Below are 285042 nucleotides of genomic sequence, written 5' to 3' on the forward strand. Positions count from 1 at the left end.
CCCCGGCGACAGCACCGTTTTCAGACCCAACCTCCGAGTCCATTTCCCGATCGGGGGTGGCGTCTGCGGCGGGCACGAGCGCCCCTTCCCTCAGCTCAGAGGCCGTGGGCAGAGGCAGCCGGCCCCGTCCTGGGCGCCGGTACCCGCCTCTCCCCTCGGCCGGCATCGCCCTGCTTTGTCCTGGGTGCGGGAGGACGCGGCAGGGTGCTGGGACTGAGAAGGGGTGAAGGCAGAGCGCGGGTCAGTGCCCCGGCCGCGCGCGGGAGGCAGGCGGGGGTGAGGGGCGCGGCCCCTGGCATGTCTCCACCCACCCTCACCTGTTCTCGCGCCTGCAAGTTCCTCTAGAGTCTCTGGGCGGGTTGGACCCGTGTCCTAGTTTGGGGGACTTTTCATCCTGCTTTTCTGCATCATCAGTGGCCCTTCGGGGCGAGGGAAGCGGCCACCGCTAGCAGCTGTCAGAGCCTGTACACTCCTGACTCTGAGGGTGGAAGAAATGTCTTTGCTAATGTCACCACGTGGTGACACGGCAGGCAGGAGGATGCTGGGGATAAAGCCCGGGCTGACGCTCGGGGGCGGGTTTACAGGTGGCTGCGGCTCGCCGGCACGCGGTAGCTGTGCCGCACTTACTGTCGCACCTTCACAGCCAAGTCAGGCCCCCCTGCTCTGCGTCCGGCTGGACGGTGTGTACTGGACACGCGGCCAAAGCCCCCGCAGTCAGTGGCAAATGCTCTGGGAACCATACCTGGTTCCTCGGTGGCTGTAACCGACTACGCCCTGGTCAAGCCACTGACAGAGCCGCCTTAAGAAATCATTCAGAAGGACTCTGTGTGCAATCCTCCTGAACAGTGAAATAATTTTGCTTTTAATGAAGTCCCTAACCAAGCAGAGGTCACGGGAACAGGGGGAAGGTCACCAGGCCGAGGACGTGCCCGCCCCCCACTTGCTCACTGAGTGGATTTCCTGAGACTCCGAAATCTGCCAAACAGGCTGAAAACCCGCAGAATGGAAACAAACTATTTATTGCGAGTTCCATCGGTTTACGGCTTTTCGTGAGTTAGGACAGAAGTGAATGCTGACGTTGGCAGCGAGCATCCATTCTTGTCTCCTCCACCCGGCTCTGACCCCGCGCCTCCGCCGGAGACGGTGGAAGGCGCTTCCATCACTCCGAGTCCGCGAGGAAGCTCTCCGCGTCCAGATCCAAGTCGCACACGAGGGCATTCACGAAGTCGTCGATGGAAGGGCGCTTCTGAAGCATACCTGAAACAAAGCACAGGTCAGCCAGCCGCGCTCTCCACGGGCACACGGCGGATCTGCCTGCTCGGGGGACACGCTGGCCTCCGGAAACGCGAGGTGAAAGCCTGACTACGAGGGTCTCTACAAAGGTCATGGGCAGGAGTTCCCGTCGTCGCTCAGTGGACACACGTCTGACGAGCATCCGCGAGGACGCGGGCGTGATGCCTGGCCTCGCTCAGTGGGTTAAGGATCCGGCGTGGCTGTGGCTGCGGCGTAGGTCATAGACGCAGCTTGGATCCTCTGTTGCTGCGGCTGTGGTGTAGGCCGGCAGCTACAGCTCCGATGGGACTCCTCGCCTGGGAACCTCCATGTGCCGTGGGGGTGGCCCTAAAAAGACGGAAAAAAAAAAAGTCCTGGGCAGTGCGGGGCCCAGAGCGCTTTCTCCTTTTAAAGCTCTTTATTGTCTACTCGGCACTTAGCTTAGACTTGGGCCCAGTCTCTTTCCCATATTTATTTTGTGGGTGCACTTGCAGTGCTGTCAGAAGACCGTTTTTTAGTCTCTTTGACTTGGTCAATTTAGTCCGTGTAATCGCTTGCCAAGTTTTATTATCAAGCTCTATGCCCTATGAAATCATGAAGTGCTCATTACGCTGCACAAGTCCAAGCATCAGAGGCACGTCGTTGGCTTGGCTCCAGGCTCGCCTGTCTCGGGGGACTCCCAGCGCTGCAGCCGGGGCTGTGGTGCCAGGTCGCGGAAGGTGTCTGGTTCTCACACCTCCTCCTCCAACACAGAGGGTGGCTATGAAGCTAGAACAAGAGCTGAGACACCCTGTCAGCATGTCGTGACGTGTCCCTGAAAGCGGAATTTATCTCAGTTCTTCAAAGAAACCACAGACAAAGATGGAAGCAGTCAAGCTGGGGCCCTGCCTGTGTTCTTGGCAGGGGCGGCTAACTTGGGGTCGAACAGGGCTCCCTCACTGCTATTTAACTGGGGGGCTGGAGCCCGTAAAGCGCGTTCCAACACTGAGTCATCCAAAGGCTGCGAGCATCCTGTTTGCTCTGACTCTTCAGTGCGGTTCAGCTAACGTGCCTCGAGGACTTGCTGCGTACGAGGGCGCAACGCAAACTGTGGCCTTGGGTGTCCGCGTGGGGCGGGCACCTCGACCCTGCCACACACGGCACAGACCTCACCGTGAGGGCCCAAAGGATCAGGTTCTAGAAGAAAATGTACTGTGGTGACTCTGAGGTAGCCAGATGTTTCTTACAGTCACAACCTTAAACGAAAAACACTGATACCCTAGATTCATCAAAACGGACAGCGTCCAGCCTCTGAAGGGAGCCACCGAGCAGACAAACTGGCAGCCGACAGAGCAGGAGGCCGCGCTCTTGCAGCGTGGCTCTCCCGTGGGACGCGTGTCCAGAACGGAGAAGGGACTCCTTGAACTTGTCCTAACGTATTTTTAAAAATCAAAAATGGACAAGAGATGGGAGCAGGCAGACCTTTCCTAAAAGATACCCAGACACACACACAGCTCAGGGGTCCTGAGGAGACACACGTCGTCACTGTCACAGGGAAGAGAGAAGGAGCCACCGCAAGACAGCAGGACGCGCCCACCAGGGTGCGCACATTGGAGGGCCGGGCCGCCTCCTGCCGCCAAGACCGTGGGCAGCCCGGCCCTCAGCCGGGGGAGGCCAGGGATGAGGCGGGGGAGCCCTAAAGACCCAGCCCTGTCCCCTGAAACCAAGCGCACAGCCTCCCTGTGGTCCAGCCCCTCCTCGAGGGCAGCGGAGCCCGCGCAGGCATGGATCCCACACGGGCCCGTCTGCGGGAGGCGGGGGCGTCTGTGATGCATCCTTGCTGGGGGTCATCCCCGGTGGGGACAGCTGCCGGCAAGAAAGGGAGAACCCCCCCCGCCCAGACACACGGTGGCTGGGGCGCAGACGCGGTAGTGGGTGCAGGCCACCCACTACCTCTCCGCGGAGCTCCAGAGCTAAGCCCCGGCGGAAACCCCAGCAGTGGGGACCTTGGGAGTGGAGACAGTGCCGGCCGAGACCGCCCCGGCACGGCGAGGCTCTGCACAGACACGCTTTGCGTCGCTCGGGTGTGTGCCTGCGTCAGAATTCATGGGGGAGGATGCTAAAAATGCGGGCACTGCACATTTTCCCCCAAGAGAAGGGGCCGGCCTTGAGCTCTAGGTAGCGTGTGCGCGAAGAAATGCGCTAGGGGGCGGCGACATCGGCAACTCGCTGTGAACAAACACACACGACGGGTAAACGGGCGGATGGCCAAGGGGGTCAGAGCGGAGCGGTCCTTGTGGGGCCTGAACGGCAGGTGTATGCGTGCTGGCGGTGCTCTCCACCTGCCGCAGTGTTCGCGTCGAGTGTGCGGTCACTGGGAGGACAGAGGGGAATTCAGTGGGGAGAGCGAGGGCTCAGCGGACGGTCCTGGGAGCCGCTGAAAAGATGCGGAAGTTGAGGCTCAAATTAGGGCCTGGCAGGTGGAGCGGATGCCGCAGGAAGGCACCAAGGCGGGCAGGCCCTGACGGTCTGGCATCTGGAGCGAGGGCGGGGAGGCTTGGGGGAGCTGAGGCTGGAAACCGGGGGGACCAGGAAGGGGGCACAGCTTAGGTGCTGGGCGCTGCCCGCCTGTCCTCCCTCCAGAGCTCACCGGGCCAGGACTGGACCCGCGGTCATGGCCATGCCCACTGGAGGGTGGCCACGTGGAACCAGACGGGCTTGTGCTGTGGACACGGGGCAGGAGCTCCAGACCCGAGCCGTCAGCTGCTCACCGGCCCAATGTGCTACGAGCCCCAAGGACAGTGGGTGCCCGGCTGCGGGTGGGGGAGGGCCCGGCCGCCTCCCTCATTCGCGTTTCTGCTCTAACACCGTGTCTCGGGGGCCTGACAGCTCGGTGACTGCAGGAGGAGTCTGGGTGCTATGTTCTTTCCACCGTGAAGCATCTCCGTGGATGAGAAAGGCCTCTCCTCCCAGGAATGGGCAGCTTTGATGATTGCTCAGGTAGCACTTGCCACGTGGCCACTTCTCTGCAGGACACAGCAGGTGGGGCCGTGCGTCCCCACGTGCCGGGTCTGTGGGTGCAGAGAACGGCAGGAGGGAGGCTGAACACACGGCTCTGAGCTGAATGCTGTCCTGTTACAGCTCAGCCTGTCATTCAACCACTGCTCGCTGGTAGCTGACCGCCGGGACTGTCCGAAGGGGGAGGGAGCCCTTTACTCAGAGCCATGCTGTCCAGCCTCGCGTGGCGCTCCCGCCCCTTGGAGGTGTTGATGTGGGCCCGACAGGCTGCCCACACGGAGGGGACCTTGCTCCATCCTCGTCCTCCTGGGCCACACCCGCGCCAGGCCCGTCTCCAGCCGCTTCTGCATCTCAGACAAGGGTGGCAGCGTGCGGACGGCAGGAGCAACCACCCTCCCTCCGAGTAGCGAGTTCAACACAGTCTGGCCAGACGCAGGGGGCCTGGGGGGGCGGGGTGATGGGACGTGGAGCGCAAGGTTGACACAGAGAAGGGGCTGAGGACAAAGGGCCCCGATTGCCTCCCGGGCGGGAGCCCTTGTCCTGCTGGTCCGCGGCTGAGCTGTCTTGCTTTGGTTCGTGTATGTGGCAGGTTATCACCATGAACCACCTTCTGCACAGCAAATGAAAAAAAAACAGTGTCTTCGGGCACATCCCCAAGTCGGGGAAGGAGTCCAAGGACACTCTGCTTCTTTTTTAAAACCGGATGAAGAGGTGCCTCCGCCTTCAAGTCTCCACGTGAGGGGGGGGTGACCAGACGTGCAATTTCGTAGGAGCCCCTGGAGCGGAGGGAGGTGCCGAGGCCACAAGCGGGTGGGGTTGCCTTTCTCCGGAAATCACCTGGGCGGGGGTGACACCGCAGGATGGAACCCAGGACGCCGCACGCCTGAAAAGGGGCCGGGAAAAGCCGGGCTGGCTGCCCGCTGCCGCGCTCCTCGGGGGAGCGGGGGATAATGAGCGGGTGGAGAATGATGACTTAATTTATTTTTCTCCTCATTGTACCTAAGAGGCAAATGGGCTAATAAAAATTGGGACAAGCCAGAACACCTTCCAGTGAGCTGCCCAAAGCGTGTCGTAGCCTTGAGCGTGCGGCAGCGAGCCAGGGCCTGACAAAAATGAATGATGCCGTCAAGGGTTTCCAGGGCCGACGGCTGAAGCCGCTCTCAAGGCTGCTGCGGACACGGAGCTGGAAATCAGCGCGGGGAGGGTGGCGGGGTGAGGACAGGGCTAGATAGCGGGCTGGGAAGGGCCTGGGCAACCACCACCAGCACCCACACGGGGTGACAAGTACGACAGCCGTGCACCCAGGCCCTGTGCTCGCCAGCCAGCCCGTGCGGCCTGCAGGACAGCAAACCAGAGAGCAGGGCTGGGGGGTGGGGGGGGGACGTCTTTCGGGGACGCCTGGGAGCCTGGTTCCCAGGCCCCACACCGAGAGCCGAGGACACAGTGTCTGTGCCCTGGGTTCTGTACGATCAGCCACATTCTCAAAAGGCTGCAACTTTGGCAGCAGCCTCCTGCTGTCTCAGAGTTTCCTGATGCCGCCCTGGGTCGGGCTGGCCCCCCATGGTGACCAGGAGCTCCCTGGGGGTGCGACCGCTCTCTGCTGGGTTCCCTCCCAGCAGGATCCCAGGAGATAGCACCCAGGAGCCGTCTGGGCACCTCCCTGCCCCACGCTCAGCCCCGCAAACAGAAGCCTGTCCAAGCCTCTGGGCCCACACACATCTGCGTTGTCAGCAGGAGCAGCCGTCAGCCCCGGCTGAGGGCAGTGCGGACGCCGAGCTGCCTGTCACTCCCCGCCACTGTGTGACATGGGCCGTACCATCTGCGTCTCCGTGTGCTCCGGGTCCGAGGGTCCCTCCCGAGTGCCGTCTGGACACAGATGCTCTGGTTGCTGGCGAACGGGACCAACCAAGGCAGCCATGTGACTGCCTCCGCCGGGCAGGAATCTCGCCTGGACCCTCCACTGAGAGCGGAGAGTGTGATCTGTGTGCCATTTAATTTCCAGGACGCTCGGCTTTCGGGGCAGCTGAAGAACACGGAGCTGCTGAGGCCCTGGGAGCGGGGCGGGGGCTCCCCGTGGGCCGGCCTCACCCGGGAGGGGACGCAGTGACCAGAGGACCTCTGTAGGCTTTTCCTCTTGCCTCTGCCCTCTCCCTCACCCTGAGTGCCTGTGTGGTTTAAGGCTGGCGAGCCATCACACAGCATCAGGAAGAGACTGTGCAGAAACCGCTGTGACCCTTGCAGACGCGTGTGGTCCGTCCTCTAAGCGTGGAGTTCCTGGCACGACACAGTGAGAGTGTCGCGGGGAACCGGCCAGAAACCCGGGTTCCTGGGCGCCCCCCACTGGACCTGGAGCAGGTGATGGGGGCCAGGCACTGGGCGCTGTGATGTGCCCACGGCCCAAGGGGACCCGCTCAGGGAAAACGAGAGGATGGCACGCTCCGAGAGGGACAAACGTACCGATTTTCTGTTGAAAGTAGAAAAGATGTGCTTCTCCAGTGACACAGCGAACAGTCTATGAAACAAACGTGGCATCTGTTTGGGAAAGGTTCACAGTGGTGGTCACCAGGCCCCAAGAGCCACGACACGGCTGGAACAGCATCTTCAAAGGTCAGTGGATCTGGCCTGAAAACAGCCTTCAATTTGGGGTGTGTGCGGGGGTGCACGGGGCTGAGAGCGCAGCCACGGGCGCCCGGAAGCCTCGGCTGGGGCGGCTCTGGAGGCTGGTGTTTTTATTTCGATGACAGGAAGCGAGGCAGGGTCCGTCCTGGTGGGAGAAGCCGCTGCTCGGTGTTCACTGACTCCGGGAGGGACGCTGGAGCTCGTCTCCGTTTCAGCAGCCGCTTCCACCCGCCCCTCTGACCGACGGCCGAGCCCCCACGCGGTCCTGGGCGGGCGGGGCCTCGGGACGCACCTGCCCAGTCGCAGGGCGGAGGCATGCGGGGAGCCTGGGCCGGCGCTGCCCAGAGACCAGGCCCACAAGGTGTGGCCCAGGGCCAGCTCGCAGGAGGTGGCTGTTGGAGGGGAGCCGTGGAGATGCCGGACTGCAGCGCCCGAGGGGCTGACCGTGAGCTCCCCAAGGGCTGGGTGCGTGTGGCCGGGCCAGGGCTGGAGGGCTGGGCGGCCTCCAGGTTCCTCGCCCTCACTTGGCCCAGCTCAGCTGCCTGGAGTTCAAGCGTATTTTCCCTGGAACTTGCCGCGGGGCAGAGGGATGAAAGGTCTGGGGATGAGGGGACGGGCCACTCTGGCTCCCGGTGCCCCAGGGACCACATGTGCCTTCATGGAGCCCAGAAGATGAGCGTGCTCAGCTGTTCTGTGGCTTCTCCCTTTGAGTCCGTGGTAGCCCTGGAGCTGTCCCCCCAAATCCGTCTTCTGCTGGGTCAAGGTGGGTTCTTTCAGGAAAACTCCCAGTTGATAAAAAGACGAGTTCACAAGTTATTCAGAGGGGTGGGGGTGGGGACCCTGATGTTTCTGTTTGATTAAGGACCAAGTTTTAGACCCGGAGTTTGCACCAGAAGCGGGTGGTTTGTTTTTGTCCCCCTTTTGCACTTAAAGGAGCCGTCTTCCCACAGTAAGTGAACAGGTGACACACGAGTGAGCTTCACACCAGGGCTCTCCTCTGGCTCCACTGGGGAAGGAGGGTCCTGTCCCAGGAGGGGAGGGGGCTTCACCCCTCCCAGCCTAGCCTGGTTCGAGCCAGGGGTGCAGGGGCACGGCGAGAAGCAGGGGTCCTGGCTCAGCAGCTCGAGGCCGCCTGAACTCCGTCCTTTGGTGGCAGAGTCAGGGAGCCGAACGCCCTTCTGTCCGTGGCTTTCAGGGGTGCAGGGGAAGCTCGTGCTTGGGCATGTCTCCCGGACGGGAGGCAGGCGTGGTCCTGCCACCCATCAGGCCTGGCCTTCAAATGACTCCCAGGTTTCTGGAAATCAGAGATGAGCGCCGGCCACACACGCACTTCAGCGCCAGAAGTGTTTAAATTAAGGTGCATCAGTCAGGCTTGTCTTTGAGGCCTGCGGGCATCGTCTATTGAGGGACAGCAGCCCAGCTCTGCAAACGGGCAGAGTGACTGCCTGCGGGGGCGGCCGCTGTGCAGGTGAGGATTTCAGGCTGCATGGAACATGACTTGGTTCAGCATTTTGTAGCTTAAAACCGCAGGTTGTTTCTCCTCTTCGGACTGTCCAGAAGTTTCCCTTGGAAGGGTTGCCAAGGAGGAATAGAGCAGAAAGATACATTCTTCCTTTTCTAAACTCAATTTCTGGTGCCTCTGAAGGCACTGGTGGTCGGAGTGTGGTTTGGCAGCTGCCCGGTTAAGGGACACCTGGCCAAGGGACGTCCGACCAGTCACTTGACTGCCTGCGACTCCCTTCCGCTGGAGGCAGCAGGGGCCAGGCTGGTGCAGGCAGGTGTCACACTGGAAGATGGCGAAGTTGGCCCGTCGTCAGCTCTGCTCGATGGCGGGAGGGCTCAGGTGCCGTCAGCACCCTGGAGAATGCTGACGGGTAACCAGCACATCCCCGGTTCGAGGGGCAAAGGATGAGGCTGCTGATTTTATTTGCATGAGGTGAATTTCAAAATGCGGCTCTGTGATTAAGTATTTAGGATATTCCCATCAAACTCAAAGACACAAGCCAAATACCCAGCTAATGAATCACGGCTTGCTGTGCTTTTTGCTGGCTTTTCACCTGCCTTTTATCGGATAGCTGTCTATCTACTGAAAGAGGGAAACAGAAGAGCCAAGTCGAGTCGATCTGTTTTGTGAGCAGCTGTGATGGAGGGTGTATCGGGGCCATCGCAAGCCTGGAGGGATGGGCCGCGCTGGAGACGACGGCAGTGGTGACGCGGGACTCAGACACGCGGCACGGAGTGTGCCACTGACCTGCACAGGCGTGGTCAGTTTTATGTCACCACACCTAAGAAGAAAGAAGGAACCAGAAACCCCCGAGACAGAGCGTGTGACTCGCGCCTGTCATGCCTCTGCTCCGTGCCGGGCTTCCAAACGTGAGGCCACGGTGCCCACGGCCAGGGACCAGCCTGGAGCCGCCTGTTCCGCCGCCACCCTCAGTTCTACAAACCCAGCCTCATGGTTCATGGCTGCTTTTTACGCCGAGATAATTACATGCGCCACACTCGGCTCAGGCTGATTAAGAATCCGAGTACAAAGGCTGGCCTGGCAGTCTGAAGCATCGCGAGTGAACTTTATGAGATGAGACTCTCGTTCCAGGTCCGTCTCGCCCGGGCCCCGGGCGACTGGCTCACCTGCCTGCACTCAGCTCCCTCGGCTGCGGCCGCGTCTGCCCACATCTCCGTCCCCGGGGGAATCCCACTCTCTTCTTCCATCAGAGCCAGGCCAGCGCCAGAAAGTGAAATTCCTCTCCTCCTTTGAACTGGAAGACACTTGCCCCCTCGGTTGGGTGAATTCCTGTCGCTGTTCGGATAGGACTTGGGCCTGCGGGGCCCCTCCTGCACGGTGCAGAGCCCCGGGGTTCCGGCTGGATAGAAGCCGTTCCAGCAGGACGGCCGGCGGACGTGCTCTGGTTAAAGATTCGTTTAATTTCATAAAGATCTAATAATTCTATTTACCACTCACATCTCTGGGTTACCAAACATTTTGGTGTTTGAAGTTCCACGTCTTCCTTAAACAAACACACCCACACATCAAACAGGTACACACCCTCTTAAAAAATCAGCGCCTTTACAGGAGGGAGGCCGCGTCCAGAAAGCTGTCAGCCAGTTCAGAGACCGCGCTGAGTCATGGGGCAAGCCAGTGAAGAGGAGGGACTCTGGTGACCTGGCCATTGTGCTGGGCGGCCGTCACCTCTGCCGTGGACTGTGCATCGTCATCCCGGAGCCACCAAACGCACAGGCCGCGTCCCTGACACACTTTCCGTGCTCTTTCCCGGGACGTGTGCAGAGCGCGGTGGCACTGAGCCTGCCTGCGCGCCGCCCTCTCGTCCCGCGGACCTGGTGCACCTGAGACCACCCTCCACCCCAAGGCCACCGACAGCCTGTCCCCTCTGGTCAGACGTGCCCCTGCCTGTCCCCGTGGCCTCCTGCTCGGAGAAGGCAGACCACTCCTCTGGCAGCATCACTGTCCGCGGCCACCAAGAGGATCAAGGGGCGGGTGGTGGGGACAGGGACACGCGTGCAGCTGTCTGCAACGCGAAGGCTGGAGCAGCCTGGAAAAGAAGTTGAAAAGCTCACGCGTGGCTCCAGCCAGGATGAGCTTGCATCCTGTTTTCTGCCACTCGCCACAGTGTGGCCTCGGCCCGCTGGGAGGAATAAAAGAGCCCGTGCACGCAGCCGGCCTGGCACGGCTCCTGGCACGTCCAGTACGCCCAGCAAAGGGCGACGCCGTAGTTCTCGGCATGGTTCTCAGTCTTGCTGTGGCCAGTGCTGTTATCGCCCTGTCTGTCCAACTCTAGAGACAGAAGAGCAGCGGAAACTCGTCCTCCTGGTTAAGAGCCGGCGCGGAGAGCTCCTTGTCTCAGGAAACTCGCCAACGGGCCAGGGCGGCGTCTCAGTGAAATTCCATCCGAACGGGAACAGCACGTGCGGGAGGAAGACCGAAGTGAACGTGGTGCCAAAGTGCCAGTTATTTGGAGGGTATGATTGAAGATTTTCAGAATTTTCTTCAAAGCTCCGTTTGGTTGAAACTGCTTGAGGGGAGAAGTGTGAGTGGAGGCCAGCTGCCCTCCCGACCCGACCGCTTCGTCAGAGCAGACGCGCGCAGCACCGCGAGCAGGGGATCAAGCAACCAAACTTGCGGAACTCGACACACCCCGAGGACTGGAGAGCGGTCCAGGATCTGGGGTTAGGGAGAGGAGGGACTGTTGTATTTTTAAAACTTTCTTGGAAAGATGAACTATGAAGTAAAGAGGAGAATCAGGCACCGCCATTCTCAAGCCTGCCTTCATCGTTAATAATGTTACATAACAGCCCAAAGGGAAACGGTGCCTTTAGAGACGCTGAAAGCCTCCAACACGAGAAGGTAACTTGCAGGAGACGGTCCAGGCTCTCTGGCAACACTTGAAGCAGGAGCTGGTTGGCAAATGTCCATTTCAGTTCGGGAACCGAAACCTGCCAGAAATCCCCACGGCGAGGGCCTTGCCCTAGGATCTTACCCTCTGTCGGGGGCCCTTGGATGTCAGGTCCTCAGCGGGTCCGGCCCTGCCCGGAGATGCTCTTGGCTCCTAACTTCCTCGGCCCTGAAGCTGCACATCCATCGAGAGTCTTTCAGTCTGCTGCTCACAGCACACGTCTGTAAGCATGAGGCAAGAACGTCATCCGTAAGGAGCATCTTTAAAGACGTTACGATGGTCCCGTCAAGCAGGCAGAAGAGCTGACTACGTTCCTGTTACAGAGCTGTACACGCTGACACGGCCTGGAAACAGAATCACTGGTGTTTCTTGGAATGACTCTCCTACAGGATGTTTACCTGGAAAAAAAGGCTCGGGCACCTCAGTGCAGTCAGACGCCAAGGATGCCCTCCAGATGCTGCTCAAGGAAGAGCAGGCAGAGTGGCAGCCTGCCGCTGTTCGGAGACACGGCCCACAGAAGTGAGCAGTGACAGAAAGCTCCCCCAGGCTCCACTGTCCTGGAGGGGACAGGTGCCAGCTTCGAGGCCATGCCCCCGGGCTCAGTCTGATGGTGCTGGTAAATGGCTCTGTGATGCCAGGGGACCGAGAGCTTCTCTGGGCCTTACGTCCATTGCTGTGAAGAGGGTCATGCCACCCCGCAGACCGGCACGGGTGCGCTAAGGGGTCTGTGGATGCCCGCGCCCAGTGAACTGTCACCCCATCCTCAGACCTTTCTCTGAGTGTGAGTCTCCTCCTGTCATCAGTCATAAAGCAGACGACCTGGAATCGTGAGGGCAGGTACTCAGCTGCCGCGGGTTCACAGGAGGGGCTGGACCGACCACCAGAGAGCCTGCGGCGAATACTCACCCGCCCCGTGGCCAGGACCAGGCGCTGGACGCAACAAAAAGTGCCGAAAACGTATTTACTGCAGCACATGGTCGACAGGTTAAAAGTTAAAATTCTGCCTTAAGGCTACTTTCCTAAGGGCACTTGATCATGTTTGCTGGCGAAAATTATGTTGGTTGAATTTATTCACCGGAACAGTGCTGATAACTTGCAGGGTGGGGGGATCCCCGGACAGGAGGTTTGGGGGCTAAGCTCACAGAAGAGACTGTGGCTTCCTGTGCAAGGCCAGCCCCTGCTGGGGGCGGGGGCAGAGGTCGATGTGCGCGTGGGCCCCATCACCCTACACCCCAAACCTGCTCCAGCACGCCCACGTGGGGACCACGGTAACCGGCAACCACGGCACCAGAGGACAGCGTGACCACAGGAGCCACTCACTCCTGGGTCCCAAAGTCCCTTCACCGAGAACGTGAAAAACCACGCTCTTGGCAGGAGGCCGTCTCACACCGTCTCTTCCTACCCCCCGGTGTCTCTGAATGCCTGGCCTTGTCCAGCTCTTGTGTCACTACCCCTGTACCTGTCTGTGCAGGTCCCACCTTTCCCGTTTATGAGTGAAGCGCGTGCGATGCGCTCCTGGAATGGCGGGGCCTCGGGGCTGCACCCACTGCTCGTCCCTGTGCCCTGGTGCAGAGAACCAGGGTGCCGGGTAGCCAGGTGGCAGGGCTGAAGGCCAGGAGCCGTGAAGTCCCCCAGCCGGGCGCCCAGGCACTGGACGCGACAAAAAGTGCCTAAAACGTACTTATTGTAGTACGTGGTCGACAGGTTAAAAGGTAACGCGTCCTGGAGGGGCTCCTCTGTGCGACCCCTGCCGGGCGCTACGCCCTTTGTGTGAGTGCAGGGCCTGTGTCGTTCTTATTTTTGTGTCTCCGAAGTGCCTGGCCAGCATGAAGTACTTGATAAATACATGCTAAGCTTAAATGAATTACCGTCAGCTTCAAGTGACATAAAGCTTTTTTCATTACTTCCGATTATTCACTGGTCACTAACGAGAGGACGCTGAAATAACACGTCGTAGTGAAGGCCGGTGCCCTGGACAGCTGATTGAGTCTTAGGCCTGGCGGTGGCGGGTCTCAGGGCGCCCGGCCTGATGGTCCCCACAGGGGGTGGGAGGAGCGGGATGGGGTGCGAGGGGCCGCGGCCAGACCTCTGCTGGAGCTGGTCTGCTTGAGTTAAGCCCCGAGTGGGCTCCCTTCCACAGCCAGCCTCCCTGCCAGGCGCCTTGCGTCCAGCGGGGGAGGCACCTCTGTCCCCCGCCCCCCAGCGGTCACGTGTTCTCCACGCTGATGTCCACTCCTTAACCCACTTCACTAACTGACCACACTGACCGGTCCTGCATGAGGTGAACTGTGGACAGCGGGGAGGGTCTGTGTACCACGCGCTCGCTGTAGGACCCGTGTCGTGTAGGAGGCGCGCGGCTTCTGGGGTAACAGCTGTCAGAGGGCGGAGGGCAGCCCAGGGGGCAAACGGATGGTTAGAAGCGGCGTCCTCCTCCTGCCGACGAAGGGAGGCGCTGAGATCAAAAGGGACGGGGGGGGGGGGGGGGGACCACAAAGGCCAAGCCGGTTGTCAGGCACCTGAGCAGACGCGGGGACAGAAGTCAGGGCAGAGGTGACAGTGAGTTGCTGAGTGACACACATCTTTACTGGGGGTGGGGGGGGCTGCATTATAAAAGTTACATCACAAACAATGTTGGGGCCCGCCAAGTACTTGGGGAAAGAAGATTCAGGCTGTCCCTACCTATCCATTGTCTGTTGATGGACTATTCGGCTGCTTCCGGATCTTGGCAACTGTAAATAGTGCTGCTGTGGACACGGGGGTGCATGTAGCTTTTCAAAGCGTTTCCATCGTCTGAGTACACGCTCAGGAGTGGGACGGCCGGGTCGCATGGTGGTTCTGTGTTTTGCTTTTTCAAGGACCCTCCATGCTGCTCTCCACAGCCCGCAGGACATTCTACGCCCACCAGCAGGGCGGGGGCTCCCTCGGCCCCACACCCTCCAGCAAGTGTCATTCGTTGACTGATGATGCCCAGTCTGACCCGCATGAGATGCCAGCTCACGGTTGTCCTGTGCATTTCCTTAGTAAAGAGTCATGTCTCATATCTTTCCCCGTGCCTGTTACCCATCTGCATGTCGTTTTTAAAAAACGTCGTGGCGCAGTGGTTAATGCATCCATCTGGGAACCATGAGGTTGCGGGTTCGATCCCTGGCCTTGCTCAGTGGGTTAAGGAGCCGGCGTTGCTGTGAGCTGTGGTGTAGGTCACAGACGTGGCTTGGATCCCGTGTTGCTGTGGCTGTGGTATAGGCTGGCGGCTACAGCTCCCATTGGACCCCTAGCCTGGAACCCTCACGTGCCGAGGGAGCGGCCCTAGAAAAGGCAAAAAGACAACAACAACAAAAAAGGGAAAAACGTCCATTCAGATCATCTGCCCATCACCTGACAGCATTATCTTTTTGACATCGGGTTGTAGGAGTCGTTTATATATTTCGGAGATGAACTCTTTGTCGGTCATAGTATTTGCAAACATCTGCCATTCTGTAGGTTGTCTTTTTGTTTTGATGATGGCTTCCTTTGCTGCACAAAAGCTTTCAATTAGGTTCCACTGAATTTTGCTTTTGTTCCTTTTGCCTTAGAAGACAGATCCAAAAAACACTGCTAGGGAGTTCCCGTTGTGGCTCAGCAGTCACGAACCTGACTAGTAGCCATGAGGACGCAGGTCTGACCCCTGGCCTCGCTCAGTGGGTGAGAGACCCGGCATTGTTGTCTGTGAGCTGCGGTGTAGGTGACAGACGCGACTCAGATCCTGCGTGGCCGTGGCTGTGGTGTAGGCTGGCAGCTGCAGCTCCGATTCGATCCTTAGCCTGGGAACCTTCAGATGCGGCAGGTGGTGCTCTGAAAAGACCAAAAAAAAAAAAAATTGCTGCAATTTACGTCTCGTCTGTTTCAAGGCGTCACATGTTTTACTTAGGCTCTAAACCACCGAGAGTTTATCCTGCTGTGTAGTGGGAGGCGAGGTCCCGATGTTGCTGCTTTCCAGTGCGGCCGCCAGGCTCTCCCAGCAGCGCCTGCCCAAGCGACGGCGCTCTCTCCATTGCGTGTTCTTGCCGTCTTCGTCTCGGGTTCACTCGCCCCAGGCGTCTGGGTTAATCCTGGGCGCTCTATTCTGTCCCACTGCTCCTTGTTTCTGCCTCTGTGCCCCCCCCACCCTGATCTGATTACTGCAGCTGTGTAGCAGCGTCTGCAGTTTGGAAGGATTTACTGCTCCAGCTCTTTGCTCTCAGGACGGCTGTGGCGAGTCTGGGTCTTTGGTGACGGCATGAACACGTCGGGCTCTCCGTGGCAGTTCTGTGACCAAGGCCACGGGGGTCCTCATAGGCATTGCGTTAAGGCCGCGGACTGCCCTGGGGGTGTGGGCGTTCTGACACCGTCAACGCTTTCGGTCACGGAGCAGCGGGGGTGTTCTCCGTTGCGCCCTTTCACCGCGAAGCCCCCGCATCAGCGCAGCGCAGTTTCAGAGCGCTGGTCTCTCGCCTCCTGGGTAAGTTTCTTCCTAGATGTGTTACTCTTTACGATGTGATTTTAAACAGGATTTTTTTTCGCTTTCTCTTTCTGGTCGTTCATTATTAGTGTAAAGAAAAGCAAACAGACTTCTGAATGTTAATCCTGTGTCCTGCAACTTTCCAGAATTCGTTTATTCTAATAGGTTTTTGCTGGAGACTTTGGGGTTTTCTACATAAAATGTCACGTCCTCTGCAAAGAGGGATGGTTTTAACTTCCTCCTCTCCAATTCGGATACCTTTTGTTTCACTGTCTTGCCGACTGCTAATGCCACGTTAAAGTGAGGTGGTGACAGGGTCGTCTTTGTCTTCTTCTTGAAAGGCTCCCCACAGTTGAGTGTGGTGTCAGCCGTGAGTTTGTCATAAACGGCCTTGACGATGTTGAGGTCTGTTTTCGTCTGTGTCAGCTTCCTTCCCTTTTCTCTCTGTCTCTCCCTTGACTGCACCCACAGCATGTGGAAGTTCCCAGACCAGGTATCGAACCCACATCACAGCAGTCACGTGAACCGCTGACATAAGAATGCTGGATCCTTAACCTGCTGCGCCACAAGAGAGCTCCTCCTCTGTACCAGCTCAGGTGAGAGTTTTTATCTTGAACGGACGGTGAACTCCGTCAGCCACTTTCCCTGCCTCCGTCGAGACAACCGTGAGATTCTCGTGAGTGCGCGTGTCGCAGTGTTTTGCGAGTACCTCCATCCTCGCGCTGGAGTAAATACCACTTGGTTTGGGTGTGGGATCCTTTTTATGTATCTTGGATTCAGTTTGCTAACATTTCGTAGACGGTTTTTGCATCTGGATTCATCAAAGATATTGGCCTATAATTCCTTTTTGTCTAAGTTTCTTTGGTTTTCGAATCAGGGTAATGTTGGTTTTATAAAATGAACTTGGGAGTGTTCCCTTGCCTTCGTTTTTTGGAATAGTTTGAGGAAGGTAAGAATTAGCTCTTTTGTATGTTTGGGAGAATTCCCCTGTGAAGCTGCCCAGTCACGGACTTTGGTTTGCTGGAAGCTTTTTTTTTTCTTGTCTTGTCTTTGCAGGGCTGTGCCTGCAGCACATGGAAGTTTCCAGGCTGGGGTCCAATCTGAGCTGTAGCTGCTGCCCTACACCAGTTTACGGCAACACCAGATCCTCAGCTCACCGAGCGAGGCCGGGATCCTTATGGATACTCAGCAGGTTCGTTTCTGCTGTGCCGTGACGGGTCGGAACTCCTGCTGGAAGCTTTTTAAAACTACCAATTCCGTTTCACTCCTAGTGATCAGTCTGTTTGAATTATTTCTTCTTGATTCACTCTTGGCAAGCTACATGCTTCTAGAAATTTGTCCTTTTTTCCCTAGGTTGTCCAATTTAATGGCATGTAACTGTTCATAGTATTAGTTTTTCCAATCTCTTTGGTGTCGGTTGCTCTTTTTCCTCTTTCCTCTTTTGTTTGGGTCCTCTCTTTTCTCCTTGGTGAGCTTTGCTAGAGGTTTGTCAGTTTTAGCTTTCAAAAAAAAAAAAGAAAACCAGCTCTTGGTTTTATTGATCTTTTCATTGCTTTTTGATCTGTTTTACTTATTTCCTCTCTGATCTTTTATTATTTCCTCCTTCCGCTGACTTTGGGCTTTGTTTTTTTCTTCTTTTTATGATCCCTTTGGGCAGTAGGTTGGGTTATTTATTGAGGTGTTTCTTGAGGAAGGCCTGGATCACTGTGACTGCCCTCTCAGGATACCTCTGCTTTATCATCCCACAGATCTTGGGGCGTTGTGTTTCCATTTTCATTTGTTTTGAGGTATTTTCTGCCTTTTTTTGGGCTTTTTGCCATTTCTTGGGCCGCTCCTGCAGCATATGGAGGTTCCCAGGCCAGGGGTCGAATTGGAGCTGTAGCCGCCAGCCCACACCACAGCTCACAGCAACGCCGGATCCTTAACCCACTGAGCAAGGCCAGGGATGGAACCCGCAACCTCACGGTTCCTAGTCAGATTCGTTCACCACTGCGCCACGACGGGAACTCCAATTTTCTGCTTTTTTCTTGTTTGAGTCTTTGCATGTTGTTTGCTCTCCATATGTTTCTTCTTTTTCTCATTTTCTTCCTTCTGTAACTGCTTTGTGGTTTCATACAGTTGAGGTTATAAAAAATGCCTGGTATCGTTTCTGCCTCTGAAATTTTTGAGAATTGTGTGGTGTCTTGGCACGTGGTCTCTTCTGGAGACGGGTCCACGTGTACTTGGGAAGAATGTGTCCCGTGTGGGATGTGACACCCAGTCGTGAAGTCCGGCGCACCTGCTGCAGCATCTAAGACCCCCCCCACTCACTGCCTCGAAAACCTGGGCTCCGACGCGGGTGGGGTGTGAGAGCCCCTCCTCCTGTTGTACTGTCAGCACCCCCACTGGTCTGCGGGCACTTATTTGCGTCACGTTTGCAGCTGTTCGTGTGGACGCCGTGCATCCCCTTAACGCGTGGGAGAGTCGCTTCTGGCGTGATCCCTTTTTCATGACACACTGCCTTCGTCTTTTGTTACAACTTTTATTTATTCGTTTGTCTGTCTTTCTCTTCTAGGGCCACACCTGAGGCGTATGGAGGTTCCCAGGCTCGGGGTCCACTCAGAGCTGTAGCTGCCGGCCTGCGCCACGGCCACAGCAACACGCCTGCGACCTACACCACAGCTCCCGGCAACTCCGGATCCTTAACCCACCGAGCAAGGCCAGCGATGAGACCTGCGTCCTCATGGATGCCAGTCAGGGTCATTAACTGCTGAGCCACGGTGGGAACTCCCGAGCTCTGGTATGAAAGGCTATTTTGTCTAAATGGCGCAGCGCCCATTGCCTTGTTCCGTTGGCGTAAGAGGCCGTTTTCATCCCCCCGCCTGCCGTGGGTGTCCGCGGTTCTGAAGTGCGACGCTTGTACGCAGCAGGTCTTCTGACTGGAGCACTTAGGCCATTGTTTAAGGTACTTCTCTTACTTCCTGCTATTTCACTGCGTGTTTTCTGGTTGTTTTGCATTTCTTCTCTGTTGACGTCTTTTTGTTTCTGCTTTCATAGTCTGATGCTTGTCTTCAGTAGGGGGCCTATTTTCCTTTCTTTGTAGCTTCTGTGTATCTGTCGTTTTCTTGTGATTACCGTCGGGTTTGTAAACGATCTATGGTATCTGCTTCTTTGAAACTGATAGTTACTTAAGTGACTGCTCTGAACCATCTACATTCTTTTACTCTTCTCCCCACTTTGTGATTTCGATGCCCATATTTTCACATTCCATGTTTATCTCAACTTCATTGTAGTTACAGGTGCTTTTACAATTTTTTTTGTCTTTTAATCTTTTTATTAGCCTATTTGACGGGTTGATCCTCAGTCCTTTATACCTGCCTCTCCTATTCCAATTTTCTCTTTCCTAGAAATTCTTTGCTTTCCCACTTAGACAAGACCCTTTAACATTTCTTTTGGGTAGGTTTAGTATTGATGAATTCTTAGTTTCTGCTTAACCTCTCCTTCTACTCTTTTTTTCTTTTTTTTTTGGTTTCAGGGCCACACCCATGGCATATGGAGGTTCAGGCTAGGGGTCTAATTGGAGCTATAGCCGCCGGCCTACACCACAGCCACAGCAACTCCAGAACCGAGCCGCGTCTGCAACCTCACCAAGGCTCACGGCAACGCCGGATCCTTAACCCACTGAGCAAGGCCGGGGGTCGAACCTGCAACCTCATGGTTCCCAGTCGGATTCATTTCCACTGCGCCACAACGGGAACTCCCTCTCCTTGTCTTCTCAGTCATCGCCTTGCTGGGTAGAGTAGCCTGGTTGCAGGCTTTTCCTCTTAGGGCTCTGACTACATCCTGCCACTCCGTTCTCACCTGCCACGTTGCTGCAGAGAAACGGCTGACAGCCTTATGGGAATTTCCCTGTGTACGACGTGTTTTTTTCCTGCTGCCTACACAATTCTCTCTTTGGCATTTGCCATTTTAATTACGACATGCCTGTCTGGGGGTCCATTTAAGTTCATCTTCTTTGGGGCCCTCTGTGCTCCCTGTCCCTGGACAGCAGTTTCCTCCTTCAGGCCTGGGCAGTTTTCCGCCATAACTTCCTCTGTGAGTTCAGGTGAAAGTCACTCGTGGTGGTAACGGATGGGATGTCCTTACAAGACTGTCCAGGGCCTTTGGTGGGAGAGCTGGGTTTGATGCGGATGAAAGTTGCGTCTTTTCTCAGGGTAGGCAGCTCTTGCCGTGGTGCACGGAGGGACTGAGCTGGCTCCAGGTGGAAGCTGGGCCCTCCCTCCTGCTCAGTGGCCAGCACCACACTCTGGGGGGAGGTCTGAGCACAGGCTGCTGCACAGAAGCCCTGCGGGTGGGCGTGGGCTGCTCCGTCCTCTCCAAGCCTGTGCTTCCGCTTCTCCCTGCACCAGGACCCTTGTCCCAGAAGCAGGCACTGCGGGAGCAGGAGGGAGCCTGTGCAGGCTGTTGAGCATGTCGGCTGCAGAGAAAGGTCCGAGCTGTCGCCTGAGCACCGCCCGTTCAGGGCCCGCGGTTGTTCCCTCGCTCCACTCAGACACAGCCTCGGGTGAAAGTCCCCTCTGTCCCTCGAAGTCACTGTCCCCAGCCTCTGCTGCCCCTGCCTCGGCATCAGCGGCCAAGCTTTCTCCTGGTGGTGGCTGCTGTAGACCCCGTGCCCCACTGTGTCACTGAGCAAGCAGGGCTGGGGCGAGTGCCTGGTGGGGCCGTGTGCCGAGGCGGCCACGGGAGACCCGGCGGCAGCAGCAGTGGCAGCGTCTTCAGCCTGGTCTCTCCTCTGTGTCTCAGGGCTCGTCCTCCCCGACGCGTCTCACATTCTCCCTACTGTGTCTCAGCGGCGTCACTCGTGGCTCCGTGGCTCTTAGCTGCACAGCGCAGCCTCGACAGCCCTCTTCTAGCCAACTCTCCTCACTGCCACCTGCTCCCTGTCCCTCCCCTTCACCCCCAGGGCGCCCCCGTCCCCACCAGCGAGACGGACCGAGAACCTCCACTAACCAGCGCCGCACCGGGCAGGCCGCCTCCCGGGTTCTCCCGACGCGGGACCCTGTGCCCCCCCCCCCCCCCCGGCTCCTCAGGTGCCCGTGCGGTGATGACGGGGGAGGAGACCCCGGAAGAGGCTGCCCTTCTCGTCCCACCACATCACGTTACACCAAGGGTCCCGAACACCATCTCTCCCTGCTCCTCCTGACCTCGGGCCAGGGCAGTGTTGCCTGTGAAGTCACTGTCACCGCCCCGCCCCCTCATCCCGCACGACCCGGGAGGACGTCAGTGGGCCGCCCTCCGTCAGGGGAGGAGCCCCAGAAGCACCCAGGTTCCCTGCAGGGGGTCTGCCCCCTCATCTGCCCCACTGTCTGCAGCAGGGTGGGCCCTGGGCACGCGCCTCATGCTCCACATTACGGCCCAGCACCGCCTGCCCGGCGGCTTTGCTCAAGCTGTTGATGTTCTGGTCACCCAGGGCTCGCTTACTGACTCCCCGACGCAGCCACCCGCCCCCGTGCCTTCCTGGCCGTTCTCTCGCTTTGTGCTGCACGATGCTCCCGGGCAGCCCCCAAGCAGCCCTTTGCCAGGATGCCCTGGTCCGCCTAGAGGGGGGGCGCAGACCAAGGTCCGGGCCCCTGTGCTCCCCACTCCCAGGACTGAGGGGGTTTAGAGAAAAGAGGCGCTGTCGCGACACAGTGTTGGTGTCACCCCCCTTGGGGGACGAGGGTGACCTTCTGGAATATAAAGCACAATTTCCTGACTTGTTTCTTGAATACAAATGACATGCAGTAAGATAGAAGCGATGATACAGGGTATGCGTTTTGAAACCACAAAGCTGTGCAGAAATGTGAGGTGTTGGTATCACGGGAGCCCGTGGCTCCCTGGACGTGGCTCCCTGAGTCAGTCTGGAAAGAGAACAGACCGCAGGGTGTTTCACAGAGAACTGACTCATTCACCTGCCATCTCGCCTCGTCTTATCTGATGTTTGCTCCTTTTTAAAAACTCTGTCAAGTTATGACTTTCCATCTCTATTTGCGTACAGCTTCTGGCCAGAAGTCATAAAAATAAGGCTGTTTCTTTTCTGGAAAGGAGAACAGAAATGAAGCTGTGTAGTCATTGAAGGTACCCGCTTGGAATGCTGAAACCCTGGGCTCTAATGCTTCCTTCCCCCCGGAATTCCTTGCGCAGACACTGGAGGCGGGGGCACAGGATCCCTAACCCCAGGCGGACACGTGACGCTCGGCTTCTGTGGCTGTGGTGACCGCGGGCCCCAGGAACCACCCTGGCTAATGGCGATCCCGCACCCCGTTGCTGGCTGTGCCACCGTCTGTCTAGAGGCGCTCCCGGGGACCACACGGAGAGCTCTACAGTCCGCAGTGGCGGTCGGGCCAGCCTCGCCAGTGCCGTGGGCATCGTCGGGATGCGACAGAGGGACACGCATGGGCCCGGGGGTCCCTACGGCCCCAAGTCCACTTCTACCCCCCCCCCCCTCGACGGACCGACTCTGAACGTCCACGGAGGAAGACGTGGGGTTGGACGGAGGAGGCGGCTCACTTGCACAAGGTGGGGAGACTGGACCCCCGGCCCAGCCCCCGGCAGGCGGAGGGTCCAGTGGTTCGTTTCTCCTGGTTACGGAAAGATGAGACCCGAACCTGCAAGGGCCGTTCACTCAGGACTTCCGTGTGGTGGTGTCTGGGACGTTGGCCTGTGTTTTCCTCTCAGTTCCATGGTGTCGTCTTCCTTGTTAAAGACCTGAGGCCACTTTGAGCTTGTTTTCGTGAGGGTGTGTCCCAGTTGCATTGAGGTACGTGCAGCTGTCCAGTTCTCCCAGCACCAACCACTTGCCAGAAAGCCTTTTTCCTATTTTATATTCTTGCCTCCTTTGCCGAAGATTAGTTGACGGCAAGTGTCTGGGTTTAGGTCTGGGCTCTCCGTTCTGTTCCGTTGGTCTGTGTGCCTGTTTTGGCACCAGTACCACACTGCCTTGATGACTGTGGCTTTGTAAGGTCGTCTGAGGTCTGGGAGAGCGATGCCTCCTGCTTGGTTTTTTTTTTTTCTCCTTCAGGATTGTTTTGGCAGTTCTGGCTCTTTTATGGTTCCATATACATTTTTGGATTGTTTCTCCTCGTTCTGTGGAGAATGTCATGGGTAATTTGATAGGCACTGCATTAAATCTGTAGATTGCTTTGGGGGGCAAGGCCATTTTAATGATAGTAATTCTTCCAATCCAGGAGCATAGGATAGCCTTCCGTTTCTTTGAATCCTCTTTTATTTCCTTAATTACTGTTTTACATTTCTCCGCATATACATCTTTCACCTCCTTGGTCAGGCTTATTCCTGGGTATTTAATTTTTTGGGGTGCAATTTTAAAAGGTATTGTTTTTTGCGGGTTTTTTTTTTTTTTTTTGGTGCCTTTTCTAGGGCTGCTCCAGCGGCAGATGGAGGTTCCCAGGCTAGGGGTCTAATCAGAGCCGTGTCCACCAGCCTACGCCAGAGCCACAGCAACACAGGATCCGAGCCGCATCTGCAACCTACACCACAGCTCACGGCAACGCTGGATCCTTAACCCACTGAGCAAGGCCAGGGATCGAACCCACAACCTCATGGTTCCTAGTTGGATTCGTTAACCACTGCGCCACGACGGCAACTCCTAAAAGGTACTGTTTTTCAATCCAGCCATCCCAATCCTGGGCACATATCCAGACAAAACTACCATTTGAAAAGATACATGCACCCCTACGTCACTACAGTATTATTCACAATAGCCCAAGACATGCAGCAGCCTCAGTGTCCATCGACAGCTGAATGGATTAAGCTGACGTGGTACATACACACAATGGACTAGTGCTCAGCTATAAAAGAACAAAATAATGGCATTTGCAGCAACATGGATGCAACTGGAGATTCTCATATTAAGTGAAGTAAGTTAGACAAATACCATATGATATGACTTACACATGGAATCTAATGAACCTGTCTTCTACAGAACCGAAACAGACTCACAGACATGGAGAGCAGGCTTGTGGCTGCCAAGGGGGAAGGGGAGGGAGTGGGGCGGACGGGGAGTTGGGGTCAGTAGATGCAAACTGTTACACTTAGCATGGATGCATCCTGGGTCCTGTGCAGCACAGCGATGGAACATGATGGAAGATGATATAAGAGAAAGAATGTGCGTATAGGTATTTACATGTATGACTGGCCACTGTGCTGGACAGCAGAAACTGGCGGACCATTTAAAAGTTAAAAGAATTCTGGCCAAGAGAGGAGAAGGGAAAGCCATCCTCCATGGAAGGTGCGACCTCCGGTCCCCTCCCAGAAGAAACAGTTCTGCCTCCTCGCGGGCACCACCAGCCAGAGCCTTGCTCCTCACACACTCAGTGCGTGCGTCTCCCTAGAAAAGCACTCAGCTGCTGAAATGACCGCCACAGAAACTCCAGGTCGTGTTCACCAGAGCACACCTACCCAATTTTCTAGTACGTGCTTTACAAAACCACAAAATGAATGAAAATGCCCTATGGTCATGGTTTATTTTAAGCAAAAACTAAGTTCTATTCCCAAGAAAAGTGATGCTTAAACCAGAAAACAACCGTGAGGACAGAGTCCAGAGTCCCCTGCTCCCCAGAACCGCAGCCCTTGCCAAGGTGGGCTCGGCAGGCATGGCCCCCTTGCGTTCAGTCGAGGATCAAGTCACTGGGTCACCTGCTTATAACGCCTACCCCGTTATGTGCTGCGGGTGCGTTGAAAACTAGCTAAAGACGTGACTTCAACCTGCACATTAGGAGAAAGTGTTTTGAGGTCAAATCGCTTTGTCGCCCTTGGGCAATGAACCGACTTTCTCAGGTCACAGCTAAGCAGGGAGCAAGAACTGCAAACCGAATTCTGTCTCACCAGGCGACTGCCTTGTTCTTCCTGAGGAAGGAAATACTGTTTTAACTACGATTTCAGTGTCTCCAAAGGGGTCTAGAGTTTTGAGAGGAAAAAAAACTACAGGCCGTTTAAGAAAAGCTGGTGCTGCCCCCCGAGGTCCCCGGGCAGAGCTCCCTTGGCCCCCCGGCGCCTCCAAGGCCACGAGGAAGGAGCACCAGGCAGAGGAGGCCGCAGGCCCGGGAGCCCCAGCCCCCACCAGGGCGCCCAGAACGCTGCGCAAGCTCAGCGCTCCCCTGGGACGTGTGGGATTCAGAGGTCAAAAGCCCCCTGCGTTTGCTCTCAACGCGGAGGATACGAGGGCGAAGCACAACGCGTGTTGTCCCACCTCCGAGGGGCCTGGCGCCCGGCTGCACCCTGAGCGAACGAGGGCGCGGAGGAACAGGGTGCTAACTGGAAGGGCTCTGTCCTCCTCTCCTGTGCGTCAGGACATTCTTAACGCCCACCTGGGAAGTGGGTCCACAGACGAGACAAAGCACCTGCCCAATTACATCTTCATAAAAGAACAGCAGCCACCACACCGTTCATGCTCTCACATCACGACTTTGTCATCTTCCCACCACTCTTCCCGGGGTGCCCTGGTGCCAGGCTGAGCCGTCACCCCCGACCGTGCTGAGCGAGGCAGGCGGGTCGCACGTATACGAGGCGAGGAGGCGCCGCTGCTGGTCTCACACAGACCAACCCTGTGCAGTGACAGACAGGCACGTACCCTCCCCACGCCCCCCAGGCCCAACCCCCATACAGTGACAGGCACGAACCCTCAGAGAGACCCCTCACTGACTGGCATGAGACTGGAAGCTCTTTGCTGAGTGCACTTTGATCAGAGAGGCCGAGGGCCCGGCTGCACACAGAAAAGACCTGACGGCCTGCAGCCGTGCTTGCACTTCCTTCAAACACTTGTGAGGCCTTCTGTGAAAAACCACGGCGGTCACTCCACAGTTAATATATCAGTGAACACACCTAAAAACGATCCAGAACGTGACACAGGAAAACAGGTGCGGTGATAGGTCACCGGGAAGACTAAATCAGGTTCTGACTGTTCAATGGGCAGAACTCCACCCCAATGCCTTGGGATTTCCAACAGGTGCACAGCAAGGCTTTCCTAACAGGAAAAAGAGATGCGTTCTTCGGGCCAAAGGACACACTGTAACCTACTGCCATCTCACGGCACGGGTGCTGAGGACTGGTAGTGTTTCCCAGTGGAGTGTTGCTAAGGTTTGGAAAGCTGAAGCCCGAAATGGCCCACGTAAACAAATGAGAGAAGGAACGTGTGACGTGGACGCAGTGAATCCGCGTGCAGAGCGAGTGCAGGGCTAAAGCCTCATCTCTTCCAAGAGAAGACTGTGCAGAGGGAACAGCAAAGAGCTTTCCAGCAAGTGCCAGGAGCAGCACGAGCGGCGCAGAGGACACACGAGACAGCGGCTCGCGGGGCTCACCTTCCACCATGAGCAGGGGCTCCTTGCCCCCGCCGTGAGCCAGCATCTCCCGCCGGTAGCGCTCCCCCGCCGCCCTGGGGAGACAGGGAACATCAGTGAGGCCCCGTCCCCGCCCTCGTCACGTTCTGAGAAGCTGCCCCTGCCCCCCGCCCCTCTAACAGTCTGACTGCAGCGAGCGATGTGCTGTGCCCAGGAGGGCAGGTGATGTAGGCGGGCAGCCCGTGTGTCCCCGGGGTCGTCGAGGGCGGGCACGCGCGCTCTTTCAGGGGACATGTCCCTAGAAAATCAGTCCCTTCTCCGGCACCTTTTTAGGATTATTTTACAGGGAGGCTTAAAATCACGCCATTCTCTCCAAAAACCACTCGAGACGGCACCCGGCAGCCCACAGAAGGAACTTGACGCGGCAGGAGAGGGTTCACCGGCCCGGAGGCCTTTCTCCTTTTGCTGCTCCGCAGCCAACGCGCTCAGGGAGCAGCAGCACCCGCACCACGGGAAGCACAGAGGAGTTTTCACAGAAACTCTCTTCTTGAGTGAGTGGCTCCTCAAGACAAGCGGTTTCACGCTTAAAAAAAAAAAAAGAAAAGATCGAAAACCCCATTCCTTTAGTGGAAGTGACTAAAGCTAATAAATGATGGAGTTTTCACTCCACCGTTTCTGGAGCAATTTTGTGAACACGGGCTCTGGTCAGAAATGTTGATGGCATCTCAGTATCAAAAGCACACTGCCATCAAACCCTAATCTTGACGCCATCCTGAAGGGAGCGCCCAGGCAACGTGTGCCCCGACGCGGGAAACGTGGGCGGAGGCAGGGGCTCGGGGACCGGGGACCGGCTGCTCGGCCCCGCCTGCCCTCAGCTGCGGCCCCGGCCTCCAGTGACTGGCTGGCCGCGGCTCCGCTGCCTGGCTTCCTGAAGACTTTGCAGAACTGGGACCAAAAAGGATCTTGTGACCCAGCTGAGACCCTTCCTAGTTCAACGAGTATTTTTACCAGCTTATGTTTACATGTCTATACAGCAGCTGCCTGTCTCGGCGAGACTGCATCTGCTGACGACAGAAATCCTGGGGAATGTGTATTTAAGAGTGTGGTTTTCTAGTAAAGTGTGATTCTATTAAACGAGATAATATTTGCCTATTTTAAAGAAATCTTCAGTAAAGAACTGTAATCCCCAGAAGTGATTTATGGTACTCAATTTTGGCTTTAGATCCTTTGAAAATAATGAAATCTAAAGCGCAGACCCAGTGTCTTCAGTGGGCGGAAGACAGAATAGCATGAGGATACCAAGCTGTAAAACCTGTGAAAGTTCTGTGACACCAGATTCAAGGTCAAAAGATCCTGGAAAAGGATGGGGCTGTTAACCGCTGAGAAAACCCCAGCCACTGTGAACCCCACGCAGAGCTGAGGCTGGGGGAGGACGAGGAATTAGCAGACTGTTCTCACTGTAGCCCAGTCTGTTCGCTGCGAAGCCCTGAGCAAATCGCTTACCTCCTCTGAGCCTCTGTTTCTTCTAAATCACCTGCTCTGCCAAGGCTGCTGTGACTGTAAGGGAACAAGCTGCTACAGGAGGCCTCGCCGCTCCCAACGTCTAAGGGCCACTAACCCTAAACCTCATGTGTACAGCGAGGCTGCCTAGGCTCCGCCATCCGTGTCATCTGTGTGCTGACGAGATGAAAAGCTTGAAAGCACGGCTGGACCGGGCCTGCTTTCCAAGGACTCAGGACGCAGGAGCCTGGCTGCCTCTGGCTCCTTCAGAGAGAGGCCCATGGGGCACAGGGAGCCAAGACCAGGCCCACCACACACCCACCTCCATCGCAGGGAGGGAGGGGCACCAGGGGTCCCCAGGAGAGCCCCCCACCCCAGGCCAGCCCACAGACACTCCTGCAGGCTGGCTTCGGAGCAGGCTCCGACTTGGCTGGCCCTGCCCAGCTACACAGGCACTCCCGGGAGGACGCGTTCCACAGATGGAGCGGACAGGTGCTGTGTCCACAACGCCCCCGGGCCTGCTCCCAGGAGGGGACGCAGAGGCTGGGCCCCGGTGGTGCGGGCAGGGGCAGTCGGGAGAAGGGGGGGCAGCCCGTGAGACCCCTCCTCCGCTTACTACCTGTTGAAAGGATCCTGTAGGAAACACTCTCTCCAGACCATGGAGGCCACCGCCCGCGACATCAGGTATGAGTAGTACTTGGCACCGTAGCCCACGAGGTGGCTGAACCGCAGCTGCCAGGCCTGCCAAACACAAGAGCACACGAAGCAGTGAGTCTCCGTCCAGACGTCCTGGGGGCTCGGCGGAGGCAGAGGAATCCGCAGCGTTGTCACGGGCATCACCCACGACGTCACTGCTCCCCGTTTCACACCTCCCAGGGGCTGCGGTGTGTGCCCACGACACCCCGGGGGGGAGCCCTGAGCCCTGAACTCGGAGCGTGGCTGAGTTTGGAGAGGGGCCTTTAATGAGATGCTGAAGTTACAGTGAGGCCGCGGGGGGCCGGAGGTGGGGGGCGCTGATCCCGCAGCCCCCAGAGATGAGGGAGGGATCACGGAGGCCAGCCGGGAGGCGGCGTCTGCGAGCCCAGGACAGAGGCCCCGGGAGAGCCAACCCTGACGTCTGCGTTGTCCAAGTTCACTGGGCTAGAGGACCCCAGACACAGCAGCCGGCGTGTTGGTGACAGCAGGTGGGAGGTCTCCCCAATTCCAGACTGCCTTTGAGGACAGAGATGGAGTGACTGGCCGGGTGAGTTCGGAGGGGCCCGCCGTGCTCTGTCGGGGAAGCTTCCAGAGGCCCTGCTCTTTCCCTGGACCTGAACACGGAGCACAGCCCCGTCCTGGCTGCTGGGGAGGGAGCGGGTCAGCAAGCGCGGAAGCTGCTCCCGGCCCATCCACGTGGCGCGGCTGTAAAGGCTGCAGCTGCGGAAGCTGCGCTCCCGAGCCACGGCTGTACCTGAAAACGCGGACTCTCCCAAAACAACTCTGACGTACGTGCCATAACCGAGCCTCCCCGGGCTTGCTTTACCCGACATGACCCGCCCCGGAGTGACGCCTGAGGTTTGGGCGGTGGGGACCAGCATCTGAGGACCCTCCCTCCCGGAAGGCGAAGGATGACCCTCCCACCCATGCTCTCAACTCGACAGTCCCCCCCCCCAACCAGCCGGCGGCGGCGGGGCAGGCCTGCGGGCAAGGCCGTGGCCGCTCACCGGTGTGTCCTGGGCCCCAGGACAAGCGCGCCGCCCGGGCTGGCCGCGAGGAAGGAGGCCCGGCCGGGGGCCCAGGCTAGTGGGGAACACGAGGCTGTCCCGGTGGAGGGAACAAGGACCCTTGGGATCTTGCCCCCCCTTTCAACCAGGAAACAACTGGAGCAGGGGGCTCGCGAGTCATGCCCCCTCCTCCTGGCAGGGCACCTCGCGGGGTGGCGTCTGGGAGGGCAAGCCCCAGGGCAGGGACCAGACCATGACCCTCCCATCAGCCGGGGCCCAGGTGCCGCTGCCCAGCAGCCCGGGGCCAGTGGAGGGCAGGGAGGCAGGGAGAGGCCTCCCCCCAGGTCCTGGGAAGGGGTAACTGAATTGCTCTCTTACAGCAAACTGGGAGTGGCTGAATTTGCACCCGCAGGATTGAGTCTTTGGGGTTCGTTTCTAACACACACACACTCTGGATACGGCCTCGCTACCCCCTGTCCCGGGGCGGGTCTGCATCAGGCCCAGCGGTCGCGTGCCCACTGGTGTGCTGTGGCCGGTGGCACTGTCCTACCTGGCTCTCATGCTGCTGCCGCTGCTGGAAACCCCACGACCGCCAGCACCCAGGTGAGGGGACCTGCCTGGGAAAGGTTTCCGGGTTGGTGATCTGCCAAGACGAGTCCGGCAGTCCTCACAGTACAGAGCCGAGTGGAATTTCGCTGGGATTCGAGCTGAATGCCGTTTTGTTCTGTCTTGAAAGCCAGCCTGCTTCAACAGCCGCGTTGGATTTGAGCTAAGACATTTCGACGTGCCTTCGTTTCATCAACTCATAACCGAGTTCCTACCTCAACAGAGCAAGCAACTCTAAGACCTTCCAGAAGCGTGCAAAGCTGCGCCAGGGCCTCTGTCTCCCGGCAGCCCGGCCACCTGTGCGCAGACCCCCGGGGGGACGCGCCCCGGGCCGGGCTGGCGTCTACTGCAGGTGTGAGTTCGGGGCCATGCCCTGTCCACACCTCGAGACAGGCCAAATGCGTCCGCCGGCCGGCACCTTTCATCAGCAGTCTGTAAATTCACGGCACAGGAGCACCCACCGTCCCGCGGCTGTCCGACCCCCGACGGCTGACGTGCTGGTAATTCGGCCTCATCGTAATCCTTGTCCCCACCTCGCTCGTTCATCAGGGGAACGAGGGCAGCAGCTGCTTGTCATCTGTGGGATTACGACACCTCTTCCTTGTATCTCAGGGCCGCCTTCTGCAGGGCCTCCGCCAGGTGGACAGGGATCCGATCGAAACGCACGGGACGCCCAACCCTCCGCGTTGCTCTTACTCTGAGCAGCCGTGTGGACCTTCCAGTCCCCGCACAACCCCACCACCTGCGTGTCGAGTGAGAAGCTGAGCGATCCGCCAGAGGACAGAGACGCGGAGGAGCAGGAGGTGCGCGTGGCGGCGGTAACGGCCCGGACGCTGCGGGTGAGCCCGGGAGGGTCCAAGTGGGGACAGGCCGAGACAGAGGGGCAGAGCCGTCGGGGGCAGACTGCACTCGCTGGCTGTGTGCGGCCAGCCAGCCCCGCTGCTCTCAAGGAGCACCCCATCTCTGCACTTGCAGCTGCCGTGCACCGTGCATCTTGCTGCGTTTACGTTGACACAGTCTTACTAGTGGAATATTAAACCAGAGGAGAACAGCAAGGACAGCACTGCTTCCTTGGTCGGGGTCCCACTGATTGGAAATTCCCTTCCTTAGCAGGGCCCACGAGGCTGAGCACGGTGCTTGGAACAGCAGGAATTCAACAGCCGCGTGCCTGCTGGATAGACGGGGGGATGGACAGACAGCTTGGACACCACGGGATTCCGTCACAGTGACACTCAGTGTCACCGACACGCAACTCTGGAAGCAGCATCAACCAGGAGTAACACCCACAGTACAAGCAAGAGGACAGTCACCCAGAAGAAAATTTGGGCCTCAGGCTGTTAATGACAGGCCCTTAGAAAAGACCTCTTTACACCACTTGACAGTTGGTGCTAAGACCTGTGAGGCTGGTTTTGGCACCGGGTCAGTTGGGACTTTGCGCAGAGTCTGGGTAGTGGTCCCTCGAGGGGCTCAATCTCCTTCAAGCTGCACAGACTCTGAACAAGCAGCAGGCCAGCGGTGGCCTGTGCCTCCCTGTGCACCTGCTGTGAGCAGGGTGACAACGGGGGTGAGACAGAAAGCGGCACACGCCTGCCTGGTCCCTGTGGACGCACAGACCGCCGGGGCCTCTCACGTCCCAGTGGACAGCCCTGCTGCCGTGGGGATCACACCTTACAGCATCCGGCAGTGTCTCCTCCCCTGCAGAGAGCAGACGGGCAGTCTCCTGTCTGCCTTCCCGCGTTTGTCCTTTTTAAAATGTGTGTGTGTGTGTGTGTGTGTTCCATGAGTTGATACAGGCTAGTGTTTCTACTTCAATAAAAAGTCACCATTGACATTTTAGCAAAACCCGTGAAACAGAAGTGCCAAACAAAGAGAACTGTCAGCTTAGACTATAACTGCTATGAGGCGCAGCTGTTGTGGCCCCAGGCTCCGGTGGCCTCCAGGATTCTGTCCTCCGCTGACGCCTTTGTGAAATCCCCTGGCCCTGAGCACAGGCGGGACCAGAGCCTTGCTGCTACCAAGAGGACACGGCAAGGAGCAGGGCTGTCACGGCCGCCATCCGCGACGGTACAACGTCTGCCAGGCTCGCAGACTCGCTCCAGAAACCCTCCTGTTGCCTAGGAAACCAGCGGCCACCGGAGAGCCCAGCTGGCAGGGATCTGCCGGCACCCCGTGGGATCGGGGGGGGCGCGGGGGATCCAGGATTGGGGTGGCCTCTGGGGCGCAGGGATGCCCAAGAGCTGACAGCCGGCAAGGAGCCGGGCCCCTCAGACCCACAACTGCACAGGTGGAGCAGCCACGTCCCCAGAAGAGCCCGTGGTCCGGGCCACACACACCCTGTGTGTGGAACTGGGAGCTGCGAGCGGGTCTGGCATTAGCGTCGTGGTAACTTGCTAACGGCACCAGCAAACGGCTATCATTCTCTATTTCAGAACAGAGCTGTGTTTAGAAATACTGATAAGAGATGGGCCCGAGACGGCGGAGGAGCAGGACGTGGGCCCGGGGTCCCACGTTCATGTGCAAAATGAGCCACAGGCAGAACGATTCTCACGGAACATCTACGACGCGGGCGGGAGCCCTCAGACTCGCCAGAGGGCGAGAAAACCTCCACCCGACCGGAGGGACAAATGGAAGAAAACAGGAGAGAGAAAAGGCAGTCAGGCCAGGACCAGCGCTCCCGAGGGAGCCGAGGAAGAGGAAGGGAATCGTGCTCGGGACGGAGGGCCCCCAACTGACCGTGGGCGGAGGGGCGCCTCAAAGCCTGCAGAACAGCCCAGCAGAGGGACTGAGGCGGGCAGAGCCGAGACGGCCCCCCAGACCACTGCTCCTGCCTCCCGGTCCCCACGGCCTGAGACGCGGGCTTTGGGGGTCAGTCCCTCAGCCCCACAGAGAGGACCTGGCAGGCTGTGTGGAAACAGCCTGAGGGGCTGGGAAGCCTGCCAGGCGGGAGGCCTGGGCCCACCGGAGAGGCAGGACGCCACTGCTGGGGGGCAGAAGCAGGGGCACTACCACCCCAGGAACTTGCTTTTCTGTGCCCACATGGACTCTCAGGCAGCAGGCACCACTGCGGTTCCCAGGGGTGCAGGGGCAGGTACAGACCGCAGCAGCCACGGCCAGCTCCAGAGCTGAGCACGGCCTGCGGTCTCGTCACGCACCTGGCCACCACCTGCCGCCTCCCTAAGAGCACGTGCGGCCTGCTGCCACCGCTGCCAAAGCCCTGCAAAGAGGCACCACCTGCCACCCCAACCTCCCCAGGGGTCACTGCCACAGCCAAGGGCCCGTGACCAGGTGCCCCCCACCTCCCTCTGTCCACCCCCTGGGAAGGTGCACACGCTGTACACCAGTCAACAGCCTGCACATGCTGAGCCAAGAGCACAAGTCCCGACGCAACGCAGTCCTCACCTCCGAGAAGAGGACGTGCTCGGCAGTTCCCGTCGAGGCTCAGCAGCAACGAAGCCACCTAGCATCCATAGGGTGTGGGTTCCATCCCTGGCCTCACTCAGTGGGTTAAAGGATCTGGCGTTGCTGTGAGCTGTGGTGTAGGCCACAGACACAGCTCAGATTCCTCACTGCTGTGGCTGTGGTGTAGGCCAGCGGCTGCAGCTCCAGTTCAACCCCTAGCCTGGGACCCTCCATATGCCATGAGTGTAGCTCTCAAAAGAAAACAAAGAAAAAAGAAAAAAAAAGAAGCTGTCACATGCTACCGAAGCTCTCGCATATAAATAGCCCTCCAGAGCTGCCGTAGTAGCTGCTGCCCCTCAACTCACAGACTAAGAACACTAAGCAAAGTGAAGCAGCACGGGAACCATTCCCACCTGAAAGAGCAGGAGCGTTAACGTGTGCACGCGATGAGAGACACCTCTGCTGTCTCAGAGACATGGAGTTCAAAAGGAAGGTGATGAACATACTGGCGGAATCAAGAAAGAGATGCCGATTCCTGCAAAGGAACCAGAAGCTCTAAGAAAAACGAGACTCTTCATTTGCAGAGACATGAGCCGAGTTAGAGTGTGGAACAGCAGAATGAATAATGCAGAGGAACAGTGAGTAACTTGGGAGAGAGAAGCACAGAGGGCCCCAAACAAGTTGAGCCCAGACAGACCTGCGCCAGGACGTATCATAACAAAAATGGTAAAAGGTAAAGGAGAGGACTCTGAAGGCAGCAACCAAAGCTGAAAGAATGCAGCAAGACCAACCCCTGAAAGCGCTCCTCTGAGCAGGAAAGACGACGGACGGCACAGGACGGAGGCAGTCGCAACTGGAAAGTCGTCATCTAAGTGGTGATCACACAAGGACGCGCCAAAGGACACCCAGAAAGAAGTAAAAAAGCACAAACTGTGAGGCGAGAAAGACAGTCTTGACTTTGTTTTCCTTTAAAGAATGCGTTTGATCCTATGCGTTTGACTATCAGGCGGAAGCAGGCAGATCTAAGAAGGGATTAACACACCTGCAAAACAGGAGACCACACATCAAAACCAAGCCCTACACTGACAAAAGCTAGAGAGAGGACACAAGCATAAAAGAGAACCATCCACCCAGAGGGAGAAAGGAACAAAGGAGAATCAACTGGAGACAAAGTTTAAAATGGCGGCAAATACATCTTTACCAATACTTACCGTAAATGTCAAGGGACTGAATGCTCCAGTCAAAAGACAGAGTGCCAGAGGGGATAAAACATAAGAGCCTGCAACACGCTGCCTACAAAGACAGTCACCTTAGGGCAAAGGACACTCAAAACTGCAAGTGAGGGGATGGGAAAAGAGATTTCGTGCAAATGGAAGGGACAGGAAAGTGGGAGGTGCAACACTCCCATCAGAGAAAATATCCATTAAAACAAAGGCCGTAAAGAAAGATAAAGAAGGACACTATTTAATGATAAAGGGATCAATTCAAGAAAAGGATTTTGTACTCATCAACATATATTCCCCTAATATAGGAGCACCCAAATTTACCCAACAAATACGAGCAGACATAAAAGGAGAGATTGATGGGAATACAGCAATAGTACACGAATTTAATGCCCAACTCACATCAATGCGTGGATCCTCCAGACAGAAAATCAGTAAGGCGGAAGCACAGAGCGCCCCATACAAGATGAACCCAAAGAGACCAGCACCAAGACATCACGATAAAAACAGCAAAACCTAAAGCTACGGAGAGGATTCTGAAGGCAGCAAGAGAAAAAGAGCTAATTGCAAGGAACCCTCATAAGGCTGTCAGCTGATTTCCTATCCGCTAAACATCAGCAGTAGTTTCTGACTACAGAAATGCTACAGGCCAGAAGAGAGCGGCGGCAAGGTATATTCAGCATTCTAAAAGGGAAAAATTCACAGCTTAGAATACTCCAACCAGCAAAATTACCATTTAAAACAGAAGGAGAAAGAAAGAATTTCTCAGACAAACAAAAACTAAAAGAATACAGCAATACTAATCCCATTTTAAAAGAAGTATTGAAAGGTCTCTTCTAAATAGGAAAGAAGTAAGAAGATATAGAATGGAGGATATCACCGTTGGAACGTAATTGCTTAAGCCAGTATACCGATTAAAAAAAAAAACAAAACTCTTTGTGAAAGCAATGATAAACACAAGGAACAGCAAAAGGATAACCATGAAGACGTAAAAGGATGCCAGATCATAAAATGTGTAGAAGAGTTAAAAACCTATACTCTCTTTTTAAGAATGTGTTTTAAGGGAGTTCCCGTCGTGGCGCAGTGGTTAACGAATCCGACTAGGAACCATGAGGTTGCGGGTTCGGTCCCTGCCCTTGCTCAGTGGGTTAACGATCCGGCGTTGCCGTGAGCTGGGGTGTAGGTTGCAGACGCGGCTCGGATCCCGAGTTGCTGTGGCTCTGGCGTAGGCCAGTGGCTCCAGCTCCGATTCGACCCCTAGCCTGGGAACCTCCATGTGCCGCGGGAGCGGCCCAAGAAATAGCAACAACAACAACCAAAAAAAGACAAAAAAAAAGAATGTGTTTTAAGATAAGGAGAGGATTCTAAAACCAAGAGCTGATTCCTTGAAGGGATAAACAAAACTGACAAACCTCTGGCCAGACTCACCACAAGGAAGAGACAGAAAGAACCCAAACAAACAAACAAAATAAGAAACAAAAAGGGAGAAATCTCAAATGATACTGCAGAAATTAAGAAAAAAGACACTATGAACAATTATATGCCAACAAAGTTGACAACCTAGAGGAAATAGGCAACGTTGTGGAAACCTACAGCCCGTCACAAGCGAGTCAAGAAGAAATAGATCATGTGAACAGACCTATCACTAGACATGAAATCAAATAGGTCATTTTAATAACTACCCTCAAAAAAAGGCCAGGACCAGATGGCTTCACAGGCGAATTCTATCTAACATACAAAGAACAACTTCTCAAATTCTTCCAAAAGAATGAAGAAGAGGGAATACAACCAAAGACAGTCTATAAAGCCACCATCACCCTCATACCAAAATCAAAGATTCCACTCTCTAGCAAACCAAATCCAATAAACATAAAAAAGATCATGTATCACGCACAAGTGGGATTCATCCCAAGGTCAAAGGGATGGTTCAGCATAAGCCAAGGAATCAATGTAATACACCACATTAACAAAAGTAAAGTTGAAAAGCCCCGTGATCAGCTCATTAGATGCAGAAAAAGCATTTGACAAAATTCAATAGGCATTCATGATAAAAACTCTTACGAAAGTGGATACAGGGATAACACATTTCAGCATAATAAAAACTACTTATGACAAACCCACAGCTGAAAGCCTTCCTGCTGAAGTCTGGAAGAATTACTTCATACTAAGTGAAGATAAAGAAATACCACCACTTCTATTCAACATAGCATTGGAAGTCCTAGCCACAGCAATCAGACAAAAAAAAAAAAAAAGAAAAAAAAAGAAATACAAGGTATCCAAATGAAAGGGAAGAGGTAAGATTGTCACTATATGCAGATTACATGATATAACGTACAGTAAACCCTACAGACTCCAGACAAAAACTACTAGATCTGATAAAGGAACTCAGCAAAGTAGCAGGATAGAAGATTAACATTCAGAAATCAGGTGAATTTCTGTATACTAACAATGAAATACCAAGAGGAATGTAAAAAGGCAGTACTTTTAAAAACTGCACCCACCCCCCCAAAGAAACAAACCCTAGGACTAAACCTGACAAAGTGAAAGACTTGCACACGGCTAACTAGAAAACATTAATAAAGGAAATTAAAGAAGATTCAAAGAAATGGAAGGATATCCCATGGTGTTGGACTGGAATAATTAATATTCTTAAAATGGCCATACTACCCAAAGCAATTTAAAAATATAATTCTATCTTTATCAAATTACCCATGACATTTTTTCACAGAACTAGAACAAATAATCCAAAAATGTATATGGAACTATCAACGACCCAGAATTGGGAAAGCAATCCTGAGGGGGAGAAAACAACGCAGAAGGCACAACCCTCCCAGACTTCAGACAATACTACAAAGCTACAAAAATCAAAGCAGTGTGGTACTGGCACAAAAACAGACATATGTATCAGTGGAACAGAACAAAAAGCCCAAAAATAAATCCACACACCTATGGGCGATTAATCTTTGACAAAGGAGGCAAGAATATACAAGGGGGCAAAGACAGTCTCTTTGGCCAGGGGTGCTGGGAAAGTTGAACAGCTGCATGTAAATCAGTGAAATCAGAACACACCCTGACACTATGCACAAAAGTAAACTTAAAAGAGCTTAAAAACCCAAGGCGTGACACTACAAAACTCCTAGAAAAGAACGTAGAGAAACATTCTCTGACATAAAGTATACAAGTGTCTTACTAGGTCAGTCTCCCAAGGCAACAGAGACAAAAACAACAACAAACAGCTGAGACCTGATCCAACTCACGAGCTTTTGCACAGCAGAAAATAAATTAAAAAACGAAAAAAAAACAAAAGACAAACTGTGAAAGGGTAAAAAATAGTAGCAGTGATGCAACCAACAAGGGTTTAATTTCCAAAACATACAACCGTTTATACAACTCAACAATAATATAACAACCCAATAAAAAATGGGCAGAAGACAGACCTAAAGAGACATTTCTCCAAAGAAGACATACACACGGCCAGTAGGCACATGAAAAGATGCTCAGCATTACTAATTATTGGAGAAATGCAAATCAAAGCTACAATGAGGAACCACCTCTCGCCAGTGAGAATGGCCATCACTGAAAAGTCTACTTGAGTTCCCGTCATGGCGCAGTGGAAACAAATCCCACTCGGATCGAAGATGACGCCGGTTCCATCCCTGGCCAGTGGGTTAAAGATCTGGTGTCGCCCTCGAGCTGTGGTGTAGGTCGCAGATGCGGCTCCCATTTGGCGTTGCTGTGGCTGTGGTGTAGGCCAGCAGCAGCTACAGCTCTGATTCAACCCCTAGCCTGGGAACCTTCATATGCTGTGGGTGTGGCCCTAAAAAAAAAGTAATAAAGCAAAAAAATAAAAAGTCTACATTCCCTGGCCCAAGAATTTTCCCATGCTGCAGGTGTGGCCAAAAAAAAAAAAGTCTACAAATAACAAATGGTGGATCGGGTGTGGAGTAACGGGAACCCTGCTACACTGTTGCTGGGAGTGTAAACTGATGCCGCCATGGAAAACAGAATGGAGGTTCCTCATAAAAGTAAAAATAGAATTACCATATGAGCCCACAATCCCACTCCTAGGAATATATTCAGACAAAACCTTCACTCAAAAAAAAAAAAAAATACACGCACCCCAATGTTCACGGCAGCACCATTCACAATAGCTAAGATATGAAACAACCTAAATGTCCGTCAGCAGGTGAGTGGATTAAGAAGATGTGGTGCATATGCACAAGGACTACTACTCAGCCATAAAAAAGGACAAAACAACGCCATTTGCAGCAACACGGATGCCACCAGAGACTCTCACACTAAGTGAAGTATGTCCGATAAAGAAAGACAAACACCATTACCAGTCACTTGCGCGGCACAAGTGATCCTATCTACAAGGCGGAAGCAGATCACGGACATGGAGAGCCAGGGGTTTGGGGAGATGAAGTGTGATGGACGAGGAGTTGGAGCGTGGAAGATGCAAATGATTACAGTTAGAATGGGTAAGCAGTGAGGGCCCACAGCCCCGGGAACTAGATCCGATCTCCTGGGATAAACATGATGCAAGATCACACGAGAAAGAGAATGTGTGTATGTGCGCGTGACTGTGCTGCCCAGCAGAAACTGACAGAACACTGTAAGTCAAGGCTCATCAAAAAAGGATAAGCACAATTTGTCTTCACGTAAAAACACACACACATGTACACGAGCACACATGTACATTAAAGCTTGTTTGCAAAGACAAATTTTAACTGAATCTTAAAAAAAGGTAAAAAGCCAAGTCTCTGCTTTTTGCTCTGTGTTACCATATAATCTCAATTAATACCTCTGGGAAAAGAGCTGAATTGCAGCAGCATTTTGTAACCTGGTAATTGGGCACCACTCCAAGTCTTTGTTTAAGTTCCCCAAGAGTTTTGGTGAAAGCTGAGAATAAATATCCAAACCATTCCGTTTAAAAATAATAACATAAAACATGACACAAATGAACCTACCTACAAAACAGAAACAAAGACACAGAAAGCACACCTGCGTTTGCCAAAAAGGAGGGAAGAGGGAGTGGGATGGACTGGGAGTCTGGCGTTAGGAGACGCAAACGATTACATTTAGACTGGACGGGCAATGAGGTGCCACTGTGCGGCACAGGGAACCAGGTCCATTCTCCCAGGAGAGACATGATGGAAAATGACACCTAAAAAGGAATGTATGTATGTGCACGACCGAGTCACTTTGCTGCAGAGCCGAAAATGACGGTCCTGCCAGGAGAAGCAGGCTGAAAATGCGGATGGGAACCCCTCTGTCCAAGCATCTAGTTATGGGACCTGCTGCTCCCCACGAATGTGAAAGTTGTAACATCCTGAGCTGAAATTCCCGACCAAGAGGTCCGCATGCTGTGTATATTTCTACCCTGTAACCTGTACATTAACGTCCATCCTATCAGCTTTAACACCTATCAGAGCACACCCCAGAGCTATTTTTACAGCTAAAAAGGAAAGCTCTTGTGCAGATTAATATCAGCAGGTATTAGACGAAGGAGTTGAAATGTTATGACCCGGGCGGGGGAGGAACTCAGGGACCCGTGGGGAGCACAGAGCTCACAGCTGCAGGAACCTGGTTGAAGTTTCGGAATATTAAGTCTAATTAAGTCTAAGTTAAAATGTTAAAACTACTGTCCAATATATAAAAATGTTACCAGCCACAAATCCCTCTCCATATTACCATAAAAATCTGAATAATTTCCAGAAGCGCCAATAGGAGAATTTTATAAGATCCTAGTCTCAACTAGAAACCATTTCATCAGCTAATGGCAGACTTATGGTTTAAGGAGACTGGATGCAGGCTAATAAGAAAAAATTATTCCTAACTAGCTGACCAAATCTCTTTAGGCAAAAATAGTAACACAAAATACTAACTAGGAGTGTCTCTTTATCATGCCAACCTCAATTGTCGATTCTATTTATATGCAAATACTGGGGAAAAAACCGCTCTGCCAAACAAAACTTAAACTCCCTGGAAATTACCTATCAACAGCTAATCCACGAGCCCAACAAAGATATACACAATTGCAGTGGAAATGCATGTATTAGATAAAATATGGAAAAGTAATGTTAATCTTATTAAATGAGATAATTTAGGTGAAAAGCAAAAAGTACAGAACTGGGACCAAGACATGCTGGGCTTTTTCTTCCTAATCAAAGCTCCTTAATCCTGCTTTTTCCTTTGTCTGTACCATCTCAAGGAAAAAACGGGGCAGATTCTTCATTCTGAAGGAGCCTACTATGACTCGTAAATTAATGTCCATTATATAAGCTTTAACACATATGAGAATACACCACACAGCTATTTTTACAGCTAAAAAGGAAAGTTTTGTACAAGCTCTCGGCCGAGCAGTGAGGACTTCCACAGAAAACAAGGGCGGCCCCCTGCCAGAACGAGCACAGGCAGCGCTGGTGGCGACGCATGCGCCAGAAGAAAGGGATACGGACACAAAACAAAACTCACAACAAGGCAACGGAGAGTCCATACCTGTCAATAGTTACTCTCAATGTAAATGGGCTGAATTCTCCAATCGAAAGTCACAGATCGGCTGAGTCGAATAAAAAACAAGATCCAACAATATGCTGCCTTCAAAAGGCTCACTTTAGTTTCAAGGACACACAAAGGCTCCAAGTGAAGGGATGGGAAAAAATATTCATGAAAATGGAAAACAAGAGAACAGATGTGGCTATATTTATATTAGACAAAACAGACTTCAAGCCAAAAAACGGTAACCAGGAGTTCCCGTCGTGGCGCAGTAGTTAGCGAATCCAACTAGGAACCATGAGGTTGTGGGTTTGATCCCTGCCCTTGCTTAGTGGGTTAAGGATCTGGCGTTGCCGTGAGCTGTGGTGTAGGTCGCAGACGCAGCTTGGATCCTGTGTTGCTGGGGCTCTGGTGTAGGCCGATGGCTACAGCTCCAATTGGACCCCTAGCCTGGGAACCTCCATATGCCACAGGAGTGGCCCAAGAAAAGGCAAAAAGACAAAAAAAAAAAAAGGTAACCAGAAACAAAGAAGGTTATTATACAACAACAAAGCAGTCAATTCAAGAAAATACAGCCGTCATATATGCACCCAAAGTCAGAGCACCTACATATATTCAGCAAATGCAAACGCATCTGAAGGGAGAAATGCACAACCACACAATGACAGTAGGGGACCTAAGTACCCCCACTTTCAACAACAGATCATCCAGACAAAATCAACAGGGGACCATTGGACCAAACTGTACTTTAGACCAAAGGGACCTAAGGGACATATGCAGGACACTCCATCCAGCAGCAGAACACACATTCCTCGCAAGTGCACGTGGCACGTTCTCTAGGAGAGACCATGGATTACGTCGCCAAACACATCTTCATAAACTTACAGGGTCCAAAATCATATTAAGCATTTTTTTTCTGACCATGATAGTATGAAACTAGAAATCAGTAAGAAGAAAAAAAAATTGGAAAATTCACAAATATATGGAGATGAAACAACATGCTCCTCAAAAACTCAATGGGTCAAAGAAGAAATCAAAGGAAGAATAACAAGATCTCGAAACCAATGACAATGGAAACACAGCACACCACAACTAATGGAATGCATGCTCAGTAGCTCTGCACGACAGCAGTGCAAGCCACCAGGTTAACAGCAGTAAATGCCTACAGTAAGGAAAGGGAACCGAATGCGAAGTTCCCCTCGCGGCACAGTGGAAATGAATCCAACTAGGAACCATGAGGTTGCGGGTTCCATCCCTGGCCTCGCTCAGGGGGTTAAGGATCCGGTGTTGCCGTGAGCTGTGGTGTAGGTCGCAGACGCGGCTCAGATCTGGCAGTGCTGTGGCTGTGGTGCAGGCCGGCAGCTGTAGCTCTGATTTGATCCCCAGCCTGGGAACCTCCATATGCCGCGGGTGCGGCCCTAAAAAGCAAACAAGCAAGCAAGCACCTAATTTAAAACTTAAAGGAACAAGAAAAAGAAGACTAAATTAAGCCCAATGTCCGCAGAAGCAAGGAAATAGCAAAGGTCAGAGAAGAAAGATATGAAGACGAAAAAGAAAACTGAAAAGATCAATGAAACCAAGGGTATTTTTTTTTTTTGATCTTTTTGCCATTTCTAGGGCTGCTCCCACGGCATATGGAGGTTCCCAGGCTAGGGGTCGAATAGGAGCTGTAGCCACCGGCCTACACCAGAGCCACAGCAACAGGAGATCCGAGCTGCGTCTGCAACCTACACCACAGCTCAGGGCAACGCCGGATCCTTAACCCACTGAGCAGGGCCAGGGATTGAACCTGCAGCCTCACGGTTCCTAGTCGGATTCGTTAACCACTGCGCCACGACGGGAACTCCAAGAGTATTTTTTTAATTAAATAAAATAGACAAACTTTTAGTTAGATTCAGTAAGAAAAAGAAAGGAGTCAAGTAAAATTAAAAATGAAAAGAGGACACTACAACTGATACTGCAGAAATATAAAGGATACTGAGAGACTACTGTGAATAATTAGACACCAACAAACACGACAACCCAGGAAATGGATCGTCCATAAAACTCCTAGAAGAAAACATAGGACAAAGCTCCTAAAACTGGTCTTGGCAGCGATTTTTTAATGGGTCACCAAAAGCAAAAATAAACAAGTGGGACATCGCCAAACTCGAGAGCTTCCGTACAGGAAAGGAAGCCATCGGCACAAGGAGAAGGCAGCCTGTGCAACGGAGAGGACATGTGCAGACCACGTAACCAATACCTATCCCAATACACAGAGAGTTCACACAACTCGACAGGAGACGGTCTGCTCAAAACTGAGCCGAGCATACGAATAGGCGTTTTTCAGGCTGAAGGACAGCTGATGATTTACAAGATGGCATTGGTGTCTGATGGACAGCAAAGTGATCCTCTGACATGGACACATTCTTGTTCATTTTCGTGTCCATTATGATTTTTACAGGACGCGGCACACAGTTCTGTGTTCTGTACGGTAGGGCCTAGCTGTTGATCTGTGTTACACACAACAGTTGCACCTGCTAATCCCAAGCCCTAATCTGTCCCTCGCCCACCCCTTCCCTCTTTGGTAACTAAACTCGCTTTCTGCGCCTGAGTTTGTTTCTGTTTTGTAAATACGTTCATTTGCGTCATATTCTAGATTCCACGTATAAGTGATATCACATGGTATTGATTTTTCTCTGACTTACTTCACTTAGTATGAGAATATCTCGGTCCATCCACGTTGCTGCAAATGGCATCATTTCACTCTTGTTTATGGCTGAGTAGCCATAAACTGTGTGTGTGTGTACGTACACACACTTGTATCTGTTCATTTGTTAATGGATAGTGAAGGTGTTTCTGTGTTTGCCTATTGTAATCAGTGCTGCTATGAACACTGGGGTGCATGCATCTTTTCGAATTAGTTTTCTCGGGATACATGCTCGGGAGTGGGACTGCTGGGTCATACGGCCACTCTGGGCGTTTAAGGACTCTCCATGCTCTTGTCCATAGTCGCTGCAGCGGTTTACCTTCCCACCAACAGCGCAGGAGGGCTCCCTTTGCTCCGTGCCCTCTGCAGCATCCGCTGCCTGTCAACTTTTTGATGAGGGTCACTGACCAATGTGCGGAAGCCCCCTACTGTGGCTTGGATGCCCGCCTGTCTCATAATCAGCAATACACACACATACGTCACTAATGACACACACACCACACCTAAGCGAATACTACTCAGCCACGAGTGAAGAAGGAGATCCCGACACGTGTGACAACACGGCTGAACCCCGAGGGCGTTATGCAAAGTGAAATAAGCCAGGCAGAGAAAGACACATCCTGCCTGCTGGCCCCTGTATGTGGGAACAACTACAGCAAAGTGGAACTCACAGAAGCAGACAGGACAACCGTGGTTGACAGGGGCTGGCGACTGGCGGGGGGGCGGGGTGGTGGAGGGCGAGGTGGGTAAGACGCACACATTTCCAGTTACGAGGTGACCACGGTCCGAGGCTCTAGTGCGCAACGTGGCGACGACAGCTGCTAACAGTGCTGCAGAACTGACACCTGCTGCAAGAGTCCCTTCGACGTCCTCACACACACCACGGAGGCAAATATAGGAGGGGACGGACGTTAACACCAGTGGGGGTGGAAATCCCTTCCAAGAGTGCATGGATGTCCAGATATTAACTATCGTACAGTTTTGTCGATCATAACTCAATAAAGAAAAATGTGTCCTTTGAAGTCCTATGGTGCTCTGTAACTTTCAAAAGTTTCACACACATGACTTCCTGTAATTCCATAATAATCCTTTTTTCCCTTCCCCAGTAGTAACCACTAGGTCTGGTCTATCTGTGAGTCTGCTTTTTTTGTTATATTCACTGGTTTGTTGGATTTTTTACATTCCACACATAAGAGGTATCACACAGTATTCGCCTTTCTCTGACTTATTTCACTTAGCATAATGCCCTCCAAGTCCATCCGCATTGTACTGCAGCATGCGTGTGTGTGTGTGCGTGCGTGCGTGTGTGTGTGTGTGTGTACGCTCCAGTGTATAAATAAGACTGGATACTATGAAACCCCTAGAGGAAAACACAAGCAGAACACTCAGACATAAATGGCAGCAATTTTCTTTGGATCCCTCTTCTGAAGCAAACAAGAGCAGAAATCAGCAAGTGGGATGAGTTAAACTCAGCAGCTTTTGCAGAGCAAAGGCGCCCACTGGCAAAGGAAGGGAGCGCGCCGTGCGAGGGACAAGGAGTGTAAGCAAGTGACCCGGATGATGAGGGTTAACATCCAGCAGACGCCCTCAACTCAGACAAAGAAACGGTCCATCAAAAAATGGGCAGCAGAACCAACGACATTTTTCCAAAAGGGAAATGCAGACGCCACCAGGCCCACGAAATGGTGCTGGACGGAGCGAATTCCCCAAGAAATGCAAATCAAAACTACCACACGCGGTATCCGCCCACCCTCAGAAGAGCTTAATAAGACGCGTTTTTTAAAAAGGAGGAGGGACTCTGCTCTGGGCTCAGGACGACTGCGAGCAGGTCCACAAAACCATGGAGGTGAACGGAGAAGAGACGCCGCTGTCCTCCACAGACACGCGACCCTCTGCTCATTCACGCATAAAAAAGGCAACAGGGAGGAACTAACCCCTGGGGCGGGGGGGGACGGTCCAAGAGCAGGTGCCCAGCCCCGGCCCCCACCATGGGGATGGACGGAGGGTCCTGCCGCTCAGCCTTCATGCCTCCTGGGGACCCGAGCCTGAGCTTAAGTCCAGATACCAACACCGAAGACACGTGGACCAGTCTGAGGGCAGCCAGGGCCTCTGGAGTCTCCTCCTTGGCCCCTGCCATCTGTCCAAGACGCCCCCCAGCCCCAGCGCAAAGCCTGGGAGTTCCCTCCCACCGCCCTCAGCTTCCATCCAGGCAGTGCTGACGGGAGGGTGCGGCTGGGGTCTCCCACTTAATGTCACTGCGGCCCCACTCCCAGCAGCACCCCCACCTGCAGCCTCCGGGCAGCAGGAAGCCTGTGCCACCAGCTTGCTCCCCTGGTGCTTGTCCAGGGCCTGGTCCCCCCCCCCCCCCCCGCCCCCGACCACTGGACCACAGTCCTCACTGCAGGGCTGCTCTGCCCCACGGTGCCCCCTCGCCCCTCCCCACTAACCCAGGTGCTCAGCATCCCTGATTCAGGGGACTGGCTGGGGAGATGGTTTACGCAGGTGAAGATGAAAACACACTTGCTCAGTGTTTTCCAAACTCGCTCCCAGTTCTCAGAGTCTTTCTCCCGCCCTCCAAGTCCAGGAAGGACACGGGAGGTCCGTTCGTCCTCCGTGCCCCCCCACCCCGAGTCGGGCCGTCTGCACGGCGGCAACGGCAGCCCCCGCCTTCCGTAGAGAGGTGCACGCACCTGCTTGCCACCTGGGGCGGGACCCACGGTGGACAGGCCTCGGGGCTCCAACATCATCTCTGAGCCACACAGAGGGAGCCTTCGCCCACAGTGGGGACGCAGGCGCTAAATAAAAGGGCACCGGTGATGACAAGGTGGCCACTGCCACGTGAACCCGGGCTCAGTGCTGACCAGGGTGCCACCGTCACCAGATCCCGGGAGCACTGACCGCGATCACACCCCCGCAGGGCGGCTGTGTGGGCTAAAGGAGGGCGGTGAGGAGGGGCCCCCCGGACGGTCAGCCTGGCGGCCGGGGAGGACTCTGTGCCCCCGGTCCTGGCGTCCTGGGCCAAGCACAGAGCCCTCAGTGAACAGTCACAAAAAGATGCTGCAAAGGAAAAGTTAGACCCGAATCACTGTCTTTGGCACAACCGACATCTGTTAGGTCCAAACTCTCTTTCTATGATTAACCACTTTCAGACCCACTAGCATCACAAATATGTCAACAAGTAGGTCAAAAATAACCGATGTACTGATCACACACACACATTTGTGCCAACAGCCTACGTTTCTGAAGTGACAAAAGCAATTAAAATTGTCACTACCAGTAACTTCTCAGGGGTCACGCCGCGGTACACAGGTGACTGAGCAGTGCCTGGCTCCGGGACAGAGAGTCTGTCGTGTTTTGTCCATGAAACGTGTGCAATCTGGTGTCTGCACAGTAACCCCTCTATTTAACCGACTCTCACCTACCAGCCTGGAAACCTTACACCCTCTCCACTCAGCTGCCTGGGTTTGAAGAGCTGCTACGTTGAAGACAATTTCTGATGTGCAGAGAAAGAAGCCTCCTTGGATCCCATTACGAGCCCACACCATCCCCTCCACTGACAACACCCGGGATGCACACGAGCAGACAGGTGCGCTGAGCACGCTGTCTCACCGAGGGGATGCTCCTGGCCAGACGAACCCGAGTCACAAAGAGGTCAGAACACGGTCCCCGCCAGAGCAAAGGGTCGCCCCACCTGCTGTGGAAGGCGCGAGCCCCCCAGGAGCTCGGCTGCGATGCTGCCCCTGGAGTTCCTATCGCCACCTGTCTCCAGGTGACCCAGCCACTGAAACGACTAGGCCGTCTCCTCTCAACACGTCGTCACCCTCCCCGACTAGCCTGTCCAGAGAGCTTCCGAAATCCCTGAGTAATGGCTTTTAGAAATTTCTTACAACAAAACACTGCTGAATTTGTGGACGAAACATGGAAAACCTGGGAAATGCAGTAACTTCTACTGCAACTCAGAACAAGTGTGGATAAAAAGAATCAGCACTTTAGTGTAAGCATATCATCATCGGAGCCATTGGGAGGCTTTTTTCCTTCCCGCATCTCCTGACTTTGAAAGTTCAAGGCTTGATCTTCAAGAGGGGGAGCTGTGGGCTACGGCTTAGCTGAAATGAACGGGTGGCTTGATAGCTCCTTCTAAAGCCACAGGGTGCCGGGTCAGGTCTCGGTCCACAGAGCAAAAGCCAGAAGAGCCTGGGGAGGTGGGCTGCCCTCTCACTGGTCCAGCAGCTCAGCCTCCTCCCTCACAGGAGGGGACTCGGCCCATCGGGTGCGGCCTGCCGCGGCCCTTCCCTGCTCCCAGGCGGACGCCAGCACCCCCTGTGCGCCAAACGTCAGATGAAATTCACACGCAAAGTGCACAGCTCGGGACTTTGAGCCTCTTCACGAAGCTGTGCAGCCAAGACCACGCCCACCTTTTCATCAGACCCCAGCGGAACCCCGTACCCACTGGCACCCTCTCTGCACCCCTGCTCCCCAGCCTGACACCCACTTTCTACCTTCTGTCTCTACTGTCTGCCCACTTCATGCAAATGCAGTCACACGGTGAGTGGCACTTTGTGTTTTGCTTCTTGCACTCGGCACGTCCTCAAGGGTCACCAGCTGCAGTGTTGGTACGTCCTCCCCTTTTAGGCAGAATCATATTCCATGGGCCACGCGGTGTCTGCCTATCCCTTCCACCCAATGGTGATGGAAGACTGTTTGCTCGGCTTCCCCTGCTTGGCTGTGATGAGTGACGCTGCTGCCGACGTTGGTGTGTAGGCGGGCCTGGGGGTGGATGGGTCTTCGGGCCTGTTTACTGTGCGCCCGGGAGTGGGCCTGCTGGGTGGGAGAGGCGGCCTGGTGACGTCGAGGCGCTGCCCGAGTGCTGCCCAACGCGGCCGCGCCATTCTGCATCCCTCCAGACGCGTACTGGGGTTCCCAGGTCCCTACATCCGCGGCAGCACTTGTTACCGTCTGTTTTTACTCCGTCCGTCCCAGCGGGAGAGAAGGGGTTTATCCCACTGTGGGCTTGATGTGCGTCTCCTAAGGACTCACGCTGTCGAGCATCTTTGCCTGTGCTCGTTGCCCATTTGTGTATCTTCTCTCAAGAAGTGTCTATTCAGATCCTTTGCCCACTTTTAACTGGAACTGTCTTTCACTGTTGAGTTGTAGGAGTCTTCATGTATCTGAAGGTTAATCTGTCATCAGACAGCGGTTCTCCCATTTTCTGAGTTGTTCCCCTTTCCTGACATTGTCCTTTGAGTACCAGTGTTAAAATTTTGATGAGTCCAGGAGTTCCCGTTGTGGCACAGTGGAAAAGAATCCGACTAGTATCCATGAGGATGAAGGTTCGATCCCTGGCCTTGCTCAGTGGGTTAAGGATCCAGTGTTGCCATGAGCTGTGGTGTAGGTCGCAGCTGTAACGTGGATCCTGCATTGCTCCGACTGTGGCATAGGCCAGTGGCTGTAGCTCTGATTCGACCCCTAGCCTGGGAACTTTCATAGGCCCTGAGTGCAGCCCTTAAAAAAAGCAAAAATAAAATTTTTTTTGATGCCTCCAGATTACCTTTGTTGTTGTTGTTTTTTATGCTTTAGGTGTCAAATCTAAGAAACCACTGCCTTATCCAAGGTCACAGATAATCACACCTGTGTTTCCTCCTAAGAATTTTCTAATTTTAGCTCTTAAATTTTTAAGTCTTTGATCTTTTTGATCCATTGGTTTTTCATGAGTAGGTTGTCCAGTGCCCATGTATTTGTCAATTTTCCATCTTTCCTCATATTACTAGTTTCATGGCATTTTGGTCGGAAAAGAAATACCTGGTATGATTTCAATGTTCTTAAATTTTCTAAGACTTATTTTGTGACCTATCATATGATCCATGCTAGAGAATGTTCCATGTTAATTTAAGAGCATGTGTATCTTGCATTTAATGGAATTATCTATATATGTTAGGTCCATCCAATATAAAATACGGTTCCAGTCCAGTGTTTTCCTGTTGATTTTCTGTCTGAATGATCCATTGTTGAAAGTGGGGTACTGAAGTCCCCTCATGTTACTACCTGGCTGGTTGTCTGTTTTTTTCCTTCACATCTGTTACTATGTGTACATATGTACTATACTAGGTGCTCTGATGGTGGATGCATACATATATTTATGACTGTCATATTTTCCTGATGAACTGACTGCTTTATCATTATCTAATAACCCTCTTTGTCTCTTGTTACCATTTCTGGCTTAAAGTCTCTTTTGTGTGATCAAAGCATAGCTTGCCCTGCTCGCTTTCATTTTCCATTTGCATGAATATTTTCTCATGTCCCTTCACTTTGAGGCTCTGTGTATCTTTAAAGCTGAATTCAGTCTTTTGCAAGCAGCATGTGGTTGGGTCTTATTTTTACCCTCAAGACTCTATGCCTTTTGATTGGAGCACTCAATCCATTTACATTTAGATTAATTAATGACCGGTATGGGCTTTTTAATACGGTCTTATTGTTTTTCTGGCTCACGTATAGTTCCCTTTTCTTGTTGACTTCTTTTTTAATTTGATGATTTTGCATAGTGGTAGGCTTTGCTTTCTCTTTAGCTTTTGCAAATCTGCTATATGCTTTGTCATTACCACGGGTTTATACAAAACATGTTATAACTATTTTATACTGAAGTTTAACTTATTACACAAGTTTACCCTTTTATTGCTTTTCTTACATGTTCTGATGTCACAGTTTACATCGTCTTATACTGTGTATCTATTAACAAACTATTGGAGCGACAACGATTTGTGATACTTGTCTTTAACCTTTAACTAGAATTAATGCTGCAGCGTTAAGAGTATTCTGATCATATACGCTTGTCTTTACCAGTATGTTGTATATTTTCATATGTTTGTATATTACTAATGAGCCTTATTTCATTTCGGCTTGAAGAATTCCTTTTAGACTGAGTGGTGGTGAATTCTTTCAGCTTTTATTGTTACGGAGAGTCTTTATCTCATCTTCACTTCTGAAAGACAACTTTGCTGGGTTTGGCACTTTCCTTCAGCACTTTTGAATATATCACGGCATTCTCTCCTTGCCGGTACGATTTCTACTGAGAAGTCTGCTGGTAGCCATATGGGATTCCCTTGTATGACAGAAATTTTACAAGTTTTATTGTTGTGCGTTTTGGAGAAGATTGTTTTGGACTGAAATTTTAGGGTGACGTATTAGCTTCCTGAACTTGGATGTCCAGATCTCTCCCAGGTTTAGGAAGTTCTCAGCCATTACTCTCTAAGTAAGTTTTTTTATCCGTTTTCCCCCTCTCCTCACCTTCAGGGACTCCAACAATACATAGGTAATTTCCCTTGATGATGTCTCATGAAGTCTGTAGGATTTCTTCATTCCTTTTTCTTTCTTTGCCTTTTTTTTGGGGGGGGCAGCCTCTGGATAATTTCTCTTCATCTGTCTTCTAGCTGATTCTTTCCTCTGCATGGTCAGGTCTGTTGTTGAAGCTCTCTACTGAGTTCTCCAGTTACGTTTCCCATCTCTTTGCTGAACTTCTCACCTTGCTCTTGTATTGTTTTCCTCTGTGCTGCTCAATTGTTTATCCTTGCAGCTGTCCGAGCATCATTACAACACTTACTTTGCATTCTTCGTTGGACGGTTCCTGGATCTCCCCTTCTCTGGGGCAGTTCCTGGAGGTCTGCCGTGCTCCTTTGGTGGAGATGCGTTTCCCTGAGTCCTGGTGCTCCCTCGGACCTTGCAGAGGCGTCTGGACCTTGAGGAAGCAGTCACGTCTAGACTTCATTTACAGACTTCAGAAAGGGAGGACTTTTACTCACGAGCAGGGGCGCACTGGAGTGTGCTGCAACCCCGGGTCTTGTGGTTCGGGCTGCCAGGTGGGGCATGTGGTGGCCCCAGGTCCAGGAGTCCGTGATTCTCTCCGGCTCACGCCACTGGGGTCCAGAGCACTGTGTGGTTCTTGTGAAGCACCAGGGAAGACGTGCAGTGACTGAGGGGATGTTGGGGTCCCCGGGTCCAGCTGGTCACTCACCCTCTCCTCCCCTTCTGGAGAGGTGCACTCTGTCCAGCTGGAAAGCTCCCTCCTGACCCTGAGCGGGGCCAGCCTGGGGGGATGGCAGGAGGCAGCAACGTGAAGCTGCTGCCTTCTCTTCTTCTGCAGTTATCCTTAGGCTTTTTATTTCACTGTTTCTAAAATTTCTTTGTGTGTGTGGGTGGGTGGGTCTTTCTGTCTTTCCTAGGGCTGCAGCTGCGGCATATGGAGGATCCCAGGCTAGAGGTCTAATCAGAGCTCTAGCCACCAGCCTACACTACAGCCACAGCAACGCAGGATCTGAGCTGTGTCTGCAACGTACACCACAGCTCACGGCAACGCCGGATCCTTAACCCACTGAGCGAGGCCAGGGATCGAACCCGCAACCTCGTGGCTCTTACTCGGATTCATTAACCCCTGCGCCACGACGGGAACTCCTCTAAAATTTCTTAGGTGGACACCAGGGCTCTCCCAGCACTGCTCTTGTTTACAGAGAGCTGTCTAACTGTTGATTTTTGTGGAGGGGCTGAGACGGGGTCTCCTATGTCACCACTTGGGTGACTTTATTCTTGAAGTCCCAGTCTTGATTACTGTAGCTTTGTACTAAATTTTCAAATGAGGAAATGTGAGCCCTCCAACGTTTCTCCTTCGAGATTGTTTCAGCTCTTCCGAGTCCCTTGCATTTCCATATGAATTTACAGTTTGTCAATATCTGCAAAGAAGGTGGCTGAGATTTCAAGAGCGATTGTACTGACTCTTCGGGTCAGTTGGGGGGTATCACCACTTTCCAGTCCACGCGCGTGAGACATCTTTCCATTTACTTAACTCCTGTTTAATTTCTTTTGGTGACATTTTACGGTTTTCAGTATACAAGCGTTAAACCTTTCTGTTAAATTTATTCCTAAGTATTTTTTTGATGCTGTTGTAAATGGAACTGTTTTCTTAATTTGGGGGCTGTTTATTGCTAAAGTACAGCAACACGGTGGACGTTCGTTATTGACTTTATATCCTGCCACCTTACTGAACCTGTTTATTAGCTCCACCGGGTTCGGTGAATCCCTCAGGAGTGTCTGTCAAGGAGACCGCATCGTTCACAGCAGAGGTCACTCTGCTTCCTCCCTTCCAGCCTGAGCGCCTTTTCTTTCTTTTTCTGGCCTAACTGTTCCAGGAAAACCTCTGATACAGGGTGGACCAGAAGGCAGACAGTGCTGTCTTATTTCCGTCTTAGGGAGGCGCGCTCAGGCCTGGCCACCGGGTGTGGGGGCAGCTGGGGGATTTTCCTAGAAGCTCCTTATCAGGCTGCGGATCAGCACGGGGCCTTGATTCCTTATCCCAGGACCTGTCAGTCCGTCCTCAGGTCCTGAAGATTTTATGGCAGTACAGTCCTTCCACTTCCCCTCACCTGTAAGCCTACTGTCCGTGCCCATCTCTTGGCCGGACTGTAAGACAGGTGGGGGGGCTCTCCGTGCGTTTAACACTGGCCGGGATCCCTGGGCCAGCTGGGGGAGGGTGCGTGGCAACGATGCCTGCAACTTAGGAGCAAACAACTTTAAATGAGAGGTTACAGAAGTCGCCTGCTGGGCGTGTCTGCGGGCCCCCCGGGACCCGCGCCAGCAGGGCTCCGCCAGGCGCTGAGAGACCAACGGCAGAGGCTTCTCTGGCTTCAGGCAAGCCCTGCAGCCGCACCTGCTCTTCCTCCACTTCCCTGCAGCACTGGGCTTTCCTACACCAAGCTGTAGCTGGGCACTGCGCTCCCAAATCCTTTTCTGTATTTCTTTGTTCACATTAATTTAAATGTCATGTAGGACTGGCTCAACGTTTTAGAGGCCCATACTGAGTTTTAAGAAGGAAAATGAATTAACAAACGTGTTGGGGATAAATGGAAAGAATCCTTTGATTTACGGACTCCACTGCTCTCATTTAAAGGACTGAACAGCGTGAAAGGGCTGTTCAGTCTGTACTTTGGCTGAAGTGGAAAAAAAGCTATTGCTGAAATTGTATAAATCATTTCAAATATCGTTTGATTCGGCTTTTAAGTGTCTTGAGTTTTTCTAAATGCTCTGAGAAAGTCTGGCTCACTTTCCACTCTCCATAAATAAGCAAGCATTTCAAAGCTTCTCCGAGATGCTGAAAAATACACACATGTGGAAAGAATGACTGCATCACCACTCAGTTAAGGAACTGAAGATAAAAGACATTCGCTAACTTTCATGATTATTAACTAGAGACATTACAAATCGAGATGTGTAAGCCACGCCGAGATAAACACTTCGCACACACGAATGACCTGGGCAGGGGAGCAGGGAAAGGCACACAAACCCGCTGTGACGGCGCTCAAGCCAGCGGCCGTGGGCACATTTTGATGGGGACCAGCCCAACGTCCTGCCCAAACACTGCTGGATGCAGAGGTCCAGCTGCTTTAACAACCTATCAATTTGCTCTTCCTGCTGTTACCCGCCCCACACGCAAGGGTGAAATTCGATTTCCCACACACACCACTTTCATTTCCTTTTAGGGCCACACCCACAGCACGTGGAGCTTCCTGGGCCAGAGGCTGAATCAGAACCACCGCTGCCGGTCTACACCACAGCCACAGCAACGCGGGATCTGAGCTCCATCTGTGACCTACAGCCCAGCCCAGGGCAACGCCCGATCCGTAACCCACTGAGCGAGGTCAGAGCGAACCCGTGTCCTCAGGGCTACTAGTTGGGTTTGTCACCACTAGGCCACAACGGGAACTCCCTGGCTTTCTTTCAAATCACAGATGAAACCAGGAATATCTCACTGAAGCTGAACAAAGCAAGGATGCTCAACTTCTCTCTTACTACGTGGCATGCTTTTCAAAGTTCATGCCACTGAACCACTGACGGACAAGAGGGAGCAGAGAGTACTGAAAAGAGGGCAGCAAAAATATAGTTTTTGTATATTACATATGTGTAAGTATATATTTATATATGGAGAGAGAGCTGCACAACCTCTAAAATCCAGTGAATAATTCTCAAAACAGTGTTCATGAAGAAGGTCAACCACAAGAGAGTTCCCTTGTGGCTCAGCAGGTTAAGAACCTGACTAGAATCCATGAGGATGTGGGTTCGACCCCTGGCCTTGCTCAGTGGGTTAAGGATCTGGCATTGCTGTGGCTGTGGTGTAGGTCACAGACATGGTTCAGATCCAGAGTTGCTGTGGCTGTGGTGTAGGCCAGCAGCTGCAGCTCCGATTCACCCCTTGGCCTGGGAACCTCCATATGCTGTGGGTGTGGCCCTAAAAAGCCAAAAAAAAAAAAAAAATTACAGAAGAAATTGAAAGATGAGTAACAAGATGGGAGAATATTTATAACAAAAAAGAAAAGGTTAATATTCCTATAAAAATCAACATAAACGTGGGAAAATGATGAAACTGGGCCGTTCACCCCCAACTTCTATAGAGATGTACAAAGGTCATCGGGGAAGATGTAGCTCTCACTAGGAACAAAGGAATTATAAGCCAGTCTGTCAGTTTGGCAAGAATTAACGTCAGATCAGGGCTGTCCAGGGGAGCTGTCTGGATTTTAACTCTGCGGTGCGGACTGGGGTACAAACCCGCCTGTCCATAAGGCCCGCAGTCCCTCGCTGAGGAGTTTAAAGTCAGAGCAGATGGTCACACGCGTCCGCAAGCTCATCTGCAGCCCTGCCAGGGTTCTCGGGAACGGCTTCAGAATCTGCACCAGGGCGGGGCTGCGGGGAAGGACGGTGCGGCGGCCGAGGGCGCAGGACCAGGTCCTGGGCGCGTCGGTATCGGGACCCGGGCCGTGGTTACACGTCCATCGAGGCTCACGGGCGGTGCAGGCTTAGAGTGCGCTCTGCGAGTTACGTACGCCCCATAAAAAGGTAAAAACGCTTCGGTCCACACTCGCTGGGCATGTACCTCACACCCCGTGAGGCCCTGGAGAATCCAGCGGGCGAACTTCAGTCCCGGGGACCCCGGGATTCAATCGGGGGACACCAAGAAATGAGAAACTGGGGTGACGGACAGGAAGGGGAGAGCTGGGCCCTGGGACTGGACGAGAGCCGCGGTCTGGGAGCTAAGCGGCGACGCGGGCGGGGACCGAAGCGGCGCATCCCGGGCGTGGGGCGGAGCCGGGACGGGGACCGCGGGAGCCGGTGCGTCGGCATCTGGAAGCGCGCTTTGCAGGAGGCCGGGGCGCCGGGCTCGGGGCTGCGGGGGGGACCCGGCGGAGCAGCCCATGCCTGCGGACGGGTCACCAGGCCCACAGCTGGGGTGCGTCTCCATCCCAGGGAGGGCGTGTGAGAGAAGAAAGCGGCGGGTGCTGCCGGCACGGGGCCGAGGGAGGAGAGGCCCTTTCACGCCTCGTGGTTCTGGGTCACGAGCATCCGTGACTTTTGCTCAAACATAATCAGAACGTAAAATGAGCATCACGCGCCTGGAGGCTTCTTACGGGGCCTGGTGCTGCCCACAGCGTCCCACACGGTGCGAGACACTGGGCCAAGCCCCTGGGCCCCCAGCTCCTGTGTCCTGCCCACGCTCGCCCTGCACCAAAGCTTCTGGAATGTAAACAGCCTCAAATCGCAAAGACATACGTATATGGTTTAAAATGCAAAGTTTACCTGGTAAGGAAAAAATGAATATCCTGAATTTTTATTTCATTTTATCTAGCCTATGTGAATTTGCAGGCAGAAAGACAGACAGACACACAGAAAGACGTAGCACTATCCATGAAAACCAAGACAAAAAGAAAGTCGGTGACATGGTCCCAAGGCCTACATCATAAAACCCACCAGGCAGTCCTGTGATTTCCTCATGTTTTAAATCAGTGAAATCTAGGGTTGCAGCTGTCCCACAAACCGAAACCGTATAAATTTTTAGAAAATGAGTCAATCGTGAGATTAAAGTTTCAATTTATAACACTTCTGTGTTTTAGTTACAAAGTCATAAATAAATCTAGCATGACAGAGAAGGTAAATATTTTCTCAGTTGTTTATGCAGCCAAAGAGGAAAGGAATTTAACATGCAATTAACCACTTAGGTTTTTCTAGATACGCACCATATGGTCTTTGTGTTTAAGATAAAGAAAAAAATACATATTGTTTTGTTTGATCTCACATTTGCTTAGCAACATCAGACACTCCAGACCGTGCCACCTGGGTGCCTTCACCTCCCAGGAGAGTTTCTGTTTGTACAAGAGCCAGGGCCCAAGGATAGGAGGAAATGCAACGTCTTCCCCGAAGGCGGAAGAAACTAAACAGGAGAAAGGCGAATTTTCGCCAATTTAAGTGGAATTCTCTAGAGCGAGAATGATGGAACTTTTCATCCACCCCGGGATCTAGTTCTGCTGTTTAATGGGCAGTAGACAGAGGGGTATTTCTGCGTAACAAAGAAAAAGAGAGACCTCTGTGCGGTTCTTGGAGCCAGCACTGGAGCACACGCGAGGTAAGAGGAGCCAAGGCCCAGAGCAGACCTCGCATTTCTACATAAAGACCTCGCCCTTGGAGTTCCCGTCGTGGCGCAGTGGTTAACGAATCCGACTAGGAACCATGAGGTTGCGGGTTCGGTCCCTGCCCTTGCTCAGTGGGTTAACGATCCGGCGTTGCCATGAGCTGTGGTGTAGGTCGCAGACACTGCTCGGATCCCGCGTTGCTGTGGCTCTGGCGTAGGCCGGTGGCTACAGCTCCAATTCGACCCCTAGCCTGGGAACCTCCATATGCCATGAGAGCGGCCCAAGAAATGGCAAAAAGACAAAAAGACCAAAAAAATAAATAAATAAATAAAGACCTCGCCGGAACACTCCCTCTCTCTCAACAGGCTTCCTTTAAAAATAACCACCTTTCACCAGGAAAAAACAAAAAAAACAAAAACCTGACTGCCATTTTAATCTAGACGGCAGAAATCATTTCACAGACAATACCGCCTATCTTGGTATTTTATCAACTAATCTAAAATTAGATCTTTGAAAATAAAATCACCCCTACTTGACGCCACCTAAAGTCAATAAGCTATGGAGCGATTTTATATACACTGAACTAAAATTGTGACATCTCCTATGAAACTTTGAAATAGATATTTAATATTAAAGACACAAGAATGTAATTTTTTTTTTGTCTTTTTCTTTTTATTTTTTGTCCTTTTCTAGGTCCACTTCCCGTGGCATATGGAGGTTCCCAGGCTAAGGGTGGAATCGGAGCTGTAGCCACCAGCCTACGCCAGAGCCCCAGCAATGCAGGATCCGAGCTGTGTCTGCGACCTACACCACAGCTCACGGCAACGCCGGATCCTTCACCCACTGAGCAAGGCCAGGGATCGAACCCGCAACCTCACGGTTCCTAGTCAGATTCGTTAACCACTGCGCCACAACAGGAACTCCACAAGAATGTAATTTTTAATCTGTGTGACTGCACCAATGTTGGGGTAGCTACTTGGATTTCCAAACGCACATATATTTGAAGAACGAACATCAAGTGAATGGGAAAGAGAATAACCCCTAGTGGTTACACACCCCAACCGTGGGTATCAATGACACCTCGTGGCAGGTGGTTTTGTGATCTTCCTACTTTTTGAGTCTATTATAAACAAACCAAAGCCAAACATGGTGCAGACGGCAGGCCGCCGGGCGCGCTCCATGTCCCAGCCGGTGAATCGTGGTCTCTCTGCTCTGCACGTGCAATCATGACAGCGGCGATGCCGGCTGGAGAATCTGCTCAGAGGCTCAAGCAGCTTCCAAATGGGGATACCTCAAAGCACGTGTGCGCTGGGTGTTCAAAGTGGTTTCTTTATTTTTTTGGCTTTTTGGGCCACACCCACCGCATATAGAGCTTCCCAGGCTAGGGGTCCCATCAGAGCCTCAGCTGCCAGCATGCACCACGGCCACAGCCACATGGGATCCTTACCCCACTGAGCGAGGCCAGGGATCGAACCTGCGTCCTCACGGATACTCGGGTTTGTTACCACTGAGCCACGACGGGAACTCCTGAAAGTTTTATGACTCTGTTATTTGGGAACTCAGAACACACACCCATGACCACTGTTCTACATGGTTCCAAGCTACTGAACAGTCAGCGCGACCCTAAAATGATGGGAGATGGTTCTGTTGAAGGAGCAGAAATAAGAGGACCCGTGCCGGACCGTTTGTTTCTGCTAGTCCTTGATAAAAAGCTGTTTGAATTAGAAGAGCTTCTGCACCCACGCTGCTTGGCTGTTCCTCTGGGCCGGCTCCTGGACTCGTCCCCCCACCAGATCCTCCCGCTCGGCAGTGTCCCTGCCCAGAGCTCACAGGCACCTGCACTCCCAGCACCAACTCCCCACCCTGGCAACACCAGGCGCTGTCCCAGTTCTTTCTGCCCTGAGGCCGGGGGCTGGGGGGGCAGGGAAGGGTGTGATGGCCAGCTAACGTGGCTTTGCTGGGGCCCGGCAACACCATCAACACCCAGGTCATCTCAAGCACGTGTTGCTTTTCCCTGCCTTTGCCCATTCAAGGCACTTTGAAAATATTTCTTTCCTAAGATGCTCCATTTTGTTACTTTAATTAAAAAAGGGAAAGAATCTTTTTCCAGTTGCTTGTGTTGAAAATCTCTACTTCCAGCCTATAGCTTCTCCCTGTTTTTCACCCGGTTTTGTGATAACAGAGACGGAGACTTTACTCCGGTGACTGCTTCAGTCTTTTGCCTCGTGCTGTCGTCTGCACCACGCGACAGTCTCGCCGGGTACAGACAGGAGCTGAGAGAGACGCTCTCGTGTTCTCTGTAAAAACCGAAACCCTCACTCCTCACGCCCGGGTCTCTAACCCCGTTTAGTTTCGTGTGCAACACAAGACAGACACAGGTTGCGTCTTTTCCACGTGGACAAGCAGTGGTGACAAGCACGCTGTATAAAAACCAAGCCGTTCCTGGCCCACACCGAGGGCCACTGGGCAGACGTTCAAGGGGCCCTGCCCCCCCCCCCCCCCGACCCGGCTCCGCGTGTCCACCCGCCCCTGGGGCTTCGCTGTCCTCATTCCTACAGCCGCCCCCGAGCCCAGTCCCCCCGGCAAGCCCACCTCTCGCCACCTTCTTCCAAAACGCCCCAGCTGCTCCTGGGCCACTGCTCTTCCACTTGAAATCACGCAGCCACCTCATCAGGTTCAAACCAGCACACAAGGAGAACTGCATCACATTAAGTGTGCAGATTACCTGGAGAAACACTTTAACTTTTTCATCTTAACCTTCCTGTGTGAGGAGTTCCCGCTTGTGGCTCAGTGGGTTAAGAACCCAACTGGTATCCATTAGGATGCAGGTTCGATCCCTGGTCTTGCTCAGTGGATTACAGATCCAGCGTTGCTGTGAGCTGTGGTGCAGGTTGAAGAGGAGGCTCAGCGCCCAAGCGGCTGCGGCTGCAGTGTAGGCCGGGGGCTGCGGCTCTGATGCAACCCCTAGCTTGGGAACTTCCATATGTTGCAGGTGCAGCCCTTTAAAAAAAACAAACACACACCTTCTTCTCTATAAATATGGTTTAGTTCTTTACTGGCTTAAGGATTTTGAAATTAAAGAGGCTGTACTTTTTTTTTTATGGCCGCGCCTATGGCCTTTGGAAGTCCCTGGGCCAGGGACTGAACCCAAGCTTTGCCGTAATGCCAGATCCTTAACCCGCTGCACTGGCCAGGGGTCAAACCTGCGCCTCAACAGTGACTTGAGCTGTTGCAATGGGATCCTTAATCCACTGCACCACAGCGGGAACTCCTAAAGGTACTATACGTTTTAAAAAGACTGTGTACTTTTTATTACCATGACGGTAGCTTTATAATTTTGGTTTGCCGCGATAAGCAGAGATGGACTGAATTTTTATATACCGATTATTTATCCAGAAGAGTTGCTAACTTCTCCTTAATTGTGCTAATTTACCTGTAGATGTTTTTGATTTTTCTCAGCAAACCATCCATCCTCTGAAAACAATGGCTGCTTTATACCTTCCTCCCCAGGGTTTCCACCCTGTCTTCTTACGCTGACGCTGACGGAGGCTGCCCTGCAGAAATGCAATGAGCAACCCGCTCCTACTGTCTTTGAGGGAAGGTCTGGCAAAGGCTGCGTGAGGCGCTGACACGCGGGTGAGGAGATGCAGCCGGTGCGAAGGAGGAGAAAGAGAATACCTGTGCAAACCTCAACAAACTCTCAGGCCTTTCGAAGAAAAAAAAAGACAAGCCTTTAAACAGTGTCCTTTTTCTCTAAGTATAGCTATGCTTCTTCTAAAGTCCTCCTAAAATAAGTCACACGATGAGCTGGAGCCACTGACTGTGAAGAGACGAGCTGGGACGAGGAGAGCGCACGTGAAAACCTCCCCTCTTTTCACACTGAAAACAAGCGAGAGGTGGCTGATTCAGAACCGGGCACCACCGTTACCGCAGCCTCTATATTCAACCACTGCACAAACGAACCCCGGACGGTGAGGACATCTGAGTTCTTTTCTAAAAAGAGACACAGCTCAGTATTGAAGGACTTAAATAAAGCTGGGGCTGAGCAACACGGCCAGGCCGAAGCAGGTTCAGAAAGCGCCCCGGCTCCTGCCGTTGCTGCTCCCACAACTGTACTGCTCACGGGTCATGTCACCACGCAGCCCGCAAGCCACACCGATGTGAAAGCTAAGCAAAGACCACAAAATGAGCACGAAACCGCATGAGCACAAATGCACGTGACGCGGGCGAAGCTCTACGCTGGAAAAAGCCTTGACACCCAGGCAGGTGCTGTCGAGACTCCACGGATGAATAGTGAGATTATTCCTATCATTACAAATGCCCAGTAACACGGATGATCCAAATACACAAGAGAACGCTGCACTGGAACAGTAATCACACATATGTACCTATAGACATGTGTGTGCGTGTGCGTGTGTGTCCATCCGTCCGTCTGTCCAAACCCGGCGGGCAGTGGCTGGCACGACATGATCGCAAAGAGATGACGACACTTCTGAACAGCAGAAGGAAGAGCTGGCAGCGCGTGTCCGACGGCGGCCTGTTTCGCCACGTCTGGGGCCCAGCCCTGCCCCAGACCAGAGACCCAGCAGACAAAAGCACAGTCGCCGACTAACAACGACCCGACCCGAGCACAACACGCGCCGGTGTCCGCAGGGTAACAAACAAAGGCACGCGACACTGTTCCCAGAGGCTGTGAGGTGGGCTCTCCTCCCCCTCGGCCGGGCTAAGCGGGAAGGGGACGCCCCCGAGCACGAGGCAGGTGCACAGACGGCGCGGACCGAGGAGCGCAGGAGCTGCCCCGCAGCCCCAGGGAGGACGCACACGGGTCCAGTGCGCCTCCCAGTGCAGGGGGAGCTCGCGGAGGCGCCTCTGCCACAGGCCCCGGGGGCCGGGCTCCCCCGAGAGATAGAGACACACGGGCGCGCCCTCCCCCCAGCCAGCCTCCTTTCGGGACCTGGGTGACGAACCCCACGCCTGGGGGGCTGGGCCTGGATCCCAACACGATCGCTCACGCCCTCGACGACCTCACCTGCACAGGCCAAGGACGGGGACACCGTGCAGGTTACGGGGACTGGCCCCCAGCACTCAGTCAACAGCCACGCGCCCACTCTTCCTCCCGACGGGGCAGGGGACAGGGCGAGACGTGCAGACGCGTCACCACCGTGACCCGGTGAGGACCTGGCGCTGTGGACTCTGCAGCGGGAACCAGGTTAGGGGCCAGTCATCGCACTCCCCTTCTGTCACTGCTTCTCTTGTCAAAGCAAACGAGAGACAAGAGCAGAGACTAGCTGGACTGCCCTGTCCCCACGTCCCCAGGAACTGAGGCAAATACATACAAACCACGCGCGGCTGCTGGAGGCAGCGGGGGAGCCGGGGGCGGCAGCTCGAGGACGGGGTTCGGGCTCGCGCGGGGCGGGCGCGCGGGGCCGGGACGCCAGGCTCACCGTGCCGGGGACGTAGGGCAGGCCGTAGAACCTCTCCTGCGTGGCTCTGAGGACGTCCGTGGTGCACCTCCCCCGGGGGTGCGGGCCGTGGTAGATCTGATCCAGGGCTGCGTAGAAGACCTAGGAGGACGAGAGCGGCTGGTTAGTCCCGTGCCCCTTACGCCCGAGACGCGGCGAGCAAGGGTGACAAGGGTGCCGGGACGAACGGCACAGACCCCAGGTGACACACGCACGCACGGATGTGCCGATGGTTGCAGATGGTTCCGGGCCACGCTTAAGGCCACGTCAATGGTGCAAAGGACACGGAAGGCTTCTGAACCGCATCTGTGAGGCACCCTTCATGTACAGGGTAGTAAATGAAACCTGTGGCCACAAAATGATACATCCGGAGCTGCCAGCATGGCTCAGCAGTCAACACCCGATTAGTACCCACGAGGACGCGGGTTCAATCCCTGGCCTCGCTCAGGGACTGAAGGATCCAACGCTGCTGTGGGCTGTGGTGCAGGTCACAGGCGTGGCTTGGATCCCGTGCTGCTGTGGCAGCTCCGATTCGACCTCTAGCCTGGGAACATCCATATGTCGCAGGTGCAGCCCTAAGAAGACCAAAAAAGATCCAAAGAACAACAACAACAAAAAAGATACATTCATATTAAGAAATACCTGTATTTGGAAATAGGAAAAAAGAATTCTAACTTGCGATGCCCGGCTCTGCCTGCCTTCCTCCTGGATCCCTATTGATATTAAGTGAGAGAAGCGACGTGGTCAGAATCCTGCCTTGGGGACAAGAGGGGAATGCGGCGGGTGACTGAGGAAGGGGCGGCGATGCAGCAAGGGGGGGGGCGGGGAGACGGGGGGCCTGAGGCGATGCCGGGGGCAGAGGGGCCCTGGCTTCCGCAGAGACCCTGGGGAGGGGTCATCACCTCCCAGAAGGGGACAGAGACCACTGACACCTGACAGGAGGACAAAGCATCAGAAAGATTCTGAACATGAAATTCACTTATTTTACAGAGGGTTTTTTTTTTGTTTTTTTTGTTTGTTTCTTGTCTTTTTAGGGCCGCACCCTCGGCATATAGAGATTCCCAGGCTAGGAGCTGAATAGAGCTGTAGCTGCCAGCCTATACCACAGCCACAGCAACGCGGATCTAAGCCGCGTCTGCGACCTACACCATTGCTCATGGCAACGCTGGATCCTTAACCCATTGATCGAGGCCAAGAATCGAACCCGCAACCTCATGGCTTCTTAACCCACTGACCCACAACAGGAACTCCTGTTCAGAGTTCTGACAACTACATTTTCCACAGAAAATCTAAAGATAAAGTGCTTCTCCACTGCACTTGACTTGAATATTCCATTGGCTGAAGTTCACCTGAAGCAAAAAAGTAAAAAACCGTTTTATCTTCAAAGAGAAGTGCTGACATGCAATTATGTTTCTGATACGCATCTTTCTGATTCAAAACTGGAATCTGTAGGGAATGCACAGCTGCCGACTTGAAAGAGGTGAGCATTCGTCTGGATAAAAGAAAAAGTTGAAACGACCTCTAACTGCTGGCTGCCTCCAGATACAGAATTATGGTTCTAAATTACAAAGTCGAGATTCAACCGTCCCTGGAAAAATACAGACATTTCCTAAATATAAGCACTGCTTTACCCTCACTGGTGATCTCAACATCCACTAACTGCTGCTCCTTCCATCCAGCACTGACAACGGCCCAGGCTCAGCCAAGGCGCCGGCCGGACCATCCACGCTGTGCCCAGATTCCAACAGCATCGATCGGGAGGAGCTGCGATGCTTAACCTCTAACCTCCACTGAGCTGGGGGTTTGGACCCCAGTTTAGTCACAAACCAGCCTTCAAGAGCGCTGTTCCTTCGATCATGCCTCTCACAAATGAAAGTCATAAACATGGACGGACTTTTTTTAAATTATGAAAATAGCAAAACAGGGAATTCCCACTGTGGCTCCATGGGTTAAGAACCCGACTAGCATCCATGAGGACATGGGTTCGATCCCAGGACTCGCTCAGTGGGCTAAGGATCCGGCGTTGCCGTGAGCTGTGGTGTCGGTCGCAGACTCGGCTTAGATCCCGAGTTGCTGTGGCTGTGGTGTAGGCGGGCAGCTATAGCTTGGATTCAACCCCTAGGTTCCAGGGAACCTCCATATGCCACAGGTACGGCCCTAAAAAGCCAAGCAAAACAAAACAAAAAAACCCCAGCAGAATCGATGAAAAGTGCGTGTATTTCACGCTCACCTGATGATGAACCAACAATTCTAAGCGACGAGCCTGCCGCCCACCTAAGGGGACACCTGCTTGGGACTGAGAGCCTTAGAGTTGCACAAAAACAGGATCTTTCAGAATAACGCACAGCAAAAAAAATCACTTTTCAATAGCTGTTGATGACGCTTGGACACCTGAGACAGCTGTTCTCCTTCCAGCCTTGTCTGTCCCCCAGCCTCGCGCAGGGGACGGCGGGGTGCCGGGAAGCAGGACAGGCGGCTGCGCGGCAGTGGGAACGCCCTCCCCTCCCCTCCCCTCCGACCTTTCACCTCTTCTCGCCTCCTCTCTGCAGGGCGCACGGCAAGGCTGCATTTCCATTTTAGAAAAAAACCACTGAAGCAGCTGTTCCGCAAGATGCCAGGACAAGCTTTGACAAGGCAGGACTTCCCTCCAGGTACTGCCAATCAAAAGACGCCTGACAAGCAGTGTTAGCTTTTTCAAATAATTGAAAAAGGACTTTGGATGTTTAAAGCACTATTCTGGAGCAGAAGCTGGCACACTTTGGCCCATGGGCCAACGCCAGCCCGCTCCCTTTCTTAGGCATTCCTCAGCTAAGGACGGTCTCTGCATGTTTAAATAGCTGGGGAGAGAAGTCAAAGACCAGTATGGACAGGCACCAGAAATTCCGTGAAACTCAAACATCACTGTCCATAAATAGAGCTTTATCGGAACATGGCTTTGAAAAAAAAATCCTTTTTCAATCGTGTGATGCAAACGGACACTGAATAATGTCAGCCTACGGTCCATGACTGGCACGTCCTTCACTAAGATGTGTCTTTTAAGGTACAAAACAACACAGCTCGTTCCTTACTTCCTAGGGACTGAATTTCAGCCACCATGAAGCAGGTAAAGGGTGGCTACACCTTTCAGTAGGTCACTGGGTCATTATAAGGTGAATACTGCCTGAGATGAAAGATCAGGGGTCAGGCTGTGTTTATGTAACGCTCCAGGTCTGACGGAGAGGAAGAATTCGAGAAATGGGCTCTGGAATTAGAAGCAGCTTAACCATCCGGCGTCACGTGGGCCTCCGTCCAGATGGTTTAGAAGCTGTTTCTGTGTCTGGCAACCTGGCAGACTGGCTTCGAACACTACGCAAACCCTACAGTCCTCCCTGTGGAAGAGGCCACAGAGAAAACCACAAGTGGTACAGAGAGTGACTGCAATACAGAAAGTGGCTGCTGAGAGACTGGCCTGAGGAGGTCAGAGGACGGGTCCACTCGGCTTCTCTGCCTGCAGCCGGGAGCTCAGCGCGTCTGACCCTCCGTCCTCAGGACGGCCACGCAAGAGGGAGTCCAGGTCAGGGGCTCTGAACTCAGGTAACGATGTTCGGAAGCATCATTACCACAAACGTGTAGACGTGGCAGGAGTTTCCAGCTGCACGTGGACTTTGAGTGACGGACGACTCTGGAAAACCTCCCGCCCAGGGCTCACACCCACCTGGAGCTGCATGTCAGCCGCCGCGCAGACCTTTTTAGACTCGCAGAGACGGGACACCATGCTTCTGGGCAGCGACTGGAAAACAGAAGAACGTGTGCAGGTCAAGGTTAGCAAACCGCCTCGTGAGTCGCGGCGCTGGGTGCTTCCGGCGGAGGAGCACTTGCCAGACCGTCAGGTGAAAAAACCAGTTTCATCACGGCTTGAGAATAACTCTGAAATATCTCCACTGACAGCACAGAGGATGACCGCACTCCACGGAAACTCAAAGCGGGAGCGGGGTTCGCACGGGAAGATCCAGGACCGCGGGGAAGGAAGACACGGGCAGGGATCTTTCCAGAGCTCGCCCAAAGCCTAGGAGAAGCTCTTGCCTTTCTGCTTCTTGGCCAGCAGTGGACGCCTGGCCGATTGCAGCGACTGACGAGGGGACCCAAGAGGCCAAGGGCGAGAGGTAACTGAGAGCCCCGGGGCCAGCCAGCCTGCGCCGGGGCAGAGCCGGCGACCCGGCCCGCGGCGGGGATGCACAACGCTGCGGTCCCTGCCGTGCCAGCCGGAGAGCTGCTGACCCTGCGCAGCCGACGGCCCCCGAGACCATCGGGGCCTCCGCGCGCAGCGGCCCGCGCCCTCCTGGAAAGGAGCTAGTCCTTGAAGAAGGACTCTCATCAGTCTTCCTCGGCTCCCAAAGCGCTAATGCTGGCGCTGACCGAACACGGCTGCCACTTAAACGACTCGATTTATGATCTAAATTCGCCTGAAAGCCCCTCTAGGGAGAAGCAAATTGTGCAAGAGCCAGACAGCAGGTTACCCCGCACTGCAGCCACCAACGACCCGCCCGGGCAGGAGCCCGGAGCTGCCGCCGGGGCGGGGCCGGGCACTGGGGGCGTGCGTTCACGTGTGTGCATGTGTTTTTGTGTGTGTGCACATCCATGTCTATACATCCACGCACGTATCTCCCCTGGGCCGGCACAGGGCCCGGCCCACAGCAGACAGCCAGTGACCCCCTGCAGAAGGAACGACCCCACACAGCAGAGGTGGTGACCCCGGCCGTACGGGACAAGGGCTCAGATGACGGCGCCCTCCCTCTTCTCTCCGTTTGGCTCTAGAAAAGCCCGCCAGCCGGAAAGGGCAACTTTCAAAACTTAGGACGTGGACAGAATGGACCTGTGCTGCAGGAAGAGGCCTGGGGCTTTCCACGCCCAGGGCACGCGTCTTGCATAAAACAAAAATTTCCTCACACGCATCCTTGCAAGTCCAGGTTCCCGTAGTGAAGTCCTACGTGCCAACAGCTTGTATCAAGATGTTCAGGCTTCCTGAAAGCTCAGGTTATGTTACACCTTCTTCAACGGCCCTGGGGCCACACTTGGAGTTTTCCTGCTGCACAAAGCTTGCATGGGTTCATTTTCATTTAAAAAGAGCACGTGTGGCAGGGCGGCATTTTCTCATTTATCCACAGCAGTGGGAGCTGTGTGGGCACTTCACCAGGCGCAGAAGACGGTGAACAGACAGGTCCGGGCGGCAGGGCCCATGCACCAGAACCTTAGCGTCGCTGCCATGATGCACTGCGCGAAGGGGAACCACTCGTGAGAGCACAGGCTGGTGACCCGGAAAGGCCCGAGCGAGCAGCAGGGGCAGGGAGGCCTGGAGGTGAACAGGTGTGACGCAGACGAGGCCAGGACGGGCTCAGGGAGAAGTGCCAGCAGAGGGGCCGAGCCAGGCAAGGACGGGGTCTCCACCCTCAGACCCGAGGGGGGCCCAGGGGTACTCCCGCCAGGAAGTCACCTGGTCTGAGCTGTGTTTTAAAAGGTTCCTTTGGCTGCAGTGTAGATAGGACAGAGGGAGAAGGCACGGGGCGGGGGGGGGGCGGTTTTCGAAGCTGGTAGTCGGGCCCAGGGACACACATCACGGGTCACTAGGCAGGAGCAGGTGACGGGCGGGGTGCCTCGGAGGCTGGGCTGAGGGCACAGGCAGAGGCAGGAGCTTCCAGAAGGCGGGGGGCTCCATGGGGCTCAGGGAGGCAGATTCAGGGGGACCAGAGGTTACAGGAAGCTGCAGGCAGGGCCCGGGTTTCCTAGTCAAGATCTCCTGTAACCCCCGCGCTGCCAACCAGTCGTGCTCTACCCAACAGCAAAGTCAGCCCGTCTCTCCTGACACCCCGAGGGGGCTGCATCCGCCGAGCAGCACACACGTCCCGCGTGCCGGCTCCTGAGGTCAGGGTGCTCACCTGCGAGTCACTGAGCCGACATGCGTGAGCAGCCACACAGCAAGGAAAACGCTCAACCTGGGCCTCAGGCACTCTTCATTCCGGTAAAACGAAAATGTACCAGAGTCCACGGCAGTAGAAGCAACGGTGACTTTTTTTTTTTTTTTTTTTTGCCATTTCTAGGGCCGCTCCCGCGGCATGTGGAGGTTCCCAGGCTAGGGGTCCAGTCGGAGCTGTAGCCACCAGCCTACACCACAGCCACAGCAACGCCGGATCCAAGCCACGTCCGCAACCTACACCACAGCTCACGGCAACGCCAGATCCTTCCCACTGCGCAAGGCCAGGGATCGAACCCGAAACCTCATGGTTCCTAGTCGGGTTCTTCAACCACGGAGCCAGGACAGGAACTCCAGCAATGACTCCTCTACCATACAGTCAGCTGTGTGTTTTACTAGATTCTTCTGTAATCGTCCCCGTTTCCCAGGTAGAAGAGCCCACCACCGGCCACCACACCTGCTCCCCTCACACCTGGCCGCTGCCAAGCATCAGAGAGAAAAAAGCCCCCGAGACGACAGGTCAGGCACCCCTCAGATCACCCGATCACGGCCAAGAACCCATCACCGGATCCTAAGCCACATCTGCTCCACTGGCAAAATGTTCGCGTTCTATTTCCAGAGAATGAGATGACAGCCGAGCAAAAGAAGGTATTTTAAAAGCACGTTATGTCGGGTTCAACAGAGCGGCTGCTGACGAGATGGCAGGCAGGCCTGGTTACTGTTGTAACTGTCCTGTGAGATGCAGGAGCCATTGGCCTTGACCCTTATTTACATTTTATCCTTTTATCTACATGTTCTGCAAATACGGTCTCTGTGGTACATTTATAAACTCTGAGAAGACAGGAATTGCAGCCCAACAGTCCTTTCTCTGCAGCACCTACCAACCAAATTTTTCATAGGAAGACGTACGGTCACAGTTCCTGTTTATAATCATTTATAAAACAGCCCAACAGGCTCAGGAGAAACATGTGCCGCCCAGAGTTACCAGCTTCAGGGTGCGCACGCTCCCTGCAGGGCACGAGAGTCCACTGTTTTGGGAGAAGGGTGACACCTCCTTTCACTCTGCTATCAGGGCATCTCCTGTGTTGTAACACCTGCCACAGAACCTGGTCCTTGACTCACGTTGCAAAAACGTTTTCTCCCACTTTGGGCGGAACGGGCTGTCACTCGGGGAGCGAGTCCTTCCTCGGCAGGGTCCAGGTCAGGGCGGGGAAAGAAGGGTGCTGGGGAGGCCCACTCCCCGTCTGGTGGTGCAGCGGCACCCCCCACGCCACGGCTCCCGGGCTCGGACGTGCTCTCTGGTGGGCGGTCTGCTAGGCCCCGGGCTCTTCCTCCGCCGCTCAATGTCTCTTGCTGCCTGCGGCCGCCGCCTCCAAGGTTCTCTCTGGGCTCCGCCACGTGACAGCGACATGTCTGGGTGTGTTTGCTCATCCTGCTTCTTGGATCGCCGGCTCCAACGTCCGCATGTTCTGCAAATTCCCCCCATCGCCCCCGTGACTGTTTCTTCTGCCTCGTTATTTCTCTCTTCTCCTCTGCAGACGCCAACGGCGCGGGCGTCACGCTGTCCCACATCGTCCCAAAGCTCCCAGGGACTCTGTTTCGCCGTCTCCCTCCTGCCCCTCCCAGGCCTTGAGTCTCACTCCCGACCTGTCTTCAAGGGCACAGACTCGGTTCTCGGCCACACCAAGGGCACAGACGAGCCCTCGAGGGAGTTCCTCATGGGCGGTGATCCCAGGGCTTCACGTGCTGCCTTTCCGTTGACCGTGTCTCGGATGGGCCGCCTTGCCCGTGGTGTCCTCTAACCGAGGTATTTAAACCCCCGTCTGACCGGCTGTCTTAGTGACCCGTTATTTTAAAGTCCCCGAGTCCGAGGCTAAGGGTTCTGTGCTGCTCCCGCACACCTGCAGCGGAGGGGGCTCTGGTGGCCCCCGCGGCTCCTGCTATTTCTCAGGAGCACCCCGCAGAGACCTACAGAAACACCCCGAAAGTGAGCCAACACCCCCCCCCAGGAGACCTCTCAGTGACTCCACGGCTAGGCCAGCCCACGCTCGGCCTCCACCAACTTGCTGAAATGTTCTCTCTCCTGGGCCCTGTCCGCAGCCCGCCCTCCCATCCAGGCTCGGGCACAGGTGAGCCAGTCGGCGCCGCCTCAGACTCAGAGGACCCGACGGCCCCGTGACCCCGTTTCTCTCTGAGGTCAGCTGGGGAGCCCTGCTCTTCGCAGCTCCCACATCCCCAACCGTTCCGGCCTTCGTCGGTGACGCCATCCGGGCTCTTAACTTCCAAAGCTACAAAAAGGCAGAAAAGCCCGGTAAAGGGGGAACTACCCCATGAGGTCAGGAGTCAGATTCCATCAGAGGCTCCAGTGAAGAGGCATCAGCCTCTCCCAAGCGACAGCTCACCTGAAGACGGTCAAGCAGACAGCTATGAGCTCAGGCAGTTTTAGTCAAAAGACAATTCATTCGACAAATATTTACCGACTGCCCATTCCGGGGATGGACCCGTGAGCGCATCATGCCAGGAACTAACGGCTCTGACCTAGTTTGTCCTAATTTATTTTAATACTTCAGTATGAATTTTCCACAACTATCTTTGTTCTTTATTTTAGAGCAAAAAAGAACCAAGGTCTGGCTTGTACCACCACGACAGTGACACGGCAGGCTGTCAGCTGTAAATGCCGCAGCTTGGCGTGAACGCCAGACCCGCTGGCATCCTGGAGCGGCAGGACTACCCGCTCCAGCCTGACGTGCTGCTGGGAGCTGAGAGCAGCTCTTCCTTCCAGCATGCCATTCATGTGCTCTCCAAACCGGTGGATCCAGCTGAGCCCTAACCAGACCCTAAGGTGCAAGTCAGCTGTCACAGTGTGATCTGGAAGCTTCTTGGAAACACATCGTCTCAGCCTATGCCTCGCCCACTGAGTCGGATCCGCGCTTAACCAGATCCCAGATGACTTCACGCATGTGAGAGTTTGAGATGCTCCGACTTAGCAAAACACAGTCTCCCAAAGATGTGAGAACAAAGGGGAGCAAGACTCAATGGTCACAGTCTTAGGGCCCAACACCCGGCTGCAGCAGGTGGCAGCACGCGGAGGCAGACGCCGGCGCTGGCGCTTCCTGGCGCTGCTTGTCTGCTTTCGGACAGCGGGCGAGGCTCTCAGTGTCCTGCCGTGTCATTTGTAACATGGGGAGAAAAGCGCTGCTGCAAAAAAAACGAAACTACGATGACGATTCAGGGCAGGACGTTATTCTGTCGACTTGAGAAAAGCACCGCCTGAGGCCAGGAAGGAGGCCCCCACAGAGCACACGCGTCTCTCCGGATGCTGCCCCGCCGAGAGCCTTGTTCCAAGTGCTCGGGCCTGGACGACAGATCGCACGGTGGCCCCCACGCATCGAACGTTCCCGAGGCGCCACGTCGCCTCTCCTCCCCGGGCAGGAAGCTGTTGGCTGCGTTCTTGGCGTCAACAAGCTGCACAGTCTGCCGACCACGCACAGGAACACAACTGCTGACGGACTCTCTTTCGTATTAAGAGAGCACAACGTTTTTGGAAAGATTTTGGAGATGCTGTCAAATCCGCCAGTGTCTCTGCAAACGTGGCACGGCTCGCCGTCTCCCGGGGTTCCCCCAGGAGCCTCACCTGTGCGCACGAAACCTCCATCGCCTGCCCAACATCGCCCACCGGACAACTCGCCCGGCTCAGCAGGGAACAGGCTGCGGGCGTTGCCGTCGCGGCGCAGGGGTAGCGAGCTTCCATCCAGCCATGCTCCGTGGGTTAAGGATCCAGCAGGGCTGTGGCTGTGGAGTAGGCAGGCAGCTGTAGCTCCAGTTCGACCCCTAGGCTGGGAACCTCCATATGCCACGGGGGCGGCCCTAAAAAGCAAAAAACCAAAATAAAACTACAGATAAATACATAATGTTACATTAAAAGTTTTGGCATCCAGTTCTTACTGAGCCAAAAGTTTTGGCATCCAGTTCTCATCTCGCTGTGACGAGGCATATGGCGTGCTTATGCCCCTTTAGAAAACCCACTATGGTAGGAGCTGCATACACATTAACAATGAAGACACCCTCTGGTACAAATCCTTGTTTTCCTCCCGCTGATGTCCCCGGGGACGCGCTGGATCAAGAGGCAGAGGCTTGCTGAGACACAGCCATCCAAAACAAGACACTGCAGAGGCAGAAAGCCAAGCCCCGAAGCACCAGCCCACGCGTCAGCAGCTCCCATCTCGCAGCTCTGTCCCAAACAGCCCAGCTCCCCACCTCGGCCCACGCCGCCGGCGGGAACACAGTGGACTGGGCAGGTTCCGAGGCGCCCGATGCGCTGTCCGTCAGGAACCCAGAGCACACATCATCGAGGCACTCAAAACGCCACCCGGGTCTGAAGAGGGGACATGTCAGCTCTGAACCCAGAGCAAGCACCATCACTGTGTGTGTGTGTGTTTGTTTTTGCTGTGCCTGCAGCAGGCAGAAGTTCCCAGGCCAGGGATCAAACCCGTGCCAGAGCACTGATGAAGCTGGGTCCTTTAACTTCTAGGCGGCCAGGGAACTCATCACTTCTTACTTACTTGATTTCTAGAGGTGTTTCCTCACAAACCAAGAAGAGATGAGAAAGCCTTTATAAATGCTCATGGAGCATCACAAACCCTCAAACAGCGCAAAGAAACTTGCGGAAGCCGCGTGGCTTTCAGAAAGCTTTACCTGGTTCAAGATGAAACACTGTAATGGGTAACAGCACTCTAACTTCCATCTTGTTACTAAAAAATTCCAACCATGCCTTGTTTACAGTTTGCATAAATTATTACATTGGACTGGCTAGGAGTTCCCACTGTGCACAGTGAGTTAAGAGCCTGACTGCAGCAGCTCGGGTTCGACCCCCAGCCCGGCACAGTGGGTTAAGGGATGGTTAAAGGATCCAGCAGTGCCACCGTTGTGCTTAGGTCTCGGTCGCAAGTGTGGCTCGAATTCAATCCCTGGCCCTGGGTACAGCCATTAAAAGCAAAATCGACTCCAATTTCTGCTATATGTCTGGCGCTGTTACTTTTAAATGTCTGCCTTTCTAACGTGTATACAGAAGAGCAGAGACGTCTCTGGGAAGTTCTGTGACTCATCAAGGTCACCTGCACGGGGGCGGGAGCAGACGGGTCTCCGACCCCTCGTTCAACGGTCTTGTCTGGACATAACTGAAAAACTTAGTAAAGCTGAAAATTAGAAAGGTTCCAAAACCACTTACACTTGCCAAACCGACTCTCATTCTAGCTGCGCTGTAACTGCCACCTTCGGCCCCTGTCCATTCCTCCCGGGAGGGCTCGCAGGAGATGCGCTCCACGTCCGCGTGTCTCCGTGCAGAGACCCTGAGCCGTTTCAGCCCTGGGCTGACTTGCCGAAAGGAAGCCAACCCACTGAATCGCAGCACCACGCAACACGTGACCGGTCTAAGACGAAGGCACTAGAACGGTACTAAAAACAATACTCACCATGGCAGGGAGCCTGTTATTTTGTGAGACACACTGCATAAGACATATAAGCCACTGCCTGTGACACTGAGAGATTTTTAACCAGGAAAAACTGCACGGAGAAAAGGCCCACGATGTTGTAGTACCGACTTGAGTCCGACTGTGTGACCTCCGAAGAATCCCTTCACCTGCCTGCGCCTCCGTTTCTGTAAAGCCTGGATAACTCTGCCCCCACTCCCTACATCGCTGGACAGGTGACACAGGAAGAAAACGGAGAGAAGAATGAATGCTGATTTCCATCACTGCTTGCGGAGCACTCTGAGAGAGAGAGAACCAGCGGGCCCCACATCTCACTGTCGTGGCCGAGGGACACACGCACACAATACGACGCAGCTCCTCTCAAACATCAACGGGCCCCGTGTCCGCTGACGAGGAACGTGGCTGGGAGTTACGGAATGACCAGACAAAAAGAATACACTTTAGGACAAGAAGCATTACGTAGGGTTCGGAGGTCAACCCTGCGGAAGAGGAAGAGTCACCTCCGAGCTTTTGCGCACCTAACCAAACGTCCTCGAATTAGAGCCCGAATCAACAAAGTCACCAATAGGGCTCCGAATTCACTCCACGGCAGCCTAATGACGGACACGGGTCATCTTCCGCGGGTCCAAACCCAGGGACGGCGCAGCACAGGGGGCCCCACTGTAAACCTGCGCGCTGGGAGCTGCTCGCGGGTCAGGGGAGGGTCGTCACGGCCACATGCCCGCCCTCTGGCAGGGACGTCGATGGCGGGAGGCTGTGCAGGAGTGAGGGCGGGGGTCCAGAGGAAATCCCCCCATCTTGCTGGGAACCTAAAGCTGCCTTAAATGACGTGTTGATGATCTCAAAGAGAGAGAGAGAGCTAAAGGGGAGAAACGGTGTCTCCATCCTCCTAGTTGAAGCCTTACAGCTCTCAATTTTTGCTAGGTCATAAAAGCGAGCTGCGGAGCAAAGATTTATGCAACACAGTTCAAAGGCTCACTTCACAGAAGCACACGAAACCCCAAGCCCAACAATCAGAAAACATACCGGGTACCGAAGCACTAAAAGAACATTCCAAAACCCGATGGCCCTCTGGGCCATAAAGTAAACATCAAGCAAAATGCAAGCTCAGCGCCAGCGAGACTGTCCAACGAGACAGCAAGCACAAATTCCTAAACTGCGCTTGGCAACAGCTCGTTGGTCAACGAGGAAATTAAAGTGGAAACCAGCAACATTAGAAGCACTTTGTGTTAAAGTCACGGCGTCACAGAGTTGAGCATTTATAGCATTAAAACATTAAGCAGAAACTCGTTCCCAGCGTGGCTCAGCGCAAACGAATCCGACTAGTGTCCATGACGACGTAGGTCTGATCCCTGGCCTCGCTCAGTGGGTTCAGGATCCAGCATGGCCGGGAGCTGGGGTGTAGGTGGCAGACGAGGCTCAGATCTGGCGTTGCTGTGGCTGTGGTGCAGGCCGGCAGCTGCTGCTCCGATTCGACTCCTAGCCTGGGAACTTCCACAGGCTGCCGGTGTGGCCCTAAAAAAGTAAGCAGAGACTTAATCAGCCACGTGTCCACCTTAAGAAATTGGGAGGGGGGGGCGGGAACGAAGAAGAAGGGAGAGAATAACCATACAAACTGAACGGAATGACCGAAGACAAAGAGGAAGCCTCGAGGAAGCCGGCGTTCGTTCTGTAAACACTGTCCACACAGATACTGCTCTTCTGCCAAAGCGAAGAGAGAAAAAAATGAGAGCAGCGTCTCAGAAATGAAACGGGCACAGGCCGAGATGCGGCTTAAAAGACGGAGCTTAAAAGAATGCTATAAATAACTTTATGCCAATAAACTTGAAAACTTGGATTAAATGGATATATTCTCGAAAATTACAAGTTAGCGAAGCTCCCTTCAGAAGAAAAGGCCAAAGGCTCCGATGACTATTAAGGAAATCGGTCATTTACAAAAATCTTCCCACAGAGAAAATGACAGACCCCGAGTGGTTTTATAGATGCATTCTGACAAAGTTTCAAGCAACAGATTATTATAACTCCATAAAAGCGCCTGCAAGGAAAAGGAGTTCTCAGCAACTCCTTTTGTGCAGAGGAGACGGAGCACCACCGCCAGCCAGAGGGAGCGGCAAGGCCCCAGCGGGTCTCAGCCCCGATGCAGAAAACCTGCTGCACAGCGCGAGCCCCGAGAGGCCGGCGCTGCCCCAACCCTCGAGGACGTCAGGAGCAGAGTCCTTCGAGGCTCGAGGGCAAAGGGGCTCCACCATCCATATCCACACTCAGGACGCTGCTGGATTAAAGAAAAAGGGCCGCCCAGTTAGTTCCTTCCCACGATGCAGGAAGAAAGTCTGATAAAACACAACGCCTGATACTGATTTAAAACACACACAAATCCCTAGTGAGCTAGAAATAGGAAGGAACTGCCTTTCTAGTATCGCCACCAAACCTACCACACCCGTCGTTCTTTATGGTAAATCAGTAGCAACATTTCCTTTAAAAATCAGGGTAAAGGCAAAGTGTGCCCCATGCCAGCTTCTCGTCAACGCTGGCACTGCCCCGGAGGACCTAGAGCTCGACGGGGCAATCAAGACCCAAGAGACGGGAAGGAAGAATAGAACACTGTCGGCAGCAGAAGTAACTGTTTGGTGAAAAGACTTGAAAAATTCTAGACACAAGTTATTAGAATTGATAAGCATGTTTCTAGCAAGGTTGCTGAGACTGAATAAGGTCTATGTCCGAAAAAGGATAAGTCACCCACCTGAACTCCAGCCACAGACACGAACAAAATAGAACTTCCAACACATGGTTGTAAAACTATAGAAAAGGTAGGGCATCCATGACTCAATCTAATAAACGTTACGCAACCCTCTTTGGAAGGAAATGTTAAGCCTTTTCTAAAGACCCGCTGCCTGGAGAGACGTGCACCCAACCCCTGGATCGGAAGACTCGACACTCAGGATGTCAGCTCCGCCCCGGTCGGTCTGGGTACAGACGCAGGGTAACCCCAGCCAGACCCTTCCCAGAGGTGTTCAAGGAGACAGCTAAGTGGATTCTGAAGAGCACAGGCAAAGGCCAAGACAGAAGGAGAACTTTTCGAAGAGCAGGAAAAAAAGACGAGCCGGAGGAGACACGAAGCGGCCTGAGCCCAGGCTGGGATCGGGGCGGACGCGCGAACACTCGGTGGCTAAGGCATCCTCGTGCCCAGACGACCCCTGACCGCTGACCCTCGGGAGGAAGGAAACGGCAGTTCTGCTCCCGCCGAACACAAGAGGGGGCCCAACGCGGAGAAAGACCGAAGATGAGGGAGAGACGCTCAAACTTTCAGACAAAGCCGAGGAGTATTTTTATGATTCTAGGGAAATGAAGGTTTTTTAATGGGATACCGAAAGCACCAACTAGGAAGAAAAGATTGCTAAATGCAACAAAATTAAAACGAAGAATTCAAAGCCATCAAAAGATAACATAAAGAAAGAGACAAGCCGAGAAATGAGAAGACCCTCGCCGATGAAGGAGACTGTTCCAAAGTGCCTAGAAACGTGAGAAACCAAGAGAAAAGGCAAACGTGGAGCAGGACAGCATGGAAGGGGAAGAGGCCGAGACGGCAGACGAGACCCGAAAGGATGCTTGGCCTCGGACGCGCCGGGGGCGGCGGCTGGTGGTAACAGGGCCCCAGAGCACTCTTCCCACCGCCAGCAGCAGCAGGACCCTGACGACGTCCAGCCTCAGTGAGGATGCGGTGCTGGGGACCCGGGACGGGGGCACGTCCAACACATGAGAAACCAACGGAAGAGGCAAGTGCGGGCGCTCACTCAGATGCGGTGGCTCACAGAACTGAACTCACGGGCGCAGAGAGCCCGCCGGTAGCTGCCAGTGGGGGCTGAGGGGGTCGGAACAGCCTGGGCACATCAGTGCGGCACGGTGACCCTGACGCTGTTTGGGGAGGTCCTGCCATGGCTCAGCAGGTTATGAATCTGACCAGCATCCATGGGGAGGCAGGTTCGATCCCTGGCCTCGCTCAGTGGGTTAAGGATCCGGCATTGCCACGAGCTGTGGTGTAGGTCGCAGACGTGGCTCGGATCCCGTGTTGCCGTGGCTGTGACGTAGGCCAGTGGCTACAGCTCTGATGAGACCCCTCGCTTGGGAACCTCCACATGTCGTGGGTGCGGCCCTAGAAAACAAACAGAAATGATAATGCTCTTCTGTGTCTCTGAAACTCCCTCAAAACAGTGTATCTTAAAAGTTCTCATCACAAGAAAAAAAAAAAAGCGGTCTGAGGTGACAGGTGTCAACGAAGCCTCCCTGTGGGGAGCACGTGGCACACCAACACGCGTCCGGCTGCTGAGCTGTGCACCTGTGCCTGACACAGCGCCGCACGGCAATGCGTCTCGTCAGAAACAGAAAATGTGGTGTCCTCTCATCCACGTGAAAAAGCGCTCACTTACAAGCCAGCAATTCCAACCACGCACACGCGTGTGAGCAGAAAAGTGTAAAAGTGTTCACGGCAGACGCACAGGAGCCAGCAAAACCCTGGAGGACCCAGCTCCGGGAGAGAAGCCTGAGAACAAGGCCCCGGGGTGCTGGGCCCGAACCGAACGCAGACACGCGGCCGTGCCAGGCCACAAGGCTGCGTCGCGGGCCCGGGACGCCTGCAGAAAGCATTGCAGAAGAGCAGAGCCGACGGGGTGCCCTGCTCATGGCACCCTCACACACGAGAGCCAGCACCGCAGTGCTGAGGACTGAGGAACCCGTGGAGGGACTCGCGTGGGAGGAATTCGGGACCCGGCTGTGGCCAAACAGGAGCCCCCGCAGCACCCGACTTTCTGAGCTGGGGCTGGTTTCCTCGCTGTTCCCGCTACAGCGTTTTACTGTTATTCTGCAAATGAAAAACTAAATAGAAGCGCATCGCTTTCAGGGGCGTCCCCTTCCCTCGCTCCCGAGAGGCACCGACGGCACCGAGGCAGCTTCCTCGAGCGCCAGCCCTCGCTGCCCCGCAGGGACCCGGACGCGGGGGAGGACACGCGCGACGTCTCCCCCTCCCTGTGCCCCCCCCGGCAGCGTCTTCGCCCGGTTTTTCACGTCACTCCTGACGGGAAGCGATGGCGGCCGCCTGGGGGCTCCCCAGACGGCCGGCCTGCAGCCGAGCTGAGCCCGCGGCCGGCACAACCAAGGACTGGGCTCAGCGCCACGGCATCAGGCCACGGAAGTTGCTCTCCCGGGCAGACGGGCAGCGACGGTGGTCGGCACGGAGGTACCACAGACCCACGAGGACACCCGCCCTGAGAGGTCAGGCCCTGTGTCGGCAGGAAGAGGTTACAGGAGCCGGAGTGTCACCCCTGATCCCACAGAAACGCAGCCAGCGGCACCGCTGTGGAGGCCGCGGCAAAGCCACGGTCACCTACCCTCCACCCGGGCACACCTCTCAGATCTGCTGATCACAGCGGCCTGGCCTAACCTGCTGGCTCTTTCCCTAGACGGCAGGAGGCGGCGGGAAGGCTCAGCAATTACAGACGACCGGGTCCCCCCCCAGCCCCTCACCAGCTTCCCCCCAGGAACCCCGTGAACAAACCGTGCGGACACAGCCTCTAAAGAAAGGCCACCAGGAGTCCACACGCTGCACCCAGGGGAGCCGCAAGGACCCGGGCCCCTGCCTCGGCGCCTGACCGAGATCACTCTCCCTTTCCCTGCAACCGCTTTCTCGGCTGAGCCGAAGCCCTGGGCTGGCTTGGGGGCACGAGTCCGCCTCCTGCACGGGCTGCCGGCCTCCTGAATAGAGCGGCCTCACCCTTCCTACCAGCATGTGTCTCCGGCACTGGCTTTTCCAGGGGCGACCACCTGACCCGAGCTCTGTGACCACAGGGGAGGCCAGCCAGGTCCACCGAGGGACCAATGGCTAAACGAAGCATGGTCTAACCACACAAAGAAACGTCACCTTAAAAAGCAAGGAACTTCTGGAGTTCCCGTCGTGGCTCAGTGGTTAACAAATCCGACTAGGAACCACGAAGTTGCGGGTTTGATCCCTGGCCTTGCTCTGTGGGTTAAGGATCCAGCGTTGCCATGAGCTGTGGTGTAGGTCGCAGACGCGGCTCAGATCCCGCATGGCTGTGGTGTAGGCCGGTGGCTACAGCTCCGATTCAACCCCTAGCCTGGGAACCTCCATATGCTACAGGAGCAGCCCAAGAAATGGCAAAAAGACAAAAAAAAAAAGGAAGGAACTTCTGCGACAGGCAGGACCGTTGGACCAGGAACCCCCTCGAAGCAGGCGGCCTGGCGCGGCCTGAGCATGAGCGCGGGTGTAGACGAGGCCGTGCTCTGGGCAGCAACAGAAGGCTGGGACTTTTCCATCACAAAGAAAGCCTGAATGCCTACGAGTCCGGCTGGAACTGTTAGTGTGAACGTGAGGTTCTTCTCCTTGCTCATGTCCTAAGAATAAAAAACTGTCACCTGTTGTTTTAAAAAATAAAGTAAAATAAAAAGGAAGGAAGTTCCGACATAGGCCGCGACATGGAAGAACCATAAAAACATTACGTTAACAGAAATAAACCAGCTGCGAAAGAACAGTGCTGCACGACTCCACTTACACGAGGCCCCTGGAGCAGGGGAGTCCACAGACACAGAGGGCAGGCCGCTGGGCGGTCACTGAATCGGGGTCACGTGTGTTCTCCCACAACAAGGAGGAGTCGTGCCTGACGACGACAAAGCTCAAGCTTCCAGGAAAGTGGGGCCACCGGCACACGCTCCCGACTCACCAGAAGTGGCTGGAAAGGGGCCGACGGCCAGAGAGGAGAGCCCACCAGCCCAGCTCCTCGGAGAACACAGGGCCTGCACCGCAGCCCGCGGGCGGACGGCTGAGCCTTGTCCTCGTCCCCACGCCCGGCTGTCTTGGCCTGAGCTGCTCCCGCCAAGGGGGACGTGCAGCTCGGCCTGCTCCGGCTTCCATGCCGTCACCTGTCCAGATGGTTCTGAACCCCAAACGAGCACCTGCGGTGTTTTCTCTGAAGCCGCAGGGCCCCTGCAGATCCGACAGGCATCCTCCTAATTCCTGGACCAGAGGCGCCGCTGGCACTGGCCTGTTCTCGTTCAGATGAAATACTCTTAGGTGTTCATCAGTCACCGATGCGTACCCTTATGCTGCGAGTGTTCTGGAATATTCCACGGGACGGGGAGACGCCCTCTGCGATGCGCGGCATGCCAGGAATGGCAGCGTACAGGTGCACCCTGCTCGTCCCTCCAAAGCTTTTAAGTTATTTATTTACCAAGACTTGGATTTTCGGGAATTAACTTCTGTCCTTAGGCAAGAACTGCCCTTAAATGAAAACATCAAGTCACTTGGAGCTTCATCCGTGACAAGAAGAGACAAGCCCTCCGTGAAACTCGAGGGCCTCCTGGCACTTTCTCCCGTCTCCGCGGACTCACACGGTTCTTCAAGCTCTTTGGAGGCTGTGACTGCAGCCCCTGAGCCTGCCGGCCAGGCCTCCCGAGGCCGCACTCGAGTTAATTCAAAGCAGCTCGCGGCTGCTCTCTTCCCAGCGCGTCTCGTGTGACGTGTACTTTTGGACTCAGTATTGTTTTCCTGAAACCACTGTGTTCAGAAACAGTTCTTCTTGCTGAAGAATTTAGTAATAAAACAGGAATTGTCCTTTGGGGATACTTCATATCCTCCAAGCAGCGGTTCCAGCCCTTCTCTGCTTTTCTGGTTGTTCTGTAAACACACCAACAGTGCTTTTAAACTGACCTTAGTTTTGCAGAGAAATTTCAGCCCCAGCTTTGCCCTGTCTGTCGTCCCCTGGAAGGTCCGAGCCTGTTTCGCAGTCGCCCCCCCCATGCGCCCCGCACCCGGCCTGCATCCAGGCCCCCGCAGACCCGCGCCCGGGTGGCGCCTGCCCAGCTGGCTCCCCGCTCAGCTCCTGCTTTGCCCTCTGGGGCCATTTCACACCTCCCTCCACTTCCCCACCACACTGGCGGCCACGTCCGCAGCTCCTGGACTGTCCCGGCCCCTCACCAGCCTCAGGCCCCCCGGCCTCCAGCAGCTCCGGATGCCTCATCCCAGCCCCGCGCGGCACCCAAGCGCGGCCCTCACCACCGCGGAGCCCGGGCTCGCGAGCCAGGGGCCGAGCAGCCCCCAGGCCCAAAGGTGGATTCCAGGGAGGCTGCCGGCAAAGGCCAGTGAGGCGGTGGCAGCGGCGGGCGCAGAGCTCCAGGAGGACGCAGGAGAGCAAAGCCCGGGCCTCGCGACGCCAGCAAGAAGCCCTGTTGTCCCCACGGCTGGGACCAGAAGGTGTGTGTGCACGAGGGCACAGAGACGGAGCGCGAGGCCTAGAAACAAGGACATTGCCGCGTCCTCTTCTGTCCCCTCCTGCTGCTCTTCCCCCGCCCCCGGCCCTTGTCCAGGTCCTCGGAGCCGCCCTGGTCACCCTCCTGGCCGGAGTGGCCTTGTCCAAGCTCTGCCCTGGCCCCCGAGACTCAGGCTGCCGTGTCACTCACTGCTCTTGGCTGTTTCCCGGACAATGAGAACAGCGCCTGGCCTGGGGACACGGTTCTTGACAGAAGGACCAAGTAACGGTCCTACTAGGGACCTTTCCGCGGTAAGCACCGTGACGGGGTGGAGGAGGTGGCTCAGAGCTGAGTCCCCGGCAAACCGCCCCACGCGTGTCTTCCACTGCCCAGTTCCTCCAGCCCTTCCTGCCTGGAGCCCGGCGCCCCTCCGGCCCTGCCTGCCGTGCCCAAGGCCTGCCCCAGAGTGCCCTGTGCCCCACTGCCCAGAACGGGCACGGGGACGTTACGGAAGGAGGGCCCGAGTTAGGTCTCGCTAATCACCCCCAGACCCGCGGCAGGTGCATGACGCTATCACGGGATGCGTTACGCGCTTCCAGGTCAGATACACAGAATCCCCAGAGCGAGTCTTCGCAGGCTGAAGCACAGGGGGCCAAGGGGATCACGAGTGTTCCAGTTGTCCCCCCTGTAACTGAAACCGATTACAACGGAGACCCCCTCAGCTCCGTTCTGTGGAAACTCATCCATCAGTCTCCTGCTAACGGTAACAGAGAGTCAAGTCCGAAAAACGAAGCGGCCGATTCACGTTAAGCATCTGGAGACAGAATCAGAAAGAGAGGCACCAATAAAGGTAGTTTTACCCTTCTTTTCCTGATTCTGTTCAGTCTTTCCTTCCATTTCTTCTAGTGCTTTTGTCTGGGCACGAGTCTAAATGCTGAGGATTCAGAAGAGCACACCTGTTCCCAGCCCTTGGGAGGGCCCGTCCACAGGGAAGCTCCGCGTGACCTAACGTCATGTAACCAAGATTCTGAGAGAAGCTAAAGAACGTATATTCTAAGGGACAGGGGACAGCAAACGTACACCGCTGACAGCGTCTGGCTCACCTGCCGTGAAGTATGGCTCCCTCAATCCCACTGCACGGAATTTAAAAATCTGCAACCTTACAGTACACCCACCCCTCGAGATAAAGGCATTTCTTGGCATGAGCACGTCGGGGAATGTGGCCTCCCTCCATCAAACAACATGGATTCAGGCCAAGAGAACCAACCCTGAGACGCCTAAGGGTAGAGGCAAGAGCAGAGGCTTCTCTGCAGCGACAGGCTGGCAGGCCCGCTGGACCCACTGTCCCGACAGCCGTGCCCCCGTCTGGAAACAGGTCAGACGGCCTCCCTGGGGACGGCTGAGGGCCGACCAGCACAGGGAGGGGGTCGGCATCAACACGTGACTACGGCTGGAACTAGAGACAGGGCATCGGGAAGCAGGCGGGAGGACGCTGGCGCGGAAAGCCCTGAAAAGGCCGTAAGCGTCCCGCGTCCCCCGCGCCGGGGAGGGGGCGGTAATCACGGGCACCTGACAGCCGTCGGAAGGTGAGGAAGGCAGCGCCCCCTACCTGGCCCGTCTGGTAATGGCGGGCGAACTGCTGCACCACGCGGTAGTCGGCGGCGAAGTACTCCATCAGGATGGACGGGACCTCGGCGAAGTCCGTGGGGCACCTGGTCCCTGGAAGGCAAACGGAAAAGCCGGCCCAAGTCACGTCGACGGATTGGCCTCACTTTTGATGTACGCTTACGTTTTCCGTCCGTATTTCTGATGGACTACGATAACCTTTAACTCGTTAAATCAATGCCTTACTTCTGTAAAATTATTGCATATATTTGCCAAAAGGTTTCTAAATATCAGCGGTAAAAGCAAACGTGCGCAGCCGGGTAAAACACCTTGCAAAGCCGCGGCTCACGCCCTCCGCGCGGCAGCACCGTCAGCTCCGCGGGGCCGCGCACGAACCGCGCAGGACAACACTCTCCGAAGGCGCACATCGCCCCCGTTTAACTCACTGAACCCCACCACCAGACGCTGCCATCCTTTTCTCGTTGGCAAGGTTCGCTTTCTACTGATGGCTTCCGAGGGCAGGGTCAACCCTCCAGGCAGAGAAGCACCATCTTAAACTCAAAGTGAGTTGAAGCAACGAATCCCCTCAGGACTCTCGGGCGACACTGGGCGATGCGGCGCAGCCCACCCAGTCCCTCCGCCGGCCTTCTCCGCCCGCCGGACACGGCTGTGTGTGCAAAGACGGCGGCTGCGCGCCCAGAGCCGCCCCGTGCCCGGGGCCGGGCCGACGCCGCCGGACGCCGAGCTTCAGACACGGACGACGTGACGTCACCCAGCACGGCCCCACGTCCACATGGAAAGCACGGCTGTGCCCAGGGCCGGCCCAGGAGACACAGGGAGCCCCGACCTCGCCGCTCGGCCCAGCGGAACGTTTCCTGTACGGGGGTTTGGATGAAGAGCGGCCGCGGCCAGTCGGCCACTCGGGCACCAAGGCTGCGCGGGTGCTGAGCGGACACACGTCCTCACGCGCACAGCCGCGGCCTGAGTCCCGCACAAGACACGACGAGAGGGAGAGTGAGCGGCACAGAGAGAAAACACGCAGCGGAGACACTCCTGGGTGAGAACTGCAGCCCAGGACGGAAAAAGTCTGTGCGGACCAAGCAGCAGCATGGCTGGAGGACAGATGCGGCCATGCTGACAGATGCCCGCAGGCTTCCTGAATGAAGAGCTTTTCCAATTTAAAATGAAACACACTGGACTTCCTGCTGGGGCTCAGCGGCAACAACCCGACTACTGTCCATGAGGACGCGGGTTCGATCCCTGGCCTCACTCCGTGGGTTAAGGATCCAGCGTAGCCGTGAGCTGCGGGGTAGGCCACAGACAGGCTCAGATCCCGTGTGGCGGTGGCGGTGGCGGTGGCTGTGGTGGAGGCCGGCGGCTGCAGCTCCCACTGGACCCCTAGCCTGGGAACCTCCATGTGCTGCAGGCGCGACCCTAACAAAACAATCACTCAGTCCAATGAAACGGGTATTTCAAGGGCTGCAATCAACAGCGGCCGCGGCCTGGCTCACCGGTGACGTGCTGGTAGCGAGTCCGGCCCAGCATCGAGTGCATGGCGTGTCCCATCTCGTGGAAGAGGTTTTCCATCATTCCAGGCGTGAGCAGCGTCGGCGAATCCCTCGAGGGCTGGGGGAGATTCAGCATCAGGACGACAACGGGGAGCTGATAGCTGCCGTCTTCCCTCACGCGGCCCCCTCGGATGGTGAAGTGACAGTCCTTCAGGACGGAAACCAGGACACGTGAGCAAAGGGCCGCGTCACCCGAGGAGGAGCGCGGGTGGCTGCGACGCTCCCGCACACGCGAGCGCCCCTCTCCCTGAGCTCCGCTCTTCCATCTACTTCTGCTTCTTCCCCAACGCCTGCTCTTGTGCCAGCATACAACTCCCCGACATCGGGCTTGTGCTGGTGAATCCATTCCTTCGCTCCAAAACACAAGCCGAGCCCTCACTACGTCCGATGCTGGAAACCCAGACACTGTGGCGCTCAGAGCTGCGCCCCGCAGATGCCCGGGGCCCACGGGAGGGCACAGCCAGCCCCCCGGGGTTGCTAGTGGAGCCCCTCCCGTCTCGGGCACCGAGCTGGGCCCCACGGTCCACAGCCGTAACCGTCCCCTGGAGGTGATGCGAAGCGCAGCGCCCGCGCCCGCCCGCTCCTGTTCTCACCAAGGCCCACGAGGCGGGCACGTCACTGCGCAGGTGGAAAACGCTAAGTCCGCGTCCGAGGACACACAGCGGCACCTCAGACCTGAACCCAGGCCGCCCCCCGGGGGCTGCGGCTCCGACTCACCAACCGGGACGCTCCAGCCTCTCAGGCAAATGGGAGCAGACACGGGGGCCCCACGTACCCACCAGCCAGGTCCTCCCGGAAACGACCACCCCTCTGGCTGCCCCCCGCCCGGTCACAGGCCTGCGCAGCCGCCCGGGTTCGCCAGCGCGCGTCTGTCTCCACCGCTCGGGAAGGCATGACTGTGTGTTTTAATGCGCAGGCAGCACCACTGTTCCCTGAGAACTTTACGACCCGGATTCCTGACCATCCCAGCCAAACTGCCCAGGGCTGCTGAAGCTGACCGACCAGCAAACTTGGCGTGCAGCTCACGCAGTGTCGCTCACGAGTCCCACACAAGGATGGGCTGGGGGTGGCCGAGGTCCCCACAGGCCTGCCCCTGTCAAGGGCAGAAAGTGGCCGAGAGCTGGGGCTCCGGGCAGAGGTCTGGGTTCAAGCCCCAGTGCTGCTCGCGGTGACTCGGGGCAGCCTCCGCAGGCAGCGGGTACCCGGTTCAAAGGCAGAGGTGACCCTTCAAAGAGGTGACGCGTAAGAGGCTCAGAGCACTGGCTGGCAAGCAGGCGGGCTCAGAAAACGTCAGCCGTCGTCACTGTTGTCACTGTTCCTGGGACCCAGGCAGAAAGGACAGATGCTGACTTAGGTCACTACTTCCTAACTTTCATTATCTTCAAATGCTCCCCTAATTTCACCTCTATGTACTTAGTCACTGTCATGAATGCCTTTTAAATATTAGCAACTGCAAAACTGAGCTGTCAAGTTCACACGCATACAAATTAACTGCGACCGCTCTAGAGAGACCAGTGTCAGCAAGGCGTCACCTGATGTGGTTTGTCTGCTCGCTGAAAGAAATCACAGTAGATGTATCCCAGCAGCCCTTCAGACTCATGGACCACAGCCTGGAAAAAAAATTAATTTAGTGGTGAATGAGGCCACCAGAAACTCTGGAAGCAGAAACACACTCCTAACACAAGAACCTGTATACATAGCGCCCACAGCCACAAACACACTTGGTTCCTTTTTGCACCCATGTCACCCCGAGGTGGGTTCCACGTGGCCCTCACCCTCTCCTGCTGCGCCTGCTGCCTGTGTGTGACCGGGGGTCCCGTCGGGAGAGGAGTCCCTCCCCACCAAGCCCTCCGTGCGGACGCCCACCGTCCACAACATGGCTCTGGGACCGGGCACCCCCCGAGGGGCAGGCGGGTGCTGGCTGGACGGCCCAAGCAGCACAGCGTCCTCCTTCAACCATAGGACATCCAGCCACACAGGCACAGGCGGAAGCCCGGGGACAGGACCCGGCTCAGCATCCAGCTCAGCCCATCAGCAGTGCCCTATCCACGCCCTCCTCCCCCATCCGGCCCGGAGGCACCGCACGCAGCAGGGCTGGTCCCCATCTACGCACAGCCTGGGAACCCAAGGTCACGCTCTAGAGCTTCCTGCAAACGCATGGTCCTTCACTAGCTCTGCAGACATCTACTAGGCATCTACTCGGAGTCAGGAACGGCTGCGGGGCGCTGGCCTTCGGAGCCCTCCGTCCCTGTCACCTGCGTCTTGTCCCTCAGCCTCCTGCTACCAGCGTCCCTTCCACAGGACCTCCACATCATCTCCATCGCTGTGACCGTGGCCGACACACCGCGGCGGGAAAGCCCTCCCGCTGTCCCTCTGGCTCCCTCACGCCTGTCCTGCAACCGCAAAACGCAGCCAAGGGACAGCGAGAGAGCTCACGGCTCTTGAGCAAGGGACAAGGGTACGGCATGCCAGCCGTGGGCAGAGTAAGACTGCAGGACAACAGAAGCCTCAGGGTCCCCGGGGCGTCCAGATCTGCTGAGGAAGAGACCACACGAGCTGCTCCTCGTGAGGCGGGCGTCCTGGGAGAAGGGTGGGCTGGGGGATCAGTGGCCCTGAACACACGTGCCCAGCACAGACGACACCAGCCCCAGCAAACTGCTCCTGGGCGTCACAGGGGAAGGGGCTGGGGGACGGAAGTGCCTTAGGTTCTGCAATCGGCCAGAGGGGACGCTTGGGACAGCAGGAACACGAGGGGCAAGACCAGAACCTATCAACCTACAAAGACTCAACTTTCTAGCGAGTTCCTGAAGGTAGTTTGCAGAGAAGAACTGCGCTGCTGGCCGTGTCCACCATGTTCTGGCAACAGCTGATTCGGAGAAATGGGCCCGCGGGAGAACCGAAGCGGGACCCACGCTCCGTGGAGGCTAAGCCGCCTGGAGGGGCCCCGCCGCGGCCGCCTCGGGGCAGAGCGGGGGCTGCTCACCAGTTTGCGCACGTCCTGGGCCCACACCTCGCCGGGCGCGGGCTGCTGCACGCGGAGCGAGACCCCCAGCAGCCGGCCGAGCAGCACGTCCAGGCCGTCCATGCAGGCGCCCAGCGAGAAGAAGGGGCCGTAGGCGCCGGGCTCCACGCTGGACCTGGGGAGAGCGCACTGTCACCACGCCGTGCATGTGTCCCGCCGCCCAAGGCTGCTTCAGCCGCCGCCCAAGTACAGTCCAGGCGCCGAAAAGGCTGCACACAGGAGGGACGTCTCTATCTTTCCAGGGGTTTTCAGAGGGGGATTGGTGCCTTCAGAAGAACGGCGTCGAATGACAGCAGTGCCACCTCCGCCCGCCGCCCCGCCACCCGCATCCCCGCCCGGAGCGCCCTGCGCATGCGCCGTGACCCCGACCGTCCTTCCACCGCCTCGGCCGCGGCCCCTCCCACGGGCTTCGCCCAGAGCCTGGCCGGGCGCAGCGACAGGGGAAACACTGCGGGGTGCATCGCCCTCTAAAAACGGGGACGAATCCCATAAACCCTCAACAAATACCAATCCGGGCACATGCCAGGTTGGCAAGTTCACACGGGTCACACACGTGTTGGTGGAAAAACCTCTAATGCAAACACACGTTCACCTTCTCTGCTCTGCAGTCAGGTGTGCAGAAAAGGACCCTATTCTGTAAGGGCGATTATTCCTCAGCCCAAGCAGCTCGCTCCTGCCTTTGATTCTGCCCTAAACCGAACTGCGTCCACAACACGGGACGTGAATGTCTGTCTTGGAGTCAGTCAGTCAGGCCAACCTGACGACCACAGCCAGAAAGACGGCTCTAGAATAATGGCAGGTATTTGTTCCCTTTCTGCTTTGGAGATTAACAAAATGCTACAAAGTTACAGGCCACTGGATTTCGTGAATGAGTACAAACTTCGGAACAGGATCCACAGATCTGCAAGTTAATCTCTGACCACGTTTTCATAAACTTTTCCATAAAAACACCCGGTGGTCTTATACTTAAGCCTTTCAGCCATGGTGAGTTTATTTTTGTGCATGATGTGAGGGTGTGTTCCGGTGTCATTGATTTGCATGCAGCTGTCCAGTTTTCCCATCAATTCTTGCTAAATAGACTTTCTTTTTCCCATTTTATGCTCTTGCCTCCTTTGTCAAAGATTAATTGACCATAGGCGTCAGGGTTTATTTCTGGGTTCTCTATTCTACCATATGACCCAGCAGTCCCACTCTTGGGCATCTATCCAGACAAAACTTTTCTTAAAAAAAAAAACATGCACCCACGTATTCATTGCAGCACTATTCACAGTAGCCAAGACATGGAAACAACCCAAATGTCCATCAACAGACGACTGGATTAGGAAGATGAGGTATACATACACAATGAAATACTACTCAGCCATAAAGAAGAATGACATAATGCCATTTGCAGCAACATGGATGGAACTAGAGACTCTCACACGGAGTAAAGTCAGTCAGAAAGAGAAAGACAAACACCATATGGTATCCCTTCCATCTGGAATCTAACATACAGCACAACTGAATATCTCCACAGAAAAGAAAATCATGGACTTGGAGGAGAGACGTGTGGCTGCCCAGGGGGGAGGGGAGGGAGGGAGTGGGAGGGATCGGGACCTTGGGGTTAACGGATGCAAACTATTGCTCTTGGAATGGATGTACAATGAGATCCTTCCGTGTCGCACCGAGAACTGTGTCTAGATCCTTACATCGCAACACGACAATGGAGGAAATAGTATGTATACATGTATGTGTAACTGGGTCCCCATGCTGCACAGTGGGAAAAAATTAATTATCTTTAAAAAAGAGCAAAACCACCCGGTGGTGTAAGACTCGGGGTTCAGAGCCCTCGTTCACTGACTCCTTCACCCACACTGCGTGGGGCCCAGAGCAGCGGGGGCACTCGGTAGGCTCAGGAGAGCCTGCAGAGCACATGGGGCAGGGAGAGCGCTGGCTCGGCTCGTGGAGGCAGAAAGGGGGTGCTGGGCTGGGGGAGGGGACCACAGGGACAAGCAGCAGTGCAGCAGCAGGACAGGTGCACGAGCCAGTTCCCAGGAACCAGGAGGAAACCGAGAGCTCGTGACACGGGGACAAGCGGGAAAGGGGGGGGGCTGCTGGGGGCAGATCCAGGGAGCTGCGGCCTGGCCCGGGGAACTCCCATATGCCACGGGCGCAGCCCTAAAAAGACCAAAAAGAAGAAATCGATGACAAAAAAAAAAAAAACCTCAAAAATTCACACAAGAAGACCCTTGAAAATTCACAAATTTGTGAGGAGAAAAAAATATACTTTTAAACAACCAATAGATCAAAGGATCACAGGGGACATTTAGAAAATACTTTTGAGACAAATGAAACAAGACCACAATATGCTGCATTTGGCAATGATTTCTGGGCTCTGCCACCAGAGCATAGGCCACAAAAGAAAAAAGACAAAATGGACTTGGCAAAAATTAAAATATTTGGTACATCGAGAGACAGCATCCACAGGAGTTCCCGTAGCAGCTCAGGGGAAACGAATCTGACAAGCATCTACGAGGACGCAGGTTCGATCCCTCACCTCGCTCAGTGGGTTAAGGATCTGGTATAGGTCACAGACTCAACTCGGATCCTGTGTTGCTGTGACTATGGTGTAGGCTGGAAGCTACAGCTCCGATTCAATCCCTACCCTGGGAACCTCCAGTACCACAGGTGCGATCCCAAAAAGGAAAAAAAAAAAGAGCAAGAAAGAGAGAGAGTATCCACAGAGTGAAAAGGCAACCCATAGAAAGTAAAAAAAAAAAACAAAACCCTGCAAATCATATGCCTGATAAGGGATTACTATCCAGAATATACAGAAATTTTGAAAACTCAACAACAAAACAACCCAACAAAAAATGGACAAAGAAATTAAACAGCCATTTCTCCACAGAAGACGGGCAGATGGCCCAAAGGCAGATGGAAAGTTTTTCACCATCACCCACCCCTACGGAAATGCAAATCAAAACCACGACGAGAGAGCACCTCACGCTCTACGATGGCTACTATCGCACAAACAGCAAACGGGTTCTCTGGCGGTGCAGCGGATCCAGACTCCAGCGTTGTCCCTGCAGCGGCTCAGGTCACTGCTGCGGCATGGATTCGATCCCTGGTCTGGGACAGGACCGTGCCCTGTCCTTGAGCTCCCTCAGGTTTTTTTTGTCTTTTTAGGGCCACACTAATGGCATATGGAGGTTCCCAGGCCAGGGGTCGAATCGGAGCTGTAGCCGCCGGCCTACACCACAGCCACAGCCACGCGGGATCCGGGCCGCGTCTGCGACCGACACCACAGCCCACGGCAACGCTGAATCCTTAGCCCCCTGAGCTCCTCTAGGCGCCTCATTTAAGTGACCGAGGGACACGCACACACAGGAGCAGGGGGAGGACCGCCATCAGCCTGAGCCCCCGAGGTCCGCCTTCATCCCCAGCCTCCCGGCCGCGCCCCAACCAAAACGAGCAAACCGAAGGAAGGCACATGGCGCCAGGGCTACTGTGCTGATGAGAGGTCCGGCCAAGTCCCAGCCCAGCCGCCCAGAGCCTGGAAGGACAGAAGCCGTGGAGAATGGGGTGGCCGCGGGCCTGAGGGCCCAGCTCTTAATCCCGGGACTGGACCTATGGGCGGAGGGGCTCGCCACGCCGGCCCAGGGCCTGCATTTGAGGGGACACAAGTTTGCAATGGAGACAGGACAGGACAGACAGACAGGACAGGACAGACAGGACAGGACAGCACAAGACAGGTAGATAGGCCAGGACAGGCAGACAGGCTAGGACAGGACAGAAAGGACAGGCAGACAGGAAAGGACAGGACAGGCAGACAGGCCAGGACAGGACAGACAGGACAGAAAGACAGGACAGGACAGCACAGGACAGGTAGATAAGCCAGGACAGGCAGACAGGCCAGGACAGGACAGACAGGACAGAAAGACAGGACAGGACAGCACAGGACAGGTAGATAAGCCAGGACACAAAGGACAGGCAGACAGGACAGGACAGGCCAGGACAGGCAGACAGGACAGGACAGGCCAGGCCAGGACAGAAAGGACAAGCAGACAGGACAGGACAGACAGGACAGGAAAGGACAGGCAGACAGGACAGGCGGACAGGACAGGCAGACAGGCCAGGACAGGCAGACAGGACAGGAAGACAGGCCGGGACAGGCCAGGCGGACAGGACACAGGAGACGCCCACAGTCAGTGCGCAAAACGCTCTCAGCACGTCCTTGCTTCCTCCCTGCTCCCCGAACGTGAGTGTTTCCGCAGCAACGTACCTCTCTGCGCGAATCAGGCTGCTGTAGTAGGGGGGATCCCAAGGCATCAGCTCCTACGACCCAAAAATTCACTGTTAAGACAGCTACGGGCTATCTCATGATTTTTATCAGTAAGTTAACCAGCTTACCAAGTGTAAACATATTATTCTATCAGAAAAGTTTTACAAAAACCTAAAAACTCATGACTTGGCAGGAAATACGTGCCCCTTTATTTTGACTTTCCAGTAATCAATGAGTCGAGATGCATAAATTGTAAAATTTGGGGAAAAAGTAAACAAATGTCATTCGAAAATGCAAACTAGTACGTGTCAACTTTAGTAGATTACATTCGCCAAGGCGACCCTGGAGTGACCCACCCAGCACACCGCAGGTACGATTCGGGAGCTCAAGGGCAGGGCACGGTCCTTTCTAAGTCGAGCAAGAAGCTCAGGGTGGATCTGAGAAACGAAGGCAGCAATTGCAAACCTAAATGAGCCAGAATTAACCCCAATCTTGGCAAAGAAATGCTGTCCTGGAGAAGCTCTGTAACCATCGTTTTCAGCAGGTGGACAGGAAGGAAACTGGGTCCACGGGGGTCACCCTCCTGCAGGCTGGCGGGTGATGGGGGGGAGGGGCAAGCTGGAAGCCGGGTCCAGGCTCAGGGTCCCCTCTCCTCCTCCCCACGGCGCCCCTGGCCAGGCTGGCCTCCCGCTGCTCGCCGTTCTCTCCGCCCAAAGGGCTCTTCCATCGCCCCCACTTCCTCCGGGCTGCTCAGGGGCGTCTTCCCAGGGGCGTCCTGGTGGCCGGTCCCCGCCCACCAGCAGCCTCCACCTTCTGTTCTCTGCAGTGTTGGCCCCACAGCCCCAGTGACCACAGGGCCAGCCCGTGGTGACTGCTTTCATGTGCTCAGGTCTCCCTGCCCCGGCACGCACGCCTCGTGGGCGCAGGGACTCTGCACTGCACTTGGCCTGTTGGGCGATGCCCGGCCCCCGCCCCCGCCGTCCCTCCAGTCATCTGCCCAGGGAAGCCCCGGCCTCTCCCGGACGGCACTGCGTGACGACTGCACAGAACGCCTGGCACCGGGGGCCCGGGAACCAGGCCCCCACCCTTAGCGCCAAGGCCCTCTGAAGGTTCAGCTTGGCCGTCATCTGCTCGAATGACAAGCGTGCTCTCTCGCGGGGGCCGGGACCCTCTCTCCTCCGGGATCGTAACCCGCGTGAGCCTCGCAGGTCTCCTCTTTCTCCCGTGAGCGCCCGAGGGGCGGGGGCCGCGGGGCTCAGCGGGGGCACATGCGCTCCAGCGACGGCTACGGGCCTAGCAAGGCTCTGACGGAACAAGGCCCTGTCCCCGGAGCTGTGATCTACTTCGCTGAGCTCCCGAGATCAGCACACAGGTAACCTGCAAGGCTCGCAGTGACACTGAAGCTGCCACTGGCAGGTCATCCTCCATGGAGGCCTCAGGCGCGCCACACAGGCCCCCCCTGCACGGGAGGGGCGCAGAGGCGGCAGCGGGAGCAGACGCTGACTTGCCGTCAGCAGACACGTGTGCATGGGCGTGTGCACGAGCGAGCACCTGCCAGCAAACGGACAAACACACGGGACTTCCTGGACCGCCAGACTTGGTCACACAGATCCAACGTTGCAATAGCTATCCCCCAAATCCAAGGACCAGAACCAAGGCCGGAAACACCGGCCGCAATTCCAAGGAGGCCTAGCGTTAAAAGATAAAGACCTGGAGTTCCCGTCGTGGCGCAGTGGTTAACGAATCCGACTAGGAACCACGAGGTTGCGGGTTTGGTCCCTGCCCTTGCTCAGTGGGTTGACGATCCGGTGTTGCCGTGAGCTGGGGTGTAGGTTGCAGACGCGGCTCGGATCCCGCGTTGCTGTGGCTCTGGCGTAGGCCGGTGGCTCCAGCTCCGATTCAACCCCTGGCCTGGGAACCTCCATACGCCGCGGGAGCGGCCCAAGAAATAGCAACAACAACAACAACAACAAAGACAAAAGACAAAAAAAAAAAAAAAGATAAAGACCTTAACGGACTGCTTACGTTATAATAAAGACATCCCAGCGTGGTCACTTACAGAACTCTGAGGATTTAGTTTCATTTTCATCCCTCGCATCATCTCAAAATCTTTCATGGTTCTGTAAAACAGGTGTATCATCAACGGCTAGGACAAAATGTTCATAATTTATTACAAAAGAATCTGTTTGCTCATGTTACTTTCCAATATTCATGATAAAACTAGAAGTAATTTGGAGTGCAAACATAAACCAGCATTAACCCAACCTCCACATGTGTTAGAAGCGGGGGATACACACATCAGTAAATTACAGCAGCTTCTATCTTAAAAAGCATCTTGGCAGATACATGTCTTGAAAGCACTAAAGCTTGGGAAAAGGAGCAGTGTCACAGAAACATGTGCAATGTACATCGGCAAACTTTAAATCATGACTTCTCGCTATACCTTTAAAATTAAAAGCCCAAAAAATTACTTCCTATGAAGAACATGAACAGAGGCTGTGTTTAAGATTACTATGCATCATCCTCCCTAATAAAAATCTCTAGCTGGGCAATAATCAAATACATGTTTAGTATTTGCCAAAGGTGAGGTTTCTGTGAGAGGTAACTTCTACACACCATTATGAAAATCTGAAGATACAGCTGCTCAAAATATAAGCCTAGCGACAGAGAAATGGAAAAAGGCTGCTTACACAGAAAGCAAACTCAATTCACAAATAACTGCATAAATAACACTATGTCCTTATATCAAGCCCACGACAGTTCACTGCATTAAAAGATACTTTTAGAATTTGCAAATAAAATCCAAATTACAGAGGACGGGGTCGGAAGGCATATAGGTTTGTAACAGACAATGGAAATGGAAGCTAAAACTACAACTCGGGAAGGTCCAACGGTAGACGAGGCTTTGGGCAGCGCTGGGAGAGAGAGACCGACCACCGGGGCTTTTACAAACGGTGCTGTCCTCGTCCTGGGGCCCGGGGTGCCCGAGGTTCCCGGGGGCCTGGCCCCAGCGAAGCACTGGAGAGCGACAGTGAGCCCGAGGGCCAGGACCGCAGAGCCAGGACAGGGGGTGGAGGCTGGCGGCTCTAACACAGGGACCCCCTAAGTTGGCGCAGCCTCCCAGCCTGAGGCACAGACGCCGAGGCAGCAGCTCCGACAACACGCCTCCCGGCCAACACAGCCGTGCACCGAGCCCATGAGCGACACACAGGCTTAGGCCGAGAGACGGTAACTACAACGTCATGAGCTTGTTAGAACACTGATGGCACAAAAGCCAGAAGACACAGTTGCAGACAGGTCTGGAAACTGCTTACATGACATGCCAATGATGAGCTCCCAAGGACCGTCAGCTGGCTATCGGGGCGGGGGCGGTTGTGAGATTGTCGCCTCAGCATGACACTGTGTGTTCAAAGCATGGCTTGTGGTTCATTTAATCTCCTGTTGAATAGTCTACAGTCCAAGATTCTAACCCTTATATTCTTAACACGTTACTTGCTAAGTTTTTTTATAAATCGTCTTTCCAAAAACAACAACTAAATAACACGTAAAGGGGTAGAATACGAGGAGTTCCCATTGTGGCTCAGCTGGTTACAAGCCCTAGTAACCACGAGGACGAAGGTTCGATCCCTGGCCTTGCTCAGTGGGTGAAGGATCTGGCGTTGCATTCCATATGCCACAGGTGCAGCCCTGCAAAAAAAAAAAAAAAAAAAGAGTAGAATAAAAAAACTAACCTTTCAGAAAGTTTGTCAGAGAGTTTCTCAAGGAACTGCATGACAGTCTCTGAAATGAAAACCCAAATGAAAACATATTTAGCTACATAAAATAAGATGAACATATACCTGTGAAAAGTGTAACACGGTGATCATACCCACACACAGGGACGATTTTCAAAAGGAAAGCAGGGCCACCAACAACCACGAGGCACTTCTAGATGACAATCTTTGCTAGAAAAACAAACTATCACGGTAACAACCCAAAGCCATAACTGAGAGCCCACAATAAAAAGTTAATGGAGAAGGAAAGAAAAAGAATATAAAATTTCAATCTGTTTCAATCTATCCATATGGGTAAACAATAAAGATAAGTTTCTCAGCCATGCCTAGCTTTTCCTGAGTTTTCAAGACACAGCTAGACTCTGATTTGTTCATACAATTTAGAAAAGTTAGATTTTAAAAAAAATCAATGTTTTACAAAATACTGGCATTTTTAGCAACACAGATGGACCTAGAAATTATCATGCTAATCTATTCGGGATCAACATCCAAATACAAAAAAATCAGAACCCTGAAAATTTAAGCTCTATTATAAATTTGTCTAGTACTTAAAATACTGAGGCCATAACTCATTGTATTGTACAAACCCAAAGGCAACGCAGTGGAATTACATCACTTCCCATGATAGGACACTGTTCACGCCTTTTGTCTGAATTTAGCACTTCTTGAGTACAGAGTTTTCGTATGTATTTTGGAGTGAGCCACAAACACTGTTTTTATATTTTCCAGATGACATTTTACACGGCTTTAAGTTTCTTGCCCTCTTCAATTTACCTCCTGAGTAAAATCAAAGGCTGGGAAAAGAGTGGAAGTGGCCCTAAACCAGGACATCGGAAGCGCTGGCCACTGCTGACCCTGAACCAGCCCGTATCTCCGAACTCGGAAAACGGCTCTGCACACCACGCTGGACCATGCTTACGCTTTTAGAAAAAACTGTGGTTTAGTTTAAAAGAATATTTTATTTCAGGATATCAAAGAAAAGCTCTCTGGCATAGAGAACTTTTTTCAAATGTATCCGTTACGCTATCTACTTCAAAATAACCATTTTCCACTAACTTCCACCTCTTTCATTTCTCGAGCTATCTTATATACGCACCATCGACTCATTTCTACCTAGCTGGCGCGCTGCTGCATCACGGAGAATGAGTTTGGGGATCCGCCTGAGAGCACCCGCACACCCTGCTGGGAGACACCCCCACTCACCTCTACTGGGGAGCCCACCTGCACCCGCGCGGCGCCAGGGCCAGGGCCAGCCCCTCCTGACTCGGGGTCTAAACCGGGACGTCCTAAGCTTACTCTACACACTTCTAGCGTTTTCACTGTGAAACTCTCTCTCTGTTATAAATCGTCAGGAAGGCAACGGAGCACAAGGCAAGTTTACCAGGAACCCCGACACCCAGCAGCAGCCTTGCCACTCCCCGAAAGGTGCACAAGTTTACACCTGGCCTACATTCACCCTCGGCCCCCGGAGACACCCTCACCGCTCATCCTCTCACTCCAACTCTACGCCATTTCGTTAGGCTACACACAGAAACCAGCTGAGTTAAAGTGAAAAGAATTTAAATAGCATCCATAAAAGCTTACGTACATATACTCTGAACGTGCACACAGAATATATTCCAAATTACCAGCTCTATTTCATTTTATTTTATTTTGCTTTTAGGGCCGCTCCCACGGCATATGGAGGTTCCTAGGCTAGGGGTCGAATCGGAGCTGTAGCCGCTGGTCTACGCCGCAGCCATAGCCACGCAGGATCCAAGCCATGTCTGTGACCTATACCCCAGCTCATGGCAATGCCGGATCCTTAACCCACTGAGCAGGCCAGGGGTCGAACCTGTGTCCTCGTGGATGCCAGTCAGATTTGTTAACCACTGAGCCACGACGGGAACTTCCTCCTAGCTCCATTTTAGAAACACCCCTAAAAGATGCAGGAAATCTCAGCAACGGGCCTCTAAGAGCGTGTTGAAAACAGAGCGCGCCTGCAGAGCCATTTAAAGCCCTACGCTGAACTCCACAAAACCTGTCGGACGTGTGGACGCTGGGTCGGCAGGCTCACCTGGGCTTCTGGCCATCGTCCCCTGGAGAGCCCTGTGGGAAAAGCTCTCGTACCCCACCAGCTTGGCCAGGAGATCTCTGTTGCTGAGCAATTCTTCTAGACATTTCAATTGACCAGCATTGGGATAAAGAAAAATTTTGTAAGCGGCTTCTCGCACCTATATTTAAAAAGTGAATGTTAAGAGACACACACGGTGATAAAGTCCCTACAAGAGAACACAGTCGCTCCCACCGCCTCCCGCGCAGGCGAGCGAGACTCGCAGTGACGGTTTACACACGAGCTGCTGGGCTCATCAGCGAGTCCAGGAGACACGTCACACTCGAAGGGTCCTCTGTCGTGGGGAGGGTGGCACACAGAGGACGGAGGCCTGGGCCACAAGGCACCCACGACCAGGCCGTGAAGACCGCGCCCACCAGAAATCTGGGTGGCCCGGAGCAGCGACCGCGGCTGCTGCTCATCCGCCTCTGACAACGAGGAGCCCTTCACGAGGCAGGCGCAGCGAAGACCTTCGTGCCTCAGGGCATTCACAGACCAAGGACCGCCCGTCACCTGCTTACTTCTTTAAGGGTGGGACGATACCACCGTGAACTTGGGGTTACCAGTCGTGATGCCCAGAGGAACCCAAACTGCACGGAGGGTGGGCACGCGTACCAAGTCATCCGGCGCCTCCGCCCGCAGACCGTCGACCACGACGTGGTCCCCAGCCACCTCGAAGTGGTGCCAGACCCGCTCCGGCAAGAGGTGCTTCTCAGCCTTGACGGGCAGGTTGGTCCCCATGAGAAACGTGCTGCTCAGATCCAGGATCTTCACGTTCAGGTCCACGGCTCTCCTGCGCTGTACGCGGGGCAGGAAAAGCTATTTACAGGCCTATTTCACACCTGGCGAGGTCACAGGCCATCCATCTACAGAGATGGCAAATCGACACACAGCGGAATCGGTTTCACAGCATATTAAATACACGGAGTGATACGACGCAGGCTGAAGGTACTTTGCATCATAAATGCATGATACATACTGCAAACAGTAACTCTATTTTTGACAGAAATTTAACATTCAGACCAGAAAAGTGTATCCTGATGATTTTACAGTGTCTCTAGGCTTTAAGACTAACCTAACTTCTAGGGTTCTATTTTACGTCGGTTATAGACGTCGTCTGTGAAACGCATCACACTGCCAGGTATGTACCCCTCATATCCCCCCCCAAAAAACCCTCAGTTAAGTCAGCCCCAGGGGAGGGGCTGGCGGATGTGATCCCTTAAGGTTTTTCTAACTCGGCAGAGTCCGTGGGGGAAGGCAGACTAGGACGCACGCTCGGTCCTACGCCCGACACAAGGCAGCACAGCCAAGGTCACCTCCAAGGCTCCACGGGCACGTACCTGGGGGATTACAGGACGACATGGGGGGGTGGGGGGCTGGGCTGGACCCCATGGCGGGACCTCGCCCTCCAGCCCCGGGTCTGGCTCCGCCAGGCCTGAGACAGTCCCTGAGTGTGACAGACGGGGCTGGCGGCCGAGGTGGGCTTTAGCTTCAGCCACTCCTTTAGGACACAGTCTCGGGAGAACACCTGTGCTGTCGAGGGCACCACCATGTTCGGTTGATGCAACTTAAAACTTGGTCCACATGACCTGCCAGGTCCACTGGGGAGGGGACAAGGCGCCAGGCACCTGCACCCGGGCTCAGGATGGGCTTCGGGGAACTCGCATGCACACCTTCCCGATTCTAAACTATACTACGACCCTAACAAGGCATTAAGCAGCACTCGTGTTTTTTTAAAAGACAAACACATACGAGGCAGAGGTACCCTTGACAAGATGCTGGGAAAAGTCAGGGTATATTAATAACAGAAAATTTCAACGCAGAAAATTCAAGCTTCACGGGAAAAATAAGTGTTCAGACACGCCAACATCTTCTGAAAACTGTCCCGATTCCGCTCTGCCTTTGTTTCTGACGTGGCCGTTTGTCACCACCTATCGGTGACCAGTGGAATAACAACAAAAAGATCTGGAAATGACACTATCGTTCCAAACATTTTCCTCAACGCTCTTACTGTGTTTTTAATTTGATAAAATTAGTCATTTCAAAGAATGTATCACCTGTTACAATCCCTGGAAAAATAAAAACTGTTTATTTCCTGACCTCACCAACAGGAAACACTTCCTCACACAGTGATAATGAAATCTACAGAATGCTAAGAATGCCATGAAATTGTTTTATTTATTAAATGACTGCTAAAGAACACAATTCCTTTAATTTAAATTTTTCCTTTTTTTCTATGTGGCCACACCTCCAACATGTGGACGCTCTCAGGCCAAGGATCAAAGCAGTGACATAGCAGTAACCAGAGCCACAGCAGTGACAACACCAGATCCTTAACTCATGTGCCACCAGGGAACTCCCTAAATTTTTAAATTTCAATCTTGACACCTTTCAATTTCATTCCTGACACCTTTTAATTTAAGTAAAAAATAACCTGGAAAGAATATAGAAGACTGTAGGCATTTATGATTTGTAGGTTACGTTGGTGGGTCCATTTCAAGGTCTCCTTTAAAAAGGGAAGCTGTCATCCTTTCACCAGCCTTCACGGAGCCTCTCTGACAAGAGACAGGGAAGTGACAAGAAAGGAGCTAGGAGGTTTACTGGACTTGCGTCTCCAGCGGGGGTGGGTTGCACAAGTTCCCGTTTCCAGGCCAGGGACTGAACCCATGCCACAGCATGACAACGTGAGCTCCTCAGCTGCTAGGCCACCGGGGAACTCCTCAAGTCATTTCTTAATTCTAAACTGTCAGAATTGATAACTGGGAACAGGCCCCCTTCCAGAGAGCACTGTGCTCTGCATTCGAACATAAAGAGCTGCAGAGCATCAACCACCTACGTGGCCGTCTGATACGGAGACGCGAGCAACGAGATACCAGCTAAGTGTCAGCACAAGAAGAGCCAAGAAACAGAGCGAGGAGTTACCTTGTCGTTGTCTAGATGGATTCCACTGATTTCAAAATCAAACATGAACAGTTCGGCCACTCGCCTATAAATAAAATGAGCCTCAGGTCATAGCAAGTAATAATAACGATTAACACAGATCAGTGTTTTGCAAAATCCCCTTTTTTCCGCTTTACTATCAAAAAGCCAAATGTTCCAACACACACACACACACACACACACACACACACACACACACACGCAGGGTTTGCATGGCACCGGGAGCTCTGCATCTTATGAGCCAGGCCCAGAGCTGGCAGGCGGGGGTTCTAGGCTCACCCGCGCACCACGGGGTAACGCATACATCACGCTAACGCCTCGTGTCCACCATCCTCGCCCAGGAGCTGCCACCGTGCCCAGCCCTCAGCCCCTCGCGTCCGCCACGGGGAGGTCGCTCAACACTGTCCGCCTCCAACCAACCCAGGGCCCTGCCGAGGGCCGCGACGGCCTTCCTGGCAGCCACTCGCCAAGCCCCACGTTTAACACTCTGTCTGCTGGGGGGACACAGAGTTTCCGTAAAAGGTCCCGGGACCGGCCAGCGGGGCCGGGCTGCCAGGGCGTTGCCGGAAGCTGAGCCTAAGAGGCAAAGCGGGACCCGACCCGGCTCGGCCCCCGACCAGGACACCCAACGGGGACGGGCGCTTCCCGCAGGACTCGGGCCTCTCCTCGGGCACCAAGCTGGGAGCGGCCCTGGGACCATGACCTCTTCCAACTCCATCCGCACCCCGGTCGCTACAAACATGAACCCATTCAAGGGCTTCCTGCGCGACGTGCTGCGGGTTTCTCCCGACCCGAGGCGGCTGCTGAGAACGTCCGACCTTGGATGCCGCGCCGGGAGCTGTGTCTCCGGGCTCCTGAGAAGCGCCTGCTTCTTCCTAACCCTGCCGCGCCTCGCAGCCCAGCTCAAGGGTTACACTTCTTTCCGTCAGTAGCATTTTTTTAAGCTCCTTTTTTCTGGAATTAAGTTAGCCACATATAGGATCTATTCTCCTGCTCCCTTGCCTTCTCACATCCAGGCTCCTGATGGCTGTGCCCATGTCCTAAACCAGCCACATCAAAGTTCTGAAATTCTGCAAATTCAACAGGCCTGCTTTTCCTAAAGGATGCAAATCCTTCACTCAGGCCCCAGGACTGCCCTCACAATGAACTCGCCTCCCTAACAGCCTCAAAAACACCGCTCTCCCTTTTCCAGCAAAGCTCTTTTCTGTTTGCTTTGATGAGAGGGAAAAAAAAAAGACAGGAGGGGGTGCTAAGCTGGGGGTGAGGACTGGGGGTTAACGTGAGTTTACTGTACTACGTACGGTCGCCTTGCTGCTCGACAACCCCCTACAGAAGTGCATGGAACAGCTACAATCACCAATCCCATCAGAGACAACCACTACCACAACTACTCTCTTCCCCGAGTTCCGTCGTGGCTCAGCAGTTAGCGAACCCGACGAGCATCCGTGAAGACGCAGGTTTGATCCTTGGCCTTGCTCAGCGGGTGAAGGATCCGGCGCTGCCAGGAGCTGTGGTGCAGGTCGCAGACGAGGCCCGGATCGGGTGTGGCTGTGGCTCTGGCGTAGGCCGGTGGCTACAGCTCCAATCCAACCCCTAGTCTGGGAACCTCCATATGCCACAGGTGTGGCCCTAAAAAGCAAAAAAAAAAAAAAAAAAGAAAAAAAGGCTTTTCAAGGTTTTATTTCACGTTTTCTCCTACAGACTAAAAGCGTTTTTACTTTCCCACCTGTAAAGCACACTGACAAAATCCTTGTTACATCATCTCTGCATCTGGGTTTGTTGCCTTAGGATCAACTGCAAGAAGCCAAACTGATCCAAAAGCATATGCACATTGATAACACATCACCAAACGGTCCTCCCTAAAGATGTATCGCTTACCCCGAACTAGGGAGGACCCATCGCTGTCAACACTACACCACCACTCTTTTCCGCACACCACAGGGAAGGTCTGGGCCAGGGTGGAACCCACGCCGCAGCAGTGACCGGAACCACTGAATGACAGTGCCAGCTGCTTGACCTGCTGCACCACAAGGGAAGTCCTGTTCTGGGTTCTGTCGCTCGTGCTTTAGGGGTACCGTCCAAAAATCACCGCCGAGGCGTAAATGGTCACTCTTGGTCTCTGGATGTTGTCCCCCGGGCGTCACGCTCCTTAAGGGCCCCGCTTCCTGAGTGTCTGCCGTGTGCCGGGCACGAGAGTGCCAGCGCTCGCTTCCCCTACAACCTCACCCTGACCCCGACAGAGCAGGGACCTGGAGACCAAGGAGCAGCACCCCCGCGAGGCCTCGGGCTCAGGCCCGCATCCAGGCGCCACATCACCCGACTCGGGCCTCGCGCTTCCACGCCGCCGCCGCACGTTCAACTGTGGTCTGTGGCTACTGCTTCTTCCGTGAAATCAGAGCTTCAGGGGGAAAAAAAAGCCCTTCCCCACTGTCTGGAAAAGCGTTTGCGTTTTCATTTTGTTGGTGATCTGCGAGGCCTCTCAACGCAGTAGCTGCACTAAGGCTGGATGCTGAGAGGAACAGGCGGCCTCCGCAGAGCCGGACCCTGAAAGCGGCGGCCGCTGCCAGACCAGACCAGGCTGGGCATCTCTTCTGCACGCAGAGCACCCTCCCCTTCCCGGCATTTCTGGAAGCACGTGAAGACCTTCCACACGCCAAGTCATCAATGCTTTTATGATTCATTTTTTAAAAACCGTTAAACCTCAAATTAACGTCCTTTTCTTCCAAAATTGTTATCCGTTGGCCTACGATCCCTGACTGAAAACCAAGCCTTTCCTGCTGCTGAGAGATGGTATTTCCATCACACACTAAACATAGTCACATACACGTTTGAGTCTGTGTTTGAAATTTCTCTATTCTCTCAATAATTTAAGGGACTGTTCTGGCGTAAGTATAATGCTTTCCTAAATGCAGTGTTTTTTATGATATATCTTACTACCTTTTTCTTCGCCCTTATTTTTTCTGTCTTTTTAGGGCCGCACCCACGGCATATGGGCGTTCCCAGGTCAAATCAGAGCTACGGCTGCCGGCCTACACCACAGCCACAGCAACGCGGGATCCAAGCCGAATCTGCAACCTAAACCACAGCTCACAGCAACGCTGGATCCTTAACCCACTGAGCGAGGCCAGGGCTCAAACCTGCGTCCTCATGGATGCGGGTCGGATTCGCTTCCACCGAGCCACGACGGGAACTCCCTGTCTTACCATCTGGTACACGTCCCCTCCTAACACTTCTCTTTACCAGATTTTCCTGGCTACTCTGGCATATTTATTGTTTATGACTTCAAAATCATTTTTTAAAGTGTATTTATTTCTTTTGTTTGCGCCTGTAGCATGTGGAAGTTCCCAGACCAGGGACTGAACCCACGCCACCCTGCGCTGCTGCAGGAACAACGCTGGATCCTTATCCAGGGAACTCCCAAAGTCACTTTCAGTAACAACAACAAAACCTTCTTTAGGTGCAGGCTGGATGACATCAAACTCGCAGACCGGCCGAGAACACGGAGCCATCTTCTCATCTAAGAACTCAGCACCCTTCGCCACAACACCACTTTTGGGGAGGCCCCATCACGGCTCAACAGAAACGAATCTGACAAGCATCCATAAGGACGCCGGTTCGAACCCTGGCCTCGCTCAGCGGGTTAAGGATCCGGCGTTGCAGTGAGCTGTGGTGTAAGTCGCCTATTCGGCTCGGATCCTGTGTTCCTGCGGCTGTGGTGTAGACCGGCAGCTACAGCCCCGATGAGACACCTGGCCTGGGAACCTCCATGTGCTTCGGGTGCGGCCCTAAAAAGAAAAAATAAATAAACATCACCTTTCATGCTGCCCAGAGACGTGTGTTTGGGGGGGAGGGGGGTTTGTGTGGGTGGGTATGAGTGTGGGGGTGTGGGGTGCATATACAGGGGAGGTTCTGCTCACTCTGCATGGCGGTATGTGGGAGTGTGGGGGTGCATATGCCCGGAGGCTCTGCCCCCCAAGTGGATGCCAGGGTGCCTCTCAGCTTTGGTTGCTCTCGGGACTGAGGTATCCCCTCCACTGTTTTCTGGGGAGTCTTGTTTATTATATGCGTTGCCTACGAGAAAGCTCTGGATGGTTTTGGAAACCCCTAGTAAAATGGTTTCCTTGTGACTGTGCTTCTGGGAGAGCCTAATACACTGAAATCCTGTAAGAGGGGAAAATGCACGAATCTGTCCGGTTTCCACACGTACTATCAGTGGGACCCTCCCGAGAATGCTTTCGAATGGCTCTCAGACCCGGTGTTTCCAGGGATGCGGCGGAGACGACAGCGGTGACCCGCTCGCCGGGGATCATCTGTTCTCTAAGTCACGCTGTCGCGACGTGGCAACGGATTCAAGCCGTAACAGCTTCAGCCGCCGCCTTCTACTCGACCGCATGCCAGGATCGTTGGGGGGTCCTGGCCCCACTCCTGCCGCCGCAGCAGGCCCACGGTACCTCAGTCACTGCTGCTCCAAAGCCCCTTTCTCACACCCACGAGGCACCCTCCTCGCCACAACCCTGGCCTTCTACCCAGCGTGTTTGTCTCAACGTCTATCATTCCGTTATTTTAAAGCTCCCACTGGCATTTTAGTAACATCCAGAAACGGGGTGCGTATCCTATGAGCAAAAGCCCTTTGTACCTCGAATTCTCTGCCAGCCCCTTCCATTCTACACGTGAAACACGGGAAAGCAAAGCTTTGGTCCAGGCTGATCAGGTGTAACCTGCTGCCACTCAAGGTCCGTATCAGCGGAACATAAATCCGGCACAGGTGGCAGGCGTTTGACTTTGGGTCCTTTTTTTATTTGTCTTTTCAGGGCCGCATCCACAGCATAGGAGGGTTCCCAGGCTAGGGGTCTCATCCAGCTACAGCCACCAGCCTACGCCAGAGCCACAGCAATGCAGGATCCGAGCCGCATCTGTGACCTACACCACAGCTCATGGCAACACCAGATCCTTAACCCACTGAGCGAGGCCAGGGATCGAACCCGCAACCTCACGGTTCCTAGTCGGAATCGCTTCCACTGCGCCACAACGGAAACTCCGACTTTGGCTCCTTCTGCTAATGAAGCCAATCACGCTCGAGGCGAAAACTGTACCACAGGCACCAGGCTGTGATGGTCCAGCCCGCTTCACCTGCCACGCCCACCCCCCCGCCCGAGGGTCAGGATCAACCAAGAGGAAGAGGCCCCCCGGCGTCCGCTCCCAGGGATCACGTGAAAATAACCCCCACCGCTGCCCGCACGGCGCAGGCAATCCCACGCCAGATCAACCCGGGACGCCCCCACCAACTGGCCCCTCGGAGCACGGCCGCACGGGGGGTCCCATGCAGACACAGGACAGGGGAGGACAGGAAGCAGGGCCGGGGGCACGGAGCGAGTGTCCCGTAAATAAGAAGGAGACAAACAAGAACAGAGAGGCAGGAAAGAAGATGAGTCTCTACTACATCTTAGGCGTAAACACACAGAGCAAGAGCCTGTCCCAAGTCCTACACCAGTGCATCCGTGCACGGAGTGAGAAATCAGGTCTTCAATTCGGAGTAAGAAATGGCACGAGCCAAAGCAAACCCTTCCAAGAACCTGGACGTCCGCCGGGAAATAAAACCCCCTTGCTTGGGGGTCAGGGATGGCACTTGAGGCGCACAGCTAATGGAACTGCCAGCCGTTGACAGGAATTCATTCACTAGCGCAGCACCTACTTCAGGCCACAGCCCCGGGGTGGGCAGGCCCTGCCCTGCAGAGGCTCCCCCGCAGGGGTCGGGGGAAGGACCACCCAGCAGGCCAAGGGGTCCGGCTGGGACCAGGGACCAGGGGCAGCACAGCAGGCGGAGGATGAGTGTGCCAGGACAGCGCTCCCGGGGGGAGCCTCGGCCGGGGGCAGGGAGTCACCTGGGGAGAGAGGCTCCCGCCGCGGGGCTGTGGGCGCAGGGACACCGAGGGGCCAGCCCCTCAGCCCACCCGCACTGTCACGATCACCACGCAGGCAAAGGAAGGAGTACCTGGTTTCCGGATCAAGGGAGTCCGCGAGCCTTTCATCAGCCAGTAACTTCTGCAGACTTTGATATAATTCCACATTTGTGTTCAACCTAGAAAAATTACACGTAAAGAAAATGAGACGACTCCCCAGTGCCTTCTTTTCTACATCAAGAGAATGGTGTCACGTCCCAGCATACCCGTGCCCAGAGGCCAAAGGTCTGGGGCACTGGTTTGTCTTGTTTCTTCCTGTGGACCCGGAACAGCCTCGCCACAGCTGCACAGGGACACTGGGACACAGGGATGGGCAGTGCGTTGGTCCCAACGGCCCTGGAAGGTAGGATGTGGACTCGAAAGCCACAGTCAACAGCGGGGCCAGAAGAGCAGACAGGACTTGACCCGCCGCCAAGGAGAACCAGCCTGGGGAGCGACAAGCCAAGGGCCACTCGCTCCTCTAACAGAGGCGGGCGGGGACGGCAGGAGCAGCAGCAGGGACCCGTGGTCCAACTGTGCTGAGCACCGCCTGGCGGCCTCCGCTCACCATGGGCTGGGGGACAGCCTGAGGGCACAGGCTGCAGAGCCACACACCCCGCAACACGGCCCCACGGCTACTGCGACCTTGGGCAAGCTGTCCAGCGGGTCAGAGCCCCAGGGTTCAATGGGCCAGGCTCCCAGTAGGCAGCTCTGACCCGAGGCTGCACCCCCACCCCAACCCCCGCCACCGCCCTGGTCCCCCCCCCCCAGCACTGCTCTCTCTCACCCACCCAAGACTCCACGGTCAGGTCCCAAGTCCCTCACCCTTCAGAAGCCAAAATACCCAGCATTCACGGCCACCCACGGGGCTTCTGCCTGGGGCCTCGGCGAAGGGTCAGGTTCTAAGAGCCAAGTGCCAGGCCCTGCTCAGGTTCAGGGATGCTCAGCTGCCCCGGGGCAGGTCACGACCAAAACCCTGGGGATTCAGAGCTATCGAGGGGGTCTCCTGGGCCACCCTGGACCCCTGGGAACAGAGGCAGCCCCTTGGGCTGTAGAACAACTCAGCAGGAAGGGCAGGCATGGCCCCACCTGCTCGGGGCTGCTCAGCACCCACCCCCCAACCCAAGTCCAAGGACAGCGGCTCCCTGGTCCACCACACCCACTCCACAAGTCTGAGCAGACCCCCCACTAAGGTCTGGGCTGTACGAGCCCGAGATAAAGTCTGTACTTTGCAGTAACCGTAATCAGAAAAACTTCTAACTTTCGGTTTTCCACTTCGGGAAAAGTCAATTCTACTCCTGCACCTAAGAGCATCTTATTTTTCAAAGATCAACCGGAGCTGTTAGGATACGACTCAGGCGACGGGAGAGAATGACCCTCTGCTCTGATTCTGTCTGATTCGGTCTGAGAGCGTCCAGGCCCCTCGGCGGCCCCCAGGGCAGGGCCCGAGCAAGGGGCTAAGCCCTCTCCACCATCCAGGGAAGACCCTGGCCGGACCCTGCCGGCAACACCTCTCTGCCGACGGCAGCAAATCGGGGGACCGGGCAGGAGGGAGCCGGCCCCAGCCCCACCGCTGCAGCCCCGCGGGGACCCGGGCCGGTGGGACGGACGCGGAGAGCCCCGGGGCAGCCGTACTTCTCCACGGCGGTGCCGATGCTCCGACAGGCCTCCTCCGCCGCCTCCCTGAACGCCGCCTCGGGGTGAGCGATTCTCACAAAGTCGGCCTGGGGGTGAGACAAAAGCGAAAGGGGGGTGGATGGACAGCTTTCTCCCAGGATCCCGGGGCGAAGGGGACACCTGCGATTCACCACGCGGCGCAGGCCGGGCCGGGCCTGTCCCTCACCGACGACTCACGAGCGGCTTCTCCGAGCGCACATGACCCCGTCCTGCTGTGGGACCAGGGTCGCTCAGGCCAAAGAAGATACCTTTACTAACTTAACTTTACAAAAATCTGTCTCCTTCGAGTATAAACACCAAGTGAGTTCAAAAGAGCAGACTCTAGTTTCGAATAATCTAGACCTTGGCCCACCTGGCGCAGGACAAGGCCACTCTGCTGACCTTGGAGTTAAACTAACCCAGAATCCTTTTTTTAAAAAATAAACTGCCATATGGAGTTCCCATCATGGCTCAGCGGAAATGAATCCCACTAGCGCCCACAAAGACACAGGTTCAGTCCCTGGCCTCGCTCCGTGGGTTCAGGATCCGGCGTTGCCGAGAGCTGTGGTGTAGGTCGCAGAGGCGGCTCGGATCCCGAGTTGCTGTGGCTGTGGCGCAGACCAGCAGGTGCAGCTCCAATTCCATCCCTAGCCTGGGACCGTCCATAGGCCGCAGGTGCAGCCCTAACAAAAAGAATCTTGGCAGAAGTTTTCATAAATGAAGAATCTCTGTCCCATTAGAAGCTCTGCATCTGCGTAAACCTTCTTTGATGGGCCACCACCTGGCGATTTTAGCCACGGACGTGTTAAAAGCACAGGCTCCAGAGGTGCCTGGCGGCCTGGGACGGAAGGCCCTCGCGTTGTCACTCCTGCCGGCGCGGGTCACCGCTGTGGCCCAGGTTGCATCCCTGGCTGGGAAGTTACACAGGCTGCAGGTGCGGCCAAAAGAAAAAGCCCAAGTTCTCAATGTGGCCTCTGCCGAGACAGGCTTCCCGTTCGGCAGCGCGCTGGCGACACGTCGCCCCCAACGGCTCCCACGGCGAGATGCTCGGCACCTGGCAGCCCGACGCCCCGCGCGGCCGCGGCAGGGGCGCAGGGGCAGGCGGCCCGGGGCCCCCGGGGTGTCTTACCAAGTCGGCCACCCTGCACAAGGCGTCCGAGAGCTCGTCGAAGAGGAGCACGGTCTGCGGCCCGGGCGGCAGGGAGCAGGCGTGCGCCACCAGCTGCTCCGTCCTCCTCAGGGCCCTCTCCTGGGCCACGCGGAAGCCCTCCGGGGCCCTGAGCTCGGGAACGCCGAAGAGGCCCTGGAAGCCAAAGACAGAGCCCCTGAGCACGACGAGCAGCCCAGGCGGGACGGGACAGAAACACGTCCTTCACCAAGAAATTCTGGGTTCCCGCTGCCCTTTTGCACAATCCCGCCTCGGGATCACTGACAGCACGGCCGCCGTCCTCGACATACCCCATCCGGAACATTAAACGTGTTTTCACAATGTACTTTTTCTTCCAGTCTAAACTATTTGATAAAAAAAAACAAAAATGGGGCGTTCCCATCGTGGCTCAGTGGCTAACAAATCCGACCAGGAACCAGGAGGTTGCAGGTTCGATCCCTGGCCTTGCTCAGTGGGTTAGGGATCCGGTGTTGCCGTGAGCTGTGGTGCAGGTTGCAGACGTGGCTCGGATCCCTCATTGCTGTGGCTCTGGCATAGGCCGGTGACTACAGCTCCAACTGGACTCCTAGCCTGGGAACCTCCATATGCCACGGGAGCGGCCCTAGAAAAGGTAAAAAGACAAAAAAAAAAAAAAAAAAGGAATGATATGGATTCAAAATCCAGCTGCGTCACTGCCAGGGACCCAAACTCACCAACGGGCAAGGGTTAAATGACATAAGACACGTTTAAAATGACATTTTACAGCGCCTGGCACACCGCACGCGCTTACTCGGTGTCAGTGTCACCACTGTCAGCCCTGTGACCCTGGGCGCCATCTCTCCTCCACGGCCTCGTTTTTCCACCAGGCACAGTGGGACGCCAGCACCCGCCTCACAGCCGGGACACAGGTCCTAGGGTCCCAGGTAAGTCCTCAGGACGACATCCCGCACTGCCTGAGGCCCAGGGCTCATCCCAAGCACTGCACAACCACGGGGCCGGCAAGGTGATTACTGAGCATGTAAGTGTTTTAAAAGACTTAATAAACACGTTAAACCAACTCTTGGGCTGAAACTGGCATCAGACTTTATCCTTTCCAGAAGCATTTCAGCATCCTGATAAAGACACAACGCACTCATCAGGTGGAAAGTACTACTTTCTTGTACTGGTTTAATCACACTTGTTGTAACCTTCAAGGAGATGGGAGAAAAAAAAAACACCAACACTTATAATGCAGCTACTGCATGCCCAGAAGGGTCCTGGGTACTTTCTTTGGCTCTCATGTTTAAACCACAGAATCCTAGAGCACAAAGGATCATTCTCCTCTTACAGGCAAGGAAACACACTTTGACATAGAGGTTTAAAAAACGTATGTATGTGCGGCCACCAGCCAACAGAGAGCAAGAACTTGAACTGCTCCAGGCACCGCTGGGCCCACGTCGGCTCCACCCGCTAATTATCTTTGGACTCCGTTTATCTTTGGACTGCAATTTATCTTTGCAAGTCTTCTCCGGGGACAAGGCACCTCCTAGAGGCAGGAACCCTGCTCTTTGTCATTCTAACAGTACCCAACACAGGCGGGACTCACAAATGAAACAAATTAATGCGCCAGATGCTTAGCTGTGTACAGCTCACCGTGTCCACTGCGTAAATAACAGGTACAACGCTCAGGCCCGACCCTGCCCACTACTTGTGCAAAAAGGGGTGCATGGAGTTGTTAACTTCTTTTCAAAAGAAGCTGGAGAAAACAAAGACAGCTGGGGACAGCGCAGAATCGGTACCCAAAACAGATTTGACCTCTACACGGAATCAACTGTGATTCAAGCACGGGCTATTTATGTTCACTCCGCAGAACAACTCCCCACATCCTCTTGGGAATTTTAAATCTCAGCCTGCAGTTACAGTATGCTAAAAAACAACTACATAAGCCTTTGGGTTTCTTTTTTTAATCAAAAACAATTTTACACATCTGAAAATCCGGTATCAGTACCTAAAGTCATGATGTATGGGAGAAAAAAATCAATAAAGATAAAACTAGTTCTATTTTATCCACCAACAACCAAGCTTAACCTTCCTTTTTGCTCAGTAACTATAGGCAGCTTTCTTTCTCACACCATTTTTGTCAATATCAACACTGACCCCCCCCACGGAAGTAGGGTAGCAAATTTCATTCAGAAATTATTATTATTATGTATATAATTATTATATCACTCAGAAATTATTTCATTATTTCATTCAGAAATTATTATCATTTTATTTATTTATATATTTCTTTATTTGCTTTTTAGGGCCACACCTGTGGCATATGGACGTTCCCAGGCTAGAGGTTGAATCGGACCCGCAGCTGCCAGCCTACGCCACAGTCACAGCAGCAACAGATCTGAGCCGTGTCTATGGCCTACACCACAGCTCACAGCAATGCTGGATCCTTAACCCACTGAGCTAGGGCCAGGGATCGAACCCGCAACCTCATGGATCTTAGTCAGGTTCTTTAACCACTGAGCCACAAAGGGAACTCCCAGAAATAATTTTTAAAGAGACAAATAAATGTGGGGATTAAATAAAAGCTCACATTATTAAGCTCACAATAATCATATTCCAGACTCATCTGTTCAAAAACAGGACAGCAGGAACAATAAAGAAACAAAGACCCCCAAAAAAGTAACAACATAAAGTACACAAAGTCGACAAGTACAAAGTCGAACAGGCATCAGCTAAGTCCCTTTCAAGCTTGCCTTCCTTCCACCATTCATCCATTCATCCATTCCTGAGCGCCTACTGAATGCCAGACGCCCCGCGGGGCCTGGGGATGGATGCACAACCAGAAACACGGGAACTCGGTGACTTCCTGCGGGAGAAATGAACCTGCACCGCCTCAGAGGACAGCAGACCCCTCCAGTTTCGTGTTTTAATAGAAAGAGCCCAAAACTTTGAAAAACATTAAAGACAGCGTTTCGAGCATCAAGGGAAGGAGTAATTACACAAGCGGGTCCTTGCAAAAAAGACACTCGAGGCCGCAGGTGAGCTCACTTGGCGGCCCCGGCCTCACCTGAACTGTTCGTGCTGCGGGGGTGGGAGTGGGGGCAGGTGTGGAGGGGGAGGAAGGAGAGTGGGGGCACGTGCGGAGGGGGAGGAAGGGGAGTGGGGGTGAGAAGAATGGGGGGTTAGGCGGGGGGGGGGGCGGGAGGGAAGCGCTCAGGGCTGGGACGTGGGGACTCGCAGGGCTGGTGCTTTACCCTCCCCGCCCCCTGGCACCAGCCCCTCGGAAGAAGGACCGGCAAGGTGACCCCGGGGCAAACGACACCTCCCTCCCGTGCGAGACGGGCTTGCCGCCCGGCCCCCCAAACCCCGACGACCCAGCTGGGACCCTGCGGGCCACTCACCTGGCGCTCGCCGAACAGGTCCAGGCGGCGGCCCTGGGGCCGGACATTAAAGGCGGCGCCCACCGGGGACCAGCTGGTGCTGACCTGCCGGGCCCCGAGCCGGGCCCGGAGGCCGCCCAGACGTCGTGCGCACAGCATCGCGCCCCGCATCTCCCGAGCGCCGCGAGGCTGGGGGAACCCTAACCCCGCAGCCTGGTCGCTCAGCCCCGGGGGAACGCGTGTAGCGTTTCCACGGCAGCGGTCCGCGCGCCACGTGACCTCGCGCTTCCCAGGAAGGGCGAGAGGCAGCGAAACTAGAGCACCTCGGCGTCCCCAGGGCCAGAGCGTCGGCCCCGCCTTCCCGGCTGCCGCCTCTAGCGCCCCCGCGTGCCTGGAGGAGGAACCGCAGGGTCGCCACACCCGCCCCGGTGAAACTTGCCCGGAACGCACGTGGGTGGCCGGCGGGCCAGGCGCTCCCCCCGACCTGTGGCGTAGACGCGCCGCCCTGGTCTGTCTCCTTTCCTGGGGGGTGCGGGTCACGTGCCCCGCGTTTGCACATCCGAGCTCTGCAAGCAGAGCTGTCCATGGACTTTCATCCATTGCCTGTAAACTCGCGAGGATCGATAGTACAACCGACAAAGCAGTGTCAGGTGCGAGGGGCTGGGGCATCCTACCGATGTCCAGTCACCTAAGCAGGGAGACCTGGGGCGGGAGGCTGTGGAGGAGAGAGTGGCGCATGGGGGACTGGACCAGCGGCCGGAGACACCCTCTCGGGCAGGGACGAAGCAGTGCAGGGATCAGAGCATCACCAGGACGGCCCTTGAGGGTGACCCTGGAAGGACCAGGAGGCTGGGGTGAGCTGGCGGGGAGCCTGCCCTGCAGCCTCGCTTCAGCTTCCTGTGAGAACCAGACACCCGGATGGAGTCCATCAGCGCCCAGGGCAGGCAGGCTGCGCGGAAGGATGGTCCAGGTGCCTCGGACCCCGACGTTTGACGTGTGCGGAGGACCAGCACCTGAGGGAACGTTGTACCTCATCTGAATGTTTGGCTTGGGAGCCACTACGCTCCTGTTAACACCTGTCGGGTGTGAGCAGCCTGGGAACCTTCTCTGAAGTTCCAGAGAGCCAGGAGGGAGGGCCAGGTGGTCTGGGCTTCCAACCCACCCTTTGCATCGTCTCCACAACACTCCGGTGTTAAATGGAGTTTGTTTTCAGTTGAGCCTGGTCGGGAGAAAAAGCCCCGGTGATAATAGTGACAAAGAAACTTTAGTTACAGGAAGTGCCGTGAGGCTCCTACACAGTTCTCCACAGCATAACTAGAAGGTCTGTATTTTTTGTGTGTACACGTGAGAAGTGATTTCATTTTCCACTGGTGTTTTTCAATCAGATTTTAGGGAGTTCCCGTCGTGGCTCAGGGGTAAACGAACCCGACTAGCATCCATGAGGATGAAGGTTCCGTCCCTGGCCTCGCTCAGTGGGTTAAGGAAGCCTTGTATTTTGGCTAAGCGGACAAGAAGCTGTGAAAAAAAAAACCAAGTCAGATAGAATTTGCCCTGCTGGGTTTGAGCAGATTGGGACGGGTTCCTTTCTTGTCCTCTTTCTACCTCTGGGGTTGGAAACGTCCATCTGTATCCGTCCCACCCTTGTGTTCTGGAAGCGCCAGCTTTTTGTCTGGTTTCGCAGGGTCACAGATGAAGGAGAATTTTGTCCCAGGACGATGCACACAATAGGTCTCACCTATAACTGACTTAAATGATTTAGATGATGAGAATTGGGGACTTTTGAGTTGATATTTATTTATTTATTTATCTTCTCAGGGCCTCATCCGAGGCCCATGAAAGTTCCCAGGCTAGGGATCAAAGCAGAGCTGCAACTGCCAGGAGTTCCCATTGTGGCTCAGCCGAAACGATCCCCATTAGTAGCTATGAGGATGCAGGTTCAATTCCCTGGCCTTGCTTTCGTGGAATAAGGATCACACGTTGCTGTGAGCTGTGCTGTTAGTCGCAGGTACGGCTCGGATCCTGTGTGCCGCAGCTCCAGTTCACCTGCTAGCCTGGAAACTTCTAAAGGCCACACCTGTGGCCCTAAAAAAACAGCTCATGACCACACCAGATGCTTAACCCACTGCACGAGGCCAGGGATCGAACCTGCATTCTCATGGATCCTAGTCGGGTTCTTAACCCCCGGAGCCACAACAGGAACTCCCAGGGCAAGTATTTTTACATGTACTCTTGCAATGACAGGAAAGACCTACAGAATCAGCTCGGGAAATAACCTGCCTATCTTTCGCCTTTTTTACGGGTTTGACGGCGATGGTTTCATTCATCCGTGAGATCATCAAACAACATCTTCGCTGCGCCAATTCTGGGGCCACGGCGGCGGCAGATGCGCACAGGCGCCCGTCACCGTCACGGTCACGGTCACGAGCTGCTGAACAGGAGGAAGCCCGTGAACGTGGTGTCGTCGTCCTCATCCGCAAACAAGCCGTTGAACCGCTCCCCTCCCAGCACCTGCAGCCACACCTCGTCCCCCAGCTTCAGCGGCAGGACGATGCCACCCGACGCCTGGTCCTCGGAGCTCGTGTAACCGTCCTTGGTGTGCAGGATTTTGACCCCGTTTTTGACCAGCGCCACCTGGGCGTTCCTGGAGAAGACAGTGAGGTGGTAGGTGAAGAAGTAGACGCCGGCCACGTGGCAGGTGAATTTCCCGGTGGCCACGTCGTAGTGGTTGAACTCGTTGTACAGGATCCTGTCGAATCGGACGGGTACATCCGACGGGGGGAACTTGCTGAGCACCGTGAGCCCCACGGTGAAGGCGCTTTTGGGCAAGACCGGCGTCTCACCCATTCTCCCTTTTTCTCCGCGATCCCCTTTCCAGCCCCTCACTCCCCGGACGCCCGGCTCACCCTGGGGCCCCAGGGGTCCGGCATCTCCCCTGGGACCAGGCTTTCCAATGGGCCCCATGGGGTCCGGGGAGCCAGTTGGGCCCGAAGGTCCAGTGCTGCCCTTTGGCCCTTCCGGACCAATGGGACCCACGTCCCCCTTGTCCCCCTTCAGCCCTTGGGGGCCTGGCTCTCCGCTGAGGCCTTTCTCTCCTGGGGGGCCCACAAGTCCCTTGGGCCCATGTTTTCCTGGAGGTCCCCTGGAGCCCTGGTCGCCTTTGATGCCCTTGGCTTCGACGTGTCCATCGACCCCTAAGCAGGACAAGAGAGGACAGTAGCAGAGAGGAGCTGTGACACGTCGCCTGTGAGAGCAACTGTGGTTGTTCTGCTACTGAGCATGTGAGGGAGATACAGCAGCGTCAGGGCCCAGGTCCAGGACAAGCTCAGGGTCTGAAAGCTAATTTGCCCCTGAACTGAGCTCACACAAACCCACACATACACACACCTTTCGATTTGTGGACAGTAAATCAGCCGCGGGGCTCACACTAGAAATAACAGCTCTGGAGTTCCCGCCATGGCGCAGTGGGCTAAGAATCCCACTGCAGCAGCTCAGGTTGCTGCAGAGGCACAGGTCCCACTCCTGGCGAGCGCAGCGGGCTGAAGGACCTCACATTCAATCCCTGACTTCCATATGCCCTGGGTGCAGCCATAAAAAAAAGATAAAAAGAAATGACAGTCTTTTTGCTGCCTGAGTCTGACAGTGAGTGGTGCCCCCTCCTCTGCTTTGGAGGAGCAAAGAACACAAGCAGCGGGTGTACCAGGGCTGCTCCAGGGGCTGATGTGCAGCTCTGATGGGGTTTGGGGGCTTTTTTGGTCTTTTTAGGGCCTCACCCGTGTCATACGGAGGTTCCCAGGCTAGGGGTCCAATCAGAGCTACAGCGGCCGGCCTACACCACAGCCACAGCAACACAGGATCCAAGCCACATGTTTGACCTACACCACAGCTCACGGCAATGCTGGATCCTCAACCCCCTGAGCGAGACCAGGGATTAAACCTGCATCATCACGGATGCTAGTCAGATTCATTTCTACTCAGCCAGGACGGGAACTCCAGCCCTGATGCTTTCACACCCACACACCTGCCGCCCAGAGGCTCCTCGTCCAAGTGACCACAGACTCGCCCTGGGCTGCCGCTCACTGCTCAGTACATCTGCCAACCTGTCTGCTGTGCCAGGTGCATCGGGCTGTAGTGGTCCTGCTGTCCCCCAGCCCCTCCTCCTCCTCCTCCTCACACCCCAACTGGGCAGCGGTGGTTACAAGCACACGCTCTGGAAGTAGACACCCTGTCTCCACCACTCGTGCACAAGCCGATTCCCCAGGATAGGAAGCAACTCCTTTAAGGACTGTTGTACTAAGTAAGGCAGCACCAGCACGAGGGAACATCATGCGTTTGGGACCACCGCCTCCCTCCCCATCAGTGACAACTGTCAGCATCCTCTCCACCTCCAGGGCCTGGCTCAGGTGCCACCCTCTCCTGCAGGGCTGCCCAGGGCACTAAGTCAGAATCCAGTGCCCCTGAATCAGGCTTCCGCAAACCATGGCCCGTGGGCCACATCCACCCTCTGCCTGTCTTTGTATCCCTGCAAACTAAGAATGGTTTCCCTTTTTTTTTTTTTTTTTTGCCAAGCCCATGGCACATGGACGTTCCTGGGCCAGGGATGGAATCCAAGCCACTGCTGTGACCTACACCACAGCTGCAGCAACACCAGATCCTTTAACTCACTGAGCAGGGCCAGTGACAGAACCCACACCTTCTCATTGGCCCGAGCCACTGCAGTCAGAGTCTTAACCTCGTGTGCCACAGCAGAAACTCCCTGGTTTACATTTGAAAATGGTCACAAATAATGTTCCGAGCTACATGACAATCATGCAAAATTCAGGTCCCACCGGACCATAGCCCCAGTTACTGAGGCATCATTTACACTGCTCTTCTCCACGATGGCAGAGCTGAGGAATTGTGGTGGAGACCTGGTGGTCCATAAAGCTGAAAATATTTACTATCTGGCTCTTTATGGAAAGTTCCCCCTCTCTGCACTGAATCCCGAGCTGCTGGAGAGAACTGGGTGGCCGTTATCAGTGGATCATCCTCAGAGCCTCATAAGGGACTTGTCTTCGTAGACACTTAAATTCTTTTGGGGGGGGTGGGAGGGCTGCAGCTATGGCATGCAGAAGTTCCCAGGCCAGGCTTCAAACCTGTGCCACATCAGCGACCTGCACCAAAGCAGGTCCTTAACCCACTGAGCCACCAGGGAGCTCCAACACTTAAGTTCTCATTATATCCCTGCCAGCTGAGGACAAGGGCACAGCCAAATGGAAAGCCACCTCTGACCTGGTTCTCCTTTCTCTCCCATCATCCCGTCCTTCCCTGGACCACCGGGACGTCCTGGTTCACCTGGTGGAAAATGAGAAAACAGGCAGGAGTTAAAATTCTGGTTCAGAGGAGAAGGTCTGCCCGCCTCCTATGAAAGCAGATGTGGGATGGAAGGGAGGGTTCTGGAAGGATCTCTGTGGTGCCTTAGAGTGCTGTGCAGGCCCATTGGGGCATCAGGCCATGAGGTTTTGCTGACCACGTAGGAGTCCTGATGCTCAGAACAGGCTCCTGGAGCACCAGTGTCCTGTGTCACGTCCACGCGCCTGTGTTTGTAAGCTGTGTACGGGTAAGCTTCTAAAAACGTGTTCATTGTAAAACAGACATACAAATACATTTGAAAACAGTAAGACAAAAACGAAGTTAATTTTTAGTGTGAGAAATGTGATTGGGTATCCTCAGAAATACATATATTTTATATACGTATATGTGTGTGTATTTATACATGCTACATATATCACATACACGCCTTAAGGAAGCGAGTAAAACTGGAAAGACTGGATACCCTGAAAGAAGGCGAGCGATTCATCAGGAGAGAAGTAGGACATTTGGAGTCGAATGTGGGAGCATCGTCTTATGTATTTCTCCTCCCCCCACCCCACATCCATTTCTCTATCATCTGTCTTCTTTGCCTGCGTACCATGATTAAAATTTTTAAAGTTAAAGTCTCCCAAACTCGGAAAGGGAACACCCCCCCCACACGGGCCCCGTGAGAGAGGAGGCGCGCCAGAGGGGCGCTGTGACTGGGCCTGCCCACGCCCCTGCAGAAAGGCTGCCTTGGACTCAGGCAAAGGGGGCTCAGATTTTTAGAGAAAGAGAGGCTGTGAGCCAGGAGTTTGAGTCACAGGGACAGATGCGTGACTTTGAACCAGGAAAGTGTTAAGGGTCAATTGGCGAGGCAGCCTGGCTGCTGCACAGGCGCAGAGAGCCCCAGGGCGGGTGGTACCCGCCCCCTCCGCTGGCAGGGACGGAGCCCGGGGGTTGCGGGCAGCTCCAAGAGTCCTGCAGCAGGAGGCCTACAAAGAGCCCCTGGGGAGAAAGGCTGGAACCTTTCTTTTGTGCTCAGAGGGCAGAGGGCTGGATGCTAACAGCATCGTCTCAGTGGTGCTTCCTGCGCCTCCTCTCCCCGCCCAGCCGCGGGGGTCAGAGGTGGTCCCCACGGTGAGGAGGGGAGTGGGCGTGAGAGGGGAGGGATCACGAAGACAGAGGGTGTTGTGTGTGTGCATGCACACACAGACATAATGCATGTACACACATGCACACCTGTGGTCCTACCAGGATGGCAGGGGGTGGATTTCATTAAGACGGAGAGTTTGCTGTTCGCCGGGCTAGCCTTTCCCTCTCCAGGAGGAGAGTGCCTGATGCCCCAAAGTGCCCCTGGTGACCCTCTGCTCCATCCAGCCAGGGCAGGTAATCTGCTAGACCACAAACGCCACGAGCAGGGGATGCCACAAATGCCCAGAAGGCCCACTGAATGGGAAAGCCCATGAGGATGCGGTCCTGACAGCTCGTGCTGCCCTGTATCCCGCACCCAGCCCCATCTGGCTGGAACAGGCTGTCCGTAAGTGTTTCCTAGGGGATGGGTGGATGGATGGATGGATGGGTGGGGAAGGATGGAGAAGGGTGAGCCAGTAGGCGCTGAGCACACAGGTGATGAAGGAAGGTGCTAAAAGGAAGAGAGTGAGCAGAAGGGCAGCTGCAGGCATAGGCACCAGGTACCTGCATCCCCCTTGTCGCCCTTCGTGCCGTCTCGTCCATCTCTTCCAGGCAATCCATTGTGACCAGGGGTCCCAGGGACGCCGGGGTGGCCCTGTCTGCAGGTGTCCTGTGAGCTCACCGTCCCTGCACAGACTCCAGAGACGAGCAGGAGGCACCAGATCCTCATGGCTCAGATGACGGAGCTGGGCTGAAAGAGGGGAACAGACCAAAGGGAGAAACGTTCATCACTGGGGCCACAGACACGGCCTCGGCCCCCTTTGCAGTGGCCAAACTCAGAACGGCCAGAGCGCATCAGGGTGGGAGCTGGCAGCAGACCAAGCTGCTCACCATCGAAGGGCATTGTCCTAGGAAGCACTCATGAAGTTGGGGCAGCTCCTGATGGAGAGCCGTCTAGGAGAGAGCCCAGTGCCGCATCAGGAACCCGCCTGGCCACCTCGCTTTGGGCAAAGCACTTTTTGGAGGCAGAGAAGAGATTAATGCTTATCTCCCAGGGGTGCTGTAAAAACATCAAAAGGTTTTTAGGGCTGCAGCCGAAGCACATGGAGGTTCCCAGGCTAGGGGTCTACACCACAGCCACAGCAACGCGGGATCCAAGTCGCATCTATGACCTACACCACAGCTCACGGCAACGCCGGAGGCTTAACTCACTGAGCAAGACCAGGGATTGAACCTGAGTCCTCATGGATACTCATTGGGTTTGTAATCCACTGGGCCACAACGGGAACTCCTATACAAAACAAATTTGATCACATGGTGCACAAAAGCACATTTTAAATAGTAAATCAAACAGAGAATTAGCATTTGATCCAGCAATCCCTCCCCTGAAGATACATGCCAAAGAATTAAAAGCGGGGACTCCCACAGATGTTTCTACACCCACGTTCACAGCGGTGTTATCCACAGTCCCCAAAAGGGGGGAGACAACCCATGTGTCTATTGACACATGAATAGGTCCATCCATACAATGGTCGTGGTTCAGCCTTAAAAAGGAGGAAAACTCTGAGAGTTCCCTGGTGGCTCAGTAGGGTAAGGACCAGGCATTGTCATTTCCATGTTTCCGATTACTGCCGTGGTGTGGATTTGATTCTGGGCCTGGGAATTTCTGCATGCTAGAGGGGTTGGCCCCCACCCCCCAAAAAAAGGAAGGAAATTTTGACACAGGCTGCATCATGGGTGAACTTGAAAACACTGTGCTATGTGAACTTAGCCAGTCACGAAAGGACAAATAGTGTATAATTCCACTTATACGAGGTACCCGAGGAGGCAAATTCACAGACAGAAAGTAGAAAGGTTGCTTCCAGACCACTGCAAAAACGTAAATATCACAAAAAATCAAGTCACAAATTTCTTGGTTTCCAGTGCATATAAAAGTTGTATTTACACCATACATAAGATGTGCACAGCATTGCTTAAAAACAGCATACAGGACTTCCTGCTCTGGTGCAGTGGGTTAAAGATCCTACTGCAGAGGCGCAGGTTGCTGCAGAGGCGCAGGTTCGATCCCCAGCCTGGCGCAGTGGGTTAAATGATACGGTGCTGCCGCAGCTGCAGCCTAGATTTCAGGTGCACCTTAGATTCAGTCTCTGGCTCAGGGAACTTCTATATGCCACGGGGGTGGCCATTAAAAAATAAAAATAAAAACAGTGCATATGTTATTGCTAAAAAAGGCTCACCGTCACTTGAGGGGTGCCATCAAAGATCCCTGGTCACAGGTCACCATAAGCAATGCAATAGGGATGGACAAGTCTGGACTGTTGTGAGAATTGCCAAAATGGGACACAGAGACACGAGGTGGGCAAATGCGCCATGCAGGTGGCCACGCACCTTCCGTTTGTGACAAGATGCACTATCGGTGAAGCCCGCTTAAGCAATGTGTGTCCCTCTGCATGTCACCAAAAACTCCCTGTACATGCAGCCGAAGGAGCACGGTTGCTTTAAGAATGATGGGGTTATGGGAGATTTTTTTTTGGTTTTAAATGCCCTCTTACAGTATCTATAGGACTAGTTCTGTACATACATACATATATATATATATATATATATATATATATATATATTTTTTTTTTTTTTTTTTAAACCAGCTAGACTTCCATCCACAGGATGACACCGCCCCCTCACAGAAGCCGCTGTGCATCTCGGGGTCCCGTGTGATGTAAACCAAAGTATTTTGGGAAAAGGAAAGGCAGATGTTTCCCTCTGAAGTCACAAACTTACGCCCCTTGGGGAAGTGAGTTCGTTTTCCTCAAGCCAAATTCCGTACATAAGCCACATCTTCGGGCTCTGTTTAACCCAGAAGTGACTGGTTGGCAGTTAAACCTAAATTGCACAGACAGACCAGCCTCTGTAGGGGGCTAGATATTTCCTTTGTGATTTTTGAAAACGGGTGTTATAATGATCCCAGAAGAAAGAGAGAAAGAAAAAAAAAAAAAAAAGATCAGGAGCTCATAAAGGGATCAGATTGGGATAAACTCCGCTGTGCTCTCCAGCCAGAGAGGAGCCGAGATAAAAGCCAAGGCCCAGCCCTCTGCGATCCTTTGCTCTGGTTCTGGCAGACACGCCACACAGGCAGGGCCTGGCAGGTACACACTGGCAACAAACGGCTGTGATACAAGGAACATGCTTGGGAGTGTCTGCTATGGCTCAGCGGGTTAGGAACCCGACGCAGCGTCTGTGAGGATGTGGGTTTAATCCCTGGCCTCGCTCAGTGGGTTAGATCAGGTGTTGCCTCGAGCTACAGCGTAGGTCACAGATGAGGCTCTCATTCCACCCTGAGCACAGGAAATTCCATGTGCTGAAAGTGCAATAGTTTAAAAAAAAAAGAAGAAGAAGAAGAAAAGTAAAAAAGGAACACACTTAGCTCCCAAATGAGCAGAGAGTTGAGTTGTGGCATCATCTCGAAAGAAAAAAATTCTTAGAGACGGACGTGAGAATTTGCACAAGGAATAGAGTGGAAATTGTGTCCATGGCAGTTTCCAAGATAAAAGGTTTACATTTGTGTTTCTCTCAAAGCCTGAGGCTGGTGTCTCAAATTCGATGTTTAACTCCTATGTCTGGTGTTTCTCCAGAGCGCACAGACTAGGACCCCACCTGTCTCGGCTTTCCCTCCCCCTCCCTCTTCTCTGGACCCCCCCCCCCCCTCCACACTGCGCCTGGACGAGCCTCACTTCCAAGGCGCTAACCTGGGTTACAGCTTGTTGAGGACGGCGACTACATCTTCCCACTTATTTTCAGCACTGCACAGTGAAGTATTTGTTGAATGGTTACATGAATGAAGGAATGGATTTGATACTGGCTTAACTGCGAGCAAATCACCACCCGGGGAGGTGGCTGGGTATCGACTCACTGTTTCATCTGGGGATTTCTAGGAGTTCCCACTGTGGGCTCAGCTGTTAAAGAACCCGACTAGCATGCATGAAGACGCGGGTTCGATCCCTGGCCTCGCTCAGGGGGTTAAGGATCCAGCATTGCTGTGAGCTGTGGTGTAGGTCGCAGACTCGGTCCGGATCCTGCGTTGCTGTGGCTCTGGCGGAGGCTGGAGGATCTCAGTATCGAGCTCTGATTGGGCCCCTAGACTGAAACCTCCATATGTCGCAGGTGCAGCCCTAAAAAAAAAAAAAGACATGTGGGGGTTTCTAGTCTCTCCAACACCCCTTCTCGCCATCATCATTGTCACCCACGAGAACTGAAATTTTAGCTGGCAGGTGGATGCATGCAAAGCTCACTTTCCAGCCTCTCTCTCACCCTGTACTTGTGGGAATCTAGGTTACGGCCAGCAGGCGCTGAGTCAAGCGATAACCAGCAACTGGTGGACCATGACCCGGACGGGACGGATGGGCCCTTCCTGCGAGCCGCCCCGGGACCCTGGAAGGAGGGCATCCCTTTGCGGACAGAGCAAACCCTGGTCTCTCAGGACTTCTCGGGCCCAGTCTGCCCCCACCCCCCCAGCCTGTCTTTGACACGAGGGAGAAATAAGTCCCGCCAACCTGCCCAAGCCTGTTCTCGGGGCCGCTCACGCAGCTGAGCCTTGACGGGCGCCAGGCTTGTGCTGGCAAAGAGGAGGGCGCTCAGGCCAAGTGGGGAAGGTTTGACATCCCTGCTCCCTTAGCCCACAGTCGGCCTTGCTGGGGACGCGCGGGGTGTAACCCCTTCCAGGTGACAAGCGAGGCATGGCCTTAGATCTGTGCAATGGGTGTCAATGACCCAAGGACAGACACAGTCCCGCTCCACAGGGGGAGGGGAGCCGTGACCCTGGGAGCCGCTCAAGACAGGGAAGCAGCTGGACACAAAGGGACACAGGCTGCAAATGCCTTCAGAGCTACTGCTTTTTAGAGCCAAATAAAATAGGTTCTTGCTTTACTTCTTCTTTCTGGAATGTGTCTCCAGTGCTTGACCAATATTCTCCTTTATCACTGAATTTCTTTAGAAAAGGTCACTCCGTGCCTCCCCCCCCCCCATTAATTTTCTCCAAGGACGTGATGTTCCTAATTCATGGCCAAGGTCCAGGGTTTCCGCTTCGCAAGCTCCTTACCTCCCCAAATAGGAAGGCTTAATAAAGACCTGCCAGAACCCAGCTGAGCAATTTTTGCTAGATCTCCAAACTTCCAGCCTCTAGAGGTTGCATAAAATGCAAGGGCTGAGTGAACCGCAGCATCCTTCCCAGACACCACAGCCCGAGAATCTGAATCTAAATTGTCTTCATGCAACACATTGTCTTCCATGGGGTCCATACTCTGCACATATATTTCTTTTTCAACATATGTTGAACATACATGAAATATTTCCTATGTTTAAACTACACTGGGTAAGTCTGTACTGCCATGAACATAATAATGCACACATTACAATTTGTGCAAATTAATCCATGAGCTCCACCGGAAATCTCTCTAGAAAGGCCTACTGGGAGTTCCCACCATGGCACAGTGGGTTAAGAACCTGACTGCGGTGGCTCAGGTCAGGGCAGAGGGGTGGGTTTGATCTCCAGCTGGCGCAGTGGGTTGAGGAGCTGGCGTTGCCACAGCTGTGGCACAGGTCGCAGCTGTGGCTTGGATTCAATCCCTGGCCCAGGAACTTTCATGTGCTGTGGGTTTGGCCATTAAAAAAAAGAAAAGAGAACTAAAGAAAAAAAGAAAGGAAAGAAAGGGAAAGAGAGAAAGAAAGAAAGAAAGAGAGAGAGAGAGAGAGGGAGTTCGTGTCGTGGCGCAGTGGTTAACGAATCCGACTAGGAACCATGAGGTTGCGGGTTCGGTTCCTGCCCTCACTCAGTGGGTTAAGGATCCGGCGTTGCCGTGAGCTGTGGTGTAGGTTGCAGACGCGGCTCGGATCCCGCGTTGCTGTGGCTCTGGCGTAGGCTGGCAGCTACAGCTCCGATTAGACCCTTAGCCTGGGAACCTCCTTATGCCTCGGGAGCGGCCCAAGAAATAGCAAAAAGACAAAAAAAAAAAAAAAAAAAGAAAGGAAAAGAAAAGAAAAGAAAGGTCTAATTCTTAAGATTTCTTCTATGGTATCATCTCTCTCCCCAGCCAGTTTGCAGAGTTCTCGAAGAACTTGAAAATCTTTTTTATCTCCTGTCTGGTCTCTTCGTTAAGAGTGAATTTGGGAGCCAGCAGACTCCTTTCCTATCCCAAACCCTGTAGATATCTGCCTACTTTGCAAATAATTAAGCAGGATTATCACACGCCAGTAACATGAACCATTTTAGGACCCTGATGTCTTACAGTGAAGGTTTCCTAACACACTTACCAAATCCCAGGGCGGCGGGCGGCACCCAGGTGCTGTGCAAGCCAGGAATCAGGAGAAAACTAAAGAAAACCCCACCTTCCTGCCCTGCGAGTCCCTGTGGACACGGCTGCAAAACAGCAGGAAGGGGCGGGAGCAAACGAGCACAGAACCTCCTGGGAAATTTTTAGGGAGTTCCCGTTGAGGCTCAGTGGGTTAAGAACCTGACTAGGAGCCATGAGGATGCAGGTTTGATCCGTGGCCTCGCTCAGTGGGTTGGGAATCAGGTGGTGTGGTGAGCTGTGGTGTAGGTCGAAGACGGGGCTTGGATCTGGCGTGGCTGTGGCTGTGGTGTAGACGGGTAGCCGCAGCTCCAATTCGCCTCCTAGCCTGGGAACCTCCATATGCTGCAGGCACGGCCTTAAAAAGATACAGGAAAAAAAAAAGAATTTCAAGAAGACGTGTGACACTTGAGTCAGGGGTGTCTCCCAGCAACATTGCTTAGTTCAGCAAACTTAGCTTTCCCCCCCCCCCCGTTTTTAATGGAGAGAAGGGGAGGCAGCTTCTGGTGGGTCTGGAGGGAGGTGGTCGCAGGGCTGCTTCTTCCCTCGAAGTGATGTCTGCGCCTTTGCTTGGTCCCTGCGGCCAGTCAAGGACCCACAGGACCGAACTAAGACGACGCTGCCGGGCCTTGTTCAGATCATCAACCCTTGGAACTGACACCATTAACTGGAGCTCTCTGACTCGTGTGGTTCCTTTATTTCTTTTTAATTATTATTATTATTTTGTCTTTTTAGGGCCGCAGCATATGGAGGTTCCCAGGCTAGGAGTCCAATCGGAGCTACAGCTGCCGGCCTACGCCATGGCCCCAGAAATTTGGGATCCGACCTACACCACAGCTCACAGCAATGCCGGATCCTTAACGCACTGAGCGAGGCCAGGGATCGAACACGCGTCCTCATGGATACTAGTTGGGTTCGTGAACCACTGAGCCACGATGGGAACTCCCGCGTGGTTCCTTTAAATGTAGGCATTTTTGTGCCTAAGAGTTTAATGCCCAGTCTCCACATGCACACACACACATGCACACACATGCACACAGACATGGCACTAAGGAACACATGGTGAAACTATTATTTTCAATCCCATGTAATCACTGAATGGTACGTTTTCCCGTCAGTGTCTGTTAATGTTCATTTTCCAGCTTAAAAATAGCATCAGACCACTGTAAATCAATCATAATAAAGACATTTTTAAAAATGACAGAGTATTACAATTAGAATACGTAAGCCATGAGGTCTCGCTGTATAGCACAGGGAACTATATTCAATCACTTGTGACAGAACATGATAGAATATGGTGAAAAGAATGTATATGTGTGACGGGGTGACTTTACAGCAGAAATTGACAGAACATTGTAATTCAACTATAATAAAAATTTAGAAAAAATAAAAATGCAGAAACCAAAAAAAAAAAAATTAACATCAAGAGGACAAACGCACCCAATGCTGCTTCTTGAGAGGCCGGGTGGGAGTGGAGGGGAGAGTGGGGTGCAGGCAGGTCCCCCCTGAACAGAGGTCGCACCCCCCACACTGTGCCTCAGTTTCCCTCTCCAAGCAGCAGGCAGAATGGAGCCAGGGTCTCAGGTGGTGGCAGGGTCTCCCCAGGTCACGCAGACCCACCACCTCGTCTCTTGACCCCAGCCCCGCCTGCACACCTGCTGCGTCCTTCCAAGGGGCCCCAGGAACAATTCCTTCCTTCTGCATCTGCCCCCCCCCCTTCCGCTCCTCGGGCTGGGGTCCCAGGTGCATCCTCTGCCCAGCTGCCTGCTCTCTGCACAGCGCTCCCAGCTTAACCAGCCACAACTGGGCGCCTCCCCCATCTGCATCCTGGCCCTGAGCTTCCACCCCGGGGTCCAGACAGCCACAGACCCACCCTCCACGCCGCTCTTTCAGCAGCGCCCAGAGCCCCAGGGGAGAACCCTGCAGCCACTGTCTCCCCAACACCTGGTGACGACGGGGATTTGCGTCCTTGCTGAGCATCTGGACAGCGGCCTCCTCTCCGCCACTGCCTCTTCGGGGCTCTGCCTCCCCTCCCCCACCCCCAGTACCTCTGGGGGCGTTTTGTTTTGGTTTTGCCTCTGTGGGCTTTTGTTTTGGTCTTTTTAGGACTGAACCCGTAGCATAGGGAGGTTCCCAGATTAGGGGGCAAATCTGAGCTACAGCTGCCGGCCTACACCACAGCCACAGCAACGCAGGATCCGAGCCTAGTCTGCAACTTACACCATGGCTCACAGCAATGACAGACCCTTAACCCACTGAGCCAGGCCAGGGATGGAACCTGCATCCTCACGACGCTAGTTCTTAACCCAGAGAGCCACAATGGGAACTCCCTCCCCGCCTCTCGTTTTTATTTTATTTTTTTATTTTTTTTTCTTTTTTGCCTTTTTCTAGGGCCGCTTCCCACGGCATATGGAGGTTCCCAGGCTAGGGGTCTAATCGGAGCTGTAGCCTGCCTCTTGTTTTAAGTTGGCCCTTTCTCTGCTCCTGGACCAGCTCTTCCTGCCTGGGCTCTGCCCCGTGGATGGAGCCCAGCACCTGGTCCGGCCTGCAGCTCTGAGACGGACCTTCCAGCCCTTTGGTGTCTCAGCTCCCCTGCGTGTGGGTGTGGGCGGAGGCCCTTGGGCTCGTCCTTCTGCTTTTTCTCTCCAGGAAAGGCCCCATCCCTGAAGTCCTTCCAGAATGCGTCTACGTTCCCAAGGTCACGCAATTCCCGCGGTATCCTAGCGATGCTCTATGCGCCTGCCCCTCTGGACCACAGGCTCCCATGGAGGCTCTCTCCATGCCCAGCGGGTCGGTGGCTCCTGTGCTGGGCCGTCTCCACAGAACCCCAGAGACAGCTCCCACCCCCTTGCCCACCCTCCCCCGGGTGGGGGTCCTTCCTGGGCCGCGGCCGCCACTGTCAGAGGGGTGTCAGGCGACAGGCAAGGCTCCCTCAGCCCCTAACGGAAGTCTTCCCAGAAGGGCTTGAAGCCAGGAGGCCCGTGTCCACGTGGCTTCCACCACCAGGAGCCAGCGCTGGGCTTGTCACTCATCCCAACATTTGGTGCCTGTTTTCAAGTGGCCCCTCCGTTCCGCTCAGAACCTTCTGCCGCACCCATCCAGCAGTTTGATGCTGGCTCATTAAAGGATGTTTTTTACTGAACAAAAATCTCTTAGGGCCTGTAAATCTCAGAAATGCTCCTAGCGCCCTCTCCTTTAAAATTCACGCTACACACACACACACACACTCTCTCTCTCTCTCTCTCTCTCTCCCTCCCTCTCAAATGCGTGACTACAGCCAGTTTGGCAAATTAACTTTAATATATAAGATACAAAACAACAAATATAGATTCACAGCATTTACAGGAAATCATCAAAATAACATTGTAAATATATATATATATTTTACAAAAACTTCATTCAAAGAAAATACGTATCAAGTCGCAGCGATCTTGGGCAGCGCACGTCAGCTGTCGACGGCTTCTGCATCGGTCTGGAAGCTGTCAGTTGACATACACAGGTGACAGCGTCTTGATGAGTTCGAATGGAAGCAACAGGTCACCAAAAGCTTTGCAAAGTAGGTACATCAAACACAATAGATGCTAATATTTACAAAAAAAAAAAAAAAAAGACCAACAGTAGTTAAAAGTACAGAGCCAGTTAGGTAGTTTCTCATACGAGAGTCAGATACTTAAAACAACTAAGGAGGGTGATGGTAAGTTTGTTGTAACTAAATTTGCAACAAATATTTACATTTCCGGGTTTTTTTCCCCTAAGATCAGACAGTTGCTGCTTGTCATCTTCAGGATCTTGGGACCTCATGCTTCACGGCATCTGTCCTGAGAGAAGCAGTAGCCAGGGGAAATTTTAACAGGGAGACCATTTGGACGTTAAGCTTATGATGGGGACAACTGTTTGGGGGCAGTGTGACCTCACTGATTTGTGCCACATCGAAGGGACGCTTACCCACATGTGTTGGCACCAAACGGTGGCAAAACGTTCCACTGCAGCTCCCTCCCTAACTCGGGGGGGTGGGGGGTTGGGGGTCAGGGGTCGGGCTGCTGGGTGAGTAAGCGCGTCTGCACGAGGAATAACCTGGGCGAGCAGGGATGCCCAACCGCTAACACGCTGATCTCCACTGAGAAACAGAGCTGGAATGAAACGCACCTTTGCTCTGTGGCTACACAACAGCAACGCACCCTTGAGGGGGTTTTCTGAACAGGCATGGGGTTCCGCCTTGGGATTAGGAATGCAAGGCACCAAAGGACTCAGGAGGAGCGCGGAGATGGGAGTAGCGGGTTCCCACCTCTGAAACCAGGTCTACCAGGGGACAAAGAGCAGATCTCCTGCGAGCAAAGCCACACGGAAGGCGTCCCCAGAAAAGCGCCCGCAAACCGCTGCCGCTTTCCCCCCTTTTTTTCCAGAAACAGAGAGGGCTATTCTTCCATGACGTTACAGATATGCTGTTTTCGGACTGTTTGACAACTACCGCAAGGCGGTTACATGTGTGGGCAGGACAGACACCGCGAAGGCCATCCCAGAGGTCTCTCAACCGTGCTGGCAATTCCCAAACATGAATGGCAGTAGAGTGAAAGTCATCCAGATGTTAAGCCAGCTTTTTTTTGGGGGGGGGCCCTCCACCCACATTGTGCAGATTTCCTACCATTTCCTGGAGAAAGCAAGATTCCCAATGAAACTCATACACACTCTACAGGAGCCCGGGCTTTTTCTCCTTTTCTCCCAGTGCAACACAGGACTCACATCAGGAAGGGAGTTGGGCGGATGTGAAACAGAAGACGGAGTCATCCGCTCCGCAGAAAACTCAGGCGTTTGGGATAAAGCCGAGTTAGACACACAGATTTCAAGTCATAGAATGTTCCATCCTCTCAAACACACTGTAGTGGTTTTCAAATCACCTGGATGCCCAAGCTCAAGCCGTCCAGGAGGGACATCTGACGAGGGACCTGTGCAGTGGCGGGGGTGGGTGGGGGGGTGGGACATGCATGTCTGGAGGCAGGGCTCGGCAGAGCACAGCTGCTGGCAGCGCCGCAAGTCCTTGGTCCCTGTGGTGGGCATTGGGGGGGGCCCTCTGGGTGCTTCTGTACTGGAGCAGAATCCTGCCTGGAATGTCACGTGAGCAAATGATTCTCTACTTCTTCAGAGTAATTCTCTTAGGTTCAAAAAAACCCCACAAGCCACGCAACTGTTCAAAACTGCAGGATATACAAACAATGCTATGTAACCCAGTTTTGGCTGAAGGGGGCTTATGAAAAGCATATGAAGTACAGTCTTCAAAATATGTCATTCTATCTTGTTAGTAAAAAAGGTCAGTTATATAAATGCAATGTATATATAAAACCGAGAAATCTGTTCACGAGGCAGCCTCTGTCCCGGCCCTGGAGCACCAAGGGCCCCAAGGCTGTGCCCAAGGCCGCACCACCCTCCAGCCAGGCCGGGGCCGCTCTGGGTGGGCGTGGGGCCCACGCCCGGAGGCTCAGGTGTCCCCTACGGGGGACAGTCCGGGAGCGTTTATCCTCAAGCAGAGACCACAGGGTGGGAGTGGGACCCCCGCAAGCGGAAGGGCCTCTCCCTGGCACAGTCCGTGTCCCTCACCGCACATGCGCCAGTTACTTTCACCGAAATCTACCATCTAGACACAGGCAAGGGGTCAGTGCCGACAGGTCTCGGCCTGCCTGGCCTTGGTTAGCAAAGGCTGCTCTCTGAGTCGGGGTCTGTTCGGTCTCTCCTGCTGATGGGGGACTGGCACGAGGGGCACTTCAATGGGGTCTATGCAGCCACATCAGCTCTGAGCAAGGAGGAAGCGGGACCCTTGGGTCTCGTGATTTTCAGGGGAAGACGGCACCTGTCCCTGTCACTCGACTGGGGAGGACAGAGGCAAAGGAAGGAAAGACCGCCCTTCAGCTGGTGCATCTGCTCGTTCGCTTCACCATCAAACTAGAGGAAATGGGTTTTTCTGCTGCGGACAGACGTGCGAGTCCTTTCTCAGGGTCCTGCTCGGGGAGTCCGACCCGGGCAGGGAGCACCGGCCAGCAGTGGACTGCCCTCCCCTGAGGTGTCCTCGGAATGCCTGTGTCACTGAGCCCTGCAGGGCTTGGACCGGGCGGGGGCGCCGCCCTGTCCACCTGGCCCTGCGGTGGGATGGAGGTAGGGCAGGCTGGCACCACTACGTGGCAACTGTGGATCTGGAAGACGCCAGGGGACCCGGGGCCCCTGCAGGGCTGCACAGACCCCCCAGACCACGAAGAGAGGGATAGCCCTGACCCGCCCACCCCCTTCGAAAGCAAAAGCAAAGTGACTCTGACCGCCTTCGGCAGGGAGCGAGGGGAGTTAGCAGCCCACAGCCCACCGGGGCCTGGACGGCAGCTCCTCCTCATCCGTGATGCTCCGGGGTCCAGAATCACTTCAGAGTCAGCGCTGGCTCCCAGCCTCGGCCACCTCAGTGGGTCACGTGGGGCCCAGAGGAGCCTGGCATCACGCCCCTCCCACCGCCAGGAGGCGGCTGGGTCTCTGAGACGGGAGGCGAAGCTGGTCCCTTTTGCTGAGTCCCCAGGAGAGGTTTTCAGCACCAGTCCAACGCCTCGGATTGAGCCCAGAAGGGGCACGTGGACGCCCCTCGGCCTGGCCGGGGGTCACTTCCTGAAGGGGGTGAGCTTGTGGAAGGTGTGCCAGAAGATGGAAGGCTTCCGCTTGGGCTCCGCCAGGGCGAACACCTGCTGCTGCGGGATGCTGGTGGGCACCGTGACGTGGCGCTGGTGGACCGGCCGGAGGTTCTGGTGTGGGGGCGCCGCAGGGCATCCGCTGTAGCCTGACTCGGGAGGGGAGGGGGCACTGCATGAGTGTCACACATTAGCTCAAGGGGAAGCGCCCAGAGCCAGCCCCCACCTGATTCTCAAGTCACATCCCCAAAAGGTCCCCTCACTGCCATCCTGACAAACACACTCCGACCGTGTGTGTGGAACCGGGCCCAGACTCTGGCCATCTCTCCACACCCTCACTTTAGAAACCCTGTGGGGACGGTGCCACGACAGCCACCGGGAAGGAAACGGAAACCCAGGGACGCCGCGTGCAGGTCACTGCAGCAGAGCTGGAACTGCACGGCTCTTTGGGATGACAGGCAGTCAAACGCTTTCACCAAAAGCCTGGAGCTCGTGCAGCCTCGCCTCTTTATTTGGCACAGAGAAAGCGCCTCCGTTTCCCAGTCTCTAAGATGGGCTGGCGGTGCCTTCCGGGGTGTTAGGAGAATCAAATGAGTGACTGTAAGCAACGTGCTCAGAACACTGGCCCCGAGACCTAATCGGATTAACCAAGCTGTTGCTCTGCAGCCAGGACTGTAAACCCGTGCAGAGCTGGTCAGAAAGGCTTAGTGACTGGACCACAAGCTCCCTGAGGAGCTTGGCACGGAGTGAGCAGAGGGTGAGGGTTCTGGAAGAAGACAGGCCTCGGTCCAGAATCCACGCCTGCCCTGACCTGGCACAGGGGTCCCCTCATTTTCTGGGGGACAGTGAGGATGACACGCCAGAGCTCATGAAACCTGCACAACAGCTGACCCCAGAACCATCGGGGCTCCTTCCGGAGACTCTGGAGGAAGTGGGTGGCGACTAATAAATCCTTAAAGACGGATGCTTCCCAGTTGCCTGCCATCAAAAGCAGAGGGAAGAAGTGAATAAGTAAAATGGGATTTCTGGCCTCAAAGCTGTAACTCAGTGGGGGCAAATTCTGCACCTGCGTGGAGGAAGGATGCTGAATGCTGTTTCGGTGATAAAGTCTTCTCAGCCCAGCAGCCACGGGCCGAACGAGTTCTGCATTTTCACTTAGGACAATACCAAATGGGATACATCTCATACGACTGAAGTTTATAAGAATATAACACATATTCCTGAATAAAATTCCTGATTCTTTCACTTCTGTTGGGGTAGGATATTTGTACTACGCATGCGTGGGAAGTCTCGTCTGCGCACCCGGACGCCGGGGTCTGGGTCCCGGGCCTCGGTCTTTGCCAAGAGCGGCCGGCCCTGGGCGCTCCTGTGGGGGGAGAGTCCAGGCTCCAAATACGCCAGAAGAGCGTCTTCTGCTCTAACTCACTGCTTGATGTGCCAACTGTGGCATCTTTTTTCTTCTTCCCTAAGCTACAATGCGCTTTCAGCGGACACGCAGTTTGCCCGTGGAGATTTCCTCCTTACAGGCCTCGGACCTGGGCACTGCTTGGCCGGCGGATAATCCCTCCTTCCCCCTCCCTCCGCAGGGTGGGGCTCAGAGGGCGGGGCAGCGAGGTCTGGAAGCTCCTTGGCGCTGAGTCAGACACTTTGAGAGACTCATCTTCCGAGTAAAAGCACATATGGAGGCACATTCAAAGCCAAAAGCACTGTCCACTGTTCGCCTTCTCGTATTGAGGGTTTTTTGTCTTTTTTTTTTTTAGGGCCCCACCCGTGGCACATGGAGGTTCCCAGGCTAGGGGTCGAATCGGAGCTGCACTCGCCAGCCTACTCCACAACCACAGCAACGCCAGATCCGAGCCCCATCTATGACCTACACCACAGCTCAAGGCAACTCTGGATCCTTAACCCACGGATCGAGGCCAGGGATCGAACCTGCGTTCTCATGGATGCTAGTCAGATTCGTTTCCGCTGCACCACAATGGGAACTCCCTCTTATGCTGCATTTTACCCACATTCCTCTCCTTCACTTAACAACTTTGGGCATGGAGTTCCTGTCGTGGCGCAGTGGTTAACGAATCCGACTAGGAACCATGAGGTTTCGGGTGCGATCCCTGGCCTTGCTCAGTGGGCTGAGGATCTGACATTACCGTGAGTTGTGGTGTGGGTCACAGATGCGGCTCGGATCCTGTGTTGCTGTGGCTCTGGTGTAGGCCGGTGGCTACAGCTCCGATTAGAAACCCTAGCCTAGGAACCTCCATATGCTGCAGCAGCGGCCTAAGAAATGGCAAAAAGACAAAAAAAAAAAACCAACTTTGGGCATTTCTCCTGATTTTAATTCCAATACTAAGGATACGCACATGAAGGAGACAAAGGCTTCTCCAAAACTTACCTTTTGACTTTCCGTGTCCTGCCTTTTGAGCATTTAACATGGCGAGTTTCTTCTGGTTTTCTGAAATTTCCATTCCTGATTCAGAAACAAACGTGAAAAGACATTTCAGGATACAACCCGCAAGGCCCACGCTGCTCCTGAGACGTAACCCAAAGTGAGCAGCCTTCATCCTTAGCGATGTGTAGGAGGCTGGAGGGCGCAGGAAAAGGCGGATTATCATCAGGATGGCCTGGGCACCGTGCCCCTGACCTGGGCATGGGTGCTGACGACCCGACGGACAGAGCAGCTCTGTGAACCCAGATGGGGGGCACACAGGGTCACCCCAACTATCCCTCCTAAGGAATCCCCAGGGGGTGGCTCACGCTTCGGGTCACACGGAGCTGGCTTTAAAGGCCAGGTGGTGAAAGTGGGCAGGTGCCCTCGGCCTCAGTTTGCTCCTCTGTAAAATGGGTGCGACAACAGTTTCCACGTCACACCTGTCCCTGAGCAATAGCAGGGTCCCTTTCCTTGGGGGGCGGGCTCACCCATCGCGTGGTCCTCCTGCACCCGCCGGCGCTCGTCCCGGCAGGCCTGCAGCCACCGCGCCTTGTCCTCGGGCTTCTTGGCGCAGAACAGGTGCACCTCGCCGCCCGCCCTGCTGACCAGCTTGAAGGCATTCCTGACGCCGAGGTTCCAGGCGCCGTCGCGGCCGTCCTCCAGGTCCACCAGCTCCACGGCGTCCATGTCCGTGCGGCCCCGGTAGTAGAGCACGTCCCTCCGCAGCAGGTCCTTCTTGCAGGCCACCAGCTGGTGGTCGAACAGGAAGAAGGTCCGCTGCTGGCTCTTGCCCTGCCTGGTGACCCTGGTCAGCTCCCCAGAGTGGATCAGCTCCGAGCTGCGCTCCAGTATGTCCTGCCCCTGCAAGGGGGACACGCGTCCTCAGTCTCCGGACTTGGCGCCTGGTGCCGGGGCCGGGGGGGTGGTGTCCACGCTTGGGGCAGGGACACGCGTCCTCAGTCTCCAGACTTGGCGCCCGGCGCTGGGGGAGGGGGGGTCCGCGCTTGGGGCAGGGACACGCGTCCTGCGTCTCCTGGTGCCGGGGTCGGGGAGGGGTTGGGAGTGATGCAGGCGGGGAGAGGCTGTCAGCACCGCCCCCATCTCTAAACGGGAAAATTCTCACCTCTTGCCTTCTCTCAGCGGGGAAATGTGGGCTGCTGTTACCTGAGGGGCTCCCTCGTGAGAAAGATCTGGTGGGAAATGCTGCCTGGTAGGGACCCACCTGGGATCTGATCTGGCCACCGGCCCGGACTTGCCCTTGGAAGACAACAAGCTCCCGTGGCCGGGGGCTCCGTCCTGCAAACTTGGGGGGCTTCGGAGCCAGGCACATGGCGGCTCCCGGAATAACTAGCTTAGGGTCTTGGAAACAAAAGGCCAGACGGCAAACTGCTAGCAAGAAATTGGGAAACTTCTGCCAAGAAAGTATCCCCTGAATGGCTGAGTCCAAGGAGAGAAGGAGAAACACACTTTTATGACTCCAGGTTGGGTCTCATCCAATGTAGACTCACGGTCTCCGGTACGGCACTGGCCTTTGATTGCATTTCACTTTCCTCTAATCCCCGCTCTATTTTCTTTTATATTTTTTGGAGGCAAATGATCTTGACTCCAAAGAGCTATTCTATTTACCTGCCTAGAGCGATTCTGTGCTCTGAATTCCTCGGTCATGGAACAGGAGACTCAGACGCGGGGCTCCAAGTGCCCCCCTCCCCAGACTCCCAGTGTCTACACAGGCCCCGAAACCGGGGTGTTTCTCCCCCGTGCTCACTGCTGTAACCTGCTTTGGGTAAAAACCTCACTCTACCCAAACTCCCACAATCCTCTGGGAGAGTGAGGTGTGGCCACTTCATCTGACGGAGGAGGACTCGCCTTGGTCTCAAAACCACCCGAACACCCTGGCCCCTGGCGAGGCCGTGGGCCCAGCTCTGGCACTTGTCTGTGGCTGAGCTCCCGGATTTCTACGCAGTGTCTGCTTCCTAGGACTGCTGAGCGGGATGAGTGGGTTCCCGAATGGCTTAGACCAGGGCCAGGCAGGTGGTCCACACGGTACAGGCACTAGCTACTGTCCCCGTTGTCATTATAAACAAATGGGCGGGGGTGGGGGTGCACGTGCAGGTGTGAGCTGAGTCGTCGTCACGTGCTGCGTCAAGGGCGGCACGGCCCTGTCTCACACGATCCCACACCCACCCTCCCGCCTTACAGACGCGGCATCAGCCCTCCTCAGACACCCAGGTCTCACAGCCCCCTGCCCGGTAACTGTCCTGAGGGCTCCAGCTGCTCCCTCGGAGCTTGCAGTCAAGCGGGAGAGCCAGACTGTACCAATAAACTGACTCCAGAGACTACAGGAGCAGTGTGCCTCAAACACCACAGCATCCAAGCCGAGCGCACAGGGTACCTCAAAGACGGAACAAATGTCATCACATTTGACGACCACGGGTGGGGGCAGGGCCGGGCCCCCAGGTACCCCCCAGCCCGCGATGGACCATGGGGTCCGGAGGCTCTAAGGGGGGGGGGGCTCCCACGTACCTCCCAGCCCACGATGGACACCTGCCACCGCGCTATCTTGTCTATGCTTTCCAGCTTGCGTTTTCGCTCGTTGATCAAACAGGCGACGTTCTTCATGGCCTCGTACGCTGCCTTTATGTTGTTGTAATCGCTGCAGAGTGTGGGGGTGTTTCATTTTAACCATGCAACCCAGCACCCGCACACAGGAGGACCCACAAAGTCATGCACTCCCTCCCCCCTCGGAGGCCGACAGCCGAGGCGAAAAGGCATCACTGTCCCATTTCCCCGATCTCTAGACTGCAGTCTGCACAGGCTCAGGGCGCTGTCCAAACGGCACCCAGCATCCCCCGGAAGGAGAATGCTGCCACTCATTTCCCAGCAACCACGGGACTGGAAGCAAAGGCCAGAAGAACTAAGATGCAGCCACGGTGACGACGGAGTCGTTTCATTAATAAAGAAAGGACAGGCCGTTGTCATTGCTCTGATTCTCTCAGCACAAACGTGACCTTATAAAGTACTTTTAGTCATCACCAGTGATTTTCCATTTTATTATTTTATTTTATTTGATCACCAGTGATTTTCAAGTCAGGAATTGCTCCAGCCTCATCTGTTATATGGTGTTCGGTCAGGAAAGGACACGAGAAGATCAGAGCGAGTTATGCAAATGCTCATGCGACATTCCCACATTGGCGTCTTCATTTCTGAGGCCTCCCACAGGCTACACTCCCATCAAATGCACCGTGACCCCACAGCTCCTGTACTCAGGGCACCAGGAAAACCAAAGCTGCAGCTCTGACCTGCACACGGGCTGCAACAGGGCACGCATAAACGAGCAGCCTAAGTTCTCTATTTTCCACACTTTGCCCGTGTCTTCCGGGGGAGTCAGAGCCTGTGGGTCTCAGCCGGCCTGAATACAGCCCCGCAGAGCCTGGAAAAGCCCTGGAACAGCCTCTGCCCTCTCTTCACCCCCCACAGCTGAGCCCTGCTCCTGGGAGGACATAGGTGAGTAAAGAAGATGTTTCCGAAACGGCACTCGCGCTGCTCTGTTTCTCTTGAAAGTTGCTTGTTAGCTACTGAGTGTTTAAAATATACATCACTTATAAGGACCGACGACACACTAAAAATCTGCACGGGCTCATGACCCACTTTAAGAATTATGTTTATTTTTTTAATATCTCTAGAAATGGATGTTTGGGAGCCTCTTCAATGACTTTATTTCAGTAAACAACCTTAAACACTGACAAAGTTCCCTGCGGCTCACCCATCATGGCCCTGTGGGGACCCCCCTCGTCCCCGGTGCTGTGCACCCCCCTGGGACCCTCCCCCGTGCCCCGCACCCCCTGGGACCCTCCCCCGTGCCCCGCACCCCCTGGACCCTCCCCCGTGCCCCGCGCCCCCTGGGACCCTCCCCCGTGCCCCGCGCCCCCTGGGACCCTCCCCCGTGCCCCGCGCCCCCTGGACCCTCCCCCGTGCCCCGCGCCCCCTGGACCCTCCCCCGTGCCCCGCGCCCCCTGGGACCCTCCCCCGTGCCCTGCGCCCCCTGGGACCCTCCCCCGTGCCCTGCGCCCCCTGGACCCTCCCCCGTGCCCTGCGCCCCCTGGACCCTCCCCCGTGCCCTGCGCCCCCTGGACCCCCCCGTGCCCTGCGACCCCGCAGCCCGCACCTGTGCTCCTGCGTGGTGTACTTGAGCAGCTCGGCCAGCTGCAGCGGGTACTTGCAGATCTTCTGCACGGGCGTCAGGAGGAAGCCGTCGATGGCGATGTCGATCATCTGCTGCAGGAGGCGGCAGGCCTCGAAGAAGTGGCGGTAGCGGCCCTGCCTCATCAGCCCCGACAGCTCGGCGCAGGCGCCCGGGTGGTTGTTGCAGTACTCGGAGTAGATGGCGAAGCCCTCTTGCTGGGGAGGGGGCACCGCGCGGTCAGGTCGCCGGCGGCCTTGGCCCCGTCCCCGGGGGGGCTCCTGGGCAGGAGGGAGGCGGCCGAGGACGCCCTGTCCCCTGCCCGGGGAGTGGGGCCCTCTGCGTCACCCTCTGTGTCACCCCCTGCACTGTCCCCTCAGCCCGCCTGATCCAGGACAAGAGCGAAGGGGTCTTCCCAGGCCGCCTCCCGTCCCCTCTGCTCTCCCCTCCACGTGACCGGGAGGATGGGAGGCCTGGCCCCCTGGTCACGGGGCTCCCTCCCACCCTGTCACCTGCTGTCTACATGTCACATCCTCCCCCCACCCCCCAGGCGAGGTGGAGACAGTTCAGAACGACGCAGCCAGACGTTCTCAGGAAGGAGCCCGGGAGGCTTACGTGCTGGAGAAAGCAGGAGCCGATCTCGCTCAGGTGAGGTTCCTCTTTATTGTACTGCTTCTCGAGGTCTTTCAGGAACGTTCTCTGGAATTTGTAAATGTCCTCAATGTTTCCGAAGATGGTGGTGAGCTGCGCAACCGTGAACATGGCCGTGTGCTTGCGGCACTGTCGGATGTAGCCCTTCGGAACCAGAAAGCACACTCGGTGAACTGATTCGTAAATGCACGGAAATCATTTATTTGGAGAAGATACCTTTGGGGGCCCAGAGCCCCGATCTTGGAGTAGGACTTTATTTTATATTATTGTGTTTTTCTTTTGAGGGCTGCAGGTGCAGCATCTGGAGGTTCCCAGGCCAGGGGTCGAAGCAGAGCTGCAGCTGCCAGCCTATGCCACAGCCACAGCCACACCAGCATCTGTGACCTATACCGCAGCTTGGGGCAAGGCCAGATTCTTAGCCCACAGAGTGAGGCCGGGGATGGAACCCGTGTCTTCATGGATGCTAGGAGGGTTCTTAACCCGCTGAGCCACAATGGGAGCTCCCTTGGAGTGGATTTTAACTAGAGAAAATTATCTGAACCCTAGGGGTCTCTGATGGGCTAATTATACTTTCATGACTATAATGTGCCCTAAACACGTTAGAGACAAAACGAAAGAGAAAAGCTATGTGTTGGTTGGCTTTGTAATTCCAGAAACCATACGAAGTTTCCACATTACACTCATGATATAAGTTGCTTGCTTTCAAATACTAGAGCTCAAAAACTGGTGGTGCCACACGTCTTCTAAACCCCTAAGATACTATTTCCACCCCTAATTCCATTGCACGGCCAAGGAAGCCTGTCAAATACAGATGCCATCACGGAGGGCTCACTGCTCCGGCCAAGAGCCAAGCACACGCCCCCCCCCCCCCCCCCCGGGAACTGCTCATGCTCCACTTTCTCCTGCAGCCATTGCCTGTAGACCTATGACCCCAGGCCTGCATCTGCGATGCCCTGGCTGTCCGTGTCTTGGGGAGGATAAGGGGGTAGGGAGTTACTAGCTGTCCCCAGATTGGCACCTTGTAATCACACGGACTCAAGTGGCTACACAGCAAACACACACCACGGACACGTGGCATGAACTTCAACAGGCTCTAGGCTCCAGGCTCCAGGCGGACGGCTCCGTTTCCATCACAACCTCCCCGCCTACTTCTCTGCACCCCGCTTCTCCTCTGTGACGGGGACACAAGGGACCCCAACGAGGGCAGGCAGTCCTGCTCAGCAACTATGAGCAGTGACCTATTTCCCAAAAATGCCACTTTAGAGGGTTGCACTCGAGATGGCTGCACAAATAAGCCAAGCACCAGTGGGCCCTTATCCACCGGTCAGTCCAGCCGCCTGCCTTGCTGCTGACCTCTCACAGCCCAACGGAAGGCCAGGCAACAGCAGTCACAGCCCAGATGCTGGAAGGACCTGATGGGCCATACAGTCTAGTGCAGCGCTGCCCAGAACCCATAACATGGAAAATACCAGGGCATAGAGAGAGATTGTGCCGACAGGCTCCCAGAGGCTGTGGGACAGGCTGGGACGTCACCAGATGAGGCCAGGAATGGCTCGGACCTCGCTGTGTGTGTCGGGTGGGTCTCACTGAAAGGGCCGCCTTCCCTGACCGGGGCTGGCTCTGCACTCTCTGGCCAGCTGGGTGCTGCGGGAGGTCCCGCATCCCTGAGCAGCATCCCTGAGCAGTGGCCTGGGCAGGGCCGTGCGGGCGGGGCGGGGGATGGGTCTGGAAACCGGGGGGGGGGGGGGGGGGGGGCGGGGGGGCGGGGCGGGGTCTGAAGATGCGGCCGGAGCCACGCTCACCTCGCAGATGTCACGGAGGTGCTTGATGTACACGCGCTCGGTGTTCATGATCTCCTGGATGACGTTGGTGCGCATCTGCTGCGGGCTCTCGGGGTGCTTGTGGCGGCTCCTGCCCGCGCTTTCCTCGGGCTGCTCGCCCGCGGGGCCGCCGGGGGCCTCCGCCAGCTCCTCCTGATTGACGCGCAGCTGCGGGACACACGTGGCACCGGTAGGGGGCGCCCCAGGCCTGGGCAGAGCCCGCGGTTCCCCCTCCCGGCGCCCCTGGGGACGTGAGGAGGGCGGCGGGGGCCACAGGCACGTGCCCTGCGCTCCGCACCCGCAGCCCAACCCCCAAGGGGGCTGCGGACAAGGGTGACCTGTCTGTCCGTCCCCGCCCCGAGCCGGGGACTCACTCTGACGAAGCTGGCCGGGAACCAGGCCTCCTTCTCGGCGCTGCGGCCCCACCACCAGTCCTTGTGCGAGGCTTCCAGGACCTGGATGACGTCCCCCGCCTTGAAGCCCAGCTCCTGCTCGTCCATGGTCACGTGGTCCCAGAGCGCCTCGGCGCAGACCACGCTGCCATCGCTGATCAGCTGGAAGGGAGGCGGCGGTCGGCCCTCGGCCCTCGGCCCTCGGCCCGCATCCGACCCGCATGTGCCCTGGACGCCGAGAACCAGGTGCGCGCCCCTCACGTGCTCGCCAGCGGACCCCAGTCCACTCCTCTGCACATCCATTATCCAACATCCAGGCTAGTCCCCCTGAAACGGCTTCTGAGCAGCCACACTAGGGGTCCCAGAGCCAAGCCACTAAAGGTCAGCACACCCTTTGCTGCAAGCCCTTCACTGCATCACCCAGGACCTGCTCTTCATACTTCCCTCACCATGGGAACAGACCCTGCGTCTCACTGCAGCATTTACGGTTCCTAGAGAGAATGCAGCATGATGTCTGGATACTAACAGGCCAGTCCACCGGGCTCCTGGATGTCCCTGGACACCGCAGATCAAGCAAAAGCTGGGGCACTGCCAAATTACACCCCACAGCCTGGGTTCGCGAACCCCAAAAGACGGAGGTGCCTTCTGGAAAGACTTCTGTGAAAAGGGCTAAAGATGCAGCAGGTAGAAAGCAGCCCACGTCCGTGGTGACACGTACGTGGCTCACTTCAGCTCTGCCATCTGCTAGCAAGTCCTTCAGCGGCCAAGCCTCAGAGGGTTTGTTAAAACACGGATCATATAACTACCTAGATCTTTTTTTTTTTTTTTGGTCTTTTTGCCATTTCTTGGGCCGCTCCTGCGGCATATGGAGGTTCCCAGGCTAGGGGTTGAATCGGAGCTGTAGCCAACGGCCTACACCAGAGCCACAGCAACATGGGATCCGAGCCACGTCTGTGACCTACACCACAGCTCATGGCAGTGCTGGATCCTTAACCCACTGAGCGAGGCCAGGGATGGAACCTGCAACCTCACGGTTCCTAGTCGGATTCGTTAACCATTGAGCCACTACGGGAACTCCAGCTCCTAGATCTCTATGAGGTGGTAAACACAAGTCAGAGCCTTTCCTAAACCAAGAAGCCCTCTCCAAGCGTAGTGATGGCTGCTCTAACTGGGCAGGATGTGCTTTCGTGGTGAGCAAAACTTAAGCGGATGAATCATCCTTGAAAACGCTAGCAAACGATTCTGTGTTTCCAATCCGAGTTCTAGGTTTTGGGACATGGCCCCTAAGAAGTAGAGAACAACTGGAGTTCCCACCGTGGCTCCGTGGTTAATGAATCCGACTGGGAACCATGAGGCTGAGGGCTCGATCCCCGGCCTTGCTCAGTGGGTTAAGGATCCAGCATTGCCGTGAGCTGTGGTGTAAGGTCCGCAGCTACAGCTCTGATTCGACCCCTGGCCTGGGAACCCCCATTTGCCACAGGAGCGGCCCTAGAAAAGGCAAAAAGACAAAAAAAAAAAAAGAAGTAGAGAACAACCTATGAATGGATGCTGGGCCCTGCAAAGCGGGCCTGCAGCATGGCCACTGCTGCGTGGGATTCCCTCCAGTACCTCGTTGACGGCCAGCTGCTCCCCGCCCGGCTGCAGGTATCGGGGGCTGGCCCGACAGAGGTCTTCATAGCTGTAGTCCCCCTCGCTGCCGTTGTCATCCACTAAGGCCGACGACTCGGCACCTCCGTCTGCAGAAACTGAGAGAGAGCAAGAGACGGTGTGGTTTGAGAGCCGGCCAACCACAGGTGTCCCGACCACACCTCTGACCTCTGAGAGCAACCCCCAAGAGAAAGATGCCACTGCCCTATGAACCCAAAGGTAGCCGTTAATGCTCAGAAGAGCCGGGGTTGACTGTCACAGGGAGAAGGAGCAGTTCGGAGGCCACTGCCAACGTTGACACAGTGTCATTTTGTGCGTTTGGATGCTGCGTGAATTGTGTGTGATTTAGTTGGAGATTTGTCCTCCAAGGAGGATATAGAAAATATAAATATAGATGATGTTTCTAAGAATTGAGTCAATAAGCTGAGAAAAAGGAAGTGAAAATATAATTTTAAAAAAGCGTCCTGCTTCCATCATCCCCCTGCAAGCACTGTACGTGCTGCTGAATGAGAAGGTCTGACGGTATCGTACAAGGGAAGCCACACGGCCAAGCTTACTAGTCATCCCTGGGGGAAAAGGCTGGAGCCCATAGTGACAGAATTAGGAACACTTTACCAAAAAAGAAAGATGTTTGGCGGATGAGTGTAGCATCCTGGACTGACCACCTTGGCACTCAGATCTCCTTTCTGGGGACAGTGGGCTACTCTTGCCAAGGCTAATCTGTCACGGAGTGAAGGGAATTCTATTCTTTCCATGCCCAAGGCATGTAGAAGTGCCCAGGCCAGGGATCCAAGCTAAACCACAGCAGTGACCTGAGCCGCCACAGTGACAATGCAGGGTCCTTAACCCGCAGTGCCACTAGGGAACTGCAGGTTCCCAGCATCCCTGACTCACAGTTGGGACTCACCAAAAGGAGGGTTCCTGGGGGTCCCTCCTGGCCTGTGCTGTGGTCAGAGCATTGGAGGGCAGAGGACGCGAGGTCACTGGATGTTGCTGGGGGGTGGGGTAGGGTGGGGAGAAAGTCTGGAGGAAGCCATGCACCTGCTGTATGTGAAGCATCTCTTATCGGACTCCACGGAGGGAGCCCTGAAGCCACAACCCTTCTCTAACAGAGTCCTCAGAGCAGCTGATGGGGCCCATGGGCTGGCGCAGGGAGGGGACAGAGGCGATGCCAGATCTGCTGGGGCCCTGAGCGCCAGAGGAAGCATCCTGCCCTGTGCATCTCTCCCGCCATCTCAGGGAGGCCGTGGAGCTCAGGAAAATCGAGGCCCCTGGGCCCCTCCCCATGAGGGGGAGGGGGGAACCCCGCTTTCCCTAAGACCCTTGGAACAGGGCTTCTGGGTAGAACCCTGTCCCACGTCCTCTGGAGCTGCTGTGAAAATCCATCGGGGGAGGGGGGGAAAGCCAGGTGGTGAGGTCCAAACCCTCAATTTCCAAACTGCGATTTCCAAGCCTTTACTGCAAAAAGCCTCAAGCTTGAGAGGCAGTGGGTAGAGCTATCTGGAAACAGCCGTGGACTCACACACTGCACGGTGTGTGACCGCGTCACCAAGGCCTAGAAAAGGGCCCCAGGGGCTCCCAGGAAGGCCGTCAGCTCATGGTGGTCCCTGTGCTGCCAGTTGCTTGTCCACAGGGAGAGTGAGGCTGGGTGGCCGAGAGGCAGGGTGTCCGGGACCCGCTAAGGCATCTGGAGCAAAAGCACCTGCAAAGCCCCGCACTCGACCAACCGTCCAGTCAATGAGCCCGGAGCCAGCCAGGCCGTGGGACCCGTGCACCGCATGGTGCCGTGTCTAAGGTGGAGTCCTTGCGCCCCCTCCTTCCTCTGCCCGTCACATCCCACGTCCAGCAGCAGCGCCGCACTCTGCCCTCAGCTCTCAGTGTCCAGAACCCACCGACGTGCAGGCCTCCCCCGAGACTTGAGCCGAGGTCACGGTCACAGTCACCTCGAGCAGCCCTTCCGCCCTCCCTGCCCCACCCCCTACCGTGAGTCTCCTCAAAGTGGGCAGTGATGGTGCCAAACCACCCAGAAACCGGACCACTCCCTCTGCTGCCCCACACCACCCGTGGGGGACCGAGCATGGGTCCACAAAGACCACCACCCCCCCCCCGACCACCAAACACACACTGCCCATCCAGCTCTGACCCTGGCAGCTGCCCGCTTCCTGCACAGGCCCCCTTCCTCGCTGACATCCTACCAGATGCTGCCCCTCCCCTCCCCCACCCCCACCCAGTCGTCCCTCCTGGTTCATCTTCTCCACCTGAGATACTCTGGCCATCATCCGTCTCCCCAGCTAAAGGGTCAGCTACCCAAAGCCATCACATCTGTCTGCTTCATTCTCCACTCTGTTCCTGGTGCCTGGAGCACGCCTGCCAAACCTTCAACTGTGGGCGAAGAAGCGTCCCAAAACAGTGCCTTGTTTTGGAGGTTTTCAAGTCATTCTTCCTTTTTTCTTTTTCAGTGGTGACTTCCTATTTAGGGGTATTTTGCACCATGTAAAGCTACCACAAATTCTCAAGATGTTAAAAATTACCATGTTACCACTTTAGAGCATGCGCTCAGCCGCGCTAAGCAGGTTCCCAAGGCTGTGCAAGAAAGAGACCTCCAGAGCTTTCTTATCTTGCAAAACCGAAACTCTGTCCCCAGCAAACGCGATTTCTTCCTCCTCCTCCCCCATCCTGTTTGGTGGCAACTAGCTTTCTACTTTGTTTCTGCGATGGACTCACACAGCTTGCCCTTCCGCGGCTGGCATATTCCACTTAGCACAAGGTCCGCAAGGCTCCTCTGCATCGGTTGCCAGTATCCACTCTTCCTTGTCAAGGTGGGACAATCTCTCCATCCATCTCTCCCTGGGCATTCGGGCCCCTTGGCCATTGTGACTGAGGACCTGGCGAACATGGCTGTGCCAACCCCTCCTGAGATCCTGCTCTGAATGCCTCTGGGTGCATATTCAGAGGTGGGGTCGCTGCAGCACGTGGAGATGCTATTTTCACTTTGCAAGGGACCTGCACACAGTGCTCCACGGTGGCCGCGACATGCTGCAGTCTCATCAGCAGCACGCTGCCCTGCTTCTTCAGACCCCTGGCCAGCTGTATTCTTTCTTTCATTGAACAAGTAGGTGTGGAAAAGCCATGTCGGAAAATGATCTTGTAAATAAATACTGTGCCAACACTGGCACATTGCAAATGGCAATCAAGACCCGGAACGCCTAGAGAGAGGACCCCGAGAGCAGCCGAGCTGCTCTCCTTCCCACTCGGTGTGGCCTCGGCTCTAAGAGGCGCAGGGAACATCGTTAGGGTCCAAGAGCTCCGGGTGCTGATGAGGGCACACGCCTCGCAGACCAGGGCGTAAAGGTGCAGGAACGCCCTCCACTCGTGTAACAGGAATTCATCCCCGGCTTGCTTGTGTCACAGTCCGCCGGCCCTGGAAAGGCCGTCACTGGCTCTGCAGGGGACACACTGGGTGGCTGTCCTTGCTGGCACCACCCCCCCCCCCCGGCAGCCTGTCCTTCCCAGAGTCCTACTGCCAGACTCAGCCCCTCATCTTCATCTCCCCCAAACCACTGCTCGATTCCTGGATGAACCCATCCGAGGAAGCCTGGGTCCTCGTTTCCAGCCCTGGCCTGACGCGGCTTCGGGCGCATCCGGGAGAGAACCTTGCAGTCACAGAGGAGGGGCCGGTTTAGGGTCAGGGCTGTTGCAACCACAACAGAGGCGATGGGAGTTTACAAGAAAGGCCAGGGATGAAAGCGTCCACATGCCTCAGGAGGGTGACAGACACTCTTCTGTCTCAATCCGGAGTTTTTGGAACGACTGTCTTGGAGCACAGTTGCCCTCCGGTGCAGTGTTGGTCTCGGGGGCGCAGCAGTGACTCAGTTATACACACACTCTTTCCTCTCCTCGTTCACGTCGCCACGGAACGATGAGCAGCCTCCCCTGTGCTCCCCAGGGGGGCCCTGTCAGTCTTCTAGTTTATGTACTGAACCTGGATGTGACGTCTGAGAGGGGACAAAAGCTGACAACAGGTTCAGGAGCTGCGTTTCTGACCGGACACATCAAAGTCCCCCATGGGAAACTTTCTCCTCCAGCGCTTGCCAGGGGATGCGGCTCCCAGAGGCGGGGCTCACGTGCACAGGAAACGTGTCCCCAGCCCGTGTCCCGGGGGGAGTTCGGCTCAGGACACACATCAGGTCTTCCCGTTTGGCTTGATTTTGCACATTTAAGGCTTCTGCTCAGACCCGCGCTTTGCTTTCTCTTGGCGGCTGAGGGAGCCGCACCCCCTCCCCGACCTGTCACTTGGGGCTGGACAGGTGCACGTCTCCTTAGATGAGAGGGAGGTAAGAGCTAACCTATGGAGGCAGCTCGGGTGTGAATGCTCATCCCCGGATGGTCCAGAATGTTCTCCAGGCCTGGGCAGCTCCTCTCTGGGGACTTCCCAGCAGAACGCCAGCCACTCGTGGAAACTCCCGCACTTACGAGCCCGTCAGAGACCAGTTTGAGGAAGCCTGCTGCGGCTCCCTGGCCTGCCTCACCTCCCATCTGGAAAGCGCACAGCAGACGTGTGCTTGCCGAGGGGGAGGGGAGGCAGTGGGATGGGCGGGGGAGGGGTCGGGGTGAGCCGATGCAAACCGCTGCCTTTAGGCCGGATGGGAGCGAGGGCTGCCGTTCCGCACGGGGACCTATAGGTCCAATCTCCTGCGACAGGACATGACGCAATGACGGTGTGAGAAAAAGAATGTGTATGCATACATATTTACATAGCTGTGTGTATGTGTTATATACGTAGACATATCTACGTATATAATACATACATACATCCTACATATATACACACACGTCTCTACATATACAGATGTATGTATGACTGGGTCACGGCGCTATAGAGCAGAAATTCACAGGACAATGTAAATTAACTATAATAAAAAAACTTAAGGAAAAAAAAAAAAAAGCAGAGCAGAGCAGCCAGGTGGGCTGTGCTCGAGCCCAGGTCAGGCAGAGCCGCCCCCGCGGAGGCTGGAAACAGGGCCTCGCCCCTTCCTGGCTCCACGGGATCCCGTCCCCGGAGGACGGCGCAGAAAATGGTGCTGCCCCGCCCCCACCCTCCAGACCAGGGAGCCAGGGCTGCCAGGGGGTGGGCATGCGGAAGGGAGGGTGCTGGTCGAGAACCTCCTTCCCTGACGCTCCATGCGACTGGGAGGCCCGGCGCAGCGTGGGCACCACGGGAAGCTAAGCTAAACCCACGTCACCCCTCGTGCAGGGACCTGCCTCGGACACGTGCACCTGTCTACGCAGCCACACAGCCGAGAGCCTCGGGTTCTCCTCCTGGGTGTGAACACCTCCACGCTGGCCTGTCCACCTGGAGCGCCTTCCTGCCCCGAGGGCCCGGCCAATCCCACCTCCCGCGGGGTGGTCAAGCTCTCGGGGGGGGGGGGGGTCTCCTCCCCGACCCCCCCGAGGTAACTCCACCTCTGAGGTTCTAGAAGCATGTTCAGCTTTCTGTAGTGGCTGCACTCAAGGCCTAGGGAAGTTCCTGGACCACGGACTGAATCTGAGTTGCAGCTGCCGACTTAACACCACAGCTGCAGCAACACTGGACCCTTAACCCACTGCGCTGGGCTCAGGGATCAAACCCACGCCTCCGAAGTGACAGTCACTGCAGTCAGCCTTTTTTTTTCTTTTTTAAATTAAATTTATTTAATTTTTTTTTCTATTTTTTTCTGCCACACCCACAGCACATGGAAGTTTCCAGGCTAGGGATCAAATCCGAGCCGCAGCTGCAGCAACACCAGATCCTGAACCCACTGTGGGGAACCAGCGCCTGCAGAGATAACTGGCTCATTAACCCACTTCGCCACAGCGGGAACGCCCTACCGGTTCTGAAATACTCACATATATATTGTCATTATATCTTGGCTGTTTGTGTTCCTCGTCTCTGTCCCCTCTGACTTTCTCGGGGACAAGGACCACGCTTATTAGCCAGCTCCCTAAATGAAGGCACCAGACACCCGCCCCAAGGGGAACTTCAGAGGCTGCTGTCGGGAAAGTCACCCTTACACCTGCCTCATCTAGACTTTCAAACCATTTTCCAAACAGTATTTTTGAATCTTTAAAACACGTTGACACTAACAAGATCAGAAAGGGCAGTAGAGGTGGACCCGCTCCCCTCCCTGCCAACCCTCTCGCCCGGGCCCTGCCCAGTGCAGACCTGGCTGTGGGCTTTGGCTTCTCAGAGGCCTGCCCCGAGCCCTCGGCTGCTGCCCCCGGCTTGGCCCTGCGCGTCTGCTTCCTCCCCATTGGGTCTGGCTCTGACCTCAGCGGCCCCGTCCAAAACAGCTGCCGCCTGTGCCTGTGGCCTCCGCTTGGCCACTCCCTGGCCGCCCCTCCTGGCTCCTGGCAGCTGCCCCCAGGCTGGCTGCTCACACCCTGAGCAAGAACTCGCCTGGTTTCACTGCTTCCCCAGAATCAACTCCCAGGGTGTACCAGGCACTGCACTAAGCGCTTGAATAAAACATCCAATCTCATCGGAGCCTCACAAGTGTCCTGGAAGCATCACTGTCCGTGTACACAGGAGGAGACTGCGGCTCAGAAAGGTGGAGTTACGGCTCCTCGGCGGCGGGGCTGGAATTCAGCCCCAGGCCTGCCTGGCTCCAAAGCCATCCTCCTGGCACTGGCCTGGGCCCTGGCCTCACTGGGCCCAGGACACGACCTGCTGCCATGGCAGAAGCTTCGTCCCAGGTGCCAGGCTGCCCCCTGCCCCTGAGGGCCCTCTAATGAGACAGAGCCCCCCACTCAGCAAGTGCTTGTCACTGGCACGGGCTGTGCACCTCTTTCCAACACACACACATACACGTGCACACACACTTAGCACAGCGAGCGTGTGACAGACAGTCCTGGGAGCACACAGAACCCTCGGGAAAGGGGAAGATTCGGGCAGAACTGCCTCCTCCTTTCTCTTCACAGCCAGGCTGGAGCGGGAGCCGACGGCCCGTGGAGAGGGGGTGCAGAGCCCCGCAGCCCAGCCACACAGAGCAGCCCGCCCGGCACCGAGGCTGGGTCCCGCCGCCCTCGGCCTCCGCACTGCGGGAAGGAGGCCCGGGACCCGTGCCCGCCGGGGAGGGAGGATGGGCAGACTCCACCGAGGCCCAGCCCCTCCAGGGACCAGCGCGGCCCCTTGGCAGGCAGGCCTGTGACTTCCGTGCAGGCAGAAATATCTCTTCTTCTTCTTCGTCTAAATCTTCGCTCGTGAAGTGGCACACACGCTGGTCTTGGTTATTTTAATCTGCCAGAAGCAGAAGCCCCAACCACATCCCCGGCTGCTCTGAGCCTGCACAGAAAGCCAACCCCAACAAGGAAGCAGCACCACTGCACCTGTGCCGCTCCTTCCGGCGCTCGCCCACCTCGCCCGTTCCCTCCGGGCCGAGCCACGGGCAGGGATTTCAGGCCAAAGCAGGGACGAGGCTTTTCTTTAAAGCATCCTACTGCACCCATGTGCGGCAGTCAGCTAGAAGTTTTTTCTTACTCCCTTTAAAGAATACACCGGGGTCCAGCGTCTAACCCCCTAGTGTAAGACCCCTCGACGTTTTCCCTCACACTTAACTAGGAGGCAGCCGAAGGGACCAAATCACAGAAACACTGAGAAGCAGGGGTGGGGTAAGGCGCTGGATCATGGGCAGTCTCGCTTTTGCAAACAGTTAAAAGTATTTTTCAAAAATTTCTTCACACCCTGAAACCTCCCACGCCCCAAATTAGCAAAAGGAACATTATTAGACACCCCGACGATCACCTCCTGGGTTAGGACAGTTCATGTACTAGAAGCAAAAGCCAGGACCACACACATCAGACCCACGTCCCCTAAAGGAGAGCCCACGCTCGAGTCCGACTATTTTCTCCTTCACACCAAAGGCTGTGCCATAACCAAACCCAGCTTCTCTGCTTTACTGTGTCCACACCGAGAACTGCACTCAGGACCCCAGATGGGACCAATGAACTTACACACACACACACACACACACACACACACACACACACACACACACACACACTTACACCCGATGAGAAGCAGCGGAGAGCTAGCGCTGTGAGCCGCAAGGAGAGAGACTGGCAAGCGACAGCAAAGACAGATGTGCAACTCACAGTTTGCACACGTACCCAGGTGAAGGCTTTCCAGACTCCAAAATCTTGATATTTCCCCTCTAGCTACCATTCTTCTGCTGGAAAACCAGCCGGGGTCAGAGCAGGACTGGGGTGTGGGTGAGCATCTCGGAGAATCACCCAGGCTCTGGCCGTGGAAGTGCAGGAATTGCTCATTCACTGCAGACGCCTCCGCACTGGGGCCAGCGCCTGCTCACCGCGCCAGTGGCTGAGTTCCAGCTCCAGATGGGGGACAGGACAGGACAGGAAACCAACCCACAGGCAGGCCAGACCGCTACCCAGCAAACCCAGGCACCGCTGCAGCCTATCAGGTGCACCAGAGCCTTGGATGAGGGTGGGAGCAGCTGGGCGCCTGCTGCTTTTCGTCACCATCCCAAAGGCAGAGAGAGCTCGCAAGAAGGACTCTGTTTCACGGGGAAGAAGCAGGGGTCACCAAGTTCAAAGACGGAGCTGGGATTTCCTGCCATGGCACGACAAAAATCTCAGTTATGATGTTACATTATGCCAGCTGTAAATCTGCGAACTCACTTTCAAAGCAGTGTTTCCTTTAAAAAATATGCATGGAGATATGTGTGCCTTCTACTCTGTGAGAAGCGTCTGACTTTGACTCTACAGAGCATCTGTCCTCTGTAAGGAAGAAGGCTGTTTTGTGTTTTTATTTCATTTGAATGATTTTTTTCCCCATTATAGCTAGTTTACAGTGTTTTGTGTTTTTGTAAGAGGCTTACTCTCTTTGATGACAAGGGGTTATTGATTTTCTCTCTACTCTGTTTTTTGTGCAGTGAATCTGCAAGGAGCAAGTCATACTGTGAAAGAACGGTAATTAGCAAACGACACGCTTCCGCCAGTTTCCCCACGACAGGAAGACGAGCGAGGAGGTCATGCATGCAGGAGGGACCATGGGGTCCGGGCCCCCGGGAGAGGGTGACCTGAGCCGGCGAGGCAGTGGGCTCCTTGTCATCACTCCACCAGCTCCGACCTCCAGGGACCAGTGTCTGGTCTGTCCCGGGGGACAACCGGGCCCCAGCAACCCTCTCAGGGTTCCTGGGAACATTTCACCAAGTACAGACGGTGCCGGCACTTTCCTGCGGGTTCACAAACAGGGCCAACCACGCTGCAGCCGCTCTGAGAGACGGAGGACTGTCACAGAGGCCCGGTGTCCACACAAATCTCAGCGTCAGCTCGACGGGCAAAGCAGCAGAGTCAGCCCCGCGCCGGCCCTGTGCGCTATCGGAGGCGGTGCTTATCTTTATCGGTGGCTTTTTCTACCGACATGGTGCGTCCCACCCTTAAATCCAGCCGAGGCAACACACACACACACGCCCCAGTCACAGTCACAAAACCAGATGAGCGTTGACTCTGTCCCTTGCAAGTCTTTTTCAAACATGACTTAAAAGAGGAGTTCCCTTCGCGGCTCAGCGGTTAACAAACCCGACTAGGATCCATGAGGACGTGGGATCGATCCCTGGCCTCGCTCAGTGGGTTAAGGAGCCAGCATTGCCATGAGCTGTGGGGTAGGTGGCAGACATGGCTCAGATCCCACATGGCTGTGGCTGTGGTGGAGGCCGGCAGCTGTGGCTCTGCTTCGACCCCTAGCCTGGGAATCTCCATATGCTGCGGGTGTGGCCCTAAAAGAGGGAGAAAAAAAAAAAAGATTTAAAGGAGTCAAAACTCTTAATAGATGGTTTATCCAATAGGGGCGTATCCACCCAATACAGACAGAACTTCATTAACGGATGAACTCAAGACCCCGGGCAGCCGTCTCTCAGAGCAGACTGCTCTCTCCGAGGCAGGGTTTCCTACTCGAAGCGGAATGCTACTCGCCCAAGACGGTGCCCCCCAAACGTCTGAAAACCCCTGAGCACTACATCTACCTCCTGGAAACCGAAAGGATACACCAGCAACCACGGGCTCCAGCCCGCATAAGGACAACGCCATCAGGTATTTAACACAGAATTTCCCGTAAGGCCGCAGAACCCTCTTCTCAAAACCGCAAAGGGTGTGGTCCAGGGAGCAGCAGCAGCGGGCGACCTGGGAGCTGGGGTGACGTGCATCAGAGGCTGAGGTGAACCAGACCCAGGGATCTGGGGCCTGGGGCCTGGGCTCTAGAAGCTCCCCGCTCGGGGCAGCATCCTGCATGCTGGTGTGTTTTGTTTTATTTATTCATTCACTTCAGAAATGCAAGAGGGGACCTGGCTTTACTTCCAATGAAGACGTGAAACGCTGAATACTGAGACACAGCAGCGAGATGGGGGAATGAATTCTGATGAGCATCCTTTCCAACAGAGCTTAAAATCCAGCGGGAGGCAAAACAAATCCAGTGTTTCCATTGTCTTCATTTTTTTCTTTTGGTGAAAATCACCATTTCTCAGAGAAGAAGCTGTCTCGGCCACGGTTCCTGGCGCCGCTCTACCTGGGCCCTCGGCTTATTCCCCTTCTCCTGGAGCAGCCCCTACACAGGGCGGCTTCTGGTTCCCAAGGCCTTCGTCTAAATCCAGAGTCGGGGTCAGGGCACAAGACAAAGGTCTTTAGGATTTTAGGATCTTAAGCCAAAGGCATCCACTAAGTAAACTGACTTTGCTGCACACACACTCCCAACAAAAATAAAGATAAAGAGAAGGGAAAAAGTAAACAGACAAACACTGCATCGAAATGAAGCATCTTCTCAAAGGAAACTGACCCAACAAGCTTTCTAAGATATTTCTGGAGGAAGCTGCACAGAAGCCTTGACTTCTAGCCTCGAAAATTTTTTCAGTGATTAGAGCCTCCGCTTATCAGATCAGCAAGAACACTGCCACAGAAGCAAACTATTAAATACAGGACGGATAAACAGCGAGGCCCCACTGCCTGGCACAGGGAACTAGATCAGTGTCCTGGGATAGACCATGACGGGAAAGACCAGGAAACAGGACACACCCGTGTGTCTGAGTGGTTCTGCTGCACAGCAGAAATGAGCACGACGGCGTTCAACCGACTCTACTCCAACAAGATACGTTAAAAAATGCTGTAACAAAACCCGCAAGCGCAGTGTAAGGAAGTCTTACTCTCCTCCACGGACCCCCCCGCCCCAAACACACCATCCGTCCGCTTGAGGAGACGTCTCTACACCGTCCGGTCCTGGAGCACCAGCCGCACGGGAAGGATGAAGCGATTACGTCCCGTGGGAAAGCGGACAAACGCAGGTTATATGCAGACCTTATATATAGTATATATTTGCATATATTACGTGTTTATGTATAAATATTAAAATCAAATATTCAGAAACCAGAGAGGATCCAACAACTGCTGGAAAGACATGGGACGTCAGCAATCATTTTTATTCTACAGACGAAGGAATGAAGGGTGACTTTCAGCAAATCACCCTCATTTCTTTGGCCCTAAGGCCCATCTGTGTGCGTCTTTCCTCACGGACGTCTGGAAAGCAGGCTGCTGAGGTGGTGAGTCGGGATCTCAGACGCAAGCCAGGGCTGCTCCCTTTACCCCCAGGACGGCTCAGGAGACGACTAGGCAGTCGGGGGGTGGTTAAGGTTCCACTTGGCTCCCGATTTCTGGTATCTATCTTGGGGGGGGGGGGGCAACCCCGGCACGTGCAAGTCCCCAGGCCAGGGATGGAACCGGAGCCCCAGCAGCCACACCACCAGCTCCTAACTCGCTGGGCCACCAGGACACTCGTCTGGCATCGACTGGAGCACAACCCGGGACTGACTTTCTCGCACCTCCCGACCCTGGGCGGGAAGACGCCCAGCCCCAGTTTCCCTCTGCTGTTGCTGCGGTGCCCTGCACGGGATAGAGACGTCCCTGACCCGGGAGAGGCCTGGGGGCTTCACCTGCCCTCCAGGCTTCAGGATGGGCCGGGGCGGGAGGCTCGGGTCCAGCACCATGGCCGCTTTCAGGAAAAGAGCTCAGGGCTGGGTTCACGTCGGAACCGAGGAAGGCCCGGCCCAAGCCCCACGTGAGCAACGACCCCCAGAATCCAGGGCAGCACAGCGAGGGTGCTGTGTACACCACGCTGCGCCCCCCACCCCCCGACCACTGTGGATACGGGGCTGCTGTTCTTAAAGCCAGGAAGGGGTTTTCTTACCAGGAACTAGTCAATTATATCGGCCATTGGTTATTCGGACCAACGCCCAGGGCATCCGCATAAATGATGGACCAGAGGGACCCTTCATTACAGACAAACCTTACTGCTAATCCACAGGCCACGGTCACGCGGTTTTCCAGAGAAACATAAGCAGAAGACACAGACATGCAACCTAACACAGAAACATTTTCTAGCACATTCTGAGGTGCCCCTGGGCCTGCTTGAGTCTGTTGCCTGCGTGGGGACGGCCAAGGCACACTGGGTTCGGGTTTTTCTGAACCACCCTTCTGCAGCCAGCCTCCTGACCACATAGGGGGAGGTGCTGGCACTTAGACACACAGGAAACGGAGTGAGGTTACAGGCCCCGCCCCTACTGGGGACAGGATGAGGGGGCCTCTGGACACACCCCAAAGCAGTTGCTCTTCCAGCCCCTCACCCCACCCCCCAAACCCCTCCATACCAGACATGGGCCTGGGCTCTGATGACCATCACTCTTAGATGAGTTCAGAAACAGACGCAAACCTGCCCTTGCAAAGATAAGGTGCCAGGAGCTCCCTGGTGGCCTAGGGGTTAGGCGTGTATGCGTTCACCCCTGTGGCCCGGGTCCAGTCCCGGCTCTGGGAACTGAGTCCCCCCACCAAGCCGCTGCATGACATGGTCGAGAAAACAACCTCAACAACAACAAGACAAGGTACCGACTCAGCGTTCAGACAGGCCTTCCCTGTCCCTGTAAACACCAGGCGGGTTCTTGCCCCTCAAGGCCCGGGCAGGCTGCACCTCTTTCCTGTGTTTATCTGTTTGTCCTTGGATCCTCTGAACCGCGAGCACCTCAGAGGTAACGTGGGCAAAACAGAAAACGGACGAATCTTCTTTTTTCTAATAAAAGGTGATTATTTCGGCATGGCCTTAAAAACTGGCACAAGGCATTCTTCTGGCACACACATGAAATAACTGTGTGTTTGTGGTGGAAAAGCCCCAGCCTCTGGGATCAGCGAGTGGAGTGGGAGCCATGCAGCTTTTGGGTCTGTCTGATCTGGCCTGACCTCCGGCTCCACCGTCTACGACTTGGATCTGGCTGAGCCGAGCCAGGAAACAGCATGTTTTTAAGCCCCGGATTCTTCACCCGCGAGACCAGAAACATGCATGGACGCTGGGCCCGGGCGGCTGTTTGCCAGGGGGCTGGCGCTCTCACTCTCTGGCCCCTGACTTTTACCACGCTTTCTTTTCCTTTTTATTTTTATTTTTTTAGGGTTACACCCGAAGCATACGGAGGTTCCCAGGCTAGGGGTCCAATCGGAGCAGCAGCAGCAGCGGCCGGCCTACACCACAGCCACACCAACACCAGATCTGAGCCACGTCTGCCATCTATACTGCAGCTGCAACCTACACTGAGCGGGGCCAGGGATCGAACCCACATCCTCATGGATACTAATTGGGTTTGCTTCCCTTGAGCCACAACAAGACGTCCCCTTTCTTTCCCTTTCAAGACAATGCTGTATTTTATTGAAGTGTGGTTGATTTACAAGCTGTGTTAGTTTCAGGGGTACAGCACAGTGATTCGTATATACATGTGCAGATATACATGAAGTTAGTATATGCATTCTTTTTTTTTTTTTTTATCTTTTTAGGGCCGCACCCGATGCATACGGAGGTTCCTAGGGTAGGTGCCAAACAGGAGTTGCAGCTGCCGGCCTACGCCACAGCCACAGCAACAAGGGATCCTTAACCCCCCGAGTGAGGCCAGGGATTGAACCTGAGTTCTCATGGATCCCACCGAGTTGGATTCGTTTCCACTGAGCCACGACAGAAACTCAGTATATGTCTTCTTTTTATTTTCTTTTCCATTATGGTTGATTATGGGACATGGGAGACAGTTCCCTGCTCTTTTCCTTTTAAAATCCACTTTCTGAGGCTTGGCATCCGGCACACAGTCACTTTAAGACCTTCCATGTTTTAACTCTTGCCGTTTAGAAGGACTGGAACAAACCCCAGTTTGAGAAGTGAGAATTGTTTTAAATGTGAGCCGTTTCAAGAGTTTGCTGCAAAAATGTTTAAACACTTCGTGGTGTTTTTCTGAGACAGGAACTAGAACACGACGTTTCTTAAAAAAAAAAAAAAAAAACCAACAAAACCTTGATTCTGGGCCACGATAAGGGTGCGAGCAGCTGCTGGGGCTCACACATCTCGCCAGACTTGCAGCCTGCGGTGGAAGGCCCCGTGTCCTCACCGGCAGGGCCTGTTCCTGCAGGCGGGACCCTCCCCGGTTCCTGAACGGGTCTAACCGTGGAGTCCACACGTGCTCAGCAGGGAGCGGTGTCGGCACAGGCAGGGTCAGGAGGCAGGAAGAGCCTAGTCCGGAGACAGGGGCACAGCATCACCTTGGTCCACAAATGAATACAACCAGCGCCCGTGTTGCTGGCAGGAGAGCTGGGCGGGGGATGAGCAGAGAGTCAGACGGGCTAGGCGTCTGACCTTGACCTTCCGGGCTCGACCTCACCCACCTTCGATCTGCTGTCTGACGGGGTGTTTTCTCTTGGATGCATCCTTAAAAGAAAACTTTTGAAAAGCAGGAAGAGCTCATTCCTTCCAACAGTAAGAGGTCAGACAAGATAAGAAGCTTTCCTGGGGTGGCTAAAAGAATCTCAAGGCACCACACACCCCTCAACACTGACTCCTCTTGTCTTTCCTTCTCCCCCTTCAGCGAAAAATTCATAGGCATCCCTGGGTAATTAATACTCTGACAAATCCTTTTTTTTTTTTTTTCCTATTTTAGGGCCGCACCCGCAGCATGTGGAGGTTCCCAGGCTAGGGGTTGAATCAGAGCTACAACTGCCCACCTACACCACAGCCACAGCAACACCAGATCTGAGCCTTGTCTGCCACCTACACCACAGCTCACCGCAACGCCGGATCCTTAACCCACTGAGCAAGGCCAGGGATCAAACCCGCAACTTCATGGTTCCTAGTTGGATTCAGTTCTGCTGAGCCACAACGAGAACTCCTGAAAAATCTTTAACGAAGCCTGAAACTTTGGGCCAAGAGATTCACCTGAAAACCTGAGTCGAGGCACTTTGTTTTTTCCTAACGACCTTTTGCGTTGGTTTCACCCATATTTGGATAATCCTTCAACGGATCTTTGTTCCACGGAGACCCTGGGGCCTCACCCATTAGATTAAGTGACTTGTCTCAGGGTAAAGTGCTGGTTAGTGCTGTGGAGTCGGTGACTGAGAACTCTGGCCAAGAACACAGCTCACTCACTACCCAGCACCACCCTCATCCTGGAATAATTAATGCTTCTCTTTAGCTCTTTGTAATAACGACGGCTAATAGGCACGGCACGCAGGTCACCCTAAAACATCTGGGCGGCGGATGACAGGAATAATTCCTATTACAGATGAGGACACTAAGACTTAATTCAGTAACTGGCCGAGGTCACATGGCTACTTAATAGAAGACTGGGACTCAACTCTTTTTTTTTTCTTTTTTTGTCTTTTTGCTATTTTTTTGGACCACTTCCGTGGCATATGGAGGTTCCCAGGCTAGGGGTCTAATCGGAGCTGTAGCCTCTGGCCTACGCCACAGCCACAGCAACTTGGGATCCGAGCAGCGTCTGCGACCTACACCACAGCTCACAGCAACGCCGGATCCTTAACCCACTGAGCAGGGGCAGGGATCGAACCCGCAACCTCATGGTTCCTAGTCGGATTCGTTACCGCTACGCCACGACGGGAACTCCTCAACTCTTTTTTGACGCAAAGGCCTGTTACGAACAAAATTAACTTTCATAACAATCATTAGAACAACCCCAAGTAACGAATAATCAAAAACTGAGATAAAGGGAAAAAACCCCTTTTCTCTGTTTTGACCGAGTGAAAAATAAATCTAAAGTGTCTCCATAAATTTAAGAAATTCTGAGTGCCCATCGTGGCTCAGTGGAAACGAATCTGACTAGCATCTGTGAGGATGTGGGTGCGACCCCTGGCCTCGCGCAGTGGGTTCAGGATCTGGCTGTGAGCTGTGGTGTAGGTCACAGACGGATCTGGCTGTGAGCTGTGGTGTAGGTCACAGACGTGTCTCGGATCCTGCATTCCTGTGGCTGTGGTGTAGGCCGGCAGCTACAGCTCTGATTCAACCCTGGGGGCCTCCCCGTGGTGTGGGCCCCCTGCCAAAAAAGATAAATAAATACATTGACGAAGTTTATCGCAAGGTTTTTCCAAAAATATGCCTCCGTAATTTCTTCCAATTTACTTAATTGAAAACAAATCAGAGTTGAACTGGCATAAACCCTTATGGCTAAATTGCTCCCACTTCTTCACTGTTGGATCATATCATAATTCTGAATCAAGGAACGGGACTTCCCGACGCATACTTTTAAAGTTTTTGGCAGCGCCTGCAGCATGCGGAAGTTCCCAAGACAGGGACTGAACCCACTGCAGGGACAACGCTGGATCCTTAGCCCGCTGAGCCACCAGGGAACGCCTGATGTATACTTAACGTAGCTATTTCCTTTAAAAATACTTAGTAAAAATAAACACCGCCATACTCATATTAATGAGCTTTCGGCTGCTGTAATATTCAGCCAGCATAGCTTTTTAATACGGTAGCAAAACAAATAGGTTTTAATTAGCCCTAGCATTTATGGGAAAATTCCATCTATAATATCAGAAAACCGCACAGATAAACAAAACAGATAAAATACCTCCACACTCCCACATAAGGTGTGGGTGCCCCGTGACCTGGCGGACACCCTCCTGGCGTCCTGGCTCTGCCCTCGCACTGAGCTGAAAGTGATTTTCTAAACCGCCAAGCGTCTCATCACTGAAGCCACCGCCACTGTTCAGAGCACCCGACCTGACCCTGGGCAGGTGACCTCGTGACCGGCCCTCCCTGGAGCCCGGCATCCTCTGACAGCCGGGGCACCGCTCACCTGTCTGGTCCTTCCTTTGTTCTCCTCCTTGTGGATGCCTTGGCCTTCACGGGCCCCCACAGGGGACCCCCTTCTGACTCCACTCGCACCCTGGATGATACGCTCCCAGCACCCTTGAGAACAGCCAGCCGCCAGCTGACGACCCCCAAGCTCCACTCTGCTCTCCCACCTGCATCTCCAACCCCCTTGGGTGCTCTTTGCTCATGCTCCCCATCGCCCGGCACCAGGGTGTCCGCCCCCCAAACACCTGGACGGCTGCTCCACGTCCAAGTCTTGGAGAAGCATCCTGTCCCGAGTTCAGGGCTCTGACCCCTGTCTACGTACGTCCCTTCCTGCCTCTGGGCAGGTCTATCCAACCAGTGACGTGGCCACCAAGCAAACATGACCGTCTCACTCCACTTAACACCCCTCTGCGGCTCCTGGTGGCCCCAGAATAAACCTGGTCCCTTCGCAGGAGGCCCCGAACAGACCGGCTCCTTCCGATCCCCAGTCTAGACCTGCCTCTCAACACTGTCCCACCCCGGCCCATCCCGCTACCACCGTGGGGGCCACAGCACGGCCCTCCCACCACGTGCAGTCAGAAACCTGAGAGTTCCCGCTGTGGGGCAGTGCGTTAAGGATCTGTAGCTGAGGCTCAGATTTGATGCCTGCCCTGGAAACTCCCTATGCCGAGGGTGTGGCCAAAAACAAAAACAAAAACAGCGTGACACACACTTCCCGCCCAAAGCACTTCAACACAGAAAGGTGGGGCTGACTCACCTCTGTGACCACACAGGACCAGAGGTCACCCTAGGTGATCACGGGACTGGAATTCTGCGTGTCACACCCAGGATGTGGCAACTGTGCTCACCAGTGCTGGCTTCTATTTTCTTTTCTTCTCTGGCCTTACACGCAGCATATGGAAGTTCCAGGGCCAGGGACTGGATCCGAGCTGGAGCTGTGGGCTATGTCACAGCTGCAGCAGTGCTGGGCCCTTAACCCACTGTGCCACAGTGGGAACTCCCTGGCTTCTTTAAAGCAATGACAGTACAGACGCATGTTTCCAGGTTTTATGCCTTTCTGTTCTTTCCGACTGAAAATAACTTTTTAGCAATTCACCTTTACTGAATCTCTTCAAAGTCTTTACTTTTCAGACTCATATTTACTTTTCATTTGTTTACAGGGCCAGACGAGTTCCATGATTACAGTAATAACTACAGCTGCCCCCAAGCGAGTTCCCTGCCCTCACAGGCTCTGGCCGCAGCCAGGACACCTCTTTCCGGCAGGCGAGGTGGCAGTGGCGGGGGGTGGGAAACTTGTACGCAGGTTCCTCCAGCTTGCTCTCCTTCTCCGGCCGCAGCCCCAGCCTGGAACACCCCCTTCCCTGATAACACCTGTCCCCTGACGCCCGTTCACCCTTCGGGTCTCAGCTCTGAGGTCGATTTCTAGGGCAAGGCCCGGATCTGACCTGCCTGCGCTCCGTGCCCACTCGCCTCCTCTGCTGTCGCAGTGGTTTTCCAGGCTGGATGCCATCCCGGAGCCCAGATTCTGTGGGACCAGTGCCAGGCTTCTCCTGACCAGCCAGCCTCCACACTGCCCGCCACTTAAGACAGGGCACACGTACCTAACACAAAGCACACACAGGGGTCACACGCATCCATGCTATAGCACCAGGGCGGGTTAAAAGCTCAGCTCACAAAGGTTTCAGGAGTTCCCGGGTGGCTCGCAGAAATGAACCCAACTAGTAGCCATGAGGATGTGGGTTTGATCCCTGGCCTCGCTCAGCGAGTTAAGGATCCAGCACTGCCATGAGCTGTGGTGCAGGTTACAGATGCGGCTCGGATCCTGCGTTGCTGTGGCTGTGGTGGAGGCCGGTGGCTGCAGCGCCAATCTGACCACCAGCCTGGGATCCAACAGATGCTGCACACGGAGCCATAAAGAGCAAAAAGAGAAACAAAGAAACAAAAAAAGAGACGTTTCAGAGCACCCCAGATGTCGGGAGATACCAGTTTGATTGGCCCTGATGGCGTGTCCTACGTCACTTCTCTGTAATCTCAGGCTTATCAACGTCGGGGTACCTACCTTTGGGTAAACTTGCTTTTACCCCAATACCAGCTCCTAAGTGGGGAAAAGTCAACACACACACACACACACACACACACACAGGAGGAAGTATCCCCGCTGTCTTAGAGACACATTGTGGCAGAAAGTCGCATCCAAGGACCTACAGGGATGGCCCCCCGGCGACAGCCCAGTCCTCCTTTCAAACAGTGGGACACTCGGCCTGCTCCTTTCTTCTCTACACCAGCTGACCTCAGAGCTGCGCGGGGCATCCACCAGGCCAAGCCCGACCGGCCGAGGGGCGGGGGGGGGGGGCGGGGGCGGCGGTTGGGGGAAGCGCGAGGGCAGCCCCCCTCCCGAGGCCCCTGTCGCAGGGCCTGCAGGACACCACCGCGTGCGGCCCCGCCCCTCTCTCAGGACACCACGTGCAGGACAACCCCCGCCCTCCTCCGTGCAGGACCCCACGTTCAGCGCCAAGTGCCAGACCCCGGGCCCTCCAGTGCCCGGGACTCGCGGATAGGGGGCGCTGTGGTGGGGATTCGCGAGGAGTCCCCAGACTCAGCTGCGCCCCCACTGCAAGGACCCGGGCCTGGCCAAGGCTCCAGGGCGCGCGGGGCGGAGGGCGGCACCTGCGCGGTCTCGGGGGGGCTATGTGAGGCATGGAGGGTGTGACGGCCAGTGGCCCCCCCACCCCCGCGCCAAGGAAGTGGCCTGGGCTCAGGATGAGCCAAGGACGACGGCCGGGTTCTCTGTGGACTGGGACAGAGGAGGGGCGGCCACCCGCGGGGGAGATACCGGCCGCGCCCTTTCAGACTCGGATGTGCTTCTAAGACGGGCGTCAGGGTTTGGGGCAAAAGGAGGGACGCAGCACGTGCTGGATTTTCTACCACTAAGGTCTTTATTCTGGAGATTTCTCTGAGGGAGGTCATTCCCCAGCCCTAGGTCTCCGAGCTCCCTGGGCGGCGCTGATCAATTGCACAGCCCTCATATTTTTCTCTTCCTTTCTTACCCAGAGCAGAAGGGGAATTTTTAACAGTTCAGAGCAGGTGTTCACAATAGCTCCCCCCATTTCCTTCCCCCGCCCCCGGCTCCTCGCCAGCTCGGATGGGCTTCATACCATGAAGCAAGCACTTTGTACTGTCCTTTGCAGAGCAAGATGTTTCTACGTATTATGTCTTTACAGACGGGCTTTTTGGGTTGTTTCCTAACGAAAAATGTACACAGGTGGTTATGCTTTAGAGTTTTACAACCCCATCATAAACAGTTTCAGTTATGACATCATGCTGCAGACGGAGTCTAGCCCAGGCACTGAACTTGACAAAGGCGCTTCCAAGTGCCAGGGTGGCTCCCGGTGGAATTCTGTGATTCCAGCACCACCCCGGTGCAGTTAGGCGTTATAAGCCCAGCTCCACGTAACCTTCCCTTCAAGACACGTGGCCTGTGAGGATGACACAAGGGCCCTAAACAAAGAAAAACCAGCACATTCTGGAAAAGAGCAAAGCCCAGTGCAGCCCGAGTTTTGAGAAGGAGATGCTCCCTTTCCCCCTAAGAGGTTTAGGTCTTCCTTTCCTAAGAAAAGTTAAATTGCTAATGTTCAGATTTCCACATTTTGAGAAAATGTTAGTTGTGGGCAGTTCTTTTTTTTTTTTTTTCTTTGTTTCTTTCTTTTTTTTCTAGGGCTGCACCCATAGCACATGGAGGTTCCCAGGCCAGGGATGGAATTGGAGCTACAGCTGCCAGCCTACACCACAGCCACAGTAACACGGGATCTGAGCTGTGTCTATGAGTTGTGGGCACTTCTTGATTTGGAGATTGTGAGAGCAAGTGACCAGGGAAAGGAGACACACTTTTCATCATTTTTCAGAGCTTTTGCTTTTGTTATAGGAAACTATGAACAAACATGAGCAGAGAAATTATATCACGAACCTACAATGATCAGGAGTTTATCAGTTTCGCCCAACTTGTTCCCAACAACTTTCTAGATATTTTGTTTATTTATGTTTTTATTTAATTTATTTATTTTCTTTCTTTTTTATGGCCTCTCCACAGCATCTGGAGTTCCCGGGGCAGGGATCAGATCCGAGTCGCAGTTGGAACCTCCATCCCAGGGGTGGCAACGCAGGATCCTTAACCCACTGTGCTGGGCTGGGGACTGAACCTTCGTCCCTGTGCTGCAAACATGCTGCCGATCCTGTTGTGCTACAGGGGGGACGCCTACGTATTTTAGAGTAGGAGGCTCAGCGGGTGTCACAGCTGTAGCTCAGGTTTGATCCCTGGCCTGGGAACTTTTGCATGCTAAGGGCTCAGCCAAAAAAAAAAAAAAAAAAAAAGAAAAGAAAAGCAAATCTCACATATACCATTTCCTGCCACAAATATTTAGTATGGACCCATAACAAATAAGGACTTAAAAATAACTACCCTAACATTAACAGAATCCCAGTGAACAAACAAACAATAATTCCTTCTCTGACTACTCAGTCCTGTGCAACTGCCCCCCTTGTCTCGAAATGACCTTTGCATAGCTGGTAGGTCAGTCTCAGAATCCGGACACGGCACACACCACATTTACCCGACACAACTGAGCTCAAACCAAACCTGTCCATGAGCGCGGCAGGTACCAGAGCTTTTGTATTCAATGCACGTGTGGAGGCGGGGTCCCAGCAGCACCTTTGATGGACAGGGGGACCCGGCACCACCCACTTGTAGGGCGGCTGGGCAGCCAGCTCTTGGCAGACAGAGAAGGGTGCACAGTCTGGGAGACGGAGATGCTGCAGCTGGTCTGGCAGGCCCTTTCCTCCCCTGGGCTTATCCCCCAGAGCAGATGACGGAAGTGGCAGCAGGGCTTTTTTTTAATTATCATTATTATTTTCATTTTTGGGCCACACCCATGGCGTATGGAAGTTCCCAGGCTAGGGGTTGAATTGGAGCCGTAGCCACCAGCATACACCACAGCCACAGCAACGTCGGATCCTTAACCCACTGAGCTTGACTGGGGATCGAACCCGCATCCTCATGGATGCTAGTCAGGTTTGTTTCTGCTGAGCCACAGTGGGAACTCTGGCAGCGGGTCTTATAAGCAGCGTCCAGCTCATCTCCCTGGGCAAAGGAGCCTCTGGGAGAGGCCACGGTTGCAAGGAGTCCAGAACCCCTCGGCGGCGGGGGGGACGTCTGCGTGGGACATGTGGGGTTGGTTTCTGTGCCAGCCAGCAGGGCCACTGTGGTCACGGGCTGGTCGGACCCACGTGATTTCCAGCTGTGCTGAAGTTATGACACAGGGTCCCCAGGGACAAAACCGACTCCACAAAGGTGCTGCCTGATGCCAGTAGCAGGAAATCTCCAAATGTGGCGAGTGGAAGGTGCGCGCGACCGGGACAGAGAATCTCAGGGCTCACTTCGCCCCCAGGTCTACATTGTTCCAGACTCAGGGCCTCCTTTCGAGGCAGAGGCCAGTGACCCTGGCGTGGGGGTCCCACGACTGTACTCTTCCTTCTAGACATTCCCCCCCCCCCGCAGGAAGGGAGGTCCCCCCAGCAGTAAATCTAAGCCATGCTCTTTCTGGAACTTCTGCCTGAGCTGTGGCCCCAGCAGGGAGCGGGCCTGTGTGGGTTCCTGGCTGGACAGAAGGCCTGGCCGAGTGGGAGGCGCTTAGAAGGGACAGAACGGGGGTTGGGGGGTGACTGCTTGGGGAAGGGGTCTGACTGGATATCGGAGCAGACCCAGAGCCTGGGGAGATCACCTCTCCCACGGGACTGCTCTTGCCAAAGAGGCTGCTTAACAACCGTCTGCACATCAAGCCCGACACGGCAAAGGTCCGTCTCTGTTCCCGGCCGTCTGGATGCCCACTCAGTGGGTTCACAACCGCAAGTGGCCATGGTGGCAGAAATGGATGCCAAGCCAGGGCTAAACCGCGGGCTGTCCCCTCCACACAGTTAATGACATGGTTCCTTGAAGGAACCAGACGCCTACTTGTGGGAAGCTGATTACAACAGGCCCTTTTCATAACGGAGGGTGGAGGATCTGTCCTTACCAGAAACCACACTTGTTCTAGATTTGGGTTTGTTTTCCTAACGCTCAGACCCCTGCCGGAACCCCGCCCCGCACCCCTGGAGAGAGGAGGGCCAGGGGCCAGTGAGCACCCGTGTCACTAGCTTCAGCTCGTTTATGCCATCCAGAAGCAGGGCACCCGGGCAGGTGACAATGGGGACATGAAGTGGTGGAGGCAGCGGGGGGGGCAGGTCTGGAGGTGGCCATGCTGACCTAGGGGGGCAGGTGCACCAACCCGGCAACCATACCAACGTGGCAACCACAGGTGGTGTTCAACACGGGGGCAGCGGGGTTTACGATCACTTCATCTCATATTTGCAAAATACTTACTTTCCACCAGTAATACTGCTGTCAAAACTGAATCTTTCCCCCGCAAGAGGGAAGTCCTTCCACAGGAGTCCACAGCCCTGCACCGCTGAAAAAGGTGCCAGGCGGGCATCATGGGCTCCCTCCTCGTGGCTGGGAGATGTGCCCAGAGGAAGACAGGCTGTCCCTTGTGGTGCCCGCCCCCATCACGTCTCGCCTGGATCACCTTCCAGGCAGCCGCCCTCCTCCGTCCTCTCCCCCAGGTCCGTCCTCTCTAAAGCCCAGCTCAGAGCCAGTTGCTCCCCAGCTGCCAGGGGCTCCTTCTGGACCCGGATGCCCACTGGATCCAGCCTCTCTGCCACCTCCAGGTGGCACTGTCCTCTCCCACCTTCTGGACCCGGATGCCCACTGGATCCGGCCTCTCTGCCACCTCTAGGTGGCACTGTCCTCTCCCACCTTGAGCCCCGAGCTGGTCCCCCTGGCCTCTCGCTGAGCCTGACATGCCCAGCTCTGCCTGACCACGGGCACCTGATGCTCGCTCCCCGGATCTACGCCCCTGCTCACTCCCTTCCAATGTCACCTCCTTGCAGACACGCGGTCCCCTCTGCCACCCCTGTCCTCCCCCACATCGGCCCCCCTCCATCTTCTCCAGAGCAGCCCTTAGTGCTAAGATAAGCCTACTTCTCTGCCGACAGAACCCCTTTAAGCGCCGGGACCTAAGCCTTTGGATGCTCTGGCTCTGTCTTATCCCAGATGATGAAAGCAGAGCCTGGCTCAGAGCTCTGCCTCCACACGGCGCCTTCTGCAGATGAACTGATTTCTGCAGAGACCGCGGGACTCGGAGCAGCAGGACCACTGCCAGCTCAGAGCCTGGAGCGCAGCCCGCAGCACCTCAGCCGCAGAGACCAGGTGCGGGTGGGCGCTTGGGGATGGGACGAACAGCGTCACAGGCCCTCTGGGCACCTCGGCCCTGGCATCACATGCGGACGTACATGTACTAGTCACGCGGTTCCTGGCTCCTCCTACCCCCTTCCGCCAAGATGGGGTGCGCTGCTCACTCTCACTTCTCGGCGTAAATACTGATGAGGCACTGCAGCGGGAGCCAGAAAGGATGCAGTGACCTCGGGCGTGGAAAGAATCACAGCGATTGGTCAGCCTCTGGGCTGCTTCCCTCCAGCGAAGGGGTGAGAGGGTGTGCATTAAACATAGTAAGTGCATCATATCACCATCCCGGGCCAGGGATCGAACCTGCACCATAGCAGGAACAACGCCAACTCCCCAACCACGAGGCCACCAGGGAACTCTGAGAACAACGTTCCTTTATGCATACCCCCCACCTGCTTTATCTTTCAGGTGCCACCGCCCTGTCATCCCCGTGCCTAAGCCGACTGTATGTGACATACGGGCGTGTCGTGCTCACGGCTGTTGCCTGGCACACGGGTCGCCCTCCACAGACACGGCATGAATGAATGAATGAGGGGCCTGTCAGGATCCAGTTCCACTTCTGATACCACTTGGACTTCCTCTGGGGAACAAGCTCCCCTCATCGGGGTCACACGGAAGACGAGCAGTCCCTCTCTGTCCCTGTCCCTGTCTGAGTCCCCCACGTGGTGGACGTGTCACCTGAGCTGGAGAGCTGAACCTCCATCCTGGGACTCTGACGCCTGAGTCACCGAGTGAAGGGCGGACGGATCACGCCTTCCTTGGGTCCTTCCATGTGGCTCCTGGACTCTGGGGAGCGACCATGACTGCCCCCCGCCTCCTGGCCGAGTTCCCGGCCAGCCCATAGATGCTGGGAACACCCGACACACTTTCCAGACAGCCTCTTTTTGTCAAACTATGCAGAGCTGGGTTTGGTTGCTTCTCAGTTCTTTCAGGCTCCAAAGAATGCTAACATCAAAATAAAGCAAAGCGCCTTTAGAGAAGGCGCGGAAACGAGCTCTCTGAGGCCGGGTTGCAGGAGAAAAAGAGCCTGTATCCTCAGGACTCAAACCAGACTCTTTGTACTTGTGCATCTTCTTGTTAAACCCCTGAGCACGTGTGTACACGTGGTGTAGGCTGCAGTCATGGTGTGCTATGGGTAGAACAGTGCCCCCCCCCCACCAAAGATGCTAACGCTGGGGACCTGAGGCCACAGGACCCAGGAGAGAGGCCGGCAGAGGCTCCCCTCAGGCCTCGGAGGAGCCCACCCCGCTCCAAGCCTCCAGAGTTAACTTGTGGTACTTTGCTAGAGCAGCCTGAGCAAACTCAGACAACAAAGTGTGATTTTATTTCCGTTTTCCCCCTCACTTTATCACCCGAGGGGTCATTCTTCACCGGGTTTTCCTGATGCTGTGAACTGTTTGGAAGCAGTCACCGCGTATCACTGGGCGCCCAATTCTGCTGTAATTCCATTGCTTTGACCTTGTCCCTTCCCAGAGAAGGCTGGGAAGCACACGTGTGCACAGAGAGTTTCTCTCCTTCTGAACAACTTTCTCAAATGCACTGGCAGGCGCGGGTGACTGGGTCACAGAAGGAACTGCTGTACAGAGGGTGTCAGTGCATTTGTCACCGCAGGTCCACAGGGGAGCAGGTGTGGGCACCGAAGAAGCTGCCACATGAAAGGGGAGGAAGGAGATTCCGGGCAAAGGGAGCAGAGTGGGGGTGGGGGCAGGTGGCAGGGGACACCAGCAGGGGACAGAAGCTGTGGGCGGCAGACGGGCTGCAAACTCGTGGAAGGCACTGAGATTTGATTCCAGCGAGATGCGGAAAGTAACAGGAGCTGAGCCGTGTGGACAGAAGGCTGGCTTGGGGGTGGAGGTGGGGGCAGGGGCTCTGGGACAAGGCCACCCCTCCCCGCCCCCCTTGGCCAAAGGACCACAAAGTAGAGATGCTAGAAAACCCCTCAGCCTCCAGCTGCCTCCCAGTCTCTCTCTCCTCTTCACGTGCCTGGATGCCTCCTGAGCCAGACACCAGGCCGCACGACGAGGAGGCACCTTTGCTTTACTGTGTGACTCCCCGAGCACACGCCGATGTGCGCGGCCCTCCCAGGACACGCTGCCTGGGTCCCATCCCTCGGGGACCTTCTCCATCCTGTCTTTGGAGCCTTCCCCCACCTTCCTCCTTCGCCCTCTGTGGTCCCCCCCAACTCCCTCCCCCCGAAATTGAAGTGACAACCAGTGCCTCCTTCAAGCCTCTAGAAACAACACTCTAAATTCCGCCCCTTCTTGGGGCTCCGGTCACCACCGTCAGTCACAGGGAGGTTGTGCCCACCAGCCAGCAAGCCGCAGTGCTGCCCGCAGCCCAGGCCCCCGCAGCCCCTCCATCACCGGCCTCACCGCACGGCGCCCCTTTCAAAGCTGAGATGGTAGAGCGGCAACCAGAGCACGAAGCGTTCTCTCTCTGGAGGGAGCACAGTCTGGGGGAGCCTGGGAGTGAAAATTCTATTTGGCGATTTGAGCCCCTTTCTGCCATTTTCGGGGGGCAGGGGGTGCCTACTTGCCCCCGGGGCTTTCTGATCTGTCATAAGAGCATCGCCCCAGCATGGGGCCGAGACCAGACATGTTCACCAGCAGCTGGGTATGTGCCATCCTGTTCCTGCCGGTGCCCATGGGCACTGCCCAGTCTGCAGATGTGGGGAAGAGGTCCATTCTTGGGACCTAAAACTCATTCCACGAATTCAAGTCAGCAAGTATTTTCTGGGAATGAAACGAGCAGACCCAGTGGGGCTCCTGGGCACAAGCCATTCTGTGTCCCCTGTGTCTCGTTTGGAGGGAACAGGCTCCATGCAGCCTCCTGGACCTTCCCTGAGTCCCAAAGGGCAGGTCCAAACAGGTGCTGGTCAGGGAAGGAAGGGAGGGAATGCAGAGACCAGGGAAGGGCTGTCAAGAAGTAGTGCAGCCTGGGGGGCAGGTCCTGGTCCCCCCCCAGAGGATACACACAGCAGTAACTCTGAGCTCCTGTGCAGGACCGAACCCCCGCGGGTGGGAGACGTTAACCACAGAAGCCTTCCCCGTTCCAGAGACAAGGTCACAGCTTGATAACCTTGAACCACACACGCTCCGCAGGAGACCCCCTGAGGCCAGATTCAAGGAACACAGGCCCCGCACACACCCTGATCCTTCTCAGCACCGCACCCACGAACCACGGCTATAAACCCCTCACCACATCCTTCTGACCCTCCAGGGCGGGACACAGGGTTTGGAGGCCTGAGCCCGCTGCCGTGTCCCCCTTGGCCTGGCAGAGCGATTAAGCGACTCTCTTCTCTTTCACCCCGAACCCTGTCTCTGAGGTTCAACTCGGCCTCAGGGTTCAGAGGCTGGATTTTGGCAACAGTAAAAGCACCAGGAGAGCATATGAACTGCTCCATCAAACTCTTCTGTGGGGGCAAGACTGTCCGGGTGGGTCTCAAACACCCACAAAGGGCTTTAAAAGGGTTCAGGGGAACCCCCCCCCACCATTCCTGGTCAGATCTCCAGGCAGGCAGTTGGTTCGTGGTCTCAAGGTCAGTGTCACGGTGATGGCTCAGAGCCCGCAGGATGCCCTCCCCGGACAGGGACTACCCAGCTCACCAGGCAGAAGCAGCTCCGACAAGTCTTCCCCCGCCCCCACCGGGCCCAGGGCAGGCAGACAGGGCGCCCTTGACCCGGCCCAGTTGATGGAAACTCACGAGCGGAGAGCCGCACCCCTGTATCCCTCACAGGGCGCCCCGAGACTCACTGTTGGATGCTCTCATGTGCCGCCGGCGTCCCACGCGGTCCAGCCCGATGGGGGTGCTCTGGGAGAAGACGCAGGGCCGCAGCCGGGCAGACACCGCCTTGTAGGGCGGCACCTGGTGGGCTGGCGGGGGCGGCCGGGCCGCGGGCTGCGGAGGAAAGGAGGGTGGTGAGACGGGGCCAGGAAGTGGCACCTCCCAGGGAGCTCAGCATCCTCACCTCGAAGCCCCTCCCAGACGTGGGCCGGTTTCCCCAGACGACGCCCAGGCCGGGCTGCCCCAGCTCCAGGGCGATTTGATTCTAGCAGATGCCCCGCTACCTGCTCCTCGCAGCATCACGTTTCAGCTCCCCGGTAGGGACACCCAGGAAAGGCTGGAGAAGCAGGTGTAAGAGGAGCAGAGGCTGGAGCAGTGAGGAGACAGGAGGCAGAGCCCTGCCAGGGCTCCCCTACAGCCCCCGCAGGCGGGGACAGGCAGCTGTGGATCAACAGGAGGGTGGAGCTTTGTCTCGGAAATGGTTTTCCTCCAATTGAGAATCCTCTATGTGCTTTCATAAAAATGGTGGCACATTCCTTTCCAGGATGGGGTACCCCAGGATTCTGAATCGCCTTCCCTGTGCTCTACAGGAGGGCCTGGCTGTATAGACTAGTTTTATAAGCCCTTTTGATTTTCCATGTGAATCGGGCCTCAGCCACAGCGAAGGCCAGGTCGGTTCATGCTTTCTGTAGGTTTTTCTAGCATTCTCTACCCAGATCCCCCCATGCGCAAACAGCACAGAAGATGAGCTTCTTCCACTCGTACCGGATGCTCTGACCTGAAAAGGTTCCAAGTGTGTTAGATCTTCCCTAGACTGTGTTTCAAGTTAAAACAGAGGGCAGCTGGCTTTCGTTCAGAATGACTCCCTAGCGTGGGGGGCATCTTAACACAACAAAAAGTTTGAGGTATTCTTCGATCGAATTGGTCTCTTAAGAGTTCAGTTCACAGGTGGGGGGCAGGAGGGGTAGACTGGGGGTTTGGGATGGAAACGCTCTGTAGTTAGGCTGCACAGCTATAAATGGAATAAAATTCACGGAATGACTTAAAAAATTTTAAAAAGGAGTTCGATGCAACTTAATTCCATGAAACAAGAAGTTTTTTTGGTTTTTTCTATAAACAAGCATTGTGCTGGCTTAAAGGGAGACTACAAACATAAAATGCAATGCCAATAGAGAATGTATGGGTTATTTATGGTATCAGCTAACAAGTTTTTTAAAAAATGAAACTGCCACTCATGTTCTGTAAACCCTTGACCATGACTGGGGTAGGAGGTTCATCGAGATTTTATTTTAATATAAAATCCTTCTGGGCCTATGTTGAAATGTTTTGTGTCTTCAAAGGGCTCTCTGGGTATCTGATAAACACTCGTTGAATTGCTAGAACATACTAAGGGAATAATATTCGGATTTTAGTCTATTGTCAAAGCAGTGACAAAGCTGCTCATGCAGAGTAAGAAAATGGTAAAAATACACATTATTTTCTTATCTCCTAAAAAATCCATTTATTTTCTTCTTTACGTTTTAAGGATAAGCGGCACCTTCTCTTCCCAGATTTCTTCTTTCAGGAAACTCACCAACTCACTGTCCCCAGATGACTTAGAACAAAGTGCACACCCGTTTCGCGATCCCAGAAAGACAGAAGGTTAGTAAGAGACATCCCAGTGTCAGGGGGTCAGTTCTAATTCATGCACATTTTCAGAGTCAGGAAGAAAGGCAGGTGAGCAGACGCCAGCATCCTCGAGGTGGAGAGGAGGAAGGAAGCGTGTCTGTTAAGAGTCTGCAGCCGGAGGAGAGAGGCCGGGAGGCTGGAGGGCAGGGGGCTTGGTGGCGGCAAAGCCCGGGCTTACTTGGGGCAGAAGGGTCTCCGCGTCCTCTGTCTGGCTGCTTCCGTAGAAGCCCACCCCGCCGATCACGGAAATGGGGCGGCGTCTCGGGCCCCCTCGGGGGCCGCCGCCCGCAGGGGTCTGGTCCGCAGGGTCGGTGGAGGCCCAGCTGGGCTGCTGGACTCCATCCTCTGTGTCCTCTCTCTGGGGGTCTGTGGCGATGGAGTCCTCGGGAATGGACACACTTCGGCTGACCAACTGGCCGTAGTCGGAGAGCGGCCGGGGCCTGGCCCTCGTCCCGGAACCCCACCTCCTCCTGGTCATCCTCTGAGCCTCCGTCCTCTCTTCCTCGGGGGGCGAGGCCGGCCTCCAGGACTCCTCAGGCACAACCTTTCCAAAGGCGAACACGTTACAAGGACATCCGGGAAGGCCCGCCTTCCTGCCCCCTCCCCAGCCCCCTCGAGGTGTCTGTGCGCTGGAAAGACGCGTGGATGAGAACCAGCAAATCCGCCTTGAACTGGAGGCTCAGTTAAAACCCGAATTTCCCCTTGTCCCGGGGAAGGCGCTTCGAGGGAGGGGCACAAAGCATGGCGTCGAGGCAGCGGGGAAAATAAAATAAAATAAATAAATAAAACTCTAATTTCAGTATAGACGTCTGGTCTATACTGAGCCCTGGTAAAAGGTATAAAGAAAATCAGCACCGTGGTGAGTTAATAGAAATAACTTCTAATGGCATGAGGTGTCCCCAGATACACATAACACTAAAGGCAGCCCTTGGGAGAGACAGCCCTCAGGCTGCACCTGCCTGCCGGAGGCATCTTCTGTCTGGGACAGAGGTGCCTGAACTGCAGTACGTCTGGGCTGCTCAGCTTGACCCTCGGGGGCATAAGTGGTGCCCAGGCTTCCCAGGACTAGATCAGTTACTAACCAGCCCTAAGTAACCTTTCTGGATCTCAGACCCCAGACCAGCCAGTCCCACAGGTAGAGTCTACAATCCGGAATTCCGCACTATTTTCTCATGTTTCAAGTCATTTTTTCAGAGGCAATGAATGCAAGGTCCCTGGGGAAGAAAAACCCCAAAGCATGACGCCCTCTGCTAAAGTGTGGCAGGGCGTCAACTGGCTCTGTAACCCAGGTACTGAAGGTCTGAGCACTGGCTTCTGCCACTGTCCCCTTCTGGGTCCTGGGAGTGTAACCGAGCAGGGCCCTGTGGGGCTCCTGGGACACAAACCTTTCTGTGTCCTCCGTGGCTTGTTTTTAGGGAATAGGCCTCAGCCTCCGTGATCTTCCCGGAGTTTCCAAAGGGCAGTTGCTCTTCAGGGAAGGGAGGGGACGCAGAGACCAGGGAGGAGCCGTGCAGCCCTGGGGCAGGTCCTGGTTCCTCCTCAAGGAACATACACAACAGTATCTTTGAGCCTTTCTGCAGAACTAAAACCCCCAACAAAGGGAAGCACTACTTGATGAAGCATCTTCATTCTGGGAAGAAGGCGGACCACCAGAACCAGTCCTGGGGCCACAAAACACCAGCTTCGAAAGACAATGCCAACTGGCCTCTCCCCGGATCCTCGTCTACAGCCCTGATCCTGATTCTACTCCCCAAACTATAAAACCACCTCCTGACCCCTTCCAAGGCGGGCAGAGTCTCTAAGGCATTCGCCTGCTGTGGCCCCCTTTGCCCGGCAAAGCAGTAAAGTTACCTTTTTCTCCTTTACCCCAAACTCTGTCTCTGTGTTTCCATTTGGCACCAGCAGACAGAGGCCGGATTTTGGCAACAGAAGTGGGGCGTCAGAGCACCCGCAGCCACTGTGCTTAGAAGGCCGAACCATCCCAGGCTTCAGCTGACCTGAAGATAAGTCCATCTCAGAAGACCCTCAAGTGTGGGCTCCAGGAGGCTCTGCGGGGGAGGGGGAGCAGAAGTAGCAGGCACAGACCCCCCCCCTCAGCCTGCTGCCTCTGCCCCTCCATCCCCAGACGTTACCTAACAACAAAATGGAAATCAAATGGAGCCAGAATCAAATGGAGCAGGGTCGGCAAGGGCTGCACTAACCAGGCCGGTCCTGTGACTGCAGGACAGGCAGAGTGGCCGCCCTGGCGCAGGTCCCCGCAGCCCTACCCTGATGGCTGCCCAAGGAGGCCCATCTCCCGCTACTGGGGCAGCTGAGCCAGGAGATCTGAGACCTGGGGGGAGTGAGGTGACGGGCCCTGGGACAGGCAGACAGCTAGCAACACAGACAGCCACGGGCCTTGCAATCTCTGTCCCTAAGCCAGATGTCTCCCATACACCAGGTCACCTCTGCTCAAGGGACAGCAGGGTTCAGCCATCACTGCTCCTTTGCTCTCTGCCAGCCTGGACCACTATTTGTCCTTCATATCACCTCTGCAGGGTCCAGGATACAGCCCTGGGGCAAAAACACCAGTATGAGCAGAGGGCATTTAAGACCAGGTTTTTCTAAGAGCTCCCGCTACGGCGCAGTGGGATCAGCGGCATCTCAGGAGCACTGGGACTCGGCTTCGATCCCCGGCGCCGTGGGGTGGGTTGAGGTGCCAGTGTAGCTGTAGCTGTGGCATAGGTTGCACCTGCAGCTCAGATCTGATCCTGGGCCAGGGAACTCCACACGCAGCCAAAAGAGATTTAAAAAAAAAAAAAAAAAAAAAGAGGAGGCTTTTCTAAAAAAGAGGTCAGAGAAGGACTTCCTGACCACTTCTGTGTGTACAAGAGTTCGATACTTCAGCCCATCCACGACATCCTATTTTTTTACTTGCTTCTCTTTGTCATTTTCTGGTTCATGTATCTTTCAGTACTTTGCATATGGGGGAGGGGCAGGTAACGCTGGCTGTCACTCGGAAATAAAACTTCCAACTTGGAGACCGAAGCCAAAACAAAGCACACAAAAAAGAAAAACCACCAGGCTGGTCTTCTGCCAAACAGGCCGAGCTCCGTTGTCGTAACCTCTTCTCTTGGGACAGGATGCGCCTTCTTGCGACCAGGCGCCGAGGGGAGAAGCCACCACCCAACCAGACTCAGGCACCAAACCGTCCGATCCCATCTGTGGTCCTGCAGGCCCTTCATCTTTTCTAAAAGCCCCTTCCCACCTCCCCCTCCTTGGGATGCGCTATAAACCCCCACTGCTAACCACTTCCTGCAGTCAGGGCTTTCCGTCAACTCCCACTTAATCAAATCTGTCTTGTCTCTCATCTGACTTTTGTCCGTTTCATTCCCACACATCCAGAAAAGAACCTAAGAGGGTGGATTAAAATTTTTTCTGTGACACCGTGGGAAAATATGAGAGCAATCAGGGAAAAATGAAACATTTTTGCATTACATACCTATGAACGACAGGTTATTATGGATAGTTCACCTAAATTAACTAAATCAAACGGCACAGACAACCTAAGCACTCCGTGGGAGCAAAACCATTTATATTACCACCTGGTTTACGATAGAAAGGCTCAGAAACACTATGCTGGGAAAACAGAAGTACGACAAATTTACAGGCAAAAAAAAATCATCTGCTCGCAAAATCTACGTGCAGTTGGGTTTTTCGGTTTGTGTTTGCACTTATGCAACCTGTGGCCTGCTTTCCTCATCGATGCAAAAAAAAAAAGAAAATAAAAGAAAAGAAAAGAAAAGAAAAATGAAAAAGAAAAGAAATGGGTTTAGGAAAACCAGCAATTGTCTTAGTTGTTCAGGTACCAAGTTCTGCAAGCAAACGCACTCCAGGAAGTGCTGGGGCGGGTGGAGGAGGAGTGCAGAGGGCGGGAAATCAGAGCTTGACTGAGAGGCAGCCCCCACTCAGGACGGCCCCCCTGGGGGCGTGAAAGGAGAAAGCACGCCTTCTACAGGGAACCGAATGTACCAGGAGTTGCGGAAATTAGTTATCAGAATCATAGTCCATCATCGAAATGTCCATTTTTCTCCTTGCAAAAGTACAGAGAGGGAGGGCAGAACGGGGGGCGGGGGGACCCCCTCAGATTTCAGCTCACATTCAAACAGTGATGCTTTGTCAGAAGACACTGAGATGCCTGGAAAAAACAAATGGGAACTTTGACGCAAATCCCAAAACGGAGTCCTCTTTTCCCAAATGCCATGTGCTTCTGACATGTGACCTGGGTTCACTCAACCTAAAAACACCTGACCAAGCCCCCCCACCCACCCAAGAAGCGGCCGGTGACATACCCAAGACAGGGCCGCAGGCAGCGGACCCCAGACGCACTGAAGACACAGGCAGGTGGCCATATCCCTGCTGGCTGGGCTTTGGCCTCGCTTGAAAAACCCTCTCCTTGGGTATAAGTGGCTGGGCCGAGCTCTTCTGGTCCAGATTCTCCTCCCAGCCCAGCAGCCCAACTGGGATCAACCTCCTGAAGTTTGACCTTGACCGGCCAACTCACACCCAAGTCATCAATGTCAGTAAACAGACCTGTTGGCAGCCTCTTAACCCTTGCCTCCCAGAACAGTTTAAACAACTTTCCCTAGTGGACTGGGGCTGGGGGAGGTGGCATGTTTTTTTCCTATACAAGACTCCTTTCTTTACAAAAGTCCAAAGCCAAGACAGATCCTCGGCTCACAGACGTCAAAAGATTTTTGGAAACCACAGCAAGAGTAAATAATTAACCTGCGGGAGACGCCTGATGCCACAGAAAAACCGAGATTCCCTCCAGAAGCTCGGTTTAATGTGAGTATACAGACAGAGAACAAACTGTGGTTACCGGGGCGGGGGTGCCCACATTGGGGGAGGGGATTAGGAGGGACAAACTACTAGCTAACAGGATAAATGATACAGTGCAGAGAATACAGCCAATATTACATAAGAACTATAAGTGCCATAGAACCTCTAAAAACTGAGTCACTCAGTTATATACCTAGACCTTGCGTGATATTATATGACAACCGTATCTCAATTCAAAAACATGCATTAAATATTTACAGAAGAAAGACGGTATTGTGAATTAAGCTGATTATTGCGAAATGCCATTATCAAAAATAATAAAAGAATGTCAATGTGGACAATGGAACATAGGAATTAAGAGGACTGCAGGAGTTCCCGTCGTGGTGCAGTGGGTTAAGAATCCCCTGTAGCAGCTTGGTGGAGGCACAGGTTCAATCCCTGGCCCAGGAACTTCCTCAGGCCTGAAATTCGGCCACAGAATTAAAAAAATTTTAAAAGTAAAATTAGGAGTTCCCGTCATGGTTCAGTGGAAATGAATCTGACGAGCATCCATGAGGACGCAGGTTCGATCCCTGGCCTTGCTCAGTGGGTTAAGGATCCGGTGTTGCTGTGAGCTGTGGTGTAGGTCGCAGAGGCGGCGGCTTGGATCTGGTGTTTCTGTGGCTCTGACATAGGCTGGCGGCTACAGCTCCGATTAGACCCTTAGCCTGGGAACCTCCATATGCTGTGGGTGCGGCCCTAAAAAAAAAAAAAAGACAAAGATAAAAGCTGTCATACTCTGAAGTAGTGATGAGATGAGGTATTTTAAGATATCATCCCAAACTGTCCTAGGACGTGAAAAAGATCCATGATTCCCGTTGCTGAGTCTATCACAGATGCTGCTGCAATTGTGCCAGTCTGATGCCTACGTTCAAAATAGAAGGAAACGCTGCATTTCAGCTGGAAAATGGTGAAAGTAATAATAAAATCCCCAACTTCCAGATTTCTGGTGTGAGGATGCTGCCGGATTATAAACATAGGCAAAAACCTGCCAGTTGAGATAACAGCGCTTAAGAGTAGCCTGTGGGCCCTCGGCTCCAGCTCCAGAAAACGGGCCTTCCGACCTTCTCTGCTATAAAGTCGAAAGAGCAGCACCTCCCTCTTGAGAGCCACACGTTATCATCCCATTTCCCTCCAGTGGGAGTGGCTGTGTCATAACAGAAAAGCTCCGGCAGGGAGGCCCCTTATCTTCAGCCCAGGAGAGTCCTTGGAACGGGGCGTATTAACACGCGTCCTAGGAATTCCGGGAGGGATCCCACATCCACACCCCCTTCTGAGGTGCTGAAAGCAAGAACAAGGAAATCGTTGCAGATTTAGAAAACGTTTGAGCCCCAGAGACATTTTCCCCTTTTTTGGTTCCTTCGAAGACCAATGGGGGAGTTCCCCAGTGGCCCGGTGGGTTAAGGATCCAACATTGTCACTGCTGTGGCTGGGGTTCAGTCCCTGACCGGGAAACATCCACTTGCCATGGGCACAGCAAAAAAAAAAAAAAAAGAGAGAGAGAGAAAGACCAAAGGGATAACATCTTACATTCATTTAAAAGAGCCCCTTTCCTCGGTTTCTTAAGCTATAACTGGCAGCACCATAGATGTTCCGGGGGTGGGGCAGCCTACCGACCCGACCTACATGTCCTGGGAAATGATTATCACAGTGAATTTAGGGAATCTTCCTCACGGTGAAAGCAGCTGCTTACATTCTTCCCAAAGCCTCCAGACTCCAGGACGGCACTGTCGCCAGAGTCAGCAGCCGGGGCTACAGGCAGGTAAAAAGCCTCGAGCATGGGGCAAGGGACGAATGGGGTTGGTGGATAAAGGAGCAAAGAAATGCACACTTCTGGGCACTCAGGAAGCGGCGCTCAGCCTGCAATCACCACCCACGGCCGTCCCTCGACGACCCGGTGGGAAAGGTCTCCTACTTGGTCCTGGACGAGGGCGGGACAAGGCAATGCATCTTCTCCAGTAGAGAAGTCCCTCTGCTGGAGACAGAGGGGAAGGAAAAGATTAGGACTTTTTTTTTTTTTTTTTGTCTTTTCCAGCGCTGCACCTGCGTCATACGGAGGTTCCCAGGCTAGGGGTGGAATCGGAGCTGTAGCCGCCGGTCTACACCAGGCCGCAGCAACGCAGGATGTGAGATGCATCTTCGACCTACACTACAGCTCACGGCAATGCTGGATCCTTAATCCACTGAGCAAGGCCAGGGATCGAACCTGCAACCTCATGGTTCCTAGTCAGATTCTTTAACCGCGGAGCCACGATGGGAACTCCAGATTTAGGACTTTGAAAACATCTCTTTACCATGAACAGAAGGGAACGGACGCAGAGGCCATGGTGGCGGGATGCTGGGAAAAGGGCTCGGAGAGGAGTCAGGGAAGGAAGGACGCAGCTTCGCTGGGATCCTTTGCTCTTTTGGCCCCTCGCACTGATGACAAGTAGATCCTGTCACCCCCCCCTTGAAGCTTGTAAGCGTCCAGCCAATGGACGTGACTAGTGGGGTCAACCCCAAGCCGGATCAAGTTGAGTTCCCGGGGCTGTGGGCACGGGGCCAGCCCAGAAGGAAGGCGAGGCCCCCAGATGCCCCGTGCGTTTCCCTTCAACTTCCATCGAGGGACGTGAGGCTCTGACCCGTGTGGCCACAGAGGACACCTACCCCACAGCCTGCAGCGCGGCGGTCCCGCTGTGGGGCAACGGCATCGGTGGCATCTCTGCAGCATCACAGCGAAGGTTTGACCCCCGGCCCGGGGCGGTCGGTGGGTTAAGGATCTGGCATTGCTACAGCTGTGGCCTAGGTTGCAACTGCGGCTCAGATCTGATCCCTGGTCCTGGGAGCTCCATACGCCGAGGGGCGCTCAAAGCATTTCTGTGCGTGGGTTCGGGGACAGGGGCTGGCCGGGCTTGACATCAGTCCCAACCGGACGGTCTAAGGCTTTGTGCCACCTGCCCTAAGGCTTTGTGCCACCTGCCCAGGACCTTCCAGGCCAGCGGAGCTCTGGCCCCAGAGTCACACCATCGCCACTGTCCACGGTGCTTCCTCTCCTGGGTCACTGGGTGACCCACCGAAACTGCCTAGCCCACCCCAAGCAGCCAAACCCCACCCAGGAAATGAACAGCGCAGGGAACAGCCGCGTGGGAAGATGCTGGACGAGGAGCAAAAGAGAAAACGGGGTGGGGGTGGGGGTGGGGGTGGGGACAACAGCATCAGCACATGACACGGGGTCTTTACTGAACTTATCTCGTTGAATCTCAGAACCCTTGCAGCGGATATTTTAAATCCTGTTTTCAGATAAGGAAGATGAAGACTCCACCAAAGACCAGGAAACCAGCGAGTGGTCAGAACTTGTCTGCAGGCAGATCTGGGCAGGACCCCTCCCCCGGCTCCGCCCCAATGCCGGCCCTGGTCCAGCTCAGCTGCCACCAGCTGTGGGGCTTGCGAGGGGGTCTGTAGCCTCCCAAGACTTCAGTTGACTCATCACTGAAAGCAAATCCCAAAACGCTGACCTCCTTGGCAGGGCAGCTGAGAAGGACCTTTACTAGCTGGAAAAGCATCAGAGAAACCTGAGAGGTGGCTCCTGACACTTTTAGTTGTAAGAGATGTTTAAAGTTCCCGAGGGAGCTGGTAAAATTTCAGTGCCCGGCAGTGGGTGGAGCCACGGCCACCTCACGCTCTTCAACATACTTTATTACTTACTGAATTAATCACATTTATAGTTGTACAATGATCATAACTCACTTTTATAACATCTTCAACATATTTTAGACCAGATGCCTCATTCCACCGTCTATTTCTAGCTTGTAAGGTTTTAATTTCAGCTGGGGGGAATTGTTTGTAGAGATTCATATCCAGTTAAGATGAGTTCAATGCAATAACAGGACTGCAAGCCAGGTTTAAGGCTCTCAGGAGTGCCTCTTGCCTAAGCCAAGAATTAGCTGGGGTAGGCCTGGAAGCGAAACGCCCAAACCTAACAGACTGGATATGAATAAACCAGAGGGGCCTCAGCCCGGACAGCAGCTCTCAGACGCTGGGGTTTGGGACGTCTCCCTGAGCGTCGCGCAAAGGCCCAGATTATCCAGCCTGGCTTAGCAGCTCTGGGTGGGGCTCGGGATCTGTGCCTCCACATTGCACGCCGGTGGTCTCACTCCCAACCCAGAGGGTAGAATGGTCCGCAGCTCTTTGCAGAGCCAGTGCGAGGAACAGGATGATGCAGGCGGCCATAGAGGTAAATGTAGTGATTTCCTGCAAAGACGGCCCCAACTCCTCAGGGGTCAGCGAGGCCCTTCCCCATCACGGACAGGGCCGCTCCCATCCCTCACCCGCCCTGCACAGCCCTGAGCACCCACAGCAGCATCGGCAGCATCGCCCATCCAACCTCCACGACGAACCGGGGAGCTACTCTGGCCACTCCCAGCAAACAGGGGAGGGGGGAAGCCCAGGTCACGCCCCTGACTCACTGTCCCGCGTCCTGTACCTGGTCCCTGCCCACGCCTCCACCTGGCCTGGAAGGCCCTGCGTCCCCCTCTCCACGGCCACCCTGCGTCCCCATCCCGATCTCCCGCAGGACCCCACCGGTCATGCCCCCCGCCCCCGCTCTGCCTTGGTGCTCCACGGTCCCACGGTCATTCCCCATGACCAGCAGCACCATCATTCCTCTGCATCCCTATCGGCCAATGGGCGTTCCGGCCCATGTGGCTAAAAATAGCTTTCTTTTTAACCCTTCGTTCCCCTCTATCCAGTGCCCAGCAGGGAGGTCACAAACGATGACAAGACAGGCTTGATTTAGCAAGCGATGCTTCCTCACTCTGGCCCTCCTCGCATATCCTGCTTCCTCCCCCACGTCTCAGGGCCTTGCTGCCTCTGAGCCCCTTTGGCGACAAATTCCCTCTAGCTTCCGCTCCCGTCACCTTTCGCCCCAACTCTCTTTACTGATGGTGGACGGGTGGCTTTTTACTGACTCCTCCAGCTCGCAGCTCTGAGCCTGGCCCTTCTCCACTCAAAACCCTCCTCGACCTCGCAACGGTCATCAAGTGATGCAGGTTCTCACCTGGACTCCAAGCGTCCAAATTCGGAACCTCATGACGTCATCCTAGGTGGGAGGGGTCCCCGCATCAATCGGGGCCCTACCTCCTGGTCTCTTGAATCACAGACGATCTCTGCACATCTGACCCGAGACGCCCCCACCTCCTCTCCATAACCACCTGCGGAAATCGCCCTTCCTTCAAATCCGATCGGATGACCCCCATGAAGTCTGCCTTGATTTGGGACCTGGGCAAGAACTAGAAGTCTTCTGAAATCTCACAGTGTTGTGGTTTTACCTCTTTTGAGGGATTTAATCCATTCTGCATTTCCTGCTATGATTTAGATACATCTTAGGTTCATCAATAATCTCGACAACACCCACTATTCCTCAGAGCTGCACCGAGGGTCATAGCTGGAAGGTACCCAACCATCTGATGTGGTATTTTTTCTTTGCTTTTGCTTTTGCTTTTTAGGGCCGCACCAGCGGCATGTGCAAATTCCCAGGCTAGGGGTCGAATCAGAGCTGCCACTGCCTGGCTACACCACAGCCACAGCCACGCCAGATCTGATCCGCATCTGTGACCTACACTGCAGCTTGCGGTGGATCCTTAAGCCACTGTGCGAGGCCAGGGATCGAACCCGCATCCTCACAAAGACAGCATCGTGTCCTTAACCCCCTGAGCCACAACGGCAGCTCTTGATGCGGTGAGTTATTGAATGAACTTACAAACCTCCCCATCCTCCAGGAAGCTATAACATAGTGGATGTCAAAAACCAGTTCTGGAAAAAACTGACCTTGACGGGCCCCTGTCTGGAGAAGTCCTGTCAACCCAGGACGGAAAAACCATTAAATGGACAGTGAACACCAGACGGGGACAGCCAGTGTGAAGCCCTGGGCTGAGTGTTTACAAGGAAACTTCCCTGGTGCTTACAAACCTCCACGTGCCACCCTTGAGCAAGTCAAGGGCTTGCCTGACGTTTGATCTTTTAAATGGCAGAGCCAGGACCCCAACCAAAGCAGAAACATTTGCCAAAAGACCAAAGTTCCCCTGAAAGGAGTTACAATGGCTTCTCACCACGTGAAAGAGCTTCGTTCATGGCACACTTCGGCACCATCAGGAACTGCAGCATCCAGGCTGCAGGACAAAGGACACGCCCTCTCCCCCGACCTAATTCAGCAGGGGGAGTTCCTGGATCTGCACCTTTATAAGGGAAGAGGTACCAACACTCAAATGCATCTTTAAACCAAGTAACAATTTTAAAGTCTCGTGTGCCAGATGATCGTTGTTACAACAGTTTGCCACCAGGTGGCAGGAGTACACCGCTAACCAGGCGATTTTGGGGCCAGTGCTTGACGAAAGGTGGCTTGACATGTCCCCAGCTCTTTTCAAGGTAAAGCTGTGTGCGGTTTTTCAAAGGTTATTTTGTCACTTTGAGTATGGCATGTTATACATAAGTGATTCTAAATCAAAAAGTTATTTCTCCTTATTGAAAAACTGCAGTATAATATGCATTTTAAATAGCATAATATACACACATTTCAACCTTTTAAAATTCAACAACTACAGCTCAAACTAGCTTTAAACATACAAGTAGAACCACACTATCAACCACTTTGGGTTTTTTGTTTTTTTTTTTTTGCTTCCTAGGGCCACACTTGCGGCATAGGGAGGTTCCCAGGCTATGGGTCGAAGTGGAGCTATGGCCACCAGCCTAAGCCACAGCCACAGCCACAGCAACGCTGGTTCGGAGCCATGTCTGCGACCTACACCACAGCTCACGGCAACGCTGGGTCCTTAACCCACTGCGTGAGGTCAGGGATCGAACCCGCAACCGTATGGTTACTAGTTGGATTCGTTTCCGCTGCGCTACAACGGGAACTCCATGCTACCAATAAATTTTAAAATAACACAGAGTGCATTAAAATATAGTAAAGACTAATATTCAGTTTTGTGTAAGACTATACATGAATATTCAGTTTTGTGTAAGTCTATACATGATTGACCAAACCTGTTTCTGTGAAGGCTGGAATTCTTGCATTTTTCAAGGTGCTTTTTGTTTGTTGTTTTGTTTGCTCCATTTTGTTCATATTTGTTTCTGTGTCAAAATAAAAGAGGTTCCAGTTTATATTTTACAAGTACTTCTCTACAAGTGAACACTGAAGATCACCCACAGATAAAATGCAAGTTGGGTCAAACCGTCGTAATATTTTCTCTTTTTGACATTTACTTTAAAAGCACAAGAGGAAGCTTCATGTGCTACATATGGATTTTTTGGAAATGAACGCAGGTTTAAAATGTAATGACCAGGAGTTCCCGTCATGGTACAGCGGAAATGAATCTGACTAGGAACCATGAGGTTGTGGGTTCGATCCCTGGCCTTGCTCAGTGGGTTAAGGATCCTGTGTGCCGTGAGCTGTGGTGTAGGTTGCAGATGCGGCTCGGATCATGAGTTGCTGTGGCTGCGGTGTAGGCTATCAGCTACAGCTCCGATTGGACCCCTAGCCTGGGAACCTCCGAATGTTGCGGGTGCAGCCCTAAAAAGCAAAATAAATAAATAAAATGAAATCCAATGACCATCTTAAAGAAAACTACAGAATTACCACCATGCACACACTTTTAAGAACCTGTGTCTTGCTTTCTCTCCTTGGTGATGCCCTGAGGGTAGAAACTGGATGACGTGTAGCAAGAAGAGCAAACGCACACGTGAAACTACAGGATGGTCAGTATCACCCTGGGAAGTAACTGAGTTAGAAACGAACTCTTGAACATGTCTAGTCAATATGCGCTCAGGAATAAAATATGCCAACGATTTTTAAGTCATTTTGTTAAGCAGGAAATAAAATCCCCACCTTTAGCATAAAGAACGCTCTGGACCTAGGAAGATCCCTCTCTTGAAGGAGGAGGAGGTGTCCTAAACCATCGGAATGGCAGGACTGGGGTCTCGTGGAAGGAATTAATGCTTCGTCTCATCATCCCGGGAGAGGGGATGGCCGGACTGGCTCAGACCTCGGCCGGTAATACAAACCAGCTGAGTCTGGACTCCTTCCCACAGCTGGCACCTCGTCCCGTGCCCTTCCAACTGCTCCATTGGCTTCTTTCGCGATACACAGATAAGCGAATGGGCATCAATACACAGGACCCTGAAAAACAGACTGGCCCCGAAGCCGCCATCTAAAACCAAGATCCCGAAAAAGAGAGGCGGCCTCCCTCCTCTGGCTACAAGGATCCACGAGGCAAATGAGATCCCCTGAGGGTGATCTGGAGGCTCTACTTTCTAAATCTCTTTATAAAGCAAAGGATAAAGCAGCCTAGTGACTGTCCTGACTGTCCCGTGTCATCACTTAGCTGCAGGCACCAAGGCAAACCTGAGGGCCCCTCGGGGATCAGTGGGAAGGAACAGTTGCCAGCACCAATTTATACCCGGGATGCAGTCTAGGGACTTAGGGGAACAACACCCTGCATTCTGGACACAACTCCTCCACTCTCAACTGCTGAACCCGTGTATAAAGCGAAATCACACAGGAAGGCGGCTGTATGTCTGACAGGCTAGGAAAAGAACATAGCGCTTGCAGCTCTGACAGTGATGAGTGATTTCAGTTCATGAGATGTGTATATTCTAAAAATAAATACAATAACCATCATAGAAATTCCTTTGAACCGTCATCAGGCAGGGGCTGACAGGTGTCAAACTGTTCCTAATTCACTCCCGGGAAGTACAGCCGACTTAGAACACGGACCAGCCTCTCAACAAAGCCTCGCATTCATGTGAACAGAAACAGTTTAAAATAGAAAGAGAAGAAAGCAAGGGTAATTTGAAAAATGTTTTCAAAGATGAAGATCCTGAGAGCCCCAGTTAGCTGCACGGAACTGAAGAGAGGTTTCCAGCTCCCCCCCAAAACGAGCACACGGCTGGGCTCCTAACTTTGGAAGGAACGGAGCGGTAAGCGCCATCTGAAGGAATGTCGCACAGCAGCCACCGATTGCAAAAGAGAGAAAAATTCCTTTTGAACCCGGTCAACAGCAACAAGAAACATCGTGAGGGCGACACGGTCGGCTCAGGGCTGCCGGCCTCCAGGCAGCTGAAGGGGCCACCTCGGCCCAAGGCCACATCTAGAGGGACAGTGGCGCTGGAACAGGCACGCGCCACGCGGCGGGTCACCAAGGACTTCCGGCTCGGCCTTACCTCCTCCGCCTTTTCTTCGGAAGGGGCCGCCCCTCCGAGGCTGGACGGAGCCTGGCTGCCGGCACCGCTGTCCTCACTGCCCTGGTCACAGGTGGCTTGCGAAGCATCCGGGAAGGGCCCAGGACCTTGGTCCCTTTGGCTGGGCCCCTCTGCCCTCTCCTCACTGTCCACGGAACTCAGCGACAGCGCGCTGACACTGCTGGGACACTTGCCGCTTGCTGCACCGGGGCTCCGAGGGCTGGGGGGCTTGGGCGTGGTGGGCCTCGGGGGACCAGGAGGAAGCTCGGCCTCCACGGTTATCGGGCCGCCGGGTCTGGCTTCATCGGAGCCTCCGCCCGGCACCTGCGGGGCCGGGGGGCTGGCGGGAGGGCTGCGGGCGCGAGGAGCATCGGCCAGGCCGGGGGCCGAGCGGCGGGAGTAGTCGTCGTGCAGTCGGCTGTGCGGCCGAAGCCCCGGCGCTGCGCCCCCCGAGCCCCCGGGCCGGCTGCCCCCGAGCCGCAGCATCCGGGCCAGGTCCTGGGCCCGCAGCGGGTTCGCCCAGCGCCTGGGCCGTGCGGGGGCCCCGCCCGAGCTGTCGGAGTCGGCGGACGAGCCGCTGAGCGTCCTTCGGGGGCCCTGGGGCTCGGGCAGGTGCGAGGCCGACTTCCGTCGGAAGGAGCTCTTCTTGAGGAAGGTCAGGCTGTCGGTGCTCTTGCTGCGCCTGCAGACGCCGTTGCGCTCGGGCTCTCGCGCCGGGACCTCGCGCTCCGCGGGCTCCGGGGCTGGTGGCTCGGGGTCCAGAAGGCGGATGCGCCCCAGGCCGTAGGCGCGGCGGATGCTGCGGGACCGGAGGGCGCCGCGGGCGAAGCCATCGTCGTCGGCCTCCTCGGGGTCCGAGCCGTCGGACGGCCCCGCGGCGCACCTGGCCGTCGGGGGCCTGGCCGGCGCGCCGTTGGGGACGGGCTGCCCCAGGCCGTGTTCCGAGGTCCCCTCCTTCGCAGCATCCCACCCCTCCCGGTTCTGGATTCCCTGGAGCACAGAGGACTTGAGTTTCTTGAAAGATCCCATTTTCCGGAAGGAGGCCAGAGCGTTCCACGTGGAGGCGCTGCCCACGACGAGGCCGGCGGGCCGGGGCCGCTCCGGGTCAGCGCGCGTCCTGCCGGCGCCCGCCGAGAAGAGGCGCAGGAGGCGGGCCGGGCTGAGCCGGGCCTCCCGGGCGCCCGCGCCCCCGCCGTCGCAGCCTCCGTTCCGACACCCGGGGTAGGTCCCCATGCCGGGGTCTTTGGGGTCCGAGACCGGGCAGGGGTCCGCAGCTCCGCGCCCGTGGCCGTTCTGGGCCGTGGTCATGTTCTCGGGGCCGGGAGCCCGCGGCCAGAGGGCAGCGCGGCTCAGAGCCACGTGCGCCTCCGTGTCCCGCGGCCCCACGTGCGAGCCTTCCTCCCCGAAGCCGCCGCCAGCCTGGCTCTCCCGCCCGCTGTGCACATCGGGCTCCGCGGTTGTGGCCACCGCCTGCAGCGGAAAACAAAGCAGGGAGTTAGCCGTTTTGCCCAGAAGAGCCTCTATAAACAGGGGCTTAGCTATTTTGTTTGATAATTGCTAGCAGAAAAACTGGCATGCCCCGTGATCACATACAATGTTAAATTAGGTTGAAATGTTACTGTTTCGCTTCCTAATTTATTTTGCAATAAATAAAAGGCAAGAATGCAAATTATCCATTCATTTAAAAAAAGATAATTATAGGTCATGCATTCAGTATTACTGTACACGCTGAAATCCGCTGGGACTTAAAGAAAACTTTTGAAAAGCTGCTAGAGTGAAAAAGCCCAGGCATCATTCAAGACTGTGCCTTCGCAGCGGAAACGAATCCGATTAGGAACCATGAGGTTTTGGGTTCGATCCCTGGCCTCGATCAGCGGGTTAAGGATCCAGCGTTGCTGTGAGCTGTGGTGTAGGTTGCAGACACAGCTTGGATCTGGCGTGGCTGTGGGGTAAGCTGTCTCTCTCTCTCACACACACACACACTCACACACCTCAACAACATTTCAGAACATGTCACATGAAACACTGAACTAGGTTAAATTTAACACAGCTCATAGGAGACTGAGTGCTCAGTATTCAAAAGGACTCAGAGAAGGACTTGTGATGGAGATGCTGTCAGCTGCAGCTGCATACCGTCTACAAAATATCCCCCCGCCCCGCCCCGCGACTCTAACGACAGAGCCACAAAGCTTACAGGAGCACAGGAGCCAGAGGGACCAAGCTGAGGTCGCCGGAGTCGGGCTCCGTGAAGGGAAGAGCATTAGTGAGGGCCTCTGTCAAAGGTTCCCACTGGCTGGGCAGGGAGAGATCGGGAAAATACTGAAATATTATAAATTCATGGAGTTCCCGTCGTGGCTCAGTGGTTAATGAATCCGACTAGGAACCAGGAGGTTGCGGGTTTGATCCCGGGCCTCGCTCAGTGGGTTAAGGATCCGGCATTGCCGTGAGCTGTGGTGTAGGCTGCAGATGTGGCTTGGATCCGGTGTTGCTGTGGCTGTGGTGTAGGCCGGCAGCTACAGCTCCGACTAGACCGCTAGCCTGGGAACCTCCATAGGCCGAGGGAGCAGCCCAAGAAATGGCAAAAAAAAAAGAAATTCATGCTGTTCCCTGGTGGCCTATTGGTTGAGGATCTGGCATTGTCCCTGCTGTGGCTCAGGTTCAGTCCCTGGCCCAGGAACTTCCTCATGCCACAGGTGCAGCCAAAGGGAAAAAAAGAAAGTTCAAATCAAACACCACACCTCCGCCCACCTCCTGCCCAGAAGGCCACCGTGCGGCTGTCCATAACCCCCCCCCCCCCGCCCCCGTGCAAGTGCTGCTGTCCCAGCCTCTGCCTATCAGGCCAGGACCTGCTCAGCCTTCCAGGGCCAGCGTGCTCGTTCAGCTGCCCTGCTCTTAGTGAGCCAGGGAAGCAAGGAGGCGTGGTCCCAGTCATAAAAGGCCACCGTTTATGCAGCACTTGTACAAAGGGCTTTCAGAACAGTGGGACATCGAGTCGTCTCGCCAACCCACGAGGCCACCAGGACGACTTCCGTCTTCTACACCATCAAGGGGCCACTTGGGCAGAGGCTCCCCCACCCCAAAGCCTGCGCTCCTCCCTGCTTCAGACTAACGAACAAAGACAGAAGCAGCGCTAACATACGAGCATCTGATTCCAAGGGCAGCACCTTAGGACATAACCCTGACAAGTCAGATCCCAGACGTCCTTTCAACGCCGGTCAAGGCCATTACTCTGATGGCAAGTGTGACAGGTAGGAGAGGAGACAGCTGCAAAGACCCCGCGGTCAGGGCCCAGTTTGGTTTAGTCCAGAAAAAACAAAAAATTGACCTCACGCGAGGAAGAGTCATCGGCGTCTACCACCCAGATTCTCTGATGGGTTCATTTTCCTTTGCCCCAACCTTGGGCCCTGACCTCGTGCCCATGGACGTGGGATTCTTTAAAGGGCTGATTCTATCTGGGACCACAGAGGCCACACGGATGGAGATCTCTGGAGGCTTCTTGGTGTCCAGTTGCTCAATTCTATTAATCAGATGGATGGGGCTCCCACAGCCCCCCCACAGTCTAATGTTCTAAGAGAAACGAGGGGCTGTGGGTTGCATGTGAATGAACCATATCCACAAAATCTTTTTCTTTTTTCTTCTAATTTTATGGCCATACCCCAGGCGTCCAGACATTCCTGAGCCAGGCACTGAATCCAAGCTGCAGCTGTGACCTATGCCACAGCTGTGGCAACGCCAGATCCTTTAACCCACTGCGCCTGGAGGGGGATGGAACCTGCACCTCCGCAGCGACTTGAGCTGCTGCAGTGGTACCCTTGACCCACTGCGCCACAGCGGGAACTCCCATTTCAGCAAAATCTTGAATCATCCTGGTACTGAGGCTGGACGCGGCAGAATGAATTCAACATGCAGCCCCACTTGTCCCCTTGCCTACCCTGGGTGGGACAGGGCACGGTGGTTATCTTAGCTTCTCACAGTCTTGAAATGAAGCTGTTTATGCCAACGGTCAACTCTGGTCCCAAGAGCTGACCACAGTGTACTAATAACCATCCTGTGAGACCCCCACGGGACACGGAACAGAATCTGCCTGGATGAAGACACGGTGACACCACCACTAGAGGGCGCTGTGAGACCTTTTACAACCAAAGACCAAACTCTTCCCCCGACCCCAAGGGCTCAGGGTGCAGGGGCGCGTTGCTTTAACGTTGGGTGGTTTGAGAAGGTTCTATGGAAGACCGGGGTCAGGTCCGGGTCTAAACTGGCACATGCATCTTGAGTAAGTCTTTTCAATCATCTGTGCTTCTGCGCCATCCACCAAATAAGAGGTGCCAACATTCAGGCACATCTCAAGCAGCCATTGTAGTCAGGAGCCCCTGTTGGCTGAGGATCTGTGTGAGCCACAGATGAATTCAAGGTGATGACGAGGTCACGGCCATTCTGCGGGGAAAGAGGTATGAAGTGCAGGAAGATTTGGGGGCAGTAGAGCAGGGGGTCCAGCTGCCCCCATTGGCCCATGCATGGATTGTCCTCTAGGACGTGGAACTGTCAGGGCCGAAACCAGAAAGGTCTTGCTTGAAACTGGGATGATCTTGACCTTACGTCAAGAAGAATACAGCTGGAAGGATGGTTCCATGGGATGGAATGGGGGGAACTGGGTGAAAACAGGTTTAGAAAAGCCGACATCATTATACAACTACAGATGTGATAAATTCATTGAGTAATAAAAAAAAATAAAATAAATACAATAACTTGATAAAGCCAAAAAAAAAAAAGAAAAGAAAGAAAGAAAAAGAAAAGCCGACATGGCCTTAGTCAGCCAGCCAGACACTCTGATACTGGCTGCCGATGTCACCTTCATTGCAAAATCCCTGCAGACGCCCCTAAAGTGAATTAGCCCCCTTAGTCCCTGGGTTCCAGGCATCTCAGTAAATTGCCTCACAAGGCCTAGGCTGATGCTTATATTCATCCTTTCAACAGGTTTATGTCGCTTCCTTCAGAACCAGGCTCTTAGGTCTTTGAGAGGAAGAAGTATGCTTTGTCCACTTAGTTAAGTTTATCTTGAGGTGACTTGTGTATCAGTTATGCTGCCGTGTCACTATCTGTACCAATGCTAACAATTCATCATCGTGTACCGTTTTATTACTCCCACGTGAAGGGATTCGGACTTTCACGACACTAAAAAACATTTTCCGATGGACTGGGAATTTGGCTCTAATAGATACAAACTCCTGCCTTTGGAATGGATAAGCAATGAGATCCTGCTGTGCAGCTCTGGGAACTCTATCTAGTCACTTATGATGGAGCAGGATAATGTGAGAAAAAGGAATGTATACGTGTATGTGTGACTGGGTCACCTTGCTGTACACTAGAAAATTGACAGAACACTGTAAACCAGAAACAATGGAAAAAATAAAAATCATTATATATAAAAGAAGAAAAACATTTACCTAAAGATCATATATACGTTTTAGGATAGAGAGCCAGCAAAATACACGCATATCTGAGTTTCTCATTGGGGCAACATGCTTTTTAAAGACCAGCGACTTGCCATTCTGTCCACAGAGCAGAACAACGTGACTTTTGTCTGCTGCCTGCAATGAAACTGAAAATCACGGAAAAAAGCTTTTCCTGGAATTTCCGAGTAACATACCAACTTGCATTATTTAGAACTAATACTTTGACCTCTATTCAGTAACAGGGGTTGCAATTCAATCAGTGGTTTTGTAGCAAGTCTTGTAAATTGTGGGAGCTCGGCCAGACGTATTTATGAACAGAACTACAAGAAAGAATTTTAGCTGGGAATATTGTGAAATCCATTGTCTACGAGCTGGATTCTGGATTGCATGAACTTTAGACGGGAACACGTCTATTCATTCCTACTGAGCATTCTCTGAAAACAACTATGAGCGGTAATTCTCAAATAAGAACTTGAACTTGAATTTGAAAGTGAGGAACATATAGCAGGCTAAGGTATCAACAAGGAGGCTCTTGTAATTTACATCCTGGTAAATTATAGAAAATGTGACACCGGAAGGAAACACTAGTTCTGGAAGGTTGAAGGGGTGAAAGCACCCGGCCTTGAATCACAGCACAGCAGAACCTGCAAGGTCAGGACCCTGTGTCAAGCCAGGACATGTGCCAGCACAGGTGAGAGCAGCAGGGGACCCGGCTCCAGCCCCAGCGCTGCCCCATACTGGCCGAAATGCAGGGGCCATCCTAGCCCTCCCCCTTTCCCCCCACTTCTCATCCGTGAGCCCAGATCCGCTGCAGATGTGACTGTCCTGGCCGTGCTCCCGGGTGTCAGCCTCCCCAGCACTGTCCCGACTGGTCTGACTCACCTCCCGCCCGGCCGCGGGGTCTGTTCCGAATGCAAATGGACAGGCGGCACTTCATCCCGTGTCGCTGTGCCTCTAGACCTCAGAGGACGCCCCTTAGGGGCCCTTCCTCACTGGGCAACAATTCTGGGCCATTTCCTCAACGGCTCTGAGAGCCTCTCACAGCCACTCTTGGCTCTCTGTATTAGGGAAACACGACTTCCTTAATGGATGGTTTCCAACCGAGCTGGCTCCTGCTTCTGCGGGGGCCCTCGCCTGCCCCCACACCCCTCCCAGGGCCTCCTCCTGTGCCAAGGCACCAGGCCCGGCTCCACTGGCACCGCCCTCCTTCCAGCATGTGCCGGTGCCCCGCCCCCGCGTCTTCCTGAGCTCCTCTGGCTTCTCTCTGGTATCTCAGCCGTGTAAAGTAATCCCTCTATTAGATGCCCTTTGTTTGCAATATCTAGAGATGCTTCTCTTTCCCTGCCGAACAAATGTGTATCTTTAACTCAAATCAGCTCCCCTAGAGCAACTCTCCTGACTCCTGACACAGCCCCTTCCTGGGGGTTCCCGTGCGCCCTGCTGCTTGAGCACTGGCCGCGCTGCTCTGTAACTCTGGTCTCCCCACGTTCTCCATGAAACTCGGACAAGGCTGAAAGGCAGAAGCCAGGTCTTATCAAACTCTGCATCCTCTGCCTTCTGTGACTAAGACTCTGGCACACGTGGGGCCCGATCATCGCCAGCTGAGAGGCTGGCCTGTGCTCCGTAGGAGGTTCAGGACTGCCTGCTGGCCCTGCCCATCTTATTCTCCCGTTTCCCTAGGATTCATTCCAACATCGTTCCCAGAACCTTGGTTAAATCAAGGCTCTGACTGGGAGCTCAAATTCTAGCATCCGCATTTCGGGGACAGGACGTATTCTTTTTTTTTTTTTTTTTTTTTTTTTTGTGGCCACCCGCGGCATATGGAGTTCAAGGGCCAAGGATCAGATCCAAGCTGCGGTTGGGGTAATGCCGGGTCCTTAACTTGCTGTGCGGGGCTGGGGATCCAACCTGGGTCCCAGCGCTCCCAAGATGCTGCTGATCCTGTTGTACCACAGCGGGAGCTCCTGGGACACACTGTATTCTAAAGGGTTATTTATGAGCAACCAATTTCCCCACAGACTCCGTCCATCAAACCATATCTAAGTGATAACAGCTACCACTGCGTTTAACCATAATGTATAACAACATTTCCATTGGCAAATGCGTCTAAGATTCACTGAGGATTCCAGTTCCAAGGATGAAGTTCCCTTCCCTACTGCCCCGTCCTTAATACCAGACCTTCTTCCTCTCCCTGCAGCCCCACGTGGGAAAAGCTGTCTTCCCCATGGACAGGGAACCGTCAGGCCTCTCCAGGTGAGATGGGAGGATGCTTCTTTCAAACAGCCAATCAGGGCCCCGGTTTCATTTAAACAGCCAATCAGGGCCCCGGCTTCTTTAAGCAGCCAATCATGTGAGTGTCTAAAAACAAAGTGTACCCGAAAGCCCAGCTGCGGCTGGGACCGAGCCAGTGTGTCTCTGGGAAGGGTGTCAACTCTGCACCAGGTGTGACCGTCTCGGCTGGCCTTATCTGGGTTACGAGGCTAGAGCTAAACCGTATTCCTGCGGGTGACAATGGGATTTCCCATTGGGGATGGATGTTTGCCTTGTCAATTCTGAGGGTTTCCAGAGGCAGAGGAAGCTCTTCCTGAGGTCGGGGGCTGGTGGGTCTAACCGGGTGAACTAGGGTAGGTCTTCGTCTGTGCTGTGCTCCCGGTGTTATCCCAACGCTCAGAAAAGGTGCCGGCCTCCGAACACCCCTCGCTTTACTTTTTTTTTTTTTTTTTGCTTTTCTTGTTCTTTTTTTCCTTTTAGGGCTATACCTTGGGGCATAGGGAGTTCCCAGGCTAGGGGTCGAATCAGAGCTGCAGCTGCCAGCTTATGCCAAAGTTTTTGGCACCGGATCCTTAACCCACTGAGTGAGACCAGGGATCGAACCTGTGTCCTCACGGACACTAGTTGAATTCTTAACCTGCTGAGCCACAACGGGAACATCCCACCCCCACTTTAAACCTCGGGGTTGAAAGGGCCAAGGAAGACTACAGAGGAGGCCCCCCAAGGAAAAGGCTGAAGATGGCCTGTCTTGCTTCCTAAGCTTCTTCCCTGGCCCCCCTTTCTTAACGGCCACCTCCCAAGTTCACAGTTAGGACCACCTCGGGCTGCGACCAACCCAAGACGGATGTCACCCCAGCCATGGCGCCTCCGCTGCACTGACCACGCAGAGCAAAGCAAGTTTTCCGGATGGGTGGCCCTGAGCTTGAAGGTCACTTGAGCAAAAGAGATGGATTTGGCAGAATCTGGAGCCGTGCGTCACTGGTCTCACTGTGCAGGCTGCACAGAACCCCCCACCTCCAAGGATCAGCCCAGCTTGTATACCCAGCGTTTGGAAAAAACCCTTTATGAAGGCACAGCGGGTTAAGGATCTGGTGTGGCTGCAGCTGTGGTGTAGGTGGCATATGTGCTTTGGATTTGATCCCTGGCCGGGGAACTATCATAGGCCACAGGTGTGCCCACAAAAGCAAAAACAAATAAACAAAAACCTTTTATAAGAGGGTTTATCTGTGTTGTCTCTTTCCTGCACTTGTTTTACTGCTCAAGTTTTTTGGTTTTGCTTTTTTTGCATAAAATGTCATTCTAGGCATAGAACCCCATGGAAAATGGCTCTCCCTGCCTGTGCCATCAGCAGCTGCACACTGGTTTCTGCTCTGAAAGCAGTTGCTAAAATGCCTTGTATTGTGTAATTTGACCGGTCTTCTTTGGAGTGAACTGAATTTGGCAGTTGTTTGATGGAATCCTCCTTCAGGGGACGCCCTGAGTAGCTGCAGGAACAGAACAGGGGTGACCAGCCACTGTCCCCAAGCAGAGGCCCCCACCATGGGGCTGCACCGCCCGGGCCTGGAAGGGGTGCCGGGGGGCCCTTTGTTAGAAGCGGGGGGTGATGTGAGGAGCCCTCCCAGGCACATCATGTGTCCCTGAGCTTTGAAGGAGGGGTCCCAAGCACCCCAGACACCTGCTGAGCACCTGAGCCCATCCTCCAAGCAGGAAGCCTGGTCTCCCCCTGCCCCCCACCGCCCGCCCCCCAGCTCGGAAGAACCAGCTGGCCCCCAATGTGAGGACAACCTGGCAGAGGCGAAGGCCAGTGAGCACTGCCCTCACCCAGGGCAGCCCCTCGGCCAGCATCGGACTGTCACAGAGGGACTTACTGGCAACTCGGGAGCTCCCGGGCGGCTTCTGTGGGGTTTTACTCTTCTTTCAACAGCCAAGACTTGTGGCCAGAAGCCTCCATGGGCTCGCGAGCCCTGCTCCTCGCTTACTCGCCAAGGGCACCCGCTTGGGAAGGGCACTGTGGCTGGAGCTGTCACTGCACCCCACGGGTGACACCCCTTCTGTGGGCACAGCCACCGTCACTGTCCACTCTCCTCACCCACCCCCTACGAGGCAGCCGTGTGCAGGCGACCGGCCCCATCCCTCATCTTTCCTCCAAACACACCCTGGGGGCCTTCCTCGCTCCCAGGGTCGCTTCCGACCTCCTCCCCAGCCTGTCACCCCTCGGTCCCATCAGCCTTGCCCAAACCTCCAGTCCTGCCCTGGGGGAGACCAGGCACCAGTGGCCCCACCCCTCTCCTCAGCTTCAGGACAGATGCTTCCAGCTCCCATGTGTCAGAAGCTTCTGGAAGCCCTGCTGGAATGCGGCAGGAGCATGTGACAGACTCAGGAAGACCCCAGCATCACACCCACTGACCCGGCCCCTTCTACCCAGAGCTTAATAATGTTCTAAATATGCCAGGGACTCAGAGAGGCCGACATGAAGCAAGGATTATATTCCGTCTTTGGTGAAACGTTCAAAGCCAGTTTAAGTGCAAAAAACCCCCGTAATAACAAAGACGGAACCATCTTGAACCTAAAAAAAGGAGAGTAGAGACCTGACGGAGATGAGTAGGGGTCAGGGTGGGGGTCCCGGAAGGCTGGGGGCAGGCGAGCCCCAGGCAGCTAAGACAAGACGTGGGGTCTGCCCCCTGCGAGCTGCTGCAAAGGTCCCAGGGACAACAGGCAAGGCCAGGCACATCCCTCCACGAGACTGGCCTCAGAGTGAGAGGGTCCCTGGGCTGGGGGCTGCACGGGGGGGTCATGCCCCCGCCCCCCGCCCCGGGCCTCAGACTTCTCCGTGTGATCCTAACAGGATCCCAGCTCTTCGAGGACACTGCACAGGCTGTCACAGAAGCAAATGCTCGGGACCAGAAAATTCTCAGTCACCCTCCCAGCAGGACCCCCTTCTTCGGAAAGCATACACTTCGCAGTTAGAGGTGATGGGAAATGGAATTCTAGATCAAGCTGACAGATCAGCAAGAAGTGACCCATGAGAGCTGCATCTGGACTGGGGTCAAGTGACACAGCCCAGGGGGCCCCCTCATAGGTCACTGCTCTGATTCCCAGCTGGAGCACCTCCGGTCCTCGAGCCGTCCGGCCCAGGCAAAGGCCTGCTGGACATGTAAGGACCAGTGAGGAAACATCTAAAGGAGGATGTGGGGGCAGAGCCATTCTTTCTTCCCCACCCCCCCACCCAGGTTTTGGCCGTACCCATGGCATTTGGAAGTCCCGGGGTCAGGGACCAAATCTGAGCCGCAGCAGCTACCTGCTCCACAGCCACAGAAACACCAGATCCCTAACCCGCTGTGCGGGGCCGGGGATCCAACCAGCAACGCCCCAGAAACAAACTGGATCATTAACCCAATACGCCACAGCAGGAACCCCCATTACTTTTTTTTTTTTTTTTTAGGGCCGCACCCGTGGCATATGGAGGTTCCCAGGCTAGGAGTCTAATCGGAGCTGTAGCCACTGGCCTACACCAAAGGCACAGCAACACAGGATCTGAGCCGCGTCGCGACCTACACCACAGCTCATGGCAACGCTGGATCCTTAACCCACTGAGCTGGGCCAGGGATCGAACCCGCAACCTCATGGTTCCTAGTCGGATTTGTTAACCACTGAGCCAGGACAGGAACTCCTCCGTTACTTCATTTTTAAGGGCGCTCCATCTTCCCTCCCTACAGAGGGACCACACATGCTCTAGGACTCCTTCCAGTCCTGACTGTGACACGTAAGTAGGCGACATCTCAAATCTGGAGGCATGGCACTCTAAGTGGTTCAGAATTTAAAACTTGGTCTCTGTAAGACTCTCCTATTATCTGCTCAATCCCCTTTCCTTCATAATGTAAATAAGCCATGTAATAAGAATAAGGGATAGGCTCGCTAGATTAATTATTGTTAATTGCTAGTGTTTTTATGCTAAAGCCATAATAGGAATTAGTAAAACGATGAACCTGAGTTCTCTGGCTTACAGGCTCGTCTGGTGGCCAAAGGAGCGACGGGAGAGTCCCCCTCTTGCCAGGGTGGAACAGGTGTGCTGCCGTTGGCCTCCTCTCTACACCTGCATCCTCCCTGAGCTGCCCTGCGCCTCCCTCTTGCCCTCTCAGCCCACGATGCTCCATCGCAAAAGGATACTTCCTTGCTCCGGGTTCTCAGCCCAGGAGCATCCTTGTTGCTATGGAGACAGGTACGTGGGCAGCACTGTGTTCCCTCTGCCCTGACCTGTGGCCCTGCAGACAGATACGGGTGTGTGGGCAGTTTGAACCTGCTGCAGGGCCCGCACATCCTCTGTCCAGGGCGACTCCGAGGGTCCCCAGGGCGTCTTACTCGACTGCTGCTCCCAGGGGCAGCAATTTCAAGGCTGGGGACCCAAGTGGCTATGGCAGAGCCGTCATCCTAAAGGAAGCCTGTAAAGATTCCATGGATCCAGGCCCAGCTCCCATCTGTTCAAGACCCGGCAAGTAGCTGCTCAAGCGTGTGCTTCCACGTGACGAATTCAGCCCTAGCTGACGGTCTTTTAAAAAACAACCCTGCCTCACACCTCCCCTGCAAAAACAAAACCAAGAACAGAACCCTGCCCGAGTCTGCCTCTTTCTTTTCCAATGACCATTTCAGAACTGGAATGACATAGCCATCCACTCAAGTCCCTCCTGGAACTCTGATGGAAGAGGCTGTGCTTTGGCGGAAATCTTTAGGGGCAGTGACGCAAGCAGCTCAGGACCTCGTACAGGTTATAACACTGTCATCTGAGCGCAGGTCAACCGGAAAGAAGCACCAAGGGCTTCCACTCAAATGGAGTTCCCACAGCTTGTCCTGAAACTTCACCTTGTAACAAGAAAGAACCTCATGTGAGGCATCATCCATCCATCCATCCATCCATCCATCCATCCATGCATTCATCTACCCATCCATCCATCCATCCATCCATTCTTTCATCAATCCATTTATCCATTCATCCATCCATCTATCCATTCATTTATCCATCCATCCATCCACCCATCCATGCATGCATCCATCCGTCCACTTATCCATTCACTCAAATATCCATCCACCCATCCATCCATCCATCCACCCATCCATCCATTCTTTCATCAATCCATTTATCCATTCATCCATCTATCCATTCATTTATCCATCCATCCATCCACCCATCCATGCATGCATCCATCCGTCCATTTATCCATTCACTCAACTATCCATCCATTTATCTATTCATCTATCCATCCATGCATCCATCCACCCATCCATGCATGTACCCATCCATCCATCCATCCATCCATCCATCAATTCATCCATCTGTTTATCCATCTATCCATCCATTTGTCCATCAATTCATTCATCCATCCATCCATCCATCCATTCAAGGAGGTTCCCCTGACTCCTCCTGTCTGGTGTTCAGACAGACAGAGAAGAGTGGGGAACAGCAGACACCGTCTCGGCCTCCCCAGACCTTTATCCAGCTGGGGAGACGCATGACTAAACAAGCAATCGTACTGAAGTCTGACACCTGGATGGCCTCCCTCAGGAAGGGACATCGATGCCAGGACTGAAGGTGATGGGAGGCAGGGGTACCTGACAGAGGTCTGCCTTTTCCTCTACTGATTCACCTTTGCTGGGAACTATCTTTGCCTCTTTCATCCCCTCACCCCACATCTTAAGTAAGACAATCGAGTTTCAACAAAAACACTCATCTCCTAAAATTAAAAATTGAATGCACTTAAAGCCTTACACCTCAAAGTCCACCTGAGGTCCCTGAGACCACAGGTGGGATTTAACAGAGAAACAGGAATGGGGCCTTTACGACAACTGTTGATGTTTTGTGGCTACACTGCATTTTCAAGTTGAATTCCTAAAATCGGCTTGGTCCTCCGTCTAAGCTCTTGACCGCCCAGGCTGGGGCTGGGACATTTCTCTGTGCATCTGTCGCTGTTGTTAGGGCGCCCGCATGCATCCGGCGAGCTCTCTGGTACCGCAGCCACGGTCCACGCGGGCTGCTCTGCAGGACATGAGAATCTTGTCCAGAAACAACAAAAGTGAAATTAAAGATTCCGATTTTCTGGGCATTCTATGATCCCACGTAACTTTGTAAAACTTTAGGTTAAAACAAAACAAAACAAAACACCCCAAATCCAATCTTCACCAAGAAGTGGGGATTCATGTCAAGACGCCTGCTTGCCTTCGGACTAAACCAAGTGCACTCATTTCCAAAGAAGCCAAAGCTCTTACTTTTCTTCTGTCTCTACCCGCAGAAACATCCTTTTGCAGACAGCTCGTTAAAACTACTTGATAAATGGAATTATTAGGTATTTCTTTTGGCTGAGGGGTTCCACAGAAGACTTGCTGAGAAAGCAGGGCTCATGAACTGGGAAAGTCTGGGACCCTCTGGACCAGGGTTAAACCTACTTGCAGCTAAAGGTCGGCCTGGAAGGCACTCCCCCCGCCAGGAGGCCTCCAAGACTGGCACTGGGGTGGCCCCCCAGACAGGTGCCCGTGTCTGAGGAAACCCGAGGATGTCACGTGTACTGGCAGCATCTGGCAGCTGTTAGCAGCTCAATAAGTATGTGAATGAATTAAAATAAATAAATAAATAAAAATAAGTACGTGAATGACACAGCCAGAGCCTCCCTGTGGACACAGAGTCTGGACCCTACAAAGAAAGCTTCCCCACCCGGGAAGCCTGGTGGTTCTTCTCAGAGATAAACTGTACGTCATAACATCCAGAAGAGTCTTTCCAGCCCCCCCCACCCCCCCCACCCGCCCCAAGAAAGATAGGAAGTAAGTCTGAGGCTCAAAGGGGCCACTGAAATTAAACCACAAAAAAATTCCACATCCGGAGTTCCGGTCATGGCTCAGTGATTAACGAATCTGACTAGGAACCATGAAGTTTCGGGTTCGATCCCTGGCCTCACTCAGAGGGTTAAGGATCGGGCGTTGCTATGGCTGTGGTGTGGGCCAGCAGCTGACCCCTAGCCTGAGAACCTCCATATGCCGCAGGTGCGGCCCTAGAAAGACAAAAAAATAAAAATAAAACAAATTCCACGTCCTAATCACACCTGCCAGGGCCGGCCCCGAAAGAAGGGGTCACGTGACGGAGGCCAGGCCCTCCCACCACACACCCGACTGTGACTGTCACCCCCACGACACTTGGAGAGACCCCCCTCGGCACAGCACAGCCTCGCTGGCGCTTCAGCAAACCACGCCAGGGGCCAGGGGTCTGCCCCGTGCTGGATCTGACCCGAGACAGACTGCAGACTGCTGAGACGTCCTTCTAGACCTGCAGAGGGAGGGGCCCAACCCCCCCCCCCACCTCCACCCAAGGGCCCTCTGGCAAAGTGGCAGCTCCAGGCACTCGTCACAGACCCACCGAGGGGCTCCCTAGTCAGCCAGGCTTTCCCACCTCTGGCTCAGCTGCTGCGCCACCAAACAGGACCCGACCGGGGCCACTTCACCTCACACAGTGGCTGCCTCACCTCCCGTGGATGCTGCCAGCTCCGCTCGGTGACAGTTTATCTCCCATCCTGAGAAAGGTAAGGAGAGATGCCTCAGCAGAGCGGTCCCGGTCCCGTCACTGTCCCTGCTGTGTCCTCTGTGGCACCAAGAGCAGGTCTATTGCCTGCTGTCTTGCAAGATGCTTCCTGTCACTCCTTCCAGGTGTTAAACTCCAACTGGGACTTCCTTCCCCAATTTGCACACACAGAGATTTATCACGGGACTGTTCTGACACTGCACCTCCGGGACGGTGAGGCTGAAAAACGGGAACTTAGGTCTCTGATGGAGGCCAGTACTGGGTCCACAGGCTGTGCTCCTGGATCCCCCACCCCAGCACTGGGTCCACGGGCTGTGCTGGCTGGGTCCCCCCTGTGTACCCGCCCCACCCAGCTCTGGTGCTGATGAGAAAGCACTCAAGCAGACATTCGCCCCAGGGCTGCTCTTAAGAAGCTGCTGGACCAAACGCCTTTTAGGATCATGGGCAAAATATTTACAACTGCTGGCCACCTATTTAGGGGGGCTGAGCGGCATAAAAAAGGGCTGGGGGCCCCATAGTAGGAGATCAAACTCTTCCACACAATGAGGTTTTGGTTTTTTTTGTTTTTTGTTTTTTTCTTTCTAGGGCTGCACCTAGGGCATTCTGAAGTTCCCAGGCTAGGGGCTGAACCTACATCCTCATGGATACTAGCCAGGTTCATTACTGCTGAGCCGCAGGGGAACTCCACACAATATTATTAAAGGTCCTTCTGAAACTGAATCCTAGAAGAATGAAAAAACAAACACACATGGCAAAGTGATATCCTGACCTCTTATCTTTTAAAAGCAAGAGGACACACAGATATAGCCAAGAAGACAGGTGTCAACGCTGAGGGAGTTACTGATTTTAGTTGTATAAAAAATAAATGTTGCTATAACATACGGACCAATCTCAAAAGCTAAGTACAGCCTTAAAAGGCGAAGAAACAAAGCCACAGAGACCACAAGCTGTCCAGTTCTAGTGACCAGGACACCCAGGAAGGGCGACTCTACGGAGCAGAATGTACGCGGGCGGGGGCGGGAACAGGTGGTGCCTGGAAGTGGCCATGAGGGTTCTTTACGGCTCCGCAAAATTTACTAAAAATAACTGAGTCGCCCCTGTTGAATTGAGTGGCCCATATGGTATGTGGATTATATCCATAAAGCTGTTAAAAGTACAGAATTGACACTATTAAGCCTTGGGAAGCGTCCACTGAACATGCTGACACATAACTCAAGGTTACAGCGTCTGTTGACTAAGTATCCAGGTGATGAATTTCCGTCAAAAGAGCCACAATAACGCCCCAGGCCCCCAGCTCGGAAAAGTCACAAGATTCCATCCGCATCACCAGAACCCCCCAAAAAGGCCTGCTCTTCTGATGGGTTTTTTTCTCTCTTTTTAGGGACTTTACAATATAGACTTTGACTGCTCGGTGCTAGTCCATTGGGCCTTTCGAAATGACACAGGATAGAGACCAAGAGAGACCTTCACAGCAAGGTGACCAGGAACCCTCAAAACTGGGCCCGAGCCACGGCTCCAGGGGTCCAGGGTTCTCCTCTGAGAGCCAGGCTCCGGGGCTGGCAGGTCCTTGGGGATAAGGAGCATCCTCCAGGCACTGAGAGGGGCTGCCCACATGGCACCAGGGCCCAGAGGGCAGGGCTGCCTGCCCTCGGCCCTCTGTGGTGTTTTAGCTGATGTCTCGGCCCTACCTGCACCATTGCTTACAGGCTGAAAAACTCGTCCAGGAACTCCAGCAGCCCCCGAGGCCCTTCCACCTGGTCCAGCCACACTGTTTGCTGCTCTGGGTTTTCTGTTTGTTTGTTTGTTTTGCTTTTTCTTTCTCTCTTTTTAGGGCTGTACCTGCGGCATATGGAGGTTCACAGGCTAGGGGTCTAATCAGAGCTGTAGCCGCCGGCCTACACCAGAGCCACAGCAACGTGGGATCCCAGCCGCATCTGCGGCCTACACCACAGCTCATGGCAACGCTGCATCCTTAACCCACTGGGCAGAGGCCAGGGATCGAACCTGCGTCCTCATGGATGCTAGTCGGGTTCGTTAACCACTGAGCCACGACAGGAATGCCCTGCTCTGGGGTTTGTTTCCCATTTAAAACGAATTCATCCCCATCCTCCCTCAGCTCCATCCAGCCCCCTGTGCCTCCTCTCCCCCTGGCCCCTCCAAGTCTCCCCCTCTCAGGGACCGCCGTGTCCCCCCCACACACACACTCCAGTTCCTACTGCTCAGGCCTCTTCACAGACAGGATTTCCGCGCGTTAGACCTTTGTCCAGTGTCTCATTTTACAAACGAGGCCCCGAGAGATCAAAACCAACCAGCTGCCATGTTCACAGCAGTTTCAGGCATAGCTGCCAAACTCCGAAACAACTACAATGAGCTTCGGGAGGCACACAGATACATCAGTGGTGGGGCATCCAGACCACGGAACAGTCCTCAGTGCCAAAAAGAACTAAAAAACCTATAGAGGAGTTCCCATTGTGGCGCAGCAGAAACGAACCTGGCTAGGAACCATGAGGTTGTGGGTTCGATCCCTGGCCTCGCTCCGTGGGTTAAGGATTCCGTGTTGCCGTGAGCTGTGGCGTAGGTCACAGATTCCGAGTTGCCGTGGCTGTGGTGTAGGCTGGCAGCTGCAGTTCCCATTCGACCCCTAGCCTGGGAAGCTCTGTATATATATATTTTTTTTTGGTTCTTTCTGGGTGCGGGGGGGCAGGGAGGTGTCAGAACAGGAGCCTTCATTTTAACACAAGGTTCAAGTTTGATTATTACAGAACGCAAGCGTTATAACATAACGGCAGAACTGAGCAGTGTGACATGACTGTGAGATCTTTACGACCCACAGGGATGAGGAGAGTCGGGGACCTGCCTGGGTTTTCACAGAGGGTGGGGAAAGCAGGTGCACAACTAATCCGGGCCCCACAGGGAGCAGAAAACACAGCTGGCTTGTGCTCACATGCTTTCCATGATGCTTTTTTCCACTAGGGCGTTACATGCAGAAAAGCATCCTTGAGAAATATAGTTCCATATGGAAACCCACTAAAGAAAAGTTAAGGAGCGGGGTTCCCCTCGTGGCTCAGCTGTTAACCAGCTGACTAGGATCCACGAAGATGTGAGTTCCATCCCTGGCCTTGCTCAGTGGTTTAAGGATCTGGGGTTGCTGTAAGCGGTGGTGTAGGTCGCAGACTCAACTTGGATCCAGCCTGGCTGTGGCTGTGGCGTAGACCAGCGGCTGTAGCTCTGATTCAACCCCTACTTAGCCTGGGTGCCTCCATGGGTGCGTAGGTGTGGCCCTGAAAAGCAAAAAAAAAAGAAAAAAAAAAAGAAAAAAAAAGAAAGAAAGGAAAAGAAAAAAGAAAAAAATTTAAGGAGTAATAAGCCTGGATTTCAGAATGATGGCTACCTCTCGGGAGGGGCTGTTAAACTGACACATGTTATAAACAGTCTCAGTATCAATTAAATATTTAATAAAATTGTTTCTTAGACAATATCCCACTTTTAGAAGGATGAGTCAGAAAATACTAATGTCTATTTACGTTAACACAACAGGACTACGCAGGCGCCCCAGCCATTTGGCCTCGGAGACCTGAGTTCAATTTCCTCCTGCACGCTCAGCAGCCATGTAACCCTAAAGAGGTGACATGGGCCCCCCCATCTGGAGGGGGGAGGAGAGATAACAGTACTCCCCAAGTTGGAGTTGGGTTCAATAGGAAAATGCCTGGTGAAGCTCGGAGGCGCCTGGCAAAGAGAGGACCAGCTGCCCTTGGGAGGCTGACCTGGTGCCAGGAGCCACAGGAAGGGCCTCGCAGGCCCAAATCCCACTGAACTATCTCAAGGTCATAGAGTAATAAACAAAGGACACAGGATTTGAACCCACAGACAGCCTGACTCCAGTGCCAGGCTCTGAGCCATCATGCTGTTTTTTCTCTCTGATAAAACTTGCATCATGCTGGGGAGTTCCCGTTGTGGTGCAGCAGAACCGAATCCGACTAGGAGCCGTGAGGAGGCAGGTTCGATCCCCGGCCTCACTCAGTGGGTGAAGGATCTGGTGTTGCCGTGAGCTGTGGTGTAAGGGTCACAGACGTGGCTCAGATCTGGCGTTGCTGTGTCTGTGGTGTAGGCCAGCAGCTGTAGCTCTGATAAGACCCCTAGCCTGGGAATCTCCACATGCCTGCACCATGGGTGCAGCCCTAAACAGACCAAAAAAAAAAAAAAAAAAAAAAAAAAAAAAGCAAAAGCAAACCCCCAAAAGCTTCCATCGTGCTATTAATGATATTGCTTATGATCATAAATATTCATGGCTCAGTTTTAAAATTTCTGGTGAAAAACTACCTCTGTGTGGCTCAGATGGGATTCTTGACACAAAAACAATTTATTTCAAAAAGAACCCAAACCCTAACCCTAACCCACGAACTTCCTTAGAGACAGCATGAACCGAGTGGCCTCCAGAATGAGAGAGAACTGATGCTTTTATAGTGATCCCCAAACTCCCCTGGCCAGGCTCCCAACCCCACGCGGCCAGGCCCTGCGGGGCGGCACCTGCTGCTTTGTTACCCAGTCTAAAACATTTCAAGGATGTCAAAGCCCTCCAGCCATTTTTCCTTGTTCCTCGAACATCCGGCAAAGCTGCTTTACTCCTTTGAGTCCAGGTCTGTTTGGGGGCAGGAGGCCCGGAGAACCTGATACCTAGGACAGTCTGTTTAGCAGAAAAATAAGAGGAGAGGCTGAGGGGCTGGGGTGGGGTGTGAGGTGCTACCAGAACAAGGGCTCTGCTTCCAGGAAACCAGGTCCTTGCCCCTGGGGGGCTGGAGTCCAGGACAAAGACGTGCCTCTAGGAGACCCCATGCATCAAGCCCCAGGCATCCTGGTCATTGCAGCGATATTAACACCCCCCCCCCCCCCAATTCTTATACCCATTGTAAAAACCAGGGAAGGGTGGCCGCTTTCAACACCGCACCCCACGGGTCTAACAGGTGCACCCAAAGCCCAGTTCCTGCTCTAGGGGACTGTGCCTCATTCTGACTCGCTGTTTCCTGCTGATTATGTAAGTTACAGGTCGATTTGCAGATTATTTCTGTCCAGTTGAGATGCAAGTAATTTCTGCCCTGCAGGAAAAGATAGCCACCAAGGTCATGGTTTCATTGCTCTCTAGGGCAGTACCTGCTCTTGTCCCCAACTTGGCAAACACTTCAGCCTTTCCTGCTGCATAACCCTCAGCGCCTCTGGGCCACCAGCCCTCGCTTACTGGCTAACGAAGCCTTTGACTTTTGCTCACAACGTCTCTGTGTTTTAACATTTTGAAAACTATATCTTAATATATTTAATCTATGTTCAATCACCACTGTGCTATTTATAGTCTTTTCATCTTCATAATTTTCTATTTTTTTTTTAATTTAAAAAATTTTTTTTTTTTGGTCTTTTTGCCATTTCTTGGGCCGCTCTTGTGGCATATGGAGATTCCCAGGCTGGGGGTCAAATCAGAGCTGTAGCCACCAGCCTATGCCAGAGCCACAGCAATGCCAGATCCGAGCCGCGTCTCTAACCTACACCACAGCTCACAGCAATGCCGGATCCTTAGCCCACTGAGCAAGGCCAGGGATCGAACCCACAACCTCATGGTTCCTAGTCGGATTTGTTAACCACTGCGCCACGACGGGAACTCCTCATCTTCATAATTTTCTATTGCGCCTTGTATTATGTCCCGGCTTTTCTCACTATTATTGTATACTATTTTATCAAACAAATAGCAGTTCTGGGGTCCTTGGAGAGTAGAACTGAAGACAAATGTCTTCCTCTAAATACGGGTCTTTTCCGAAGACCAACAAATAATAAAAATAAAAGAACAAAAGCTTTTATCACAAAGTTAACATTTCTAGTTTTTCCAGTACGTCTGGTCACTGCTCACCTACACCTGGTGCTGGCTGCACATTTCAAACCGGTCTCTTGTGAAATTGGTTCTCTTTTGCATTTTGTTTTGTTTTGCTTTTTGGCCTTTTTGTCTTTTTAGGGCTGCACTCGTGGCATACAGAAGTTCCCAGGCTAGGTGTTGAACTGGAGCTGCAGGAGCTGGCCTACACCACAGCCACCGCAACGCCAGATCTGAGCCACGTCTGTGACCCACACCACAGCTCATGGTAACGCTGGATCCTTAACCCACTAATCGAGGCCAGGTATCAACACCACATCCTCATGGATACTAGTTGGGTTCATTACCGCTCAGCCACAATGGGAGCCCCTGGTTCTCTTTCTCTAGTCAATCCGATGTTGTAATCTAATTTAGAAATTTGCCTATTATTGTCTCTTAAAATAGGCTATCTCCAACTAATCTCTAGTTGCTTTAGACAGCAAATAACATTGATGAACGTTAAGCACCAGGCACTGTTTGAACCAACAGGCAGAGAAGAAACCAGAATTGTTTTAAAAATGAGCAGCATGAGTGCCCTGGTGGTGGCCCAGAGGGTGAGGATCCGACATTGTCCCTTCTGTGGCTCGGGTTCAATCCCTGGCCCAGGAACTTCAGCATGCCACAGGTGCAGCCAAAATAAGAGGGCTGCAATCTTTTTTTGGGGGGGGGCACCCTGAGGCAAATGGAGTTCCCAGGCCAGGGATCAGATCCAAGCCACAGAGGCAACATAAGCCACAGCTGTGGCAATGCCAGATCCTTAACCCAGTGTGCCGGGCCAGGAACCAAACCCGCGACCCAGCGCTCCCCAGACGCTGCCCATCCCATTGCGCCACAGGGGGGCTCCAAGAGCTGCAGTCTTTACTTACTCTCTAAAAGCATAGCCCCCAGTGGTGACTCTCAAAATCCTGTCTCCTGTCTCCATCTTCTGCCCTCTGAGTGCTGTCTCTCTCTTGTTTTCCTGAATTGCTATCATCTGTATTACCTGGCAGTGTGTTACATGGACCTGCTTAGCTCCCAGAGCTCCCGATACACTCCCCCGCTCCCTCACCCCCGGATTCCAGATCAGATGCCCACACGGGGGAGGGTCCGGGCACCCGTCACTCCGGTCTCTGCCCCACATGCAGCTCTAATTCCCGCCCCTTCGGCCCGAGGGCGCCGTGTCCTGGGATCACAGGCAGGACCGCAGCTCCCAGCCAAGGCCTGAGCTGGGCATGGAAGGGACACAGCCTGAGCTCTTCACACGCCACTGCCTCTTGACACGCACCTGGTTCCGGAAATTTCCAAGGAGAACTTCACCACACCTGACCCCTAGGGGGACGCAAAGAGATGCTTAGAAAGAGAAGGTCAGAGAGCAAGTGTGAGAAGGGGCCATAAGCTCAGGTGCCTCCAGCTGTAAACGTCACCTTCAGTGACTCAGTGTCCTGCCCCCACACCTCTTCCACAGCCTCCTTGTGCCACTCTCGTTTGTGCAGCCCGTACCCGACTCCCCACGTCAGGGTTTTTTTTTTTTTTTTGTCGTTTGTCTTTTTAGGGCCACACCCACGGCCATATGGAGGTTCCCAGGCTAGGGGTCCAATTGGAGCTGCAGCCGCTGGCCTACCCCACAGCCACAGCAACTCGGGATCTGAGCCAAATTGATGACCTACAGCACAGCTCACGGCAATGCCAGATCCTTAACCCACTGAGCGAGACCAGGGATTGAACCTGAGTCCTCATGGCTACTAGTCGGGTTCATTAACCACTGAGCTACGAAGGGAACTCCCCCAAGTCAGGTCTTAACGCTGCTCCCTCTGATACTTTGTAGGATCTTAAAAGGTATAAGGAACATCTCTAGTTTTTAGGGACCAATAAACATACACACAAACATACATACATGTATTTATTTATTTTTAGGGCCATACCTGCGGCATATGGAGGGTTCCAGGCCAGGGGTCGAATCAGAGCTGTAGCTGCCCCCTACGCCACAGCCACAGCAACATGGGATCCTTCACCCACCGAGCGAGGCCAGGGACTGACCCTGCATCCTCACAGAGACAACATCAGGTCCTTAACCCACTGAGCCACAAGGAGAAGTCCTCAATGAACACATTAAATGAAAGGATGCCGTGGAAAGGCTAGTAGCAACCGGTTCTGTGGAATCTGGAACACGTTGTCGCGTGCTGGAAAAAGGTGCAGCCATCTCTAGTTGATGTTTTGTCCTCTAAGATTTCATTTTAGGGGTTCCTGTCATGGTGCAGCAAAAAACCCGACTAGCATCCATGAGGACACAGGTTCTATCCCTGGGCTCGCTCAGTGGGTCAGAGATGCAGCGTTGCCGTGAGCTGTGGTGTAGATCACAGATGTGGCTCTGATCCCATGTGGCTGTGGCTGTGGTGCAAGCTGGCAGCTGGAGCTCTGATTGGACCCCTAGCCTGGGAACTTCCATAGGCTGCGGGTATGGCCCTAAAAAGAAAGAAAAAAAAAAGTCTTCATGTTAGAATTAAATAAATGTTAGTTATCTATTCTGCGACTATTATGAAACAGAATGTTAATTCAGGCGACTGTTAAAGACTGAAGCGAGACTAGAGGGGCTTCTGTACGCCCAGCCTTCCATCTCGCCATCGCTACGGCGGCTTCATGGAAAACACGAGAGAGGCTGCGACATCCCTCACCTTTGAGGAGGCTCTTGGAAGTATTACACCACACCCCTTAAGATGTTTTGGAAACTCTGCATTAAATTAATGCTGCCACTTGAACTGAATTCCTTGGCGCCAAGACACTAAATTCAAATGCACACAGAGGCAATGAAATTAAGTAGCCGTTTTCTCTACACAGCGATCCTTCAGATACTGTGGGAAGTGGTTAATTAGTCTTCAATATTTGCATTCATGCAGACACAACACATACAAATTCATTCATTCACACCACTGCTTCGGCGAATGCATTCAGCCTCGTCCCTCCAAACTCTCTGGCCACCTTCTTAACCCGTGTTAATATGTACCTACATTAACCAATTTAACTTCGCCCGTAATCTCGGCCACCCCCGTCCCCGGGGAAGTGAAACTAGCTATTATTAAAGTGAAACCCACAAGTCAGTTGCTCGGGAGACAAAGAAAGAAAGACCCAAATCCCAGAACGCCCACCTCCTGGATAATCAGTGTCTGAATAATTAGGACTTTGCTAGGATACTGCGTTGTTCCGGACAGTAACAAGTGCCGATAGAGACGTGGAGAAAGCAGGGCCCTCCGATGCCTGGATGGGGATGCTGTTTTAGAAAAACAGTCTGGCAGTTCCTCAAAAAATATTAAATATATTCTTTTTCTCATAGTATCTTCCGTCGTGGTCTATCCCAAGAGACTGGATAGAGTTCCCTGTGCTGGACAGCAGGACCTCACTGCTGATCCATTCTAAATGGGATAGTTCGCATCGATCAACCCCGAACTCCCCGTCCATCCCCCCTCCTCCCTTCTCCCTCCCCCTCCCCCTCGGTAACCACAAGTCTGTGTTCTCTGCCTGAGTCTGTTTCTGTTTTGCAGGTGGGTTCATCTGTGCCATATTTCAGATTCCACATATAAGTGATGTCGTAGGTATTTGTCTTTCTCCTTCTCACTTACTTCACTTAGTGTGAGAACCTCTAGTTGCCTCCATGTTGCTGCAAGGGATATATATGGATATGACGGGTTCACTACGCTGTACTCCAGAAATTGCCACAACATTGTAAATCAACTATACTCTAAAACAAACCCCAGAAAATACATGGGATAACACAGCTATTAGAAAGATACTCTACTTGTGCAAAAATGTAGAGGAAAACACACCATCAAGGGGGAGAAAAGAGACTATAAAAAAAACCCATGGAGTTCCTGTCGTGGCGCAGTGGAAACGAATCCGACTAGGAACCATGAGGTTGCGGGTTCGATACCTGGCCTCACTCAGTGGGTTAAGGATCCGACGTTGCCGTGAGCTGTGGTATACGTCACAGACTTGGCTCAGGTTCCGCGTTGCTGTGGCTGTGGGGTAGGCTGGCAGCTACAGCTCTGATTAGACCCCTAGCCTGGGAACCTCCATATGCCATGGGTGCAGCCCTAAAAAAAGAAAAAGCAAAAAAAAAAACCCAAAGGGAAAAAATATATTAAATATATATTACACATTATATATTAAATATATAAAGTTATCCTACAACTCAACAATTTCACTGCTAGCTACATACCCAAGAGAACTGAAAACACATGTCCACACAAAAACCTGTATGCGAATGCTTTATAGCAACATTATTCCTAGCAGTTAAATGGAAACAAACCAGCTATCTACCCAATGGTGTGGGACCAAACCCAACACAACCTGCCTACAGGTGCGAGCATTACTTGGCCATAAAAAGAAGCTCTCGCACAGATACACACGGACGAGCACTGAAAATATTATCAGTGAGAGAAGCCAGGCACAGCATGCCACCTATTACGCGATTCCATTTATCTGAAACGGCCAGAACAGGCGCGCATCCATGGGGACCGAAAGCCCGGCAGCGGCTGCCAGAGGCTGCAGGGGGAGCAATGGGGGCCCTTCTAGACACCGGATCCCCCTTCCCATGAACTGAGCTGGAATTCGCCCCCACGAGATGCCCCGTTTTACTTCCTGCTCCACTAAACAAACACTTGGCAGCCGGCCCTGGTGAGGGACAGAGGAATTCACTGATTCGGGCCCAGCAGGTGAAGTCGAGACTCCACCCACCCTTAAGCAGGTAGCATTTTTAAACAGCGTCCAAGTGATTCAGCCACGCAATAAACAGGGGTGCTAGGAGAGGAAATCCCCGTGCTGCCAGCTCACCGGGCAGCCGACCGGGTCTCAGCATGGCCTGCGCGGTCGCCAGCTGGACGGCAGCTCTGAACCTGCCGCGGGTGAGGACGAAAACCCGCACCGGAGGGGGAGGGGATGAGCACCCGGGACTCCGTTTCCGAGGTCCAGGAACGACTCAGTCGTCCGCAGGAACCGTGCAGGGCCGCGTCAGCGCTCCGTGCCACCTGCCCGGCCACGGCCCCGCCTCTCGAGGGCTGCCCTGCCGCCAAGGGCCTGGGCCCCTCCTCTGCCACCCTGCTCTGCTCTTGCAGGCGGAAGGCAGAGAGCACTACACCGCAGGGGGGTTTAACTACATCAGCTTTCCTCTCTTTCTGCTTTTCCTCCTCTTGTGGCCGCCCTGCAGCATCTGGAAGTTCCCAGGCCAGGGATCAGATCCCGGCCGCCGTCGTGACCTACGCTGCAGCTGCGGCAACGCAGGATCCTTTTACCCACAGTGTTGGGCCAGGGATCCAACCTGCATCCTGGTGCTGCAGAGATGCCGCCAAGTCCACTGCGCCCCAGCGGGATCTCCTTTTGTGTCCTGTTTCAAGTGATGCAAAGTTCAGGGCACCCAGGACAGCTCACGTAGACCTGCCACTTGTACGGGTGCTCACTGGGGTCTCATACTCGAGAATCCGTTCTGAGGACCCGCACCATGTGCGGGGAAGGCGGCCCGAGTCCCCAGAACCGGAAGCAGCCAAGATGAGCGAGGCACCGTCGGGACCCCTGCTTCCCACCCAAGCCCTGGACAGACAGGAAGAGCATCCCCACCGGAACTCACCGCCTCCGGTCAGCAGCCCCCGAGACAGGAAAGAAACACTGCTGAGATGCCCTGCTGTGCACACCCACCCCCGAGAACACCCCTCCCCCTCCGCCGTCCTCACCTGTCTCCCCCCACGTCCTCATGTGTCTCCCCCGTGCCCCAGGTCCACACTCCTTGCCCCAGGCTGTGCTACTTCTCATCAAGATCAGAGATCCTTCTCCATTTTCCGGCTCCCCATCCATTCCACACCCAACACCACGTCTACCGTCATGACCAACACCTTTCAATGCTCCTATCACTGCCTGGGTCAAAAGTCAAGCTCCCCAGCCTGGCTCCCGGCGCCCATCACTCACCCGGGCTCTGGCTCTCACAGAGCACAAGCTGAGCCTCCAGAGACCCTGGGGCAGGATGGACGGAGCCCCTCACCCCAGGCCACCTGCACGTCTCTCTCCAACCTCAGTCCCCTGCTGTCTCTGCAGGTCTGCACTGTTCCACCGCACGGAGGCCGCTATGGCCACGTGAGCCTCTCAGAATCCTCCCAGATCGGCCTCCCATGACACCCCCGACAGCTGCATCTTCCCTGCTTCTCCTGTGGTTCCCATTCGACCCCTAGGCTGGGAAGCTCCATATGCGGCAGGTGTGGCCACAAAAAGCCAAAAGAAAAGAAGAAAAAGAAAAAAATCAAGGAGAAACCTTAAAAGCATCACACTAAGTGAAAGAACCTGACCCACAAAGGCCACAAACAGCCTCGGTCAACTCTGCCCACAGCCTGCGCGTAACTCTGAGGTCTGGGTGTGCCCGTTACCGGCCCCTTTCTCTGGACAGTGAAGGCATCAGTGGGTCTGAAAGCCTGGACGCACGTGACCTGTGCCAGCACAGGTGACCCTGTGACACTGCTGTGAAAAAAAGTCGTTTCCTGCCAAACGGTCACAACGGAGCTGGGCGTTTGCTGGAAGCCATCCCCCCCCAACCCCAAAGAAGAGGATCCATAAGAGGCTCTTTGTCGATTCTGCTCCGTTTGCACAAACCCGCTCCCACTCCTCCGACCCACCCGAAGGCCCTTTCAGCTGAACTAAGTGTGACTTTGTGGAAACGGAGTGGCCCACTTGATAAGAGGCCAGTGAGCGTTTCCCCAGGACGCCCAAAAGCCGGGTGTGCAATTGCCCACCGACCGCTGGCAAGGGCTTTCTTCTCTGGCCCATCTGATGGATCTGATTCGGCAGCTGTGTGGCCCTTTCCTGCACGGTGCTCGTGCAGAATCCTAACACCTGTACTTTCCACGCAGAAAATGCACGCGCCTGCTTCCTGGCTGTGCGTAGCTTTCGCTTCCTGAAATCCAGAAGTTCTGAAAGGTAACTTCTCCGCAGGGATGGGGCTGAGCACAGCCACCCGACTCAGCCCGATGCCCACCTTACTGCACCTTGGCTGAGTCTTAAGTCTGAGCGCGCTGCTGCCGTTCCTCCTGCGGGCAGGCTGGGCTCCAGGGCCCTGTGGCATCCGTTCTGCTGATCGTTGCACCTCCCACACCCGTTCCTGTGTGAAGACTGTTTGCAGCCCCTGCCCCTGCAGGACACGAGCGCTGTTGGATCCCTGATGTGTCCTCAACTCCAGTCCTTGGTCACCCTGTGAAGTTTTTTTCTTTTTCACTATTTTTTTCTTTTTAGGGCCGCACCCACGGCATATGGAGGGTCCCAGCCTAGGGGTTGAATTGGAGCTGCAGGTGCCAGCCTACACCATGGCCACAGCAATGCCAGATCCGAGTTGCATCTGCAACCTACACCACAGCTCAGGGCAATGCTGGATCCTTAACTCACTGAGTGAGGCCAGGGATGGAACTCACATCCTCACGGACGCTATGTTCTTAACCCCTGAGCCACCATGGGAACTCCACATACACCCATGCTTTCCCATGTGGTGGTCGTGACGGTGGATTCATGTGTCCACTTGGCTGGGCCATGCTGTCGGTCATTTGGTCAAACACTAACTAGTCTGGATGGTGCTGAAGGTTTTTTTAAATTTTCTTTTATTTCATTATTTTATTTTTGCCTTTTTAGGGCTGTACCTGTAGCATATGGAGGTTCCCAGGCTACGGGTCCAATCGAAGCTACAGCTGCCGGTCTACCCCACAGCCACAGCAACTCAGGATCCGAGCTGCATCTGCGACCTGCACCACAGCTCACAGCCATGCTGGAGCCTTAACTCACTGGCCGAGGCCAGGAATTGAACCTGCATCCTCATGGATCCTAGTCGGGTTCGCTAACCGCTGAGCCACGAAGGGAACTCCAACTTTTTAATGTGATTAACGGTTAAATGGGTAGACTGAGTGGAAGCAGATTACCCTCCATAATGTGGGTGGGCCACGTCCAATCAGTTGATGGCCTTAAAAGACTGAGGTTCCCCTAAGAGGGAGGGATTCAGCCTCAGGCTTGCCTTTTTTTTTTTTTTTTTTGGTCTTTTTGCCTTTTCTAGGGCTACTCCCATGGCATATGGAGGTTCCCAGGCTAGGGGTCGAATCGGAGCTGTAGCTGCCAGCCTACACCACAGCCACAGCAACTTGGGATCCGAGCCGCATCTTCGACCTACACCACAGCTCACGGCAATGCTGGATCCTTAACCCACTGAGCGAGGCCAGGGATCAAACCTGCAACCTCATGGTTCCTAGTCGGACTTGTGAACCACTGCACCACCACGACGGGAACTCCCCAGGCTTGCCTTTGTTACAAGACTGCAACATCAACTTCTGCTTGAATCTCCAGCCTGGCAAGCTGCCCTGCAAACTGTGCCAGCCGCACAACAGCATGAGCTAATGCCTTAAAATCAATCTTTCAGTCTTTCATACACACACATACACACCCTATCAGTTCTGTTTCTCTGGAGGAAACTGACAAATCCAGGTACTTAGAAATCTTCAGGAGTTCCCGCTGTAGCACAGCAGAAATGAATCCGACTAGTAACCATGAGGTCGTGGGTTCGATCCCTGGCCTTGCTCAGTGGGTTAAGGATCCGGTGTTGCCATGAGCTGTAGTATAGGTTGCAGATGTGGCTCGGATCTGGCATTGCTGTGGCTGGGGTGTAGGCCGGCAGCTGCAGCTCTGATTCGACCCCTAGCCTGGAAACCTCCATAGGCCGTGGGTGTGGCACCAAAAGACAAAAAAAAAAATTTTTTTTTTAATAAAATGCCTCATATGATCTTTAAAATGGCATGTCTCGTATGCAAAGACCACAATTCTGAAATTTATTCTACGTATTCTCTCCTTCCTGAAAGGAGAGCATATATTAAAAGACGAGCTATGCAGAAGTGTCAGGGATCATATGTCAGAAAGGATTGGCTCATCGTGGACTCGAAATTAAACAAGTGATTATTTCCAGAGGTAAAATCGAAGGCATGATTAATCCGGCCCTTTCAAATCTCAGTCCCTTTTTTCTCTGCACTGGTTTATTTTTTACAGAATGGGTTTCCGGGTGGCTTTAGACTAAATTATAGCCTTGAATCAGAAAAATCAAAGTTACAGGCCCCCTAAAAAGCGTACTCACAGCCAAAGGTTGCCAATAAATAAAATCCCTTGGGAGAAAAAAAAAATCTTTCATAAAGCAAGAACATTTTACTGCGCGCCTCTCGCGGGTGCTGCGAACAGTTGGAAACAAAGGCAGGTATTGTGCGCACTCTGCTCGCCCAGCACCACCAACTAGCATCCACCCCCGCCCACCCTCACGACACGGTGGGGGGCGCGGGTTGCTATTGTCAGGAAAGGCTGATGTCACTTTATATCCAGGGGAGAAATGCCCAGATTGGCACCAGATACAATCACAGGGTAGCCCCCCCCCCGCCCCCGGAAGCGAACCCTGCTCCCCAGCCATTCTCGGCGCTGTCCCCGAAAGGCGAGAGTGACTTCCTGAGGAAATCACAGTCCCTAAGAGTCACTTGCAGTACAAGCCCCCACTTAACCTTAAACTCAGACTAAAAATAAAACAATGGGTTTGCCTTTCACTCACTGCCATCACGATAAGGAGCTATTCCATTTAAAAAGGACGGACGGGCCCCATCCTACCTTTGCAAGGCTTCACAAGGCCACCCCAGAGGTCACGCCGCAGCAGGGACGAATTTATTTTTGGTCCCAGTTGCTCCGCAGGAGAACTCAGACCAAGACCTTTGCAGAGCTTTGAACTTTATCCTGCACGGAACACAGAAACCCGCTAGTGCGACTCGTGGGGGTGGCCTGTGCCCTGGCGTTAGGTTCACGTACAACGACCGTGACACATCAGGCAGCAAAAACGCAGCAGGTTAAACACACACTCCAGAAACCCCAAACCGGCAACACAAGAAAGGGGTCATCTCTGCACTGAGGCCGGCCCTCTCTGCCCAACGCCCCCTCGGTCCCCGGCAGGTGAGAGGCTCTTGCTCCAGACCAGGCAGGGCGACGGCCACGCCGACCTCCGTCCCACCCAGTCGGCAGGTGTGCTTCTGTGGCGTCGCCTGGTTTGGGTTTCAAGAGAAAAGCACTCTCCCGGCGTGGGTTTAGGTAGAACCCCAAACTCTCCCCAGAGGATTTTCTGTGTGGAATTTCCACATTCAGGTGAGTTTAACACCACCCTCTCAACGTGAGTCATTCTCAGGGAGCACATGCCAGACATCTGTTCAAAAGGGGTTCTTCAAACGCAGTCAACACGTGCCCTGAATAAAGAAGCAGCTGGGGACTCTCTGGGTAGCATTTTATTCTGTGTTACTTCCTTTTTTTTTTTGCTTTTTAGGGCCACACCCACGGCCTATGGAGGTTCCCAGGCTAGGGGTTCGAATCGGAGCTACAGCTGCCGGTCTACACCACAGCCACGGCCACACCAGATCCTCCAAGCTCCATCTGCGACCTACACCACTGCTCAAGGCAATGCCAGATCCTTAACCCACTGAGCGAGGCCAGGGATCGAACCTGCGTCCTCACGGTTACAAATCAGATTTTTTTTTTACTGAGCCACGATGGGAACTCCATTTTCTGTGTTACTTCCCACGACAGTTCCTGAGGGAAATGAGCTTTTCTGGGTGGCTTTTTTTTTTTTTCTTAATACAGGGTGGGTTTTTTTTTTTTCCACTTTAATTAATTAATTAATTTAGGCCGCACCCACAGCATGTGGAAGTTCCTGGGCCAGGGATCGAACCCGCACTGCAGCAGTGACTCCAACCACAGCAGGGACAACCCCGGATCCTTACCCTGCTGTGCCACCAGGGGACTCCTGGGTGACTTTTATCAAGTCCCCTCACCTCCCTCAAGGGGCCCAGTCTCATTCACAGGGTGGGAGACACAGCATCGGCTCTGGGTGAAGCGATATTTAAAAAACCCAGGGAGTCCCATTTCAGACACTCCTCGTGCGATTATTTTAAAAAATCACACTGGGCAAAATCAGAATTCGAACAAAGGTGCCCAATTCCCAAGCTCCAGTGTGGAGAAGAAGGGTTGGGGGCCGGCAGGTAAGGCCACTGTCAGCCGATGGAGAACCTTCTAAAGTTATGAAGCCCTGGATCTGGGTCCCTGAAAACGTGGCACGTAGAACAATTCCAACTTTGGACATCATGCTTTGTTCTGTACGAAGTTTTAGGAGTATGATGCCCGGTCAAACGCTTCTAGTTCTGCCATCAGCCTTGGTTTGGTTTAATGGCATTTTCCGCAGGAAAGAATTAGGTGGATGCTGAAGGAAATTCATCATATTTGACTTAGGTTTGAAAAATGCCCCCCAGCCTGGGCACTTCCATCTGCCACAAGTGGCGCCCTAACAAAGCAAAGCAAGAAAGAAAACGAAAAATGAATGTTCAGTGGATGTGACTGCATGTTTGAAGCACGCAGCCCTCTGCTAGAGCGACCTCAACAGCAAATGAAAGAAAATGAGATGAGGAGACGGAGACATCGAGAGAGAATCAGAGAGTCGCTTCACCAGAAATAATACCTCCAAAAAGGGCGTCTCATGTTCTTACCACGAAGTCACACAGGCAGAAACCTCGCTCTAGCTTTGCTGGTCAGTTACCATGAAGGGCAGCCGTCTGCCTTCAGAGGCTGCCAACACCCTGAGCCCACAGGCAGCAATAAAACCGCAGAGGCTCACACCCACCCCGAAGGCCCTCTGCCAGCACCGGTGCCCTGAGGGTCCCGGCGGCAGCTCTCTGGGGTCTCATCCAGTTTGTTAGGATGGAGCAGGTCTTGTTTAAAGGGCATGCTTAACGCAGCAGAACAACCCGTGCGTCTCCTAATGCTGATGAGGTCTGCACGGCTACCTCTATGTAACCCCATTAGTAGTGCCCCAAATGACTAGACATGAAGGTTTTTTAAAATTATGGTATGTAGGAGTTCCCGTCGTGGCGCAGTGGTTAACGCATCTGACTAGGAACCATGAGGTTGCAGGTTCGATCCCTGGCCTCGCTCAGTGGGTTAAGGATCCGGCGTTGCCATGAGCTGTGGTGTGGGTCGCAGATGTGGCTCAGATCCCGTGGGGCTGTGGCTGTGGTGTAGGCCAGTGGCTACAGCTCTGATTAGACCCCTAGCCTGGGAACCTCCATATGCTGTGGGAGCGGCCCTAGAAAAGGCAGAAAGACCAAAAAATAAAAAATAAAAAAATAAAAAAATTAAGGTATGTAACTCAAGAGGGACAGACATGGAACCATAAAGTCACAGCGCCAAGCCTCGCTCTTCTCATCTTTAAACCTGGGGGTGGGGGTGGGGGTGGGGGTGGGGGGCGCCTGGACTCTCAGCCTATCTGGGACAGTTTGCAGGTCACCCAGCCAGGCCCCTTCCCAGGGCAGGAGTCTTCCTACCGGGAAAGAAACTGAAGGGGAGTTTTGTACAAGCTGGTTAATAATTGCAAACCAGCTTTTCATGCAAACATGTGTTGACTGCTGGACCACGCGAGGTGCTGATGACACAATATGACAACAGGGTCATAGCGCCCGGCTCCTACTAAGTGCAGCTCCTGGAGGAGCTCTCTGCAGCCTCGGGAAGGCCCTGGGAAGCAGGTCTTCATACACACACACACACACTCCGTGTGGTAGAGTCACGCCTAAACGTGGGCCAGGCCGCCTGACCCTGGAGCCCAGGCCCTGAGGCTTCTCCTCAAACACTGTAAGTCAAGGGAAAATTATACCCAGAATAATTATAAACCCGTTCCAGAGACATTCCTAAGAATGAATAGAAAAAAAAATTTGTCAGGAGTTCCTGCTGTGGTGCAGCAGAAATGCATCCGACTAGGAACCATCAGGTTGTGGGTTCGATTCCTGGCCCCACTCAGTGGGTTAAGGATCCGGCATTGCTGTGAGCTGTGGTGTAGGTCCCAGACGCGGCTCGGATCTGGTGTTGCTGTGGAGTAGGATCTGGTGGCTGTGGCTGGCAGCTGTAGCTCCAATTAGACCCATAGCCTGGGAACCTCCATATGCCATGGGTGTGGCCCTAAAAAGCAAAAAGAAAAAAAATTTGTCAAAGAATTTAATAGGGAATTTCAGCTAATCAGCCATTAAAATATAAGACTTTGAACCAAATCATCTATTCTTTCAAGTAAATATTAGAACATGGTTAATAGTAGATAAATACCGATGTGCAGCTATGGCTAATATCAGCTTCTCTCTTGAAAAGGCGCTGACGTCATCGTTATTCATTGGTACCTAAAGGCACTAAGTATTGGACTAAACAATTTATACATTTTATTCCCATTCTCATACCAATTTCCATACTACAAATGGGAGAACAGTCAGAGAGCGAGCCTCGGAGTCCAATATTTACGTCAAGAGACGGGACTGGAAACAGGAAGGCAGCCTCTCAAATTCCCTTTGAACCGCACTTAGGTCTGTGTGTACAGACACACAGTCTGCACAAAGCTACATACTCAAATACTAGCAAGTCTCAGAATATCTTTCAGAGGCCTTAAATCTGTCACTGGATCGAATGTTCCATTTTTCCATGGCAGAGCGAGCTGGGCCCTTCCGAACAAGGTGTGGGCTTGAGATCAAGGTCAAGTCACTGCCCTCGGGAGGTTTACAATCAGTGGAACAGACCAGAAGCACTGGCAAGGTCACAACCTACTAAAAATCAAGTGCGCTCCCCAGCCTTAAGCTCAGGGACAAGTCTGGGAAGGCAAAAGCAATGTCCCCAGCAGGAGCAATCAGGGCGGGCTTCCTGGAGGAGCTGGCATCTGACTATACGGGCAAGGAAGACAGGTGGAGGGAGTTTCCACTGTGGCACAGTGGTTAGGAATCCAAGTGCAAGAGTTCCCATTGCGGCTCAGCAGTAACGAACCTAACTAATATCCCTGAGGATGTGTGTTCAATCCCTGGCCTCACTCAGTGGGTTAAGGATCTGGCGTCGTCTCGAGCTTTGGGGTAGGTCGCAGACATGGCTCGGATGCCGAGTGGCTGTGGCTGTGGCGTAGGTCAGTGGCTGCAGCTCCAATTCAACCCCTAGCCTGGGAACTTCCATATACTGAGGGTGCAGCCCTAAAAAGCAAAAATAATAATAATAATAATCCAACTGCAGTGGATCGGGTTGTTGCAGAGGCTCAGGTTTGAGCCCCAGCCTGGCTCGGTGGGTTAAGCATCAAGCGCTGCTACGGCTGGCCTGGAACTTCCATATGTCACAGGTCTGGCTGGAGAGTGACTGGAGAGAAAGAAGGATGTAAAGGCATTTAAAGATGTCCTTAAAAATGGTTTTTTTGGTCCTTTCTTTTAGGAATTAGGAAAAAAAAATAAGGAAATTAATTCTTCACCAAATCATCCCCCAAAAGAGAGAACAGGAGGGAACACTATCCAACTCCTTCTACGGGGTCAGCAAAACCAGGAACAAAACAAAGCAACAAAAGCAGGGAAAAAACCTCACCGGAGCAGAAAACCACAGACCAGAATCTCTTCCGAACATGGGTACCAAAATCCTAAACAAAATGCTACCAACATATAAAATGACGATCTATCCAAACCAGCTGGAATTTATCCCAGAAATTTAAGGTTGATTTAATATCCCCCAGCTTTGCCGTCGTGTCAGTGCCTTCTCTCTCTCTTTTTTCAGGCTGTTGCACGCAGCACGTGGAAGTTCCCGGGACCAGGGATCGAACCTGCGCCACAGCAGTGCCAATGCCAAATCCCTGACTGCTAGGCCACCAGGGAACTCCACTTCATTCTTAATCTAGTCAGAAGGTGGTAACCGGCTCGAATGGTGAAGAATGAACCTCTGGGTTACAATCTCAGCTCAGCCACGAGGTAGAAGACGTCCGTTTAGGTCGTTATTTCAACTTTCTGAACTTCAAAGTGCGTGTTTTCCTTAGGCAGACAGCGAGACCTTCCCAGCACTGCAGGGCACACGGTAAGCATGCGTCTTAAGGCACTTGTCATCGCTGGGCCTATTCCTAACCATACAAGGCACGTCAGAACTGCAGAGCAGAACAAGCTCTCACTGCAAGAGAGAGGCACATTTCTCAGGAGTTTCTCCATCATGGCAGCCACATCTTAAAAGAGCTCAGGGAACTGCTGCTAATGCAAGAAATCTTTTTTTTTTCAGGGCTGCATATGGAAGTTCCCAGGCTAGGAAGGTCCCAGGCCACAGCCACAGCAACACAGGAACCTTAGCCCACTGAGCCAGGCCAGGGATCGAACCGGCATCCTCATGGATACTAGTCAGGTTCTTTACCAGCTGAGCCACAACGGGAACTCCCTCAATAAACCTTTTTAAGAGCATGCTCAGGGCTCGGCAAGCACTAGCCTTTGTGTTGAATTTCAGAGTTCTCATTCCTTTTTGGCCTACATGGGGAGTCTTTTTACCACCAAACTCATTTTCAATATTTACAAATAGAGACTTCACTTACATGAAGCGTCAGGATTCTCTTGGAAAAGAAGGTTTATGGACCCTGGGCCACTTCCCCTGGGGACCCCAACCGTGTGGCTCCTGTGACCTGTCTGGCCCCCAAAGACAAAAGCCTGTGCACAGGCTGGAGGTCACAGGTCACAGTTCTCCACCTTCCAGAACCCACAGACCGGCCGGAGGTGACGAAAACAGCCATAACTAAAGCGCGGGGGGCGGGGGGGGGGGTCCCCTTGTTATCAGCCATTGTCACTTCCAGACAAGGAGACAAGGCTCAAAGAAGTGACCAGACTGCTCTCAGGCAAAGTGCCTCCGCCAGACCAACAGATATGTGCCCAGATTGCTGTAAAGGCATCTGACCTCTTTCTTCTAATTACCCATGAGAACTTAACGTCCCAGGTAAGACTACTAGGGAATCTCTGGGGACAGAACACCATGGGAGATAGCAGGAGACAAAAATGTAGATATATGTGTGACTGGGTCACTATGCCGTACAGCAGAAATTGGTACAACATTGTAAATCAACTGTAATTCAAAAAAAAATTTTAAATGGAGTTCTGCTTGTGGGGCAGCAGTAATGAACGCAACCAGTATCCATGAAGATGTGGGTTTGATCCCTGGCCCCGCTCAGCGGGTTAAGGACCCAGCATTGCCGTGGGCTTTGGTGTAGGTCGCAGACACAGCTCAGATCCTGCGTTGCTGTGGCTGTGGTGTAGACCGGCAGTTGCAGCTCCAATTGGACCTCCTAGCCTGGGAACCTCCATGTGCTGCGGTGTGGCCCTAGAAAAATAAACAAACACCCTCCCCCCGCCAAAAAAAAAAACCAAGCTCATTTCCCAGGATCCCGCCTATGTGCTGATCTGTCCTTGGAAACTCTGGCCTGGTCCCCTCTTCAGAGCAACTGGTCTTCTGGGAAAATAACATGTCCCCGTGACCTGAAAAACTGATATTAAAGGGAAACTGCGAAAAAATAAAATAAAATAAAATAAAAAATAAATAAAGGGAAACTGTGATGTCACGGGGGAAAGGAGAGCAACTGCCATGGTCTCTTTAGCTGCAGTTCCACGCTTTTTGTTGTGCTACATGAAAAGCAATAGACCAAGGTCTCTGCAGCTCTTTCATCATTGCACCTGGTCAAACAGGTTAAACGCACGGCATGTTGACAAAAAGCTGTGAGGCAACCTCTGTATTGACGCTGATACCGGATCTGTTTGCATTAAACTCAGCCTGGCTTATGTAGATATTCTTTATAAAGTTGTGACACGGAGAAAATGATGTACATGGATTTTCACTAGAGGCAGAGAAGCTTCCATTTCTTAAGAAAGAGCACAGAAAAATGGATATGAAGTTTAGGAAATGTATCCTTGGCTCTATCACAACGATCACACTTAAGAAAGAACACGTACCAAGGGCCTGAGCAAACCTGAGTCCCGAACCCACGCCAGTGGGTGGCACACAGGAGACTCAAAAGAAATGCCAGTTGTTTAACTGAAAGCAACTGTGAAGCCAGGTCCTAAAACATATTTCCCTGCACTCTGAACATTTAATATTGCTTTTCAACTTTAAGTTGCTGCATCCAAAACCAAAACAAGATTTTTTTTTTTTTTGTCCTTTTAGGGCCGCATCCACGGCACATGGAGGTTCCCAGGCGAGGGGTCGAATCGGAGCTGTAGCTGCCAGCCTACGCCACAGCCACAGCCACGGCCGATCCGAGCCACGTGTGTGACCTACACCACTGCTCACGGCAACGCTGGATCCTTAACCCACTGAGCAAGGCCAGGGATTGAACCTGTGTCCTTGTGGAGGCAAATCGGATGCGTTTCCCATGAGCCAACACGGGAACATCTGAAACTAAAATAATCATCAGGGTTCAATTTATTCTTATGTTTCTAGTTTTCAGACTTTATGGAGCCATTGAGCGTTCTAGGTTTTTATTCTGTGGCAGAATAAAAAATACTTAAGTCCACGTCTCTCTCGCTTATTTTTATATTCTCAGGAACCAGCCCCATGGATGGAGTGGAGGCATTACTCAATGAATGACGTAGAAGAGATTCATAACATAGCTTTCAGACCAAGAAGGCATTCCTCTGCTCTAGATCTAAGTAAAGGAAGGACTGCATAACTAATTAGGAAACCATCAGCTAGTTAACTCGTGTTACTCCAAAAGAAGTCATCTGGAACACCTTGAGAGACAGCCTTCTCCTCTAGCCCTGGCTGGCAACTTCAGCTGTCTGACCTCTAATCTTGACATAAAGCTTGGTTTTCTTCAGACTTCCTGAAACTAAAACAACGGTGCAACGAAATGGCCCCCTGGCACCTGCATGTTTCAACAGAGAACAGAAACTCGAAGTCTGTCTTTAGGTGGTTGTCAAAGTTGCCCTCAATTGGCAAGATAGAATTTTAGTCCCCCCCCCCCTTTTTTGGCCAGACAATACGATTTCAACTTCTCTACGGTCTAATCCCCATTCCCCTTCCCTTATCAGAAGAATGGAAACAAGATACAATCACTGTTAACATTACTAGAACAGAATACTCCCATGCAGGGTTAACAATACAACCAAGAGAATTAGACAGTTCTGGCATGCGCCCGCTACCTTACAAGAGCAGAATATATATATTCTTCTTGAGTGCATATGGAACATGTATCAGGACAGACAACATCCTGGGCTAGAAAACAAATCTCTACTTTTTTTTTTTGTCTTTTCTAGGGCCGCACCCATGGCATATGGAGGTTTCCAGGCTAGGGGTCTAATCAGAGATGTTGCTGCCAGCCTACACCACAGCCACAGCAACATGGGATCTGAGCTGAGTCTTCGACCTACACCACAGCTCACCGCAACGCAGGATCCTTAACCCACTGAGTGAGGCCAGGGATTGAATCCACAACCTCATGGTTCCTAGTCAGAATCGTTAACTGCTGAGCCACCCACCACTGAGTTGGGAACTCCTTAACCTCAACATTTTTTAAAGAACTAAGTCATATAGAATGTGTTCTCCAGCAATGATGGAATAAACTAGAAATCAGTAACAGAAAGATAAAAGGAAAATCTCCAAAAATCTGGAAACTAAATGCGCTTTGAAATAATCCACACATCAAAGAGGAAGTCTAAAATGAAACCTAAAAAATACATATAACAGAATGAAAATGAAAACGCAACATATCAAAATTTGTAGGACACAGCTAAAGCAGGGCTCTGAGGGAAATTTATAGCACTAAAATAAATGTATAAGAAACTCTTCTGAAGTCTAAACTCCCACTTCAAAAACCTAGAAAGAGCAAAATAAACCTAAAGCAAGCAAAAGGAAAGAAATAATAAAGGTAAGAGGAGATGTAAACAGGAGTTCCCATTGTGGCTGAGCGGAAACAAATCTGACTAGGAACCATGAGGTTGCGGGTTCGATCCCTGGCCTGGCCCAGTGGGTTAAGGATCCAGCATTGCTGTGGGATGTGGTGTAGTTTGCAGATGTGGCTCAGATTCAGCATTGCCGTGGTGTGCTTTAGGCTGGCAGCTGTAGCTCTGATTTGACCCCTAACCTGGGAACCTCCATATGCCACAGGTGCGGCCCTAAAAAGCCAAAAAAAGGAGATATATAAACAAAATTGAAAACAGATAGCAAAAATCAATGAAACCAAGCACTGGCTCTTTTAAAAGATTAATACAATTTACAGACTTTCTAATAAGACTGACAAAGGAAAATAAAGACACACAAGATACCAATATTAGGAATGAAACAAGATAACACTACAGACCCTGAGATGTCAAAAACAAGGGGATACTACGAACAGCACTACACACGTTACCTGGACAACTGACACAAAACAGACCACTTGCTCAAAGAACAAAAACTGCCACAACTCACACAATAGGAAATAACTCCAACAGACCTTAACCATTAAGGAAACTGACTCTGTCATTTCAAACTACCAAAAAAGAAATATCCAGGCCCAAAGGCTCTCACTGAAGAACTGTAGCAAATGTTTAAAAAAGAATAACACCAATTCCACCCTTTGTCTTCCAGGACATGGAAGACATTCTGTATTCATTTTAGGAAGCCAGCAGTACCCCGATACCAAACCAGATAAAGACAGTACCCATCACCACCAATAAAAAACGTCAAAAAACGAAAACCCAGCTGCAGACCAAGAATAGGAACTTGAGACATGTCTAGAGATAAAGAGCAGAGACTTAAGAATGCTTAATAAAACAGAAGGGAATCCAGCAATACATAAAAATAATTATGCACATGACCAAGTGGGGTATATTTCATTGGGGTTTATTCCAGAGATGCAAGACTGGTTCCATATTTAAAAATTAATCAATATAATTCATTATATTCATAAGCTAAAGAAAAAAATCATATGATCATATCAAGTGATAGAAAAAGCACTTGCTAAAATTCAGTTATCATTAAAAAACATACAACAAACTCTCAAAAAAAAAATGGAATAGAGAAGAATTTCCTCAACTTGGTAAGAAGCATCCACCAAAACCCGAGAGCTAACAGTATACTTAAGACATGATGCTTTTACCTTCCCGGATCAGAAACAAGAGGCAGGATGTTTCCTCTCACCGCTCTCATTCAAGGCAGTGTGAGAAGCTCCAGCTGGTGCAATAAGGCAAGAAAGGGAAATGAAACGATACAGCTTTGAAAGGAAGAAATTAAGCCATTCCTATTTGCAGATGACATGACTGTCTATACAGAAAATCCCAAGGAATTTACAAAAAAATTACTCAAACTAATTAGTGAGCTCTTCAAGATGACAGGATACGAGTTAAATATACAAAAACAAAACAAAACAAAAAAAAACAAACAAAAAAACCCTACTCTATTTCTACATGCTAGCAACGAACACAGGGATATCAAAATTTAAAAATACAATACCGGAGTTCCTGTCGTGGTGCAGTGGAAACGAATCCAACTAGGAACCATGAGGTTGCAGGTTTGACTTCTGGCCTCACTCAGTGGGTTAAGGATCCGGCATTGCGGTGAGCTGTGGTGTAGGTTGTAGATGAGGCTCGGATCTGGCGTTGCTGTGGCTCTGGTATAGGCCGGCAGCTACAGCTCTGATTGGACCCCTAGCCTGGGAACCTCCATATGCCATGGGAGCGGCCCCAGAAAAGGCAAAAAGACAAAAAAAAAAAAAAGAAAAAAAAATACCGTTTACAGTTGCTCAAAAAAAAAAAAAATGAAATACTTAGGCATAAATCTAGGCAAACACGAATAAGAATTATATGCCACAACTACACAACCCTGATGAAGGAAATGGAGAGACAAATTGACTGGAACTAAATCTCCCATTTTATGCAAAAACTAACTCAAATGGGTCACAAACTTAAAGGTAAAATGTAAAACCATAAAACTTAAAACACAGTAGAAGAAAATCCTCAAGATCCAGGCAAAGAGTTCTTAGACTTGACACCAAAAACATAACCCACAAAAAGAAAAAAAAAAAAATCAGTCAGAAGGCGAAGGACAAATACCAGATGATATCACTTATATGTGGAATCTAAAATATGGCACAAATGAACCTGTCTACAGAACAGAAACAGACTCACAGCCGTGGAGAGCAGGCTTGTGGCTGCCAAGGGAGAGGGGGAGGGAGTGGGATGGACGGGGCGTTTGGGGTAAGTAGATGCAAACTGTTACATGTATTTATTTATTTATTTATTTGTCTTTTTTTGCCATCTCTAGGGCTGATCCCTCAGCATATGGAGGTTCCCAGGCTAGGGGTCGAACAGGAGCTGTAGCTGCTGGGCTGCACCAGAGTCACAGCAACGCAGGATCCGAGCAGCGTCCGCAACCTACACCACAGCTCATGCCAACATCCTTAACCCACCGAGCAAGGCCAGGGATCGAACCCGCAACCTCATGGTTCCTAGTCGGATTCGTTAACCACTGCGCCACGACGGGAACTCCCCAAACTGTTACATTTAGAATGGATAAGCAACGAGGTCCTACTGCACAGCACAGGGAACTATCCCCAATCTCCTGGGATAGACCAGGATGGAAGATGACATGAAGAAAAGAATGTACATACATATGTGTGACTGGGTCACTTTGCTGTACAGCACAAATGGGCACAACACTGTAAATCAACGACCCTTTTTTTTTTCTTTTTTTTTCTTTTTGAGGGCTGCACCGTGGCCTATAGAGGTTCCCAGGCTAGGGGTCTAATCAGAGCTGTAGCTGCTGGTCTACACCACAGCCACAGCCACGCCAGATCTGAGCCGCATCTGCGACCTACACCACAGCTCACGGCAATGCTAGATCTTTAATCCACTGAGCAAGCAAGGCCAGGGATCGAACCTGCAACCTCATGGTTCCTTGTCAGGTTCGTTTCCACTGCGCCACAACGGGAACTCCCAACTATACTTTTTAATAAAAGGAAAAAATGGTGTTTCCTCTTTAAACAAAAAAAGTCCATCAACTGGACCTATCAAAATTACAAGTTTCTGTTCTCCAAAGGACCCTGTTAAGAGGCTAAGGAGACAAGCTGGAGTCAGAGAACACATTTAAAGGCCACGTCTCAAGGGCTAGAACCTCTTCAGAGGACCGTGTTGAGCAAAACCGGCAATGCCTAACAATGTATGACTCTAACTTATAACGTCTTTGAGACGACAGTCACGTGCAGAACAAAGCGGAGGTTGCGGGAGGGAAGGAAGGATCCGGCAGCAGGGAAGAAGGACGAGATGGGGGGGGGGGGTCCTGTTGGCGAGGGAGACGTCTCGCAGCTTCGCTGATCCGTGTCAAGGTCCTGGCGGGGATGCTGCACAGGAGCCTGTAAATACCACCGCGCTGGACCAGGCATGCGAATCTGCAATGCTCTCAGGATGAAAAGGCTGACTTTTAAAAACGAACAAGAACTTCAAACTCTCCACAAACACAGTTACGTCCCTTTGCCTTACATCGCAGATTCCCACGCTCTTCTGCCCCCCCCGCCTGCCTTGTCTGGGTCAGATGCCACCGCTGTGTCTGCCCCACAACCAAACGCTGGACTTGGGTATTTAACAGAGACCTTCCCTGGATGATGCAAATCTCAGGCCCAGTGTCGCCGGGGTCAGCAGGAGAGCCTAGGACCAACACCAGAAGGCTGTCTGATTGTTGCGTGTGGTATCGCGCACCTGCTGGGCCATCCTCCATGATTCCCAGCCTTTGCAAGGCTTCCTTGCACCCTCTCCCTCACCCCTGTGACATTCCTGCATCTCCATCCCCCACGTGGAAGCCGAAGCCGCAGGCGTGAGCACATCTGCCTAAAGGTTCTGAGATGACGTCACTGCTTCGCCACCTTCCTCCCCTCCCCTCTTGCCTTAAGGCAGCCGGGGGGGTGGGGGATGCTTTCCAAGCCCCTCTGCACTCAGATGACCCCTTCCCTAGAAACCTGAAACCACCCAGATCACTGCCTGAGCCAAGAGAGTGGATTCTGACATGGGTCTGCATTTCTCACGCTTCTGAGGCGGGAGCTCTGGGGTCCTCCCAGGGGGGATGGAATCTTTCCACCTAAAAGTCCTGGAGGGAGCTCCCCCTGTGGCTCAGCGGTAACGAACCCAGACTAGCATCCATGAGGATGTGGGTTCAATCCCTGGCCTTGTTCTGTGGGTCCAGGATCCGGCATTGCCGTGAGCCGTGGTGTAGGTCGCAGACACAGCTTGGATCTGGCGTTGCTCTAGGCCGGCAGCTACAGCTCCAACTGGACCCACAGCCTGGAAACTTCCACATGCCAGGGGTGCGGCCCTAAAGAGAAAAAAAGAAAGAAAGAAAGAAAGGCCACGAGAGGAGTTTCCGCTGTGGCGCAACGGGATTGGCGACGCCTTGGGAGCACTGAACACAGGTTCGATCCCTGGCTCGGCACAGTGGAGTAAGGATCAGGCACTGCCGCAGCTGCAGCTTAGATCCGATCCCTGGCGAGGGATCTCCATGTGCCTACAGGCGGCCAAAAACAGGAAGGAAAAAAAAAGTCCGTGAGAAATGTATTCTGGGCTAATTCTGAATCCTGCAACAGTGAGTTTGAACAAGGGAAAATTCACTAACCAGGCAGGTGTAATAAGTGGCCACTGCATGACCGGTTCTCTTTAAAAAAGTCACATAAAAGGAACTCTTCTGTTGAGAAGGAACAGTAAAATGAAATGAAATGAAGTGAAATAATGAAGTGAAATGAAATGAAATAATCAAATGAAGTGAAATAATGAAATGAAATGAAATGAAATAAAATGAAATAATATATATATATGTGTGTGTATGTATATATATATTTAAAATTCTCTCTCAGTAATGACCAAAGTGCATCCCAAGTCTTCACAGCTGACCGGGAAGCACACAGAGGCGGCCGCCTGGGCTCTGGACGCCAAGGGCCAGGAGCCCGCCTGCTGAGCCAACTTCTGTTCATCCCAGACCCATCTGCACACATAACTACTGTCTCTGTCTCAGAAGACAAGTGTGCCAGTTAACACAAAGGCTTCTTTTAAAATCCCTAACCTGAGAACTCTCCAGGAAAGCCTAGAAGACGGCACGGCACAGCACAGCACGGTCCTGCTGACGGCAGGCATTTCCTTCTTCCCCGGAGATCCCTCAGCCCAGCAGCACAGAAAAACCACAAGAGATGGGTGGCACCCACCCACAAAAATTAAAAAAAGGATGTAAAGTCCTCTAGTAGAAAAAAAACAAAAGGCATAAGCACCTACTTGGACAATATAAGCTCAGGAGTCCAGCACGCACTTGAACTGTATAAAGCATTCGGCTTCAGAAAAATTGTGGCATGGGGTTTGATTGAATTAATCTCAGCAGGCTTGGAAACAGCCCCCAGCAAGTCAATGAGATAAACCTCCTCGGATGCACGAGTGTGAAAATGTACATAACTGTGGTACCCACCTGGACGTCTCCAGGCAACAGCAGTCTTATAGGCTTTGACCCCCCCACCTGCACGCACTGACCTTACAAGGCTACAACTTTCTTGCGTCTGTGTCCCATGCGAAGGCACCCACTTGGGGTGTCATCTGGGATGAGGGGTCGGGTCAGAAAGAAAGCCTTGGAGAAGCAGCAAGAGTTCCTGCTTCCTCAGGCAAGGCTGCTTCTACATCGGAAGGAGGGCAGACAGCATTCTTTAAGCCTGAGTTTTTCCTACTTCTGAGCCTGCAGCAAAGCCACATCCTTAATCCACTGAGCCAGGCCAGGGATCAAAATCGCATCCTCATGGATATGATGCGGGGCTCTTAAACCTCTGAGCCACGATGGGAACTACTGCCGTGGGATTCTTAACTCACTGTGCCAAAGGGGGAACTCCAAACAACCATACATTTGTTTTCTAAGCCTGTGAGTCTGTTTCTGTTTTGTAAATAAGTTTGTTTGTATCACTTTTTTAGATTCCACATATAAGTGGTATTGGTACAACTCTGGAGAACAGCATGGGGGCTCCTTTAAAAACTAAAAACAGGAGTTCCCGTCCTGGCTCAGTGGTTAACGAATCCGACTAGGAACCATAAGGTTGTGGGTTCGATCCCTGGCCTCGATCAGTGGGTTAAGGCTCTGGTGTTGCGGTGAGCTGTGGTGTAGGTGGCAGACGCAGCTCGGATCCCGAGTTGCTGTGGCTGTGGCGTAGGCCGGCAGCTGCAGCTCTGATTAGCCTTAGCCTGGGAACCTCCATATGCTGCAGGTGTGGCCCTGTAAAGAAAAAAAGACAAAACAAAAAGCAAAACACAAACAAACAAAAAAAACCCCACTAAAAATGGATATGATCCAGTAATCCCACTCTGGGCATCTCTCCAGAGAAAATCATAATTCGAAAAGACACCTGCACCCCAGTGTTCACTGCAGCACTATTTACAACAGCCTAGACATGGGAGCCACCTAGATGTCCATCAACAGAGGAAGAGAAGACAGGGTACATATACAATGGAATATTACTCAGCCACGAAAAACGAAGGAAAGCCATTTGCAGCAACATGGATGGACCTAGAGACGATGATGGTAAGCGCAGCAGGTCAGACAGAGAAGGACAAATACCACTGCTTCATTTCTTAGGGGGGTTAGGAATCTAGGACCGACTCAGGGAAGAAGGTGCAGTGGTCAGCAGCAGGTTTCATGATGCACTGGCTCAACAAAGCACACGCACAGGCGGGGCCCATCCTGGCCCTAAGGCACCCACGCCCACCCCACCCCACAGCAGGTCACAGCCGAGACCTGCCGCTGGGCCACCGCAAAGGCCCCCCATCCCTTTTCCGGGAAGTGTCAGACGCCACAGTTCCGGCGGAGCAGCCGGAGGGCAGGTCCAGCGCCAGAGTTGGACCTGACCTGGTGAAACCAGCTCTTCAGGAAGATGGGCCAGCCAACCCACCGTGGGGAATTAAGATTTGTTTCAGAAACGTCAAAGGCAGAAAAAGCAGAGAAAGCAGGTCCGGCAGACTTTAAAATATCCCACTTTAAAGGATACTGTTTCCTTGTCCACGTGTATCTCGGCGTATGTCTTACCCTCAAAAGTTTTAAAATGAAAATACACTTCCAACTCTTCGCATTTTAAACAGGTAACCGCTGTTGCGTCTAACTGAAGCTGGAGAGAGTCATATACCTTCTCCTTTTTTTATTGTTTCAACTGCGGGTGTGGGGGATGTTATTTCAGAAGGACCATGGACCAGTCAAGCCGGGGCCACTTCTGGGAAGGCCTGTATTTCTAAAGCCTATTCAGTCCGTGGGTAACACAAGCGACAATGTTGAGACCACACAATGGAGGCCAGTCTTGACCATAAGACTGAGCCACTTGTGAGCGGGCTGGACACAAGTTTCTCCATCGGGAGGTTGGCAGGCAGCGGAACAAATACAGTGAATCAATGATTTCTGTTTGCCACGCACATTTCAATGTACCGGGGCCAGTCTAAACATCGGTTCCTTACATGCTCTGCACAGCAGAGCAAAACCACAAACATAAACTAACTTTTCCACAGAAAGGGAACAAACCACAGAGCGAGACAGGCATCCCTCTAGTTCTCAATTCTTTCATTAAGTTGGCCAAACCACTAGGCCTGAGTCTACACTAGAAGAAAGCAGGCGGCCACAGACCTTAAACGGGATAGCAGATTTTATCCTGTGAGCACGGCTCGTGGACCACTGACTCGGGGCGCCAGGCCCTGGGCAAACAGGATCTTAATAACCTCTCAGGATATTTTAGAAGAATTGCTGCACAGGGTTTGATTTAACTAATCTCAGCAGGGTTCGGAGAAGGCCCGTGGAGTTAACATGAAAAATGTCCTTCAGATGGTCTATTTTTTTTTTTTTTTGGTCTCTTTAGGGCCGCACCTGTGGCATATGGAGGTTCCCAGGCTAGGGGTCCAATTGGAGCTATAGCTGCCGGTCTACACCACAGCCATAGCAACACCAGATCCAAGCCGCATCTGTGACCTACACCACAGCTCAGGGCAACGCCAGATCCTTAACCCACTGAGCAAGGCCAAGGATCGAACCTGTGTCCTCTTGGATGCTAGTCAGATTTGTTAACCGCCGAGCCATGACGGGACATCCTGAATTGGCGTTTCAGTACAGATGACAGATCAGGGCTGGGCCAGACCCCTGAGGGCCCGATTCCCAGCCTCACTGCTGAGCATGGCTCCCTCATGATCTCAGAGTCTGATTATACTCGAAAACTTCAAGGGAGATGGCAGTGCCCAGGGCTGGGAAGGCTGGGGCGGGGGAGGGGGGACAGTGGTGGAGGTGGTTCACGCATGACCTCTGTAGTCCTGGGCAGCGGATGCTCGGAATGACACATGGAGATCAACCCCCAAGTCTCAGAACAAGACGGAATCACCACGAGATCCCCAGACGCCAGGCCCTCCACAGCCCCCATCACGGAACCATCAGAGCCTTCCCTCCCCCAGCAGACGTGCCAGACAAGCCCTCTTCCGAGCGCTTTGCAAGACCTGAATCATTGCATCGTCACAAACACCTGTGACTGCAGTTCCCAACCATACTGCACCCGGGAAACCCCAACACCCAGGCCACACCCCCCACTAATCATAATACCTGGGGGTGGGGGCAGGCACTGATCTTTCTTAAAGATCCTCAGGCAATCCCAATGCCCAGCCAAGCCTGAAACACTCAGCTAAGACATGGTGCCATGACCGTCCACATTCTTCGGATAAGACAACAGAGGCAGAGAGGTCAATGCCTCCCCAAGGTCACGCGGCTGGCAAGCAGCAGGGCTGGGACCCGAACCCAGTGGGATGACCGCCAAACACTAAGAAATCACATCTGGGAAAGGTACCATAGAAAGAGCATAAATTACTAGCATGGGATGAAGTGCAGCAGGTGGGGAGAGGAGCTGCGAGGGTGCATATGCGGTGACCTTCAAGAAAGGTGGGTGGCTGGTCGCTGGAGGCAGATCGGACACCTGCAAGCAGGCAGGACCAGGCCACGCTTCCGAGAAGGGCGACCATGCAGGCGGGGACCTCTGGAAAGCATCTGTTCTAGAGCAGTGGTTCCCAAGCTGAAAATCAGCTGGCAGGACTGTGAAAAGAGACAGCTGCCCCCACCCCCAGAATCTCTTGTTCACCAGGTACCCGGCGGAGCCCTAGAATCTGCATCCCCAGATAGTGCTGCTGTTGAAGCAGTGCTCTGAGCACATGGGAGCAGTCAGGAATGATGGGCTGGGGACTGTGGACACACAGCACTGTCCCAGGGTCCCTCCTTGACGCGGTGGGGTCTGCCTGTTCCTCTGCTTATTCTGTCCCCGCAGGCTGGAATCCCTCCCTCTGTCAGCTCCTTCCCCAATTCCGGCACTCCTCTCACCATTCAGCCCAGGCTGTGGTCAGCTCCTCCTCCAGGAAGCCCTCCTGGATCCTCGGCCTCCTGAGGCACAGGATGGGGCCTTCCTTGTGTTCACGAAGGCTGACATCGGACCACAACCGGGTACGAGCAACACAGAGCAGCCCGGGCCACTTGGGGCTTTGCCTCCGCTCCTGGTTTGAAAGCGCCCCCTTCCTCCATTGTTCCATCCTCCATTCAGCCAGCAGGAACCATCTAGTTTGTAAATGGTTCCAGGAATGCTGCCGGGGAGGTTGTTCAGAGCTACAGAGGACACAGGCATGGGAAGATACATGCGGATCTCCAGTGCCAGGCAGCCCTGTGTTCAAATCCCAGCCTGGACTTTTAGGACAGGGCTTTGGCCACGAACCTCCCTTCCTTCCTTCACCTGTGAAACGGCAGCGAGCGGTAAACCTAACCTGCTCCAGTTACAAAGATCCTCATCTGAAGCACAGAACAGCCAGCCAGTGTCTCAGTTCTCCCAAGGCCGTATGTAAGCACCCATCTCATTCTGAAGCATCCAAGAGAAGCTAATTACCTGCAACATACACCTTAGGGCACTGGGGTTGAAGTCTGCCAAAGACGGCTGATAGGGAATGCATTGAGCAACCTCGGGGTGAGCAGTACCCTCCAGGCACCCCAAGGGCTCCTGGAAAAAGAGATCAAACAGCAGGGAGCAGAGCTGGGGCAGAGCTGGGCGTCAGATGCCAAGAGGAGAAGGAGGCGGGCACAGGAACACGAGACAGCGACTAGCTGGCCAGGCTCCCCCTTCGCCCCTGTCTTATCTGAGATGCGGAGATGAAGTCACGTGAGCCTTTATCCTAATGCATTTCTCTCTGCAAACGGAAAATGCAATTAAACGTTCACATTGCCATGTACGGGATAATGAGCCTCCAGAAAGCAATGTACGTTTGGTGTTCCTTCCTGATGTCCTGGAACACAAAACGCTTTCTTTCCAGAACACCGGAATTTAGACTTCGGGTATTTTATGATCCCATTTGTGTCATGACATATCTCCAAAGCAAACCTTTTCACAGGTTTAGCTTGCAGACAGACAGAAAAAACAAAAACAAAAAAACCAAAACAAACAAACAAACAAAAAACCCACTGACACTTTCCATCCTAAAAGAATCCTCCTACTGCCTCTCAGCTCAGGAAAGGGTAGGTTCCCTGCTCTCCACAACAAGCCGAAAGGTCCATCCACCAAGCTGTAGGACCAGGCATGGAGCATCCCGGACCAGAGGTGGGCTGGTTGGGGATCTGAGGCCAGCTTGAATGTCCTGCTGCTTCCCTGGGACATGCCATTTTACTTCTCTGGGCCAGTTGCTTTGTCGGTGGACTATATAAGGTCCCTTCCAGCCATCAAAGTATAAAACGCTACCAACACCCTACTTCAGTCAGCATCTGCAAAAGGAACAAATGCTTGCCTCCAACTTTCAGGAAGGTGATATTTGAACAAGGCTTTAAATTATGTTACGAAACAGAAATAAACAAGACTCATGACATCAGGGGCCATCAAGGACAGTGAAGGTCTGGCCGTCTAAAGTGAAACTGACCTCTCAGCACAGGGGGAGAGCTGGCTGGCGACAGTCTTTGCGGGACACTTCCCTCCAGCCCTCCTGTGGCTAAGGGGGCCTGGCCCTCGCCTGAAGCAAAAGCTGGAAGCCAGCCCAGGCACTGTCCCCTGGCTTTCCGAGGGACTCCAGTTTTCCCCATACCCTGCTCCACGGGGAGAGCTCCTGCGCCCTCAACCGCAGTAAACCTCGGACCAAATAAAAGGTGCAAATTAACAACCTCACGGCCAGAGCGGAATCCCAGCCACAACCGAGTTCAAAAGACCTTAGGTACAGCCGCCTGGTGAGAAGAAGGCTCCCTAGCACAGACATGAGGCACTGGGCCTGGTACCTCACTTGCCCACGCCTCCCTTTTCTCATCTGTAAAATGGGTTAGGGACACAGCGACATCACAGGCAGAGGATTCAGGAGTCCTTACTGCCTGGAAGTTCCGCAGAGGAGTGCTTGGTGCCCACTAAGTGCTGGATACCAGCTACCGCACCCTCGTTGTAATATCAGTATCAACCGCGTCAGAGAGCCTCTCTACCGATGGACGGTGGGACTTCAGTGGAGACACAGCAGAAGCAGGAGCAGGCGGGAAGGTCCTGGGGAGATGCAGCTGCCGCCTGCCTCCTGGGGACACTTTCAGACGTTCTGAAATAAAGCCGTCTGCCAGGCAATGGAGGGCTGACTGGAAAGGCGGGGAAGGAGCCTGGGTGGGGCGGCAGTGGAAAAATCACAACCAGAGGAACCTAAACAAGGTGTGTGCTCTGGAGGCGGGAAAAGTGCAGGGAGAAGTCGGTAAGAGGCAGGACAGCCCACACCACGGCGCACAGGCAGAAAGGCAGACAGTCAGCCTGGGTGGGAGGAAGATGGAAAATCCGGGATCAGAGGAGGTGGGTGAAAATGAGAATGTTGGAGAAGCAATCGGGCCATTAAGCTCTATTGGGGGTGGGGGGACAAGGTTCAAAGGCACAGGGAGGCCAGCGAAACTCACAGGCCAGGGAGGACAATGCAGTGAGAAAGTCTGGAAGAAGCCGGCCGCACAGAGAGAAAACGAGAGCGTTTGTTAGGATGATGGAAAAATAAAATGGAGTGAAATTTCCGAGCCGGTGAGCGAGGAGCACAGACCTTGGGGATTTGGGGGGTTAACAGGGTTGAAGACACAGGGCACCACGGAAAACGAAGTCCGATGGGAGGAGGGGCAGAGGATATACGGATTGAGATGGCCTTGGTAACAAGTGCTCAATAAATTCAACTTATTCCTCTATTTATCGACAAGCCTGTCCAGTGCTGGGAAGCAACTGACCGAGAGAGTTGTGTTTCTCTGGCTGGTTGGCTTGGGAAGGGAGATTTTTTTTTTCCCCCGCACCTGGGAGGGGAGGTTTGCTTGGGCTCTGAGACTGCACAGCCAGATGGTGGCCCGCCAGCCCAGGTCGCCAGAGTTCCCGGGACGTGGGCGCAGCGCTGGATTGCCGACTCCCGCCTCTCGGACCACAGGTGGGAGCGAACCAGCAAAACAGGTGAGAGCTCACTCCCTCCAGGTCAGGGTCGCCCGGCGCGGGGTCTCGTCCCCTTTCTCGGAGATGAGGCCCGGGGGCAGAGTTCTCCACCGCATCCCCTGGGCGGCGCGGGCGCCCCGCGCCTTTGTCCCTCCCGCAGCCCGCGGAGGCGCGGGTCAAGTTTGGGGATCCCCAGGAGAGCTGAGCCGGCAGTCCCACGCTCCCGGGCCACTCAGCCGGGCCGCGAGCGCACGGCGGGATCGGCGCTCGGGCTGTGGGGCCGGCATCGGGGTAACTCAACGACCGGGCTCGGGCTCCGAGCTCCCGCTCCCCACTAACACTCGGGCGCCGGCCCACCACCCGCCCGCCCCGTGCCCTGGCGCAGCCTCACCTACCGCGGCCTCGCCGGAGGAGCCTCCAAAGTCGGCCGATCCAAGACGTCCCGGAGACTCAGGGCCGATCCCGGTCCCGCGGAGCTCCGAGCACGCCCGGATCTCGGCGGAGCCTCAGCCCGGAGGCACGGTCTCGAGGCAGGCGGCGGGCTGAGCGGCCGCGGCAGGAGCACTGCGCCGAAGCCCGCCCGCCCCAGCCGCTGGCCAGACCACGCCCCCGGCCCCAGGCCACGCCCCCGACTTGGCTCTCCTCCCCCCCCCCCCCCCGCCCCCCCACCCTCGACGGGCCTCGGGTAGAATCTGCGCTGGGTCCCGTCAGGCCACGCCCCTGGCCCGACTCTCCCTCCCTCCCCCTCTGGCCACGCTCTGGGCCGGCTCTGGTTCCACACGAGGCCACGCCCCCGATCTGGCCCCGGCCACGCCCCCGGCCCCAGGCCACATCCCCGCAGGCTCTCCTTCGATTTCCTCCCGCAGGCCACACCCACGCGCCAGCTTTCCACACACACTCCCTTCTCCCGCCTCTGTGCCACCAGCCGGGCTACTCCCATCGTCCTTTCAGCCGTTCCCAACCCCCACGCGATCCACCACCAGGATATCCCCCAGCCAGCAGGTCCCCAGCCGGACTCCCTTCCATCCACCCCTGCGACTCCCCGGTCCCAGCACCCCTGGCCCGGCCCTGCTAAACCCGGCTCCCCCCGCCGGATCGGCCCGCCAGCAACAGCCCCCACTGCCCCCTCGCCTCTGCCCGGGAGGAGGTCACTCCAGGCCAAGGCGCCCTGGCTGCGCTTTTCTGAGCAAAGGAAATAGGAGGTGAGGATTTACAAACCTGCCCGTTTCTCCAGGACTACTGCAGGTCTTAGGTGGTGGGCTTTTGCATGGACCGGCTCAGGGAACTCACGGTTCCCGTGTGGCTCAGGGCCTGATCATTAATTCACAGGAAAGCCCGGGGGGGGGGGGGAGGCGCGGGGCGGGGGCGGGGGAGGGACGGGACACCTCAAACCCTCTGGGCTAGGATCTGGGCCCCAAACTTCCCATGGATGTTTCCTCATACGCATTGATGGAATTCATAAAAGAAACACGATCTTTTAAAAACCTCCGGTTTTGGAGTTCCGTCTTGGCTCAGTGGTTAACGAACCCAACTAGCATCCATGAGGACGCAGGTTCGATCCCTGGCCTCCCTCAGTGGATTAAGGATCTGGCGTTGCCATGTGCTGTGGTGTAGGTTGCAGATGTGGTTCCGATCCTGCGTTCCTGTGGCTGTGACGTAAGACCAGCAGCTGCAGCTCCGATTTGACCCCTTGCCTGGGAACCTTTGTATGCCCCAGATGCGGCCCTAAAAAGCAAGCAAACAAACACTGCCGTCTTTAGGTGATTCACTTGGGTGATTATGTGTGCCAGTGCTATTATTATAAACATGTGCTACCTTTATAATCAAAGAACAATAACCACTATTTTTAGCCTAAAGAACCTATGAAGATATGAAATCATTCAAAGTTCAAGATAATTCTATGCATGTTTTTTTAAACAGTGAAAAATCTATTCTGTGTGATACGTGGTGGATCCATGTCATCCTGCGTTTGTGAAAACCCACAGACCATCCAGCAGAGTGAACCTCAATGTAAACTCGTTTATCATGATGTATCAACATGGGCTCATCAATCACAGCAAATGTGCCGCAATGACTGAAGACGTGGCTAAGAGGAGGAACTGGGGAGGGGGAGGACCAGCGGGAGGAACGGAGGGGGCCCTGGGAACCCTCCTTTTGCCCTAAAAGACAGTCTGTTATATGAAGCACACGCACCAGACTATCACTGGCCATTGTTTCTGGGTGGTGGACATAACAGACAAGCTTTTATTTTGTTGCTTATTGAAATGCCCCAAATGTCCCATCATGTGTATTTTTTTCTTTTCTTTTTAAGGCTCCACCTGTGGCATATGGAAGTTCCCGGGTTAGGGGTCAAGCCAGAGCTGCAGCTGCCCGTCTACACCACAGCCACAGCCACAGAGGACCGTAGCCCCAGTGCGACCGACACCGAAGCTTGCAGCAACTACTGATCCTTAACACACCGACCAAAGCCATGGATGGAGCCCGAGTCCTCAGGAATGCTGTGTCAGGTTCTTAACCCGCTGAGCCACAACGGGAACTCCATGAACATATATTTTTAAAACAGAAAAATATGCCATAAATAAACAATGGAAAATTTTAGATATATATCTAGAGAGATCTTTAGAGAGAAAGGCTGCTCTCAAACATTCCAATTTACTTCTACTTTCTATAACTTTAACAAAACCAGCAGGAAGCGTTCATAAATGTTAAAAATGAGAGCGTTTTCAGTGTTGTTTTTAATGAAGACTATTGCCGTTCCTGTTGTAGCGCAGCGGAAAGGAATCTGACTAGGAACCATGAGGTTACAGGTTCGATCCTTGGCCTTGCTCAGTGGGTTAAGGATCCGGCATGGCTGTGAGCTGTGGGGTAGGTCGAAGACAAAGCTCAGATCTGGCGTTGCTGTGGTTGTGGCGTAGACCAGCGGCTGCAGCTCCGATTCACCCCCTAGCCTGGGAACTTACATGCGCCGCAGTGCGGCCCTAAAAAAAGCAAAAATGAATAGACTATCGAGGGCTACACTGAGTGTTTTTAAATGAGCTCTTTAGAATTAGCACAAATTTGATGAGAAAATTATGAGTATTCTTTTTTAAAAAAAATCCATGTCTCAAAACATCATTTCTGCCTCTTGGAAACTGTTGTTAATATTTACATGAACACTGGCCTTCAGATAAAGGGATTTCCTAGACTTGCAAAAACTCAGTCTAGAGGTCCCTGCTTCTGGGATACCTGTTTACCTTTCTGAGTTTCTCTCTTTTTTTTTTTTTTTTGGCAAGAAATAGATTTATTAAGATAGGACGCTTGTGAGAGATGCAAGGGGCAGGTGGGGAGGCTCTGCCTTTCCAAGTTTCACCTTCCTCTTTGGTCAAATGGGAAACTCCCCTCTCTGGATTGCTCTGAAATCAATCAAACTTTAGCCCACGCAAGACTCCTGGTAACTTAGTAGATACAAGTGCTTAGTAATAATTAGTTCCTCTCCTTTAAAAAAAAATACATTTTTGGGGAGTTCCCTTGTGGTCCAGTGGGTCAAGGAACTAGTGTTGTCACTGCCGTGGCCTGAGTGGTTGCTGTGGCAGGTTTGATCCCTGTGAGTGCAGCTCAAACAAACTCATTTTTTGTTTTGTTTTAGTGAGACTCTTGAGGTCCTGAGACAAAAGCTACTTCTGGTTTTACACTGCTGACTTATTGGAGCAAGCAGTCTGGTTCAAGGAAAAAAAAACACTGGAGTTCCTGTTGTGGCCCAGTGGTAACAAACCTGACTAGTATCATGAGGACGTGGGTTCGATCCCTGGCCTCACTCATTGGCTTAAAGATCCAGCATTGCCCTGAACTGTGGTGTAGGTGGTAGTTGCCACACATCTTGGGTGTGGCCTTAAGAAGACAAGAAAGAAGGAAAGAGAGAGAGAGAGAGACAGAGAGAGAGAGAGGGAGGAAGGGAGGGAGGGAGAGAGAAAGAGAAGGAAAGAAAAGAATAGAAAAGAAAGGAAAAGAACATTGCCCTGACGTGGAGAGGCTGGGTCCTCACCCCCCAGCGCCAGCATTGGGCATCCAGGGAACAAATCCCCAAACTTCCCGGGGTCCCTTCTCCAGTCTGTTAAGTGACTGATGCGCAGAGCCATCTCTAAGCTGCCTCCAGATTCCGTCACTCCATGGGCAATTTCACTGTGGCTTCTGCATAAAGAGCCCTAAATCTCCTACACTGACGGCTCTCTGCCCGCAGGACCAGCCATCACTCACAGCCCCGCCAACAAAGCTGACATCAGCATTCTCCCCTCCCCACCAGTGGGACCCTCCAAAGGTTTCTTTGAACTTTCTCCCTCTGGAGTCATCTGCTGGTACCCAATTCTGACCGGGACCTTAAATGCTAATTCTGTTAGAAAGCCAATCCAAAGCTTTCACCAGAGAGTCCTGTGCCACCACTGGCGCTGATAGAAACTGAGTCTCACCAAGTCGAAGATGCACTGTTTTTTTTTTGGACCTGCCTACAGTCTGAGGAAGTTCCCAGGCCAAGAACTGAACCCCCCACCTCCCCACCCACATCCACGCGTTGAAGCCCTAACAGCCAATGGGGTGGTTTCAGGAAGTGAGGGCTGGTACGTTTCGATGAGGTCGTTAGGGTGGGGCCCTGTGACCGGATGAGCGCCTCATAAGGGGACACGAGGACCAGAACCCCCTCTCTCCACCATGAGAGGACACAGCAAGAAGGCGGCCATCCTGGAGCCAGGAAGTGGGTCCTCGCCGTGCGCAGCATCTGTGGACCTTGATCTTGGACCCCAGAACTCCAAGGAATAAATTCCTGTGGCTTAAGTCCCGCGGTCTGTGGTACTTTGTCACAGCAGCCTGAGCTGACTAATACGCAAAGAAAACTCCTTTCTCCTCGTTGCAAGTTTTTCTCTTTGAGGAGCTTCCGCAAAGAAACCCTTCTGACCGCCAACCCTGCACCTACGTCGAAGAAGGAATTACTGACTGGTGGGAAGAATCCACTGGAATCCACTGGGGAGACCTAGTCTATTACTAGTTTAAGGGTAATTTCTCAGAAGCACAGGGATTCACTCTTTTCTTTCCTTCCTTCCTTTCTTTCTTTCTTTCTTTCTTTCTTTCTTTCTTTCTTTCTTTCTTTCTTTCTTTCTTTCTTTCTTTCTTTCTTCCTTTCTTCCTTTCTTTCTTTTCTTTCTTCCTTCCTTCCTCTCTCTCTCTCTCCCTCCCCCCCCCTCTCCCCCCCCCTATCTCTTTAGGGCCACACACATGGCATATGGAGGTTCCCAGGCTAGGGGTCTAATCGGAGCTGCACCTGCCAGCCAACACCACAGCCACAGCTGCGCCACATCCGAGCCGCATCTGCAACCTACACCACAGCTCCCAGCAACGCCAGCTCCTTAACCCACGGAACGAGGCCAGGGATTGAACCTGCAACCTCACGGTTCCTAGGCAGATTCATTTCCACCGCGCCATGAGGGGAACTCCAAGGAGTCACTCTTTTCTAATCTCTCCACTCAGATGTCTGCAGGGAGTCAGTGACTGTCACCCGGGGGCTGGGGGAGTGACTGAGAGTCTACACCTGGCTGGGGGAGGGCTGACCTCCCCCAGGGCTGACCATCCCAGGGGGATGGGCTGACCTCCGCGTGGACGGTAAGACCCAAGGGAACCTGGGTCTTCCACTCCTGCCTGGGGCTTCAGGGAGAACGAGGCAAGCTCCCGGCCTCCTCCTTATCTGTGAAACACTGGGCTGAAGAGTAAGTGTGAGAATGTCCCAGCTCAGTGCCTGGCCCATGGTCAGATCTTAGTAAACAGTGGCGATTAGAATGGATAAGAAGGATTTGCTGTCTTCTCTACAGTTTGGTAGGGCAGACATCTCTCTACCTTGTTTCCTAGGATGAAAGAATCATGTTTGGTGTTTGTCACATTATTTTGGCACATGCGTATCTATGAGTAGGGCGTTTTCCTTGCTGTTTTTCCAGGAACAGGCATGGGGGTTGACACACTACAGAGCCATGCCAGGAGCCGCTGTGGCATCTGTGTGCGATGCCCTCCCGAGAGCGATGTTGTCACACCTGGCTCTGCAGGGAATCTGATGGGCAGGGCCACCCTCAGAAAGACGGAGAAGGGGTGGAAACAGTGTCCCCAGCTCACACCTGCCACCCAGAATTTGCACAAAGCTCCTCAGATAAGGAGGGGAGTCTCTGTCTCCACGAGGACCTGGTTCTAGAGCGGTTCTGACAACTCTTAGGACCCTGTGAATCAGGGGTTGGGACTGCACGTGGACTAGACAGACCGGAGACTTTTCCGGCGTGGTTCTCCAGACACAGTCTTTTCTCTTTGCCTGATCAAGCCCCTCCTGAAATCCACTGTCTTTATTTCATCGTCATGACTGAGACCCTCCCCCACCAATCTTTGTTATTCCCCTCTGACCCCTGCCTGTGCACAGAATGTCCCTACCCCTCGGCCCCAGGTCACCTGCACGCTGGGGCAGGCAGATGGACAGAGCGCACCTTCCCCTTTCACAAGCTGGGTGGCCCTGGGCAAGCTCTCCTGAACCTGAGCTTCGTCACCTGTGACACAGAAGGAACAGCCCTGCCCTGCGGTGGATGCAATGAGAGACGCTCTGCAGGGTCCAGCACTGCCCGACCTGCAGAGCGTGGAATGCAAACGGCCGCTCAGGGCACGTCCGCAGGCAAACCCACGCCCGCCTGGTGGCTCCAGCCACAGCCACGCTCACCTCCAGCCCACTTCTTCCCTGAAGCCGCCCTGGCTTCCCTGGGTGGAGTTCATGACCTCATGTCGGGTGACACCTAGACACCTGCTGGTGCAGCACTGACCAAAGGGGTCATGAGAGCATGAAGGGCAGAAAATCTCTACCTTTTAAATGAAAAGCCTTTAATTTTTTTTTTTTTTGTCTTTTTGCTATTTCTTGGGCCGCTCCCCCGGCATATGGAGGTTCCCAGGCTAGGGGTTGAATTGGAGCTGTAGCCTCCAGCCTACGCCAGAGCCACAGCAACGTGGGATCGGAGCCGCGTTTGCAACCTACACCACAGCTCACGGCAACACCGGATCGTTAACCCACTGAGCAAGGGCAGGGATCAAACCCGCAACCTCATGGTTCCTAGTCGGATTCGTTAACCACTGCGCCACGACGGGAACTCTAGCCTTTATTTTTGAGAGCAGTTTTTGGTTTACAGGAAAACGGATCAGAAAGTATAGAGCGTACAGAAAACTATACTCAATATCTTGTAAGAGGAGTTCTCATCGTGGCTCAGCGGTAACAAACCCAACTAGTATTCATGAGATTTCGGGTTCGATCCCTGGACTGGCTCAGTGGGTTAAGGATCCGGTGTTGCCGTGAGCTGCGGTGCAGGTCGCAGACACGGCTTGGATCTGTCATTGCTGTGGCTGTGGCGCAGGCCGGCAGCTGTGGCTCTGCTTCGACCCCTAGCCTGGGAACTTCCACATGCTGCGGGTACGGCCCTAAAAAGCAAAAAGAAAAAGAAAAAAAAAAAAACAGTTCCTAAAATCAGGGATCTTACCATCCAGGCATGTTGCCAGCTCTCCCGGCTGATTTGGATACGGTCTATGAAAACAATCATACCTTTCAACTCCAAAATTCTAAGCAAACGCCTAATGACCACTACAACCCACAACGATAACTGCAGATGAATCGTGGGGCCATTTTGAATTTCAGCGCTGACCAACCTCGTCCCTTTGAAAACCCACGTTAATCCTTCTTTCCCCCCACCAACCTCAAAAATGCCGGAGAACAGACGGGAGAAAACAGGATGATACGCTCTCTACTTACAGGCAGTTCTTACATAATGAAAAACAGTTTAGGGAGACAGCTATGTTTTACGTCTTCACACAGTGTTACAACCCGGATCAGAGTATTAACTAAGGGGGAGTTCCCATCGTGGCGCAGCAGAAACGAATTCGACCAGGAACCATGAGCTTTCGGGTTCAATCCCTGGCCTCGCTCCCTCCATGGGTTAAGGATCCAGCGTTGCTGTGAGCTGTGGTGTAGGCCACAGACTCTGCTCGGATCTGGCGTGGCTGTGGCTGTGGCTGTGGTGTAGGTCGCAGACTCTGCTCGGATCTGGCGTGGCTGTGGCTGTGGTGTAGACGGGCAGCTACAGCTCTGATTGGACGCCTCGCCTGGGAACCTCCATGTGCTGTGGATGCGGCCCTAAAATACAAGAGAAAGAAAGAAAGAAAAATATTAATTAAGGAATATTTACTTAAAACTCTAGACTGGGGTACTGAGGGAGGACAAATAAATAAATAGATTGCTAGAAAAATGGACCATAATAACAGAATCATATTCTTGGAGGTTTAAAAAACAGTGGTGACGGTAAACTTTGACCAAGTTAGTAAAAGCAGCCTGGAGACAGAAACCCCAGGGTTCTGGCAACTTCTTGGATTTCCTGAACTGCTTGAGATGCACAAACGGCTCCCTGGACATTTTTTCAGACTCTACATGGTGACGTTTGCCAGTAATCACAGTGGCCACAGCACTGTGACAGCACCAGCCTCCAAGCCCCAGGACGCCGCCGGCCTCCCTTTCAGCGTCTCATTCCTTCTTCAGAACCAGAGCTCAGGTTTGGGATCAGACAGACAGAGCGCAGCCAGGAAGACACAAGACACCGTGAGTGCCGAGTGGGTCCCTCGAGGAGGCTGTGGGCGGTGTGCCAGAGATGGGGGCAACTGGAGCACTTCTGCGACTTTATTCTACCCTGACCCAACCCCTGCCCGGCTGCAGGTGCCAGAGCTGCAGGTGCCAGGAGGCCCTGGCCAGCCCTTGCCAAGCCCGTGTTCAGCAGAGGCCAAAGGAGGGTCATTACAGCGGGCAGACCTGATCGGCGCTGTCCAGGCGTGTGGTGCAGCCAGGTGCTGAGGTGGCAGCAGGTCCTACCATGCGCTCCCCTGGGCCCCACAGCGCCCACTGTGCCTTCTGGCCACAGCCTTCTCTCCAGCCTGGTTCCTGCTCTGACGGGTCTCAGCCACCTTCCTAAGCTGCATCCCAGAACCAAGCCACATCCCTCCTTCCCTGTGCTGCCCCCGTCCTGGGCCACAGGCGGCATCAGTTCATGAGCATCCACGGAGTTAGAGCAGCATCTGTAAACACTAAGCCTGAAGGCAGTCAGGCTAGCAAAGCAGAATGTCTGTTAATGTCCATTTAATACCTAACACGTGCCGGCTTCAGTTCTAAGTATCTGATGTGGTTTTGCACTTTCGGCGCTCACAACAAGCCCATGAGGAAGCCAAGGCCTCTCCAGGGAGGGGGCCCCTGACCTGGGACGACCCACAGTGGTGGGGTGAACTCTGACAGCTGAGCTCCAGACTCCACCTCCTGCAACACGGCACCCCCCTCCCCACGCCCCCTGCAAAGAGCAGTGCCTTCTAGGAAGTTAAAACAAAACCACAGACTCAAACACCAAGGATGAAACCCCTGTCAAAGGAAAGTAGATGTTCCATACATACCAGAAACACAGAAGTTTGGTGATAAGGAGACATGAGGGAGGGAGTTCCCACTGTGGCACGGTGGGTTAAGGGCCGGGCACGGCCGCAGCTGTCGCCTGGGTTGCAGTTGTGGCTCGAACTTGGTGGCTGGCCTGGGAATGTCCATATGCTGTGGGTGTGGCCAAAAAAAAAAAAAAAAACAACCCTGAGTAGGGAGGTCCTTGCAGGTGGGTGGGGAGATACTCGTTAGGAATGGTGAGCTAAGCAGTTCACGGACACGTGAAACTGTACGACAACGATGGAAAACTCTGGGGTTGTATGTTCATGTCTGCACAACATGGACCATTTATTACAAAACCCTGGCAGAGACAGAGCTTCCAGGCATGTCCGTGGACATTTTCATTCTCTCCAAATAAAACCGGTGGTGAATGATTCACTCTTCTCGTTACGACTCTGCCATCGTGACTGTGCGGGCGTGATCACTACGCGCCAGGGACTGAGGGCAAAGTTGATTCTTATCTTCATCTCACAAGTGGGGAAACAGAGGAATCAGTGGCCCCAGCTCTTCAGCTAGGATTCAAAGCCAGGCCTGCCGCGCTTTTGAAGCCCCAGGGCGCCCAGCAGGGCACCTGCAGCCCCCTCTGCGGAGGGACCCCATCACAGCCACTGCTCAGACACTGCGGTGCTGCCAGGAAGCACCCAGACCCGGGGGCCCCCGCCTGGTTGCCATTTCCAGGACTGTGTGACCCGGGGCCAGCCACTGGTTTTTTTTTTTAGATTTTTTTTTTTTTTGAGGTAATGGTTTATAATATCCTATGTCTCATGTACAGCATTGTAGTCCTACTTCTGCAGACCCCTCAGAGAGCTGACGACCAAAAATAAGGTTTCCATCCATCAGCACAGCTGATCCTCTGTCCCCACCGAACCACTGCCCCCCACCTCGAACCACTGCCCCCCCCACCTCCAGTAACCACCGCTTGTTCTCTGTATCTACATGTTTGTTTGGTTTGATTTGTTCATTTACTCTGTTTGGGGGGTTTTGTTTGCTTTTTTAGGGCTGCACCCCTGCAGAATATGGAGGTTCCCAGGCTAGGGGTCGAATCAGAGCTGCAGCTGCCGGTCCACACCACAGCCACTGCAACACAGGATCTGAGCCGCATCTGCGACCTACACCACCGCTCACGGCAACGCCGGATCCTGAACCCACGGAGTGAGGGCAGGGATGGAACCTGCGTCCTTATGGATACTCATCACCCGCTGAGCCAGAACGGGAACGCCCATGCTTGTTTGTGTTTTGGATTCAGAGGTGACTCATTTCACCACTTCACTGAGCATGACGTCACGCCCCCAACATCCTTGCGCTGCCAGGCTCCACGTTTTATGACTGTGGAACATTCCCCTGGGCAGACACCATGTCCCCTGCGGCGTCACAGGCCCCCCTCCGTGGAGGAGAGTCTTTCCTTCCAGCAGAGACACGGATGGGAGCCACCACTAAGAAACAGGAGGCAGAGTTCCCCTTGGGCTCGGCGGTTAACAAAACTGACTGGCATCCACGAGGACGCAGGTTCGATCCCTGGCCTCACTCCGTAGGTTAAGGATCTGGCGTTGCCGTGAGCTGTGGTGTAGGTCGAAGATGCAGCTCGGGTCCTGTGTTGCCGTGCCTGTGGCGTAGGCCGGTGGCTACAGCTCCTATTCGACCCCTAGCCTGAGAACCTCCATGTGCCGCAGGAGCGGCCCTGGAAAGAAAAAAAGAGGGGTGCGGGGGGACAGGTTCCGTTTTGCAAGATGAAGCATCTTGGAGACGCATGGTGGTGACGGCTGCACAACCACGAGAAGGGACTGACTGCCGGGACCTGTGCCCTGCAAAGGGTTAAGATGGTATATGTCACGTTCTGACTATTTTACCACAATTACCAAAAAATAAGGCGTGGGGAGATTCATGGGAGGCGTTGACGGGTTGACAGCGACCAGGACAAAGGGCACAGACAGAGAGCGCTGGTCGCAGGGGCACGGGGAGGAGGGAGGCCCGGCGGGTGCCCTCCAGCTCCAGCCTAACAGGCAGGATGCCCCAGGACCAGCACAAATGTCTCCTTCACCCTCCGTCCCGCCGTCTGGCAGTCACAGGGAGCTCCACCTGCTTCCAGAAACTCCTCCTTCGGCAGACAGATGGTACCTCACCGTGGGGATTGAGTTCCTTCTCATCGCAGCGCCCTTGACTTTCACCTAAACGGCCCCACGTGCTCCAGCCCCGACGCAACAGCCGGGGCCCCTTAATCAGGCTAGGGATTTTCTCGGGTGTTCCCGAAACCATTTTTACTGCGTGTGGAAAGGCCGTCCCCTCTCAGCAGTAGAGACGCCCCCCTGCCCACCAGGTGCCACCTGCTCCAGGCTGTGTTACAGGTGGTGGAAAATGACACGCTCACATAAACTCACCCAGAGGCCTATTGCGACAAGAATCTACGGCCACAGGCACGACCCGCTCACTCGTTCTGTCCCTTTATTTCCACGGGGAAGCAGGTTTTCTGGGAAGAAGATCCTCGAAGCCCCAAGACGTTTTTTTTTCAAGGAGGAGCTTGGCAAACATGTTCAAAAGTCAGAGGAGGAAGAAATAAACCCCGGCCCATCTGCGGGATGGGATATTCCACACGTTTTACCACCACACAAGCTGGGGCCTCGGAGAGTGTGGCTAAGGCCTGTGCAGCGTGTTCTGGGAAGGCTGCTTCCAGGATATCTTGTTTCTCAAGGCCCCTTGGAGAGGCCGAGCTGGCGGGTAAACAGCCACACGAGGACCTGGCACCCGATGGGCTGGCCCCAGGTAAACAGCTGGGCTAAAGAAAAGGAACCTACCAGACACGCCCAAGGTGCCGGGTGGCGCCCTGGAACTGCACACCGTCGCTCTCCAAGCCATGCATTCGGGACCAAACACAACCGGGTTCGCCTCACAGGACATCTGGATTTGCTGTCCTTACCCATCTGAGCCACCCTCGGTGATATAAAAAAGGCCACAAAGTTTATAGGTTGGCCTCCTTCTTACCACGTAGCAAACATCCATGCAATACCTCCTGGACACAAGGCACGGGGGCCACCAGGACCACGAGGATGCAGACCCGCCCTGATGCGGTATGCACATTCCGGCCCTCGTTCATCACGTGATAGGAGACGCTCCATAACTAAGGGCCATGCAAAGTATTTCGGACATGGGAGGGAGAAAGGTGGGCTCCACTGGAGAAATCACGTAAGGCTTTGAGGAGTAAGTAGGAGTTTGCAGGCAGGGAAAGGAGTGTGAACTCGTGAAAGCTCATGACAGGTCCACAAGCCAGGGTGAGCAGAATGGACGGGGAGGCAGGAAGTGACAGGAGGCTCAGAAGGACTGCCGTGGCCCCGTGTTAAAAGTGACCTTTAGGGAGTTTCCAGGTGGCTTAGTGAGTAAGGATCCTGTATTATCATCGCTGTGGCTCAGGTCACAGCTGTGTCACAGGATTGATCCCTGGCCTGGGGAACCTCCACATGCCTCAGGAGAAGCCAAAAGAAAAAAAAAAGAAGAAAAAAAGTGACCTTGCCATGAACCGTGGTGTAGGTCGCAGATGCAGCTTGGATCCCGCGTTGCTGTGTCTGCGGTGTAGGCTGGCAGCTGCAGCTCCGATGGGACCCCCAGCCTGGGAACCTCCATAGATCGCAGGTGGGGCTGCCCCCCCCAAAAAAAATAATAAAAGAAAATATTAATTCTCACCACTCCTCTTCAAGATCAGAGGAAAGAGGGACACTTGAGTGGTGACAAATGTTTAACACGTGCTGGAGAACCATGAGAGACGGGAAGTACTTCTCGGTAAAGAAGTTAGAAAACTGACCCGGATTTGGGGCCCATGCCCCCTCTCCCATCATATCGTCCATCTTGGCTTTTTCACTTCAGTGAGCAGCAGAGATTTGCACACAATCCCTAACTTGAGTTTAGTCTTAAAAGCTGAGTAAAGTACAGAGAGCTGCTCCAGAAGGACCGACGCACAGAAACGCACATAAAAACCCAACTTTTGATGTGAGCCACAGGGGAAGTCCCAAAACCCAAGAACATCTGACCTCGGCAGAGGGAGGGTGGGTCTTGATCCAAGGGGCTCTGCCTCGACCTCTGATCCTGCTTATTAGGGGTTCCGGAACCTTTTACCCCAGGTCCCACCGACCTTCTTGCTTATAAAGGGCTTTGAAGATGAAAACCCTACCGCTGAATCACTCGTTTCACTTCCAGCATCAATGAGCCTTTTACAGTTTGAAAACATCCGCTCTTCCTGGAGGGAGAACAAAGTGTGGATTGACTGTCTGAGCATCTCAGCACCCTCGGGGACCTTGACCCTCGGGGACCTTGATCCAACAAGGCGTTGGAGGACAGCCCTGGTTTGAATACAAACTACCTTTAACCTAAATGACCAGGCTTGTGTTTACCAAACACAAGATCGAAGGACCATTTACCCCCCCCACACTCCACATACCTGTGAAAACTGAAGCAAATGGATTTCACTTATGATGGCATTTGCGGCCACAGGTATGAGAACTGGAAAGGGACTTCACAGCGGTCCACACCTGCAGGTGACACGGTTTGGAACGAGTATAGATATGGCAACCAAGCAAGTTGTTTAGGTAGCATACAGGGCTCAGCAGAGCCAGAACCGGGAAGACCCAGAGCAGCTGACTCCATGCAGCTTTCCATCTTCCCAGAGCGCCAGAGTTTATTTTTATCGCTCCGGTGGTTAGCAACCAGTATTCTGAAATCGTAACAACTCATGTATATGTTTTCAAAATCCCAAAGTAAAATTTTCGAAGACAAGGCTTCCGGCAATACCTTTTTGTTGTTGTCTTATTTTTATTGTTTTATTTTTATGTCATCTTTTTACGGCCACACCTGTGGCATATGGAGGTTTCCGGGCTAGGGGTCAAATCGGAGCTGCACCTGCCTACCTGCCCCACAGCCGCAGCAATGCCAGATCTGAGCCACATCTGTGACCTATGCTGCAGCTCACCGCAATGCCGGATCCTTAACCCCCTGAGCGAAACCAGGAATCGAACCCACATTCTCATGGATACTCGTCAGGTTTGTTAAGGCTGATCCACAATGGGAACTCCAGGAATCGAACACTTAATTTAGGTGATTATTTTAACCCTGGACAAATATGATTTTATAGGACCCCCAGCCATGAAACTTCCATGAAAAATACAGATCTGTTGGAAACTGAGTGGTTCTCCTACAACCACTGCAAATTCAAGGGTCGGGGGACAGAAGGGCAAGCGACTTTCTGACGTTAACAGCGATGAGATCACTCTGGCCGCCGGAACAAGGCGCTAAAAGTGGAGCCGCTGAAACAACAGAAAGGTATTTTCTCACACTTTGGGAGGCTGGAAGTCCAAGATCAAGGTCACAGGTTGGTTCCCTCAGGGGCCCCTCTCCTTGGCGTGCGGATGCCATGTTTTCCCCGAGTGGCCAAGTCAGTCCCCAGGGTGTGTGCCTCCCTGTGTCCAAATTCCGGTTTCCATAACGACGCCATCACGTTGCCCTGGGGCCGCCCTCATGAGCTCATCTTTACTAACGACACCTGCAACGACCCTATTTCCAAACGAGGTCACAGCCTGAGGTTCTGGGGGTGGGACTTCAACATAGGAAGGTGCGTGGGGGCGCGGTGGGGGATGGGACCCAATTCCACCCATCGCAGCGAATGCAGCGGTCCTGAGGCATTAACACCGCTAGACGGAGGCTCCACGTTTACAGGCTCAGGAGGCAATGCTGGCCTCCCCAGGGGCTAGGACAGTGGGTCCCAGCTAGGAAGTACCGGATTTCCCTCCAGTTCCCCGAGGAACAAGCCGGGGTGGAGGAAATGCCGCTGGGTTCAGAAGGACCCAGTCTCTTCCTTGCATCAGCCAGCAGCCAGCAGGATGGTGCAACTTACATTGCACACAGAGCAGTCCCTTGTACGAGGCAGGAGGTTGCCTTTGCTCTGTGTCCTCTGGGAACCTTACAAGGACCCAGGAGATAACGGAGAGGCCTGTCTTCTGGATGAGAACGTTGAGGCTCATGCAAGTCACATGAGAAGTACAGACGCCAGGACTCTGACCGAAACAGGACTCACCGTTCCCAAGGTCCAACCACTGCACACCCTTCCCCAGCTGGATGCCAGAGGCCCCTGTAGGTTGCGAAGGCGGCTTCCAGCTCAAAATGCAAAGTCCCATCTAACTTCTCAGCCCCCTGGGGGGCAAGCTGGACCGGCTCTCCTGTGCCTCTTGCCCCATCTGTTGGGCAGCACGAGGCTGGAAGTTGGGACTCACTCACCGCCTCCTGCTGAGCAGAACCTCCCCAGAATGTTCCTGAGCCCTCCAAGTTCCTGGGCAGCAGCGAGGGTGCTGACTTTCCTGGGAAAGGTCTCCAGCTTTTCATCAGCTTCTCGCAGAGGCCAGCGGTCCTCTGAGAACCACTGGTCTATCAGGAGGGCACAGCCAGGGTCTTTACCGATGTTGCCCCCTAAAAACACTCTGGTCTCCTGTCTCCTGAAGGGGTTTCCTGGGAGGACCCCTCTGCTGACCTGGGCCTGGACCAAACTGCCACAAAGAAGCGTGGTTTCAGTTCGGCCCGTGGGCAGCAGGGGTTCCCCACCGGCCTGTGCACTGAACCACACCCAGAACTCAGCCTGGCCCATCCAGCCCCTGAGCGGCACCAGACCCAGGCTTCCCAGGGCGGAACCACCCCCTGGGTGGGCGGCAGGGCCCTTGGACCTTAGGGGGCTTGGAAAGGCTGCATCAGGACGGTCCGCCCACTACTCATGCCTTGGATGAAGGCGACACACCCTCACGTCGGGGCGGGAAATTCATCAGGCCGCACCCGGAGCCAGTCACACAGCCCTGAAGTTCTCACCGCTTATGAAGGCGCGTGCAGACAGCTGCCCCCCCAGGCTGTGGGCAGCCCTGCCACAGAGCAGGGCGACCCTCAGAAGCCTGAGGCAAACACCATGGATGGGCAATCCATGGGCCCAGCACCAGGGATCACAGCCACACTAGACGTAGGCTGGCTGCTGTCTCTGACCTGACAACCTGTCCTGCTGCCTCCTCCCTCCAGAAAGACCTCTGCTTCCCCTGGCCCTTCCCGTGGCTCAGCTCGTGCCTGGAGTTGGCCCCATGCCCCGCTGCTGTGGGTGGGGCCCACCTGCCCGCGCAGCCATCCGCCCGCCTCTGGAACCCAGGTCACTTTTGAGCCTACCTGCCATCTGTTGCCAGTCCCTGGCTGTTACTGCATTGCACCTGCGTGACCTGCTCTTCTCCCCTGGGCTTCAGGGACCTGTAGGGCCTGCCACGTCTTACTCAGCCCACCTCCCACCTGCCCGATTTCCTGGGAGCCCTGTCAGGCCGCCCCATCTCCGCCAGGTAAGTCCTCCATCTAGTCCTGCTTTTGTCATTGGCAACGACCTATTTCTGCCTGTTTTGGGGTTTTTGTTTGTTTGTTTGTTTTTTGCTTTTTAGGGCCACACCCACGGCACAATTCAATCCCAGGCTAGGGGCTGAATTGGAGCTACAGCCGCATCTGCAACCTACACCACAGCTCGTGGCAACACCAGATCCTTAACCCACTGAGGGAGGCCAGGGATCGAACCTGAAAGCTCATGGTTACTAGTCAGATTCGTTTCCACTGAGCTACAACAGGAACTCCCACCTCTGCTTTCAAGCAGAACAAAATGATTAGTGCCTGGCTTGCAATGCAGACCTTGTCATGGTGGAGGAAATAAAAATAAACCAGTTCTGACTCTGACTTTAAGAAGTTTTCCTTCCGTATACTTTGAATTCCCAATACCACGCTTTCTTTTTTGTTGTTGTTGTTGGTGGTTTTGTTTGTTTGTTGTCTTTTTTCCTTTTAGGGCCGCACCCACCCACGGCACATGGAGGTTCCCAGGCTAGGGGTCAAATTGGAGCTGCAGCTGCCGGCCTACACCACAGCCACAGCAAAGCGGGATCCAAGCCTCGTCTGCGACCTACACCACAGCTCACAGCAGCGCCAGATCCTTAACGCACTGAGCGAGGCCAGGGATCAAACCTGCGTCCTCATGGACACTATGTCAGGTCCTTAACCTGCTGAACCACAAGGAGAATTCTGAGCACAGGCTATGAATTCTTCTCTCTCTCCTTATTTTTTGCTGTAAACAAATGCACGAGAACTTAAAGATCCGAGGAAACTTTGGTCTCTTGAAAACAGCCACAAAGCAGATTTAATAATGCAGCCTTTGTTCAAAGCATTCCTTTGCACATGCAGTTTGTTCAGATGCAGTTCTTGGCTGGATTACTTTGCAGATTATACACAAATCTTTTGAATTTTCTCGCTGGAAAGTCCTTGTCCAGTAGGATGGGCTTTATTTCTGGACTTCCGGGAATCTGGATGGAGCAGGTGAGCAGCCCGGCTAAGAGCTGGGCCCACCGGCCCACTGTCTGGGGCTCACCATGGCTTTCTGGTAAGAAGCTCACCTGCAGAGATTACATATGCAAAGCCACGGACGAGAAAGCACAGAATTTACAAGGCAGTGGGACCTTGAACAGGCCTTTGCTCAGTCCAGGACCACAGTGTGTTTCCAGCTTCTGCTGATTTCTTTCTTTTTCTTTTTTTTTTTTTTTTTGGTCTTTTTAGGGCCAAACCTCGGCATATGGAGGTTCCCAGGCTAGGGGTCGAATTGGAGCTGTAGCTGCCAGCCTACACCAGAGACACAGCAACGCCAGACCCGAGCCACATCTGCGACCTACACCATAGCAACTCTGGATCCTTAACCCACTGAGCGAGGCCAGGGATCAAACCCATAACCTCACGGCTCCCAGTCGGAAACGTTTCCACTGCGCCATGGCAATGAACTCTGGTTTCTGCCTTCTTGCTCAGAGGAAAGGTGTTTCCGTCTGCACGTGAGCTTGGGGTTTTATCCTGAGAGACTGCTAAAGCTTCAGCACCAAGAGCTCTTCCCTAAACTGCTCTGGGGGCGAAGACCCGTTCACCCCAGGAACTGGCCACCTCTCACTTCTGTCCTGGCACAATGAAGAGCTGGCTGTCTGGACAGCCAATAAGGAGCTGAAATGTGGCCCAAGAGCAGCAAAGTGGTTGTTCCTGCCACGTGCTTCTAGATTTCTCTCCAGCTCCCCCGGGCCCATCTCCGACCTCTTCTCATTTTCTCGCCTCACCGCTGGATCCCGGGTCTGAGTCCTGTCTGTGACACAGTCTCCCATCCACTTCCAGGGGCGGGTCCGCATGGCCCCCAGGGCTCCCTGGAAGCCTCTTCCTTTTGGCTCCGCAAGCTCTGGGCACCACTCTCTTAGCCACCAGCACTCTTGTCCTGTTTGTGCAAAGAGCCTGAGGCTGCATCAGCTGGTGGCCCCCCAAGTGTGGACTCAGGTTTCCCTGGCTGGATGCCCACACGCAAGGTGCAAACATGCCTCGAGACCCACCCCCAGCCAGGCCAGCCCGCCTCATGGGCACACGGCCAGTCCTGGGCAGAAAGAACTTCCTGAAGTGGGCGGGGGGATCATCCCTCCCAGGATGCTCGGGGCCTGAGGGCCGGGCCACCGGTGAGCTTCTGCAGCAGGGAAGACAGTACATCAGCCAACAGATGACCCAATAGCAGAGGGCAGGCTGGGGCTGCAGCGTCCTCCAGGGCCCGGACCTCTGCAGGGTCGAGGGATTTTCACACCCCCTCTGGTCCCAGCACGAATGTGTGGTCCCCAGTCCCAGGAGCCCGGGTGCCGCTCACCGGGCAGGAGGTGGTGGGCTGGGCTGCTCTCCTGGGGGGACTTCTGTGGACAGTTTGTCCTAAGTCCCCAGTGAAAAATAGCCACCTGTCACACAGCCCAGGGGCACACATGCCAGAAGGCGCCAACGGCCCCAAATCCTTGCAGGAGCCAGAAGCACCAGCTCTTCCCTTCACCCCAGAGCTGGGCGGACTGCAGGCAAAGGCCAAGGGCCGGGAAGTGGGACAAGCCCAACGCTTCCTAACTTGAGGCTGAGACCCCCAGCAAAGGTCAGGCTTCAACTCTTCCTCACACCCTTAGCACCTCTCTGGACCAGCCCCGGGCTGTGTGTTTAGTAGCTGATTTCTTTTATCCCGAAACACAAAGGGTTAAAGGATCGCCCAGGGAATTTAAGGATTAACAGCAGCCAGGATTCTGGTCCCCTCCTCCCACCCCCCACAGGACGGTTTCTCACTTCATTCTTTGATCCCTGGAAGTTCCTCTGACCCCTGCAGAGTCACCACTGTCACATGGGCTGTGAAAGCGGGCCTGGCACCAAAGTCCCCCCAGGCCCCTGGCACAGCTGGCATCCCAGACACTGCGTCAAGCCCCGCATTGCAGACCCCCCCCCCCTTCAAAACCAGTGGTCCCTTGAGGGTCTCAGCAGGCGGATGGCTCTGCAGTAGGGTGACTGCAGGGGGCGGTCTGCCTGGTGCTGAGTTTATCTCAGCGTTTGCAGAAGGTGCATTGGATGCAGGCTCTACTGGAACGTTCCTGTAACCACTATTGTCCTAAATAAAGACAATGTTTTGATTTTTTTTTGGCAGAAAAGTTTTTCAGGTTTTCAGTTCACCTCTTTTCTTACCAGGCTTTAAACGTCAGCATGTAGTAAAATGCCGTACTGAGAAGGTAAGCGCAGGAGTTCCCGTCGTGCGCAGCGGCAACGAATCTGACTGGGAACCGTGAGGATACGGGTTCGATCCCTGGCCTCACTCAGTGGGTTAAGGATCCGGTGTTGGCGTGAGCTGTGGTGTAGGTCGCAGATGCGGCTCAGATCCCGTGTTGCTGTGGCTGTGGTGTAGACCAGTGGCTACAGCTCCGATTTCGACCCCTAGTCTGGGAACCTCCATATGCCACAGCTAACCTTTTTTTTTTTTTTGCTTTTGCTTTTTAGGGTCTCACCCATGGAATATGGAGCTTCCAGGCTAGGGGTCGAATCGGAGCTACAGCTGCCAGCGTACACCACAGCCACAGCAACGCCAGATCCAAGCTGTGTCTGTGACCTACACCACCGCTCACGGCAATGCCAGATCCTTAACCCACTGAGAGAGGGCAGGGGTCAAACCCGCATCTTCATGGTTCCTGGTCAGATTTGTTTCTGCTGCGCCACGACAGGAACTCCCTGCAGCAAAGTGGGAAGCAGCAGTTTCTTAGCATGTAAGGGAGGGCATTTATATGCTTAAATCCTGTTTAAGTACTTTTTCTGCTCTTGCTCCCAGGAACCCTGTTTCCAAAACAAGGCCATATGTCACCTCCATGGGGATCTGTAAAAATGCAGGTTCCTGGGCCCTGGACCTGCCAGTTCCCAAAGCCTTAGTCTGAGAAAGGGAAGAGCAGGCTGGTCCAGCCGTGACCTGAGGACGGCAAGCAGGATCCGGCCGATGCCCACCAGCCCACGACCATCTTACCTGGGCTCTACCCTCCTTTCCAAACAGCTAATTGGCAGCCAGAAAAATCTGGCCAGACATGGAGTTAGCATAAATTACAGCTCTTCTACCGAGCAGGTTGAGCAGGTTCCCAGGCGGAAGGTCATTCCCCTCTGGGGCTTGACAGGTGCACGTATGCAGATCACCCCATGGAGCTCGGGGCCCCCGGGAAAATGTCTGATAGGCCTCCTCAAAGTCCAGTTCTAAGGGCAAGAGCCCCGGGCTGGGCTGGAACAGCGCCTCCTGTAAAGAGCGTGACTCCCCAGGACTCCCCAGGGCACAGGGCACAGGGCACTGATCTATTAGACGTTCCATCCACCCAGAGCCTCCCCTGCCAGCAAGAGCCCTGCAACCTCAGAGCCAATCAGGCACCAAAGACAGCGCCGAGGGTGGGGGTGGGGGTGGGGGTGGGGGCCCTGTTTACAAAGCAATCGACAGCCGGTTCTCCGTGGGTGCTGTTGGTGAACTCCCCTGCCCTTTTGCCAACAGGATACTAAGAAGCGCTTGGATGCCAACTCTTTGGGGAGGCAAAATGAGAAATGGATCAGAAAAGGGGAGGGGAGAGAGGGATAAATGAGGAGACGGGATGGAAATACACACGCGACTCTAGATACAGAAGACAACCCACAAGGACCTACTGTACAGCACAGGGAACTCTGCTAGTATCTCAGAATAACCTGCAAGGGAAGAGAATGTACCAAAAATGTACGTGTATACGTGTGACCTGAATCGCTTCCCTGCACTGAAACTCACACACCGCAAATCAACTGTGTTTCAACAAAAAAGAAAAGCCAGAGCAGACCTGCTGTTTTCCAGCCTATCTCCATCTGTGATGTACAATTTACATGTATCGCGCCCTCCTCTCTGACTGAACTGCGCTTTACATTAAATCCAAAATGTGACACTTGCTGGCCAAGTCAGTCAGTACCTTATGCCCCTTCCAGAACCGGCTTCCTGGCCGGCAAACACTGCGCGGCACGTGCTGTGTGTGCAGGCTGCACCGATGCTTTGTGGGGAACCGAAAATGCCTGGGCTCTAGAAACGTCCACCTTCCAGGCTTGAAAGGCCCTGAACTGGGCTGGAAGGGACATATCACCCTAGCTTTCGTTCTGGAGCCCTTCCCGTGCCGGGGAGCTTGTTTCAGCCCACAGTGTACCTGCTCCACCCGCTCCAGCTCCTGCAGGCAGTGCCCGCACCCTCCTGCTGGGTTTACACAACTGGGTCAGACTGGCTGTCCTTGACTAAAGGTCACGGTCCCTGCCAGGCAGCCCTCTCCACCTCGGGCCTGGCCAAGCCCCCTCCTGGGGTGGCTGGGCCCTGCTGCGGCCAGCCTGCCGTGGGCACTGCCCTGCGGCTGCCCCCCCTGCGTGGGTAGCTTTGTTCTGAGACAGTCTTTAAGTCGCCCTTTCTGGCCAGGCCCGGCTGGCGCTCCTCCCATGACTTTAGCGTTACTTAATGAAATCTGCAAAGAGCACGATGAAGTCAGTACTGTCAGCCGCACTTTACAGACCCTGGAAATGAGTGTCCGGTGGGTTAGGGGAGCTCCCAAGACCACAGGTGAGATAGGGGCCTGGAGGGAGTTCAAGACCATGTCTGTTTGGCCTCACAACCTTGGGGTCTCCTGACTGGGGGGGGGGAGGGAGGAGGAGAGAGGGAGGGGAAGGGAGGGGAGGGGAGGGAGGGGGAGGGAGAGGGAAGGAGGGAGGGAGGGGGAGGGAGGGGGAGGGAGGGAGAGGGAGAGGGAGGGAGAGGGAAGTGTCATTGTACAGATTAGCGAAAAGCTGCCAAGTTAATAATAAAAATAAGACCTGTTTTCTGCTTTCTCTCCCTGATGCTGAGCAGGGAGACTCCAGGGTGAACACCGGCCACCCCTGGCTTCGGGTGACTCCATCTCAGCATTTACAGCCGAGTAACCTATCAGCTAACCAGCTGGGTAGAGCTGCTAGTAGAGACCCCAAGGTCTGACTTCAAGCCCCTCATTTCTAGTGAATCTAATCCTATGATGAATCTAATCCTACAGGCCCCAGGCTGCACCCCCACCCAGAGGGCCTCCCCCATCCCAGACAGAAGCTCAGGTCACAGCAGCAGAGACACTGATGGCCTTGCTGCCCCTGCTGCCTCCACCGGGGGTTGGGGCAAGGCTGGGGGCTGCAGTCTGTGGGGGCAGTGCAGGGAGCGGAATTGCAGACCTGGACGTGGGGAGGGGGGCAGCGCTCCTTGTCACTTCCAGGCGGCACCAGGGAAAGGGCACTACTGCCCTGCCTGAGATCAAGCCCCCGGCTCACCAGCTCTGTCCCTGTTTGTCCAGGAGCCCCAGACCTGGCCTGCAGCAGAGCTAATGACAGTGGCTCTCAGCTGCAGGGAGATCCAACTCTGGGAAAAGGGGGTGTTTGAAGCCCACACTCCGGAGTGGGCTCGCTTTCCCCTCCTGCTCCTCCTGTAGCTACTCTGCCAGTTAAGGGGCCGGATGTCTACGCAGCATCTGCTATTTTCAAGAAGAGTGCTGGGCTTCCCGAGTCCTCTCCCGCCTCCTGGCGCCATCTCCTTGGTCTCCCAAAGGACCTCTGCCTTCCTCCTGGCTCCCCACCTCCAAAGTCGCCCCCGTCCTCAAGACAAGTGTCCATCCCTGGAACCTGGTTACTAATTTAGCTGGGTGGTCTGACGACTCTCCTGAACTCTCCCTGGGTCCTTGACCAACTGGATCTGACAGAGTGTTGTGGGGGAGGGGAGGGGGGACAGGGTGCCCTGGAGGAGGGTTATTTGCATCCAGAATCTGTGCTGGAGGAGGAACTTGCAGAATGCACCCCCCTCCCGGTCCCCAGCTTGATCTCTCACAGCTTTCAAGAAGCAAACATCTTCCTCTCCCTCCCCTGTCCCCTCTCCCCCTCCCCCAGACTCCAAGGCTCTGAATGTCCCTTTTCCTAGTGCAGTGAGGGGACTCGACCCTCCCCAGAGGGGAGCCTGCTGACCCCTCTGCAGAAGAATCCAGAAGAGGGGCTCAGAGCCACCAAAGGCATTGGAGTCGTGCTGTTACAGCTGCCCCTACGGCCAGCTTGACTTATGGGGGAAGGAGGGCAGGAACTAGGAGCCTTTGAGGGGACACAGGACGGGAGGAGAAAGAAGAGGCACAGAGCGGAGAGAGCCCTCGTCACCCACAGCCTCCAAGGCCCCCTTCGCCTGCACCCCTGTTCACCCCATGAATGAGTCCCAGGTCCTTTCAGACCCCTGGCCCGCTTGAGGGACTCGCTCTCATAAATCTGGGCAGGCGGCCTGGGATGAAAACAAGCTGGTGCTGTCTCAGGAACATCTGGTCCCTCGGCAAACATTTGGACACGTCTGTGTGGAATGGGAGAAACTAATAAAATGAGGCAAACATTGACTATATAAAAATGCATGTAAAAAAAGACAAAACTCAGGGTCATTGAACCTCTCGCTCCTTCTCCCTGCAGAGAGCAGTAGGATCTGCACAATTCCAAACAGCCAAAGGAAACTCATTACGTGCTTCGAGGGAGGGAGTGGACACTCACCTCCTAAGTTCAGGGAGGACCCTACCTTTGGGGAGGAGCCTACATTTAGGTAGGAGGAGCCTACTAGGGAGGAGGAGCCTATGATGGAGGAGGAACCTACATTCAGGGAGGAGCCAACATTCCGGAAGAAGGACCCTATGTTGGGTGGGAGGAGCCAACATTCAGAGAGGAGGAGCCTACACCCATGGAGGAGGAGCCTAGATTCAGGGGGTGGAGTCTACACCCAGGGAGGAGGAGCCTACACCCAGGGAGGAGGAGCCAACACTCCGGAAGGACCCTTCGTTGTGGGGGAAGGAGCCAACATTTAGGGAGGGAGGAGTTTACATTTGGGGGGAGGAGCCTACACCCAGGGAGGAGGAGCCTACATACAGGGGACAGTGTTTGCCGGCCTCTAAGCAAGTCCTTGTCCGGAACTGCCATTTTCACCACCTGGAAGGCAGCACCACTCTAAGAGGGGTGTCCCCACATTGGCGACGACCTGATACTGCCTGGAGACCCTGGAGAGGGGGGCCAGCCTGGTCTCGTCCTCCCGACCTCCCAGATGGGCAATGAGAGAGTCTTCACCCAAAACTAGCAGAACAAAAACTGAAAAGCCCCAACACATGTTCGCAAACCCAAAATCAGTTTCTCTGAAGCTGTCTTCCCTCAAAGAACTCCGGCCACTCCTTCCCTGGTGTTTGGTGCTTGGAAGGCTCAGCCCTGAACTGCTGGGCTCAGCAAGGAGGTAAGGAAGGCTGGTTATGATTCTGACAAGTCCTGGGCTCCCTGCGTGGCGTGGACCAAGGACCCCACTCAACAGGCTGGCCCCACCCAGGGCGCCATGTGTCCAGGGGTACCTCCCCTCCACGTGTCCAGGGGTACCCCCCCCCAAGGCATTTGAGCCTTCCTTTTCCCAGGGCCAGTGTGCCGAGGTTATTTCAAAAGCCTAGAACTAGAGATTTGTTGAGGAATTAATAACGGTTATCTTGGGTGGAGGAGTATTAATTGGCTTATTTCCGCTTTAAACATGCCTGTGTATTCTGTGATGGGCCTTCATTGCTTCATAATTTAAAAAAAAAAAAAAAAAAGGAAAAAGCAAGCATGAGACAACTGCCACTTCCTCTTTATCTTTTTTTTTTTTTTTTTTTTCCCAGCCTCACCCGTGGCATATGGAAGTTCCCAGGTCAGATGATGAATCAGAGCTGTAGCCACCGGCCTACACCACAGCCACAGCAACACTGGATCTGAGCTGTGTCTGCAGCCTACACCACAGCCACAGCAACGCCGAATCCTCAACCCACTGAGCGAGGCCAGGATTGAACCCACATCCTCACAGACACTATGATGGGTTCTTAACCCACTGAGCCACAGCAGGAACTCTTATCTATTTTTTTATGATTCTAAGTAATCACAGTTTTAATTTTTAAAAATTTTTCCTTTTTTGGTTTAATCTTTTTTCCATGTTTTCAAGTTTTACTGACGTATAGTTGATTTAAAACGCTGTGATCATTTCTATTTTTAACCTGCTGAATTGTGTTCCATTTATAGTTGTACAATGCGTTGTGCTCATTTCTGCTGCAGTGATTCAGTTACACATGCACACGCATCCATTCTTTTCCTTTTTTTCTTTTTTTGTCTTTTCTTGGGCAGCACCCACGGCATATGGAGGTTCCCAGGCTAGGGGTCAAATCGGAGCTGTAGCTGCCAGCCTACACCACAGCCACAGCAACACGGGATCCGAGCCTCGTCTGCAACCTACACCACGGCTCACAGCAATGCCGGATCCTTAACCCACTGAGCAAGGCCGGGGGTCGAACCCGCACCCTCGCGGTTCCTCGTCGGATTCGTTAACCACTGCGCCAAAACAGGAACTCCCCCGTTCTTTTTCTGACTCTTTTCTCATACAGATTGTCGCAGAGTATTGGGTAGAGTTCCCTGTGCTCTGCAGCAGGTCCCCACTGGCCAGTCTCATTCCATAGATCTCAGCGTGCATATGCTAATCCCAAACCCCCGGCCCATCCCTCCACTCCCCTTCATCCTGTGTCACCTTTTTGCACTTTCTGCCCCAGGAAGCCTGTCAGCAGCATCACCTTACATGAGAAAGTGCCGGCCCTTTGTAAGGAGAGCGCAGCCAACTTTTCCCTCCCTCCTCCCTGCGTGGCTTTGTCCCGTCTGTTAAACTAACTGCCTGGTCAGCAAGGATTCCAAAATGCTGGGCAGCACCCCCAGTTCCCAGACTCATGCAAAAAAAGACTTCTTTTTAGCCGATACTTGGGTTTTGATCTAAAGCGCTCGGTAGTATCAACAATCACCTTTATGGGATATTTACGCCGGAGTCGCCAAAGCATCATACACACCGACACTGAATCCTTAAGGAACCCTAGGGACTGGGCCCTGCTACGACCCCATCCTACAGGTGAGGCCGCTGAGGCACAGAGCAGCGGTACCATCTGCCCGAGATCACACAGTGAGCGGCAGGGCCAGAGATGCAATCCAGGCAGCCTGACCCCAGAGACCCTGGATTCCACGCAGAAAAGGACGAGAAACCTCACTTACTCTCCCTGGGACCCCTGGGCCTGCTGGGCAAGGAGAGACCGCTGGGGCCATAAATCTTCCCAGAAATAACAGCTGGACCAGAGTGAGTGCCCCGGGCGACTCGCCAGGGCGGCGCAAAGTCCTCGGCAGCATTTCCCTGCCGTCCTGGGCCAGCTTCTAGATAATCACTCTCCAGGACATCAAGAAGCAAACAGTCCTGAGTTCTCGGGAGGGAGGATCTCTGAGTGGGGATCACAGCAGGGCACAGCCGGTCAGTTTCACAAACAGACCCACGGTGGCATTTGGTGACTGCTGCTGCCCCCACGTCGGGGGGGGGGGCATAACTAAAAAGGCACAGGGCGGCGGAGGAGAATGTCAGCCATTTGGTCCCCAGCGGAATGCTGGTGGGGAGCCGTCCTGTCTGAAGCCCCCCAGGCGACCTCACACCCGGTGCTTTCTCACAGCGCCCGCCCAGGTCCGCGTGCGCATGCGCAGCCCGAGCGCCCTGGTCGTCCTGCTTCCGAGGGTCTCCAGGAGCCTTCGCTGTGCGGGGGGGGGGGACCCCTTTGCAGCTTTGGGCCGCTGCTGGTGGTGGTTCAGCTCTTGGGAGCACTGTGTTCAGGGGAGACAGGAGGTGAGACTCCGCTCGGGGCAGTTGGGAGGCCGACTGGGGCAACCCTGCCAAGGCTCTGCTTTTCTGCACCAGCCATCACGTTGCAGGACCCTTTGTAGGGGCGGCTGCTCCCACCCAGCAGAGTTGGCACGGATGCTCCCCTCCGCTGGAGCGCAGGAGTCTTGAGAAGAGGCTCTGGCAACAGCCTCCGAGGTGCCTCCCTAGCATCCGGGTCCACAGGTAACTGATGCACCAGGTTCTTGCAGAGGCTAATTTAGTGAACGCTCTTCCCCGCTCAATACCAGTTAGAAAACTTGTCCGTTGACTTTGTAGAGGATTTTCTTCTTTTAAAATGTTCCCGGGTTTATTCTTGGCAAGGAGTGGATGAAAACTGGAAAACAATGGCAAAGAAGAGACCCTTGCCCCGACCTCAGTGTTTTCAATTCAATGGCCGCAAACATCCTTCCTGGCCCCGCGGCACACTGGCCACGTGGCTACGGGCCTGTTCCTTCACCTCCCAGGGCTCCACTGTTCTGTCTGGGAAATGGGAATAGGAGTCAGTGTCTCCCGATGGCATCGTGACAATCAGAAGAGGCAAATCCCCGTAGAGTTGTTCACTTGGGGATGAGCGCAGGGCAGGTACCAAACAAGAGCTGCTGCTGCTTCCTGTCGTTGCTGTCTTCGATCAAGAGGCAGCATGTGCAGACACCAGGCCAGGGTCAGAGGTGGGTCAGACTGTAAGGCAGCCCCTCCCCTCGAGAAGCAGTCCAATACGTGCTTCTCAAAGTCTGGTCCCCAAAGCAGCAGCACCAGCATCACCCGTGACTTGTCGGAAATGCAGGCTCTCAGGCCCCACCCAGACCTACTGAATCAGAGCCTCTGGGGGGAGGGGCGGGGGTGGCCACGTGCAGTTTTCAAGCCCCCAGGTGACTCGGTGCTGAAGGTAGAGAGCAGAACAGAATAAATAGGGCACATCTGATATGGGTTTTTTTTTTCTTTTCTTTTTGGTCTTAGGGCCATACCTGCTGCGTATGGAGGTTCCCAGGCTAGGGGTCCAATTGGAGCTGTAGCCACCGGCCTATGCCGGAGCCACAGCAATGCGAGATCCCACCCCCACCAGTGTCTGCGACCCACACCACGGCTCACGGCGACACCGGAACCTTAACCCACTGAGTGAGGCCAGGGATCAAGCCCTAATCCTCATGGATCCTAGTCAGGTCTGTTACCGCTGAGCCACACTGGGAACTCCTTTCATTTTTAAAAGAAACTGAAAGACCAAGAAGGCGTCAGGAAGACTCCTCTGGAGGCAAAAAAGCCCAGAGAAGAACGGCTCTGCAGGCAGTCCCAGAGAACTGGACCGTGAACGCCCTCCCAGAGTCCCACGGTTTGCTCAGATCTATGCAGTGATTAATCAAATAACGTGACCCCCGATGACAGGGAGATTGATTTAACAGGCGTTTTATTGTCTAAACTGTGGGAAACGGCAGGCGGAGTGGAGATTTATCTTAAGGGCACGGCATCCTGATACGAGGCAGGTGGAAGGACAGGTGTCTGCAGAAAGCTGCAGGGGGAGGGAGGCCCCGACAGGCCAGAAGCAGTGGCGTCTCCTCATCTGGGGTGCAGCGGCTGGGGGTTCCCTGTGCGTGTGTGGAGGACTCAGCATAGCACCCTTGCTGTGCAGCATAGGGATCTCTACCCAGTCCCCTGGTCCTTGTACGAATTACAGCAGAGCATGGGGGTGGGGGGTTCTCCAGCCTCAGGGATGGGGGCCTGGCTGCCACCCCCCATCCCCCAGCTTCCATTTGCAGGATTCAGGACAGGCAGCTCGCTCTGGCTGAGATGCTCTCTGGTCCTTCATCTGGGCCGCGGGAAACGCCGGCGACCATGAAGACCAAGGGCTGACCGTGGTCCGAGGTGTGGAGCGGGCGCCCAGAACATGTGCTCTGAGACGGCCCTGCCCTGCCCTGCCCTGGGTGCTGCCCCCACAGCGGACACGGCCAGCTTGTGACAGCAGCACGGCGCCCGGAAACGAGGGTGCGTGACTCCCAAGACCAGGTTGTGCCGGACGCAGCGCTGGCCTGCCCTCCCTGGATCATTCGGGGGGCGCTCATGCAGCGATGTGGGGGTGCCCAGACAGCCTGGTGGAGAGGCCAGGAGGCGAAGCACTGAGGCCTCCCGCCAACAGCCAGCGCCTGCCTGCCAGGGAGTGGGTGAGCATCCTTCATGGGACCCTAAGGCCACAGGTGGGCAGCCCACGCTGACATCTGACACCCTGGGACCCTAAGCCTGGACGACCCGGGCCAGCCGCTCCCCACCTCCTGACCCCCACACACTGGGTTACTGAGGTTGTAAGCGCCACGTTTGGGGTCACCTGTTAGGCAGCAAGAGGTGAATCGCCCCTGTGGGTGCTGCTCCGGGAGCACGTGGTAAACCCAGCCGATGCCTGAGGTCAAATCCCGCAGGGCTCCTTTCTGGAGGCCAACGTGTTCCAGGGTCGTGGGAGAATTGTTTATTTTCACCAAGTCGAAAGGGCAGGCCTGATGCCCTCCGGGGTCACTTCCTGTCCTGTGAGCCCACGTGGCAAAAGTCCTCCTCCCCTCCCCTGAGAAAGTGCTTCTAGAAACCCTGCAGCCAGACTCCGGACCCAGCCCAGGTGGGGTTCAAGGCAAAGCAACAGGCGTTGGGCGGATGCTGAGCTGCTTCCAAAAGCAAAAGTCAAACCTGCAAGAACGTCGGAATGTGAAAGAACAAAACAGGACTGAGCGCGCGGTGCTCCCTGAGCGGCGCCGGGGGCGGGGGCGGGGGGGGGGGGCTGCCCTTTCCACCTCCCCTGTCCACTCCCTGGTCTGTGACTTCCCACATGGTGCATGCGCGCACACGCACACACACACACACACACACACGCTGCACTGGCTTCCACATGTTCACGTGCCGGCTTCCAGTCAGTTCTCGCCCTTGGGAAGCAGTGAGGACACCCACGATGACCGGACAGCCCCCAGCACGAGCAACAATGGTCCTTGTTTTGAGGCCCTGAGCAGCCCCCCCACCACGCCCCAGAAGCAGCATCTGGGAGCCCCTGTCCAGCCTCACCCACATCTGAACCAGAAACCCGGCCAAGGTGGACACTGCCTATCAGGCTGCACGGGAACCGCGCTGCTCAGAAAACCACTGATGAGAAGTTTCATTTCTCTTCCACATCCAGGCTTGTCCAAAACATTATGGAGGTTCCCAGGCTGGGGGTTGAATTGGAGCTGCAGCTGCTGGTCTGCACCACAGCCACAGCAACAAGGGATCCGAGCCACGTCTGCGACCTACACCACAGCTCATGGGAACGCCAGATCCATAACCCACTGAGCGAGGCCAGGGATCAAACCTGCAACCTCATGGTTCCTGGTCAGATTCGTTTCTGCTGCGCCACCACGGGAGCTCCTTGTCTGAAACATTTTCATGACTCAAGGCAAAGGCATCCTTACGCCAGAGCCAACCCGTAACCAGAGGCGCTCTGCAAGCTGGCGGAACAGCCCCCCCACCCACCCCACCCTGCTTGAGCTGGTGTCTAGATAACCTGTGTGATTTCTTTGTCTTATTAAAAAAGGTAACACGGTGGCTTTACAGAAGTTAACAACCGACTCAAAAAAGAATCACTGTCACCACCACCAATGGCTTGGACAAAAACAACTTTGGCCTAAAATATTAAATAACTGAAGTGGACCTGTTTAGGTGTGTGTGCAAAGTGCTTTAGTTTCAAAACTAGCCCTTGCCGTGGACATGGTCCAGAGGGCCTCCTGGGAAGCGTTCCAGGAACACGACAGGGAAAAGGACCAGGCGGCATTTCGGGGACAGCCTCCGTCCTGCTCCTTCTTGGGGACGCTGGCCCCGGGGGTCAGGCTTCCAGGAAAGCCGCTTCCTCATCTGGAGGTCAGCACGGCCAGGAGCCCCTCCCGCGGAGTGGGCCCTGTGCAAAGAACCACAGGTCAGAGAGTTCTAGAAAGCATGCAAGGCTGCCTCCGGAGGAGACCTTGGCAGAGCAGGAGAAACAGCACAATGCCTGAGGGAGCCTCTGCAGCAAGAACAGCCAAGGTCAAACACCACATCCAGACACCGGTGACCTTGCAGAGGGAGGGTGAGTCCCTGTCCACTGCGGCCGGGAGCACAGGGAGACCCCGGCCCAAGACAGAAACTACAGAGCACGACTGCGACGTAAAAACACCTCTGGGAATTTAAGCCGTATGGTAACAGAAACGAGACTATGCGTATCCAGGAATAAACGGTGACTCCAAACTGGACCCTTGTTTCTGTGATAAATTAGCACGCGGCCAGGGGGTCTCAGGACACCGGGGTAGAAGCTGGTAGGATAACAAACCGCATGTCAGATCTGTAATGAGCTGCTTGTGTTGAACTGATCTGAAGGTTTATAGCTCATTTATTCGACAAACTGCCGCCTGTCTGCTTTGGTGCCTGGAGCCACGGAAGGCGTGGAAATTGCAAGATGAGCCGAGCAGTGACCTCCTGCCTGGGGCTTGTGTCCAGGGTGGAGCTAGAACACAGGAACCTTTTGTTATAACGCAGTGGGCCGAGGGTCCCTGAGGGATTAAAGTGCTTGGGAGCAGCAAGCTGGAGTAGACACCTGAGCCCGCACGGCTCAGGGAGGCTGTCACTGGAGGGAGAAAAGGTTTAGGCCAAACCACGTAGCTTTGTCTGCGATGCCGGAGGAGGGACCAGCCACGACCGTGGTCCCAGGCCCGAAGATGGGGGTGGGCGGGCTGCAGAAAGGTAGGATGCTCCTTCCCTAGGTGGGAGTATCCTGGAGGCCAAGGAGACGGCGTAAACAGCCCCAGGAAGCACTGCTAGGACATCCAAGGAGAGCCCCAGGGACGGCCGCCGCTCATCCTGTCTGCAAGGACCCTGTGCCTTAAGCAAGTCAGAAGGCCCTAGAGATGGAAGACGCAGGGTTGCTGCTCAAGGAACCCCACAAACCTATAGCAGAACCTTCGTAACAGTCTCAGACAAGGACAGCACAAACGATAACATTATGAGTCAGTCTGCATCACGAGCACAGAGGCAAAATAGCTGAAAGAAGATATTAGCAGGCCGATTTCAAAACTGTCCTTTTAAAAAGCTGCCATGACCAAGTGGGGACTGCCATAAAGGCTTTACATTGGAAAATTTATCTCTCATTCACCTCATCAAGAAATAAAGGAAGTGGAGTTCCCACTGTGGTGCAGTGGGTTGAGGAGCTGACTACAGAGGCGCAAGTCTCTGCAGAGGCACGGGTTCAATCCCTGGCCTGGTGCAGTGGGTTAAAGGATCTGGCATTGCCACAGTCGTGGTATAGGTCACGACTGCAGGTTGGATTCGATCCCTGGCCCGGGAACTTCCATGTGCTGCAGGTGGAAGCATTAAACTAAAAAAAAATGAAAGCTTGGTTCATTAGATGCAGCAAGAGTATTTGATTCAGTTCATCTTTCACCATAAACACTGTTAGTGAACTAGGATTTCAAGAAATATGTATTAATTTTACAGAGGGCATCTGTCCAAAATCTAGCGCAAATATTGTCTTTAAAGGTAAAACATTAGGAGCTTTCCTTGCAGAGAAAATAAAGAGCAGAGATCTGCTATTGTTGATTCCATTACAAATTATACTAGTGATCCAGCCAGCAGAATAAGACAAGGGAGAGGAGAAAGAAATGCCAGGATTTAAAAGGAAGACAAAAGTTGTCAATAGTCACAGAAAAGGTAGTCTAAATGAGAAATTCGAAAAACAGTACCGATAAACTATTAAACCGAGAAAGAGGATTCTGCAAGGCTGCTGGCTGCAAAATCAATTTACAGACGTCATGGCATTTCCATACACCAGCAACAAGCAATTAGCATACGTCTCATTGACAATAACAAAATTTATGGGTACCTAGAAGTAATTCTAACAAAAGATATATGAAATGTTTGTACAGAAAATAATAAAATTGGTGTTCCTGCTGTGGCTCAGAAGGTTAAGAACCTGACATAGTGTCCGTGAGGATGCAGATTCAATCCCTGGCCTCGCTCAGTGGGTTAAGAATCCGGTGTTGCTATGGCTATGGCATAAGCCTCAGCTGAAGCTCCAATTTGACCCCTAGCCCAGGAACTTCCATATGCTGCAGGTGCAGCCATAAAAGTGACCAAAAAAAAGGAAAATAATAAAACTTTACTGCATGACATTAAGAAGAGTTTTCAAAATGGTGAGGTTTATAATATTTCTGGACAGGAAGACTCAGTATTGTACAGATGGAAATTTTCCCCAAAATAATCTAAATAGTGCAATTTCAATTAAAAAAACCAACAGGGCATTCTGAAGACGTTGATAAGCTCTTCTTAAAATTCATGTGGAAAGTAAAAGACCAACGATAATCTTGAAAAAGAAGCAGGCCTTATCATATTTGAAATGAAGACTTAAAATAAAGCTGTAGTAATTAAAACAGTAGGATAACAGCAACAGAGACTGTTACATCAGTAGGAGGATGGAGAGGCCCGAATGGCCACATGTTTAGACAATAAAATAGTATCGGGTAAGGCGGCACTAGAAATAATGGACCATACTGGTCCCACCACACAATGGCTCCTGGGACAAAAAGCCATCAACCAGGGGAAACTGTATCCACGTCTCATATCATAAAAATAATTCTGGCCAAAGGAGAACCCAACTATATGTACAAAACAGCCAGTGGAATGTATATAGCACTAGGGTAGAGGAAAGAGTTTTTGGAATAAGACAGAGCACAAACGATAAAGGAAAAAATGATACATTTGTTTACATAAAAAAATACAGGCACCCTTAGGGAAATACAGTCAACATCTTGTAATAACCTATAATGGAAAAGATCTGAAAAAGAATATATAGATATATATAATATGTGCGTATGTATATGTGTGTATGTAACTGAATCACTTTGCTGTACACAAGACACTAACACAACATTGCAAATCAACTATATCGCAATTTAAAAAAATATGCAGGTGGAGTTCCCGTCGTGGCGCAGTGGTTAACGAATCCGACTAGGAACCATGAGGTTGCGGGTTCAATCCCTGGCCTTGCTCAGTGGGTTAAGGACCCTGCGTTGCTGTGGCTGTGGTGTAGGTTGCAGACGCGGCTCGGATCCTGCGTTGCAGTGGCTCTGGCACAGGCCGGCCAATTAGACCCCTAGCCTCGGAATCTCCATATGCCACGGGAGCGGCCCTAGAAATGGCAAAAAAGACAAATAAATAAAAGATAAAATAAAATGAAAAATATGCAGGTAATAAAAATTCCCATGTACAGCCGGATTCCAGGGGGCAGGACCCACATCAGAGAGAGGAAACGAGGAGTTTCTGAATTAAGATAATTAAGACAGTGGCAATAGAGGCAGACAGGATCGAATATATTGCAGCTTATTTTGTGGGAATTAGAAATTTTTTTTCCTAGTCTCTTTTATTCTTTTTATGAATAAAGAGTCAAACCACCCAATCGGAAAATCGGCAGAAGATCTAAATAAACATTTCGCCAAAAATTACATACAGATGGCCGGCAGGCACATGACCAGAGAAAGTTCAATGTCACTAACAGAGAAATGCAATCAAAACGGCCATGAGGTACCAGCTCATCATTAATAAGTCTACAAAGAACACGTGCTGGAGGGGGTGTGGAGAAAAGGACCCCTCCTGCACTGTTGGTGGGAATGTAAACTGGTGCAGCCACTATGGAAAACAGTATGGATTCTCAGAAAACTAACTACAGAACTACCATATGATCCAGCAATCCCACTCCTGGGCATCCATCCAGACAAAACTATAGTTCAGAAAGATACATGCATGCCTATGTTCATTGCAGCTCTATTCACAATAGCCGAGACATGGAAGCAACCTAAGTGTCCATCAACAGAAGACTGGATAAAGAGCAGGTGGTCCATATCATATGCACAATGGAATACGACGCAGCCGTGAAAAAGAGCAAAACAATGCCATTTGCCGCAACTTGAAAGGACCTAGAGATTTTCAACTTTAAGTGAAATAAGTCAAAGACAAATGTCCTATGATATCACATATGTGGAATCTGAAATATGATACAGATGAACTGATTTACGAAGCAGAAACAGATTCACAGACATAAAAAAAAAAAAGTTATGGTTACCAAAGCGGAAAGGGGGGGTGGAATAAATTAGGAGTTTGGGATTAGCAGATACAAAGTACTACACATAAAAGAGAGAAATTACAAGAACCTACTGTATAACACAGGGAACGGTATTCAATGTTTTATAATAGTCTATAATGGATAAGAGTCTGAAAAAGAATCTACGTCTAACGGAATGACTTGGGTTAGTACACCAGAAACTAACACAGCGCTGTAGGTCAACTCTGCTTCAATAAAGAGTCATCATAAATGCCATAAAGAAGTGCCACCCTTCGGCTCGGAGATTTCACTGCCAGAAAGGCACCCCGGGACAGGCCCAGCGATGTGTCAGTTAGTACTAATGGAGGAATTCACTGCAGTAAAGAGGAATTTACTGGAGCAAGAGTGGCAGACAACCTGAATGCCTGGTAACGGGGGGCAGGTTTGGTGAATTACAGTCTATTCGTATAATGGAACACTGTGCACACATTAAAAAATAATAACCGGGCGTTCCTGTCGTGGAGCAGCAGAAACAAATCTGACTAGGAACCATGAGGTTGCAGGTTCGATCCCTGGCCTTGCTCAGTGGGTGAAGGATCTGGCATTGCTGTGGTGTAGGCCGGCAGCTGTAGCTCCGATGAGACCCCCAGGCTGGGAACCTGCATATGCCACAGGTGCGGCCCTAAAAAGCCAAAAAAAAAAAAAAAAAGAGTAAGAAGGAGTGAGGATGCTAAAAACCAGGAAGTAAGTGGAAGGGGCCTGGGCCCCCAGCGCCTGTCTCTGCAGCCCTGCGCCCGGAACACGCCCACGCCCTGGAGGCCTCTTCTCCAGAGCAATTGAGCAAACTGCCCGGGAGAAGCCCTGCTCTCGGGGCAAAGGGTTCTGCACACTCACCCAAGAGCAAGTCCCTGGTTCCAGCGGGTCCTGCCCCCTGAACGCAGGGCCCTGGGAGGCCCCCTGTGCTGATGGGCCTGTGGGGGGCAGCATGCACCGCCCAGCCTCCGGGGGGGGGGGTGTGGACTGAGGCCTTGGCTCTGACAATCAACGGCCTACATGTTACAGCGAGGGGCCAAGCCTGGTGTTGGAGGTCGCAGCCTAGGCACCAAGGCACTGAGGTCACAAGAACTACAGCGGGCCTTCCTCCAACGGCAGCAGTGGACAGTGTTGAGGAGCTTGCTGCAGACCAGAGGCTCACGCGAGGTACCCTGAATCCATAAAGCGGTGATTGGATAAATGAACATCAGCAGCTTAACACAGAGTCGTGGGGTTACCCCCAAAACGCCGAAACCAGAAATGACTACACAAGATGCCCCTTCTCCCTGATTTTTTTCTTTCTTTCTTCTTTTTTTAGGGCCGCACCCACGACATATGGAGGTTCCCAGGTTAGGGGTTGAATTGAAGCTCTAGCTGCCGGCCGACACCACAGCCACAGCAACATGGGATCCGAGCCACATCTGTGACCTACACCACAGCTCACGGCAACCCTGGATCCTTAACCCACTGAGCGAGGCCGGGGATCGAACCTGAAATCTCACGGTTCCTAGTCGGGTTTGTTAATCGCTGAGCCAAGATGGGAACTCCCTCCCAGATTTTTTTTTTTTTTTTTTAACCACAAACAGATATAGAACTTCCATAAAATGTGCTTTAAATAGAGACACAGTAATGAAGATGACACTATCTTTTTCTATGTCCCGCGTTAGCTCAGAGGTCCATAAATCTGAAAGGTTTAGAGTCAGCATAGCTGCCTTGGGTGAGAAGATGCCTTTTCTCTGTGAATTTCCACAAACACAAAACTGACACCGCTCACGTTTCATGTTTTCCGAGAGCACCGGTGTATTTAAATCCAAAGCTGGTGCCTTCGCGTCTGTGTTTGGTCCTGACAAGGGCCTCAGCCTCGTTCTGTTCACGTCTGGCAAACCACGGTCCTGGCTTCTTGGGGCCAGGCAGCGGCGTGATGGGTGGTGACCGTGGGCGGCCCTGGGCACAGCATTCATGATTCTCACCAGCGTCACCCAGGGCACCGGGGCTCAAGAGAGGGCCAGGGCATTCCAGGGTTTTGTCGGGAAAGGGAGCGTTCCAACCAGCATCGGAGTACGCAGCCACTTTGTCATCGGCTTGTCTTTCACTCCTTTCGTGAACACACCAACTTTAATGTCTAGTATTTCCTTCCCCTGACAGCGCCGTAAAAGCTTTTCTTATTCCCCCCGCTACCCTGGCGAGCCTCCCCGCCTCCCCCTCGCTTTCCCCGCCTTTATCTCCCATCCATGTTTGTGCCCGACCTCAAGGTTCCCAGAAATAGAGCTTTCAGAGAGGAAATGCCACTAAAATCCTATCGGGCGATCCTCAGATGTTCAGAAGGGCCCGGTGACCTGAGCACATTGTGACCTCTCGGATTCGTGTTCCCACATTCGCTGAAAGGCACTCGATCCGCTTTATCTGGAATCTGGAACGAACTTAGGAACAAGATTTGCTTTTGGCGTCTCTTTTGCTACAAGCTTTACCTGTTGTTCCCGGCCCTTCTAGCAGGTTCTTGGGCTTCAGACCTGCCGCGTGGGGTCTGGGGAGACTGGACCTGGACCTCACCTTGAACTCGTCTGTGGCTTGCTCTGGAGCCCGAGCCACCCCGGGGAACTGTCAGGACTTGGACCCAGCGGGACACAACGCGGGCACTGTCCTATACACATGCCGGCCGACCAGCTGCGACACGGCACCGGCGGGGCGGGTCTCCTCTAAGCGACAGCTCAACCGGCTTGAGCAGAAGATCTGCCATGGTCCCACCAGCTCCGGTGGTGGAAGAGTTCACAGGTTCATGGACAAGGAAAGGTCCAGTGGAGAGAAAAGATGCCTCGGTTTCTACCAGGTGAGAGAAGAAGGATGGGGACATTTCTGTCCATTACTATTAGGCAGGTAAGCGGGCTGCTGTTTTCTCATGGTTCCGGGGGCTGGACGTCCAGGCTCAGGGGGTCAGCAGGTGGCTCACGCTGTGGGGTGAAGTTCGTGGCCTTCTCTCCCCATGTGGTCTGTCCCCATCTCCTCTCCTTACAGAGACACCTGCTGTTTGGGGTTAGGGCCTCGTGGTAACTTCATCATCTCCTCCAAGGACCCAGCTCCGAATACAGTCAGATTCTGAGGTCGCGGGTTAGGGCTTCAGCACAGGCGTCTGGGGAGGGGCACAATTCAGCCAATGGCAGAGACCTGTCACTCCCCATCTCTGTCCCCCAGTGCAGCCTCTGCTGGCTTTTTTGAAGTCATCTCATACACCACTCATGCCTTTTTCTACCCCCTCAATGTAAAATTTTTTTTTTGTCTTTTTAGGGCTCCACCCAATGCGTATGGAAATTCCCAGGCTAGGGATCCGAATCACAGCTGCAGCTACTGGTCTACACCACAGCCACAGCAACACGGGATCCAAGCCACGTCTGTGACCTACACCACAGCTCACAGCAACGCCGGATCCTTAACCCACTGAGCGAGGCCAGGGATGGAACCGGCATCCTCACGGACACTATGTCGGGTTCTTAACCCACTGAGCCACAACGGGAGCTCCCCCTCAACATAAAGTTACTGAGTTTCTCTAATACTGCGTTTCCTCCCACTGTGCTGGGTGGAGACCCCAGGACACCTACTGTCACTGAGCAGAAGACAATGTGTAAAAATACTTTAACAGCCAGATTATCGCATAAAGGAGGCTGGCAGCATCTGTGGGGCTCAGAAGACCAGCGGCTCCTGCCTGTGAGCAAGCACGTCTGAGCAGAGACGATGCCCATGAAGAAGCTTTTAAAGTGACGGCTCTGAGTTCAGCAGGAAAGACGCAGAGGTCACATCTTTCTAGAAGGGGAATGCAGAGCATCCCGTGTGGAAAAACGACAGGGCGTGGGTGGCATTTAGCCAAAGCAAGACCACGGCTATTTTGCAACAGCAATTAACTAGTCAATTACTACAGTCAAATGTAGGTTTCTGGGCACCTTCTGTGGACAAAGCACTCTTGTTGCTGAGCCTCAGTTCATTGCCTTGACGGCCAGACGCCCAGCTCGTGGACCACAGACCTTCACCTGCCATTTACATCCGTGTCACTGTCACCGTGAGGGAAAAGGCGAGCTACCGCTGCCGGCCCACGTCACAGCCACAGCCTCGCCAGACCCGAGCTGTATCTGTGCCCTACACCACACTCAACGCCGGATCCTTAACCCCTGAGCCAGGCCAGGGGTCAAACCCACATCCTTATGGACACCGTGTTGGGTTCTTAACCCGCTGAGCCACAACAGGAACTCCCAGGATCCCTTTAAAATAACATGACGTGAAATCCACCGATCCTTTTTGTCAAACACCAAACATTCCTTCCTTAAAAAGGTCCCATTCGGGAGTTCCCGTCGTGGCGCAGTGGTTAACGAATCCGACTAGGAACCATGAGGTTGCGGGTTCGGTCCCTGCCCTTGCTCAGTGGGTTAACGATCCGGCGTTGCCGTGAGCTGTGGTGTAGGTCGCAGATGCGGCTCGGATCCCGCGTTGCTGTGGCTCTGGCGTAGGCCAGTGGCTACAGCTCCGATTCGACCCCTAGCCTGGGAACCTCCATGTGCCGCGGGAGCGGCCCAAGAAATAGCAACAACAACAACAAAAAAGACAAAAGACAAAAAAAAAAAAGGTCCCATTCGATCTTTATACTATTCGACGAAACAAGCATTCCCAGGGCGCTTGCCTCACTGGTGTTTTCCAGCATTTCTGCATCTGGGGGACGTCCTCTCGCAGGTTATATGTATCTCCCTCTAGCAGTTTCATATAAGTTGTTTCCTTTATAAACCCTTAAACTGCAACACTCCTCTCGCTCCATCACCCAGAGCGCCTGGAGACAGAAAAGAACAGCAAACACAGTGCCTGGTCCCTGATGCTCGATGGATCATGAACTCCTTGAACGCTTATAATCACCTGTGAGCTGGGTTATATCATCTTTATTTGAAAGATGCAAACACCGAGGCACAAAGAGGCCCAGCCCTTTGCCCGAAGAGTCACGACCGGTCGGCGGCTGGCGGGATCGGAGCCGCGTGCGGCTCTCGAGTCTGGATCTTGATCACGCGGATGAGAAGGCTTCCTCAGTATGTGTGCACAGCCAGTCCATCACAGGAGCCCAGGAACGACAGACAGGACTGAAGCCGCTGGACAAGCCGGCGGCAACGTGCTGGGCTCCGGGGACGGTGCCTGGCAACGCGTCCCACCGCCCGCGCCCCGCTCGGTCCCAGCGCGGGGCCCACAGCTGTGCGAGGTCAATAGACCTGTGTGTGCGGCCGGGTGGTGGCCACTGTCGGTGGCCGCGACAATGGCCAGCTTTCTTCTCCCCGCGCCAGCAGGCTTGTCACCAAAAGGCTTTTGTTTTTATAAATATGTGGCTCAAAGAGAATAGACGTGGAGACTGGTGGTTACCATTACTTTGAGAAGTTTTCTCTAAAATGATGCAGGACAAGCTATAGTTAATAATAATAGTAACGGTTACCATTTGTGGAGCCTTGGATGTTTACAGACGAGGAAGGCGGCTCAGGGACTCAGGCCACACAGCGGTACCCGCAGAGCCTGCCTCCTCTCACTGCTCCCTTGCTGTCCCCTCCCCTCTCCCGACCCCACTTCATTTTTTTTTTCTTTTTTCTTTTTCTTTTTGGTCTTTTTGTCTTTTCAGGGCCACACCCGTGGCATATGGAGGTTCCCAGGCTAGGGGTCCACGCAGAGCTGCAAGCCACCGGCCTACACCACAGCCACAGCCACACTAGATCTGAGCTGCTTCTGAGACCTACACCACAGCTCACGGCAACATGGGATCCTTAACCCACTGAGTGAGGCCAGGGATCGAACCCGCGTCCTCATGGATGCTAGTAGGGTTCACTAACCACTGAGCCAGGATGGGAGCTCCCCGACCCACTTCAGACCTTGTTTCTCTCTCTCCTTCAGCATGGAAGTATGAGGGACACACAATAAAATATGACATTTTTCATTGTTAATTTTGTTTAGAATAAAATAGCATCGTGGTTACATAATTTCTTTCTGATTCTTCTCTCTTGAGATGCATAATAAAGTGCCTACAATGAATGGCAAGACGTGCCCTATAATAAAAATTTTAAATGAGGGTATAGCTAAAACAGAAGTAAACGAAATCCACATCTTTTTTGTACAGTCCTGTCCCCAGGCCCGGACGGGGACATTTCCAGCATCTGGAGGAGCCCAGCGCTGCACCTATATTTACTGCCTCTTGGAAAGGCCGTTCAAGTCTTGGTGAAAATTCGCATCAAAACAAGAGCTTCTGGGGGGGTCTAGATTCTTCTGGAGCATCGGATTCGACTGGCAAAGTCTTCTCTGGCTGAGATGCAGTCAAAATCAAAGACGTCGTTGACCCAGCCCGGTCAGGTTTAATGCCGACTCCAGCAGCTCATTTCAATATCAGCTCAATTCACTCACAGTGGTTTGCACGGAACCCTCTGCAGGAGGATCTGCGTTTCAGGGGACCCCAGACCCTGGGGAGGGGCTCTTCCTCTGGCCCCTCCTGCTTTGGGCTGAGTGTGGGGGTGGCCTGGGGGGGCCCAGGGCCAATGACCATCCCAGAGCCACTATTATTGATGTTGTGATGTCTCTGCTATAAACACAGTATAAAACTTCATCCCAAAACGATGCTGCAGTTTTCTTTAATGTCATGAAACTTTCCGTCAGTGGTAAGTAGAGTAACAGAACTGCTCCAAAGGCTTATGGAGATCCCTTTTTTGGGGACAAACCTTTAGATTCTATCCAATTCATTCAATTCATCAAATTCAACTCTATCAAATCCGGGTAGATGCTAGAACGAAGGTTCTTTGTTGAAGAGACTGGCTGGTGCTGTGGTGAGGGAGGTGCCGAGTGTTCTTGCTGTTGGAGAATAGAAATAGCAGCAGCAGGTGGTGGATTTGCTCACACAGAATTTAGCTCAGAGGGAGGGCCGCTTATGGTGTGTGCGTGTTTCATGTAGCAGGATTATTTTCGGCTACTGAAATATGAAAGGCTGCAGGAAAGAAATGAAGGAATCGCTGGAAAGCACTGAGACCAGCCCTCCATGGAGCGACCCCTCTTCAGCTGAGAGCCAGGAGCAGGGACGGGTGAGCTGCGGCAGCGTGGGTGGGGGACTCACCTTGGGGTGAGCAGGTGGCAGCTCTGGACGCAGTGCTACATCTGTGACCAAGGTGAAAATTCCCCATAAAGGGACACGTGCTAGAGTGTGGATCTCTCCATGGGGACTGTGATCTCATGCCCCACCCCCAGCCTCCTCCCTGCCCCTCAAACAACACATCTGAGTCCCACCAGGGAACCCCGGGCCTGTTCCTCTGAGCTGCACATTACAGAGTAGCCTCTTAGGCCACGCTGGAAACACGGCCCCTGAGTTTATTTGGGCGCAGGGAGAAGAGAGGAGTTAAAAGGGGTAAAGAAAGGCTTTTCTGGGGTCCAGGGTACATGCGACGTGAACACACAGCAGAGAGAGAAGCAAATGCTGAAGCCAGGAGAAGAAAATGCACGCACTCGCCCAGGCTCAAGGGCCCATGGCTTGTGTGTGCATGACGGCTGCCCCGTGTGGTCAGTCCCGGGAGCCTGGCTTCAGGGGGCACGAGGCAGGGCCCAGATGGCCCTCTTCTGGGAGCCCACCCTGTGTGTGGACAGAGCCCCTGTGACCCCGGTACAAGGAGAGAACATGACCCACTGAGCAACCCCTGTCCCCCCAGCCCCCCGCCCCAACTTGCAGAGGCAATGAGGGGACATGGAGGTGACGTCTGTCTTTGGAAGGATATTTCCTGTCACTGGGAACCATCCTTTCACCAATTTTGTTGGATATCTATTTATGACATACATAACAGATACATATATTTACACATGTATACCTTAGATACAGTTAAACGCATATAACCTATGTGTTGCAACATGTGTTGGTGCTCTGGCTCTGTTCTGTCGGATGTGTGATGGGACCAACCTGTAAAGTCCGGAAGAGGAAACCACTTACTCAGATACACAGGCGCCCATACAAAGAAGGGAGGACCACAAAGAATCAGGGAGACATCACAGCACCGGAGGATACTAACCCAGCTCCCGTAGCTGACCCTAAAGAAGTGGAGATCTATGAACTGCCAGACAAAGACCCCAGAACAGCCCTCTTATAGCAGTTCAGCAAACTATAAGAACACACAGACAACTAAATGAAATTAGGAAACCAATACATGAGTGACATGAGAAATAGAAACACTGAAACAAACAGAAATCCTCTCAACGGAGAGTTTCAGAAGCAGACCTGACCAAGCAGAAGAAGGAATCAGTGATCTAGAAGGCAGATAATTTGGAATTAGGCAGTCAGGAGGAGCAAAAAGAAAAAAGAAAGAACTGACAAGCTTTTGCCCAGCAAAGGAAACCAAAAAGAAAACAGAAAGACAACTTACAGAATGGGAGAAAATAGTTTCAAATGATGCAACCGACAAGGGCTTAATCTCTAGAATATACAAGCGACTTATACAACTCAACTGCAAAAAAGCCAACCACCCAATGGAAAAATGGGCAAAAGACCTGAACAGACCGTTCTCCAAGGAAGATACACAGATGGCCAACAAGCACATGAAAAAATGGTCAACATCCCTGATTATTAGAGAAATGAAAATCAAAACTACCATGAGATACCACCTCATACCAGCAAGAATGGCCATCATTAATAAGTCCACAAATAAAAAATGCTGGAGAGGGTGTGGAG

General features: G+C 53.9%; 3 protein-coding genes and 1 long non-coding RNA gene across 8 annotated transcripts; 1 reads left to right on the forward strand and 3 right to left on the reverse strand.

Annotated features, from left to right (window-relative positions):
• Positions 1–1000: 1000 nt before the first annotated feature.
• Positions 1001–113994, reverse strand: MIPEP (mitochondrial intermediate peptidase). Its single transcript, XM_047755708.1, has 19 exons — positions 113682–113994; positions 110284–110457; positions 109134–109222; positions 107552–107638; positions 101542–101605; positions 99235–99417; positions 98584–98740; positions 96486–96534; positions 94814–94874; positions 92755–92807; positions 88455–88608; positions 87004–87081; positions 85415–85619; positions 83908–84017; positions 66304–66378; positions 62592–62711; positions 28210–28331; positions 26112–26185; positions 1001–1257 (listed from the first exon to the last, which is right to left on the reverse strand). Exons 1-19 carry the CDS (start codon positions 113829–113831, stop codon positions 1160–1162), a joined length of 2103 nt encoding a protein of 700 aa, XP_047611664.1. The 5' UTR covers positions 113832–113994; the 3' UTR covers positions 1001–1159.
• Positions 113995–115818: 1824 nt separating this feature from the next.
• On the reverse strand, positions 115819–126577 carry LOC125113343 (complement C1q and tumor necrosis factor-related protein 9). Its single transcript, XM_047755986.1, has 4 exons — positions 126426–126577; positions 120687–120873; positions 118929–118991; positions 115819–116851 (listed from the first exon to the last, which is right to left on the reverse strand). The coding sequence occupies exons 2-4, from the start codon at positions 120850–120852 to the stop codon at positions 116079–116081; spliced, it is 1002 nt and encodes a 333-aa protein (XP_047611942.1). The 5' UTR covers positions 120853–120873; positions 126426–126577; the 3' UTR covers positions 115819–116078.
• A 3167-nt stretch (positions 126578–129744) lies between these two features.
• On the reverse strand, positions 129745–241227 carry SPATA13 (spermatogenesis associated 13). 5 transcript variants are annotated; one of them, XM_047756414.1, is made up of 13 exons: positions 241055–241227; positions 188233–189720; positions 174356–174721; positions 172479–172623; positions 144196–144332; positions 142570–142749; positions 142178–142363; positions 140340–140519; positions 139710–139942; positions 138068–138197; positions 136033–136405; positions 135509–135583; positions 129745–133268 (listed from the first exon to the last, which is right to left on the reverse strand). In XM_047756414.1, the coding sequence occupies exons 2-13, from the start codon at positions 189556–189558 to the stop codon at positions 133093–133095; spliced, it is 3507 nt and encodes a 1168-aa protein (XP_047612370.1). In that variant the 5' UTR covers positions 189559–189720; positions 241055–241227; the 3' UTR covers positions 129745–133092. The 5 variants fall into 5 exon arrangements, with proteins under 5 accessions (XP_047612370.1, XP_047612372.1, XP_047612374.1 ...); XM_047756416.1 differs by lacking the exons at positions 172479–172623; positions 174356–174721; positions 188233–189720; positions 241055–241227 and adding an exon at positions 154257–155413; XM_047756418.1 differs by lacking the exons at positions 172479–172623; positions 174356–174721; positions 188233–189720; positions 241055–241227 and adding an exon at positions 152380–153815.
• A 161-nt stretch (positions 241228–241388) lies between these two features.
• On the forward strand, positions 241389–242715 carry LOC125113472 (uncharacterized). Its single transcript, XR_007131466.1, has 2 exons — positions 241389–241861; positions 242580–242715. It is a non-coding gene; the product is annotated as an uncharacterized LOC125113472 (long non-coding RNA).
• The last annotated feature ends 42327 nt before the right edge of the window (positions 242716–285042 follow it).

The sequence above is a fragment of the Phacochoerus africanus genome, chromosome 13, assembly GCF_016906955.1.
Source record: "Phacochoerus africanus isolate WHEZ1 chromosome 13, ROS_Pafr_v1, whole genome shotgun sequence".
Classification (NCBI taxonomy): domain Eukaryota; kingdom Metazoa; phylum Chordata; class Mammalia; order Artiodactyla; family Suidae; genus Phacochoerus; species Phacochoerus africanus.

What these genes read in the sequence shown, in the direction of transcription:
- MIPEP (XM_047755708.1), bottom strand. Translation starts at nt 113,831, where the DNA reads ATGCGGGGCGCGATGCTGTGCGCACGACGTCTGGGCGGCCTCCGGGCC. An exon ending in TGTGCAGGGTGGCCGACTTG is followed by an intron (nt 109,223 to 110,283) that starts GTAAGACACCCC and finishes TCTCACCCCCAG; the next exon opens with GCCGACTTTGTGAGAATCGC. An exon ending in TCGCTACCAGCACGTCACCG is followed by an intron (nt 84,018 to 85,414) that starts GTGAGCCAGGCC and finishes TTTGCCTTCCAG; the next exon opens with GGACCAGGTGCCCCACGGAC.
- LOC125113343 (XM_047755986.1), bottom strand. Translation starts at nt 120,852, where the DNA reads ATGAGGATCTGGTGCCTCCTGCTCGTCTCTGGAGTCTGTGCAGGGACG. An exon ending in GGGCGACAAGGGGGATGCAG is followed by an intron (nt 118,992 to 120,686) that starts GTACCTGGTGCC and finishes ATTTTCCACCAG; the next exon opens with GTGAACCAGGACGTCCCGGT. An exon ending in GGGAGAGAAAGGAGAACCAG is followed by an intron (nt 116,852 to 118,928) that starts GTCAGAGGTGGC and finishes TGTCCTGCTTAG; the next exon opens with GGGTCGATGGACACGTCGAA.
- SPATA13 (XM_047756414.1), bottom strand. Translation starts at nt 189,558, where the DNA reads ATGACCACGGCCCAGAACGGCCACGGGCGCGGAGCTGCGGACCCCTGC. An exon ending in AGCAGCTGGCCGTCAACGAG is followed by an intron (nt 142,750 to 144,195) that starts GTACTGGAGGGA and finishes CCTCCCTTCCAG; the next exon opens with CTGATCAGCGATGGCAGCGT. An exon ending in GCTCCTGCTTTCTCCAGCAC is followed by an intron (nt 139,943 to 140,339) that starts GTAAGCCTCCCG and finishes CCCCCTCCCCAG; the next exon opens with CAAGAGGGCTTCGCCATCTA.